Below are 288,358 nucleotides of genomic sequence, written 5' to 3' on the forward strand. Positions count from 1 at the left end.
CACTCAGTCATGTCTGACTCTTTGTGACCCCGGGGACTGTAGCCCACCAAGCTCCTCCGTCCATGGGATCTCCCAGGCAAGAATACTGGAGTGGGTTGCCATTTCCTTCTCCAGGGGATCTTCCCGACCCAGGGATTGAACCCGGGTCTCCCGCATTGCAGGAAGAGTTTTTACCGTCTGAGCCAGCAGGTACCTCTGTGTTTGTGGTTCAAGTTCACACAGGCGTCTGTGGGACGGAAGCAGCACTGTGAAGCAGAGGGCACTCAGCCTTTGGGACAAAACAGAAAACAACAAATCTCAACTGAGTTTGAGTTCCAGCACTGCCGCTGCCAAACAACGGCACCTGGGAAATCTCATGATAACAATGCCTGTCTCATAAGGTTGAGGAAAGATTAAGCGTAAAGTTCCATGGGGTCTCAAACAGGGACACAACTTAATGACCAAACAGCAACAGCCTGGCACTTACTCTTTAGTTCCCTTTGCTCTCATATCCGTTAGGGTTCAATCAGGAGAGAGGATAAGTTTAAATAGAGAATAATTACCTAGTAAGAAGGATGCGATGATGCAAGCTATTAATTTTTTTTTTTTTTTTTGGTGGCATCACACACTATGTGGAATATTCCCGAACCAAGGATCAAACCTGTGTCCCCTTTACTGGACGTGTAGAGTCTTAACCACTGGACAGCCAGGGAAGCCCAGGCTGCAAGCTAGTATATGTAGAATGGATAAACAGCGAGGTCCTACTGTATAGCACAGGGACTATATTCAATAGCCTATGATAAACTATAATGGAAAAGAAGGACTTCCCTGATGGTCCAGTGGCTAAGACTCCCAGTGCAGGGGGACCAGGTTTGATCACTGGTCATGGAACTAGATCCCACAAGCCACAACTAAAGATTTTGCATGACCACAATGAAGATGGAAGACCCCGTATGCTACAACTAATTTAAGACCTAGTGCAGTCAAATAAATAAATAAATTTTTTCTAGGAAAAAAAAAAAAACCAGAATGTGACTTTTATGAAATTCCTTGGTGGTCTAGTGGTTAAGTCCACCAGCCAATGCAGGAGACACAGGTTCAATCCCTGGTCCAAGAAGATTCCACATACAGCGCAAGGCAACTAAGCCTCTGAGCCACACCTACAGAGCCAACACACCCTAGAGCCCATGCTCCAAAACCAGAGAAGACAATGCAAGGGGAAGCCCAAGCACCATGCTAGAGAGTAGCCCCTGCTTGCTGCAACTAGACAAAAGCCTGCATGTAGCAACGAAGACCCAGCACAGCCAAAAATAAATATAAATAAAGATTTAAAAACATGAAAAAGAATATATATATACATATGTATGACTGAATCACTTCACTGTCAGCAGAAATTAACACAGCATTGCAAATCAACTGTACTTTAATAAAATAAATTATAAAACAAACAAAAGTGTTAGCTATAAAGAGGCAAAAAATATCTCTGTAGAATATCATAAGGCTGAGTGAGGAAATATTGACAGAAGGAGCAAACTTAAAAGGGAGGTGTTATGGGTTGAATTATGTCCCCCAAACCCACGTGTTGAAATCCTAAACCCCAGAGTGTGACCTTCTTTGGAATGTAACCTTCTTTGGAATGACTTTATGGTCATTACAGATGTCTTAATAATTAGTTTTTAGGATAAAGCTATACTGGAATAGAGTGGACTCCTAAACCAAAATGACTGTGTCATATATTAAAAGAGGAAATTTGGACACCAACATGAACACGGGAAGTACAGCATAAATGAAAGTAGAGAACTGGGGTGATGCTTCTAGAAGCCCAAGAACCAGCAAACCCCCAGACGCATGGAATAGATTCTCTTTCGGCTTTCAGAAGGAGCCAAGCCCATTGACAGGGTCATTTCGGACTGCCAGCCTCCAGAACTCTGATATGATAAATTCTGTTGTTTAAGCCATCCGGTTTAGTGTACTTTGTTATGGAATCCTTAGGAAATGGATACAGGAAACCTCCTTCCCAAACTGGAATTCAGGCATTTTTGGGGGAGTGTGCGGTTGCAGCTCAATGGGTGATAGAGTCATTCACTGAAATGCTGCAGCGAGTGCCATTGCATCCCCCCTCAAGTGGGGGATGGAGTGACCATTCCTTGTCACTGCTAGCCGTAGGAGCAAGAAGAAAAGACTCAGGCCCGCGGCTAAGTAGCAAAACCGCTTCCTGCTGCGGTGGTCCTTCTGGCGCCCTCTACTGACAAGATTTAGCATCACTCCTGCAACCGAGGAGGAAAGTTTACAATGCACTTCTCAATGGCTGAGTGACCCAGAAGAGGTGAATTTAGAGTTGAAGGACCGTATGTTGATAACTGGAACACACCTCCTTCTTTTAGATGTATTGAGAGAATGTGCAACAGGATTTTGAGAAGGATTTGTTTCTTCTAGTGAAATGGCCAGAGGCTGGCAGCTACACATCAAAATTGTTCTCACAGGTGTCCTTAACACTGTTGGGTATCATCAACTCTTCTGGCTGGCTGGCGAAGCTTGGGTATACCTTCTAAAAATAGTATTTTTATATGTATAACCTAAAATACATAGAATTATATTTTATTTAACTTCTAGGTCATCAAAAAACATCAACTGATTTACCTTTGAAGGTATACTTTACTGCATGCAGCATACATATTCCTGAAAAGTTGGCAATAAATCATAATTTTCTGATTTGGATTATATCCAAATCAATTTGAGTTTATTCTTCCAAGGACCTTATAGTGAATCTTTTATAAATGAATAATTGCTTTCTACTTTTAGTGACTTCTTTATAATCTATCATTTTGAAATTAAACCTTTAGCTATTACTTTAAAAGACACAAAAATAGAAAAGAGACAGCGGAAGGGAGATTCACTGTCTTCCTGACTGTTGAGCTGACATCAGTCTTCTCCTGACCTCGATAGGGACTTAATGCCCTTGGTCTTTTGGTTCAAAGAGCTACACTGCTGGGTAGTATTTAGATTTCCTGGGTCTCTAGCTTAAGATGACAGATTCTCAGGCTCCATAATCATATGAGTCAATTCTTCACAATAAATACTTGGTTTTGTTTCTCTGGAGAAGCCTGACGAATACTGTAGTAACACAAGTGCTGCTTCTTCGTGCATTAAAAACAGAATCAAGGGAATTCCCTGGTTGCCCAGTAGTTAAGACTCTGCACTCCCAATGAAGGGGGCACAGGTTCGATCCCTGGTTGGGGAACTAAGATCCCGCATGCCACATGGCACAGCCAAGAAAGAAAGAAAGAAAACACTAAAAAAAACATAATTACAAAAAAACAAGATAGACCAGTGGGTCTAATAGTTACATAGTTTCTAAGTACCAATGACTGGAAAGGATATTGTGGAAGATCTGTAAGCCTGGTGAAGGGACATGAAAACTCCTGGAATTGTATTGGTGACAACATCACAGGTGGTGTCATTGCATTCATAATTGAAGAAAAGGCTAAATTTCAGGTACAGTTTAGTGGAAAGCCGAGGACATAATTCTTCTCTTCAAGTTTATGGACCCTTGGAGTTCAGAAGATCTGTCCAGAGATAGTTCCAGCATTAACCTGAGGTTGACCTAGACCTTGCTAGAGCAGGCAGGTATGCGTGAGGCTCCCACCACGGAGATTATCACCCTGACACAGGCGTGGGCCCCTCAGCTGCACACACACCTCCTGTGGGGTTGCAAGGGCCTCAGCTGCTCTCCCGCCTCCTCCCACTGTAGCTGCCGCCTCCCGCACGGGGCAGCATGCAAAACACAAATGCATGTGGCCGTACAAGGCGGTTGCACAGTGCCCGCTCACAGAACAATACAATGGCCAACTTCAGAGTCCACGGTGGACGGTCCCAGGGTCCTGCCCACGCCTTGGCCAAATGAGTCAGTCAAGGAGGAAATGCTTGTGCATTTGCAAGTGTGGTACTGGACGGGCCCGTCAACCCACTGACCACTTGGCTGCTGACCATCAAGACCAGGCTGACTGCCCTCATTGTGTTATAATGGCCTATAGACCCGTGCTCTGAAATCCAGAACCAGAAGGTAGGGCAGCGAGGCCTCATAATGTTTAGAGGCTGCACATTTGCCTTCTGCTCAATTCCACTCTCTCTGGGGGTAGTCTCTTGAAAAAGAAAAAAAAAAAAGATGCTGGCATACTTTCCTAGTGCGTTCTGTTCATCCAACAAATACCTCTGAGCCCTGGCGTGTGCCAGACACTGTGCTGGGAAGTCAAGCTGAGAACCCAGCCTCTGCCCTCAGTCTAGCGAGAGAAACAGATAAGCAGACAAGCAGACAAACCACTGCAGGGTCTCGTGGGAACCACACAGGCTCAGAAGCCCACCCTGATGATGGGGAAGCAGGGAGGTGGGTGGGCAGGTTCACCTCATTAAAAAAAAAAAAAACTTCACACAAACACACACACACACACACACACCCCTAACAAGATTTGAAAGTTGCTAAAAGAGTAGCCCTTAAAATTTCTCTCTCAAAAAATTGTTAACTATGTAACATGTTAGATATTAACTAAACTTCATGTGCTGATCATTTCTCAATGTATACATACACCAAGTCATCACGTTGTATGCTTAAAACTAATGTTACTATAACAGTATGCGTCAATTACATCTCAACACAACTGGGAGAAAAAGAATGCAGGTGAAGGAGGTATGGGCTTCCCAGGTGGCGCTAGTGGTAAAGAACTGGCCTGCCAAACCAGGAGACATACTAAGACACACTGGTTCAATCCCTGGGTCGGGAAGATCCCCTGGAGGAGGGCACAGCGACCACTCCACTGTTCTTGCCTGGAGAATCCCATGGACAGAGGAGCCTGGCCGGCTACAGTCCCTGGGGTCCTAAACAGTTGGACACGACTGAAACGACTTAGCACAGCACGCACACACACACACATGCTCTCACCTACACAGAGAGAGAGCGAGAAGAAAAAGAAAAAAAACACTCAAAATGTTTTACTTTAAATTACTAAAATGAAAGCCTCTAAGCTCTATGTTACTTTCCTTCTCAGAGTTTACCTGTTGCATAAATATAAGCCACAGATATCAATGAATCAAAAGGAGAGAATGGGGACTGAATTTCTTGTGATCAGCCATTGAGAAAGCAATTAATTTCTGTCCTCAAAAAAAATTTTAATCGGAAGATAATTGCTTCACATTGCTGTGTTGGTTTCTGCCATACAACAGAATCAGCCATAATATATATATATATATATATCCCCTCCTTCTGAAGCCTCCCTCCCCCCAACCCCCCATCCTACCCCTTTAGGTCATCACAGAGCACCAGGCTGGCTTCCCTGTGTTATATAGTAGCTTCCTACTAGCTATTGAAACATGTATATTATCAAGTGTGAAATAGACCGCCAGTCCAGGTTGGATGCAGGAGACAAGTGCTCAGGGCTGGTGCACTGGGAAGACCCAGAGGGATGGGATGGGGAGGGAGGTGGAAGGGGGGTTCAAGATGGGGAACACATGTAAATCCATGGCTGATTCATGTCAATGTATGGCAAAAACCACTACAATATTGTAAAGTAATTAGCCTCCAACTAATAAAAAATAAAGGAAAAAAAAAGATAGATTACCCCCCCAAAAAATAGGTTCATCAATACTATTTTCCTAGATTCCATATATATACGTTAATATATGATATTTGCTTTTTGCTTAGCACTCAATTTCTACCCCATCTCATGGCCAGTCTATCTTCCCCCAGCTCCACTCACCACCGATGTTAACAAAAAGAACAAGATGTAAAATGTGAGGATAAAAGAGTTTATAAAATTCCGTAGAGGGGCTTCCCTGGTGGTCCAGTGGCTAAGACTCTGTGCGCCCAGTGCAGGGTGACCGAGTTCCAAACCTGGTCAGGGAACTAGATCCCATGCACTCCAACTAAGAGTTGGCATAACTCAACTAAAGACACTGCATGCTGCAAGACCTGGGACAGCCAAATAAATGAATAAATATATTTTAAAAAATCCTGTAGAGCATGGGAAGGCCAGTGGCTCAGGGGTAAAGAATCTGCCTGCAATGCAGGAGACTTTCAGGCATCACAGGTTTGATCCCTGGGTCAGGAAGATCCCCTGGAGAAGGAAATGGCAACCCACTCCAGTATTCCTGTCTGGAGCATCCCATGGACAGAGGAGCCTGGTGGGCTGTCGTCCAAGAGTCCGACAGGCCTGAGCGACTAAACAAACACAAATCTATATTTTAAAATGGATTCTGGGTGCCTTCCCTCAGAGTGAAGTGAGCAAGTCACTGTGGGGGGTGAAGGAGGGGAAATGGTGCCAGGATCGCCGACCTCTGAGCTACTGCTCCCAGCCTGCTGTCCCAGTGGTTCATGAAATGCTGGGAAGCATCGCTGGCACTGGCGGTTCGGCCTCAGGCTCCTGGGAGATCTCTAAGGACGAGAATCAGGGATGAGGCGTGGTGATGCTTCCGGGACGAACGCTAATGGAGGGACTGCCTCTGAGATCTCTGCTGAGCGCTGACCCCTTGTTTTCCGGAGTGGAAAAATGGGTAAGAGAAGCTTGAGCTGATAATGTGGGCATCGCACAGGGGATCACCTTCATGGCACTCACGGAATGAACACATTTCCGGGAGGAGCTGAGGTGAAGTAATGAGTTCTGGCAAGTCCTCCTCTCCTCCCCCTGTCAAAAATAAAAAAGTCAGTGAATTGTTCAATTTGTACATTTGGAGCATGCTCTGAGTTGAACCAGTCTTCCTGCCTCAGGCAGGTATTTGGCCTCACTAGACTGTGTGAACCACGAGTCTGAGGAAAAAGCTTGATTTCTTGCTTTGTGAAAAATCATTCTTTCGTTCACCTTGTGCATAGATTTTCAAAAATGAACATGAGACATCTTCTCTAATTTTGGAGGGAAAAATTTGAGGATTTGTAACATCCTCTATGATCCAACCATCAAATATTCTTCGGTGAGCAGCTCCCTCCCACCTCAAAGCCAGCGGGAGAGGTGAGGATAGGAGTTTCCCAATGGCTGGGGTGGCCAGTCTTAATCCAAACCATCTTGACAGCACAGAGAATTATGGCGGTACACCTCCCGGCAAGGCCCTATCCATACCTTCTGAGCCTGGGACGAAACAGGAAGTGCTCAGGAGCCAAAGTAAATGCGGCTCCTCCCTGGAGAGGTGCCCAGGTCCTGCATGTAGACCACAGCTGAAAGGGGCCTTGGAAAACTTTTGGAAACCTCTCCTAAGAAGATGGAAGAAATTCACACACTTGTCCCTGGTGAGACAACACTGAATCTGCTCTGCAAACCACAGCGGGCCTCGGCGGGGAGCTCCCAGAGGTGAGGGCTTAATCCGGCCTGAGGAGGCCTTGGCAGACACTTGGGCCGTATCAGAAGCAGAGAGTGACTCTGAGGCTCAGAGCCCAAACCGGAGAATGGGGGACTCCCAGGTCAAAGACTTGGGATGCACATCTAGGGCAATGTCTCACCTCTCCACCTTTATCCTCCTCCCCTCCAGCCCCACCATTACCCCTTGCTCCAGAGACATGCCTTTGAAAGAGATTTTAATTTGGCACTTGCAATGAAAGCCAAGAGAAGGGTTTGCAGGTCTAAGTGAGGACGGGCCTCGGCAAAAGTGGAAAGGATTGAGATTAACCTTGGAAGAGGTATGTAGTGCGTTAGTCACTCAATCAGGTCCGACTCTTTGTGACGCCATGGACTGTAGCCCACCAGGCTCCTCCACCCATGGGATTGTCCAGGCAAGAGTAATGGAGTGGATTGCCATTTCCTTCTCCATCGGAAGAGCTATGGCAGCAGACAGTGGGTGCTGTGGCCCCATCTGCTGTGCCATCGTGGCCTCGGTGTGACATCCCAAGCCCCATCTACCACTTATCAACCTGACAGAGAAGTGAGGGGCCGCGGCCCGCTTTCCTGGGTCTGCCCCACCCCACCTGGCCTTCTGAGGGAATACCCCCCGACCCCGTCACAAGTGGGGCTTCTCAGGCCTACTCTCCCAGCGTGGCTGCACACAGACCACAGGGGTCACGATGCCAGGGGAGAGCCCCATGACTGTGAAAGCCCCCGACTCCCGTCATGTGACCCCACTCCATTCTGACTAGAGCCCCCCCTCTCCGGGAAGCTTGAGTTGCCTCAGAGTTTACAGTCTGAGTTCTTAGAAGCTTGACTGATCAGCACTTTTTTTTTAAAGGCTGGCAACTTTATTTTATAATTTTATTTATTTATTTATTGGTGGTTGTGCGGGGTCTTCGTTGCTCGGGCTGTTCTCTTGTGGCGAGCAGAGGCTACTCTCTGCTCATGGTGCCCGGACCTCTCATTGTGGTGGCTTCTCTTGTTGCAAAGCTCAGGCTCTAGGGCCTGTGGGCTCAGAAGTTGCGGTTCCCGGACTCCAGCGCATAGGCTCAGTAGTTGTGGCATGTGGGCTTAGGTGCTCCTGGGCATGCAGAGACTTCCCGTATCAGGGATTGAACCCGTGTCTTCTGTGTCTCATACAATGGCAGGCGGATTCTTTACCACTGAGCCTCCAGGGAAGACCCAAGCAGGACTTTTAGAAGCTGGTACTTGTCTATCTAGGTAGATACCCCCGTCGCCCCTGTGTGGTCACTTGAGTGGCACCTCATGGTGATTCTGGCTTAAGTCACTAATTATGTCACCCATTATGTCACATAATGGGACATGTGTGACCTAAACAGCTGTCTCTCATATCCCTTGTTATGCAAAGCAGTTGCTTGGAGGAATCTGAGTAAATTTGAACAGGGACCCAGGTGCCACCTGGGAAAGAAAGAGATGTCATCCCCTAACCTCTTCCCTTTCAAGGATGCAACGTGATAAAGTGTCTGACAGACTGAGATGGGTCAGACGGGAAAGGACACCCAGGGTCCCCGAGAAGAAGCCCAGTTCCAGGGGAGCCTGAATCTGGATGGTAACCTGGGCACAGTGCCCCCATGGGAAGGTGCATTTGGGGGCTGGTTTTGGCCGATTGTTTGGCTGAAGCCCAAAGTACCCCCCAGTAAGCCACCAAAGCAAAGAGAGCGTCTTGTGTGGCTGGGAAGCCCTCCCCTTTGGAGGCTTTAAGTTTCAGATAGATGGAACTCTGAGCCTGTCTTTTATCCTCCCTCCAAACAAAATATCACCATGGTGTTTGTGTTCTTAGAGAGTGGAAAGCAAGGTCAATGAACCATAGGGACACGGTGACCCTTTAGCAAAAGAACTCGGCAGGACCTGGAGCCTGTCCATAGGCTTCTCTGGTCCATAGGCTGTCCATAGGCTTCTCAGAGAAGTCCATAGACTTCTCCGGCTCTGATCGTAACCTATTGTTTTGAGTGAGACAGGATCCTTGGAGGTCAGTAAACCCTGGGATTCTTGGGCAACTCTTTTCAGGAATGTCTTAGGGAGAGATACAGGATGCCCTATACTTTGGGGAAGTGGGGACTGAAGCAGTTCAATCTGACAGAAAAAGACTATCCCAGGTGGCAACTGGGTCCCTGTTCAAAAGAGAGCAAATTGGTTAGTTATTTTCAGAAATAGAAGAAGCTCAAAGCTGTTAGCAGTATTCTTTAACTTCTATTACTGACCCTTTAGACAAATGACATACTTAAGGAAATTGAAAAGTGTGTATGAGAGACAGCACAGTGTCCTTGGACAGAAGTTCAGACAATTTGTGGCACTTTCGAATATGGTTTTGAATTGATTTATAAGGAATTGATCTATTAGGAAGAGATGACTACCATATGAGCCAACATTTCACTTCTGGTCAAGGACAGGACCAGAGCCTACTGTTTTAAACTTTCACAGTACAGTGGTGTTCAACGTGTCCTCCTGGCCAGGCCACTGTTGAGGACTTCATGTGTTCCCCTTCCCAGGTGGCGCTAGTGGTAAAGAACCTGCTTTCGAATGCAGGAGACTTAAGAGACACAGGTTCGATTCCTGGGTCAGGAAGACCTTCTGGAGAAGGAAATAGAAACCCACTCCAGTACTCCTGCCTGGAAAATTCCACAGACAGAGGAGTCTGGCAGGTTACAGCCCATGGGGTTGCAAAGAGTTGGACACAGCAACTTAGAAGATGCACAGGTGTTCCCCCAGGGTTCCTAAGCTGAAATCCTACCCTCCAATGTGATGGTATTAGGAGGTGGGGCTTTGGGAGGGGATTCGGATTAGATGAGTGATGAGGGTGGTGCCCTCATGAATGGAATCTGTGCCCTTACGGAACATGAGGAAGATTGTCTCTTTCTGTCTGCCATGTGAGGATATAAGGAGAAGTAGGCAGTCTAACCTGGAAGCAGGCTCTCAATGGAATCTGACAGCACTAACACTCTGAACTTGAACTTCCATCCCTCAGAACCGTGAGAAATAAATTTCTGTTGTCAAGAAGCAGGTCTGCAGTTTTGTGTTATGGCAGCCTGGACCGAGACAGCTACAGCCCTCACTTATTCAATCAACATTACCTTAGGTATTGCTGTAAAGGTGTTCTGTAGATGTGATTCAAGCCCATCATCAGTTAACCTTTAGTAAGGGAGACTAAATATGGGTGAGCCTGGTTCAGTCCCCTGAAAGATGGAAGAGCAGAGCTGAGGATGAAGAAATCCTGATGTGGATAACAGCTGCAGTTCACGCCCAAGGGTTCCAGCCTGAAGCTCCTGACACCATGCCCTATGGATACGAGGTTTTCCCAGACAGCCCCCCATGATTGTTGATCTGTGCAATACATTTCTCCCTTTCTTCTTTTTTTGTTTTGCTGAGTTGTGCAGTTTGTGGGATCTTGGTTCCTAGACCCAGAATCAAACCTGTATCCCCTGCAGTGGAAGTGTGGAGTCTTAACCACCAGACTGCCAGGAAAGTCCCTACATTTCTTAAATTCATCTCCGATTGGTTCTGCTTCTTTGGTTGAACTCCGACTCACACAACAGGTGATTCTAATATTGCTCAGGCTGAGAACCAGAATTATTGAGTAGTGGTTAAGCCAAAGGGCAGGCTTTCCCAGGCGGTTCAGTGGTAAAGCTTCTCCCTACAATGCAGGAGCCACAGGAGACCTGGGTTCGATCCCTGGGTTGGGAAAATCACCTGAAGGCAGGCACAGCAATCCCCTCCAGTCTTCTTGCCTGGAGAATCCCATGGACAGAGGAGCCTGGAGAGCTACAGTCCGTTGGGGTCACAAAGAATCAGACAGGGCTGAAGCGACTCAGCACAAACGCACGCAAGAAATAACCCAAGGTCAAATCTCCTCTCTCTACCTATATCTCTGTGACTGCAGCTCCCTCAGCTGAAAAATGGGGATCGCAGTGTCTACCGCAGGAGGGCAGTGTGAAGGCCAAATGCTCTCACGTGTCAAAAGTTCAGTGAGCAGCTGGACTGCATCCTGCCCGCTGCTTTTTATAATGTCAGGCTATTCTGGGCCGTGAGCAACGAAATGCCATTCGAACAAAAATGAGCCTGGTTTACATCTCATTGCTCGACATCTAAAGTTTAGGAGTTTATTTCAGAGTCAAATAAACACCTCTTTCCTCTAACTTGCTCCTATGGTCCGCAAGAGGGCTCCATACCCCTAAACCCACCCGGAGCAGCGAACAGAGGAGGTCAGGTCTCTCTGCTAATTAAAGCAGTAATAAGGCGGAGCCAAGAGCCCCACCGTGTATATTAAAGTGGATTGTGAATTCCACCAGTCTCCATCATCATTCTTCAATGGCATTTCAGTAGGTGGTTTACAGGACCCAAGGTCTCGGGGATAAGTTGGAGGATCGCGGAGGTCCCGCCCTCCTTCCCTCCGGCAGCACGGTCTTTTTCGCGGCTCCGGTGTGGATGCTGAGCGAGCGCGTTCCTCCTGCTCTCACCTCCCGCCCTCCTCACGGTCGGCGTCGGCCTTCAATCTGGCACATCGGTGCCCTCTGGTGGCCAGATGCTGCAGCTACTACTCACTCTGCAAGAGTTTATTTGCTGGAAGCGGCTGAGGATAAAGCGCTTTACTGTGATTTCTTTTTAAGCCGCGGATGCCCACGTGCTCCTGCAAATCCTTTGATGGGTAGAGAGGGTCTGTCTCTTTGTCGATTTACTCTGTCACTGGCTGTGTATGACCTTAGCTACTCTTGTCGCCTCTCTGCGTCTGTTTCCTCACCCATGTATGTGTGTGTTAGTCGCTCACTCGAGTCCGACTTTTTGCGACTCCGTGGTCTGTAGCCTGCCAGGCTCCTCTGTCCATGGAATTTTCCAAGCAAGAATACTGCATTCAGCAGCCATTCTCTTCTCCAGGGGTTGTTCCCGACTCAGGGATCGAACCCAGGTCTCCTGTGTTGCAGGCAGATTCTTTACTCTCTGAGCCACCAAGGAAGACCACCTCTTTACCCTTAACCTGAAATTAAAGTGAATCATCTCCAGCTGTAATATTTAGGCTTCAAGGGCTTCTGGCTCATGCTAAGTCGCTTCAGTCCTGTCTGACTCTGAGACCCCATGGACTGTCACCCTTCAGGCTCCTCCATCCATGGGATTCTCCAGGCAAAATACTGGAGTGGGTTGCCATGTCCTCCTCCAGGAGATCTTCCCAACCCAGGAATTGAACCCGTTTCTCTTATGTCTCCTGCATTGGCAGGTGGGTTCTTTACCACTAGCGCCACATGGGAAACCCATCAGGCTCCGGGACTGTCATCTGTTTAACAAATACTATGTGTCAAGTATAGAAGTTCAGACTCAACAGGCAGCAACCTGAATATTCCTGAACTTTAAACTGTAGGAGGACACAGCTAATAAATAATCAACATAACAAAGAAGTAGAATACATCGTGTGTTAGAAGGTGATCAACGCTTTAGGGGAAAATAAAGCAGGTCGGAGACTCAGAACTGGTGGCCAACATAAAGCTAAGGGATGGTGTCGGTTTAAGTGATGAACTCAGGACTCTGAAAGGTTGCTCTGAACAGAGATCTGTGGGAAGAGGATGGGAGGCAGTTAGTCCTGCAGATTTTCTGGGGTAGAACGTTCCAGATTGAGGAGAACCCCACAATGGTCTGAGGTGAGGACCTCTCTGGCTAACTTAGAGACACAGAGGGTATAATGGGGCAAGGAGGGGTGGGGGTGAACACTGGCCACATCACACTTCAGCGGAAATGAGGAGTTTTAACCACTGGATCACCAGGCAAGTAAGTCCCCACAGCAGAGAAATTAAACTTGACTCTGAAAAAAAAAAAAAAAAAAGGAAAGGCACGGAGGGGTAGGGGCAGAGGAGTGATATAACATGGCCTATGTTTTTACAGGGTCTGCTCAGGCAGACATAATAAAATACAATAGACTGGGTGTCTTGCACAACAGAAATTAATTTTCTCCCAGTTCTGGAGGCTGCAAAGTCCAAGATCAAGTTCTAGCAGGATTGAGCTTCTGTTGAGAAGCTCACCTGGACAGAGAAGATGCCCCACAGTTCCTTCCTCATCTTAAAGACTCTAATCCCGACCTGGGTCTCTGCCCTCATGACCTCATCTAAACCTAATCACTTCCCGAAGGCCCCACCTCCTAATGCTATCCCACTGGGGGACTGGCTTCAATGATTGAATTTGGGGTGGACACAAACATTCATAGCTGAGTCACTCAGGCTGCTGAGAGTGCTGGATGGCAAGGATGGGGGTGGGGAAGCAGGTGGCTCTGGAACAACCCAGGTGAGGGGGTGGTGGCCACCGCAGCAATGGAGGTGGAGAGAAGGGGTCAGCTTCCGGAGAGATGTCAAAAGTAGAGAGAGGAGGATTTCTTGACAACTTGACGTGGACCAGGAGAAAAATAAAAGTCAAGGATGACAAAGGGATTTGATCTAAGTGACCAGAAGTCATCATTAATTGAGATGAGAAATGCGGGGAAAGATCAGACATTCGGTTTGGGAGAAGTGTTGAAGATAAACGAGGATGGTAGTAAATTGCAGTCAGATTAATTTTAACTCCTTTGGCTCCCACACAGGCACCCGGGGGTCCTTTCATATTGGGCTCAAACGTGGTTTGATTATGACCTTTGCGTATTTCGTTGGAGTTTTAGAGGTGATGGCTCACCTTCTTTGTCAGTGTTCTTCTCTGACACGGTAAGAGGAGCACTATGTGAGGAATTAGAATGCTTCCCAATAATGCTGCCCGTGGTCCCCTGATGCATGGATGAGTGGTCCAGACCTACACTTGAGTGAGCATCTATCCTCTTCTGCCTCTTCCGCCCTCATTCACACCCTCACACACACCCCTAGAAGTTTCCTCTGAGTCGATTCTCAGAAATAAAGTCAGTCATTATTACAATGAATTATTATCACATTATTACAGAATAAAGAAAGTCATTATTCTAAGATGCCCCCAAATAAGTTGTGTGGTGAGATGAGAACCGCCCTTCCCTTGTCTCCTTTTGGTAATCAAATTTATGTTCCTTATAACTTCTAAATGAATACAACATAAGCATCCACATATGAAGCCAAGTTATAACAAATACCAAGAATCCAATCAAGGTTTCTTAGGGATCATAAAAAATAATTATTTTCTATGAATTGAGCTATAGAATCTTAGGAGTCAGCTTGAGATAAACAAGATTTGAGGTTTATGATCAAGTCTTTAAAATAATACCTCACTTCAGAGGAACCCCAAACTCTAAGAATACATGAAATATCCCCCTTTACAAAATGGATTGGGCGAGTGGGGAGTAAAACCATGATTTGTAAGTAAGACTAATCATGGTAAAGCTACCTTTATTGAAATCCACCAGTGGATTTAGACTATTCTATCAAAATTCTATACATAACACAGCAATTCCATATGCTAAGTGAAAAGCTGTGGGGAAATGCTACATGGAAAAATGCTTATTCAGTTTTATTTGTAAACACAGCATTTCTGAAAAGGCACGCAAATAGTGGTTGTAATACTGACCTGTAGTGTGAGAAATAGGTGGCTGGAAGAAAAGGAGAGGGTTGCTTTTGGGTTTGCATCAAGTGCACATATTATCTACTCAAAATGTTGAATTACATACTTCCTCCTAATTAAAAACGTGTTTTTATATCAATTGCGATACACTAAGTTGAAAATGATTTTTGTCAAGTTGCTTAATTTCTAGGACATCCCAATCTAGAAGGTTTTCTCTCTCAGTGGAAGACTTGAATTGTTTCCATTTAACTATTGATACCTATGATACTGGGCAAGTCTGTGTGGACTCAAATTCTTCATTGAAAAAAAGGGCTTAGACTAGAGATGACTTCCAAAATCTCTTTCTGGGCTAAGATACTGTGATTATGTGACTTGACTATGCAATATTTGGAAAAGAAAACTGAAATAAGTTGTCAAAAGAGAATTTGAATGTGATAATGAGTTTTGGTGATATGGCAGAAATAATGTGGCAGTATAGTTGTATACAACTACTATTTTTGCAATACATTTCATTCTTTTTTTTTTTTAATACATTTCATTCTTAAACCACACCTCATTAATTCCCTTTCATTTCTACTCACCTTTGAAATACCTAGGGAACAACAAGAGACAGATTCAACTGAAGAAATTTATTTACTTTTTTTTCTAGGTACATAGATGACATAATTATAGACAAGTTTTGATACATAGGAAAACCCTTCTGTCCACCTCTTTTTGCTAAATGAATCATCACAATAATTTTTACAATTTTTAAAACAATACACAGCTTTCTTGGGCTGAAGCAATCGCAAGAACATATCGGTACTGGTATATTACAGCTACTTACAATGTTTAAGAACAGCAATGGAGAAAAATAAGTTATTTAAATATTGATTTCATATACAGAAAGTGCAATGTTGTTAGTTGTTATATAACTTGCTTGACAGTTTCTTGTTTCTCTATCAATTTAAAATCGAGATAATGTGGACTCAGACTTTTTTTTTCTGAAAATAATACAGTACACACATGCAGCATTGACTAGGTGAACTGACTTCTTTCGCTGCAATTATGAAAGCAAACTTTGCTCTGTCAGGAACTGATTTTCAACAGACTACTTATTTCCAATTTCACCCACACCTGGGTAAAGGAAAAGAGAAAAGGGCCTCTGACTAAGGCAAGGCCATGAAAAATCTATCTACTTCTTGGTTATCTGGGAATGTAAGTAGTGGTTGGGGCTGGCTGCATTTCCTTATAGAGAGCTTCAAAGAAAAAAATAACACACAACGGACGTGTAGCTACCTGAGCCAAACTGCCTCTCCAGGTTTCTCTTGTGCTTTCCTAAAACAACAGTGTTCACCCTTCCTCAACATTCTGCACCAAGTGCAATGGATGAAAACCGGATATTGCTGAAGCCGACCACCTGTCTTCCGGCATCCACAGGCGGCCGCAAACCATCTCAGTCAAAAGTCACACACAAGCATTCAGGCTTTTCTAAGGTCAATTTAAAAGTTTAAAGCAAAAGAAGACCAAACAAATACTAAAAGTTTACAAACAAAAGGATTTTAATAAAAGCACAATAAAGTAAAAATCACCTCATATCCCACAGACTAGGAAGCCCTTCCACTGAAAATGATTCATGGTCCCTGAATTTCACTTCTAGGCAAAGGCAATGATTTCCAAAGAAGAATGGAAAAAAAAAATGGTTTGGCATTCTTAAAAACTCATATTCAGAAAGTTCACTTTTCTGGCACCTCTTTTACATAAGTGAAAATCTTACGGTGAAAATGAACTAACATCAGGAAATTAATGTACGATTTTCCCTTCTCCTTTGCTCCTACGTATCACCTGACTATACGTGTGGTCTTTTAGCTCAGCTTCAACTCTGAGCAGGCTCTCTCACAAGTCACGCTGAGGCACCGAAAACGTGGGGTGAGGAGCCCGTCCATTTTAAAGCATCCTCTCCTCCACACGTGAAATCCCTTCCAACGACATAGTTACAGGAGAGCCTGCAGCCTCCTTACCCTTTTCATGGAATGTCACATCCCATAGGAATGTCATAATGGGCTGAGAGTTCAACAGAAATTCGGCTGTTTAGCTTTTTCTTCTAGTGTTCCACAACTTCTTACATGGCATCTTACAGAAGGTGACTATTATTGAAGAAATATATATTATTCTTTAAAATGCATACCAAAAGCATGAAGAAAAAAAAAATCACCTGAGAATGTCCTTGTCCTCAGAAATATGGATCCAGATCTATTTTAAAGCAAGCGGTAAAATGGCTTTGTAATTCATGAAAACATCTTTTCCCCCCTCTCGCCTGAGGGATATCATTTCTTTTAATGAGCAGATAAAATATTACAGCGCTTTTAAATCACGACTCAAAGCATTTCTACCGTAAGTGATCACACCCAATGCTTAAAATAGGGCTCATGATAAGAATGTAAAGGAAAATCATTTTATAAGCAACTGGAAACAATAATTTCTGTCTGCTAGAAAATCAGACAATAGATTAAAAGAGAATGCTGAGATCAGTTGGAAAAGAACTAAAAATATGCAATTATTTAATACATGGCCAATTGTAGTTTGTTTGGCTCCATAATTATATTTATATTATATTTAAGTGAATTACCTAAATAAGATGGAAAACAGTATTTTAACTGTAAAACCAAGAAAAAAATCTTTTAAAATATCTTACAAACTATGTCCCTTTAAAGAACATCTTCCTTAAATACTCAACTTACAATGACTTTTTGCAAAGGTGATCTGTTATCCAATGACCGAATTTTGGAATGGACATGGTCAAGATTCCAAGTCAATACTGTAGCACAATGACAAATATGCTAACACTAAACTGATGAAAATGAAAGATCATAACCTCAAACACACAAACATACTCTCACACATGACATCTTTGTGAATTTCAGCGAGCTTTTTACCAGATTTGTAGTTAGTTTAAAATCTGAAAGTCAACATGAATCCTGGCCTGATAAACACCCCTATAAAATAAGCCACGTCAGAGTGAGACAATTAGAAAAGCCCATTTCTGTTGGAAACATCCCACATACGTTAGATGGCAGTCTAAGCTGAGGATCTGGAACTACGGTTACAAGGTAGTGATCACTAGGTTAGATAACTGCTTAAAAGCTTACATTAAGGCAAATAAATGCTGATTTGCTAGAAAGCAATTATTAAAACGTCTCTTGTTTACCTAAAGGAGAATAGGGCTTTCTTTTTCCAGTGCAGCCAGATTTTCTTACTTTTGAACACATGAGCCTGGTCAATAGTGTACAATCACTCCCGAGGCTGTTACTTTGGCCTGGCTAAAGCCTGTCTGGGCCTCAGGAACCCTGCAGGGTGATGGAAGGGTGAGGAGCATGCTGAGAAACGGGACAGGCAGCCTCTCCCCCTGCCCCCTGCCCTCGCCCAGTGCACCAAGACAGACTGTGGGCAAAGCATTTGTGGCAAGTCAGCATCTTGGTTCTACTGTATCCTGAAAACAAAACTAAGTGCTTGTCTTTTCTTTGGGGAGGTCACAGAGAACCACACCAATTTCCCGGAGCGGGGCTTTTCTGGAGAAGAGAAGGTCATCAGTCCCGTGCCAAGATTCCGAGTTCTGTTGGCAACACACTGGGCCTTTCTCCTGGGTCTGGTCTGCATGGCCAGCCAGGGAGGAATTGCATCAGCATCATGAACACAGTGAACGGGTGGCTCTTGTCCAGGGAGGCCCATCTCGGGCCTGGCTACATGGCCTCGGGGCCTGGTGGCAGTTTGAAGAGTCTGGCTGCAGACACGAGCTTGCTTATGTGTCTCTCCTCTGTGATGCCAGCCTCCTGAAGGCAAGTGTGGGACAGAGAAGGCACTTGGCCCAGGGTGCTAAAGCCCGCCTCAGAGAGGGCACTGGCATACATGGGCAGACCGATGGAAACCAGCCAATCCGACACGGACGACACGCAGCCAGGAGACAGCGGCTTCCTGCAGATTTCTGTGAGTCCACCGCTTGGGATCTAGGTAAACAGAGAAAGCGATTTCAGCAGGACTTGACCGGTGCCACTGGAGAGCTCTGTCTTCTCTGCCTAAGAGGAGGGCTACTGAAATCTTACATTTAATACCACACTATCAGAAAGGGATAATACCATGAGATGTCAAAGCATCGAGAATTCTTTCTTGGCTTCTCAAGGTGAGACAAATCCTCAAGAAAGTGTCTGAGGTCCCAGAAGGTACTTGGAATTAGATCTAACCCCAATTATGTGTGGAAGTCTCCGAACTGTCACCATTTATGTTTCTGGCTATTTTGTCTCATGGTTGGTCACACTCTTCAATCAGTGATCCCTATAGTGACCGAAGAAGCAAACCTATGTGATAGTGTGAAAAAATAAGATACCCAGAAAAGCAATGATACTCATATAAAGTAGATTTTCTTCTGTATTTTGAATCTACATTAACATCCAGAAAATTAAGCATTTATTAAATTAAGCATTAATTAAAATTAATCAATATAATTATAAAGAATTAGAAATACAATAATAAATGTTGGCTAGGGCAGGGAAATGGACATTGATACTTGACTTCTGTGAAGGCCAAGTGAGATTCCTCTCAGAAAGGCAATTTACCACCAAATGTGCAAATCTTTGACATTTTCTGGAGTCTTAATGAAGCAAACTCTCTTGAAGGACTGTATCCTCAGAAATTAGTCAACAAAGTCTATAGAATTTATTAACCAAGACATTCTTCACTCAATTATTTAAAATAAAAGTTGGAAAAAAAACTAAAAGTCTTAACAATATGGAATTGGCTGAACTAAGACACACCTACCAGAACACTTTGAAATATGAACAATATAAAAAATTTTTCAGTAACAAAGAAATAGGTTCACAATCTGATAACTGAAAACATTAAAGTTTCCAAACTGTACATGTACTATTATACACATGCAGAGAAATAACTAAATGGATTTATTTTTCCCCCCACAGTGCTGGGATTATGGATAATTTTCATCTTTTTCTTTCCAAAACTGTGTTTTTAAAACTCTGCAGGCTGAATACGTATTACTTTCTCCCAGGTGTCTCCCTTTGATATCTTATAAGGAACCCTGGGCTACTCAGTGACTGCCAGCATGCCCATCATTAAGCCCTATAACTGAATGGACTTCAGAACTCTGGAAGAGAGGGGCCCTGAACCGCGGGCTGCTCACCGCCATGCGGTGCTGCTTCCGAAGCAGCTTGACCCGAATCTGGTCCATGTTGGTGGCGACATCCCTTTCCGGCTGGTCTAAGTCTTCTGCATACCTCTGTACCAGGGCCTCAGGAATCCCACAGCGGCCGTGCTGCGAGCAAGAAGAGAAATCTCTTAGCAAGGGTTGCGAGGATCTTTTTCTTTCTCCAAGAACAGCAAACATAAGGTAGGATAAGACATTTAGCTACAAGAAAGTAGGACCAACAGTTTAAATTTGAAGTGAATATATTTTCTTTAGTGTCAGGAGAACTATTTTAGAGAGAATATTTTACATCTTTATCTTTTAGGTAGTGATGAGCTCTGGAAATATGTCCTGAAAGATGGTTAAAGTAGAATACAATCACCCTCCATTGTGGGGTCCAAGGTCCTCACCTCACTCTATGTGATCACTTTGCAAAAGGCTACTGAAGGGCAAACTTGTGCTCTATAGATCATCTACTGTTGGTCCCTCAGCTACAAAGAGTTATACTAGGCCAGCATTTACTGTACAGTAGAATTCCCACTACTTTCCACTCAAAGGGATTCATTCACTAAATATTAAGAAGGCAGAGGAGGAGTATTTTATCATAAGGCATTCAAGGTCATAAGGCACTTATAACAAAGACTCTCAGGAATGCATCAGAACAATTCATGCATTTCTAGGACTAACATACAACTACATCTATTTTCATGCGTTTGTCCTCAAAGTTATTTTGATATTGGTAGGTCTACTCTGGGCTTCCCCAGTGGCTCAGAGGTAAGGATCCTCCTGCAATGCTGGAGACTCAGGTTCAATCCCTGGGTGGGGAAGATCCCCTGGAGCTGGAAATGGCAACCCACTCCAGTGTTCCTGCGGATAGATTCCTGCGGAAAATTCCACGGATAGAGGAGCTTGGCCAGCTATAGTCCACAGTGTCTCAAAGAGTTGAAAAGGACTAAGCGACTGAGCGTACACACACACAGTTCTACGTATTTGTGTTTTTTGCAAATGAGAAGTGAGCTTTCATTACAGTTCTCAATGTTTTTGGTACAATGGGGTATTTTATATAGTCTTTTATCCCCAGTTACCCATACAGATATCAGACAGTATAATTATTACATCTGAATGATGCTAAGTAGCTTCAGTCGTGTCCAACTCTTTGCGACCCCATGGGACTGGGGCCCATCAGGCTCTTCTGTCCATGGGATTCTTCAGGTAAGAATAGTGGAGTGGGTTGCCATTTCCTTCTCTAGGAGATCTTCCTGACCCAGGGGTCAAACCTGCATCTCTTTTATCTCCTGAACTGGCAGGCAGGTTCTTTACCCCCAGTGTCACCTGGGAAGTCCCATTTACATCTGAATAGGGCTCCACAGTTTTCAAAGTAGGTTTACATTTATCTTATTAACATTTGCTCCTATTAACACTTCTAAGAGGTACTTAGGAAGGTTATTATTAATTCAATTTTACATCCAACGAAAGGAAATGGGGATTTGTTAAAATTTAAATACAAAGATGTTGAGTAACACATGGAAACCGGAGCTTTGTTTCCGGACGGGTTCTAGTAATGACTGATATAGTTCTCCTGGCAAAGAACAGTTGGCCAAAATTAAATATAAACAAGTGAAGAAGAGAAGGGAAAGAAGAAAGCCCCCGAGGCCGTGTTTGCATTTAATCTGGGCATTGCGCTCCCCGTTCATCTGAACGCCCAGCGCCGGGGTGACAAGGGCCCCCTGCCCCGCCACTGTCTGCTGCCGAGGGCAATGACATGGTTCCTGCCTGGCACCCCCAACTTACGGGGCTGGGGGGCCAGGGCCTCGGCTACCTTATCAGAATAGGGCTCCTCGGTGAGATCAATGCCTTCCGCCCGCAGCTTGTTCTCGGTCAGCATCTCCAGGTCCAGCCCGCGGGCGCAGGAGACCTTCCTGGCCAGCGCGGGCCCGAGCCGCACGCCGTGCTCCTGGAGGCTGGCGCTCTCGGGCAGCTCTGACAGCCAGGGTGGTGGCCGGGTGCTCGGCGGGCTGCCCGGCTCCGGCCCCGGGGGAGGCCTGGCCACCACCGCCGCCGGGGGACAGTCGCTGGGGCCGCCGGGGCTGCCCTTTTTAAGCGGCAGGCCCGGTGCGTCGGGGCTGGGGGCACTGGGGAGACCAGGAGGGACAGGATGCAGCCCGTTGGCGAGGCGCTCCCTGCTCTTCTTGGCGGGAACGGGCGGAGGCTGGACGGGAGGTTTGGCCTGCGTTCTGGCCTCGGGGCCCCTCTGCTCAGCATCCAGGCCTTCTTTGGTGCCCACGGGGTGATGTGTTCCTTCGAAATCGAGTCCTTTCCTGTGACCCTCCAGAGGCGTCCGTGTTAAACTGGGTTTAATGGCAGGCAGGTGGGCGTCAAAGGTTTTGGGCAAACACGGAGGGGGGGATGTACCCCGTGAAAAAGGCCCCATCGGGACATCCAGTTTCTTAGTAGTCGTTTTCTGAGGTTCAGAAAATCTCTTGCTTTGGGTCAGTAGCAATGCATTGTCAACAGCAGAATCTCGTTTGGGGCTTGGAACCTTTGTGACGGAGGGGGCTGTCTTTTGTGGCACTTCAGGTACAGTCTGAGGGGAGGGTTCTGTCACCTCGCCAGGCACATCTTTCTCGGGCTCTCCTTGAAGGTTGTCCAGGGAGTGGGACCGGGGCCAAGTCTCCACAGTCTGGGGGCCCTCCAGGGTCTCACAGCTCCGGCAGATGGAAACGGGGAGACTCCTTCGGTTTTTATTCAAATCAGTCACACACGGGGGATCACAGCTCTTGGAGGCGAGAGGGGTGAGACCACCGCCCAGCCTCCCCTCCCCTCCCTGCTTCAGAGCGTCCACTGACTTCGTCAAAGGCAAGGTTGGGTAGTTGCCCAGCTGGTTCCTGTTGAAAGACTTCAGGCTGGACTCGGTTGATGACTTGGCAGAGAGGCCGGTTTTCCGAGTCTTGCCTACAAGGCAAGGAGAGGTTTTTTACAATCGCATCTTAAAAAGCGAATCAATCAAATTGATGTAAAAGGTGCGCGAATGTTATTGAAATCTCCAACTCCCATATCCCGCTGTGGAATTACACTAAGGACATAATATCACCACCGGTGATGTAGGGCTACTGTGGTTCCATTTTTATTTTTTAGAAAGTATTCTTAAGTCTTATTAAAGGACTCGGGGAAATGAAAGTTAATTGAGTTATGTGGAAAGAAAATATGCTGTGTCAGGCCATAAAATAAATCTAGGCCTAATGTCTGTTCACAGCTGTAGTTAGTGTGGAAGAAGGCATATCCACATCCCACTAAGGAACCACACTGATGGAATTTCTGATTAGAGTACCATTTCCTAAGACCACGGTTGCAAAGGGAACAGGTTCTTTACAGAGGAGAATCTCCAACCTCTGGGATCAAAGGCACCATAATTTGAGGTGGAGCTGATGTAATAATAACAGAAATAAAGTGTGCAATAAATGTCATGTGCTTGAATCACCCCCAAACCATCCCCCCCTCCATCCTCGTCCATGGAAAAATTGTCTTCCATGAAGCCGGTCCCTGGTGCCAAAAAAGGTAGGGGACCATTGCTTTAAATGGTATCCCCCCAAGGTTCCCTGGTGACCACTGAACCCTCAAAACTTCTTTCAAGCCCTCACTGCTTTGTGCTTTGTTCAAGTGTGTAAAATAAATGTATCCTGCAAACTGTCAGCCAATCCTGGTAACAACAAGTAAACAAGCTTAGGTGAGTCTACTGCCAGAGAGTCCGTAAGATACCAGTACGGTTCTGATAACCACTGAAGCAACAGACCTCATTAAAGTAAACTGTCAGGCTGATAACTAAACTTATCAACCAGTCAGTCTACTTACTTAACAATTGTTGACTGATGCTAACTGCTGCTTCTGCTTGATGAACAGTGTAACACTGACTGCATCTGATCCCAGACCACTTAAGACTCCCTTTCTGTTTGAGACAAGTAAGCCACCTGGAATTTCCTATGAATACCTCCGGGCTGTTAGGACAGGGAAACAACGAACAAGACTCACGGCCCTCGAATGGTCCCCTCCCTTGATATTACTCTTCCTCGGTCATGCAGCTGAGGCATTTAAGATACCGCTGCTCGTGTGGCCCTGACGAATGGTCTGCCTGGCAAATTGTTTTCCTTATGGACCTAATAGTTCCCAACACTCAAATGTTGGTTTTTATTGCGAAAAGGAAAGGACATAGGGACACACAATTTCAGTTTTATGGCTGCAGGTATTTTAGACGGAATTTATTCACCTCACACCGCAGTCAGCAGAGGCTAACTGGAAAGGAGAACGGTGAAGAGGTCAAAAGGAAAAGATCAGCACGGCGTTCATAAGGGTAAGAGAATCGTCTTTATTCAGAACATCGTGCTTTTGGAATCAGTGATTTTCAAAGCAGGAGGATCCTTTGTAATGACGCTTCACTTATAACCCAGAGCAAAGTTGAAGTGTGGAGGTCACTCAAGGCTGAGGCCCAGGCCCTCTACCGTGGCCAGCATCATTCACCCCACCAAGCACCCCCTCCAGGCCTCTGAGGCTTGCAGGATCCCAAAGATCATAGATAATCAGGGCTTCAAGCAGCATGAGCTCCCGAACCCGAAGTTACAAACTGCCCAAGAGGCACTGCTGCTGTAAACCCAGCGTTTCCTTCTCCACTCAATGAAAACACTTCCCTAGTAAAACCAGAACAAAATCGTGCAGCTTGGTTTCATATGTGAAAAAACAAAGGTTGGGAGAGGTAAAATATCCTTAACTATTTTGTGGATAAAGCAGAAAAGTTGGGGGTGGGGGGGAAATGTCAAAATCTAGCTTGAAAACATCTTACTTTCAAAGTGCTTAGTTGGTTTGAATTGTGGGCTTCCAGCAATTTCCTATCTACACTGAATACTTCTACTCTGCTTTTCAAAGTGAAATTGATGGTTGATACTATTGGTCCAAAGCCTGTTTACTGAATGTCTTTTATGTGCATTAAACTATGGAGGATATAAGTAAACCACTGATTCAAACTGAGTCCATCATTTGTAGTGGGTATGGGACCTACTCCACCAACTGAAAATACACATTCTCCAATAACTTCCAAAAACTAGACCATGAGGATGGCTGGCCTAACATGTGAAGTTTAGGGCAACATAACTCTGAGTCCCTAGTGATGCATGCTGTCTGAGTGGGAAGGAAGTACCATATTAGATGTGGGTAATTATATTCTTTCTGTCTAGCTGGTCTGAAGTTTTGAGATTTTTTTTTTTTTAACAAAAATGTAATCTTTAAGATTTAATCATGCACCCTTCATTCAGAGATCTAGCCTTCATAACAATGAAGCAATATTTGAATAAAGTCAGACTTTTCCCATTATTTTAGTATGAATTTAGATATTTTCCTACTGTAATGATGATACTGCTGGCATGATGTTTATGGAAGGAGTCATTCTGCTACTGCGGCCCCCAATCTGAACATCCAGGGCCAGCCCTGCTTAGGTTTACTGTATATTTAAGAAGAAAAACTGAGGTGATGGATGGTAATGGTCTTAAGAAACCAAACTTTCATGCCCTAGTTTTGTAACAATGTTCTCAGCCGGGCTTCTTGAAATTCTCATACTGAAATGAGAGACTCATGAACGACAATCCTAAGCCCTAGGATATTCCTGCTCCTCAGAACAAATAAGCAAACAAATAAGCAAAGAGATCTTTTATGGTATATGTTGCCTTTTTCCTTGTTCCCCAAATAGGTCCACCTTCTTTCATCCATTGATTTGTGAAGGTACTTATGATAACATATACAAACTAAATCCCTTCTGGCTTGGAAGTTCACCTAAGCCCAGATACCCTTGGCTGATGTATGATGACATTAAGTAGTTAAGAGTTTGGACTTGAAAATGCTTACAGTATTGGAAAATCAGGTCTAAAATATTGTTTACCATTCGGACTTCCCTGGCAGTTAAGTGGTTAAGACTCTGCCTTCCAATGCATGGGGCTCAGGCTCCATTATTAGTCTGGGAACTAAGCTCCCACATGCTGTGTGGTGTGGCAAAAAAAAAAAAGTCTACCATTGACTGTGAGATGATTATAAGCCAGAGAAGAGAAAAAGAGCTTCAGTTAATATTCAATTTCTCTTTAGCATCGTCACTTATAAAATATGCACTACAGGATTTGGGTGATAATTAGCAAATTGTATACACATCTAGCCCACCGCCTCATTCATAATCAGTGCTTACAAAATGCTAGGTATTTTTTATATATTACTACTTTGTTTAAGTCCCAGAACAAGCTATAAAAGAGAAACTCATATTAATGATTTCAGAGGTAAGGGCAAAGGATTGCTGGAGATGTAATTTGACCAAAGTCTTTGGCTATGCACTCCATGTCTCCCCACTCTAAACCCCCTTGACTTTTTTCATGGTCCAGAGGGAGGGCTCACCTCCGCGAGTTGCAAGACAATGGGGTCCCTTTCTCTAACACACAAGTTTAAGCTCTTCCCAGTTAGGTGCTACTGCAGGATGGAAGAGCAACCAATGAAAAGATCTCTCTACTCCTCTCTCAGTATCATCCATTGCCTAGGTTCTTGAGAGATGTTCCTCCAGCCTAAGGATCTGAATCAAGCACCAGTTGCCCTGGAAAAGCTCCTCTCCCTATTTGTAGTTTTCTCAAAAGCAATGGCTCAGGCTGAGGAAGAAATATAGTCATTAGCCAAAGCACAGACACCAAGAAATGGCCCAGAAGGCTTGCGTATGACCATGCAGTTATGATTATCTGTGCTGACAGTACCGTTTTCCAAGTTCTCACTGCTTTCATAGCATCCTGAGTCTCGTGGAGAGCATCCGCTCAAGCCCTGGCTGTCAACAAGCAGCTTCTCCTGGGATCCAGACTGGTCGCTATTACCTAGAAAAGATGAACACGTGGCATGGGATTGTAAGGGGAATGAAAAGCAGTTTTCAAATCCATCGCATCTCAATTTTATCCTCAGTTCTCACCATACATTTTTGAAGACTTAGTTTTGGAAGGAAACAAATTAAATGAGTGAGATCAGGATGTTTTCTTTTCAAATCAAGTATCACGGGACGATAAGGCTGGAGAGAGAGCACAGAGTTGAAATACATCAATACCTTCTAAGTCATTCGGAGGATAACTGGCCTCAGGTCAACCAGGGAAAGGAGAAATTCAGAGCATCATATCGAAAGTGGGGGAAAAGCAACCACAGTCCTTTCTGAGCGCTGATACCACCAAGCAGGAGCAGAGAGTGAATGAATGGCCTTTTCACAAGGAGGAATTGGGCTGTATGCTTTGTAGAGATCTAGAGGATTTTTGTTTCAATTTATTTGTTCCCACCTTTCCAAGTTTTGGAGCTGATATAAAAGTGAGACCTCCCTAGTAGAACAGTGGAGTAAGAATCCGCCTGCCACTTCAGGAGACACGGGTTCGATCCCTGGCCTGGGAGGATCCCACATGTTGTGTAGCAACTAAGCCCCTGCCCTACAACTACTAAAGCCCATGGGCCGAGAACCCGTGCTCTGCAATGAGAAGCCACCACAATGAGCAGCGCACACACCGCAACAGAGAGTGGGCCACGCTCGCTAGAAACTAGAGAAAGCCCACACACAGCAATGACAATTCACCACAGCCAATAAATAAAGTATTTTTTTTTAAAAAAAAGTTCTCGGCTTAGAATTTTACAAGCCGATTGTTAAACACAGCCATTATTAAAAATTAAGCTTTGTAAACTGTATTTTTAACAAATGTACTAAAAGTTAAGGTAATAAATCCTCAAAACTCCTCAAAAAAAAAATTCTCATTTTTTTTTAAAAAAAGGGAGTGTCAAAGGAACCATCAAATTTCTTTAGCATTAGGAGCATGAACCTTAACCCCCTGTGACATGTGCTGGCTCTTATCACAAAGGCAGCAAGGCTGCCATAAAGGGGGCTCAAACCCCCAAGCCCATGAGGAGTGAGTGAGTCGTCGCTCAGTCATGTCTGACTCTTTGCGACCCCATGGACTGTAACCTACCAGGCTGCTCCATCCATGGAATTTTCCAAGCAAGAGTACCGGAGTGGGTTGCCATTTCCTCCTTCAGAGGATCTTCCCCACCCGGCGATCGAACCCAGGTTTCCTGCATCGCAGGCAGACGCTTTTACCATTTGAGCCAGCAGGGAGGTTAGCCCATGAGAGGCCAGGCGCAAATCCTTTTGCGACGAATAGGTTGGAGGGTTTTCCCTCCTTTTTTTTCCTTTGTCTTGGGTTAGCATTTCTATTCCCGCCCACAAAAAGTGTGACAGGAAAAGCTGACAACACCCTCCAACTTGGAAACTGAGCACAGAATACCCTTAAGGTGGGGTGCTGGAAGGCTGGATGTCCTCATCCTAAGGAATCCTTCTAGAGAGAAGCACCAGATGATTTCTGCTGAAAGTCAGCCTATAGAAAATCACGTGGGAAGTCACATGGGCCTTCATCACCCAAGCCATGCAGCTCTGTACATTCTATAAATGGCACAGCTGACTTTATGGAGGTTCAGGGATACAGGGAGGTCATCTTTCAATCATAAGGTGGACTAAATGCTTGGTTCATAGAATAGGAAACAAAGCATTTTCTACATAAAATAAGTAGTTGATGATGAATGGCTTTATTTTTCTCTTCACTTCCCCTCCTCCATCTCTCTCTCTCTTACACACACAAAACCAGAAATCTGATGTCTCTTCTCATCATTAAAAAAAAGTTGTGGGAAGACCGAGGGCTGCCACATACACACCAGCTGTTCCTACTGTCCACTGACCACTTCCTGTTTGTGTTTCTCACAAGGAAAGCATTTTATAATAGGAATCTTGGCAGAGAAGTCCTTGAATTAGAGCACCAAAATAAGAAGTGTTATTTTAAAAGTGATTAATAAAAAATTAACTAGTTGGTAGCACAAGAGCAAACCCTTTCCCCTCCCCCACACTGAAAGTGGAACATTCTAGCATGGTGTCCTCATTGTGTGGAAGAGCCTGCGGATTTGGCCTAGCCTCTGTTCTAGCCTAGCATGTTATTTAGGAAAATGACACTTGTAAAATGAGGGCTTTGAGCTATCAGTTACAACCCAGGAAGAGGAATCAATGCAGTTTGTCCCTGGCGAGATAGGTCAGTGCATTGCAGCGGCCAAAACAGACTCCAAAGTGCTGACCGACAGGAATAAAACAGAAAAGTTGTCCCCATCATTGCAGGAAAATGAGGACTGTGCCTGCAACTTTGGGGATGTCAGCCTACCACACAGCGGCATAATAACCTGAAGTTATTATAGGGAGTGAACGGGTCCTTTGCAGTGCCTGAAAGTGGCAAATCAATTTATAAAATCAGGAGACATATGTCAAGGAGATAGAGTCATCTTCTTCTTTCTCAAGGAGATAGAGCCACTTTCTTCCTGAAGGATCCAATCAGCAGCTACTTGTAAAAATCCCACTATCAAATTTAGCAAAATGTCCTAAAACTAAAAGCCAGTGTTTCCCAGGCAGGATGTCCTTCCTTAGGGAGAATGAAGGGGAGGGGTATCTCTTAGAGGGACTGCAAATCAAGGCCTTTTCCTCTCCCCACACTCACTAACATTAATGCCAAGGCACAAAGGAAGAAAAAAGTGAGCCGTTCCCATGAACATTCTCACAGTCAAGTGAGAATGAAGCTCTGGTCTTGGGGCTAAAACTTCATTTGGACATGACCTGAATTTGGACTAAAGCTTTCCTCCATCTCATCACACACACACACACACACACACACGAAGGAAAAACATGCTAAGACATTCTGATGAAACATCCAAACATCAAAAGGTACTTATGCCCTGAGGACACGTGCCATTTTTCTGGAGCGTAGTTCTCTTGGGAAAAGAATGGGATTGTTGGATAGCAGGCCTTCCAATGGGCTTGCAAATTTATGTCTTTAAAAAGTAAGGATTGAAGTACAACAAAATGTTAACTTTAGTTGGATTTAGGAAGTGGATATGTGGATTTGTTTTATTTTTCTCTGTAGTTTACCATCTATTTGACATAATTCCTAAAGACAATTCTTATGAATATGATTTTCTTAAAAGACAGCTTTCATTTGGCAGATCAAGGAGAATGGGTTTGGGATCAGCGGGAGGAACTGCTCTGGCACAATGAGAGTCTTTTCTGAATGGAGGAACCCTGTGGGAAGGCTGGCATTCCCCATGCTCAGATGCAGTGAGAGAAGCTGGACCCGCCTGACTGCCAGGCAATGATGCAGGTGTGTCTCTTGCTCCTGTGGCAGCTCAGATGAAAGATGAGTGAGACATCTCAGATCTCAGCAGATCTCTGGATCTGTCAACTCTGACAGAAACTGATGTGTTCCTTTAAGCTATCAGTTACTTAGCATACTTCTAAAACACAACGAATTTAGAACTGCTGAATGTATAATCTTCTCATCCTAGGATAATCCTGGATCCAGGCTCTCGGTGCTCACTGGCACCCTTGAGTCTCCTAAAGCCTTTATTTTAGAATCGCTAAAAAGAAGTACCACATTGTATATGAAGGATGTTCTAAACAGTGGCACAGTACAGATTCAAAATGAGATTGATGAAGAAGCAGTGAGGCTTCCTTAGACTGCTGGGTGGGTATCATGACAGGCAAAGATCCCCTTACCTGTAACGTATCCCTGGGGCGGATCTCAGGACATGATCCCAGGAAGGCAAGGAGCCCCAGCCCTTGAGACAGACCCTGCCTTATATACTCAGAATGCAACTTTGCTCCTCCTATTTGAATGCTAGAGGAAACATAACGGGTGGGATTTATCAACCAGCTGCTCTCAGTGGCTGGGGAAGAGCAAATGAACTATTTTATAGAGCAGATGTGGTCCAGGAGACTAGATAATTAAACATTAATTGATATTAATATAGCTGGTCAGCCTCACCAGGCACTGGGCCAGGCTCTGACACAACTTGGTCACAGGACAACCCCCACCCATGGTGTCTCCTGGGAAACTCCAATCCTAAAGAGACCTGGCTACAAATTGATATTAACTACGGAACACAATCCCCTCCAAATCTATCCCTGAAGGCAGCGTGTTTATCTCAGGTTCAGACACCTATTTGACGGTGTGTCATCAGTTAATTTAGAGGGACAACCTATTAATCAGAAGTGAATTTATCTGCACTGAGACACTTACTTCTGCGTCTCTTGAGCCTGGTACATTCAGTAATGCACAATTTTTTTCCCACCATTAACCATGGGTTTGGTGTGTCTTTTAGCAATGGAAATGCTATTAGCTACCGATATCCCTGAAGCAGAGCATACGAAAGAAAATACATTTGAATTCAATCACTGGAAAGGATGCTTCCCCCTTCATGATGAATAATCTCAGGAATATTTTTGATGTCAGACTGAAGAATAAAGAGCAAGATAAGACTGAGTTAATGGAGCAAAGGATACAGTGTATTCAAATAGACTACATAAAAGCTGTGAGCTCACTGAATTCTGTTCATGGGCTGTAAAAATGAGCTATCATTTTGGCTGAGAAATCACAATATGGAATTCTCTGCTCTACATATTCACTCGAGATGATTCCCTGCTTCTTTAATGCAAGCTGATGAATTTCATTTATTCATTAACTAACTCATTCAATCAGAAAACAACTCCTCATGTGCTTTGAGAAGTAATTAACCCTTGGCAGGACAGGATACCCCAAGTTTGGCAGTCACATTTGCACCTGGGTATCTTAACGACCTCCTAAAGGCTGTATATCTCACCAACCCCCAAGGTGTCGTGAACTATGTGTCTTAAGAAAAAAAAAAAAAAGGAAAAAAAAAGGAAAAAAAGAAAGAAAAATACAATTCAATTCTCAGTGAAAAAGTACTGGGTAGTCAGGTTTTCTTTTGCTCCTGCATTGGCATTGGGAATCTACGTCTTTGTGCTGTTTGACATAATACAAAATTGACCTTGGCTTTGGAAAGAGTAGGGTTTCCCTGGTGGCTCAGATGGAAAGGAATCAGCCTGCAATGCAGCAGACCTTGGGTTCGATCCCTGGGTAAGGAAGATTCCCTGGAGAAGAAAATGGCAACCCACCCCTGTATTCTTGCCTGGAACATTCCACAGACAGAGGAGCCCGGTGGGCTACAGTCTATGGGGTCACAAAGAGTTGCACACGACTCAGTGACCAACACTTTCACATTTTGGAAAGAGCAAGATCAAATGAGGGACTCCGGGGACCTAAGCACATGTTAACAGCTTATGGGATGCCTCCTGGTGGCCTGAGAATGGGATGGATCTCACTGAACACGTCTGTGCTGTGAGGGACTTACTGTCATATTCCTGTAACAGCTCCACTGCCGTCAAGAGAACAGCTCTGTGCTCTGGGTCCCTGATATTTAACTCGTCCAAGTCCTCCTCCTCCAGGAGCTTAAAGGTGTCCAGATCTTCATAGCCATTGAACAGGAAAGTAGGCATGTGCTCCTGGGAGGGACACAAGACAGGAGAGTCAGCAGCTCAGCCACGTGGCCCACGACCAATAACCAGTCTCAAACCCCTAAACGCTTTTTCCATAGTCACTTTTATGCTAATTCAAAAATTAATAAGTATCTTTCTAACAGTCTGTACCCCCTAGTTCTACAGCTCAGTGGGCAAGCGGGGCACTTCACTAACCATGGGTTAAGAAGGTGGACACTCAAAGCTGAGATGGACTCCACTGGCCTGCATTTTAATTGTGCCCTTGCTGTGAGCTGATGCCTCCAATGCCACCCAGCGTGGGTGGAGGAGACACCTCTTTCATCTGGAGACACTGAAATCCAGCTCAGAGAGACCTGTGACTTTCCCAGGAGCAAGATAGCTTTGCAAGGAGGAAATAGGTCACACCATGTAGGCCCGCCCTACTAGATGCTGGGGGTAATGGTGGGGGGTGGGGCTGGGCAGGGACAATCCTCAAGACCTCTGTGAGGCCAATCAGGATGCTAGGAGCTTGTGCTTACTGCCTTTCCTGGTAGTGGCTTGAAGCTCACAGCTCTTTGAAAGTTGCTCTTTGGACTAGGAGGTAATTTCAACCTGGAGTTTACGCTATCACCCTCAAGGGAGGCCAAGGATAGTGTTATGGTGCTGGTAAGACTACTTCTATATGTTAATGGTACTCATCATGGACATGGGTTGTCCTTCTTGGATGACACAGATCACCCCACGCTTCCCTGAAGGTGCCCTTGCTTGCTTAGTTTAGGAGAAGGTAACGTGGGGTTGGGGGCCAGACAGGACGGAACTGACTTTGAGGTTGATCCGATCCAGCAGGTCCTCCACCGACTTGGGCTGGGGGGGTCTCCCTTTCCTCCTCCTCCTGGTGGCACGCTTGGGCTTCTCCTCTTCCTCGTTGAGCACATCCACGTAGATGAATTTGAACGTGCCCACCTTATTGTTCAGCAGGCCCATCCAGGTGCCCATGGGGGGTTTGCTGATTATATCAATGATGTCTCCTTTCTGTGGCCCAGGGAAGAAGGATCTTTCCATTAGGTACATTTCCAAGCATGAACCATCAATCCATCAGAAGTGTCAACCATGCGATGTGAAGACACTATGAAAACTAGAATCAGGGCTCCACAAGTCACCTGATGTGACTGGGAGTCTGGCAGAGACCACAGAGAGAACTCCTGATTCTGCAGGATCCCACAGAGGCCCAAGATCCCATCCCCTCCACCATCCTGCCCCAGAGGATGGTGGCTCAAGGTATCCACCAGGGCTCATGGCTGAGTGGACATCTGGCTCTCTGAATGCCGTGCCCTCACCCAGAGAGCTCCTACTTCTTGGAGAAAAAATTCCCACCAATCAGAGGTCAGTGGTAACCCCTGGTCTATACTCGCTTCATACATTTTGTGAAATCCCATCTGCTCCGTAAGGATGTCACTGATCACATAAGAGAAGTCAGTCATGTCCTTTCAGTTAGCCAAAGCACTGACACTGGAAGGGAAGGGCAGTGGAAATTCTAGAGGGAGGTGGGGTCAGAGGACAGGGCCAGCGTGGTGATAAGACAGAATTAACACAAGACCCGCCTCTATCCCCAAAGGCTGGCTGGTTCTCTGGTTTTTCACTGCAGAAGAGGCCAATTTATCAAAGGAGCAGATGCGCTGACCAGTCTGCACCACAAGAACCCAGCATTCAACACAAAGGAGACGAGAACAGCTCCTAAAGCCACAAGGCACCCGGGCTGACCGCTCTGAGGTCAAGTAAACACACACCTTGAGCTTGAGCGAGTCCGTGTCATAGGGGCTGGGCGTGAAGTCGGTGTGCACTCTGGCACGCCCACAGAACGGGCCCCGGTACGGGAGCTCCTCGTCATCACCATCTTCCGACTTGACACTCTCCCTATTGCTGGTCGAGGAATCGGTGGTGCTCACGGTCTGACCACCTGCAGGGAAAACACGCAGAACGTGGGTCAACGCAGATTTCCCGCACAGCCAAGCTGGCGACTTTGACAGCATCTTAGACTTGGAAGGTAGGGGCCAGAGGAAGGCAGTCATGAGCCACAGCCCCGTCAGGACTTGAGCAGAGGCCAGGAGACGGTCTGCATTTTCTGAGTGTTCTCCCTAACCGAGCCCCCAATTGGAGAGGGGACTCCAGCAAGTTATCTTTATGACCAGGGAAGCCAGGTGACATGCAAACTCTCTGACAGAGGACACCAACCTTAACGCTCATAGCCTCCCATTTGTCAGGCATGCTGTCTTTACCCCATTTTACAGATGAGGAAGCTCAAAGAGGTCAAGTAACTTGCTCAAAGCCAAATGCTTTTTAAGTCGTGGGTTTAAATTTGGTCTCTTCCCCCATAGCGCTCAGCCAACACCACCACTGGGTTAGGAGTGGCTGAACAGTGTTTGTTTCAGAGACATTTGTCATTCTCCTCTCATCTTTTTTTTTTTTCCCCTGGTTCTTAGTTGACTAAAATTAAGATTACTAATAAAGTTTTAATCAACATTTTGTATTCATGAAAGTTAAGAAGACATTAGCTTTCTTTGTAAAACCAGAAGAGAATTATCAGGACTTCCCAATATACCAAATGCATCAGGGAAAAAGAATGTCATGTTATTGGGCTGAATTCTGCACTAAAATATTTTTTTGATTAAAGATTACCGATTGGAGAGAAGTATTTGTCTTCTCTTTTACTAAACCCCCACTAACATGATAATAAAGGGATTGGATTCACCATGACAAAGAACATGGCAAAAGGCAATGAACTGATGAGAAATGTCTACCAAAATCTCTAAGACAGAAGTGGTCAGAAGATCGCTGGTTGCTACTGCAGGTGGAGGACGAGCCCAGAGGTCAGGAAAGCAACGTGTGCCCTGCAGAACCCTGGTCATCTCCCTTTATTCTGCTCGTCATTGCCATCAGTGTTTCCCCCTTGGTTTCCTCCCTTCAGTCTCCATATCTTCCGCTAACATGCTTTCTCTCTCTCCCCTCCAACCAAAATCATTACCCTCCTGTTTATGCTACTGCTAGACATCGGCTACTAAACAAATAGGACTCTAGGGCCAGGTATTTTTCAGGTCTGTCTCTGTAACAGCACCCTAAGGCTAAGAACTTGGCCTTATTTATCTTTAAATTGCCTGAACCTGGCACTCAGCAAAAGTCTGACTTGGACTCCCAGGAAATCATCTTTGACTGCAAACTGGACGTACTCATTGAGCTCTGACCGCTCAGAGAACTCCGCAGACTCTCCACAGAACCCCCGGCTTTGAGCGTGGGCTTGTCCATGTGCTCGCTGTCAGGTTGAGAGGATGGAGGGGAGCCTGGCATCCCATCAAGGCCTGAATCCTGAAATGAGTTGTGACAAAATTACATTTTGTCAGAGGGGATGGGTATCTTTTTGTAATGCACAGCTGTTTAGCAACAAAATCAATCGAAGTCATCTTTATACTCATGTCTGATGCTTTACCCAAAATACACCTTCTTTTTCATCGATATCCTGCTTCATCTTCAAGTTGGAGCTCACGTAACTATTAATTAAGCACTCAAAAAGTATTTTTCATGCTCAAATAGATGTTCTTGAAAAAAAAATCTACCTTGGAGACAAAACATTTCGTTAAAGGCTTAGAGACTCTGCATACTCCGTAGTTCAGTAATAAAGTGTTATATAGCTCAGTCATGTCCAGCTCTTTGCAACCCCATGGACTGCAGCCCACCAGGCTTCTCTGTCCACGGAATTCTTCAGGCAAGAATACCGGAGTGGGTGGCCATTCCCTTCTCTAGGGGATCTTCTTGACCCAGGGATCGAACCTGGATATCCCACATCACAGGCATTTTTTTTTTTTACCAACCAAGCCACAAAGCTGGACCTCAAATGTAGATCAAATGCAATCCACTAGTGATGTAGTATCCAGAAGTACTATCAGAAAATATTTTATCTATTTTTCTATTTGAAGGGAAATTTCTACACTAAAAAAAAGTGTATTCCTTGTTTTTGTTTTTAAAAAAAGAGACCAGATTTTTGTATTTCTATTTACACAAATTATTGAAATTAGCTAATAAAATACCCACTTAGGACCCAGATACACAGTTGACCCTTGAACAACACAGAACTTAGGGGTGCTGACCCGACCTGCGGTCAGCTCTCTTTATCTGTATTTCCACATTTGTGGATTCAAACAACCACAGGTTGTGTAGTACTATAGTGTTTAGTACTGAAAAAAATCCACCCGTGAGCTGACCTGTGCAGTTCAAAGGTCAGCCATACCTCAAACATACCATTTTTCTGTCTATAATACAGTTTCCATAAGTCACCCTACGGGTTTAGTTTCATTGACTTCTATTAGTTTGTTGTAGTAAAAAGCTGTCAAGCCTCTTTCAGATCCGGATGCTGACAGCAGTGACTGAGCAGAACTTCTCACTTTTGGGGTGGCTCGGTATCCATTAATTTGGCAGGCCCTCATCTGCACATGTAACTGTAACATGCTCATTTGATTTGAAGTGCTATATAGATAGACCCTATCACATTTTTAACAGTCTGCAGTCAGAATGGTTTACTTGCCCAAACAGAACACTCTCTGTCATACTACACAGCCATGTGAGCACAAAACCATCTAAACGAAACCTGTTATTTGCATAGTGCTGAATCATCAGAAGGACTCTGAGAGATTCTGCGGGGCCCTGCAAACTTTTAAGGACAATCAAAAGCGCAGCTTCTGATCCAAAACACACTTCTGCTTTCCATTTAAGAAAAGTGAGCAAACAACCTCAGCAACAACAATAGAGAGGTGCATTATTAGGAAGTTACTGAAGCTGCAAAGGATGAATTCCTGAGGAGGTTGGTTTTCGTTCTTCTTTTCTGAATCATAAAATAAACCACCTACCCAATTAAAATCTTCTAAAAATTCTTCTGGAAAAAAACCTCACTTTTTGAAAAACAGCACTATAAAATATACATCTCTGATAGTGTATGTTCACAAGGCTTTTAAAAATTATTAATTTATTCATCACATTTATTGAATACCACAGGTACTATTTCAGATGCTGGGCATATAGCAGGAACAGAGCAGACAAAAATCCTTACCAGAAGAGTTGATATATTTAACTAAAAAGATGTTTTTTTAAGCCTTACAATGTTAATTTCCTTTCTCCAAAAAGCACTATAATGAGTCCTTTTTTTTTACTTATGTGAAATGACTGTTCTAAATAAACAGGAAAATAAAAATACAGGCATCTATATAGCAGTAAAATTACAGAGAAATGCTCAAAATTACATGAAAGCTATATGCTAATGATCCACAAAGCAAAAAAAAACAACAAAAAACACAACACTAAAACCCAGGAATATGTTTACAAGAGCTTTGAGTAGATATTTCAATCTGGGGGGAAAAAATCAACTAAATAATAAGTGCTTTAAATTCATGCTTTCATTGGCATGTAGTCAGTCTCATAGAAGCAATGTGCAGTCTGCCTCATTGCTGGGTAGAAACATAGACTTTACATCACTCCCACATCCACAAGGACAAAAAATGAAAAGAATAAGGAGAACATTCAGGGAGTCTGGAGGCAGCCAGACATCCCCTGTAGGTATAACAAGCCACAGTTTCTCAACCTGGGCACTCGAGGTATTTTGCACGGTTAATTCTTTGTCGCAGGGGCCTGTCCTGTGCATTGCAAGATGCATCCTCCACACCATTCCACCCTAACCCATTGCAAAACTGTCCCCAGCCGATGCTCTGGGGTTGGTGGGGGGAGAAAAATCACCACCCCCATGAGAACCACTGTAATAAACAGAAGAAGATGTGCAGGCTTTGTTTGAAGAACGGTGCAGGAGGCTGGGCTAGCTGGTGCTGAGTGATTCAGACACGCGTTTTAGCTCACCACGTCCACTAGAGGGCAGCAGCTGAGCAAAAATGTCTGTTTCATTTCATAGCTAAAACGGCAATACCTACGTATTTCAAGTTAGACAACCAGCTCACACAGGGGGACTTCAACAGACTACAAAAAGAACACTATAAAGGTGTCAGAGGAGAGTGTTTTGAAAATTTAATGGTCAGAATTATCTCAGGCCCAGCTTTCCAAGTGTCTTTATTCCTTCCACCCATAAAAAGAAGGTCATGTTCCTAGTGATGAAATTATAGATCTGGGGGAGCAGGTGGTGTCAATTCTGCGATATCTTTAATGTTTGCAGATAAAACTATTTAGTGAACACACACACTCCTGCAGAAACACAATTATTATGTAAGTCCTGCAGCCAGGAAACACTTTCTCAGTTTATTTCTCAGACTTGCTATGTGCTCCAAAGAACAACTTAAAGTACATTTATTTGAAAAGTCAGCTTCATAAGAAAATTGGAGTGTCTCTTTAAGGTTTGATTCTGGTGATGTCCATTTTAAAGAAAGGGATATTTTAGAAAATAAAATCCTTCCTTTGTTTTCTAAATTTTAGTGCTTATTTTTACTACAGAATAATCATTTCTTTACATGTCTGTCTCTTTCGCTCATCCATACATAGAACACAGGACTTGATTTGTACTCCCAGCACCAAGCCTGGTGCTCGGATGACCCTAAGCGCTTAATAAATATTTGCTGAATCCACTGTTTGTCTACACAAATTAGGCATGGTCCTGGACCCTGGTTAATGCCAATGAATGTATTTAGCACCACTGAAAATCTCAAGACAGACCATCCCCAGCTTTTCTTGCTTTGCAAAAGAAGCAGGAGGGTATCTGCTTGACTGTCACATACCTGCTCAGAGACAGAGCTGCTGTATTTTTTAGACATTCTCTTCCTCATTGTCTCTTTCACGGATTTCACCTTTTTTCCAAGAGAGATTCGGGAGGCAGTGGGTGATTTGATTACTTCTTTATACACAAAATCGCCTTCTTTACCCTGCAAAACAAAATTTATTAAGTATCTTTAATCACAGACAATGAAGCCCCCAAAAACAGGTTTTATTATTCAAACCATGAATGTCCTACCTCTCAGCAAACTGTTGACATGCCCCAGGATCTCCACATTTTTCTTATGTTAACTCAGCACTGTATTATTTTTCTTTATGATTAAAAATTAAAGCTACTGACTAACTGGCTTATGTTTATTTGTTTAAAGTGGAATATGAGTTAGTTTTATTTAAACTTAGTATGATATATTCTCCTTCTGCTGCATTTTTTCCCACCACTTTAAATACCCAAGGGGACTGTGTTTCATCAATAAAGAATGATTTAGATGAACCAGTGTTTGCTGAATCCCAGCATGGGGAAGAAAAAAAGGATACTACTACTGAGTCACCCAAGAAAGTGGTAAGAACAAAATGGCAAATCTCAATCATTACAAGTCCATCACCTGATCAGACTTATATCACTGAAGCATTTTGTGTGGTCACCTCCTAACCATGCATAAACGTATTCTTCCCTGAACAAGTTCGATTGCAGTCACTTCTCATTCTATTTTACACTGGGGGTGGTGGGGGGGTGGGGAGACTTTCCCTTGGAGAAAGAAAAAAGAAATTATACTTTTATTTTTTAAAAGATTGACTAGATAAAATTATTGGCTTATGAATCAATAAAATTTGATATCCAAATAAAATAATTGTATTCTCCCAGGAAATTCTCAGACACTACAAAAATATCATAGATGGGTGCTTTAGCTGACACATGATCATAACGAATACAAAGCACAGAATCCTGATTTCACAGCTTCACGATAAAATGCACAAGGGGAAAACAAAACCATATGGAAAACTCACCGACATCCTTGGGAATCTCAGAAGGGAAAGTTGAAGGAAAACCTGTACACCACAGTGGGGGCCTGACCCCAGACTGTGATTCAGAGACTAGTCTGAAACGGCAGTAACCCTGGCTCAGAGGAGTCTGGTTTGCTTTGGCCCCAAGGGGACTGGGGTCACTTCAGGACACTCCAGATCAGGAAGTCCTAAGCTTAGCGGAGAGCTACGCACATGGCCCATGATAAGGCTGGTTTTTAGAAACGCTGGCTCAGACCCTTGGAACCCAAATCACAGGGCTCTCTCCTGTGGCACTACCCACGTGTAACAGTCACATACACGTGCAACTATTGTGAACAGAAAGCATGCGAGCACCAATGGCTAAGACTGCAGAAACCAAACTCCTCTGGACTTGTGACTTGAAGAAACCTGGGAACCGAGACATTAAAGAAATGACGCTACTGCAAAGAGAGAGATGGTCATCTTTCATTCCGTATGAAACCAAAAAGAGTCTTTAAGATGGTGAAACAAGGCTTCTCTCCAAACCTGATTTAGGATCCCCGGAGGATGGTTACCTAGCATCGATTCTCAAAAATACTAAGTGTGAAACTGTGTCCACCACATCACTTGAATCGAAACCTTTTCCCTCCCTTCTGATGTATACTCACCATTGGGTCCGAATTATTACTGCCAATGTGCAGAGAACGATTTGTCAAGTCAAATCCTCCAAAACTGCAGGTTCTCTGTGGAAAGGAGAAGGCAGGGCAGAAATAATCCAGTTATGTGTAAGTCAGCCAACAGTGCACCGACCCAACACACGTCCCGTTTGCAGAATGTCACTGGATCACAAACGTGTTACAGGATGAGAGTAAGAGATGAGAAATGATGAAAAAAAAACACATGGTTCATGTTATAAGGAGACGTCATCACTCATTTTGCCCTTCCACGGGCCACTGGAACTATGCCTGTACCACAGGTTCAGAGTCCCCTTCACATGCAAAAACCAACTGGTTTAAAATATATATATACATATACAATGCAAAAATACTATACATATGTTAAGTGCTCTAAGATGCCCTGTCTCTTAGTCACAGAATTTCCCTTCTTCTCCCCTTAATATTGGTACAGGAATAATAACGAGGGAATACGCGTTAGAAAACCCATGTGCTCAAAGCAGTCTTGGAAACCCAGATCTGAAGTCCACTGAAAGCAGGCCTTTCTAACAGACTCTTGTTTTGTTTAGCTTTAAATCACTCACATGGAGGAAAAGGTTATGTTTATAAGTAAAGTCCAATCAGGCCCAGAGGACTACTTATTCATTTCTTTCCTGACCTAGCCAAAAATGCTGGTAACTCTCCCATCTAACTGCCCAACTTAATCACTTATGACTCTTTCCTCAGAGTCTCTGAAGTAAAGACATCACATTTGCCCAGAAAGAAAAAGACTGATTCCGTGACTGTCTTTGACCACACTTCTTTAATTTCAACAGGAAAACCACTGATGTTATAAAGAATGAAATCTTTACTGTCCTTCTGGTTGGTTTCAAACTTTATGGAACTGCTTATGTTTCAGTGCTTTTATATTTCTAGAATTTTGCGTTCTCTGTTGCTTTTCTAGCAAAAGTGTCCCCATTCCCACCCCCACCCACTTCAATCCCCAAGTCTTTAACAAAAGGAGAAACTCAAAGCATACTAATTTTTGTTACAACCTATTATCTTCTAAAGCAATTGGTAATAAAATCTGAATGACAGATTTGGGTGCCAATATTTTTTATTACTTGTTTCTCAGAGAACTCTAATTAACAGCTATTAAATGGAAGAAATGAACAGAAAAGCACAACGCATACTATAAACATTGCTTACTGAAAATAAATGCACCTCAGGTATATTCTGCAGCTTCCCTGATAGCTCATTTGGTAAAGAATCCGCTTGCAATGAATGTAGGAGACCCCGGTTCAACTCCTGGGTCGGGAAGATTTGCTGGAGAAGGGATAGGCTACCCACTCCAGTATTTTGGCCTGGAGAATTCCATGGACTGTATAGTCCATGGGGTTGCAAAGAGTCAGACACGACTGAGCAACTTTCACTTTCAGGTATATATTAACTGAACTGAGAAAGTGGCAACATCCAGGAAGGAAAATGCCTAGGTTTTTAGAATCACAAAGATACGGATCCAAATACTGGTTCTACCACTTAACTTGCTGAGGGAACACAGGTAAAGTACTTAAACTGTCTGAGCTCTGGTTTTTCCATTGGTAAAATACTGTCTATAGCCTATATTTGAGACGTTTAGCACACTGTCTGGCACAAAGCAGATGCTCCCTAGTGTCTCAGCAGTAAAGAATCTGCCTGCAATGCAGAAGACAGGGGTTTGATCCCTGGTTTGGGAAGAGATTCTCCAGCATCCCCTGGAGAAGGAAATGGCAACTCCTTCCAGTATTCTTGTCTAGAGAATCCCATGGACAGAAAAGCCTGGTGGGCTACAGTACATGGGCTCTCACAGAGTTGGACACGACTGAATGACTAAACCACCGGCCACCAACACCACAGTGAGAACATGGTAGCTTGTCCTGGCAACTGTTGTACTAAGTCGAGGTTTAGTCAACATTCTAAATATGCGAGTGAAGAACTAGAGCTCAGTTCTGGGCCTCATATTCTGCGATCTTCAACTGTAAAACCACAGCAATCCTAAGAATGGACCCAAAAGTGAGCGACAGCTGGTATGACAGAAACAAAGGCCAGGAGAAGAAAGTGCTACAGGAGGCATTTCAGGATAACCAACATCCAGGGTATCACATAACTGTTCTCCTTCATCAAAGCTGTGCTGCTATTTTAAATGGTCTACCATGGACACGACTTCCAATAGACGTTACTTTCATTTTATATGAATATCAACGGACAATGTGATTTCCCTTACAGTCAACTTACTTGGACCTGTATCTGTTCTATAAAAAGAGGCAGTATCTCTGTAAACAAAATCACCACCAAATCCCCTCATGTGTGAGCAATGTCATGACCATCTCTCAAGGCTGATTTTTACCTTTAACTTTCCCTTTCCAGTGTATAGTGCCAAATACATTTTCTCATTTCTGCAAAGGCAGTCGTTTTATTCCAGTCGCTTTCCTGTGACTCAGCGCTCCACAGACACAGTATGGAGTCCAGATGCCTCATCATTTTATGTCTCTTGTGTTCCCCTGCTTTGAATTCCAATGCTGACTACACCACTGAGCCCAGCATGTTATTTCTGATGCACATGAAATAACTGACAAAGAATTTATGTGGAAACTATAACTGCAATAAATTAGAAGCTTATATGTCTTCATATGCCTGCTGCATGCATATTTTCCTAAAATAAGAAGTTTAGAGGAAAGAGTGGACTGGTTTTCTTAACTGCCAACTAAAACTTCTCCCAGTGATAGGCTAAGATATTTTGGAACTGATTCCTCTGTATGAAGGATGAACCAAATATAACAACACTGCTTGAACTCATCTATAACTTTTTCTATTATATCAAGTAGTTCTTGAAGCATCACTCTTTCAACAGAGAAAATAGAAGAGTAAAACAAAGTAAACCAATCTTTGACTTCAGTGGTCTACATAAATAAAGCTTACATGAAGTTTTTCAAGTTCAAACATCTCCTGTACAGAAATTACAAGAAAATTTTAGATAGATGCTTGTGGATGAGGAGAGCCAGTCAATGGAATGGTCATGCAGTTGAAAACATGTTTTGGGGGGAGGTTGGATTTTTTTTTTAAGTGGACAAAATTTCAAAATGTCATGCATGTCTGTTCCCCCAAACAAAATTGGATGACCAAATAAAAAGCAAGACAAATGACCGTTTCCAGTGAGTACAAAGCATTGTCATTTCCCTGAGGTTTCATCAAGCAAATATGGCATATTTTGAAAGACAAAAAGATCAAGGTTGAAGAGTAAAGGAAAGTATACTTTTGAATAAAATGAAAGAGAGATATGACAAGAAGAATGGAAAAGACTTAAGAGAACCAAGTAAAGAAATAATCTTAACCTCTTAAAAGCAAAAATGAAAACCCTTCTTCTGTTGTTAAAATATTTAACAACAGGGGTTAAAGCCTGTGCTTCTACCGCAGGGGGTGTGGGTTCGATCCCGGGTTGGGGAACTAAGACTCCATATGCCACACAGCGTGGCCAAAAACAACAGAAAAACAAAAACACTAATACTTCCCTATGTTCTCTGAATAATTAAATTTTGTTTTCTTGATTGTACAACTACAAGAAACGGTATGTTCAAATTTCTAATTTAGCACTGAACACATATTTCAGAGAGTATTAAAGCTGTCCAGTACTGCCTCAAGCTCACAGTATTTCAAAAAATACTCCCCCTCCCCAAGAAAAATACCCAGTATCAGGTTGATGCTGGGGACAGAGGTTATAGAGTGCCAATTTTACAAGTGGCGGAGTCAGTACATGAAAACAAGCTTGTCCAACTGTCCATATTCAATGTCAATGAAGAATTAATCACTGGCCCACCAATGGCCCAAATCTTAGAAATACAACTTCTAGAGAGAAGGTTCTGATAAAGTTGTATCATCAACAAACAATATAAATAATATAAGGGATATATGAGCAACTCAAGTCACTCAATTGGAAAACTCCTCCATATTATCTGATTTAAACTCACAGGGGTGAGCCATCAATTCACAGAGAAGTAGATCTGATCTGTCAAGGTACAGAGGCAAATAAACTAGGCAGAACACCCCTGAAGGTTAAAAAAAAAAAACAAAAAAAAACCCCAAACAAATTATACCAAAACTGGGCAGCCACAAGTATTTTCCAAAAGATCTGTCAGTCAGAACTGAAGGGGTGATAACAAGAAATAGTAACAAAGAACTATTACTTTACAACAAAAACAAAATCAACCGCAACTGCTGCCAAGACAAAGAACCAGAACAAAAGCTGTTACTGATAAAATTAAAAGTGTTGCAAGATTTATAAGAAGGTGAAAAAAATGGAAAGTAAGACCGAGCAAGAAAGTCAACACGTGCGGATATTTGGAAGACCTAAGGGCTGGTATGGATGTAAGCATTCTATAAGGATGGCACTCACCACAAAAGCAGAACTTCATTGAATGAATTTAGATTACAGCAACCACCCTGGGAAGTACATCTTACAAATATCAAGAACCCTGGGCGAAGCCACCATGGGAGGCGGCAACAGTCTTCTCCTTCAGACCTTTGAAAGGGGACAAGTCAGCAGCCCCAAGTGGATTAAGCAGGGTGCTAGGGGCCACAAGCCCACAGTTCAGCCTCATCCTGTGCCATATTATACAGGCTCTTGTGCAAACTAAAAGTTGACCGGGAATTTCCATGGGGAAATACTTATATTCTCCAGTTCAATAGAAGTCTTGCCCTAAAAATAAATTTCACCAGGTCTCTAACAATCCAGTAATGAAATTGAAGACTGTTTTCTTTTTTGAAAGTCAGTACTTTATTATTCCTTGCTAGGTACAGAAGAATCTATGGGGCAGAGGAAGACATTTCCAAATGCTGACCCTTTTGTTTAAAAAGATAAGCACATCGAATATACTTAAGTAAAACAAAAGAGCTCTAATTTTTCTTTCCTTTTAGATTGGAGAACTTTGCCTTTGTCCCCCAGACATAAATGTATTTCACAATGTTTTTTAAATTGGTGAGAATGGTGAGGCCAATCTATTGTGAGCTAGTTCTTACTGTTCTAATTAACTGGAGAAGAGACACCTCCTTGGAGGGCAAAACGTCCTTCTGTTTTGCATCAGCTTCTTGCGGTCAAGTGGCAGGATGGCTGGGACCCAAGGCAGCCACTTCCAGAAGGCCGAGCCCACCCTGTACTCTGAGCCCTTCTCTGAATCAGTTTCAATGTTTAGTTTTAAGATTCCCTGGTAGCTCAGCCGGCAAAGAATCGCCTGCAATGCGGGAGACCCGGGTTCGATCCCTGGGTTGGGAAGATTCCCCTGGAGAAGTGAACGGCCACCCACTCCGGTATTCCGGCCTGGAGGATCCCACGGACTGTATCGTCAGCCCATGGGGTCGCGAAGAGTCGGACACGACTGAGCAACTTGCATTAAAAATCCAACAGCTTCAGCGGGCAAGAGGGCAGATGAGAAAGAAGGGAGGAGGCATTCCTTTAAGAGAAGTATGGTTAGGAATGGAGGTGATGGAGCGAGGGACCAGAAGAAGAGGGGGAAGGAGCCAGGCTCCCGGCAAGAGAGGCCATAATGCTTGACCGAACGTCACAGAAATGACAAGGCCGTCCCCGTGACCGTCTGGGTGACTCACGGACTTCTGGTGGATTCTCAAGAGAACCCTCTTAGTACAGCGGTCCACCGTGGCGGCCCACTTCCTCTTGGCCTCCTCCTCCTCCTCCAGCAAGCACCGCCTCAGGTCCTGCTTCTCGGCCTTGCTCAGGGTCCTGTCCGAGGCAGGACGCACGAGCTGGGTCAGGTTCAGGTGGCTGTACAGGCTGCGCTCCACCACGTAGGTGACATTGAACTCGCTGACCGCGGGGCGCCCGCGCGCCCTCCGCCCGGGGCCGCCGCAGCCCCCGCCCGCTCTGGGCTTCTGCCGGAGCAGCTGCAGGTCGCAGGTGGCGCTGTGGACGCCCTTCCTGGAGGGGCGCTGGCAGAGGAACGCTCTGGAGCACGAGTGGTTAGCGTCCGTCTTCTTCAAGCGGATCTGCTTCCGGACACTCTGCACCTCCTCCAGGGACGCCAGGAGGTGGTGTCGCCGCCGGTGGCTGTCATAGAGGCAGAGACCATCGGTACTTACCCCGTGGCTCAGGGACCCGAGCCCCTTCTTCATCTCCCCCTCGGTGAGGGAGCGGGACACCTTCTGGGCCTTGTCGTCTTCCGGGTACGAGAAGAATGTCCCCATCTTCTTGGCGGGCTTGATCAGGCCCCGGCTCTCTCCTTTGCTGAAGGTTTTAACCAGTTTGCGGCCGGCGCCCCAGGTGTCCAGGCTACTGGATGATGGAGACGTCGTGAGAGAGTCTGAGTCATCTTCTGGGGGTTTCTCAGAAGAAGCGTCAAAGAAAAAGGGCTTCTTGTGCACATCGGAGTACAGGGCGGACCTTTCATCTGGGACTGGGGAATTCTCAAACACCTGTTCCTCCCCGCCTGGAGGGAAACACACACACACATGGTCAGGGGCTCCGTCAACACACCCTTGCATTCTTTCACAGACTTGTCTTTAGATCCCCCAGCCCCCGCAAAAAAGCTGCTAGTCCAGCCAGCCAGCACAGCCAGAACAACCCCCTTCCACAACCACTTACCTCCCATAAACCTGGTTCCCGCTTACATAAATGCAGATAAAAGAAAAGAAACTGAGCAAATAAATGGTTTCATGCAAGCTTCATGTTAAAAGGTTTCAGATGTGTTTTCTCCTCCTCCTCCTCCTCCTTTCAGTGTCTTTGTAGACCAAACACCTTTACAGACCTATTAAAAATGCCACTTGGAAACTCTAAGCCCATCCATAACACAATATTTCTTAGCATTTAACGATCATTATCCTCCCCAGTTCGTCAGGGCAGTCCTCGGAAGCTAAGAATAGGAATCGTTCTCCCTTCTGAAAGGTGCTCTTGTTGATCTGGCTTGCTTTTTACAGTCAGAGTGTGATGGATGCCATGTGGCTGACAGTGATTTTTTTATTGGTACACGTGCCATTTAAGTAATTAAATCACCAAGGGAGAAGTCAGGGTGAAGAAGCACCATAAAGGGTCGTAGCCTGCAAAGGCAACTGACAAATGGTCCCCGCTTGACAGGCTGAATACTAAAAGCTGGGGAACGGGATGATCCAAGCCAGGCATTCCCATCGATGCAGGCCCTGCTACAAAGCGGCAAGGGCGTTTAAGGGTCTGGACACGCAGGCAGTCTCATGGAGTGTTCCATTTCATCTCAAGGATTCCAGCTCTTGAAGCCTTCATTGGAGCCAGGTATCCAGCCAAGCCTTTCAGAGCCCAGTGGAAAGGTTTGGACTTGCTGGCAGGAAAACTGAGTTCTTTTCTGCATGTGTTATGTGAACAGATGTGAGAAAAGAAATAGGTCAAACTCTGGGTGTAGTGATCCTAACTGGCTCTTGTCCCTTTAATTATCGATATAAGGAAACTTTTGAGCACTGCGGCTTCCTGCCAGCTGAACTGTGAAGAGGAAAAAATACCAAGTTCCTTGGAACAGAAGGATGGCACTAAATATACCAGCTGGGACGAGGGTGCCAGTGTGTGGCTAAATGTCAGTGATAAAGGAAAAGGACAGCTCTCTCCAGAGGGGAGGAAAGATGAGCGACTGGTAACAGGCCTTTAAAGTTCCAAAAGTTTCTTAAATTAACTGACGGGAATTACAGTTACAAATATAAAGAGGAAAAAAGCACTGCTGCTATTAAATACAGCCCAAGACTGACTTTGAGGTTAAGGGGACAGTGGTGGGGAGAGACTCAAAACTATGTCTGGTTCAAAGTTCTCCATAATCTACAGCATAAATATATTCACTTGAGAATTATTCTTGGATCTTTCAAGGAAGTTTAAGACCCAGGGCCCTGGTTCTGATGGACACTGGCCAGATAAAAATGCTTCCTGCTCCCTCCTCAGGACACTTGACTAATATGTTGCTGGAAGTAAAATATGGCAACCTCTTCCAGATACAATCTACCCTCCACTTCCAGGGGTAAAGTGACGGGGTCGAAAGACACAGCCTAGGGACAGGGGCAGCCCGACAGCAGACTTCTCCCTAAAAATAGTCTAATAACGGATCATGGCTTCCACATTTAGCCCATGTGTCCATGGAGGTGTGCAAAGGTCCTTAAGGTCTTAAGGGGATTTGGGGAAGTTAAGGACCTATCACTCAGAACAGTTCTGGAAATTTTCTAGATTCTGTATTTGGGGTTGTCATCAAAGATTCCAATACTTCCGTGTCACATATGAGTTTGGAAGCAGCTGGTTCACACATGCCCATGACATAAGTAGCTCCACTTCCTGGTTCTGGCACGTCAGCATCTGGTAAAGAGTTTGCAGGGAAACAGGGCAAACAGTTCCAAAGAGGACACCTTAGCCTGTGCTACGGGCAGTCCCCATGTGCTATGGATTCTTCCATCCTTGCCAGACCCAAGGCCTGAAATCCCAGTCCGTACTGGAATCCTTGGGGTTTAGGCTATTACTTCTCCCATTCACCTCAGACTTGAAAGTACAACTATCATACTGGAAAAACAACAATCAAGATGTGCTCAACCTCATCATCATCTGGGGTATGAGTTGCTTCTTGCTCAGCTGAGATGAGAGTAGGTCATTTTGACAGCAGGAAGGAGATAGGCTATGAGATGACTTAAAGCCCAAAACACAGATTCTAGCTCTGGCCATGCCACCCACTGTCTCCACCACCATGGACAACTACTTCATCTCTCTTGTTTCCTCACCTGTCATAATGCCTACCTATATTTATTTTATTTTAATGGCCATGCCATGAAGCTTGCAGGATCTTAGTTCCCCGACCAGGGATTCAACCTGGACCATAGCAGTGGAAAGTGCCAAGTCCTAATCCCTGGACCACCAGGGAATTCCCAAGGCCTACCTATTTTAGTAATATCTATCTATTATAAGGATACTGGAGGATAAAATTAAATGAAAAAAGATAGGTAAAGGTACTTTGTATGCTGAACAACACTGTACAAAAGCTAGTGATTCATTAGCAGGTTACAGGTGAACTAGAGTAATGAAGGAAGGGAAAAGACACAGAAATGACTGGATAAAGGGCACTGCCCTGGCCTGCAACGTCACATTGTCTGGGGTCACCGACGCACCAGATAAGGACTCGCTACTCTAGTTACAAAAGTCTGAGTGACGAATTGTAACTCTCCTGGCTTTTCCAAGACTCCAAAGCTGGGGAGTGAGAGATGGGGAGGGAGCAGAGAGCACACCCAGGATCTAGAGGAGTCAGGCTGCTCAGACTTAATTCCAGGGCTCTGTCCAGCTGGCTCGGCGACCATGAGTACATTACTTCCCCTCTTTGTGTCCATCTGAGTTTCCTCATTTCACAAATGAGGGCAGCATCAGTGTCTGCCTCTGGTGACTATTCTGAAGACGACATATTACAAGGAGCTGTAAGATGACATACTACAATAAAATCTGAAGTGTTTAGCAAAGTGGCTGGCACACAGAAGGCTCTCAGGAAATGCTCGTTATTATTCAGACAACTTAGCATTGACACAGGCATGCGGAAATCAAAAGGATCCACTCTTTGAAGGTCCAGGGGTGGAAGGAGGGAGTGTGGGGACTATGAATCTCTCCAGCTTCGCAAAGAAGGTGCCCGGGTGGCCTCTGTGTACCAGCATGAGCTCTCTTGCTAATGAGGAAGAGTTCTACCATGCAGAGCATGGAGGAGTTTCCAATCTAGCACAGTGGTGTTGGAGGCAGACTGCAGTGGATGCCCTGAGCTGTACATACACCTGGGGCCTCTCCTGGTGACAGCGGCAAGCCTGGTCAATAGCACCCCGGACGCTAGACCCCAGAACTGCCACTTGGGATTAAACTCACCAAATCCATCTTGCATCTACGACATCTAATTCATGCCCAGATGAATCAAAGTTCAGTGCTGAAAGTCCATAGAGTTATTACCTTTTACCCTATAGTGACTTCTTTTGGTACACTTTCCCTTTTTCTCAATTATGGCTCTCAGAGATAGCTGAATTGATTGATTCTGACATAAACACACAAATGAGAATATTTCTGTGCTTTTATGAGCCCCAAGACACATGACTATCACATACAAAGGGGCTCCTGGGTGGTAGGCACAGGACCATGTACTTCACCCATTTATCTCATTTACGGACAAGACCCACCAATCTATGCATGATAGATGAGATTTAATTTCGGCAACTATGCATGAGGTTTGTTTTAAAACGAGATGCTCCCAAGGTTGAATATTGGCAATTCCATATGTTTCTACTTAATATTACCAAACGACACTGTGTGTGACTTCAGTAGACCCGCCATGGGAGAGGAAGTCAGACTGTGTGTTCTGTTCTGTGGAACCATGACAGACAGGCAGGTATTAAAACAGCCAAATGTAAACAGCACCGCACCTGGAATTACCATGCAAAAGACACCCAGATGCAACCCTGGAATTAAATAGAACTCTAAGAAACTGGCTATAAGGCAGACAGTGTCTCCTTCCCTGCTTCTCTGGTCTCTTCCCCCTTTCCTTTCAATCTTCACTTCCCCATAGTAACCCCCTGGTCTTCCATATTCCTCCAGAGGATTAAAACCAATAAATAATTACATCAAACAAAAAATTTCAAAACGCCAAAAACAGCAACAGGAAACCCTCATCTGTGTAGATAAAGGGGAATCCCGTTCCCTCCAAGGTGTGATTTGATTTAGGTACAACAAAAGAGCCTCTACAACGGCATTTTTTTAAATCTACATGTTAAAAATTTGAACTTCCCCACAATGTCAGTGTGACATTTTAACAAGTCTCGTGCTTTTAAAAAGAATAAAAAAATTTTTTCTAGCATTTCTTTCAATCACTCATGGTTTCCCAAACAGGAAATCTTACTCTTTTGTAACTTTTGGGGAGACTTTTACAAGATGCTGCACATGAACTTTACTAACAGTAAGAAAGACAGACACGGTTGAAATTTAAACTGTCACAATTACACTTCAAAGGTTAACTATTCAATACAATACATCCAAGTTCATGTCCCTTTTGACATTATGGCTTCATCTGATTGAGTGGCTTGGCCAGGAACCTGGCTCTTAAAGCATTTAGAATGGGAGGTCCTTAAAGCCTCTTTGGAACTGAGACTTGGGATCGTTAACAGGAAGAAGAAATCATCCCTCAGATGTGAAAGGACATTAAGTGCCTTGTTTGTTAGATGCTTGTTTGAGGTGGAGATATATTAAATTTGGACTAAACTCACTGGGTGAGACCCATAGTCCTTTGGGTCTCACTAACTGAGGCTCACACTCAGAAGATGTTCTAAAATAAAAGTTTATATAAAATGGTATAAGGTCCAAATGAAAGTGGAAGCACATCTTGAGAAGATTTCATTGCCATACACTAGCCACTGCCCATCTTTGCAATATTTAAATAATTAAGCCTCCGGAATGCTGGAGGCCAGGATCCTACATTCCAGAAGGGACTCAGTGCTGCCTTGCTCACATGCAATCCCCAGTTCCCCTCTGCCAGCCTCAGCCAGAACCCATTTTTCCACTTTCATATTTTCTGCTGAGACGGACCCCAGATGACTTGCTTTGGAATAAGTAGGGCAGAGTTTGCTTTATTACCTTCTGTGCTGGGCTTTTTCATTTCTTCCACCCTGATGAGTTTCTTTCTCACTCTGCGAGTGGAGTTTACCAGCTTGTGTAACCTCTTAAACTTCACCGACTCCTCGGTCTCATCCTCCGACTGTTCTCTTGACTGGCAAAGAAACAAAAGAAAAGATAATCAGATAATTGCTGGGCGGAGCTCTGCCTCACTGCCAGTCTGAACTCTGGCACCTCCGCAGCTCAACCTGGGGCACCAACAAAGCCGCCCAACAGGTTCATAGAGAGACACGTACCATCATCTTAAGGTCTAATTTGGTGGAGAATTAGGTCCTAGGCACCCCCACACACACCGATGGCCTGGCCCGGCCTGGGGTGCATTTGTCTCAATGAATTCCCGGTCCTTTCTGGGAGAGCTCCGGCAGGATGCTCCTCTAGGCAGGCCCTGTAATTCCAGTTAACACTGCTGTGCTTTGGGCCAGCCTCTCCTCTGCCTGGCCCATCAGGGCTTGCTGTTTAACGTGGTCATCGACTACTTCTCCAAACCCAGAATCTGCTGAATTGTTCCAGTCCTCTCCAAAAATCAAAAACAGCAGGGCAGGAAAACGGAAGAGATGCAAAAAGCCATCCTCGGTCCCATTTGTGGGGACTGTCTGCCATCCCTCCTTCCGCCTCTCCCAGCTCCTTCCAAGAGTTCCCAAGGAGAGCCTGGGGAAACAGCCTGCATTCCTCCACGAGGGACAAGGGAAAAAGCTGACCTTTTCAGCCATACAGTCCAGTCCATATTCCCCAGCATCCCATTTCAGTTCTGCAGTGATTCAAGAATGCTCAGCCCAGCTGTTTTCCCTCAAGTATCAAACATTACAGAGAGGGGAAGAAAAAAAGTCTCGGCAGCAATGACCCAAGCGAAAAACAATCCTTTCCTTGTGAACAAAATGAGGCTTTCGTTTCCAAGTCAGCTCCAACATTCAACAGGCAGCTTCCTCTGTTTTATCTGCTCGAAATGTGAAAAAGCAAAAGGAGGCTCTGAGTCAATGGACGTGTGGCCCGGGCCGGGCGCGCCGGCATCCTCGGGGGCGCAGAGCCGGGCGGAAGTGCGCAGCCTCGCCACAGCCCCGGCCGCTCCAGCTCACCCCGCGCATGCTGCCAACAACTTTCCCTCGGTTTCCTCCAACCTAGCTCGCTGACAGAGCGGGGAGAGACATGCCTCCAACCAAAACCAAACCACGTCTCCGAACCCGAGTCTAATATGGAGACCTCCCCTCCTCCAAGAAATGCTCTCACGAATCCCAATTTTATAGAAGCTAAATTGGGAAGCAAGAGTGAGCAGAGAACAGTTCAGGAGGAAATGAGGTAGCGATTCTTGTAATTACTTAGGCAGAAAAATAGTGTCTGCTGTGAGTCCACAAATATTTCTGTAAGCACTCTGGCCCTCCGTCAGGGATATACGACCCATTTCCTGGCCTCTGTCCTGGCCCTGGGGTTCCCAGCATTGAAGCCATTGTACTTTCTCCCTGCAAGACTATAAGCAAACCATTCACTTGTTAAAGAATAATTATTATAACCCATGAAATGGCCAGTCATCAGGACAGGGGTATTTCTCAGACTTTTTTTTTTCTTTTTTTTCCTTCCATTTCTCAGACTTTCCTTCTGTGAAGTATATCAGTATCTACATCCAATTTCTCTAAAAAAAAAAAAACAAAAGGTTCTAGGTAAAACGTTGCATACACATTTCAGAATTAAAGTTAACTGCTGGTAATGAAGAGTAGAAATTAGACCGCCAGATAATCAGGGAAGGAGGATTCCTTGCATGCTGGCCATCATGTTTAATGCATTTGGTCTAAAACTTAAAAAGTAACACATTAAAATAAAATAATAAGTACAGCTTCTACTACATAATTGTCTGATTGGAACTTTACTTTTTCTTGCATGACTTGCTGGTGTGTGAGGGGACAGTCAGAGTGGTCAACCAGAGGAATGAGAAGTTGGTTAACCCCTCCTTCTGGGTAATCAGCACCTGAACAAAACCACAGTGCGTGGAATTATAAACACTAAAAAACATTCTGCCTCCTTGATGTCTCTCAAAAACCAAGTACTTCTAATAGAAGAAGAGTTAACATTCGACTACAGAAAGTTTCTGTACCTACAAATCTAGACTGTCTATAACCCTCACATTAAAAATTCTGAAGTCACGTGGAAATGAAATAAGCATGTGTGTGTGTGCATACTAAGTTGCGTCAGTCGTGTCCAACTCTTTGTGACCCTATGGACTGTAGTCCGCCAGGCTCCTCTGTCCAAGGGATATGGACTGTAGCCTGCCAGGCTCCTCTGTCCAAGGGATTCTCCAGGCAAGAATACTGGAATAGATTGCCATGCCCTCCTCCAGGGGATCTTCCCAACCCAGGGATGGAACCAACATCTCTTACATGTCCTGCATTGGCAGGCAGGTTCTTTACCACCAGCACCACCTGGGAAGCCCCGAAATAAGCACAGGTTGTTCATAAGCAAGATTCAGGAAGTTACATCATAGAATGAATATCACTCATACTCATACTCAATGGGGTTGCTGGTGGTGGTGTGTAGGGGTGGGAAGGGGAGCAAAAAGAGAAAGGGGATCTGGAAAGGGATAATACAAAAATCCTGAGTCATAAAGATACAAATCACTTGCAGGAAACACACTATTGGAAGGAACTTTTCAGGAAGAAATCAAAATAGTTAAACCAGGACAACAGATTTAAAGGCAATGACACCTCCCCATCCCCACTAGTCCTACTTTCCTCTTCTCAAATTCACTGGGGTGAAAAAGAACATATTCCATTACTTTCACATGTTCCATCTATTTTTTGAGAAAGAACTCTTCAGAATTTTGAATTATTATTTTTATTTTTCTTGAAAAAAAATTAAAAGTTTGGAGGCATTTGCCACTGACAAATCACAAATCATGGCAACAAATAACTTTCTTTGCAGTAGCATGTTTGGGGATACTCGACAAGATAGATGATGCAGCACTATTTATATGAAGAGAAACGTAGGATAAAATCAGTCATTCAAGAAATATATGTATATCTTATTATTATCATTTTAAAAATAGAAAATCTCCTCTTAGTGAGCCCAGAAGTAACTGGCAGTGAACAGTATATCCCAAGGATGCTTTTTATTGAGAGAGGTGTTGACTTCTCACTTCCTCCTGAGTCCAGAGGAAGAAGAGTTGTGAAATATTTGCCTTAAAAAAATCCTCTCCAGCTGTTTCAACATAAAGACTCTGTAAACGGCATGCATTTTTCTTTTAAACTAGGCAGTAAAGCTTAAATTCCTCATTTCATGTTTCTCCTTTTAAATACACATGTGCCACTTCCCAAGTGTTGGAAAAAAGAGACTTGTCTTTTTATTCAGAAAATACACCCCCAGAAATGTACGTGTGAGATGGGGGTGTGAAAATCTCCTTTAAGTTTTTTAAAATTAAGAAATAGATTATGTGTATATAAAGGAAATCCTCATACTTAGAGGAACTTTGTAGAAGATGAAAGAAATCAGCATTGAATATAAAATGAATGACTGATTTCAAGAAAGAGAGTCAGAGCTATTATAAAACCAGGTTTTAAATAAACTAGAGAGAAAAAAATATCAGTATATGTTTATACACATTCAAACACAAGATGGTATCGCCTACCCTCCCTGTCTTGGCCCAGGTCAAAGTACTAAAATAAACTTTAATTTGACCAGATTTTAAATTAGAAGGTGGAAACTCAATCATCTGTATACAATCCTTCACCTCTGAACCTTTAGTAGAAAAGGCAATAGATTTATCCCACCAAAGGATGTGGGAAAGTGGATTTACAATATTGTAAATAGAAACATTTGATTTCCAGTCTCCCTCTTGCAGATTTTTCCACCAGAAAGCCCATATGGCTCAACTTTTAATTACTTTGGCTAATGCTATATGTAGTAATTCTGTGGTGAATGCTTAAGTGTTTCATTTCTGGTTTCCATGGCAACATTACATCAGATTGCAGACAGCTGGCTCCACAGTTTTAAACCATAACAAATTGACCAAGCCAAGGCACAAAACTATAGCTGCTTTAAAGAGAGAGTACACCATTCTCCCGCCAGGGTGCTGAATGAGGAGACTATGGGGCCCGTTTGGCTTGCAGCGGAGGGTGGAGCCTCCCTCTTTCTCAGCTTCTTTTGGAATATGTGCGTCCTTGACACATCTGCAATGTTCTAATGGGAAAGACATGGAGCCAGCGCGGAGAACTTTTTATAACACAGCTACATTAAGGATAATCACAAAAAAAGGGAACACAATTAACAGCATCTGTAGATACAAAAATGCATGCTGGAGCAAACTGAAAGCATGGCCTTACTGATCAAACTGAAGCCTGTCACTGCCGGTCGTAACAGATGCTTCACTTGCCCCTGACCTTGTAACAAACAGTTCTTGCGCTAGAACAAATGCTTTCCAAAAGCTGCGTGGCAGAGTCCTGCAGGCAAAGCAGTAACGTCTTGCAATAAAGACTAATCTGAACTTGCAAGGAGCAACTAGAACCCTTTGGGGGACCGCTGGAGACCTTGCTGAGCACAGGATTACAACTGCGCCTTCTGCAGAAACACACGCACTCAGCTTGCTTCCCCAGCTCCAAACATGTCCCGACTAAGTCAACGTATCTCCCCCGAAGCCACGCAGGGAACGCTACATTCATGCACTTCTGGAAAGTATTTTGAAATTGGCAAGGTATTCGCCTGTGAAAGTCACACGATGTCAATGGTACTAAGCCTTCATGTTAGGAGAAGGAAACCGATCTTCTTTAGGAGAAAAGCCGTGTGCAACACTGCCCAAAGCCAAGTAAGTCTTTTGCGTGAAAAACCTCCGCGAGTGGCAACTAAGCTCCCAACCCATGCACACCCAACCCCTCCTATCCCGCTTTATTCTCAATAATAATCACTCCTCTCCCACCAAAAGCTATGCCTTAGTCGAATGAGCAAGCTAGGAAAGAATGCGCTGGGTTACAAAGTATGGAAGTAAGTAAGGGACTGGAAGGAAGAATCAAGAGGAACTTCAACAGGAAAGGGGGAAGCATCATAGTCAGGAATGATGAAAAAAGCTTTTACTTGAAGTGACAGAAGCACAGTCCCCCCCACTCCCCGGCATGAAATGAGTCCAGAGAACTTACCGGCTTCGGCATTGAGCAGGCCTCGGGGGTGATGCTGAGCGTGTCCGGGACCCCCACCCCCTCCCGACTCGGAGCGCGTCTTCACTCCCGCTCGACCCCTCCGTAATCGCAAAGTGATGGTGAGGCTCTCCCGGACCATGCTCCCTGGGAGTTACATGATCGGGCAGGCTCCGCCGGGACAGCTTACGATCCGAAGAAGAAAGTGAAGACACTGGTTTCAATTAGCCGCTTGCTGCCTGCTGACTGATCTCCCAGTTCCTCGCTCACTGCATAACTTGTAAGAAAGGCATAAGTCATCAGCTCTAAGCAAATCTCCTATTCACCACAAGGAAAAAAGGGAGTGTTGTACGTGGCAAACAATCCCTGTTTTCACTGACGAAGGCTCCCTGACCTCCCGCTGGCCTCCAGTTCCTTAATTACTGTCTATGGAATTCCAGAGAAAGAAAAAAAAAAAAAGAACGCGAGAATCTGAGCAAGTCCGGGACAAGGACTCACCCTCACAAGTGACTGAACCGAAAAAAGATCTCTTTTGCAGATAAGTCTTCTCAACACCCCCTGAAGGGAGTCGTCAGGATTGAAAATAGACACCTTCCCAGGGCTATTTTTGAAACTCCCGAATTAAAACTTATGATTGTGGCTTTCTCCTAAAGTTGTCACTTTCTGTGTCTCTCCCTGCTTTTTATTCTTTCCATTTTAGCCACCAGAGTAAATGTAGGACGTTTCTCCTTCATTGATGCTTCTAAAACTGTCTAAACAAACTGTTTGAATGATCAGTGGTTTCGGAGTAGCTGAGTTCTCTTGGATTCTAAAATTTGAGCATGGGGACTCTGTCACAAGATGGTCATTTAATTTTCTCAGGGCTGTCTAGGGAGCGACATCACATGCTGCTACTTAAACAGAACATCATTTCAAAAGGCAGGACTGAAAACCCCTATGAAGAATCCAAGACATGGGTTGCAGGCCATGTCTGTATTTTCAGGGCTAAATTTACTCAGTTGGGGAAGTCATGTATTCCCACTGCAGTCTGAACTGCTCACTCCTAGGTGCCTCTCCCACCGTGAGGATCTTTCTTCACACTATGCAAGCCCCCCCCCCCCACTCTTTTTGGGTCATCGCATGGCAGAGATCCCAGGGGGGTACCGCTGACCACCAGAGCTCCTTTTCCTGGGCACCTTTCCTGTTCTTCCTTGGGTGCCTGGGGCATCTCTCACTCTGCATGAGGGCTTCCCAGGTGGCACTAGTGGTAAAGAGATATAAGAGACTCGGGTTCGATCCCTGGGTGAGGAAGATCCCCTGGAGGAGGGTATGGCAACCCACTCCAGTATTCTTGCCTGGAGAATGCCATGGACAGAGGAGCCTGGTGGGCTACAGTCCATGGAGTCACAGAGTCAGACATGACTGAAGCGACTTAGCACACACGTGTGTACCCTTCATGAAACTCCCTTCCCCCAATTTTTCTGCCCCCCAAAGCATCTCCTCCCATCATTTATGGAACTTTCTTCCCTAGGCTGCCTCTTCCCCATTTCACAAAGCCGTTTCCCTGACACCCTCTCTGGTTTCACATATGCCCCCTTCCCACTGCCATCTGAGAAGCCCCACATGTACCACAGATGGTGACAGGTGCTTTCCCAATGTCAGATTTCAAACACCTGGATTTATCAAATGCTCACAATTCCCAGGCTCTGGGCTAAGGATCTGCACGCATGACCTGGTCTCCCAGATGGTAAATGGCAGAGGATGATTGGAATGCTTCATGGCTTTGCTCTTGCACAACCCTAACTCTACCCGGGCTTTCTTCACCCAGGACTGACAAACGCACTGCATGCATCATCGTGCTGAGAATTCCTTAAGGCTGTCAGTAGACATCTCACTTGAATTTCTTTGTTACTTCATGAAAACTAAGAAAATGTGTATGCCCCAAAGATGGTGGGGAAATACTCCTCGATGCTGGAGCAAGAACAGCCTGAGATTAATTTCCAAATTCTCCAGCAAATCCCTCTATTTCTATGGAGCTTGGTGTTCCTCCACGTACATTTGGTCTAATAACATTTGTCTTAAAGTGTTGTTTTTACAAATAGTGTACATAACTGCATACAAATGACCACTGGATCTCGGTAATCAGTGCTTATTACATCTGCATTCTCTCTATTGCTGGTCGGAATTCAAGCACCTATTTTAATTCTTAAAAACTGCTGTTTTAGGTGCCCGTGTAGATAGCAAAGACAAGGAAAACACATGAAAGCAAGTGATGATGACCGCCGTTTGAGGCTGAGCCTGAACAGGTTTTGAGATGCACAGATTCTGAGCGGCACTCAGAGCCAGAACACAGGAGTCCCACAGACACAGGTTGAAGTCCCCTTTAAGCCACTTTGAACTCTCATTTATAAAATAGGCAGTGGCAAGCCCCCTAGGGTTCTTGAGAAGATGAAGGGAGACTTTGACTGGGAGGGGAGCCTGTTAGGTTGCAAAGCCTCTGCAGTGTAAGGCCGCGGGAGCCAGGCGTTGATGAGCCAGGTTCTGGGAAGCAGGTGAAAGACCGGCTCTATCTCCCATTTGTACTGCCAGCTGCCTCCTACTCCTTACTCAGCCTTTTTAACGGTGACAGGAGGAGTCAGATATTTATGGAGACACTTCATGTGGAAAGCCACGTATGCAGGGTGCTCATGGCGGGCCTTTGGCAAATAATCCATGCACAGTTTGAAGTAGATGACACTCTCCAGCCCCGTAGCTCCCAGCCTTAGCTCTGTATTAGAGGAAATCTCAGGATATTTGAAAAATTAGGCCACCATTGGGAAGTTTCTTGGTGGAGGCAAGATGGAAACAGGGCAGACCCACTTCACGAAAGAGGCGCATCGCTGGTCTTGTTCACTGGGTAGTGGACTTGAACTTACCCAGCACACAAGAGGTGTGCAGATTTGCAGAGGACAGATTTGAGCATCCAACTCCCACTCTAAGGGAATACTGTTTAGGTCCCCAGAGCAAAGTTCAAAGGCCATATTGTGAATGTAGGACTGCATGGTCAGAGCTCTCATCTCCAGCTTCTGTGTATCTGTGCTCAGCTATGTGGACACTATGTGGGAACAGCTACTCACAGCACCTGGTTCTCATCCTCTGACTTCCTCACAGCACCTCAGACACCCCATCTCTCATATGCCTGCATACCTCTGCACTTGTGGGTTCCTTTCTGGGATAATCTCTGCCTGCCCCATCTACTTCCCTAGCTCCTACTCATCCTTCAAGATTCAGTTCATGCGTCACCTCCTCTGGAAAGCCTTCCTGGCTTCTTCCTCATCTTCCTTACGCCGGGTGGTTGCCCAGCAGCCCACCAGAGTACCTTGGGACTGACCTCAGTATGTTATCGCACTACTATTAGCCCTTCACTAAACTTCAAGAAGACAAAGAGCATTGTCATTTCCATGTCTCTGTCTGTATTTCAGTAACATTTATTGTTTATCTCTAACACATGATCTATTTTTCATTAGAAATTTTGGAAAATATAGATACAGGAGAAAAGAAAATGCTTATATTTTCCTAATCAGAAACATCAGTGACATTTTGGCTTATTTTTTCATGTGTGTGCACATGTGCACACACACACACAATACACCTCTGTTACTTTTTTTAAAAATAAACAAACAAAAAGAATGACCTTGTGATCTTTAGCTGCTCCAGCCCCCACAGTCACAGTCACTATCAAGGTCCCCAAAGCCTCCCTCACATGAACACAGGTGCAAACAGAAACAAAATGCCCACTTATAATTGTGCCCCTCTTTGAGGGGCATTGTTGCTTTCAAGGTTTCCTCTGGAGAAACCCTGGGGTTCTCAATGTACACTGCTCAAACTGTTTTATAACCTATTTTTAAAAATTAATGTTTTGAACATCTGCCGACATCAACAAATATTTAGCAAATAAAATATAACAATGCATTAATGATTCAATGGTATTCAGTCATGGACATCTACTATAATTTACTTAAATAATGCCCTCAATCATGGAATATTTGCATGTTTCTCATTTTTCAGCATTATAAAAAATACTCTGATGAACACTGTGTCATAAAATTTCTAATGTGCCTAGTACATCCTTTTTTTTTAGAATAAGTGATTAGATTGTTGAATTGATGGGTAAAGAATGGACATATCACTAAGTCTTTTGATATACTAATTTGCTCATAAGGAACATTTTATTATTTGAAATTCTCACAAGTAGTATAAAAAGAATATCTATTTCTGCACGCAACTGCCAACATTGAACATTATGATATTCTTTTCCATTTATAATAAATAGATATTTCCTGATTGAAATCAATGGATGGATGTACTGATTCAAAGCATCAGGCAGGGAAAAGAATCAAAAGTACATGAGTAAGCTGGCTTGACCTGGACTTACAAAGGTTATAATCTAAAAGTCTGGGGGTAGGAAGGTCCCAAGAGAAATTCAGACATATGATTACTATAAGTCAACTGTGATAAATGGGCAAGAGGAACCAAGAGATACAGGGGTTCAGAAATGGGTGAACTCATCTCTGGTTGGGGAAACTGAGACAAGCTTCAGTGAGGGGACAGGCACTTGCCCTGGCTTTGGGGGCACTTCCGAGTTCCTGTTGAGCCTGAAAGTCCGCCGTTTACATGGCTCCCACTGACCTCACATGCCTGCCTCTCTGGACAGTCAAAGAAGAGCTCAGCTGATGCTGTTCCCTTTATAAACAGCATGTGACACCGATCAACAACAGCTTCACGGCTCTCCTCTTCTCCAAGCTTGATTTCATAATCCCTCCAACATGCCTGATCTCCCTCCACTGGTCCAAGGAGTGATGCATTTGGGGTCACTCCCTACCTTAGGGGCAGTATATTGGCTCTGGCTGGGACTTTCATATCAGCACCACCAATCATCATCGTCCGGCCATGGCGGGGGCCTTCCGGTCACAGCCATCCAGTTAATGTGCTATTCCTTATGTTTATAGAAAAATTCATTTCACTCTTTGAAGAAGTTAGAATTACTTTCAAAAGTGTTTATGAGTTGTCAGAGTAACTATATAAAATATGAAACACATTGTGGGCTTGTTTTTTTTCCCCCCTTATTTCACAAAGGAGTCAGGGGAGGACTCATCTGTTCAGCAAGAAATATTTTGCTCATTAGCTGGTGACATCATTGTCCTCTGAAATGAAGAGATTTTTGTCAGCATATGGAAAAAAAGATGAAATTCCATTCTTCTCCCAGAGGTGCAGTGTAACACTGAAATAATCTCTCCGGCAGTTTCAAAATTAACTAGTTGTCGCCAGATTTGAAGGCGGAGGAGAAGGAGGCAGAGGAGAAGATAATTACATGATACTTGTACTTGTAAAAAGTATGTGAGAATTTGAGGTGATGTTACCATCCCCTAGAGGCAAAGGCTTGTCAGCACTTAATTCAATGAAAGAAACTATTGAAAAATGAACTATAAAGCCAAAGGAACAACAAAGGGATACTACGATCCCCAATAAACTCTCTTGCTTAAAACTCACAAACTCTAAATTACTTTTAATTACCCCCAAATAATGTTGCTACTTTCACTGTAAGGAAAGAAGAAAATATAAGACCTCAGGAATCTTACAGCCAAGTCTAGGGAGATTTCAGTAACAAGTAAACTCACCCATCATGATTCTGCAAGTTTCCATGGAGCAGAGAAAATGCCTTTCCTTCTCGTGAAAGCAGTTAGAGGAAGAGAGATGTTAAGTGAAGGAACAGGAACCAACTTCCCCTTCATTCTGTAAATCTTTGGAAGACCTGACTGCTTGAGACTATGTCACCCTGCCCACAGGTCAGAGACCCCTGCTGGTCGTACAAAATAGGCAAGTTGAGATGAAAAAGTTATGGGAAAGTAGGCAACAGTTCTATGGGTCTCTCTGTAAAGAGTGGGGGAGTGTGACCCAAAACACATCCATGGTGTCAGGCACACTAAAGACTAAAGCCAAACACCAAACCCACTCACTCCCAAGTGCCTTCCATTCTCACACAGCCCATGCCATGGAAAAAGGATGATTCAGAGCAAGACTGCCAACTAGGGCAATTACATAGGCGTTTGAGGCTGTAGTTTCTGGAGCTGATGGAAGTTTTCATCCCAGAAGCAGGAAGACTCCCAAGGGATTGGGTGGTGTTTGCAAAGTCACATTGCTTTTATGGCATCTTAGATGGACTGATTCATGGATCAGGCACGATGCCTTCTTGGAGAGGGCTGCTAAACAACCTTGACTAGGCACATGACGGTGTAAAAATACAGAGAACTGATGGAGCCTGCATGGCAACGGAGGGAAGGTGAGGACACCAAGTTCTTTCCTCTGACCCAAACTTAGGCCACCAATCAGCATGGGCATCTGTTGAAGATGGAGGCAGGTGGGCCAACAGTGCCTCCGAGTCATGATCTATGACCTTAACATACTTCTCCTTATGTTTGTTGAATAAACAATAAGCAAATTTACTTCCAACAAGAAGAAATCTTGGCTGAATCCTTAGGAAATGAATCAGTTAGAGCTAAAAAGGTTGTTTGTGGTCATCTAACTGGCAAAACAATCAGGTCATGATGACTGCTGAAAGTTAAATCACAGAATATCCTTCCCACAACAAGTAACAACATGAGCAACAGTGCCCTAAAAAACACAATTATAAAAACTGGCAAAAATACTTCACCAAGAGCATCCAAAGATATATAACCTAATATATTAAGCTTCAGAACTCCATGATCAAGCTAAGAAACAAATTTCTGAAGATACAGGAAAGGAAGTAAAGTGTGTGGCCTTCTCTATCTTTTGCACTAGGAGCAGCAGAAACTGCTTCAGGAGAGGAATGAGTGAAAAGATGGAAAGTCAAGTGTAAAGCTTGTCTTGACTGGAATGAAGCCTCTAGAAATTCAGCAGGAATGGGAGGAATGAATTAAAAGCAGGCTGGCTCTGGCAGACCCATTCCCCCAACCTTAACCAAGCAACGTGAACAGTGATGCAGCACATTTAGCAAACTCTTAGTAGAGAGAAGTCTGAGCTCAGGTATCCCAGTGAAGATCACATGCCACCTCAGTTTGGTTTACCCCCTCCACGGGCTCTTACATTAGGCTATAGCAACAATAGGGGCTTCCCAGATGCCACTAGTGGTAAAGAACCCGCCTGCCAACGAGAAGATACAGGAGATGAGCGTTTGATCCCTGGGTCAGGAAGACTCCCTGGAGAAGGAAATGGCAATCCACTCCAATATTCTTGCCTGGAGAATCCCACGGTGGGCTACAGTCCATAGTGTTGCAAAGAGTCAGACATGACTGAGCAACTTAGCACGCACACACATGGCAACAACAAACATGAATGGATCACAAAATAAATAAAGGAAAACACTGCATCGTCTGACAGTATGGCAAATGGGTCAAAAGGTGATCCTCATTATATCAGAACAAATAGAAAACGTGACCTGAACTACCCAAGCATGATCAAAATGAAAAGAAATGCATGAAACTACTCAAACTGTAACAAGGAGGGAAAAGAGAGAGACAGAAAAGGCATGGACAAACAGTGATTTTATCTTTGATCCCCATCTCTCTATCAGAAGAAAACCAAACTCAAAGAACAGGAAGAAATCCTCAACAGTTGCTTCTCTTTATAAATAGTTTAACAAGAATATGAATTCAATTGAATGAGGCCTCAAAGACAAGATGAAAAACATGATATGAATTTTAAAACTGCAATCATACAGGAAAGCAACCTAAATATCCACTGACAGAGGAACAGATAAAGATGTGGCATATATGTATGTGCGTATGTATGTGTACACACACACACACACACACACACACACTATGGAATACTACACAGTCATAAAAAAGAATGAAATAATGCCATCTGCAGCAACACAGATGGATGCAGAGATTATCATACTGAGTGAAGTAAATCGGAAAAAAAGACAAATATCATATGATATCACTTTTATGTAGAATCTAAAAAAAAATACAAACGAACTTATTTATAAAACAGAAATAGACTCATAAACATAGAAAACAAACCTATTGTTACCAAAGGGGAAAGAGGTGAGGAAATAAATTAAGAATTGGAGATTGACATATACACACTTCTATGGATAAAGCAGATAAACCATAAGGACCTACTGTGTAGCACCAGTAACTATATTCAAGATCTTATAATAACCTATAATGGAAAAGAATCTGAAGAAGAATACGTGCGCATGTGTGTGTGAAACTCAATCACTTTGTTGTACACCTAAAACTTACAGTGTTGTAAATTAACTATACTTCAATTTAAAAAAATTGCAGTCATAGGAAATGAGGACCAAACAACCTATCAGAGAACCAATTTGTAAATATTAATAAGAATGAGCAAAGAATAGAATCCATACCATGGAAGTAAAAATATTGATAGTGAGAAAAATCTATATTATTTTAAAGGTGTCTCAGTGGTAAAGAGACAATGCTAATGCAGGAGATGAGGGTTTGATCCCGGGGTTGGGAAGACCCCCTGGAGAAGGAAATAGCAACCATTTCCAGTATTCTTGCCTGGGAAATCCCATGGAAAGACAAGCTTGGCAGGCTACAACCTGCAAGGTTGCAAAAGAGTTGGACAGACTTAGCAACTAAATAATCAAATCAAATGATTTAAATCCATTTTCTGACATGACCCAAGTGTGAAGATTTACCCACCTATTCACCTAAGCCCAGGGCTTCCCTGGTAGCTCAGCTGGTAAAGAAATGGCCTGCAATGCAGGAGACCCCAGTTCGATCCCTGGGTTGGGAAGATCGGCTGGAGAAGCGAACGGCTAACCACTCCAGTATTCTGGCCTAGAGAATTCCATGAACAGAGGAGCTTGGCAGGCTACAGTCCACGGGGTCGCAAAGAGTCGGACACAACTGAGCGACTCACTCACTTACCTAAGCCCACTGACCTTGCTGCTCCCTCCACCGGACACAGTTCTCTTCCTTCTCCTGGTGATCTACTGCTCGATGTCAGTCATCTTTTCCGGGCTTTCCACAGTCCCCTCACTGAGGCTTAATGGACTTTCTGTGTGCACATCACACACTCAGTAGAAATATTCCAATTAAGCCCTCAATCATGCTGTCCACTTCTCTGTCTCCTCTTCTCAGATATAAACCCCTGTGGATAGGGACTGGCCTATCGTAGGTATTCAATAATGTTTGCACAATGAATGAGTGAAAGAATGTTCAAGATGGCATTCTTTCATCTACATTCTTTCATCTATTCTTTCATCTGGGTCAAAAGCACAGGGCAAGAAGTGTCCTTGTAGGAACTAATTATGCAATGCTATTAGAATTATACTAGCAATACTACAATCAACAAGGTATGACAGAAAGTGTCGTACAAAGAGAAACAGGGACAGAGACGAGAATAAAGGGATGTTTCTATAGAAATCATCTTGTGATTGGGATTTGAATTAGAATTTGGTTGTGCTAAAGTACTGCTTTCCAAATGAATCCCCCTGGTGACTGAGTATATTCTAAGAGCTTTGATATAATGGGTAACTGTCGTGACTTACAGTTCAAATGAACTCTGAACAAGTGATGGGCAACCTATGACTTCAGTAAGTTGGCTTACACTGGAAGTGACCCTCAGTCTGAATCTGACTCATGAACCATGATAGCATTTGGGTCTCTCACCAACCCATCCATTATCATAAGATTTGGCATCAGAGCAGAAGATTTAATGAGGAATTAACGTGGAATGAAACAATATCATTAAACAAGTAATGAAAATCCTCTTACCCCAGTCTCCTTGAGGTTCATCCCAAAAGCAAAATAAGAAATTGGCATTGCAAATCTAAACCATATTATATCATAAGTGTCTATATTTAGATATAATTGGATAGCAGGAAAATGTTGTAGGTCTTGTCTTGTATTTATGCACTAGGTTAGACAGATGAAACTGCCATTTTTACAGGTCAAAAGCTAATATTTCCATTCACATGGCTCGACTTAATAAAAGAAGTAACAAGGAATTCCACTGGCAGTCCAGTGGTTACAATTCTGTGCTCTCACTGCCAAGGGCCCAGGTTCATTCCCTGATCAGGGAACTAAGATCTCACAAGCTGCATGGTGCGGCCAACATTTAAGTTAAAAAAAAAGTAAATAAGATGAAGCTGAGGGTGAGAGGAAAATCTTAAAAAAGAAAAGAAGAAACAGACCAGAGTGTGCCTCCAAACTCAAATTTTTAAAATGCTAACAATAGGTTACATAATCCTCAGATTATGTTGTGTCTGGATATTTTGTCATTGCTTGTTTTTGTTCATGTGGTCTCTGATGTGCTGAGGAGGGTCTGCAGGCAGCACCCGCAGCTCCCTGTGACCCTACAAACCAGTGAAGATAGAGGTTCCTGGTCAGTCTGCCAGGTTGTCGTTATTTAGCCGCTCAGTCCTGCGTGAACTCTTCTGTGACCCCAAGGACTGCAGCTCACCCGGCTCCTCTATCCGTGGGATTTCCCAGGCAAGAATACTCACGTGGGTCGCCATGTCCTTCTCCAATGGATCTTCCCAACCCAGGATCAAACCCACATCTCATGCATCAGTAGCCGGATTCTTTATCACTGAGCCACCAGGGAAGCCCTAGTTTGCCAGATGCAGAGAGCCAAGGTCCCAGTGACTTCTGGGCCCGCAGTAAGAGCAGCCCCCAACGTGACAGGCTGATGAGCACACAACCACATGTTCAATCAGCCTTCCTCACTATCACGATATAGTCGCAGATAATTTCAAAACAATTAAGTACTCATTTCTCCCAGACAGTGATCCTAAAGTCACGTGTGTTCCCGAAATCATACCAGACCCACTCCTCAGCCCACATACACTTATGCCTTCTGAAACAGAAAAGAAACTGATTGTATGTTGGGTAAAGGCAGAGCCAAGTAAACACACATTATTTACATTACGCTTGTTCTGAAAACTCTAGCCATCTGCCATCATATGCAAAAGCATAAGCACTGCCACCATGTTAATGGCACGTACAAAAATAAACTTTTATGGGAACTCAAGCATTTCAAGAATGCCAGCAAATGGAAAGGCAGAAGATCGTCACAGAAAGGAACAGAGACTGGCGTTCACTGGGGGTTTAATGAATACTTGAGACACCCGTACACTTTGGCTCGGGTTTGGAGGCACAGAGAGGTGAGAACACTTGCCCTCCGACGCAGAGCTAATGGGTGGCAGAGCTGGGATCTGAACCCAAAGTCTGACTCACGTCTGTGAGCTTAACCAGCCCCCTCGCCTGCCCACGCTGGGCTAATGCCTGGCCTTCCCCAGGCCAGAGCCTCCTTCCTGCCTAAGTCTGTTTAAAGATGATGATCTTAAGGGCTCACAGCAAACACATACCTCAAACTTTGGCCCTTCTCCCAGGGAGAAGGCTGGGGACAGAGGCTGGTGTGGAATAAATGACAAGAAGTCGTCTAAGCTTGGTCAGCTTACGTCCAATGAGACCAAAGCTCACGTTTCTCACAGACTGTGTTACATTTCAACAGACTGATTTTGTCTCCGGTCTCACCATAAACTACAGGTCTAAAGAATCATTACTTCTGCTCTTTTAAAGAGATTTTTAATATGTCTCTATTGGACTATCATTTCAGTTGCAAAATCACGTCTGTTAAAATTGAGGAATATTTCTTCTTCCCACCCAGCCAAATAAAAAGGAAATTTATAGAAGGTATCCAAAAAAGTCTGAATAGTTATCTCAAGACTTCAAGTATGCATTAAAAGACGAGAATCAACAAAAGCTATTTAGAAAGATTTAGAAAAGTGTTAATTTGGGGGGGGGGGGGCACAGTGTAACGCAGCATGCCATAAACATGCTGTCCCAAGTCTACTGGGTCCAAAAGCCCTCTGGCAAATTAAGGCTAGATCAAACTTTTCCTCTTTCTCCTGGTCAAATCAGAAGTCAAACAAGTCGAGTAAAACTCTTCTTCTGTTCAAGAAATAAAGATCCAAAGTGGATATCCAACTGTCCTATATTTAAGCCTAGTGAGTGTAAGCGTTAAAGTTACAACAAGCAGAACCATTTTCTAGCCACAAATCAAAACTTAACTGCCAGTTAGAATCCTTTTAAGCTAAAATCCATAGATTAAGTTATGAAAAACCAAATCCTCTAGGAAAAAAGACTAAAAGAAAAAATATTAACACCATTAAAAGCAAACAATGACAACTAAACATTTAGAAATGTAAGTTATTTTTACACTTGGAATCTATTATCACAAGGTAGGTAGGTTTAGTCACTATATGGTGTCTGACTCTTGTGACTCCATTGACTGTAGCCTGCCAGGCTCCTCTGTCCATGGGATTTCCCAGGCAAAAATACTGGAGCAGGTTGCCATTTCCCTCTCCAAGGGACCTTTACAACCCAGGGATTGAACCAGGGTCTTCTGCATTGCAGACAGATTCTTTACTGACTGAACCACCATAACTTAAGAGTAAAATGACAGTAGAAAGAAGGTCAAATGTTTTCATAAAGATACACTTACTGGACCTATAATGTCAACTCTAAAACTAAGATCTGTTTGAATCTTCACAGTTTATGCATTCAATAAACAGTTACTCAAAGGTAGCAAAAATATGAAAGTTGTATTCTTTAAAAACACTGGTACTATCTATAGGTGGAAGACAATCCTGTAAACTCATCATGTACTGTCATTAAAAAAAATGTCTTCTCTGGGAATCAGATTTCCCCAAACAACAAATCTATTAACACTAGTTTCTATTTTCTTTTGATATCTTTGTTAATATAAAAACAAAACTAAAACTTCTGATAAATTTTAACTTGTGGATTTTGTCTAGAAGTTCACCCTAGTAAAAGAAACATATTCAAAATAAGAATCATTTTCATTTTATCACTTATACTTAAGAATTTTATTATCTAGCCCTCTTTTAAAAAAATCTGGTCCCACCCAGAGTCTTACTCTAAAAAGAGCACCTTGGATTTATAGAAGCCTCCTGGACAAGCAGAAGCATCATTCTGCCCATGGAGAGACACCCCAAGAGCATGACCTCTGTTCTCTGACTGAATTCTGTATTAAGTGGCCCTTTTCTTTGGCCATAATAGAAATTAAGGTATTTGCCCCTAAGAACCACTAAGAAAGTTAAATTTGTGGAATGCTCTCCTGGCTTTCAGCACATTATCTTTTAGAAAGTTCTAGACTAGACTAAAGCAGCTACCTCTTCATGCATAACAACAGATCTGAATGTTCTGGATGGAAGACAATGGCTGTCATTGAGGCAGGTGAAATGACTCTGAAAAACCTCAGTAAAAGACATCTAGGGGTGAGAGCCAAGTTTATGGTTTATAATTTTAGAAAGCCCCCAAAAGATTTAACAATTTTGTATTGGGCCAACACTATAGGGATATTTTAGTTGTGACCTTGAAAGTCCTTAATCAAGGAAACACTTAAAATAGTGTTTTGTAAAAAGAGGAAGAAATGACCACTTGATGTTGTGTCTCCGTTACCCGAAATCTGGACACAGTTCAGCCACATGGCTCCCCAGGTTACTGGCAAAGCTATATTCAGAAATGGAATGAAAGGCTATGCAGAGACGCACATATGGATGTAAGGTATTATTATAACACCACAGTGATAACATAGCTCTCCTTGCACAAATATTTCCCAATTCTAAATTCCCCCAAATGTAAAAAGTTATCAATTATGAAACGATGACTTGCTTTACAAAATAACTCACTTCACAAAACATTTCACCAGAGTTGCTTCATCCTCATAAGGAACTCCAGATCCAAAAACATAATTCCAACTTTTTCCGGGACACAGTTTGTATGAAGTGAAACAACTAAACAGGACCAAAATAGATGCTTGCAATGGACTCTAAGAGCTCTGGTGCTTTATTTTCCTTACTGGTGCTTTAATATTTCTGTATACATTGCATTTTTAAAAATAAGCTGAATAGCATCATAATCAAATAATTGACAATTTGAAATTTTTTCTAAAGAGATTTCACTGCAAGAATTTTAGGCGCATATCACCAACTCTTACCTACCAATTTTGTAAAAACAAACACTATGATTTACTAAAATGTATGCCTTGAATAAAAAACTTGAAATCCCAGAAAGACAGAGAGCACAAATTCCTTTAAACATTTTCTTAATCAGAAGGCAAACTGAACCTCAATGCAGAAAGCCGAAAGCTTAAAATGAGAACTCTTACAACCTTCCTCCTTGCAGGAGGCGAAGGAAAACACGTTACTAAAATAAAATGAAAAATTTTAAAACACACATTCAGATGTTTAACAAGGGATCCCGTTAAGTTCTCAACCAGAAACTCTTTTTAAAAACTCTGACACTCACAACAGAAGTTTGTTATTAATGAGTAACAGCAGAGAACAGATTCCCCTCTGGCAAAAAGAAAGCTATTTTTCACTTCCCCTGGTAACTATCTTTAGTACTTTATACTCTTGGAAACCAAGAATGTGCATATGGATTTATTGTGAAGCAACATGCAATTATCGACTGCCAGCACTGGGGGTGGGGGAGCCTATGAATCAACGCAAATGAAATCTTAAAGCACGACAGGCATCAATATAGGCATTGAGGTCTGGTGACAAAGATCTTATGATCTCTGGAACTTTCATGGCCTGGGCATTCCCGACTAGGACCAGTGAGCTATTTACATCTCAGTGTAAGCCCTGGCCCTTGCACAAAAGATAATCAAAGCCCTGAACCCTAAGCGGCTGGAGTAGTACACAGTGGGAATTATCTGAAATTAATTATTGACTATCAGGCAAATGGAAGCAGTCTTTTGGATGGAGTTTCTTGCTCAGTCTCCAGGAAAACACAGGACAGGCTAAAGTCAGGGTAAGAGGGGCGAGAGTCACACACGTCGGGATTACCATCAAGTACAAGCAAACTTCGGTGCCAGTGGTGGTCGGGTACAATAATGAACGGTGTAACTGAACATGGGTGTGGGTTCGCACAGAGACAGCTAGCAAAGTACATGGGGTAAACAGCCTTTCTTCAGAAAACTCTCTCCAATGCTGAACAGACTGTCTTCATTCGCCAACATCTTTCAGTAACAAAGGCCAGTCATTCTATTTTTTTGTTTGTTTGTTTTTGGCTATGCCAGGGGGCAAGGGGGAATCTTAGTTCCCCGACCAGGGATGGAACGTGTGACTCTTGCATTGGGAGCCTTAAGTCTTAATCACTGGACCGCCAGCAAAGTCCCAGTACTGTAAGTCATTCTAGAGCTTTCTGGGAAACTGTGCTGGAAGTGGAGGGAGCATATGGTATCGTTGGCCCTCCGTCCAACTGGGAAAGGCTGAGCATACTTTTGAGCCATCTATGAAGAAACAGTTTGCCAAGGAAGTGATAACTAAGTGTGTGCATGAATCTCCGTGAGCAGGAGTGAGGGGGTTTTAACTTCTGCATCCCAGGGTAAACACTACGGGGGCAGAGTCTCCCCCTTCACTTTGTAATCCGAACACCTAGCACAAAGCCTGGCACATAGCAAGTGCTCTATAGATGAGCTGAAATGAACAAAGAAATGCGCTAGAGTCCAACTTTTAAGAAGTACCCATTTCATTCTGACAGCTGATATCAAGGTGATGTTTGTGATTTACCCTCTGAAAGGGGCTCAACAAACCAATACTTAATAGAATGTTTTCTCAGCAACTTGTTTTATAGTAACTTTTTCCTAAATGAGACAAGTCTCTCTCCTTGCCATCTAAGTATGTGAGGTTCTACTACTGGCCTGTTTCTCTGAATGGATAGTCTTATAACCTCTCCCTTGACGCAGATGCTATTAATCAGGACAGTATCCAGTGAGATGGACACTAAAGGACCCACTATGGATGACTGGGGCTTTCTGTTCTCCCTCCTCTGAGTTGGGTCTGAATCACAATGAGTCCCGAGTTACTGTATTTATTCTTCATGATTCTTTGGATTCATGATTTACACTCAAATTATGTTAGTCTTTAGAACTAGGGGATAAGAGACCCAAAAAGACACATTGAAAACCACAGATATGGTTCCTTTGATGACCTCATAGTCCTAGGACATGCTGCTGGCTAGCATGTGACACATTTATTATTATAAATGGTAAAGTCTCAGAACCCTGCACACAACACCATACCATGCAGTGTTTTCAAATGAATAATCCTGTGGGCCTTTTGTTTGTCTGTTTGTTTGTTTTAGCTGCAATGGAATCTGGTGCTTGATTTAGGAAACCAGTGACAAAAAGACAGTGGGAGGGTTATATTTACTATAGATATGCCATCATTTGTTACTTAAATGCAAAGAAAGTATAAGACTGAGTCTGTAGTTGGCAGACATAAAACATGCTCTTAAAAGCAGCCAAGAAGAATGACCACTCAAATACAAGCTTGTGCACTGAATATTTCTCAAACAAGCTATAGGAGCTGAACACTGTGCTAGGCATGCCTTTCTTGCTCAAAAAGCTCACAATTTCCATGGAGGTTGATATACAATTAATTCAGATACTCCAGGACACCTGTTAGGTTTTGTGTTGCAAGCTAATTTAACAAAGTGCAGAACAGAAAGCTATGAGAATATACTTGAGGATGCTAAAGTTTCAGAGGAGGTGGCAGTGGACCTCATCTTGAAGATTTTTACCTGGAAAATATGGAGGAAGACCTTTTAGGAAATGCACAAATTAAAGCAGAGAGTGTGAAAATACAAGTTATGATCAGTAATGCACGCAGGCTCCAGTGTGGATGGAGTGGAGGCTGTTAGGGCAAAGGATGAAAGATGGGAGTAGAGAAATTGATTAAAGCCAGATCACTTAGGGTCTTGAGTCTGCCAAAAAGTTTGAAATTTATCTTATAAAACTGGAAAACCATCAGCCTTTTGTGCATGCATGTAAGCTTAGTCACTCAATTGTGTCCAACTTTTTGTGACTCTGTGGACTGTAGCCTGCCAGGCTCCTCTGTCCATGGAATTTTTCAGGCAAAGATACTGGAATGGGTTGCCACTTCCTCCTCCAGGGGTTCTTCCTGACCCAGGGATCAAATCCGTGCCTCCTGCGTTGGTAGGCAGATTCTTTACCACTGCGCCACCTGGGAAGCTCCTCAGCCTTTTGTGAAACAGGGATGTAAGAAAAGGAGTATATTTTGGAAAGATGACTGGCTGTATGGAGCATTAACAAGAGGAAACAAAGAGACTGAAAACATGGAGGCAGAGTTGCTTCCAGAATTTAAGGAAGAAACGACCTAATAAACAAAATCATTGTGTAATAGATGAAAAAAGCGAACTCCCTTCATTTTCATGTCATAAAGTTTGATGATCACACCATGAAATGTCTGCTTGAAACTCTGGAACTCTAATTCCTATGATCTTGGTGGAACTCTTGGGAAGCACTATTTTGGTCACTTTAAAATGAATAATAAAAGGCATCAAAACTGGAAAAGGAGAAATGAAATTGCCTGTGTTCATGGGTAATATGGTCTTACATGCAGAAAACACTAAAGATTACACACATGCGCACACACACACTCTACTGGAGATAATAATGAAATTCCACAAAGTCGCAGAGTACAAAATTAATGTATGAAAGTCAGTTCCATCTTTATATACTGATAATGAACATTTTGAAAAGGAAATTAATGTTATCATGTGTAAAAATAACAATAAGAATAAAATACTTAAAAATAAGAGAACAGCATTGAAACATGTATATTATCTAGGGTGAAACAGATCACCAGCCCAGGTTGGGTGCATGAGACAAGTGCTCGGGCCTGGTGCACTGGGAAGACCCAGAGGGATCGGGTGGAGAGGGAGGTGGGAGAGGGGACCGGGATGGGGAATACATGTAAATCCATGGCTAATTCATTTCAATGTATGACAAAAACTACTGTAATGATGTAAAGTAATTAGCCTCCAACTAATAAAAATAAATGGGAAAAAAAAAATTAAAAAAAATAAACTTAACCAAGGAGGCAAGACTTTAATACTGAAAACTACAAAACAATGCTGAAAGACCAATAAGATGTAAATAAATGGAAGGATAGCCTGTTTCATAGATTGGAAGACTTCATATTGTTAAGATGACAGTACTACCCAAATTGATTTACAGATCCAACGCAATCCCTATCAAAATCTCATGGTTCTTTGTACAGAAATAGAAAATCCAGCCTGAAACTCATATGGAATCTCAAGGGATTTTAATAGCTAACACAGTCTGAAGAAAAGCCAACTTGGAAGGCTCACATATCCCAATTTCAAACCTTTCTACAAAGCTACATTAATCAAAAAGGACAGACATATGAACCAATGAATAAAATAAGAGAGCCCAGAAATAAACCCTTACATATATGTGCAATTAATTTTCAAAAAGGGTACTAAAACCATTCAATGAAAAAAGGACAGTCTTTTCAACAAATGGTTCTGGGAAAACCGGGAATCTACCCACAAAAAAACGAAGTTGGATGCATATGTTCTATCATATACATAGAATAACTTAAAATAGGTCATCGACCTAAAGTTAAGAGCTAAAACTGTAAACTCTTTAAAGAAAATACAGGGGAAAATCCTCACCACAATTATTTGGCAATGATTTCCTGGATATGATACCAAAAGCAAATGCAAATTAGATTTCAAAATTTAAAACTTTAATATCTCAAAGGACATTATCAAGAGAATAAAAAGGTGGGACTTCCCGGGTGGTCTGCGTGAGTTCTATCCCTGGTCAGGGAACTAAGATCCCACATGCCACGAGGCATGGCAAACAAAAAAGAGTGAAAAGGCAACTCATAGAATGGGAGGGAATATTTACAAGTCATGTACCATATAAGGGATTAATATTCAGAATATATAAAGAACTCTTACAACTCAACAACCAACAGAACAAAGACACAACTAAAGAATGGGCATCCCGGACGAGCCCCCCTCCCCCCCAAAAAAAGAATGGGCAAATAACTTGATAAACACTTCTATAAAGAATATATTAAAATGGTCAAGCACATAAAAAAGGATGCCTAAACATTAGCGAAATCAAATCTCAGACACTAGAGAAATCAAATCTAAATCACAATGAAATATCATTTTATAACCATTCAGAATGGCTAGTATAAAAAAAGGGGGGGAATCAAAAGTATTGGTGAGGAAGCAGAGAAATTGAACTCCCATGCAGCTGTCAAGAATGTGAAATGGTGGAATATTACTCAGCCATTAAAAAGAATTCATTTGAATCAGTTCTAATGAGATGGATGAAACTGGAGCCCATTATACAGAGTGAAGTAAGCCAGAAAGATAAATACCAATACAATATACTAATGCATATATATGGAATTTAGAAAGATGGTAATGATAACCCTATATGCAAAACAGAAAAAGAGACACAGATGTGCAGAACAGACTTTTGGACTCTGTGGGAGAAGGCGAGGGTGGGATGTTCTCAGAGAACAGCATCGAAACATCGTATATTATCAAGGGTGAAACAGATCGCCAGTCCAGGTTGGATGCATGAGACAAGTGCTCAGGGCTGGTGCACTGGGAAGACCCAGAGGGATGGGATAGAGAGAGAGGTGGGAGGGGGGTTCAGGATGGGAACACATGTAAATCCATGGCTGATTCATGTCAATGTATGGCAAAAACCACTACAATACTGTAATTAGCCTCCAACTAATAAAAATAAATGAAAAAAAAATGTGAAATGGTGTAGCTGCTGTGGAAAACTGAACAGCATCAGCTCAAAAAGTTAAACAGAGAAATTAAACAAAAGTGGTATCCATGTGCGGTGGAACATTGCTCGTCCACGGAAAGGAATGACGTTCTAGTACAGTTGTAATAGGGATGAGTCTGGAAAACAAGGGGCTGAGTGAAATAAACCAGACACAGAAGGACGACGATTGTATGAGTTCACTTCTATAGGCCCTTTATAAGTACCTGCTGCTGCTGCCGCCAAGTCACTTCAGTCGTGTCTGACTCTGTACGACCCCATAGACGGCAGCCCACCAGGCTCCCCCATCCCTGGGATTCTCCAGGCAAGAACACTGGAGTGGGTTGCCATTTCCTTCTCCATTTTAAGTAGCTAGACTAGTCATATTCATAGAGACGGGAAGTAAAATGTGGTTGCCAGGAGTTTGGAGAAGGTGGGGCGAGAATGGAGAGCTATTGTTTAATGGTTATGGAATATCTGTGTTGGATAATGAAAAAGTTCAGGAAGTGGGTTGAGGAGATGGTTGTACAGCAAAGTGTATGCACCTAGTGCTCCTAAATTGAACACTTAAAATGCTTATAATGGTAAACTATAAGTTGTACTTGACCATAATAAAGCAAACCAACCAACCAGAATGAACAGCACCATTCCAACTGCTGACTATCAGGTAAAGAAAAGAACAACAGCTCAGAAGAGACGCCTCTTTTCAGACCCAGGTGGGACGTGGTAATTGCAAAAAGAAGCCGAAAGACTGAAATGGTGAAGGCTGTCCCTTTTAAGTAGAACTGGTTAAGATGCTCAAAGAGACAGTAAACTTACATTGCAGTTTGATGAACCATCAAACGTTGGGTAAGAACCGTCTGGCCAGTCAGCAGGGTCCAAGGCAGCGGACTGCCGGTGCTGGGCCTCGTACTCCTTGAGCTGCAACAAGAGAAAATGGAAGACTGAAACGGAAATAATGGCCCAGACTGTCTACCTAGCAGCAGAAAGAATACTTCGGGCACCATCTTCACAGCGCTGTTGGTGATCAAGTGCCAGCCAAAGCCAAAGGTCCCCAAACAGAAAGAAGATACAAGCCCTGTCTTGAAGGTTTTCATCTAAACCAAACCAAGAGACACAACGGACTCCTCGTATTCTGTATTCCAAAAGAACCTTGATTTTCCTTCTCCAACACCCTCCAACATCAAGACTCATCTTTCTCAGTTTAATTGGAAGTCTGATAACAGAAATTGTCTGTAGTCTGGCCTCTGGATTACCTCTTTACAGAACACACAAGGTGTAGACTTGGGATATTTTAGTAAAACAGAGGTGGAAGCCAGAAAGTGATTTTTAAAAATTGCTTGCTTGTCCTGACTGCCTCAAGTTCAGTTCAATGTTATCATCTAACAAATGTTATAGGATTTATTTGGGATCCTCTGGATGAGAGAATAATATATTTTGAATATGTTCAGAGACATTTAAAGTTAGACAAACGAGGTATTTTAGAAAATTAACCAATGTAACCTAGCAGAAATAGATGAATGAGCTTTCTGAATGGCAATGTGAGAAGTTCCAGGTGTTTTCCTAAAAACAGGTAGAAATTTAGCTATCTGTATAATACAATTAAGTTGTCGGCTGCATTAAAATTCTGTTACAAAGCAGTTTTTAGATACAAATTCAAGACATTGATCAAATCATGGTCCATGAATCAAGACACCAAAAAACAGAAACAATCTGACCTAACAGCTCAGAAGGTACCAGGGCTGCCCTTTACCACTGGAGCTATGTGGATGTAGCAAAGCCATTCTACTAGAAAAAAAGCAACCTTGCAAAGCATTATTTCTACTTTGGAATTTTTCTCTGTGTGACAGGAAATGGACTGGGGAAGGCAGACAGTATTAACAAGTAAGGGTTCCCAAATAGCTTCAGTTCCTTCACATGGAAAACGTGATGACAATAAACTATCTCACAGGACTACTATTAGAAAAGGTAAGACACACAGCAAGTTTAACACACTGCACCCTTTGCAATAGACTTATTACGGTAGTATTGTCGGGTTTCCCTGGTGGCTCCGATGGGAAAGAATCCATCTGCCAATGCTGGAGACGTGGGTTCGATCCCTGGGTTGGGAAGATCTGGAGAATGGAATGGCTAGCCATTCCAGTATTCTTGCCTGGAGAATTCTGTGGACAGAGGAACTTGGCAGACTATAGTCCATGGGGCCTCAAAGAGTCAGACACAACTAAGTGACTAATATACACACATTATTATCACCCTGGTGGTTTCAAGTAAAAGAGAGCTCAAAGTTCACAACAATTCTAGACATTTGAACTTCTGTTATTCAGGCACTTAATATTATTTTAATCTTTCTAGTATATTAGGGGGATTGATATGCTCTAATCTCTATAATACACTTAGTGACATACTAGCATGCTCTTCCTTTCCAGAAGTGCATTATTCTTTCTGTATGATCAAAACAGCTGCCCTCTGAAAAGGGGGGTTATCATTTGCTTTTCAGGGTTCCTGCCCTACTTTACTTAACATTAGCCCCAAGTTCCCTGAGGCACTAAATAAACAGTTCATCTTCAGGAAAACAAAATGAAGTACTCCCCAGTTAATCATAAAGAGACAACATTTTTCTTTTGCTATCTGTCTACTTCTATCATTTATCTTGAAGCATAAGAGTACATGTGCTTCTTCTTCCTTAAAAAAAAAAAAAAAAGATTCATTTGTTGGTTGCATGGCTTATGGGATCTTAGTTCCCCAACCAGGGATTGAACCCAGGCCCTTGGCAGTGAGTATGCAGAGTCCTAACCACTGGACCACCAGGACCAGGAAATTTCCCACATGCTTCTGATAAACACTCGGATTTGTGCTCCATCTTAAATTTACCTTGATTTTTAACTTCCCAACTTAAAACACACACACACACACACACACACACACACACACACACGACCTTTAACATTTTACAACGAAAAAAGCCTGGTTATTGTTTACATAATCACATTTTTATAATCCACTCTGCTCCCAAAGACAATTGATGATGTTCATTTGAGAAATGTATATATTTTAAAGCAAAGTTACGGAGCTTTACTTTAATTCTGGGAGTTTTTAAATAACGGCATTTTAAAGTGTGTGTGTGTCTGTCTGCCCATCTGTCTATCTCAGGAGGAACTACTACCTTCACATCGCATTTTCCCAAGTCTCATAGTTTTCTCATACTTGAAGTCTATGATGCGATTCTTAGAGGGATGGCCATCTTTAATAGGTTAATGCTTATCCTGTTGTAAAGACTTTCATGGTGAGCGATTCTAAAATGTTCCCGTTTCTAAGAGTGCTTATTATGAAGAACATTTATATTTAATCCAAGTTTCCTCCAGCTGCAATCTCCATTCATTCCCTTTTATTCTCTCCTCAGTAGAGATGAAAACAGAACTGTTCAGTACATCCTAAAGATGGACTGTTTAATAATCCTTCATATACTTGAAGACAGTGAATAAGTTCTTTCTGCTTCTTTTCTGAGATAAATCCTTTCCAATTTCAGCCCACGAGACCTATTTTTTAAAAAACCCTCAATCACTTTGTTCCTCTCCTACGGCCTCTCTTCATGAGCCTTTAGCTGCCCATATTCCTACGACTGATGTGGAAGAGCTGCTACAAGGAAATGATTCAATAATATATATGGGTTCTCAGCTCATAATCGCATGCTCTGGTATACCAGATGCCCAGACTCCCTTTAAAAAAAAAAAAAAAAAAAAACCTGTCCTCCAATTTCCCACTTACCATAGATATAGACTCGGGCATGTACCCTTCTCAGGAGAACTACCCATGGTCAACAGTTTGAAGGAACTATTCAGTTAACAAAAATTTAAAAATCGTTAAGCTAAGCTGCTGTCTTTTTTAATTACACACTGTTTACAGAGAGTTATTTTGTAAACTTCATTCTGTTTAAATGCTTTTGCAACTTACAGTGGTGTTTCGTGTATTAATTCCTTGCAGCCTTTTTCATTTTTGTCTTTGTATTGATAACTAGGTTTTTGGGACTGTGAATCATGGCCGTGCTCTTCACAGAGGGTAAATACTCAGCAATCAAATTCATATAAACAAAGCACCGTGGGCCAAACTGTATTCATTTGAACATGGGCAAAATTCTCCCCGGTCTGGTTCTAGTGGTAAAGAACCCGCCTCCCAGTGCAGAAGAGTAAGAGACACAGGTTCAACCCCGGGGTGGGAACGATCCCCTGGAGGAGGGCATGAAAACCCACTCCAGTAATCTTACCTGGAAAATTCTATGGACAGAGGAGCCTGGCAGACTACTGTCCATGGGGTCACAAAGAGTCGGACACGACTGAGTGACTAACCCTTTCGTTTTAAAAGTTGCCCCGATACAGGAACACGGGTGATACACCATGCTCCAGATGAGAGACAAGCTTCTCTCCTGGTGCTGGGCTCTCCTGTTACAACTGAAGTCTAGACATTCTACCTAGGGGTCTGTTTTTGGTCCTAACTTTCCAATTAATTACTTAAATTCATTAACATTACAAAAATACACTGTACAACAACAACAAAATACATTGAGCAATAAACTGGGACACAAGTTATGAGATCCCTCCTAACACATCAAAGAAAAATTACACCTTCTTAGTAAGTCAAGACCAACCCTAGAAATTTCTCACAGGGACCACATCACCATCTCGCACACACAGTCTCAGAACTGAATTTCTCGAACTGTAAAAGGAGAGCAGTAGGCTGTGCAACATTATCTAAAGAGTGGTAAAATGATCACAGTACATTAATCATACTAGGTACTTAACTGCGTCTAAATAGCAGCATGCAGACTTATGATAAAAATAATCTGAATCTTTGAAATATATATCAAAGTACACTAGTGTTTAAGGAACTCTCAACTGTGCTCCATGTGCCCCAAGGGCTGTGCAATTCAGTGTCCTGAATACCACAGATATTTACTAGCTACTGTATGTAAACTTTTAAGGGGCATAACTTTAGAAAATTCAGAAAATTCAAATACAAAAGATGAATTGGAGGAGCTAATTAGTAACATTATTTTCCAAGTTCCTCCTTAGCTACGCTGTGAAAACACATAAAAATTTCAAAATGCAAATATTTTAACCTCTTGCAGAATGTCTTGTGAAACAGAATTAGACAAGTCTCTGAAACAGATTATAATAATTCTTTAGTAACAGAAAAGCATTAAATACCTATTGGTCTTTTAGTCTCTGACTGACAGTGGAAGAGACACTTGTCTGATATCAGGAAAGACCGTTCTTATCATGGTCATTATAGGTGGTCTAACTCTTGATGTTTCTTTTATACAGTGATCAAATAAACTTAGATCCTTGAGCTGATCATAAGCTAAAGGAGGCAGATCCTTTTTCTCATTTTGTCTCTGCTAAAAGGAAGCCCATCCAGATGCTAGTAACCAAGAATGTACCTTGCTTTGCCAAGAGCCGGCCAATAAGGTTCCCTGCTATTTCATCATCTGTCAAAGGACACCCACCTTTGTGTGCAAAATCTAATAAAGTTTGGAGAAAGTTATCAATTTTTTCCTTTAATTTGTTTCTGGATTGCCTTATAGAAAATATTCTTGATGTCTTGATGGGCTCTGTTCTAAAATTAGGCAAAGGCCGCCAGCCTGGCAATAGTCAGGTTCCGGGGCTACAACCTCCATCCACGTCCACACAGCTGTGCCACCTTTTCATGGAGCTGACTCCTGGTTTCTTTTCCATGCAAACAATGGCTAGCTGATAAAGGTATCAGCTTAGAAAGAGCATCGAATTTTTTTCCTCCCCAACTTTCAAAGTATTCTTTTGTTTCCTTTTTAATTATAGAAACATGTCGCCTCAAGTTGACAGTGTTAATTTTTGACTGTGTTAACTAAGTTGATGCTTTTAACATTTCCTTCTGCTCCAAGAAAACTGAGTTCAATGCGTCCTATGAAACTCTCTCGCCAAACACAGATGCTGTCAGGATGCATGCAGACAGCTTCTGCATTCCAGAGCTTCCATTTTACGATTATACAAGCAATGTAACAGCATCACTCCCCAGACAGGAAGTACACATCTTGCCCACCATGGTAAAATTAATATCGGTCTGTGTTTCTCACATGCATTTTCTAGGAATTCAACTGGACTTTTTCCAAGTGCTATGACATGCTCAGGGAATGGCAGTGTAGAGGAGATGTATGGTGGACGTATCGGCCCAGCTAGGTTGGGTGGCTAAAGGCGGGGTGGGGCAGTGGGAGACCAGACTGAGGGTGAAGGGCAGGCAAAGGGGATCAGCAGCGTGGACAGGACATTGTCACTTGTCACCTGCTCCATCGCTGCCCCAGCACAGCTTCAGCCCACCAGGATGCTGGTGGCTGAGATCACCTCTGCTCCTCTTCAATAGAGCAAGAGAAGCCGGCAGGTGGGCATCTGGTGGTGACCTTAGACCTCAGGTCTCCTACAACAGGTCCCACCTCCCACTGCCCTTAAGCATTTTTTTCCCCCCAGCATTGTCTCAGCAACACATGAAAGGTTTTTTTAGATTACTGACGTGTACAGTTGGGTAGTCTATAAACTAAGTTGGGTTTTCCTGAGGGCTCAGCAGTAAAAAATCTGCCTGCCAATGCAGGCAACCCAGGTTCGACCCCTGGGTCAGGAAGGTTTTCTGGAGAGGGAAATGGCAACTCACTCCAGTATTCTTGCCTGGAGAATCCCATGAACAGAGGAGACTGGCAGGCTACAGTCCATGGGGTCGCAAGAGTCGGACGTGACTTAAGTGACGAAAGCACCACTCAGTATGTCACTGTTTCAAGGTTCCATTCCTTCAAGATTCTGTTTAATGGTAAAGTCATACCTCATTCAATGATTCCGTACTGACCTGACATTCTAACTCTGCCGAGTGTATGACTTGTCTACCGTGTGACCCAAGCATTCAAAGTCAAAGTCAAGAATTAATCAGTCAGTTAGCTGGGCAACAAAGTGGGAAACCTCTTAGCAATTGCTATCTTGCTATCACAAATGCTACTCCAGTGTCCTAAAGGTTTCTTTTCTTTTTTATTTTTTTCATTTATTTTTATTAGTTGGAGGCTAATTACTTTACAATATTGTAGTGGGTCTTGTCATACATTGACATGAATCAGCCATGGATTTACATGTATTCCCCATCCTGATCCCCCCTCCCACCTCCCTCTCCACCCCATCCCTCTGGGTCTTCCCAGTGCACCAGGCCCGAGCACTTGTTTCATGCATCCAACCTGGGCTGGTGATCTGTTTCACTATAGATAATATACATGTTTCGACTAAAGGTTTCTTTTAATGCCTAATTTAACTCAGAGCAAAAATAAATAAATAAATAACACAATAAACTGTAATTAATATCTACTTAGAAATGAAAGCAAGCAAAAGTTTAAGGTTTAGAGATAAAGCTTGACTTTTTATTCAAAGTTTAATCTGTTGAAGGCTTCTTTTAGAACTGTGTTTAATGGTTGCATTTAACTTTCCCTTGGTGTTTATTAAGTAATCTATCATTATCAGTCTATCCATTCACCCTTTGATGCCCCTGTCCTAGTCTCTTTGAGCTGCTATAACCAATCACCATAGACCGGGTGGCTTATAAACAACAGAAATTTCTCATAGTTCTGGAGACTGGGAAGTCCAAGATCAAGGAGATGGCAGATTTAGTGTCTGATGATGCCTGACTTCCTGGTTCACAGACAGCGTGTGTCCTCACACAGGGGAAGGGGGCAGAGGAGCTCCCTGCGGCCTCTTTTATAAGCTCACTAATCCCATTCATAAGGGCTTCACTCTGAAGAGCTAATCATCTTCCAAAGGCCTCATCTCCAAACTAGGATTTAATATATAAATTGGGGGTGGGTGGGGGGAGGACAAAAACATTTAGTCTATAGCCATTCCTCAACATTTTTCAATGTAAGGCGGTCAGGTGCTCACAAATGTAAACCAAACATCCACACTCTTACCCGAGCAAGCGCTTCTTCGATGGTGATCATCTTTTCCTTGACCATCATCATCAACTGAATCCGTTCCTCATCACTCATTGTTATCTCGCTTGCAACGTAACCCACATCTTCTCCTAGAGATCAAAGAAGAAAAACAATAAGAATGAGAAAGATAATAGAAAGATAAAACAGGATGCCAGTCTTGACTGTTTGTCATCTAAAGGATGTGATTCAGGACCCTGTTCTTGATGGAGCCACAGGAGCAGGAATGGGCTGCATTTGGGGAAGCCAGTGAGCCCATCTCATTGGAAAACAAGCTCCAAGAACCTATGGATGTTACCATGGAAACAAATCCTTCAAAATGATCAGAGTTTTTGTGATGGAGGGTCTAGTGGAGGAGTTTTGGAAGAAGACTAATAGGGAGTTTGGAGTGACCGGTCAGGCAGAGACCTAATTTAAAGGTCCAGTTAGAGGAGACGAGCACTCCAGGGCTCCTTCAGCCAAGGGTTCTCCGTGTCTTTCCATTTTAAACATTAACAAGAAGAAAATGTTTCTGTGGAAGATGGGAAGAGAATCCTCTTTTGAGACAGAGACCTTGAAGGTCACAGTGTCTGCCGCAGAACAAAGCTCACAGCCTGATAAAAGCCTGTGAAGTGTGTTAGTCACTCATTTGTGTCCAGCTCCTTGCATCCCTGAGGATGGTAGCCTGCCAAGCTCCTCTTTCCATGAAATTCTCCAGGCAAGAATACAGGAGTGGGTAAAGCCTAGATTTTTATAAAACAGTTTGACTGGTGTTCCTTGGGGGACATGCACAAGTAAATATAACCACAGGCATGAAATATTTTCAGTTCATTAGAAGGAAGGCATTATCCATGTGGATATCTGAAAGTGCCACTGTCATAAATACGTTTCCACCCTATGAGGGGAACTCAACTTCCAGTATGGAACTGAAGACAGCCAGAACTGCAGAGGGAAAGAGAACTCCTCGATTAGCATCCTTGGGCAGAGTTTTCCTGAAAATCGAACGTAGCCATCTGCTCTCCATACGAGAGTCACGTTGGCGTAGGTGCCTCTGATCAGCACGTGGGGAAGTTATGTCAGGCGCAGACGCGCTCTCATGTAGCTGGAGTTCTTACTCCTCACCTTTCTCCTCCACCACGTCTTTCCCACACACATCACCACCGGACTAAACGAGTCTGGCTGCAGACTTGTGTGAATGCAGCGTGGTCAGGACCTACCGTGGATATTTATGTTCCCCTGGGTTTCCTTATCTCATTTCCATTTTGTAATCAATCAGTCCAGAAACACCGATCAAGTTCCCTTCGCCACTCAGTCCCTTGTGCGATAAGAGTGATGGTGTGTGCTGGGTGAGGGGAGAGAGCGCCTCGGCGGTGATTCATTTCACTATCTGCAATGCCTCCAGTGGTGGAGGGAGTTGCTTGGGCTTAAAAAGAAATCCACGTGAGCTGATAAGCTGTTGGCTTCCTCACTCCATCTCTCTCCTTTTCTTTCTTTCTAAATAAGACTTTGTTAGAATATGGGGTTTACTTTGAATCTCAAGTGATGCTGGGTGTGTCCCCAAAAGGAGAAACTGGGAATGTTTAAGAATAACTCCCTTACAGCAAGACAACTTAAATAGGCCCACTGATGACCGCCAAGCAACACAGGTGTGCCCCTGGCATACAGGCTGCCCGTGTTTCTCGTTTCCGTGTGTATGAATAACTGTGTATTCTGCACAGGGCAGGACACAGATTTCATGAAAGAAAAGAAATCACGCCAGCGGTGAGCAACTAAAAATGTTCATCTAATGATAACCTTATCCAGCCAGACTGGAATCTAGAAGTAGCTTTGTTTCCCCTCCCTGTCTGAATGCTGGAGAAACATAAATTATATAACTGGGCCTCAAAGGGATGACATATTTACTTACTATATAAACAACAACAAAAGACATGGCCAAGAGAAGGGCAGGACTCCCTTCACAAAGCAGTCCGGGCAAATTCCCATGATGTCAGCCCATTAGACAGTTTCCAGGGGCAACAGCCCCATAACCGTCCCTGCCACAGAAAAGCATCGGAGCTCCGAAGACTGCAAAGGCCCCAAGTGGCAGGGCCGGGGGGAGGGTCCAAAACTAACAAACTCGAAGACTTTCTAGACTCTTTTAGGACCGATCTTGGCCAGGAGAGATCTCCCTGAGGTTGATGTGATTGAGAAAAGGAAAGATTTGGTCTCTGCTGTCAGATCTATGAAAAGAAAGGACTGCGAACTCTTTCCGTTTTGTTTTCTTTGATTTAAAAAAAAAAAAGAAAGAAAACCCACTGGGATGAAGTCTTAAAGTAATGATAGGAATGTCAGAAAAGCTGAACAGTTTATGGGCACACGCAATGACTTATTCTAACTTACAGCATCCGTTTAGATTAGCAGCCCCAAACGTCTTAACATTTTAGAGCTGAAAGGACCTACTGTCCGCCAGCTGTATTCCAGTACCTTTTGAAGTCTGTCTCATTATTCCTTTCTGATTCTTTCGGAAGTTCTGCCAGAAATACTTATTTTTCTTCTTCCAATCTCCCTTTCCTTTAAAAAAAGAAAAAAAAAAAGGCACAAGCAATAAATTCATTAATAACCAAAGTAACCTCTTCCTTACAATTCAAAGCTTGTCAGAATACTTTGATTTCACAAAAAAAAGACAGTTTTTCTCTTTCAGTTTTGTGAAAAGACTTAGAAATGCCTATAAAGTTGTTTAAAAGAAATGCAAATTTCCTCAGAGCAAGAAATGGTACAGTGGAGTTAAGATGAGAAATAAAGAGACATCAAAAAAAAAAGCAGGCAAAACATGCATACTTATATTCACTTTGATGTCTGTTTAACTACTGTGTCTAATTCTGCCTTGTCTTGTGGTATAGTTTTCCCCCTTTGGTCTCAGCCACAATGATTTCAACTGAACCACAAATAGGATGCTTTAAAAAGTTAACTTTGTTTTGTTGTTATTTCTGTTGTTGATCTACCCTTGATTTATTTCTGTTATCCCAGCTTTACAAAGAGAACAGAATGGTTGGTATGTGCTATGCACATTATGAGTAGGGCTGGTTTCACGGGTCTGTGGGGCTGACCCATCCTTTTCCTCTTCGGTGTGGAATTGGTGTGGGTCTCGCTATGGCATAGGTGGGGTGTGAGTCCCACCTCTCTGATGCTCAGGATACCTGGTGACCTCCCTACAGCTCACCCCGGGCACCGTGGTAAGAAAAGCAAACTGCCACTCTGCTGTGACATCTCCCAACTCGACACCCCTCCCCCTCCCACACACACACACCTCCTCCTTTCCCAGATGGTTCTGGGTGACTTTGATGTGAAACACAAATTCACTGTCATGGCTAGACAGTTTTCCTATCTGGTCGGCCTGTGATCCTCAGGAACATGTAATACCTTTTATAAAGCTAGAGGAGAGGGGTCAAGTGAGGAAAAGGAAAGAACAGGGTGGCCCTTTATTCTTTAAAAATCAAATGAAGCGGCGGCAGCCCTATCTGTTCTCAGGGATGGGGCACACCCGAAGCTGCGGCTTCGTCAGCCGTTTGGGGTCCAGTTGCTCCACGGCCACTGGAAAAGGGCCCCATGGGTGATGCGCTGTTGGCTTCCACGGTCTAGACTGGTGGTGCCAGGCAGGGCAGCATGAAACAGACCCATGGAAGCCCCACGCCTAGGTCTCCCGTGCTAAGGGCATCATTTGTCAAAGCAGGATGCCCTCACCACGTTCTGACAACCCCCAGGACTCCCGGAGGGAAACCGGAGCCCGCTGGCCTGAGGCTGCCTGTGTCCTCTCAGCATCTGGAAGGCGCCTGCTGCCTTTGGGCTAAACACGACACTAAGTGTCAGCCATGAAAGGTGGCAGCAGAAGTGGGATTATAATACCTCTCTCTCGGGCAATCTGGGAATAGGATTTCTTTCTTGTAAACTATGCTTCCCTGGCGGCTCAGCTGGTAAAGAATTCGCCTGCAGTACGGGGCACTTGGGTTCTATCCCTGGGTTGGGAAGATCCCCTGGAGAAGGAGCAGCTACCCACTCCAGTATTCTGGCCTGGAGAATTCCATGGACTGTATAGTCCATGGGGTCGTAAAGAGTCGGACACAGCTGAGCAACTTTTACTTTCACTTTCTTGTAAGCTATACTCTCCCCTCCTCCCATTTTCATATTTCTGAAATGGAGGCACAGCTTTAAAAAAAAAAATGGCAAGACCTAACAATCTCCAGCACTAACCATATCCACTTTGTATCTAATGGCATATCTCACTTAACACTCACTAATGATGAACATGTGATGTATTCTTGTTTCCATTTAGTGGATGAGAAAACTGAGGCTTAGAGAGACAAGAGACTTGCCCGGGGTCATACCTAGGCAGCTGGTAGAGTCATGATTCAAATTCAAATCAAGGCCTGACTTCAGCACTTACGCTCCTAATTATGACTACCTTGCCAGACTTTCTTAAACCGAAACAGAATAAAATGTGACAAAATCAGAAAAGTCGATTTTATAACCAAGGAAATAAACTACAGAATACCTGAACTGTGCATAATCTTTCATTCAAAGGTTCCAAATTGAAGGGATTTACCCTAAAGACTGAAGTAGGAAATGGCAACCCACTCCAGTATTCTTGCCTGGGAAATCCCATGGACCGAGGAGCCTGGTGGGCTACAGACCTTGGGGTCGCAAAGAGTCAGACATGACTGAACAATTGAGCACGCACCCTAAAGACGTGATCATGGGTAGGCTCAAGGATTTTCAGTGGTAGCAGCTCTTCTCTGTGATAGAGAAAAATTTGCAAACAACTTACATGCCCAGCAAAGAGGGCTGTCTGAATTATGGCACATCCAACATGACAGATTACTATGCAGACTTTAGAATTTTCCTGTAAAAAGTACTCAATCATGTAGGGACATGCTCAGGATATATTCAGTTGTAGAATATGATCCAAATTATGCTTTTTAAAACCCACATAAAAACAGAAAGGAAAGGGAAAGCTGTACATCAAAATCTTAACAATGCTTATTTCTGGATGGAAGAGTTCTTTGTAGGTTTTGTATGTTCACATATTTATACGTTCTATAAAGCATTAAAAGGAAATAATTCATTAGCAATGGTTAAAGCAAGAAAAGGGGTACTGACCTACGGAGCTGTCTTCCGAGTTTGACTTATGCAGAGGATTCCTACAAGAGAAAAACAAGTGTGATTATCAAGGAGCCTTCCCTTCATGTGAGACCTGAAGACCCTCCAGACTAGTAGGACCCAGCATCAATCAGCCTAGCAGAGCCAGGCAAATTTCTACAGAATATTAACCAACAGTCTTTCCCAGCCATCTGCCACCTTTCTAGAAACATGCTAATGTGCCATTTGTCAACACTAATTAAAGATTCACTCCAGGGTATGACCTATATTAAATGAAGGGAATGGACTTGCCTGGCTGATCATTGAAGTGTCTTCCATTTCTGTGAATCATTATCTACATGCTAAGTTATTTCCATTAAGAGGTCCTTCCGGGACTTCCTTTGTGGTCCAGTGGTTACGAATCTACCTTGCAAGGCAGGGGACGAGGGTTCAGTCCCTGGTCAGGGAACTAAGACCCCACATGCGACGGAGCAGCTAAGCCCACACCCGTGCGCCACGACTACGGAGCCACAAAAAAGATCCCCGCAGGCCACAACTAAGACCTCATGAGTCAAATAAATAAATACAGACATACTTTAAAAAAAAAAATCTTTATTATAAATGGGAAGGAGAAGACCAATGAGAATACAGACCCAGCAGATGGGTCATAGTGAGAAGACAGTCCCAGCAGATAAGTCAGGTGGTCATCTGGAGGAGAAATCAGGAGGGTGCAGAGGTCCAAGGACAGCAAGCCACAGGAGACTGGAAGCCCCAGGTAGGGAGCGGCCAGGATGGAGCTCCTCTGGTCACTTGCTCCCATCTGACAAGTGTGGTACACGTATCACTAGATCTTCCAAAGTGCAAAGTGAAGCCAGAAATATACTCTTCTTTTTTTTTAAAAAACAAGAGTTCCACCTTTTTAAGTGATGGCAAATAACTCAATGTTTTAAAAAATGTGTCCAAGTTCACTAATACATGTCTGGACATCTGATTTGGCCCATCCCCTCCCCTCCCCAGGCTGCCAGTGTGTGAACCTGAAATGTGAACTCCGCCCCAGACCAGGTGATTAAGCCTTTCTCCAGAAAATACATGAACAGATGCCAACTTAAAGAAAGAAGGCAGGAGAACCAAAGAAAGCTCAAATTGTTTTTCTAGCTGAGGTGGAGCAGCATCTTCCACCACGTGGGTCCTGAGCGAGAGGTAAGCACAGTGTCCCTGAGTTTGCTGAGCAGGAAAGCCAGGAAGAAGGAACCTGCATCAGGACATAAGCAGGGCAGCTCAGAGGAGTCACGCCTGAATCTCCACTGCACGCAGATCCACCCAGGGTGGAGGGCGGAGGCGGCAACCGGTGAAACACTCTTTAGTGTGAGAAGGGCAGAGTTCCGCTGACACAATCAGGAAGAGAAGTGTTGGGTTGGCCCAGAAGTTCACTCAAGTTATTCCATAACATCTTACAGGAGAACCTGAGTGAACTTTCTGCTCAATACAGTGGCCAAAAAAGAACCTATGGGACCTAAGATGACCAGACAGGGTCCAGGGTCTTCCTCTGATGCAGAGCCACCTGTGATAAGTCATCTCTCTTTGGAATAACTGCATCGATGCTGGCTGACCACTGACCGACATTTGAGAATGGAAGCACCTTCAGACCCCAAGTCTGCGAGAAAAATGTCTCTGACTAGCACAAAAGCTGGACTGACTCCTAATGTCCGTGAGGGGACAGAGTTAAGAACAAAGAACAGAAAACGGGGAAAGGACCCGACCACTGAAGAGCTAGACGTGTAGCCTAGTTTCTCGCCCAGACTACCACGCTGCCAACACAAAAAGACGTAAGGAAAATCTACCTTGTCAACACATTTTGCCAGGTTTAGCTTCCAAAATAGACTCTCTTCCTTTCGATCCACACAATAAATGGAAATACCTAAGCAAATATTTACTTGAAAGGCTTCCATGAAACAACCATCTCAATGTTTCATTCATTCGGTAAAATGACTCGGTGTTGATGCTATTGTGAGCAAGGGACATGGACAATCATGAAGAAATGGGGCTCACAGTGGACGGAGGGTGACAACCGTGAACAAAATACATGCGAAGGAGAAGCAACGGCTGAAGGACGAGGGGGAAGGAGCGGAGAGGGCATGTGGTGGGGAAGTAAGAGGGGCAGGAAGGAGGAGGAAGTGGAGAATCTGCGGTCACACATGCGAGGAAAGTGCTCAGGGTCACGGAAGTAGAAGCAAGGCAACCGCCAGCAGACAGCGGAGTGAAGCACTGGCTAGGTAAGTGGGGATTAAGGCAGGAAATCCTTCAAAATTAATATTGATGCTGAAGGTTTGAATTCTTAAACTTTGGGGTTTTTTTAAAAACAAAATTTTATTCTGTTGCATTTGTGGCTCAGTCTACCTTACTGACAACCGTCCATGACCAACCAGCACCATCACCAGGCTTTCTGTAGATGACCTCTGACGGCAAAAGGAGTGGCACATTGAGTTTCAGACTCACTCTCGGGACTAGGAAAATCTTGACCTAACGGCTTAGTACCAAATATTTCAACTATCCCTAGCTCTTGATAAACCAGTTAAGTATGTAATAAACTAAAAATACGTATGTCTTTCCCTTTTTCTGAAAGAAATGTTTCCGTGGGAAAATGGTCTAAAGAAATAGTAGTTTTTTCCAGTCCTTTGCTGATTTAGAATAATACGCTTTATTGAGTTGTAAGGAATTTTGCCCATTGTTTAACCCAATCCCAGTTTTGCAGGAAACCATAGTCTCCAGAGGCACAGGCTCCCTGACTGGTTAGAGGCCAGCAAGGAGCTGTACTGAGGCACTGTTAGCCTGGTTGTCTTTCCAAAACATATTCAAGTCTCCCTACCTGGATATAGTGCATATAAAGTTGTCTCAAAAATTCAAAGGTTGATTTCTAATTTTTCAACCCATTTTTCCAAAGTTCACATTACAGAGAAGTTACGTTCTCACTATTACATAGTTATCACAAAATAAGTCAATATTTTCCTCTCTAAAATGCTGACTTATAACTTCCTAATTTTTACCTACTTTCTTCAAATTACCATGCATTTCAAATATTTATCCTTGGATTTGCATTTTTGATCTATTTGTTACACAAGTGCTTCTCCTAAGCATCACTTGCATTTCCCTCAGAATGCCAGCAGGTGGCATTGTAGTTTCTGTATTCAACTTGCTTACTGGGGCCAGCGGGGATTTTGTTTTCAAAATTTCACCAGTTCACAATCTAGATACTGGCCAAAGATAGCAAGCCAGTGTTTCATAAGCATGAGGCTTCCCAACTCATCAATTTGCAAAGGGGCAAAATACCATCATGTGAAGTTTAATTTGGATGCAGAGAATCATCCCTGCAAACAGAAGCTGGCAGAGAAGCAGAGATGTAAAAAAATGCCATCTCCTTTCTCCTCGAAACCGATTGGAAAATTCATCCAGCAGAAACAAAAATCAATGAGGCCACCAAATTCGGATGGCAGCAGGTGGAAAGGGTCATTTACTGATCTCCTGGTAGGAGAAATTAATGCTCAGAAGTCAGTTCCAAAAAGACCTCCTTGTAAGACATCCTTCTAGCCGGACACTGCAGATCTGAACATGGCAGCCCGCTTCCATCCATCACACTCACTGCCAACAGAGTAAAAAAGATGGGGACTTCCACAAAGATTTTGATGCCTGGGAAGCAATCCGGCTGTACTGTGAGAATTAAAGCATATAATAATCATCAAATTTTGCCTTTAAAGTCTCTGAACTCAGTATCTTTTCATCAATAACTGCTATTAGACCCCCAAACTGCTTAAGCGTAAATATTTTTCCTCAAGAGCCCTAACTACTCTAGTTCTCCCTGAAGCCCAAATTCACTGAAGAAAATTCATAAAGAATGCATGAATTCAAATTTTAAAAAAATCAACTTAAGGAACAGCATGTCTAGAACTGAGCCAATTCTTTTCATCCTACACGCCAATCATTGGCAAATTCTTTGTTAAGTTGCTTTCTTCCTTTTTTTTCACTCATTCATTTATTCAGTGTTTCTTTCATTCAATAAATAAATCGTTCTGCGTCCAGCATTCTCTGCGGTACTGAGATCATAGCAGTAAACAAATAATGGGTAAGATCCCTTTTCTCTTGGGGCGAGGATGGAGGAATGATCAAGAAGTGGGGAGTATTCTAGAAAGGACGGACAGAGCAGACCTCCCTGAACAGGTGGCAGATGAGCACACACCTAGATGATAAGCTGGCATGACACTGGCTCCCTCCAATGGGGAAGATTGAGCGGGGAAAGGGGAGGGGAGGAAGTGAGAAGTCTCCTTTGGCCGCGTTCAGTCTTAGATGCTTCTTGAACACCACTGCAAAGGTATTAGGGAGACATTTGGATATGTGAGTCTCAGTTCAGGGGACTCACTGAGGACGAGAGCTAAGCATTTAGAAGTCACCTGCGTATTTAAAGCCAGGAGACCAACCAACCACCGTCTCAGAGACGCTGAGACAGAACTCAAGAGCGATCCAATTTTTAGGGGTCAGGAAAAGAAGGGGAAGTGGGCAGTGGGACTTCAGGGGAGGGGTCAGTGAGGAAAGGGAAAGCCAGGAAACCACACTTTCACCTTTTCTGGCTAGAAGAATAATACTAAAATCGATTTAACACAGCTTATACTGCTGCCTCAAATGCCATACAGGGTAAATTTGACGTTGCTCTATTTTTTCCATTGAATCTATCACCTCACCGCAGAGGAGACCAGAAAGAGGAAACTAACAAAGGTCAAAATGAAATTCTTTATATTTGTTTACAGAATTCCACCTTGCCTAAGGATACACAGCTGGTCAGAGACAGAACTGGGTTTTAAAGCTTCATCCACTTCACTGAACATATTGCCTCTTATTTACATAAAGGAAACTCACATCACCTGATACACTGGCTTGCTTCTTGGGTAAAGTCCTGGAAGACCCTCAGAAGGATTTATGAGGAGAGAGCATGCTTTCAACCCCAAATGTGAACATGGCTCATGGGTTTATTAGAACAAAGTATTTCAGAAACACTTGCTCAGTTGTGTTACTACCTTTTGTCTGCTTCTGGAAGAAAATAAGGTCACAACATTGAGCTCAAACCCAGTTTTCTTCTGTCCATTTATATATAAATAGCCCAAGGTACCTCCAGGCAGAGACAGCTCTATCTCACTGTTACATACTTGGGCTGGCACACCAGAAAGGTAAAACAAACACCCATGCATAAAGGAATTCCTAAAATAGATTGCAGGTCTGTGTTTTGATGCACTGCCCAGAAACTTCATTATAACCAAACAAAAAGGAAAGAAAAACTGTTCTATCATCATTTCTAAGAAAGGACCATGTGTTATATGTTATTGGAAAACCTATACTTAAGAGACTTTAAAGGTTCCTTTATCTTGAGTCTCCGGAAATACACTTTCCCATTAGTTTATTTCCTGCTGGATTTTGAATCAAGGCTTTTGCTGTGTCTGGGTCCTTGCCTGCTTCATCCCTTAGCCTGCCAAGACAGTCCCCAAGCCAGGAGCAATTTTCCTCAAGATGTAGAAAAAGAACTGAGGCATCTGTGCTATTGAGTTATATGTGCATAGGGGAAGGTGAAGAAGGTAAACGGGGTAAGGGCCTGTTTAGCAGTTAATATTTACTTTTGCTTTATTCTCTTTTTTTTTTTTTTTGGCCATGTGATGCAGCTTGCAAGATGTTTAGTTTCCCTGGAATTTGAACCTGGACCACGGCAGTGAAAGCATCGAGCAAGTCCTAACCACTGGACTGCCAGGGAATTCCCTTCTTTTGCTTTATATTTACTTAATCTAAACGTAACAAACTTGGCACTTCTCTAGTGGCCAGGTGACTAAGACTCTGCACTCCCAAGGAGGAGGGCCCAGGTTCAATCCTTAGTCAGGGAACAGGCACAGCTAAACAAATAAATGTAACAAATTACTCATATTCATATTTTGTATATTTAGTGACAAATCACTGTGCATAAACTAGGTAATTCTTTAGTTTGATATTTCAGGTATCTTGGATACCTGAAATATCATATAGGAGCATTTTTCATATAGGAGCATTTCTCCTCTATTTAACAGAAATAAAATGAAACAAAATTCAGCTCATACTATCCACTGTCGGCCATGAAAATTTAAGGGTCACCCCTTTTCCTAGCTGTGGGGTAAGGACTAGGATGAGGCATCAGACACAGAGGGTCCCCAGTGCTGGGCGCTCAGTCTTGAGGTCGGGCACAAATGCACGGAGCAAGGACCTCCTTAAATTCTGTACCCTCTGTAATCTCTTGGTTTTCCCTCAGTGAGGCCCTCCCCAGCCAATCACTGCTGTATTTCAAGCACACGATGGAAATTAGCTTGCAAACCCACAGGATGGGATGGAAGGTAACTCTGCAGACAAGCGGCTGGCATCCTGTTAGAACTCCCTGAAGATTCAGGATCAGTGACAACGCCGGTGACATGTTGTCATCCTGGTGAACACTCTCCATATGGGCTTCTCTTTCATGCCACAGTCTATTCCTGGCCTGTACTTTCGGGCCTTTTTCCTGAAAGGTCACATTCCTAAGTGATCAAGGCAGGCGTATGAAGAACCAAGTCCAAGGCCGTGGCCGACACTGCACGGGCTCGGAGCTCACAGGCTCAGAAGTCAGGGACGCCCGTGACAGCGCTGCCACAAACCTAGGCTGGGTGTTCCTTCCTCGTGTGAAGTAAGCAGTGTGATGCAAAACTGTACCTACTTTAGTGCGTTGTTAGGGGGATTACAGGAGAGAATGCAGGTAAAGGGCTTAGAGTGGTGCTTGCCCGTAGGTGAGTTCTCAGGACATGTGACCACTGACAACCACTCCCTGGAGTCGCCCCAATCAGATGGATTCACTTGGTCTTCGCAGACTAATACCCCATCCTCATCCCACTGAGCCCGCCACTGCTCAGCCCCTACTCCAGACTCCAGCGTTTCTGAATCACTAAGGTTCCTCTTTTTTTATTTTTCTTCCAGTGGTACTGTTGTTCACTGGCTCAGTGATGTCCACCTCTTTGCAACATCATGAACTGCAGCACACCAGGCCTCCCTGTCCTCCACTATCTTACATTAACTTCTCTTTCTTACATAATAACTTCCCTCAAATAATCTGAATGAATGCAGTGACTCCTTATCCCCATTCAACCTCATTTTATACAAGCAATTCATGTCTTTCCTAGAATTAAAAGAAAAAACCATCTAACACAACACTGCAAATCAACTATACTCCAATAAAGTTTTTTTTCATAATATATCTTTATTTGGCTGTGCCGCATCTTAATTGCAGCATGTGGGATCTTTGATGGTCATTGGGGCATGTGGGATCAACTGGGCCCCCTGCTTTGGGAGCACAGTCTTAGCCTCGGTAGCACCAGGGAAGTCCCTCCAATAAAGTTTTTAAATTTTTTTTTCATACTTTCCCCCTGAAAATTTAAAAAACCCACAACAAGTGAACAAGATGCCAACACAATTTATCCTTTTTTCCAGCATAATGTAATTAACATTTGCTTACATCCTACTATATTCCTTAAGCAATAAGAACTGTACAAATTTAGCTCACTGTGTTCAGCAGAGTGTGCAGTAAAACATTTCTATTTTGATTTTGAGTAGATTTCAGTACAGATGCATACCATATCACGGGAAATACTTTGGACCCATCAATCACGTAATATTAACTCCTTAAAAGAAATGGCAGGGTTTCCAGGTTTATTAAGTGTGGATATTGTCTCAAAACAAGAATATCACCCAATCTTTAACTCCAATTTGAAGAGGGTCTCTTACCACACAAATCAAATTCTCACACTTGGAAAGTGCTAGAAGAATATTTTGAAAAGTTTGAAATTTTCAGCTATAGGTTTGGACCCTTTCAACTTTTCCTTCTTTATGTTATCTTTGGTTTTTAAACTGCCACCAAAATCACTTTAGGTGAACTTCTCCTTCCACACAAGACATCTCAAGAGGAGCATCTTACTCAGAAAACTTCTGAGAGAAAGACAAAGCCAATCCAGGTGTGCCACTTGACATCTAATGACAATCATTTCTATTATCCCTCAATCCACTGCTAATTTTATTAGGTATGGGGAAGTTCTAGGTATTTAAACATGGTCTTTCCTGCTGCAAAGCAAGTCATTTTTTAAAAAACATTAACTGCCCTCACATAGGACAGGGGAATAGCAAACCAATCCAGTACTCTTGCCTGGAAAATCCCATAGATGGAGGAGCCTGGTAGGCTGCAGTCCATGGGGTCACTAAGAGTCGGACACGACTGAGCGACTTTTCACTTTCGTGCATTGGAGAAGAAAATGGTAACCCACTCCAGTGTTCTTGCCTGGAGAATCCCAGGGATGGGGGAGCCTGGTGGGCTGCCATCTATGGGGTCGCACAGAGTCGGACACGACTGAAGTGATTTACCAGCCACAGCAGACCTCACATAGTTAAAATGAACATAATGGTTTCTCTTCTACTTCTCAACTGCACTTTACAAAAGCAATTCATGTGTTTTTTTTTAATGAAAAAAAATACACTAATGATCGAACAAGATGTTAACATGGAGATGAATTGGGCAGCTCACTGGTCTCTAGTTGTGAATTACATTATCCCTAATGTCTCCCCTGAGACCACAACCCAGGAAGCCACCCAGCACAAAGGCTCACAAGGCAGGTTCTGGAGTCCAACCGCCTTGGACAGCTCTACCATTCACTAACTAGCAACCCTGGACCAGCCATGTAGTCCCACTAAATCCAAGTTTCAAAGTATGCAAAACAGACACACTAATATTACTGAACATACGGGTTTTCTAGAGGTTTCAGTGAACTGTGACTTGCCCAGTATTGAGAACATGCTTGCACGTGATAAGCAGCATTACCAAGAAGCCGGTGATTATGGACTGTGCCCTGTTAAATGACTTGGCTACCCACACTCCCTTGTAGCATGTGGAGGCCGGATGTCGGCACTGCCCTAGAAGACATAACTGGAATTCTACATCCTGGTGTTTCTGGGAAAGCTAGTGTTTTCACAGTGAAAAGAAATGACTCAGTTTTCACGTGTCTTTTGCCCTTTGCCCTCCCCTTGTTCCTAAAACATGGGCAGAATGCCCAAGCAGTTGTCATTTTACTATAGGAAGAAAGTCACATACTAAGGATAGAGGAGTAGAGAAAATAATTCCTCAGAATACCTACCTCCAGACTACTTGCCATATGAAGAAAAAAAAAAAAAAAATATATATATATATATATATATATACACACACACACCCCTGTTGGCCTCAACAGTGCAGACTTGGTTCTTAACAAGTAAAAATGACAAACTTCTAAAAAGCATTGATGTGGGTTTACCAAGCACATTCATACATTTCATTGGATTTCAGTCTCATACAGATCCTGAAAAGAACTAGTCCCACTATATAGATGGAGAGACTGAGGCCTGGCACACTCTTGGAAGTGACTCGTCCAGTTGTATTAATAAGTCACAGAGCTGGGGCTTAACCTCAGCTCTTCTGACATTAAATCTAATGTCCTTCCCACTAAAAACCAGATGCACAATACTGCGAGCCTGAAGCGAAAACGGTGTGCACGTTCTCTCATTACTGGCACTGAAGGTGCAATTTAAGTTAATGGCTTGGCCACAAGAGTCTGCAGTTCCAGGTCAAGCTCTGACTTTTGGTGTTTCCTCAATAGGCATACACATTAAGGTATTCAAAAGGAAAAGAGGGGCTTCCCTCGTGGTCCAGTGGGTAAGACTCTGCACTCCTAATGGACAGGGCCCAGGTTTGATTCCTGGTCAGGGAACCAAGATCTCATATACCACACCTAAGCCTGGCACGGCAGCAAAGAACCAACGTAGCCAAAATAAATAACACATAATTTTAAAAATAAATAAAAAGATAAGTTTTTAAAAAGATCTCAACCAAAAAAAACAAACAAAAAAAAGATCTTGACCTTTGTCTTCACTCTCATTTTGGTATAATCAGTAAAAACGAATGCCTTCCTTTTATGGTCTCAATGTAACATAGTTTATATTTTATTTAAGTCTTTATACCTTCAGAATTATTAAATTATTGTCAAAACCACAATAAAACAGGATTGTAGCACATTATTTTCACCACAAAAGCTAGTTTTTTAAAATAAAAATAAGGAAAAGAACTCTACATAGCTTTGTTTACATTTTTAATGGCTGCTATTTATTCTGTAAATTGGACACAATTATTCCTTCCTTCTGGTTATTTCCCCCTTTAAAATTTGCTGCATATGTGTAATAAGTATATGGGCCAAGAAAGGCTTTTCTGCAAGGAAATGTGGTCAAGATGCGAGGCCGGCTGGATCAACAGGCATGCATCTGCCTGAGCCGGCGGAAGGCCATTTGGTTATCACCATGCATGACGCAGGCCCTGACACAGGAGCAGGTGTGGAATCGGACTGCCACTCTGCCTGGTACTGGCTGCACACGGGGCAGTTCATCCCAGCAGAGGCTGGCACGGTACAGAAAACCGGCCTTTGATGTTCTTATCAAATTGGCCTGGACCAGCGGGGAAAGCCAGGCTGCAAAGAGCTGGCCCCGACCAGCCAGGGCCTCAGGATGGGGAGAGGGAGCATGGGAGGAAAGGAGGTGGCAAAGAGGCTCCTTTGAATGATCTGTTTCCATGGCGATGGCTCCGGAAGCGGGTCAGAACTTTCTCAGTGGAAACAAACAGCGGCTCCCATTCACCATCACTCAAACCACGCTGGCCACACTGGCCGCTGGGACGTCAGGACCTGGGGAGGGACGTGCGGACCGGGGCTGCCAGCCTTTCTTCTGTCGGCTGCTCCGAGGCGTGTCGGTGAAGCCACCTCTGAAGGCCAAAGCTGGAGGAGCTGCGGGCATGCAGGGCCCTTTCTGGCCTCCTGATCATGTGCTGGAGGCACAGGGACCAGCCACCCTCCAGACAGGGCTGTGGGCCCTGCCCGCCTGCCCTGCTTCTCCTGGCTGGCATCACAGAGGACCGGGTCATCTCCACAGTGGCTGCCACCATAGCCTTTTTGATGTTGTTGTGTTCACTTTTAATTCCTTCAGATGTGTGTGTGTGTGTGTGTGAGTCACTCAGTCATGCCCAACTCTGTAATCCCCTGGATTGTAGCCTACCAGGCTCCTCTGTCCATGGGATTCTCCAGGCAAGAACACTGGAGGCGGTTGCCATTCCCTTCTCCAAGAGATCTTCCCCACCCAGGGATCAAACCCAGGTCTCCCGCATTGCAGGCAGATTCTTTACCGTCTGAGCCACCAGGGAAGCAAAGCTGATGAGAAACTTTGGCTTGTTATAAATACTATGAAAATGGGAGCTCAAGCTCTCCTGTCTTTCCAGATCTCACTTGTGTTAATTGAGGCATAACTGACATATAACCTTATATTGGTTTCAGACACACAACACAGTGATCTGTTATCTCTATATATGGGTCAGGAAGATCCATTCCCTTGGAAAAGGGAATGGCCACCCACTCCAGTATTCTTGCCTGGAGAATTCCATGGACAGAGGAGCCTGGCGGGCTACAGCCCATGGGGTCACAAAGAGTCGGTATACGTTGTGAAGTCATCACCACAATCAGTCTAGTTAACATCTGTCACCATTCAGATCTCAGGTTTAAATCTCCACATCTCTTCGTCACATCCTTGCACCTTCTGCGTGCGTAGCCAGCAGGCCGCTGCTGACGTTTTCCCTGTCCTTTGTCATTCCGCGGGCTGGTCTGACTCCACCCCCGGATTGCTTCACATCCTTCCTCCTTTTGATTCACGCTTTATCTGAAGTGACACACAGGCCCCTGCCAGTGATGCGCCAGCTGCAGGCAGCGCTGCCAGAGACCTCACGACCACAGCCGACCCCCGCCAGCATCCTCTGAGCAGACCCCGAATCCGCCGGTGCCTGAGACGCGGAGCAGAAGCACGGAGCTTCCACCCGACTGACAAGAAGCCAGTTTGGGCAGAGATTCATAAAGCTGGCTGCCTGGGAACCCCTGGGAAACTTGTGACAGGCTCCACAGTTCCACATTTGGGGAATCCAATTTACTGGAGCTGGGCGAGGCCTGACGGCCTGTCTTCAGCAAACTCCCCAGCTAGCTCTGATGAGGGGATGTGCTTGGATCCCCCAGGCCATAAACCAGGAGAGAGTGGACTCTCCTTTCATCCTCCAAAATGCAGAAAGCCATAATCCCAGTGAGATTTTCAGGAAAGAATACAGAATACACCAAGATAAAACAAGCGGCCAATAGACTTCAAGGGTTAACCTTCTGTGAGGCTTTGTTTGGAGAAAGCTTTTAGACAAGGTTGAGGGCAGGGGCCAGCCTGGACTTGGGGAGCTGCGGTCAACTCGAAGTCGGTCAGCTGAGCTCAGCTGGATCACGTTTCCCCAAAATCCCTTCACCGCACGGTTCTGGGTCAGTGCGAGGCCTCACGTGAGATGCAGAAGCAGAAGCAGAAGCGGTTTTCTCTTTGGGCTGCAGGGTCAGTGCAGGGCAGCAGGCCCTGAGCTGGGGCTGATGCATGTGGCAGAGTGTCCCCCGGGTCACTGGATAGCAGATGGCCTGCAGGGCTCACATTCCTGCCCAGGGTCTCCAGTCCTGGCCTGTGGCTTGTCTCCATCCCGGGGAAGGATGCCAGCAGCCCCTCCTGCAGGTTCCTGATGCTGGAGAATGGCTGGGCAGTGGTGAGGATGACTGGGTCTCAGCCCTTCCTTGTAGGTGGCCATCTATCTGTCCTCTGTCCCCAGTCGCGCTGAATTCAGGCCACATCACTGGACACAGAGGGACAGCCTCACCAGGCTGTGGAACCAGCCCCCACAGACACAGTCAGTCCAAAATGCTAGAACAACGTGATCACAATGTCTGCTTCTCTCACAGACCCCCGACTGATGGCGGAAGCTATGAGGGTCTCAGCCCCACCCACCCATCCCTGCAGGGGTGGACCGTCCCTCCTCCAGGCCCACAGGGTGCATACACATCACTGCGTCGTGTCTCCTTCAGGCTGTCAGAAAACAGCGACCTTCTCTGGCCTGTTCATCTTCCCAGGGCCGAGCACATGTGTCCAGACAGCAGAAACGTGAAAACTGTTTATTCAATTAAACGTTATTTGCCGCCTAGCCCATCGCTGGTCTTCCCCACATGCGTCCGTCGTTACGAGGTCCTCATGATGGAGTCTATGATAAAAGGCCTAATGCTGGCGGATCAACAGGTCTGGATTGGAGTTCCACCTCTGCCTCACTCAAAGTTCATAATTATGATCATACTGTGTCATCTAGTCTTTCTTGGTTTCCTTACCTGCCAGCTACCAGTTACATGACAGTTTTGTTAGGAGGTTTTATACACGAGTTGTAGGCTTGCTGCCTTCCCTACTCCCGCCAGGATGCGTGTTCAGTCACTTCAGTCATGTCCAGCTCTTTGCGACCCTATAGACTGTGGCCTGCCAGACTCCTCTGTCCATGGGATTCTCTAGGCAAGGATACTGGAGTGGGTTGCCATGCCCTCCTCCAGGGGATCTTCCCGACGCAGGGATCGAACCCACTTCTCTTATGCCTCCTGCATTGGCAGGCGGGTTCTTTAGCCACTTGCCAGGACAGGAATGCTATTTAGTTACTGGCAGCCCCCTCCTCCCCCACCATCCTCCCTGGCCTGGTGTCCTGGTCACCTGTCTTGCAGGACAGACAATAACCAGCGGCCACCTCCGCATAGTGCATACCTCCTGGCAGTCGCTGGATGCAGCCCAGGCACGTGGCCTGAAGCTGGGCAGGGTCAGCCGGAGGGTTGCTCACCAGGCGGAGCTCAGGGCCATAGAGCTTTCGGAGGGGAACAGCTGAGGAGGAGAATTCTGACACAGCTGCTTTTGCTCCAAGCCTGTGTCCTGGAATGCTGAGCCCCTCAAATATGCTGTGCGACGGAGCGCACACGTGCGCGGCACAGACCCACCCGCACAAACACATATTTCAGCATGTGAGCACACGGGCTCTGAGAGCGGTGGCTGTCTCCCAGCCCTGCCCCTGCCCCCCAACCTCTGGGGCGCTGAAAGGACAGGAGAGCCAAGGCAGGAGGGGCACAGGCTAAGTGGCTGTGGCCACCACGAGCTGTGTGTCCAACGCCGTTTAATGAGACGGACGGTGGAAGCCACGGCCGCACTGCATGCAGAGCGCTGCCCTACTTAATGCAGGGGTGTGTGTGTTTGTGTGTGTGTGTGTGTGTGTGTGTGTGTGTGTGTGGCTGGGGTAGGGAGAAGTGTGGAGACACAGCCTGTACCCGGGTGTGTGTGTGTGTGTGTGTGTGTGTGTGTGTGTGTGTGTGTGTGTGGCTGGGGTAGGGGGAAGTGGGGAGACACAGCCTGCCACAGCCGCAGTGCATGCAGAGCGCTGCCCTACCTAATGCAGGGAGGGGTGTGTGTGTGTGTGTGTGTGTGTGTGTGGCTGGGGTAGGGAGAAGTGCGGAGACACAGCCTGTACCCGTGTGTGTGTGTGTGTGTGTGTGTGTGTGTGTGTGTGTGTGTGTGGCTGGGGTAGGGAGAAGTGGGGAGACACAGCCTGTACCTGGGTGTGTGTGTGTGTGTGTGTGTGTGTGTGTGTGTGTGTGGCTGGGGTAGGGAGAAGTGGGGAGACACAGCCTGTACCCGGGTGTGTGTGTGTGTGTGTGTGTGTGTGTGTGTGTGTGGCTGGGGTAGGGGGAAGTGGGGAGACACAGCCTGTACCCGGGCAGGCATGGCATGCATTATTTCACACAACCACTCTCGGAAAGAGCTTTTATTCTGCACATTTTATCCCTCTGGAACCTGAGGCTTGGAGAATTTAACTCCCACAACTAGCAGAGCTTAAATTCATACCCTGTGCAATACCAAAGCTGACATTAGCAACAGAAACATGGAGAGTCCACTCAACGTTGGTGGGTACAGAGCAGGCTTTGCATCTGGTCAGAAAGTGAGAAATGGCCCAGACTAGAAATGGAACCTGGAGACCCTGACTCAAACTCACTGCCATGTCCCTGGGAGCTGAAGCTGGAGGGCTGCTGACCGTCACAGCCAGAATGGGGGCCCAGGCCCTGGACAGTGACCTTGCTCTTAGGCCCACAGCCTTGGCAGACAGCTGCATGCTTGCGAGCTAAGTCGCTTCAGTCGTGTCCGACTCTGCAACCCCATGGACTGTAGCCCGCCAGGCTCCTCTGTCCATGGGATTCTCCAGGCAAGAATACTGGAGTGGGTTGCCATGCCCTCCTCCAGGGGATCTTCCCAACCCAGGGATTGAACCAGTGTCTCCCATGGCTCCTGCATTGCAGGTGGATTCTTTACCCCTGAGCCACCAGGAAAGCCCTGGCAGACGGCTGCTAGTCAACTAACTAAAGCAGAAGAATATGGACTACATCTGCCTATGCCTGGCGCTTGGAGCAACCTATTTATTGGGCTAACCAAAAAGTTTGTTCGGGTTACATCTCACGGAAAAACCAAAAGGAACTTTTTGGCCAACCCAGTATTTTCTGAAACCTAAGCTTGCTGTCTGCTATCTTCCCTGCCTGGTGCATTCCAAGGACCAGACACTGGGAGCCCGAGGCGCCCCGGGTGCTGTGCTGACAAGGCCACAACTGCCTGCCGCCCTTTCCTGGGGGGACCGTGGGGACACGGTGAGACGCACCCCCCTGAACTGGGCAGAACCGACTCATGAGCTATCCTGAAGGATGACGGACCTCCACAGGTTTCCTTACCCCTCACACATGCACATTCACCACGGGAAAAAGCTGGTGTTCCCCTCCCCACCCCACAGCCCTGCGACAAACAGGATGCGGAAACAGGATGCATTAGTCTCAGCTCCAGGGATCACCGCTTGACCTGGATTTCTTAACAAACTCCCCGGCCTCATCAGCAATTCTCACTGCCTCTGTCTGGTCTGAAGGAGGATTTAGCAATCACCCTGCAGGAGGGTTTGCAGCACTGCCATTTACCCAGCAGAAGCAGAGCCCTGGCTCACCACGCAAGGGACCACAGCCCCTGTCCTCAGGGGAATTCCAAAAACAGATGATGCCTGAGCCCCTTCCTCAAGCCCAGTCCCTGGGAACCAGCTAATTGAGGAAGAGGGAGGAGGTTCCACTTAGAAAAGAAACTTTCTGATTTCTTACACATTTCAAGGAGGTTGGACACAAAGTTGTCGAGAATTGGATTCACAATATTTTTCCTATAAGCTGTAGCAAACACATTTTCTTTCCAATGTGTACTTTCCTTTTGTTTATCTGAAATATCCCAAATAGGCAATTCTATACAGACATAAAGTAGATTAGAGGACTGGGGGTCATCAGAAGACAGAGCAGTGACTATTAAAGGACAGGGGGTTTCTTTCTGAGAAGCTGAAATGTTCTATATTGACAAGGTGATGGTGACACATACCTGTGGATACAGTGAACACCTGTGGACTGTAAACTTTAAAAAGGTGACCAGCACGGTCTGTGCACTGCATTCCAACTAAGCTGATTAAAAAAAGAAAGCAGATGGCCCCACAAAAACCTGTAATACAAATGTTCAAAGTGGCATCATTCATAATAACTGAAAAGTCAAAACAACCCTAAATGTCCATCAGTTGATGAATGGATAAGCAGAATGTGGCACATATATACAACAAAAAGGAATGAATGTAGGAAAGCTTTGAAAACATTTTGCTCAGTGAAATAAGCCAGTCACTTAAACTGTGTATGACCCCATTTCCATGAAATGTCAGTAACAGGCAAATCTATAGAGACATAAAGCTGGTTAGTGCCTGTTCAGGGGAGAGGAAGATGGGAGAATTCAGTGGAGACAGCTGAGAGACACAGGATTTCTTTGTGAATTGACAAAAATACTCCAAAATTGATTGTGGTAATGGCTGCAAAACTCTATACACCCTAAAACCCACTGAACTTTACACTTTTTAACAGGTGAGTTATGTGGTATGGTGAACTATATCTCAAACCTGTTACTAAGAATAAAATAAACGCACTTTACCAACACAATTGCAGGTTTAAAAAGTTTTGAGGATTTAAAAAATTACTATAATATTTTGTTTGTTTCTCCGTATCATGCCTTTTTTGAGATGCTATGTGATCTGTTTACTTCTATTTAACAGAGGAGGGAAAATCTGAGATGATTTGAACAAGACTGCAGAATGGAATTGAGTGCGGAGGGAAGGGGTAACTTACAAAGAGATCTGGGGACATGTGGAAACTACTGTTCTCTCTGCCACAGGTTTTTTTTAAATGCTTTTAACAGGTGTCTTCTTATGGCTAATATTCACAAACAAAAAGCACTTACTTCATATTACACTGCTAACATTTTAGGGAGATGCTGGAATATGCTAGCTAACAGATGAGAGTAAAGTAGGACTTCTATAATCAAAGTCCTGGAAATAATCCACTTTTAGTTTTATTTCAAAGTACTGGGGGTAAATGAATTTGATGCACTTATTTAATGAGCACTTGTTCTATGTAAACCACTCAAGGAGTCCATGATCATGCTAGGCTGGGTGGGAGCAGAAAAGTCCACAAATGGTTAGGGGTTTCCCTGATGGCCCAGCAGTAAAGACTCCACCTGCAGTGCAAGAGAGGCAAGAGAAGCAGGTTCAGTCCCTGGGTCAGGAAGATCCCCTGGAGGAGGACATGGCAACCACTCCAGTATTCTCGCCTGGGACCGAGGAGCCTGGTGGGCTACAGTTCACAGGGTTCAAAGAATCGGACATGACTGAGCAACTGAGCATGAACAAGGGGCTAGAGCAAGGGGCGAGGGCATGAACTTGGGTCAGACAGAACAGACACTGATAACAAACAAGATTGTTGGGCACTTATTAGATTCTTAATAGCTTCCTAAAGCTTCCCTGGTAGCTCAGCTAGTGAAGAATCCGCCTGCAAAGCAGGAGACCACAGTTCCATTCCTGGGTCAGGAAGATCTCCTGAAGAAGAGACAGGCTACCCACTCCAGTATTCTAGGGCTTCCCTTGTGGCTCAGCTGGTAAAGAATCCGCCTGCGATGCGGGAGACCTGGGTTTGATCCCTGGGTTGGGAAGATCCCCTGGAGAAGAGAAAGGCTACCCACTCCAGTATTCTGGCCTGGAGAATTCCATGGACTGTACAGTCCACGGGGTCACAAATAGTCAGACATGACTGACTTTCACTTTCACTTTCTGTAGCATACTGAAGGAAGTACTTTACTGATTATCCTCACTTTATAGTCATGAAATCTGTAGATAAAAAGATTAATTAACTAGCCAAGAGTTGCAGAGCTAGAAGAAAGAGCCTGGATTTCAACCCAGAGAATTTGGTAACCCCAAGGCTATAATGGCACTTCAACTGGATTGGGATTTTTGTTTCTTGCTCTGGGACCTTAGACAAAGTAATTCCCCTCAAAAGTAGCACATACCTCAGTGAGTTCATGAAACATTAAATGATCAAAGTACAATAAAAGTGACTAGCAGTAGTATCCAATACACAGAAATAACCCAAGGTTATTACAATGCTATAGTGTTAACAACAATGATGATGGTGATGTTACATGAGACAGTATATAAAGACATCAAATGTTCCTGGATTCCAAGTGGTAGAAAGAATACAGCCAGCAGGGGACTGAGAAAGCATTCAAGGAGAAGCGATCCTTAAAACAGGACTTAAAAGAAGGAAATGCTTTCCGGTCAGGAACACCAGACAACTCAGGAGGTGTTGGAAACAAGCTCCAAGGCCTGGAGCTGGGCCATGTGGTTGGAAGACGGGAAGATGAAGCAATAAAGATGGGCTGGGTCTCTACTGGGGGGTGATGATCACCAAGGTGAAAACCTGAAGAGATCCTAATTTATAAGTGTCCCTGTGGGATCTCAGCATCCTCTTGGTGTGCTGGGACCTAATTGTATTTCGGGGAGTAATTTCCTGAATTACTCTTTTCCAGTTCACCAGAAGAGTGTTAAGGGTCTCCCTTGGAGTGGTGAAGATGAAAAAGAGGGAGATGGGTCAAGTTACAGAAGTATCAAGCAACAAGATTTGGCAGAAGTCTTAGAATCATGAATGAAATGCAGAAATAATAATGTAAAGCTCTGTAAAGTGCAGAAAGTAGTCCCTGGGGAAAAGGGGGAAACAGGCAGTCACAGAGAGAAGGAAGAAGGATAGAGGAGTGCTAAGTTCTACCATAAGAATGTGCAGCTTGGGGTGACTGGAATGGCAGTGAGCAGACAACCGGTAAGAGCTTGAAACAGGCACGTCACCAGCGTGGGGGAAGGGTCAGAGGGAGAGGCACAGAGACCACATGGGGACCCAGAGACAGCAGTTCAAAGCCATGGGTGGGTATAAATACCTTGGGAGAGCTTGCAGGCTGGATAAAAGCTCCAGCAGGATAGCCAGAGTAAGGGGTGGGAGGAACACAGGGAGCTGCCAAAGAGTGGACATAAAGTGAGGGGGAGAAACTGGAAACCACAATGTCACGGACACACACACACACTAAGGCAGGAGAGAGCAATGTGACCAAGAGAAAATGTGAGCCAAATGCAACAAGCATCTAAGGGCGGGGGTGGGGGTGGGGGGTGGGGGGGGGTGGCACGTGGTGGGGGGAATTGGATTGGGAAGAGCATCTCAGCAGGGAAGGAAGAGAGGAATTCAGCTTTGGGGGAAAAGTTCAGCACTAGGCGGGGGAGAGAAATGGAATTATGGGAGGATGGCGAGATTCTCACAGGGTGGAAAGGAAGCATTTTTACGAGTGTGTGCTCATTCTCCCACTCACTCATTTATCCAAAGTCTTTTATGTAAAAGATCCTGGGCTCGGTGTGGGAGGTGACTACACACACACACACACACACACACACAGAGGCAAGCCCGTAACTGCTGCCCACTGCTCCCACAGCAGGAGTGCTCAGGGGTGACGGAGCCCAGTAGCAGGATGCTCATCTCCACTCTGAAGATTAGGGAGGACTTCCGGAAGAGGCAGGGCCAGAACTGAGTTGTTAAGGGTGAATGAAGCTTGCACAGTTGAGGGGGGCTGGGGAGGATGGTGAGGGTGAGAGACAGGACACCCCATCAGGAGGAGCAGGATGAGGCTCAGCGTCCATGGGAGAATGCGGCCCATCTGGGAGACTTTAGGAACTCCACCGGCCTAAAGAGCAGATCAAGGGAAGAGATGGCCAGGCAGGTAGAGGGCAGGTTAGGAGGAGAGCAGAGGGAGAGGCAGGCAAGACCAGGAAAGCAGGCAATCAGGTGAGTAGGCAGGAGGTGAGACAGAGCAAGGGGGACCAGGGTGTCTTCCCTGGAATCAAGACGCAAAAGGAGGGAAAGACAAGAGATTTTTGAGCGGGTGGGGGCTGTGGGAAAGAAAGTTGACACCTTCAAGAGTTATCAGCTTGCCAGATGAAATAGATGAAACCATTTGAAGAGTGAAGCAAAGTTCAAATGGAACAAATGCTTGCATAGAACATTTATAAACTCTATTCTATGCATTTTATCTGACCACAGAACACTGCCCCCACTGTATCTATCTTCCTCTTCCATCACACTGCTATATATTTTTGGACTTTTTCACCATAAAATAGTTGAAGTGTAGTCACAGGTAATGAAAGAAAGGGAAACTAAATCAGCGAATTTTCAACTCTAGTGAAAGACTTAGGAGAAAAGAACTTATAAATATCGGCGAAGGTGAAGTGTTGAGATTTATTTTGGCCCCTGCTGTCTCTATAGATAAATTTAAGAGACCCAGTATATATAAGAATAAAACTTGCTCCTACTTCCAAGGGAACATCTGAAGTGGAAGTTCTAACTGCTGTTATTCACAGAATGCTAATGAATGCATTTACTTCTCACCTCTCCATTTGCATAAGCAATACAACAACAAGTACTTTAGAACTAGACCATCAAGGTTAGGAGCATGAATGCTTAAGTGGGATTCAATCTGGGCTCTGTCACCTGTTAGTTGTGTAAACATGGGCAACTTATCAACCCCTCTGTGCCTCAGTTTCTGCATTTGTCAATGGGAAAAACAATACTGAGAACATTGGACTATGCTCACAGCTGATGCTCAGAGAACAGCTGCTGTGGGAAGAAATAAGTGGGGCAAAGTGGAGGGTGCTGGACAGGGTTTCTAGAAAAGCTCTGTAAATGATGTGCCTTTGGCTTTTTTACCTTTGTGAGATGTCCGGGGAGTTTTTAATTTCCTTGGTTCTGTCCCGCCATAGTAAAAATTTGAAGCAACGGACAGACCAGGGCTACAGCTCGGTGTTATAGCTCAGTTTAATTTGGCAAGCAAAGGAAAATACATCCATCCTCAAGGCAAGAGGGCGGGCCGACCCAAAAGACACCAACAGAAGCCCATGGATCAATTTTGGCTCCTCTTTTTATATGTTTTCTCTTCTCCCCTTGAGCCTGCCCTAAGTAAATTGGGCTAGCTAGGAGGGCTGTGTGCTTCACCTGAGGTTCTCATTCCGGGTCCTCAGACCTTCCTTTGTTCTATTTTCGCAGGCTTTTCCCTTTCTTTGTCTTTGAGCCTCTGCTATTTTGGACTCCATTTTTCTATTCTAAGTACGGAACACCTTTTAACTTCTCCCCTTTGCCCTGCCTCTCCTTCCCTCCTGGAAAATGCAGCAGCACTTTAAAATGGAGGAAGGAAGGAAGGAGGGAGGGAGGGAAAAGGCAGGGGGCGGGGGTGGGGGGGTGGGGTTGGGGGTGGGGTGGAGGGAAGAAGGACCGTCTGAGTTCATGAAGGCTTGCTTGAGCTGCAGTGCCAGTCCTGGACCTGCCCATGAACATGAGTGTATCTAGTGAAACTTCCCTTAGTTAACAATACTACTTGTCAGGTTTTTCTGTTATCTCTAACTAAACTCTGTTGACTGAAAGAAACATGCACAACCTAAAAGTTGCAAGTTAAGTTCAATTTGAAGATCTCACTGAAGACTATATAGCTCAGGGGACAGCTGCTCAGAGAGCTCTGAGGCCTGATCCTAGGAGACCAGGGAGGAACCAGGATAAAGAGGGATTTTTCTTTCTCCACAGAGGGGGAAAAGATCAAAAGACTGAACATCAAAAGATTACTACTAATCACCAAAAAAAACCCACCCATATATATTAATTGTTTTCACGACTTTCAACAAACTGTGGAAAATTCTTAAAGAGATGGGAATACCAGACCTCCTGAGAAATCTGTATGCAGGTCAGGACAGTTAGAACTGGACACGGAATAACAGACTGGTTCCAAATAGGAAAAGGAGTATGTCAAGGCAGTATATTGTCACTCTGCTTGTTTAACTTATATGCAGAGTATATCATGAGAAATTCAGGGATGGATGAAGCACAAGCTGGAATCAAGATTGTGGGAAAAATATAAATAACCTCAGATATGCAGATGACACCCACCCTTATGGCAGAAAGTGAAGAGGAACTAAAGAACTTCTTGATGAAAGTAAAAGAGGAGAGTGAAAAAGTTTGCTTAAAACCCAATATTCGGAAAACTAAGATCATGGCATCTGGTCCCATCACTTCATGGCAAATAGATGGGGAAACAACGGAAACAACAGACTTTATTTTTTGGGGCTCCAAAATCACTGTAGATGATGACTGCAGTCATGAAATTAAAAAACGCTTTCTCCTTGGAAGAAAAGCTATGACCAACCTAAACAGCATATTAAAAAGCAGAGACATGACTTTGCCAACAAAGGTCCGTCTAGTCAAAGATATGGTTTTTCCAGTAGTCATGTATGGATATGAGAGCTGGACTATAAAGAAAGCTGAACGCTGAAGAACTGATGCTTTTGAACTGTGGTACTGGAGAAGACTCTTGAGAGTCCCTTGGACTGCAAGGAGACCAAACCAGTCAATCCTAAAGGAAACAGTTCTGAATATTCATTGGAAGGACTGATGTTAAGGCTGAAACTCCAACACTTCGGCCACCTGATGCGAAGAACTGACTCAATGGAAAAGATGCTGAGGCTGGGAAAGATTGAAGGCAAAAGGGGACGACAGAGGATGAGATGGTTGGATGGCATCCCCAACGTGATGGACATGAGTTTGAGTAAGCTCCGGGAGTTGGTGATGGACAGGGAGGCCTGGCGTGCTGCAGTCCATGGGGTCACAGAGTCAGACAGGACTGGGCGACTGAACTAAATGAACTGCTGTATGGGAAGATGCAGAAATCTGTGCTATTTGAAATTATTCCTTAGGTATGCATCTTAACAGGGCCAAGATCCAAAGCACAGAGTGCCTCCAGTTTTTCCTCCATACCAAAGTCCCCGGGGTGGGGGCTGGGGGCTCTGCAGTGACTGATGGCTCCACCTTTACAGAACGGTTGTGGAGGGAAACATTTCTTGCCCGCACCCATTCCATACAGATACAGTTATAAAAGATATTTTCCAACAAAAATTCTTTCTCTCCAGTTATTCTTGAGAATAACCGGTGAGTAACAAGAGACTTTAATAAGCATTCACCTTTTCAACCAGTCAACACAAATCAAAGATTGGTGTAATAAATAGGCCATGTAAATAGATATAAATAGGAGAGCTCCAATGGCCTTCTCTAGAATATTCTCAGTGAAAGCATACGGAGGGCCTAAGACTGTAAGAAAAAAAAGGATGAATGGGGACTTTGTCAGACTGCGGGAGGGCGGGTGGGTGGGTAGCAGCTAGCAGGTCCATATTCCATCCCCCCACCTCTCTACCCCATCCATGCATCCATCCATCCTTTCACCAGGCAGGTCCTGCATATCTCAGACGGTAAAGACTCCGCCTGCAATGCAGGAGACCCAGGTTCAGTCCCTGGGTCGGGAAGATACCCTGAAGAAATGAATGGCTACCCACTGCAGTATTCTTGCCTGGAGAATTCCATGTCCAGAGGAGCATGGTGGGCTACAGTCCATGGAATCACAAAGTCGGACATGACCAAGAGACTAACACTACATATCTAAAGACCAGAGTCCAAGGAGCTTGACCTGTCAGGGTGCTCAGGTGCTGTCCTGCCAAGTATATCAGAATTCTCACTGTTGGTCTCCCCAGATAACCCACCTCCTGGGTCTTTTTACAGTACTGTAACTTGAAGACTTTAAATGCTGTTAAATGCAAAATACCACTGAGAGAAGTGATGATTTGCATTATAATGAATGCCTGATCCCTTCCTTAGAACACGTTTTCACTGGGGGAGAAGGAAGGACAGGAGTGCTGAGGCTCCTGAGACAACTGTGTGTGGAGGAGACAGTGGCTCTGGAAGGCAGAAGCCCCCAGCGCCAACACCTCAGCTCCCACATTTCCTGGTGTCACCTATGCCTCTGCTCCTAAGGTGGTGCTGCTGTTGATCTTGTGTTTACTGAGTTCTCTTGCCTTTTGAATAAAAAAGTAGAAGAAACTTTCTGCCAATTAAACAACACTGCTGACTCAGAAGGGTATTATGGTTGGCAGATACTTTGTAGTCACTAACCAGACAACCAACTGGTTTGCCAGGTCATCTTCCAGGGCCTGCAAAGTTACCAGCAAGCGTCTTCATTTGCAGAATAGCAGGATTTTGCATTCCAAAATATTTACAAGCACACGGGAGTGTACAGAAGAGAGAGCCGAAGCATACAAATCGGTCAGTCAAAGTACAAGGGAGCTCATGGGATGAGCTCACATGGGAGCTCATCACAAAATTCTTGAAACTTTTCTGTAAATTAAAATTCTTTTCAAAAGTTTTTTTTTTTTTAATTAAAAAAGTATTATCGTTTTCAAAAACCACTGAAAGGGAAATGGAGGAAAAGATGTACGGAAACCTTCAAATTATTTAGAAACAACTAAATTTAAGGAAACCATTTACTAGAACATGGGCTTCCCAGGTGGTTCAGTGGTAAAGAACCTGCCTGCCAACGCAGGAGACGCAGGTCCGATCCCTGGGTCGGGAAGATCCTCTGGAGGAGGAAATGGTAACCCACTCCAGTTTTCTTGCCTGGGAAATCCCACTGGACAGAGGACCCTTGAGGGTCACAGTCCATAGGGTTGCAAAAGAGTCAGACACAACTGAGCAACTAAACAACAACAATTTACTAGAACAGAAGCAAAATGCCAGATGGGGCGGCTGGGGGTTGTCAACACCTGTGTGTGTGTGTGTGTGAGAGAGAGAGAGAGAGAGAGAGACAGAGACAGACAGAGACAGAGAAATTTGTTAACCTCAGAAGGCTGTTAGTCTATCTCTGGACCACAAGAGTCATGCCATATTTTACTAAGTGAAGCACATAAACACGGAAAGAATGACTACCCACAATTGAGGGGAAGCAGAAACACCAGCCTAACTAAGATGAGTATAAGTTTGGTGAGTCACTTCCTCTTAGGAGGAAAGGCAAAGATTTCTTGTCCCCCGATAGGTTCAGAGACTGAAAGATCACCTGAGTTCTCAGCCTGAGTCACGTCACAGAGGTAGCAAACCAGGTCGGAGGAGCCCACAGCCTCTCACGCAGAGCTTCTGCCCATCTTCAGTTCAACATCACCACACCTCCGATTTCAAAATCGAGGTCAACTCAAATCTCTCGGCTACTTCAGCCTCCACACTGCTAAGTCCCCCGGAGAAGACATGCGACTCAGACAAAGGAAATTCACACTTATCTCTCCACCTTGAGGGGGCAATGGCCTGGGATTTCTTCTGCTCATCACCCCCAGCACCCCCCAGGCCTGAAACCCAATCTGCTCAGTGAGGCTGAAGCTTTGGCAGGGCGGCCTCCGCTTCTGGAAGCCGCGTCCGTGCCAGCCGCACACACACGTGGACGGATTAGGCAGGGCTGTGGTGCAAGGCGCACACACACTCGCCCAACGTGTGCCCTTCATTCCAGAAATACTTTTGACGCCTAAACCACCTCTATGCCTCCCTTGGCCTCAAACAGTCTAAGTGGCTCTATGCCAGAGGAAGTCTCTGTTTAAAGATGGGGACTTTTCAAAATTTCTTTACCTCAGGAGATCATAAATAGAACCTTTTAGCATAACTATGATGGAATAAAGTAGAAAAGGGAAAGAAAAAAAAATTTTGCTTTTTTTTCTTTTCCCTTAAGTGACCTAAAAGAAATACTGGAAATATAAACTATAACATAGAATTATCTTCCATGAGAGTCAAGATTATAGGGTCCAAGTTAGGACGAGTAAGCCAAAAGGACTACCTTGAACGGGAAAGGTTAGTGAGCATTTACCATCTTCTGTGACAAGTGTTTATTCTTATTTTAAGGTGGCTCCGTGGTAAAGAATCTGCCTGCAATGCAGGAGACCCCGGTTCGATCCCTGGGTCAGGAAGATCCCCTGGAGCAGGGCATGGCCACCCACTCCAGTATTCTTGCTTAGAGAATTTCATGAACTAGGAGCCTGGCAGGCTATAGTCCATGGGGTCGCAAAGAGTCAGACACAACTGACCAACTAAAACACACACACACACACACACACACACACACACCACACACTCCAAAGCAAGGTGCAGAGGGTTACTGTAATCATTGTTTTACTCTGGAATGTATTATATTTTTGTACTTTGCTTCTTTATGACTTCCATCCTGTATCAAAAACCAGTGTAAAAGAAGGAAACCATTTTGGTTGACTTAGCTGTCTCTTCCTTTTCTCCACGCTCACTTTCAAATATTTCAGGTTCACTTACAACAAGGAGTGTGAAATCAATAACACTTTGCAGAAGCCTTGGGCATCACCAATTGAATTACAGAACACACTCATCCACCTACATACATGTACACACACACACACACACACACACACGTGCGCGCGCGCAAGGAAAATAAACTTCAAGTTCCACAGTACATACACAGTATGCAAACAATCACCTACCCCATTTCCATCAGAAAGGACCTAAAAGACACCTTAGAAATTCTGCTCCAGGACAGAAGGAGGAAAACTTACTTTCTTTCCACTTCTGGTGTTGACACCGCACTACAGAAGCCAAGCGACTCCTAGGAGAGAAGATTCGTAGGGTCAGTGCAGGCAGAACAGCAGGCTTCATCTCATTTTTACATAATACCACTTTTAAAAACAGACAGAAGCAAAAATAGATGATTAAAGTCACTGTGCTTACTTCGATCTGGGACCGCAGCTGAAGTGACGTGGGGCTGGCTTCGGGTTTCTCCTAAAACAGAACAGATGCTAGTTTAATGAGACTTCCAAACGTGGCACACACCAGAAAAGACAAATAATGTGTAAGAAGAGATGGGGGAGAGTTGGGAAATGCTAGGTTACAGTGGGAGGAGATAAACAGATTTTCTGAAAAAAAAAAACTGTTCTTTTAAATGAGAGCCCTAGCCTTTTAAAAGTGAACTGTTTTCCAAATTACATCGCTTGACACTGCTGACAATTTTATTGCAGAAGAGAAAAGCACAATCTAACTGAAGAGTATGGAGAGTTAATGGTAAAATGATTTCCCAGATGAGACTAGGCCGTCACAAAGACACAGAATTTACTACGATCCATTTGTGTCATGAAGTCATAAAGAAGAGGCAGGGGATTCAAAGGATTTTAGAGATAAAATTACCGAGGATAATACTCTCATTTTACAGTTTTAAAAAAACTGTACCCCTCCGAAAGAAAAAAAAAAAAGATACACCAGTTACCTGTGATTAAAAAATATACTGAAATAAACAGGATAATGACATTATTAGAAGTGTTATGGCATACTATCGAAAAATGAGTTATATGAGCAAACAGAGCACCACACTGATATTTTTTCATAACTAGAGAAAAGCTTTAAATCTAAATACGTGCTAAAGCAAAGGTTCACACCAAAGTGTGGTTCAAGACCAGGATGGTCCAAGATCAGTCCCCGGCTGATCAGTAAGTCATAAACAGGAAAATGGGCAGCTTTAGAGGAAGGAGTAATATCACCAACATTATACAAGCTTGAGATATCAAATTATGAAAGTTTTCCGATAATCCTATTGTGTTCTTAAAGATCACTACCAAAAAAAAAAAAAAAGATCATTACCTTCTTCAGGACTACATGGGTACTATATGAAGACTGTTTTCTTAGTTAACATTAATCAGTTAACATTCGGGAAATGGACAAAGATCATCTCAAACTACAAATTCTCACTTGCATCTAATTGCTTTTTTTTTTTTCAGTTTGCCTATTTCATCTTTAACACAATTACAAATCTAGACCAATATTTTAAAATGCAGCAATGAAATGTAACTGAACAAAAGTATAAATGTAAACAAGGTAACAGGAATCTGGTACAAATATAGAAGATAAAATGAGTGTTGGAGTGGTTACATCTGAGAATGGGGCGATGTGGATAAGCAGACCACAGGAGAAAACTGTTTTAATGGACTGGCAACCCACTCGACTCCAGTTCCAGGATCTCATTTGCTATGAGAAAATATCAGAGTGGTGTGAAGTCCCACTGAACTTCTCTCTGGTTAACATTCTCCTGGTTTGTATTACCACTTTTGTTTATAATGATCAAATATATATTCTACTGTAAAGCAATGTATGGAAATGTTTGAGTTACATTTTAAGTCTGATTGATATGATGTCAGACTCAAGTGCAATCAACAAAAGGGACATGTATTTTGGAGGTTCTTGGTGCTTAGAAACCAATCTGATGCCCTGATATCGAACCTTTTAGCATCAGTGCATAGAGAAATTTACAAACTTCAACTGTAGGAAGTAAGCAAAGGTATAGTTTGCAATTTTTTCATCCTAAGTCTTCCCATTCAGGAGTTGGTATGGAAGCCTCAGACTTATGACACAACTCTATTAGTTCCTCTGAAATTTTCTCTGAAATTGTCCTTCTAGCACCCAAATCCATACCCATCAACACAAAGTAATGGATTCAACTCTTCCTGCCTCTGTTCTTAACTGTCTTGATACTCCAAGTCTCTACTTACAAGATAATGCAGACCCTGATAAGAAATCACCTGCTTTTATTGTACATTTTTATCTGCACTTTTCTAATAAATTTTATTTATTGGTGCATCATTTGCTACTCCACATAATAAACACAATATTTATGGTTTATTATGCAAAACGTACCCATTCCTGCATATAAAGCTGATGCTTGTTAACAATCATATTAAATGTTTGATGATCTGGAACTAATAATCTAAAACAATTCATTTTCACGTATTAGTTTGTCAATTATAACAGACATTTGACTGTGCTGTAGCTACTTAGGAAATTGGTTGGGGGTGTAAGTTTGATGTATAATGTATTACAATTCACCCCATTAAAATAATGGACCCAGTTAGTTTCCATGCAGAACATCTGTTTCATCAGGAACAGAATATGTTGAACAGGAGATCTCGCACTGTGATTGTTTCTAGCGCTTTTCCACCCACAGAGCATGACACAAATAATGTGATTCAGAGCAAACATTATAAATTTCATCTCTCAAGGAGAGACAACCATCATTATAATGAGGGATTTCTTAGACTAAATGTACCCTAAAGTAAAAAATACTACACAAGTAAGGAGAAGTTTGTAAAATTACCCACTAAGTTAAGGACCTATATGATGCTTGGTGAGAAAACAGAATGGGCTATTTGGCAAAATTCTACTATTATGATATTGATAGATGTCACATGATATTAACGACAAACATGCAAAAGACTACCATTCTGTCATGCACTCGTGAATATGATGCAAGCCTTGTGGGCCCACCATTGAGCCTAAGAAATAGAACATCACAATAAAGAGTTAAAGCTAGCAGGTACTGATGTACATTTGGATAAAACACCTGTGCGGAGCATGAGACAGGCTTGGAAATGTGTCATACACACTTGAGGGAAAAAGTGCCAGAGAGTTTTTTATTCTGTTTAGCACTAAAAAAGAAATAGATTTCTTCCACTGCACAATGTGGAATGAAAAGGTGTGAAAGAGCCAGGCAGAAAGAGCACCATGACTGGTGCTGTATGCACACATGTAAACATACACATATGCAGCAATAAGGGGTACTGCTGACATAATAAAGAAGGATGGATTCAGGTCAAAGTGGGCAGAGAATATGCAGATACATGGATGGACCTAGAGATTATCATTCTAAGTGAAGTAAGTCAGGTAGAGAAAGTCAAATACCTTATAATATCACTTGTATGTGAAATCTATAAAAATGATACAAATAGACCTGTTTACAAAACAGAAACAGACTCAGAAAGCAAATTTAAGGCTATGTAAAAGGGAGGGAAGGAGGAATAAATTAGGAGCTTGGGACTAACAGATACACACCATTATATATAAAATACATAAAGAAAGGTCCTACTGTACAGTACAGGGAACTATATTCAATATCCTGGGAGAAACCATAATGGAGAAGATTCTATATTCTTTTCAAATACATAAACACACACGCACATATATAACTGGATCACTCTGTGGTACACTAGAAACTAACATGACATTGTGAATCAATTATACTCCAACTTTAAAAAATTAAAAGAACTATTAAAAAAAAAAAAGAATGGACATTGAAAGGCTCCTTGACATCCTCCTTCCCTGTCCCATTCTCAGGTTAGGCTGCCCTCTTGTCCACTCCTAATTCAGCCAGAGTAATGAGGGAAATAAGCTACGGTTTTTCCAGCAGTCATGTGTGGATGAGAGAGTTGGACCATAAAGAAAGCCAAGCGCCGAAGCATTGATGCTTTTGAGCCGCAGTGTTGGAGAAGACTCTTGAGAGTCCCTTGCACGTCAAGGAGATCAAACCAGTCAATCCTAAAGGAAATCAGTCCTGAATATTCACTGAAAGAACTGATGCTGAAGCTGAAGCTTCAATCCTTCGGCCATCTGATGCAAAGAACTGAATCATTGGAAAAGACCCTAATGCTGGGAAAGATAGAAGGCAGGAGAAGGGGATGACAGAGGATGAGATGGTTGGATGGGATTGCTGACTCGATGGACATGAGTTTGAGCAAGCTTCAGGAGTTGGTGATGAACAGGGAAGCCTAGCATGCTGCAGTCCATGGGGTCACAAAGAGTCAGGTATGACTGAGCGACTGAACTAAACTGAATGAGGGGAATGACACCACCCTAATGGCACAAAGAGAAGAGGAACTAACGAGCCTCTTGATGAAGGTGAGAGAGGAGAGTGAAAAAGCTGATTTAAAACTCAACATTCAAAAAATGAAGATAGCGGCATCTGGTCCCATCACGTCATGGCAAATAGACTGGGGCAAAATGAAAACAGTGACAGACTCAGTAGTGAAAGTGTGGAATTCTAACCACTAAACTGCCAGGGCATTCATTAGAAGGATTCTTAAACACCAATGATTGATTATTTCTGCAGTGGCTTCTATATTTCTGAATTGGTGAAAACACCAATGATTATTCCTGCAAAGGCCTCTGTATTAAGTGTGAAAGCACATAATACTTTTATATTTTTAAGCATAATAACTATTCTAAAAAATTAAATCTGATAATAATAACTTTAGTTTTATCTCAACAATTAAAAACTTCTTAAGAGATATCAAAACTTAATTTCTTAAATTAGGCCATGCCCTGTTTAAAACACTTTCTTGAAGTTTAAAAACTTTTAATAACTAATGTCATAAAGCTATGCAAGCAGCTTATGTTTAACAATAAAGGTCCATGATGATTTTAGAAATAATCTCATATTCATAGTTTGACTGAAAGAAACCAAAGCATAGTGCTATATAGTTTTTTTTTAAGAAAGGAACTAGATGACAAAAAAATTACTGGGGCAAAAAACCTCATATTCATTTCTTGTTATATTGGACAATTTCTGGAAACCATTCCCTGAATGTTTATTATGTCTAACATGTATGTGCATGCATGCTAAGTCGCTTTAGTCATGTCTGACTCTGCAACACTATAGACCATAGCCTGCCAGGCTCCTCTGTCCGTGGGACTCTCCAGGCAAGAATACTGGAGTGGGTTGCCATGCTCTCCTCCAGGGGATCTTCCCGACTCAGGGATCAAACCTGCATCCCTTTGTCTCCAGCATTGGCAGGTGGGTTCTTTACCACTAGCACCACCTGGGAAGCCCATGTCAAACACAAAAGCAAAAAAAGAAAAATGTTTCAAGATGAAATAAGTGGTTTCCTAAAACCAAAACATGAGAGCATGTATGTGTTTCCACCTGCTTGGGCATGTGCACACACACTCACACACACACAACATACATACTCACACCAACACACCCTGCGGTCACACCAGTGAACCAACCAGTGAAGTTGCTCAGTTGTGTCCGACTCTTTCTGACCCCATGAACTACAGCCTACCAGGCTACTGGAGTGGGTTGCCATTTCCTCCTCCAGGGGATCTTCCCAACCCAGGGATTGAACCCAGGTCTCCCGCATTACACGTAGTCGCTTTACCGTCTGAGCCATCCAGGGAAGCAGTCACATCAGTTGAGGTCAAATAAGAAACTTAAAGTTCTGACCTTCCATGGCTGGGTTTTCACTCTGAAGCGCTACACTCGCTGTGCAATGTGACGTCAAAATCCACTCAAGGCAGAATAGGGCCTGGAAAGCAAGTACCCGGCCCTCACTCCCACACCAACCTAGCTTTCACGTTTTTGTGGAAATCCGCACCTCTCCCTTCCTTGATGCCGGCAGTGCTAGAAGCCAAAGGAACTTCACAGCTGAGAAAGCAAGAGGGATAAACCCATCTGCTTGTTCCAAAAGCAGGGAGGAAGAACATCAGGAGCCCACCAGCCCCGATTAGCGCCAAGTTCTCCTCCTCCACCTCGGGAACGGCAGGAACAAAGCTCTGAATTGCCGGGCAAAGGTGCTGCTGGTGGTCGATGGGGGCTTTCCTGGTGGTCCAGTGGCTAAGACTCCACACGTTCAATGCAGGAGGCCTGGGTTCAATTCCTGGTCAGGGAACTAGATCCCACATGCCTTAACTAAAGATCCTACATGTCACAACTAAGCCCTAGCACAGCCAAATAAATAATTTAATTAATTTTTTTAAAAAAGACACATGTGGCATCCATCACTTAACAGGAAGCCCGAAGTAATGGCATGTCCCTGCTGGCCAGGTATCCTCCCCTTGTCTGACTCCTCCATTCCAGCCCATCAATGCGGCATGTGTTGATTCTACCAGGTTTCACACCTCCCTGTTTTCGTGGGAGTTTTCTCACTGCCATAACATTAGGAGACGCTGCTTCTCCCTTCTCCCAGCCAACGCATCTGCTCTCATACACGCCAGCTTCTTTGCTGTCCCCCCCACAGACCTGGACCACAATGCATGGCAGAGTGGGAGATGCTGACTTTGAGCTGGTAGAATTATGTTCCAATCTGGCTCCCACTTTAGATCTCAGTTTTATTTTATTTGGTTTTTCCAATGGCAACAAAAGGTAAACAGACCATTTGATTGTCTTCAAGTTTCTTTCTGACTCTGAAACCCCAGGATGGAGCAGTGTCATGCCCACTCAAACACTACTGTCCAATAAACCTTGAAATCCTAATGTTTTGTCTTTGGTATTTAAAGTGCTTCATGCATCATGAGTGAGGAGATCAAACCAGTCTCCTTGGTCAATACTAGAGGAAATCAATGCTGAATAGTCACTGGAAGGACTGATGCTGAAGCTGAAGCTCCAATCCTTTGGCCAACTGATGCAGAGAGCTGACTCATTGGAAAAAAACCCTGATGCTGGGAAAGATTGAGGGCAGGAGAAGGAGCGGGTAACAGAGGATGAGATGGTTAGATGGCATCACCAACTCAATGGACTTGAGTTTGAGAAAGCTCCAGGAGATACTGAAGGACAGGGAAGCCTGGCATGCTGCAGTCTGTGGGATCGCAGAGTCAGACACGACTGAACAACATCACGAGGATTAGAATCACCTGGAAGGTGGTTAGAAAAGGCAGTCTTGGGCCCCACTTCCCATCTCCTGCATCAAAACCTGCATTTTACCAAGATCCCCAGCTGATCTGTATGCCCACATCAATTTCAGAAGCACAGGGCTTTGTACTCTGTGTCACGTCTATGTTCCAAAATCTTTCCCCAAATGTGGAAACACAGTGCAGACAGGATAAAGGTCACATTTCTGAAGGAGAGGCCCATTGAACCAACTGGTCAGATCATAAACCCTTTTCTTAGAGACTGGGTGCTGGGTCCACTGTCCCTGAGCAGATGCTTTCCTAGTGTTTCACTTTCGCTCATGACTACCTAGAATGTCCTGCTGTTTCCTGTCCACCCAAACCCTACTCATCCTTCAGCTCCAGCTACAAACCCATCTTTCCTTAAACCTTCCCTGCCCAGCTCTGTCTTAAACACTATGCCTGAGGGTCCTTATATGGAGGTACTCTTTGGCTTGGGGCTTCCCAGGTGGCGCTAGTGGTAAGAAAAAACCTGCCTGCCAATGCAGGAAGCAAAGAGACGAAGGTTCAATCCCTGGGACAGGAAGATCTTCTGAAGGAGGGCATGGCAACCCATTCCAGTATTCTTGCCTGGAGAATCCCAGGGACAGAAGAGCCTGGTGAGCTACAGTCCATGGGGTCACAAAGAGTCGGACATGACTGAAGTGACTTAGCAGATACACACTCTTCTGCTCACTTTATTTTATTCCCTCAAAGAAAATGAAGTCACTCAGTCAAGTCCGACTCTTTGCGACCCCCCTGGAACCCACCAGGTTCCTCCGTCCATGGAATTTTCCAGGCAAGAGTACTGGAATGGATTGCCATTTCCTTCTTCAGGGGATCTTCCTGATGCAGGGATCGAACCCGGGTCTCCTACATTGCAGGCAGACGCTTTACTATCTGAGCCGCCAGGGAAGCTCAGGGTCTAGTTATTCCCTCAACTAGACCATAAATGCCTCTTATCAGAGACTCACTGTACCCACAGGCAGACAGACACACAGAGTGTGTCTGCGTAAACACACTCCAACAAAAACTCTTCAGCGCTGATTATGCACCCGGTCCCACATGAAGTGATAAAGAGACAGCAATGAACAGGATGGGTCACTCTCCTTGTGGGTGTTTCTCTCCAAAGTCTTGCACAGGCTTTCTGCTCATGAGAAGTGCTCGAGGGCTATCTATTGGTTTGATTTGCTTAAACTTGTTTCCTTTGCCAGTGATTCTGACTCTTCCACTGATTTCTGTTTCAGGTCTCACTGACTGGAACATGTATTTTCATGCTTTAAGACTTCTTTCGGGTTGCAAGGAGTTACATCAGTAAGTAAAAGCAATTCAGCAAATACTCTCAAAATGATCTACAGCTTAGATCTGTGAGAACTTAAAAAGAACAGGTGGTATTTAATCACTCTTAAGGTAAAATCTGCAGTGGGCTGTGTGTTCTCTGTCTGGCCCCATGCCTTGTCATGTCTTGTTTCACCTAAATCGTTCACAGGTGAAACAGGAAGCGTTCGTCATTTTCAGGCTCCTATAAATAAACTCACAGCCTAGCATATAAAATTTTTTCTAGTGAGTGAAAGTGAATGGAAAACTACTCCTATCCCACCACATCAAAGGAGAAAGGTCCCAAGGAAAAAAGACTTTTTCCCCCCACAGTTGAATGCTATTCCACTGACTGCAACTTTAAAGCCTAACCATAATTAACAGATCAGTAAATGTCTAGAAGCAGTGATAAGAAAGAAAAGTGGCAATTTCTACCCAGCCATCACTGCCCTGTGCTGAGTCTCCTTGCTGTCTTAGCCCATGTTCTCCAAGCATTTGCTACATATTTATTAGATCTCTCCATGTTGCAAAAATGACTTAGAATGGCTTATGAAATTTAAGTGCAATGTTACAGGATAAAGTTAAAAGACTAATGTTAATGATACAAAGAGGGAGAAAAATCAAGATTCTATAGTAAAAACCGGTCCATGAATTACTGTTGGTTCACAAAATACAGGTTATGGAGACCACACATTTGAAGGCGCCAAGCTTTCTAATGTTTAATGCAAAAAAGACATGATCAGTTAAAGATTGACATTACCCATCTTGCCTGGAGAATTCCATGGACAGAGGAGCCTAGTGGGCTACAGTCCATAGGGTCACAAAGAGTCACACAGCTGAAGCAACTAAGGACATAGCACAAGGTAAGTCAAAAGATACAGGGCTATTCCTGTGAGTGAGAATTTCTCCTCTGAATTCCGGCAGCGAGTACACTAGATCTCCCTGACCAACTTCACAAGCCAGGTCCATACAGAACTATCCTCCAGCAAAGCTGGAGGCAGGTCTGAGATCCCCTAGAGTAAACCGAGGGGCCTCCCAAGGGGACATCCATGAAATGCACATGCCCCCAACCCCTACCGACTGGCAGTACCCAGGACCCAGCATAGGGGCAGAACTCAGTTTGGGGAGAAAGCAGATACATTCTGCCATCATGATGCATGGCTGTGGTAAAACACAGGGGTGTTAGTAAACATTAGATGAACTGGTTAAAATCAAGGATAATTTGAATCTAAGAGTGTCAAGCTTGGTGCTCTCAAGACTCATTTCAAACGAGGTAGTTTAACTTCTAAACTATCTTAGGAGAAGATGCACTGGATCTTTCAGGCTACAACTTGAACGGCGTTGAGTACAGAGCAGGCACCAAGCATCTTGCAGAGAGACAGGGATAAAACCTAGACCGTGGGAATGACAATAGATCATTTCAATGACATGTGTCATGGCAGAAGCATGCACATGTTCATCCTGTGAATAAAACTAACACAGTGTCTCGTGTCATGTAAGTGTAAAAGTTAAAAGGCACAGTGTCATAAAGATATTTTAATCATCCTTTTTAAAAAGTTGTATAATGCAGTTTAGCTTATGGATGAGTGAGTGAGTAAGTGAGTGAAGTCGCTCAGTCGTGTCCGACTCTCTGCGACCCCGTGGACTGTAGCCCACCAGGCTCCTCCGTCCATGGGATTCTCCAGGTAAGAATACTGGAGTGGGTTGCCATTTCCTTCTCCAGGGGATCTTTCCAACCCAGGGGTCGAACCCAGGTCTTTAATGTCTGAGCCCCCAGGGAAGCCCACCAACATACAAACGGCCGCTGCACTTCCCATTGGTGGACACCATGATGTCCAGCCACTCTGGATGGTCCATCCAACCTCAGTGTTGTAAGAACAATGTGCAGAGACTCCAGATTCACAAAGAGGTTTTCTGGGTAATCTCATTGCTGATTGGGATTGATTAACATGAGAGAAAAGTGATGGAAAGCAACTAAATGGGGCTGCTTGTTTTTAACTTCTCTCCAGGACTTCCCTGGTGGTCCAGTGGTTAAGAATCTGCCTGCAGCGCAGGGGACACAGGTTCGATCCCTGGTCTGGGAGGATTTCACATGCTGTGGGACCCATGAGCCACAACTCCTGAGCCCTCCCTCTAGAGGCCGCAGTCTGAAACTACTGAGTCTGCACTCTAGAGTTTGTGTTCTGCAACAAGAGAAGCCCCCACAAGGAAGAGAAGCCCCCACTCACAACTAGGAGCCCATGTGCAGCCATAAATAAACAAATAAAACTTCTCTCCGCTGTCTCTTCATTCACTCTTCCACCTAACCATTCTTTAATTTAAAAAATATTTATTGATCATACACTGTATGCTAAGCACTGTTCTAGTCAAGAAGGATAAACACTGGAAAAGACAGCTGCTGCCCTCACGGAGCTGACATTCCAGTGATTTCAGAAGTCACTCGTGGGAATTATTTGCACTTAATGACTAAATCACAGACCCAGGGGTCTCCCTGGAAGTCCAGTGGTTAAGAATTCACCGGCCTGGGGAGGCAGGTGGGAGTGGGGTTCAAGAGGAAGGGGACACAGGTATACCTAGTGCTGATTTGTGTTGATGTTTGGCAGAAACCAACACAATACTGTAAAGCAATTATCCTTCAATTAAACATAGATAAATTTTTAAGAAGACAATAAGCAAATATGTATACATCCAAATAGGTAAATAAACAAAAATAAATGTGATTACAAAAAAACAACAACAACAACAATCTGCCTGCCAATGCAAGGAATCCCAGTTTCATCCCTGGTCCAGGAAGATCCATGCCCTGGGGGTGGTGAGGGGCGGCTTGCAACTGAACCCATATACCACAACTACTGAGCCTGTGCTCTAGACTCTAGATCTGATGCACTGCAATGAGAGAGCCGTCCCCACGCACCACAATTAGAGAAGGTCTGAGCACAGCCGTGAAGACCCAGCAGAGCCAAAAACAGACTAAAAAGTTTAAAAAAAAAAATCACAGGCCCCCTTCCTTTGTTCTAGCAGGTACTACCAGAGAAGGCAATGGCACCCCACCCCAGTCCTCTTGCCTGGAAAATCCCATGGACGGAGGAGCCTGGTGGGCTGCAGTCCATGGGGTCACTAAGAGTCGGACACGACTGAGCGACTTCACTTTCACTTTTCACGAGTTGGAGAAGGAAATGGCAACCCACTCCAGTATTCCTGCCTGGAGAATCCCAGGGACGGCGGAGCCTGGTGGGCTGCCGTCTATGGGGTCGCACAGAGACGGACGCGACTGAAGTGACTTAGCAGCAGCAGCAGCAGGCCCTATACGGGCAGGTGCTCTCTGGACAGCTGTGCTCAGCGCTGGTTGCCACGTCTTCCAGAGGATAATGAAAACCAAGAGAACCTTCACTAGAAGTGTGTCTGGAAATGGAATCATACAAATGAGATCGATTGGAGGAACTGGGGCTATTTACCCAGAGAAGAAAAGAAAAATACAACCATGGCAAAGGTTTCCAGGGAGAGAAGGCAAGCAGCCGCTTGTGCACGTTCCCACGTGGCACAGTGATAACAGGCCCCTCTACAGAGGGGGCGGGGGTACGGGGCACACCGAGGCTCCCCAGGTGGCTTGATGGTAAAGAATCCGTCCACCAATGCAAGCGAAAGGAGACACGAGTTCTATCCCTGGGTCGGGAAGATCCCCTGGAGTAGAAAATGGCAACCCACTCCAGTATTCCTGCCTGCAGAATCTGATGACAGAGGAGCCTGATGGGTCACAGTCCATGGGGTCACACACAGTCCATGGGGTCACAAAGAGTGGGGCATGACGGCACAGCACACGGGGGCAGGGTGGGAAGAGAAGGGGCCGAGTGAAAAAAAGCATTTATTATGTGTTTCAACCGTAGTTATTGATAATACCAGAGTGTTAGTGGAAACAGTAAATATTGAATTGGGACAAAATTTCCCAATAAAATCTTTTTAAATTTTAAAAAACAGAACTGTGGGTTTATTTACTTAAAAATAACTTTAAAAAATTAGGATACTTGCTTGAAAGGACTATAGGCGAGACTGGACCAAACCTTTTAAGAGTGAGCTCCTGCTGCTCTTGTTGGTCATTTCTTTACAAGGAGTTCACCCGCACAGCTAAGTGAAATCATTTTGGCCAAGTTTATAACCACTGAAAAATACTTAACGGCAATTTATATTGCAAGAATCTAACAGCACTTTGAGTAACATCACAATAAAATTTCCTATGAAAATGTAACAGGTTTCAAATCTACTTGAAACTTCTCATGGTAGGTGTGACAAAACGACCAAGTTCTAGTGTGCAGACTTGTGCATCCAACATCCATCCTGAAGCGAGCTCAGCCACACGGAGCCAAAAGGTTCCCGTGTCTCCACCGTGTCTGACCACTGTACCATGAAATGCCCCTTGAGCCACACTCATCCAACAGTTCCAAGGCCCCGTGATCATCACTCTCGGCAGAAGAGTGCTGGACAGCTGGCTGATAAAGGGGAAGGGCTTTATCACGTGCGCGCCATCATGGAGCTTGCTGCCCAGAGGACTGGCAAGAGGTCCCGTCTTGGGATCACACCCATTGAGCCCTAGAGCAGCGCTTCCGCTTTGGGCACTTTGCAACTGCCCAGAGGACTTGTTCAATGCCATGCCTGGGACCCTCCCCAGAATCCCAGATTCTGTCCATCTGGGGTGAACCTGCTGATCTGCATTAAGACCAAGTTCCCAGGTGAAGACCACACTGCTGGCTGGGCAGCCACGCTTTTTATTATTTATTTATTCATTTATTTTTGGCTGTGCTGGGTCTTCATTGCTGCGCACAGGCTTTATCGAGTTTCAGCAAGTGGGGGCTACTCTTCACTGCAGTGGGGGGCACAGGCTGCAGGCGTGTGGGCTTCAGAGATTGCAGCACGCGGGATCGGTAGTTGCTACTCGGGCTCTCGAATGCGTGGGGCTCAGCAGTTACACTGGGCAGGCTCTAGGGCATGGGCTCAGCTGCCCCACAGTGTGTGGGGTATTCCAGGACCAGGGATCGAACCCCTGTTCCCTGCATTGGCAGGCAGATTCTTGACCACTGGGTCACCAGGGAAGTCCTGGGGAGCCACACTTTGAGAACTGCCATCCCAAACAAGGCTGCTCAAGAGTTGCTTCAAATCCTGGATTCAGTGGCATGCAGGTTAAAGAGATGTGTGCATCCTGAGTCGCATCTAAACTCCAGCCTGGTCTTCCGTTCTCTAGGAGGAGATGATCAAGACTAATGATTTTAAAATAAAAAGGATGAGCTTAACATCATTTAAAGGTGGAGCGGGCAGGTAAAGCCAGGTGTCCAACAACAGAATAAGTTATGTACAACATGTGGAATCTGTATAACTGGAGGATTTGAGATCATGACCATGGTACTGTCTGCTGCCTGGGATGCAGGCTATTTCAAAAACTGATCCAGACCTCTGTCAACTATAGTGATTCTATTACTTATGTTGGAGTGTAACAGTTGGAAATTAAATAAGACTTTGAGGGATAATTTACTTTTTCCATTATATTTTTACAGCAAAATGAATTAGAAGTCCTAACCCAGTGACTCAAACATTTTAGAATGAATAATCTTCAGAAGTTGGTGACTGCCTGTAACTGAACAAACATTCATGTATTCATTTATTCAACCAATATTTCCTAAGTGTCACCTTTGTATTAACTGACATGCTGGGAACTGGAAGTATAAAGAAGAGTCACTGAACTTGAGGAACTCATGACCAAGTAAGATGAACATAACTGAGAATATAAAAAACCCAAAGCCTCCACATTATCATATAAAGAACATCTGATCTGACTAGTATGCAGAGTGAGTGTGTGAATATGGATTTTATAAAAGTACGTAACTTCACCAAACTGGAGATACCAAATTTAAATGAATCCTCTAAGAGACTGGCTCACATTTTGTCTTGATTTAGAGCATTATTATTGTTGTCTTTGTAGCTGTAAAAATCAGACACCATCAAGACATGTAAGCATTGTTCTTCCTCAGTCTTTGAATTACATTTTCAAACCATCTTTAAAAGTTTTTTAACCATCTTAAAAAGCCTCAGAATCAATGACAGGCAATGACAATCCAGTATTCTAAAGTCGTCAGTCACAAACTTTTACTTCTGAAAGAACTGAACTTTTGAATTCATAGTGACGATGCGACTGTGTGCGTGCTCAGTTGAATCCGAGTCTTTGTGACCCCATGGACTGTAGCCCACCAGGCCCCTCTGTCTATGGGATTTTCCAGGCAAGAATACTGGAGTGGGTTGCCATTTCCTTCTCCAGGGGATCTTCTCGACCCAGGGACAGAATTCGAGCCCCCTGTGTCTCCTGCATGGCAGGTGGATTCTTTATCACTGAGCCACATGGGAAGCCCAATAGTAATGCTATAAAACATTCAAAAACACACACATAAATGTCACAGTATTTGATTAAGAAAACAAAGAATAAAATAAAAATTGGAAACTCAGAAGTTGAAACAACCGCCAAATTTTAGCCCAGGGCAAACTTTTTACTGCTGTGTTATAAGTGCTTGAAAAATCAGGTTTATAATGGAAACACAGACAGACCAAGCTCCGATGTAATATACATAAATGATATGTTTCTCTTCTTGTAAAGTGATTTCCCTCCTCGCTAAACATTAATCTTTCAATGACTTACTCCATAAATTATTGAACTTAGTTCAAAAGCAAATGAAATCTAAAATACCCATTTACTGAATGGCTAAAGTGCCATGTTGAAATTACTGTGATTTATCTGTTTCTTTAATGGTTACTGTAGCACACGTACTTCATTGCTCAAAATGATTACCTGGTAGCACAGTTTACCCTAGTTTAAGCATAAATCTATCCCCCTATTCAGAACAGCAGCTGTTTGTCAAGATCTCGTTCGTTGTTCACTCAGCCACAGCCATGAGGCTCGACTTTTTCTTTTTATATCCTGAAAGTGTATCTATATGTACACTGAGGTACATAGAGATGGCATGCATATTTTGGGGAAAGCAATTAAATTCACATGCACTATGATTACTACAGTGGGGGAGGGGTAAGGCAGAGCACCATTTACCCAGTACTGAGCTCACTCCCTCTGCTCACAAGCTACGTGACTCTACCAGCGCAGGCTCTGAATGCAGACCTGTCTATAGAACCATTATGTTTCTCATACATTACTGCTTGCAGGTTCTACAGTCACAGCAAATGAGCTGTTGTTCCTGTGGTTACAGAGAGAGATTCTGGTTTAGACTCCAACTTCTCATCTGCACCAAGAGGAAGGTCTTCTTATTTCAAGTCTGAGGATTTGGGTGGTAGAAATGTTGAGGAAAATGTCTATTCTTCATCTAGAGAAAATCTGGCTGCATATATGACAATGGGCTAAATGGTTTAATATATAAAGAGTGCTGCTAAATAAATAAGAAAAACACTAATTTAGATAGAAAAATGGGCAAACAACTTTAAGAGATGAGCCACAAAACAAGATATTTTTAACAATGTGCTCTTAGAAATAAAGAATTGAAAACACTATGAGAATACTTCTCACCAGTCAAACTGGTAAAGTTTTCTTTTCCTGATAATATTATATTCTGAGAAGTACAAAATTTAAGAGGCATAGATATTGCTGCTAATGGAAGTACAAACTATACAGTATTTCCAGATGGCAATTTAACAGTGTTTGTGGAGTCTTTAAAATGTTCCTACTTTTCAGCCGGCTAATAAACTCATATCTAATAATCTACCTGCTGCTGCTGCTAAGTTACTTCAGTCGTGTCCGACTCTGTGCGACCACATAGACAGCAGCCCACCAGGCTCCTCTGTCCCTAGGATACTCCAGGCAAGAACACTGGAGTGGGTTGCCATTTCCTTCTCCGATGCACGAAAATGAAACGTGAAAGTGAAGGCACTCAGTCACGTCCGACTCCTCAAGACCCCATGGACTGTAGCCCACTAGGCTCCTCTGTCCATGGGATCCTCCAGGCAAGAATACTGGAGTGGGTTGCCATTGCCTTCTCCAATAATCTACCTAAGGATAATAAATTATGAAAGTGAAGATGTGCATTTAAAGATATTAATGGTTACTTATTTTTATAGTAACAGAAGATGTACATTTAAGAATATTCATTCATGGCTACTCATTTTTATAATAACAAAAAAACACTTAAATAGCTTGAATTGAGGGGTACATAAATAAACTATGGTACATTCGCAAGATAAAATGGTATATAACCATTAAAAATCACAACTCTAGAGAGTATTTAACAAAGGGAAAGTTTTCTTTATAGAAGATTAAGAAATACAAGCAAGCACGCTGTATCCACAGCTTGATTCCAAAGTGTATTTGGGTAAAGGGGTGAACATATATAGAATGTAAACTCCACTGGGCAGAAAATTCTGTATGTTTTGTTCACTGATGTACCCCAGAACCCAGCAGTGTCTGGCACTTCGGAGGTATTCACAGCAGTCTGGGAGGAAATAACCTAATATGTGGTTAAATGTGAGATGGGGATAGGGATCAGAGGTTTAAGCATAACTAAGTTTGTTTTTTTAAGGCATTTCTGAATTTTCTTATTTTTCTATATGGTGTATGTACTACTTTTACAACCCCAAAGCAAGACAAAATGTTTCTATTTGAAGTGTATTTTTTCTAATGCTATTTCTTCTGTAGAGCTAGAGTCAGATTTGGTTCAAAATTTATACCCACGGGCAGCACACTCTCAAGATTCTATACCATAACTGGGACTTAGAAAACCCAAGGCATAGAAGATGTATGTTAATTTTGTTGAACCTCACACGATAACTGATTTCTTTTCTACAAACAGATACTTAGAGGACCCATGTCATTTAAGGATACATTATTCATGTCATGTGACAGCCTGGTTGGGAGGGCAGTTTGGAGAAGAAATGATACATGTATACACATGGCTGGGTCTCTTTGGCATGCACTTGAAACTATTACAACACTGTTAATCAGCTATAATCCAATGTAAAATAAAAGCCTTAAATTTTAAAAAAAGATACATTATTCAGCATACAAACACACACTTCACTGTACCTTATTTTTTTAAACTGCATTATAATACTGAAGATTTTGAAACATAAATAACTTGGAATTTTCTTCACAGAAAATTTGCTTTCCTTCCCCTTTCTCTTCAATTGCTTTGTCAAATTCTCCTTTCCCATAGCATGGGAAGATAAAATTGGAAGCATTTCCTTGTTGTCTCTTAACTAGCCTCAGTCACCTAAATATCACCAGGGTGTTAATTAGAAAATGGTTATTTCATATAAGATTATGCATATTATATGCATAGAGAAATTGCATGTATACAAACAGTAAGCCAATTTGCCCCGGCAGGTAGCATTTTTTTCCTTAGGAAAGCAAACCAACAGAAGCCTCAGAAGAATATAAACAGGAAACACACTCGGACCTGATCTCCAAGGGCAGAAAACAGATGGACAGCCGTTCCCCAGCATCTGCAGCAGGACTGATAAAAGCAGAGCGTGCCAACACAATGACCAGCATGCCTGGGACACTGGATAGGGGAGCAGACTGTGTCCCTGAATATAACATGCTCCCCCAAAGGCTGAAATGAACCTAGAGATACAATTGTGATTTGGAGAAACAAGAGGAAAAAACAGTCTTGCATGGTACAGCCAGGTCTATCAAGAAAAAAAAAAGCATAATCCATGCAATGATAAGGTATCACTTCTTAATCACCCAAATTTTTCCTTCCTATCAAGCTAATGTACACAAATGCAAAGGACTAACACTTGAATTTTTCATTCATTTCATAAAATTCAGGGCTTCCCTGGTGTCTCAGATGGTAAAGACTCTGCCTGCAATGCAGGAGACCAGGGTTCAATCCCTAGGTTGGGAAGATCCCCTGGAGATGGGAATGGCTACCCACTCCAGTATTCTTGCCTGGAGAATCCCATGGACGGAGGAACCTGGTGGGCTACAGTCCATGGGGTTGCAAGAGTCGGACACAACTGACCGACTAACTCTTTTGGTTTTTTCACTTTCATAAAATTCAACAGGGAGGGAACCTGGGTAGAGCGCTCACCTTTACCACAAAACCTTAAGCTAGGAGAAATGAAGGGCCCCCTATGTATACATTGTAAAGGTTGAGCATATACAGTTTGAACGTTGCTATGAAGAGGCTCTTCAAAATATTCCAAATTTTAATCACCAGACACAGACCTGACAAATTCAAGAAAATGTCAATTAAACTAAAGAGAAAATGATCTTTGGAAATAGAGAATTCAGTTCTTTGTCATAAAACATTCACAGAGCAATAAGTAACCTCTTCAACTCTTCCAAAAATGTTTTAATGTTGGGATGAGCAATGAAGCACAGGAGAATGACTGGACAGGCAAGAGATGGAAAAGTGGTTATAATTACTAGGCAAGATTCAACAATGGGGAAAAGACTGGGTACAGCAAAACTGTCGAGGGCCTTTACAGTCATGATTTGGAGTCTGGAAGTTAATGAATATTTTTGACAGGTCTTAAGGAAAATTAAAGATGTTACCCTTTCCCTGGGATGTCTGCAACCCCCAAGACTGTCAGATGCTCACATCACACCACTTAATGACATGATGCTGCAACTGTCTAGATTTGTCTATGAGGATTTCATGGAAGGTTTCTGGGCAGAGGCTGCTCACCATTAACATCCCCAAATCTAGTAAAGCACCTGTAGAGACTGGACGAATACATGAACGAAAGGTAGTGGAGGAGACAGAAAGTGGAGAGATCACAGCACAGAAAGCCTAAAGCCTTGTACATGTAGGAAACTAATGAACATTTATCAGCTGAATTAAAATTTCTATTACGTTTTTCATCTCTGGTATTGACATTGTATAATTTGATCCACAAAAAATGAGACAGACAGTATGTTGAGACAGACAGTATGTTGAGAAATAAAGACAAGACAATGACAGAAATATGTTCAAGGAAGGATTGAGACTTTGTTAAGATCTCTCTATATGTGGTTTTTCCAGTAGTCATGTATGGATGTGAGAGTCAGACCATAAAGAAAGTTGAGCACCAAAGAATTGATGCTGTTGAACTGTGGTGTTGGAGAAGAGTCCAACACCCTTGAGACCCTTGCATCCAACACCCTTGAGAGTCCCTTGGACTGCAAGGAGATCAAACCAGTCAATCCTAAAGGAAATCAGTCCTGAATACTTATTGGAAGGACTGATGCTGAAGCTGAAGCTCCAATACTTTGGCCACCTGATGCGAAGAACTGACTCATTGCAAAAGATCCTGATGCTGGAAAAGATTGAAGGCAGGAGGAAAAGGGGACGACAGAGGACGAGATGGCTGGATGGCATCACTAACTCAATGGACACGAGTTTGAGTAAGCCCTGGAGTTGGTAATGGACAGGGAAGCCTGGCATGCTGCAGTCCATGGGGTTGCAAAGATTGGACACGACTGAGTGACTGAACTGAACCTGATACCTGTCCACTACATGTGTCAAGGATGTTGTTAGGGACCACATAAGACTGCCATCTGTCCTTGCTCACCCTGAGTAGGCAACCAAGGGAAAAGTCAAAGTAGTTTAGGGATACATGAAAGCAAAAAGCTATTTTCTTGAAAACTTTCTCTTAAATATTCAAATGGTACCCATTTTAAAAACTGAACTGATTGCTTCAGTTAGCCACCCCCAAGGTATTATCAAGTAACCAAAGAAAGAGCAGCAACAAACTCCTTGGGGCACTTGGTGAACATAACCTCGTAAACACCAAGTAACTACCGAGTGCTCATCAAGGCTCCCTCTCACACTGCATCCCACTTCTCCACCTGCTAGCAGTCATCGGGTCTCTGCCTATAAATTGCAGGCATATCCCAGGGCCAGTTCTGTCTTGAGGAGCAGGTATTTCTGCAGTACTTTCTGATTCATCATTATCAATATAATTATCATCACCAGCATTGTCACCATCATCACCATCATCTTCTTCCTCTTCACTTCACTGCCATCATCACCGACGTCCATCAAGCACACATTGGGTGCCACATAGCATTCTAGGCACTTTACATGTATTACTTCATTTAATCTTCTCAAGCACCTTATGCGGTAGCAAATTTTAGTACTTCCATCTTAGAAACTAGGAGAGTGAGGCTCAGAGAGATTACAGACCACATGCTAGAAGTCTAGTTGATTCCAGGGTGCACCGTCTCAATTGCCATGCTTACATCTACTGACTCGCTGGGTCAGGACTTCAGTGCTGACAATCAGGCTACCTTTAGCTTCCTGAGTCCCTCTCCTCCCCGGCTCTTTAGCCCGTATCCAAGTGTTTTGCTTGGTTGTCTTCTTCCTTCTAAGGTTTTGTTCTGATAACCTGCACAGTAACCTTGGTCTTCTCCCAGGACAGGGGTTCTGTCCCATCCTGTGTCAGCCTGGTGACGGAGTCCCTTCCACCTGCTCAGACTTAACAACAGACAGATATCCATTAGTAGGGGTTCTCAATTTCCTGCCCCTGCCTAACTCCTCTGTCTTGAGAACCCCCATCACCTACTGCTGGTCCAGATTTGAACTTCCTCCTGGAGACCTGAGCCTTCCAGTAGATTCTGGTATTGAGGCCACTCAGTGGGTGGGTCTATACCCAAGTTCTGGTCTCTGCAGGACACTTCTGCTCCTGCCATCAATCAGTAGCCTTGCTGGAAAAACTCTGAAGGTGCTAAGGATGGTAATGAATTTCGCATTAAAATTACCCACGTGCCAGAGAAGCTCTTGGATTCTCTATTTCAACTGCAATCCAACAAAGACTCATTCTCTCTGGAGGCAGCACAACAGAGACACTGTTCTAAGCCGGTGCTGGACACGGCAGCTCCTTTCTCCTGCAAGACACAGAGGAGCCTGCCACCTGTCAGAGAGTGTTTAGTTTAATTAGGTAACACTTGTGAAGGCTTTTGCGACGTGTAGCACACGTGTCATCCCGGGAGCTCACACATGGCATTCCACGTTGCAAAATTCAAGAGCTATTTTTAAAGACTCTCTACCAGCTGAGCAGAATCTACGGTATGTCCTTCACAGACTGCTGTAAATCCACTACTCTTTCATTGGGATACCTCAAAAAAAACACACAACTGGCGGAGATTATTGAACAGGATACAAAGGCCACTTAAAAAAAGAAAAAAAAAAAAAGTATTTACAAGCAATGTTTAGTTTTCAGAGAAACCTCAAAGAGCTTTCTTTGTTTCATCCCAGTAGTTTGAAAACAAACAATTCCGAGGGAGGGGGCGGTTTGCAGAGAGGACCTATTGCACCATGCCTCCAGATGTCATTTCCAGGTAGGAGAGTGAATCAGGGCTCTGGGGGCCAGCTGAGGGCACCGCAGAGCCTTCTGGCATGCCCTGGAACCTATAAGCACCAAGGCCAGGGTCTCTGAGGCCCTGGCTAGACCTGCTTGGTCAGTTAAAGCCAAGTGCCTCACGACAGCTGTAGGTTTAAGTGTAGGATCTACCTCTCCAGACTGTGATTACAGAAAGCTTTGCTGGCTTCAGGAAAACTAAATGGCTTATTTTTAATGAATGAGGGCAGGCCCCTCATCCCCTCTTTAAGAATGCTTCCTTCTGTCAAAGGGATCCTGTGATTGAGTGGGTAGGTTTAATGGACTACCTCTGGCTAAGAGGTATGTGGGTAGTTCCCCCAAATCATTTTAGTCCTCCAATGACTGCCAATAAGGTTTGCCTCCTCTCCCCTGGGCTTTCCCTTCTGTGATTAACTGACCATCGTGAGGGCTCCATGGAGACCCGAGTCCTGCACTTTACAGGGGCAGGGGCTGCCACGTTCTCAAACCCATTCACAGGACTTCCTGGGGAGTCTAGTGGTTAGGACTCCATGGCCTTCACTGCTGGGGACCCGAGTTTGAACCCTGGTCAGGGAACTAAGATCCCGTAAGCCTCTCAATACATCCAAAAAAAAAAGAAAATTCATGCTTATCTTTCTGGGATCCATGCTCTGACACAACAATGCTGACCATACCAAATGAAAGTCAAACCTGAACAATGATTCATCTTTAATTTTTTTTAAGACAGTTACCCTGTGATATATCTCCTATGAAATTAATACTTTTCTTCAAATACTGCTTTATCAATCTTTTTCCCCCCTACATGTGTGATATAACAAAGGCACCTTTGAGAGAAAAGCCTGGGTCAAAGCTATCAAATGTCAGAAAAGTGATATTTTTTCCTGGCGCCTCCCATCTAATAGGTGGAAGAAGTACAACATATGAAAATTAGTACCCAGGCCCTTTATAGTAAACAGAATTTCCTAGGCATACGCACAATTTTCATTGACTGATATCAACATGTAATTTCTTCAGCTGACAACAGGCACCACTAGGACTAAGCAATTTTCTCCCCCAAATTAAAAATATTCAACACCAATTTCTAAATTCACTGGCCAATGGAAGCCCCACTCATGTGTCATTACAAAAATATGAGCGACATCCCTGGTGGTCCAGTGGTTAAGACTCTGCACTTCAAACACGGGCGGGGGGGTGGGTGCTCGAGCCACGGCGGGGAAACAAGATTTCACACGCCATAAGGCATGGCTAAAAATTTTTTTTAATGTGAAAACACTCTGCTGTCTTGAATGTCAATGATTTTGGCTCACACTGAGCACAGCCAGGCAGTACGCCTGGCGCTTTACAAATATTGAGAAATGTGCTCACTCTCCCTGAATCCTAAGGACTGTAATAAGCACCACAAGGGCAGACACTTCACCCACTTTCTTCATTGCAGCAGCCCCAGTGCCTGGCACATAATATGTGCTGAATATATATGTGTTGAATAAATTAAAAGAAAAATTTCTCATCGTTCTCATTGTAGCCTTCAAAGGTAGAGATTATGTTTATCCCCTTTTTACCTCAGAAACTGAGGTTCTAAGAGATTAAGTAGCTTGCTCCCATTCACAAGGCAAGCTCCCTTCCACCTACCTCCTACACTCACGCTGAACCATTCTGCTCTATATCGCCTGTCTCCTCACGTCAATTACTGACTAAAACCATTTACATCCAACAAAATGTCCGTATGAATACACAGATGACCCTTGAACATCTATCTCAGGGCCTGGTCTGCATTTAATTTATAGTCCATATGTGAGGTTCCTCCACATCCATGGATTCAACCAACCAAGAACAATGCGGTACTGCAGTATTTACCAGAGACAAATCTGCATATAAATGGACCCTTGCAGTTCAAACTCCTGCTGTTCAAGGTTATCTGGGTTCATGCAAAAAAAAAAAAACCTCTAGAAATTCTACCCATGATAGGCTTTCTGACTGTGCCTTATGACCCAATACTTATCATGTTTGGGCATCCAAACCTAATTATTTGGGTGCTTCCTCTATTTCTTTATATAATTACCTTTCTTTTTAGCAAGTATTATATAGATAAAAGTGGAAACACAAATCTTTTCAGATTACTTTCACCCTGCTGTAATTATGAATGATATGACCTTGGCAAAGGAGGATCAGAAAGTCACCCACACTTTAAATATTCTTCATTCTCCAAAGAGTGAAGGTCACACTTCTTCATAAAAAGGAGGGGCAAATCCCCATATATTTATTCTTCCTTTCTATTTTCTATTCTTCATCATCATTCTTTTCTTCCCTTCTTTTTGACCCACAAACATGCTCAACTCTCCCCATAGACAGAAAAATGAAAGACAGGGGAGGGGAGGAGACGGGAGAGGAGAGGAAGAAAGGGAGGAAGGGGGAGTGAGAGGGAGGGAAGGAAGGAAGGGGTTGGTTGGTGAACTCTACTCATTGCACTCATTCTTCAGAGCCGAAGATCAAACTTCTTATGTGAATTTTCTATGCCTATCCCCTCCATTTACCCCTCATAGACCCATTCATTTTAGGCCATACATCAGGTTAGGTGCCAAGATGATGATAACTAAGATTCAGAGCGACTCTCTCTCACTCTAGCAGCTTCTATAAATCATCACCTACTGTAAAGTCTCTAAAGTCCCTGGCTTTACAGCTCCAAGAGAGCATCTGAACAGAGTCTCAACTTCCACACAGTATAAAATGAGTTCTGATCTTCCCACACCCCACTTCCATCTCTCTCTCACCTGCAAGAAGCCGCATCAGCCTCGAGGCACCTCCACTTATCCCTGCCTCTGCCATGGACTCAGTGAAGTTCAAGTTCTTCCAGCTGACAAAGCATCCTGCCTCATTTCCGGTTCCACAGCTGGTGTCTCTACTCAGGCTTCTGTTCCCTTTCACATGGTCTAGAGCCACAGGCTTCTCACTGCTCCTGCTCCTCCCAAATAACTGGAAAAACTATTGATAAACCAGACTCCTCAAGAACACAAGACCCATGTCATTCTCCTAATCAAAAAATTTTCACATGTTGAACATTCCTACACTGTCTGGGGGGAGGTAAACTGGTACAGCCCCTATGGGGAACAGCATGGAAGGTTCTCAAAAAAACCAAAAATTGAGTTGCTATACGATCCAGTAGTCCTACTCCTGGGCATATATGCAGACAAACTGATAATTCAATAAGATATACGCAGCACCCTATGCTCATACTAATATCATTTACAATAGGAGGAAAAGGAAGCAACCTAAGTGTCCATTGACATGGTACACACACACACACACACACACACACACACACACACACACACACACACAATGGAATATTACACTACCATAAAAAAGAATGAAATGCCATTTGCAGCTACATGAATGGACCGATCATCATACTAAATGAAGTCAGAAAGAGAAAGATAAATACCATATGATATCACTTATATGTAGAATCTTTATCTACAAAAGAGAAGCAGACACAAACAGAAAAGGCTTGAGGTTGCCCAGGGGTAGGGAGCATGGAGGAGGTGGGGATTAGGGGTTTAGGACTGGAAGATACAAACTATCTATGGATTAAATAACAGAGTCCAACTGTGTAGCACAGGGAACTATCTTCAATATGCTGTAGTAAACCACAATGTAAAAGAAAAAATTTTTCACACATTCCCTGTTAACAACAGAACAATGTCAATTATTAAAGGATCTTTGAGGCATCTATGATAGGGGTACAACCTACTCTGCGAATTACTTAATCTCACTAATTTAATTGGAATTGAACTCCACTAAGCTCCCATGAACATCCAAACATGATTCAAACTAAGTTAATACTAAAGTAGCTCAAACTACTAAGATTATAGTTAAGTTTCATGCATTTGGTAAGAAATCAACATGCACACCGGATTTATACAGTTTTTAAAATGGTAAACATCCCCCTATAGTCTCATCATTAAAACCTCAGTATTACTCAGAATCGAGTTGCTTTCTGTAAGAAATGCCTCCTTCTTTTTTTCCAACAATAATTATTTTGCCTGTGATTCTTTTCATATATACTTCATGATCTAGTGTTTCAATTTTGGGGAACCTGCTGTAAACTCAGGGGTTAATGGTACAAATCATAAGCTTAGAGATCAGACAATAAATACTTCTTTATACCATTTGACATCATTTTTTAACCAATTTTTTTCTCCTTCCATTCATGGATGCTTTAAGGTAACCGTAGCCTTTAAAGAATCCTTGTCTCCGAGTGATAGCAGCTAAGTAAATAACTGCTACTATTGCCAGGAAAGAATGAGATACAAATTGAAATTTATTTGAAACATAAACACTTGGTGCTTCTTAACATTTCTTAAAAGAACTTTGATTTTCTCAATGCTTTAAACAAAAGCTACCTAAAATGATCCCTCATATTTATAAAACTGTAAGCCTCTTTAACATCTTGAAATATGATCTCTCAGACATATACATGCTTTTTTAACACCTCAACTGCAAGTCATAGCGAGTCATAAGTATCAACATTCAGTCTAGCTTCGGGCCATGAAGGTTATCTAACAACACAAAATTTACCAAAATGGAGACTAAGGATTTGAAAACTTAATGGAAAATCCATCAAGAGTGTAGCCTGCATAAAAGTTTAGGCAAATATTCCTATTATGGACTGAAAATAAAGTTCTAAACAACCAGGGATTTCATGCTTCATATTAATTTCATCAACTTTACATAGAAAATTACTAAAAACCCAAATGACACTTCCTTTTCTTATATATAGTTTTATATACAGCCTCTTATATAAAGACTAGAGATCTCTTCAAGAAAATTAGATACCAAGGGAACATTTCATGCAAAGATGGGCACAATAAAGGACAGAAATGGTATGGACCTAACAGAAGCAGAAGATATTAAGAAGAGGTGGCAAGAATACACAGAAGAACTGTACAAAAAAGATCTTCATGACCCAGATAACCACAATGCTGTGATCACTCACCTAGAGCCAGACATCCTGGAATGCAAAGTCAAGTGGGCCTTAGGAAGCATCAGTACGAACAAAGCTAGTGGATGTGATGGAATTCCAGGTGAGCTATTTCAAATCCTAAAAGATGATGCTGTGAAAGTGCTGCACTCAATACGCCAGCAAATTTGGAAAGCATAGCAGTGGCCACAGGACTGGAAAAGGTCCGTTTTCATTCCAATCCCAAAGAAAGGCAATGACAAAGAATGTTCAAACTGCCGCACAATTGCACTCATCTCACATGCTAGGAAAGTAACACTCAAAATTCTCCAAGCCAGGCTTCAACAGTACATGAACTGTGAACTTCCAGATGTTCAAGCTGTACTTAGAAAAGGCAGAGGAATTAGAGATCAAATTGCCAACATCCACTGGATCACTGAAAAAGAAAGAGAGTTCCAGAAAAACATCTACTTCTGCTTTATTGACTATGCCAAAGAGTTTGACTGTGTGGATCAAAACAAAGTGTGAAAAATTCTTAAAAAGATGGGAATACCAGACCACCTGACTTGCTTCCTGAGAAATCTGTATGTATGTCAAGAAGCAACAGTTAGAACAGGACATGGAACAACAGATTAGTTGCAAATTGAGAAAGGAGTAGGTCAAGGCTGTATATTGTCACCCTGCTAATTTAACTTATATGCAGAGTACATCATGAGAAACGCTGGGCTGGATGAAACACAAGCTGGAATCAAGATTCCTGGGAGAAATATCAATAACCTCAGATATACAGATGACACCACCCTTATGGCAGAAAGCAAAGAAGAACTAAACAGCCTCTTGATGGAAGTGAAAGAGGAGAGTGAAAAAGTTGGCTTAAAGCTCAACATTCAGAAAATGAAGATCATGGCATCTGGTCCCATCACTTCACGGCAAATAGATGTGGAAACAATGGAAACAGTGACAGACTTTATTTTCTTGGGCTTCAGAATCACCGCAGATGGTGACTGCAGCCATGAAATTAAAAGACGCTTGCTACTTGGAAGAAAAGCTATGACCAACCTAGAGAGCATATTAAAAAGCAGAGATATTACTTTGCCAACAAAGGTCCATCTAGTCAAACTATGGTTTTTCCAGTAGTTGTGTATGGATGTGAGACTTGGACCATAAAGAAAACTAAATGCTGAAGAATTGATGTTTTTGAACTGTGGTGTTGGAGAAGACTCTTGAGAGTCCCTTGGACTAGAAGAAGATCCAACCTAGAAGAAGATCCTAAAGGAAATCAGTCCCAAATATTCATTGGAAGGACTGATGTTGAAGCTGAAACTCCAATACTTTGGCCACCTGATGGGAAGAACTGACCCCAGAAAAGACTCTGATGTTGGGAAATATTGAACGCAGAAGGGAGAAGGGGATAACAGAGGATGAAATGGTTGGATGACCTCACCGACTCAATGGACATGAGTTTGAGGAAGCTTGTGGAGTTGGTGATGGACTGGGAAGCCTGGTGTGCTGCAATCCATGGAGTCGCAAAGAGTCGGACACAACTGAGCAACTGAACTGAAGTGATACATAGCCTCGTACATGGTAAAAATTCAGTGCACATTGATTGAATGTAATTGCATAACACTGAATTATATAATGCTGAATTACATAAAACTGGATCCTCTCATAATTCATGGGTGTTTATCTAATGGAAAAAAATACTTTTTATTGCATTTTTCCCGGACTCCAGGACACCTAAATACTTACTGATGGATTGAATCATAGGATTATATATTTAATTGTATAAATTCATGATATTGTTTAAATAAAAATACATATCTGAGAAGCAATTTTTATGTCTCTGTCACAGCTATATGGGCAAAGCTTTATCTTCTACCACTGGGTAGCTCATGATACTACAGAGTATTATATTAGTTTATCATGAGGTCCTCCTTACAGCAAGCCCATCTTAGAACACGTATTACCTCCAACGCAATGTGACTTTTTATTACCTCATGAGAGTTCCATTTACTATGGAATGTGAATTTTGTGCAGCTTCTAATTTAGACTGTCTTAGAGAGAAAATGTAATGGTGGTATTGTGGTTCCTTGGTTTATAGGAAGGTATGGCTCTTGTCTCAAGAGAACCAGTTGAGAACTTTAAAAATTGTCTGAGATAAAAAACAAAACTAATCTACAGCACAAGTAATCTCATTTGTGGTTTGAACATGCAAACATTAAGAATATAACCATGGGCACTGCTTTCCATAGCACTGACTTTTTCTTTTAACAAAACATACCCATCTCAATGTTTAAGCACTTCCTGAGGGAAACTAAATGAGTACTCATTGGGAATACTGTACAAGACACTCTCTAAATTCATTGCTACTCTACCAGTGGTGGGTTTACAACCTCCAATTGACACATACCAGGATATTTTCCACAAATATCTTCTTGATAAGAGAAGAGAAAGTATTCCTGTTAAGCTAAGCGTATGTTCTGTTACGGGCTGTGGTGAAAGTGACTCTTCAAGGGACCAGACTTGGTCATTTGATACATGCTTCATGACTGCCTCCGGCAGTTCCACTTTACTAAATGCACAGGGAACCACTTTCTTCTGCTGCCTGACTTTAAATTGTAGTTTTTAAAGACGATCTTGAAGTCACTTAGGTATGAAATTTCTTACATAGCCCCAAGGTGATGTTGGCATAAAAATTTCTCCCTTCTCTTATCCTTATTCTTTTCTAATTCTTTTATCATAACATTGATGGCAATTTTCATAGCATTTTTGAACATCTTAAAGGAAACAAAACCGTATTTGAGAATTCATTTAAACAAAAATTAAAACAGTCGTTTAAATTCAGTATTGCTATTCACACAGTGCTATCTTCTTACAACTGTTAATAATTGGATATGTAGTTAATAATCGCTGACCTCTGCAAGATACAAGTCACCATGAGCCACCAGGTACTGTGGCAAATGTTCCAAAGAATTATACTTGTGTTCGGTCGCTCAGTCGTGTCGGATTCATTGAGACCCCACGGATTGTAGTCCAACAGACTCCTCTGTCCATGAGACTTTTCAGGCACAAATACAGGAGTGGGTAGCCATTTCCTTCTCCGGGGGGATCTTCCCAACCAAGGGATTGAACCTATGTCTCTTTCACTGCAGGCAGATTCTTTACCATCTGAGCTATGAGGGAAGCTTACCTTATATATAATAAATAACTCAAAAAGGGTCAAAGACCTAAATACAAGAGTTCAAACCAAAAAAACCTCTTAGAAGAAAACAAGAGAGAAGAAGCCTCACGACAATGTCTTTGGCAATAATTTCCTGGCTATGACACAAAAGACATAGGCAACAACAACAAAAAATTAGATAAACTGAACTTCATCAGAATTTTATAACTTCTGTACAACAAAAAACACTATTAACAGAGGCAAGCTGGGGGAAGGGAGAAAATACATGCAAATCATAGAGTATTTACATTCGATAAGGGATTAATAGCCAGGATATATAGAGAACTCCTACAATGCAACAACAAAAGCAACTGAATTTGAAAATGGAAAAACAACAATTTTAATAGACATTTCTCTTAAGAAATATACACAGATGGCCAAAAAGCATATGAAAAGATGCTCCATGTTACTAATCATTAGGGAGACGCAAATCAAAACCACAAGAAGGTATCGTTTTACATCCATAAACATGAGAATTGGCTACTATTTTTAAAAAACGAAAAGTAAGGAAAGAAAAGAACAAGCATTGGCAAGGATGTGGAGAAACTGAAATCTGCACTACTGATGGGAATGTAAAATGGTACAACTGCTACGGAAAACAGTATAGGGGGTTTTCAAAACATTAAAAATAGAATTACCTTATGTTCCAGGCATTCTGCTTCTTGGTGTACACCCACAAAGAACTGAAAGCAGAGACTCAGAGAGAGATCTGCACACCCATGTTCATAGCAGCATTATTCTCAGAAGCCAAATGGTGGAAGCAATCCAACTGTCTCTTGATGGATGAGTAGTGGACAAATAAAATGTGGTAAATAGATACAGTGAAATATTACTCAGTCCCTAAAAAATGAAGGAAATTCTGACATATGCTGCTACATGGGAAAACCTTAAGGACATGATACTAAGTGAAATCAGTTGGTCCCAAAAGAACAAGTACTGTACAATTCCACTTATGAGAGTGAAAGTGTGGTTACTCAGTCCTATTTGACTCTTTGAGACCTCATGGATTGTAGCCCACCAGGCTCCTCTGTCCGTGGAATTTTCCAGGCCAGAATATTGGAGTGGATTGCCATTTCCTTCTCCAAGGGATCTTCCTGACCCAGGGATCGAATTCCACTTATATGAGAGGCCAAATCCATAAAGACAGAAAAAGGAGCATAGTTGTCCGGAGTTGGGGGGAGCAGGGGGAGGGAAGTTATTGATCAGTAGGCATCAGGTTTCAGTTTTGCAGGTTGAAAAGAGTTCTGACAACGTAGGGTGATGATGAGAGCACAATATACTAAACGCCCCCGAAATGTACACTTAAAAATGGTTAAGAGAGGGAGGTGGGAGGGGGGGATCAGGATGGGGAATACATGTAAATCCATGGCTGAGTCATGTCAATGTACGACAAAACCCACTACAATATTGTAAAGTAATTAGCCTCCAACTAATAAAAATAAATGAAAAAAAAAAAAAGGTTAACATGGCAAATTTATTTTATGTGTATTTTACTACAATCTTTAAAAGAAGTAATTTTTTAATCTAAAAGAAAATAATCTTTTAAACTAAAAAAAAAGTGCTAAACCCAACGAAAACAAGTTCAGCCCTCCTCATTTACCCTCATGTAATGAACACCACCTTCCTAAACCTGAGAAGGGCCTGACCCCTGGCCCCAGATTTTCCCTGTTCCTTTTGAAAGGCCAATACCGTCAGGGCCATACCCTTCCTGGATTCCTGCATCCAAGCTCTTAGCACTCAAGCTCCTCTGCTAAGTTGTCTTAGAAGACACACTACTGTAAGGCACAGGGAACTTTATTCAGTGCTCTGTGGTGGCCTTAATGGGAAGGAAATCTAAAAAAGGCGGGGGAATACATGTATACATAGAGAGGATTCACTTTGCTGCAAAGCAGTCACTAACACAATATTGTAAAGCAACTATCTTCCTAATAAAAAAATTTTTTTAAAGCATCTTATCCATTAGAATCCTATTAAAAACTAGGTTTATATAAGCAAATTTTAAAGCATGAATGAGATTCTTTTTACTATCAAGTATACTTTCTTTGGGAGCCTTTTCACCTCTAATTAGAAGTTTGAACCTCTTATCATATTTTACATTTTTATCAGTCAGTGGATTCATTTTGTAATAAAGGCACTTTTTCCCCCCCAGAATTATACTTACTAAAACTTTCTCACTTTAAAAAATTTCTTATTTATGCTTATTTCAAACACTGAGTGAATAATTAGAAAGCCTCACTTCTTGCAGATAAAAGTGCAAAGATCTCCAAAATGCCCAGGTACCGTCATTCATTTATTCATTATTTTCATTGTTATTTATTACATCTACCATGTGCTGGGAGAGGCTTCCCCAGGCGGTACTAGTGGTAAATAACCTGCCTACCAATGCAGGAGACATAAGAGACGCAGGTTCGATCCCTGGGTCGGGAAGATCCCCTGGAGGAGGGCCCCGCAACCCATTCCAGTATTCTTGCCTGGAGAATCCCACGGACAGAGGAGCCTGGCAGGTTACAGTCCATGGGGTCGCAAAGAGTCGGACATGACTGAAGCATCTTAGCATGCATGCGTGTTGGGAATTGTTCTAGCCTGCAGAAATGCCAGCATGAAGATGTATTTATTATACACTCATTATAGAACGGTTAAAGAACACAAAGGACTGTGGATTCTGCAGCAGACTGTGGTGAAGTCTGCACAACCCTGGGAACACTGAAACCGGGAACTGTACACTTTAGGGCTTCCCTGGTGCTCAGACGGTAAAGAATCTGCCTGTGATACAGGACACCTGGGTTCAGTCCCTGGGTCGGGAAGACCCCCTGGAAAAAGGAATGGCTACCCACTCCAGTGTTCTTGCCTGGAGAATCCCATGGACAGAGAGAAGCGCCTGAGGTTCCAGGCCATGGGATCACAAAGAGTTAGACATGACTCAACAACTAATACTTTGACTTTTCATGGGAGTGTTCTGAAGGAAGACAGTATGTACTACGTGCTTGCACATGGTAGATATTCAATATATGTGTTCCAAAGAACATGATCAGTTGTGGTATTCAATGAAAAGAAGATACTGACTTGAAAATATATACATGTGTGTGTATACACACACACACACATATATATATAAAACCTTATTTGTTACTTCAGTCAGTATTATCATCCTAATATAAGCCCTGTTTAACAGGCCTCTCAAGCCCTGTTAAAATCATCCAAACATTAGTTGTTTCCTTGTGTTGATCTAGGCTATGGCACAGACTAAGCTGAACAATTGTACACATTCCTGTCCAATTACTCAGAAACCAGCCTTATGCCCGATTTTAGGCTGCTGAGTCCTGACTCCAGTCTAAGGCACCTGCTCCTCCAGATCAGTTCAGCTAAGCTTTTCAACCCACAAGCATCACCACCTTTACCTTTTCTATTGTGCTTAACATATCTCCAGGTGAAACTAGTTGGAAACTAGAATTTGCTGTAAGCAGACCTATATGTATCATCCACTCATGAATATGACTAATAGAATCTTGTCCTTGGCTGCCTTGTTCTATTGCGACATGAACTTCCTGAAATGAGGCTTATAATTTCTGTTACTAAAAACTTCCCCATGAAACCACCTAAGTTACTGAAACACACCAGAAAACCAGTAAATGTTGTTTTTACTTTGCTGTTTTCACCAGTTCCCTGTATTAACATTCAGGAAGACTAATACATGTCATCATTTAGCCATCTCCAAAACAGTTATCACATAATATGGTAGAATTAAAATATTACAGAACCTTCTAACAATGTTAAACTAAATTTTCAAGAAAAGACTATAGGTAAAACAGCAAAAGCTTTGTTTTACTTCTCATGTTATTTTACCTTCTCAAATGGAATTCTTCAATGGTCTATTACCCCCTGTGCTCTATAACAATCAGGGAATATAATTTAACAGATTCTTTTTAATTTATAAGGTCTTTGGCCCCTGTTCTAAATGTCCAGGTTGTCGAGCCTTTTGAATTCTCCTAATTACTTTTGAAGTTTTCTGTGTCTCCATTTGTGAACATTTCTTACCACTATCAGATAACTGTCTCGAGCAATAAGTCAGCCCTCTTTTAACTTTCTGCTTCTTCTCTGCTGCAGGTAAAACAACATGCATGTTTTTATGGGTGTATCTGCGTGTACGTAAAGACAGAAAGAAGAGATGAAGAATGAATAGAAAACTGGAATTCCAGGAAGCAGCTTAAAACCTTTTAGGAACTGTTACAGTTGGTAAGTATTTGGAGACTTAAACTTTTACTTTAAGGAATTTTGAGAGTTTAAAAAAAAAATTGTAATGAGTGTATTATTTTAATTTGTACAATGGAAATAACTATATTATACTATTCTTTATAATATCACACATTTTAACTATATTACCCAAACATAAACTAATCTGTAAATCAAGATTTACTCCTTGGGGAGCGGTGGAGGAGGAGAAGGGGAAGAGGCAGTGGGGGAGGGGTGGAGGGCTGGTTTGGGTAGAATCTCCGGAGAGTAACAATGCAAGGTTAGTAGGTGGTCTGGGGAGATTCAGAGATTTTTGCACTGACTTCTCAGTTTCAAGGGTATACTCCATGGCTCAGAGGCCGTAAAGCATCTGCCTGCAATGCAGGAGATGCAGAAGACCTGGGTTCGATCCCTGGGTAGGGAAGATCCCCCGGAGGAGGAAATGGCAACCCACTCCAGTGTTCTTGCCTGAAAAATCCCATGGACAGAGGAGCCTGGCAGGCTACAGTTGATAGGGTCACAAAGAGTAGGACATGATTGAGAAATGAAGCAGAAGTCCAGTTTCAAATCCTACCTTTGATACCTACCAGCTATTAGATTTTTAAAAAGTCCTATTTATTTAGCATTCTTATGAATAATGTTTATTATATTCATTGAGTTTTAGCATGCACCCAGAAACTGTCAAGTGCTCTACAAACATCACCTTATTTAACCTAGTGTATTATGTAACCGTTACAACAACCTGTAATATCTTGCTTTACAACAAGCTATTGTCATCCCCCCCAGGCAATGCCCTGACTGAAGTTCCAGGTAGGTCCCAGACAGAGAATGACCAAACAGGTGGGTGATGGAGTTTACCTACTGGGTTATTTGGCTGAGCATTATTTTCTGCCTCTGCCCAAATGAAAGTATAACATTATTAATACCTGTCTCAAAGAGGTATTAAAAACACATAAGGTGATAGGTGTGGATGCCTCATGAACTTCAACGTACTTTTAAAATGTCATTATTGCAATAATTATCAGCATCGTTATTATGGCCTCTTCACATTTCACTCTTCCTTTCTAGTTATTGCAACTACTTTAGGCAGTGAAGCAGATAAAGTACCTGAGTTTTACACACATTAGGTTATAGCGATGATCAACGATGCCAAATAGCTTCATTGATAATTATCATAAAATCATCGGCATTTAAAAGATTCATAAGAAACAGTAACTAGTGACTTTCACTTAAGCTGAAAATCTCCCTTAGAAAGAAAGGTTTTTAATGTTCATGAGTCAAGTGACTGACTCCAATGAAGAATTCAGATAAATTATCAAAAGAGATTCCAAAAGATGAAAGAGATCAAAGGAGTATCTTGGAGAAGTGAAACCCATAGGCTCAGGAGAAAGGATATCCACACACAAACAAAAATGCCCTTTGAAATCACAGCTGGAAATCTGTCTTCCTCTTGGCATCTTTGTTAAGAAGGCATGTCCCTGCCATCACACACATTAAAAAATAACATACACTCCCACAAACATATCCAGATGTTCACGAATATTCATGATGTGCTTCCAATCTGCTTTGGACTTACCCTTGATTTATTTTTGATTAAGTTCCATCAGCTTCTGCTGGGGCCCATGAGATGGATGGCATAGCTGTACCACAAATTTCAAACATCTTCATACTCTAAATAATTGCAGAAAGTCTCAAAGTATCCCTTAGAAATAAATGCTTTAGGCACCAGCCTCAGAATAATCAGAGACAGAGAAACTGGTTCACTCCTGAACTCTTCACAGCACTGCTATACTTGATCAATGAAGCCTCCATTTCTAAAACAAAGGCTGACACGTGGAGGTGGCGGGGGAGCCTGCAAATAGCTAGACTCTGATGTCCTTTCTCGAGAAATATGGCAAGAGATGAACAGAAAGTCAACACCATGCTCTGAGGGTTCTGTGATGTATTTTTCAGTCACCAGGTTAGTTTGTGTCCTTCTAAACACCAATTGGTAAAAAAACCCAGAAGAACTGAACCAACTGCGTAGAACAAATTATCCCAACATTTTACCATCTTGCTTTCTTCTATTTAAAATAAAATACACAAAACTTCCAAACTGGGGACGGGGCGGGGTGGGGGAGGCAGCTCCAAATCAAAAATTACTGCTGAAACCAGTATTATGATCTTCTCAAAGAAGGTGGCCAGAGAAAGGGCCAGTCAGTATACTTGATGCTCTGGGGCCCAGTTCCTTCTGTCCTTGGTCATTTTGCTTGGTGCACAGGATCTGTGGTGAGAGATCCCTCTAAAATATGGACCAAGTCTAGGGAATTCCCTGGTGGTCCAGTGGTTAGAAATTGGCACTTTCACTGCCAGGACCTGGGTTCGATCCCAGGTCGGGGAACAAAAATCCTGCATCAGCCAATAACAAATTTAAAAACTAAATATAAATAATAGTATAAATATAAAACATAAACAATTTTATAAATATTTTATTTATTTTATTTAAAAAATAAAATATAAAGTAAAATAAGGACCTAGTCTATAGCCACACTACCCTGAACGTACCCCATCTCATCTGATAAGATGGGGATCTACAAGGTCAGAAGGCCAATGTCAGGTGTATGGGCCAACACCAGCGAAGACTCGCAACCCTGCACCTGCTGACTTTCTGTCTGGGCCCTGCAGGCGTCTACCTAATCCCACTCCAGACCCCCAATCCTCGCCATTCCAACCAACCCAGGCCGTAAAGGACAGGTGGACCCCTTGGCCTGGGCCACTCAGTCTTTGCCAAGGATCTCAAACTTAGACCTTCGACAATATTGTCAAATAACATTGTGGATGTGGATGCAGAAACCCACTGAAAATAAGGAAACATTAATCACACTCCTTTACGTTTTCTCTCACAGGGAGACCATACTGCCTCTAGTGTGCTACAAATTAGCATGTTTAAATAGCCTATAATTAGCTTGTGATTAGCACAAATAAATTACACTGTAATCTTCCACGTGAGAAGTGTTTAATTGTTACATGTAAACTCTGAGATCATACTATAGTCCTGGTTTTAATATTCCAGGGCTTCAAAAAGGCACCTGGCGTGGGCCTCACTTAACTCTGAAAGATCCCAATTCTAAGAACAAAGGCACCCCTTTCCCCTCCAAGCCCAGATTCTGGCCTCGGTAATTCCTGGTTTTTTCTCCCCAATTACTGTCAACTTGATTAACATTTAGGAATTCTCTCTGTTGTATGTAAATGAAAACAACTACAAAGCTCAGACTTTCTTCCTGGCAAGCAAATGTATTTTGAACAGAATGCTATTTTGGTGTTTAATCCCCCCAGGCACACTGCTTTTACAAATGCAAACAAACAAATCAGTCATTTCTGAATGCTCAGGAGCAAAACTAGAAAAGGAAGCTGATGTTGTTGATTCATATTTGAAAAGTCTGATGGGGGCTATTCTTTATACACACACAACTATTCTATCACTGATTGTATCTAATCTGTCAGTTTCCAGAATGTACAGCTGTCTACAAAGGTCTCCAAGCTGAAGAGGATGGAAGGACACCTAAATTGATTGTTAAGTAGAATAAAAACCTTCTCAATTATGAGAGGTACAGGATGCCAAGATCAAATCTGGCAGCCAAGAGGCCTGTTTATGTCTATGTTAACGTGGTGCAATGTACAAAAAATGCTGACTAAATTGGGACTGGACATTTGACTACAAATGGGACTTTGTCTGAGAGGGGCCCGAGCAGAGAACTGTATTACCATCTGGCTTAAGACATAAAGGCTCAGTGTATTTTGATATCAAGTGTGTGAATCCCACAGCAGAATGTGGTTCAAACTCACTATCTAATGCCCACTGTTTCTGACTGCAATCTGCAAATCAACAGTAGCCCAAAGCTAGCAAATAATGTCCTTTAAGACAAAGTGAAACAAAACAAAAGCAAATGCCCTTAGCGCAACAGTTGGGCTTTAGCATTCAGCACTTGAATATTTAAACTCAGGACAATTTGCAACACAGATCATGTACTTATCCTATGGGTGAGAATAAGAATTCAGGAATCTGGTAGTCTCCTGGGGCAGCCAGTGTTCCCTAAGCGCCTAGGTGGGGGCAACCCTTATCTTTTCTTGAATATTCAGGGAGCTTAAAGTAACAGGAAACCTGTTTTCCAGAGGCTTTGCTGTCTCTAGCAAATAACAAAAGAAGAGCAGTCAGTAAGACAAAACAAAAACCCCCATGGAGACTGGACAAGTCTGCCTGGCTTGGGGAGGCCACAAGGTCACCTTGGCCCAGCCGATCAACTATTGTGAAAGGGCGATTATTTTTGTTTTGTCTTGGGAATGGTGATGAATCAAAGCAATATTCTTTTTATATTGTTAGTAATACAAGACCTGTGAAAGGACAGCATGTATCTTTTTTCTGTACATGTGTTTATATTGTAGGTTCTAGCCACAGTAAACTTCTCTCCATGGCCCATAAAAGCCACATTTTCGCTCTCATTTTTGGCTTTTTCTCTGTGACCTCGGCCTTAAATTACTCTGCACTGTCTACACCTCCCTCCAACCAGATTAATCTTTCATGTTTCTTTACAGTTGGGCTTAGGCATCACCTCCTCCAGGAAGCCTTCTTTGATTTTCCTAAACTGGGTCAGGGTCTCTCCTGTGTACTCCTGTACTTAACAGTCTGCTTAAGGAATTCCTGGTGGTCCAATGAAGAAGACTTGGCGCCTTCACAGCCATGGGCCAGGGTTCAGTCCCTAAATGGGAAACCAAGATCTCGCAAACCAAAACAGTACAACAACAACAAAAAATGTCTGTTTACTTGTCTAAAACCCCCACTAAATTTTAACACCTTTATGGATGGGGAATACATCTTTCTATCTCTGGAATGACAAAGTCTCAAGACACATGCCTGATGCTCATTTAATAGTCTTAAATAATGACATATACAAATAAATTCAACAAATACTCACTGAGTACCTATTATGTGCCATGCACTGTATACAAAAAGGACCAAAACAGACTGACAAATATCCCTGTCCTCAAACCAGGATTTACTGAGAAGGGACATCAGGGAACTATGCAGGGTGATGGCTGTGTTCTATGCCATGCTAGGATGTGGGTGATGTGACTATCCTCTTGGCAAAATTGGATAGCTCAGATGCCTGCATTTCGATGTGTAAATTGGACTTCACAAACAAGAAACTTTCAAAAAATAATAATTAAGCAGGCGTAAGAGTAAAGATGAGGGAGAAGTCAGGATGCTGGTAACTGCTGAAGGGCACAGGAAGTTTGTTATACAGTGCTGTTTATATATGCTTGAAATATCCCAAAATAAAAGCTAAAAGAAATCTCTGCACTCATATGAATAAATATTAATGAAGTACAAATCACAGACACTCCAGCATCACTACAGGAGTTTCTGAACCAGGAATAAAAGGGAAGGAAAAGAAATAGGCAGTTACAGGTCTCTTATGATGATGATTTGGGGGTCATGTGAAAGTGAAAGTCGCTCAGTCGTGTCCAACTCTTTGTGACCCCATGGACTGTCCGTGGAATTCTCCAGGCTAGAATACTGGAGTGGGTAGTCTTTCCCTTCTCCAGGGGATCTTCCCAACCCAGGGATTGAACCCAGGACTCCCGCATTGCAGGCAGATTCTTTACCAGCTGAGCCACAAGAGAAACCCAAGAACACTGCAGAAGGAAATGGCAACCCACTCCAGTACTCTTGCCTGGAAAACCCCATGGACGGAGGAGCCTGGTGAGCAAAAGTCCATGGGGTTGCAAAGAGTTGGACACGACTGAGCGACTTCACTTTCACTATGATGATGAACCAGGTATTTTATAGCAATTTCCCCATTTAATCCTGGTAACGACTTTACAAGATATTTTTATCCCATTTTATAGAAGGGGAAACTGAAACTTAGATAGGTTACACAACTCGCCAGCTAAGTACAATGGCCAGAATTTAAACCCCGAGTCCCCCATCTTGCCATCATGTTTCTCACCCTCCTTTGCCACTGTGACAACCACAGAGGCTAGGACTCCCACTTGGGCTTGAAGTGGGAATGACAGAATCTGAAGAAGTCCCAAGAATCATCTCTAGTCATGACAGGTACCACTTTTACTGCCTCTTAGTCCAGAATTATACCTTGAAAGATTAAATTATGAAAATTGCAAGGAACAATAATCATGCCCCAGAATTATCCCTACACCATCAGCAATGATTCTGATAGCCCATTCTGATATCCTCTGAGATAATGTGCAATATTTGTATTTATATTCCGGATCCTTAAAGACCTGAGTGCATCTTGCCTGGGCTCCTTGGTCCTGGTGCCCACACAGATGTGTTAACAATCTGCATGGAGATCCAGCATCATGAACAGGGTCCCACTTTACAGTGGTGACTTTTCCATCAGGTCTGTGCTGCACCAACCACCACACAAACTTGTTTCTGCCAACATCCAAGCAGATTCAACTTCAAAGATGCCAAGGAAGCTGACGTGGCCAGTAATAAGAGGCTACCTTGAGAGTGTCTCTCTCCTGGCCACTGTCACTTTGACAGATGTCAGACTTAGCATCACTCGAGATGAGCCCATTATGGACTTGGGAAGCTGCTGTCGTTTCCAAATGCAGCTTCTCGCAGCCAAAAACACACATGGTGCTCAGGGATGTGCCAAATGTATGGAGATACGGGCAACTTCCTGCTGTTCAAGAGCGCTAATGTCCTGATCCCCAGCAGAGGCAAAGGCTGCGGTCCAAATAAACAGTCTCTTTAGGGCCCATTTGGTGCTAAATAAAAACTCTCACGATAGTTATACATTTGAATCACAATCCCTGCTTATGCTGTTGAATTTTCACCCATCTGTCCTCTCTCTGTTACCTCCATCTAAACTAACTGCCCCCCCCAAAATACTTTATCAAGTAAGTGCTTTATTTCAGTCAGGGCCCAGGTGATTAGGTCCTGGAGAAGTAGTTTGATATCCAGTCCAGAAAGTTAATTACTAACATAATTATCAAAACCTTTTATTTTTCAGGGTTAAGTCAAGCATCTCTATGTGTAGGGTGACTTTTGGGCTCATTCGTTCTCCAGTTGGTATGTAATTAGCTCTTAAGGACACTGCATTTTTTGGACTTTTTAAAGCCAAAGAAATATCTAAATATGTTCCATCTATAGACCATTTCCTCAATCCCCCAAATTCACCCAGAGGATTTGAAATGAAACAAACCCAAAAGACCTATTTAAACCATCACCAAACTCTCCATCCTCAAGGCTGTCTCTAAAGAGGACTTTTTCTACAGAGGACACCACAAGCTTGATGTTACTTTTTTCCCCTAGAAAATGCTTTAGAATCCTAATGTGTTACTATTTCCTCTTAGTGCTGTTGGTGGATTATTTCTTCTCCAAGTCATCTCACTTCTGCTTTTGACAGGGCTGCTTACTAGCCCAGAAAAGGATTTACACTGCAGGTCCTCAGACCCAAAGCTGCCCGAACAGCAGAGCAGGAAAGAAGTTGGCCTACTTGTCTGAAGGCAAAATTCAAAGTCTAGAAGTACAGGTAAAATCTGATGCAATAAAGAGTAGCATTATGGACTGAAAGTTACAGCTTTTCAAGAAAATCGCTCTCCATCAGGACTCAATCTGTAATGAGCTAATCACTGCTGCTGCTGCTCATAAATTGCTTCAGTCGTGTCCGAGTCTGTACAACCCCATAGACGGCAGCCCACCAGGCTCCCCCGTCCCTGGGATTCTCCAGGCAAGAACACTGGAGTGGGTTGCCATTTCCTTCTCCAGCGCATGAAAGTGAAAAGTGAAAGTGAAGTCGCTCAGTCGTGTCCGACTCTTCGAGACCCCATGGACTGCAGCCCACCAGGCTCCTCCGTCCATGGGATTTTCCAGGCAAGAGTACTGGAGTGGGGTGCCGTTGCCTTCTCCGGCTAATTACTGCAAGAGGGAGCTTTCCCCAAGTCACCAGAGTTGCAAGTATGGCCTCAATGATGACCATAAAACACCTCTAGGGATTTCCCTGGTGGTCCAGCGGTTAAGACTCCTCGCTACCAATGCAAGGGGTTTGGCTTCGATTCCTGGTCAAGGAACTAATATTTGGCATGCCATGCAGAGAAGCCAAAAGATTTTTTTTTTTTTTAATTTTTTTAAAAAATGCTTTTTAAGTCTCCAGCTTATGGATTCCTGAATAATGAGAACCATGTGGCATCTAACTTGGTCTTCAGCACTTGTCTGGAATCTCATAGAAAGAGAACCTGAATATGATGACTTGGATCTCACTTTTCTCACTAACTACAGTTGAAAGGATGAAGAGTTTCCAGCCTGGCTGGAATTGGCTCCCATCAATGTTACCCACCATCACATTCCTGCAACTCTGATGAGAACTAATTTAGCTCCTGTGGTATTTTCTCCCACGCTGTCTTCTGAACTCTGGAACGGAGCACACCAAATGAGGCCCATCTGTCTAAATGGGAAGAAGTTATTTATCCCACCTCCAGGAAGGCTTCCTTTCCTACCAAGAAGCTGCTCTCCAAGCTTCCCAAACACTGTGGGATAATTATGGGAACCCCAACTCTTAACCGACTAGAATTTGGGGGAGAGCAGTTGAGTGTCGGATCAAGTATCACCTGCCAGTTCACAGCCATCATTTCCTTGCTTGGTGAAGTGTCCTAGGAAGCCACAGAGTATCCCACCAGACTATTATTCAATGTCAAAATTGCAACACTCAAGAACTCAGTGGGATAATTAAGTTATTGTTTGGCTGCAATCTTGCCAAAAGGAAAAGCCTCAACCTTGTCCCAGCAGGTTAGCCTAATGCACTTTAAAAGTCTTCTCCCACATAAGAATACTTTCTTAGACGAAAGGAAACACCTCTCTCCCACTGACACACGTCAGGGGACAAAGCTGTAAGAAAGACGCCCTTAATAACAATGACGCCCGGTGCTTGCTTGGGCCATAGTGCCAGGCTCCCGGGGTGATGGCTTTCTGCCCCAACTGATGCTTCTCAGTCTCAGCTGACTCTGTTATACCAACTCCCACCCATGTGGAATACTAAAGCAGAGAGGAAAAAGGATCAGTAATTATGTGACAGTTATGCTATAAGAAATCTTTAGGTGGATTGAGCTAAGGAAAAAAATGAAAGTGCGTAAGAGCACCAGCACCTTATCTACAAAGGAAGTGAATCATGTGCTTATGGAATATAACAGCTGCAGCGCCTAAACTACTTGTTGGATCCCTTTTCCAATAGGTCTTCTGTAACATCCTTATCCAATAGTTTTTTTTTTTAGTTCTACCAGTTTATTGCTACCAACCCATCTCCCTCCACCCTCGTGAACATGTGCTCAGTCATGTAACCCCATGGACTGCAGCCCACCAGGCTCCTCTGTCCATGGACTTTCCCAGGCAAGAATACTGGAGTGGGTTGCCATTTCCTTCTCCATCCAATAGGTTTTTATAATATGTTTTTTATAAAAGGAGTCATTAATAAAATAATTATAGAAAATCACAAAATAAGCATTCAATAGAATCAGTGTGCCTTTTTTTGTTTTTTTTAAAGGCAAGAGGTGTTATTACTCAAAGAGCTTCCAAGGCGGCTCAGTGGTAAAGAATCCATGGATTTGATCTCTGGGTCAGGAAGATCCTCTGGAGAAGGAAATGGCAATCCATTCCAGCATTCCTGCCTGGGAAATCCATGGACAGAGGAGCCTGGAGGGCTACAGTCCACGGAGTCATAAAGAGTCAGACAGAACATAGCGACTAAACAACAACAGCATGGACATACTGGCATATAAATAGATTTTATGGCATGCATGCGTGCTAAGGCACTTCAGTTGTGTCTGACTCTTTGCAACCCTGTGGACCGCAGCCCTCCAGGCTCCATTGTCTATGGGTTTCTCCAGGCAAGAATACTAGAGTGAGTCGCCATGCCCTTCTCCAGGGAATCTTCCCGACCCAGGACTCAAACCTGCATCTCTTATGTCTCCTGCATTGGCAGGCAGGTTCTTTACCACTACCGCCACCTGGGAAGCCCAGAGATTATATGGACCTAACCCACTCTAGTACTCTTGCCTGGAAAATCCCATGGACGGAGGAGCCTGGTAGGCTGCAGTCCATGGGGTCGCTAAGTGTCAGACACGACTAAATGACTTCACTTTCACTTTTCACTTTCATGCATTGGAGAAGGAAATGGCAACCCACTCCAGTGTTCTTGCCTGGAGAATCCCAGAGATGGGGGAGTCTGGTGGGTTGCCGTCTATGGGGTCGTGCAGAGTGGGACACGACTGAAGCGACTTAGCAGCAGCAGCAGCAAGCTATTTATTTACTATTTATCACATGCAACTTCAAATTCTCCACTAACCATACACATAAAGGTCTTCACAAAACAGACAAATGAATTTCAATGCACCTGAGAGAAGAAATATAGCATGAAAAATGGTGATGCAAAGAAGTCTTAATAATACAGAATTATAATAAAATATTAAGTATAAAAGCAAGAATTACATAGCTGATGTAAAAATGCCCCCAACAGAGACTTGCTGAAACACCCATGTGGGTTACTACTAGGTGAGAAATTAGGATGGTTTCTTGCTTCTTTAAACTTTATCATGTTGAAAACAAAAAGAAAACAAAGGAAGAAAGGAAAGAACTAGCCTAGACCTCCTTTTGGCTTAGAGTCAGTAAAAATGTAGTGTATATCAGTCTATCGTAAAAATGTCCTTTCCATGCGATATTTTCATAAGCACAAAAATTTGATCACTGTTGCCCCTACTGATACTTATTGTCTGATATCCACAGAGCTGGGTTAATCCTTTGGGGATCTGAATTCTTTTATCTCAAAGTATTGCAGCAAAATGACCCACTCGCAAGCGTTAGAGGGGGAGGGAGGGGACGCTGGGCCAGGAGCAGCCTGGCTGGGCAAGTGCATGTTCGCGGGAGCCCGCTCACCACGTCCAGGTCCTGGGAGACGCGCCGTTTCCGCAGTTCCTCCATCCTCTCACACACGTCGGAGAAGCAGGTGTTGTAGTAATCTGCATACTGCTGAGCCAGGTCATCGATGTTCCCCAGGGAGCCGTCCTGAGGGAACCAGGAAGAAAGCAGAGGCAATCAGTCCACCTGCAGACGCCCTGAGTCCTCCAGTCTCCCTCTATGCAGCCTTTATACCCGTAACCACTGGCAGTTTCTAAGTGGTGGACATGTGCCACGCTGCTTGACACGCAACATCTCCTAATCCTCCGGACAGCCCTCGGACATTTTTCTCCCTGTACAGATGAACAAACAGCAGCTCAAAGAAGCTGAGCCGCAGCCCAAGGGTTCAAGGGCTACCACGCAAAGAAGCCATGTCCCCAACTCAGGACTGTCCGATGCCAAGGCCATGGTTTTAACCCACACCCCTGCCTGCCTCACAGGGCCAAGAAATCCCCAGAAATAAACACTGTCAGTGCAAAGGCTCCCTAACGCCCAATTGGCAGGCTTACCTGGTGGCTCAGATGGTAAAGTCTGCCTGCACTGCAGCAGACCCAGGTTCAATCCCTGGGTCGGGAAGATGCCCTGGAGAAGGAAATGGCAACCCACTCCAGTGTTATTCCCTGGGAAATCCCATAGACAGAGGAGCCCCATGGGCTACAGTCCATGGGGTCAGAGAGTCGGACATGACCGAGCAACCAAGCACATGAATCAGAACCTCCAGGGAAGCTTATAAGAATCCAGATGCCAGGACACCCCTCCCAGGAGGAATTCTGGAGGGAAACTGAGAATTCAGGAGCCTATAAGGAATGCTGCATCTGGGGACACACCTCAACCACACATCCCATGAGATACTCAGAAACGTGGGAAGTCTTGTTCGCTACGTCACTCCAGCACAGATGGAAGAGGACATGTACAAACTCACCTAAATAAATTCACAGACATATAAGGAAATACGTCTGTCTCTCCATTGAGGGAAAGGCCCCGGAATTCTGGGGTCTGAACCCTCAAGTCCACACCCGTCTCTGCTGCCACTTCCAATTCATCAGCTCAGGTACGCTTCCTAATCTCCGGCTATCTCCCCATGAGGAGTAACGAAGCAACCTGACACACTGAGATCCTGGTCCCCTCAGAGCTCTGACACATAAGTCAAGGGCTTGATTTACTTCACTAATAGTATCCACTACAAGATAACGCTTCAGACTATAGTCTCCCTTTAGGGGAAGTGATTCCTAAATAGACACACACAGAGTGAAGCTGTGTACATTTGTAGGTTATGCCATTTCTTCTATTCATTCATTCATTCATTAAGAGAAGTATCTCCCCACCCACTTTCCACCTCCCAGCGGGTTCTTTCTCTGGAATGAATAAATGACCCTACCAGGGGAAACACAACTCTTAGACAACCGAAAAGACGCACACACATTTTGCCTGGGACAGACCACAGGCCAGCCCGTTGCACAGCTCCGTCAGCTATCATGCAGCATCTGTCTAAGACTGCAGAGTCACTTACTTAGTCGCAGGCAGGGTTTGGGAATTAAAAGTTCTTCAAAAGCCTTTCTGCTAAAGACCGCAAGGCTCCAGTCAGGATGCCCAGGTCACAGCAAGCAACCGCATCTATTCCACTTCTGCTTCTGCCAATGTCACAGAACTGACCGAGTGGGAAAGTAGAAATTGAAAGAAATGATTTTTTCTTTTTTTTTTTTTTTTTTAGAGAAGATGCTTCCTTTCTTACCAATAAAATGTTCTATATTTGAGGTAAGGGCCTCGAAGTCCGCAGTACAGCGTAGGGGTGGGAAGCTCTCTGCAAAAACAGTTAAGATGTTTGCACGTGTCTGGACAGGTCATTCCCTCACGTTTGAGACGACAGGCTGGATGGACACAGGGTGGCGGCCCGAGTCTACCGCCCCCCTTCAAAGCATTCATCATCAGATTTCCAACAGGGAAATAACACGAGATCAAAATGGAAGTCCACAGCCAGCCAACGAGGAAACGCACAGAGGAGGCCAGCCTTGAAGTCCTCGCTTTACTGCTTTCAGTAGAGGTGAGGCTCCTGACAAAGGGCATCATAAATCAGACTATGATCCTGAGGTTCGTCCTGACTCGTCTGAACGCAACAGTACACGCCCCATGGGCCACAACATGAAAACCTCCCGCCTCCTGACTGGGTTTTCTCGTCTCCTTCCCCGCTTGGCCTCATCGGCCTTGATCCAGTCACCAAAGCGACCTTGCAAAACAGATCAGAGCGGGTCACTCTCCCCTGACAACGATGCGTGCCACCCTCATCCCCCATTCTACAAACAAACCCCACCCTCACCAGGCCTGGCTTTCAGGCCTCTTTATCTCTGCTGCCCAACCCCAGCCTGGAGGAGAAAGGGGCTGAGGTCTGCCCACCCGAGGGCCAGAGGAGCCAGAAAGCACAGCAGCCCCTCTGGCACAGCTGCCCCTCTCCCACCACCAGGAGAAAGTACCGGAAGACATTTTTAGGAAAGAGTGCAGGCAGAAGAGCTGCTCCCACGGGGGCATCTCCTCCGGACAGCCAGGACTATGACTGCAAAGTGCCCAGTGAGGTAAGGGAGCAGTCCACCCAAGCCCACCACTGCCTCGGCCAGACAGAAGCATCTGGACAGTTCCTAGGACGAAGGGAACCTCTGGGCCACCTCTAACATCAGAGTGTCTGACTTCTATCGACCCAGGATGTTTGCTTACACCTCAAAGACACAAAGCCCTCACGTCCCAGTTCTCTTCAAGAGCCGCAAGCGTTCTTAGGCCGCTCACCCAGCACATACTGGGAAAGATCCTGCAGCCTCCTTCCGAGTGAGTGTTGGACCTTCAACTGTGTTACCTGAGAACCCATCCTTCTGAGTTCCTGCCCTGATCCTGCCACTCCCCAAAGCCACCAGCACTCCTGGCCAACCCTGGGCTCTTTAGAATTGTCTTGGTCTCTAGTGAGTTTCTGGGGCTTCCCAGGTGGTGCTAGTGGTAAAGAACCCGCTTGCCGATGCAGGAGACATAAGAGACTTGGGTTTGATCCCTGGGTTGGGAAGATCCCCTGGAGAAAGAAATGGCAATCCACTCCAATATTCTTGCCTGGTACATCCCATAGACAGAGGAGCCTGGTGGGCTGCAGTCCAAAGGGTCACAAAGAGTCAGACTGAAGTGACTTAACACACACACACACAAACACACACACACACTAGAGTATGATGGCATCCTCATTGAGAAACTTCTGCCTTCATCCCTCCAAGGAAATGAAACATACCTGCCACCTTCGACCACATACAAAGTCTGCATCTTCTAATACCTGAGTGAACTTGTGAGGGGTTGGTTATAGCCACACACTTGCCCGATGGCTGGCTGTTCTTAATGGAAATTCATCTCTCTCTCTCTCTCAATCTCTCCCTCTCTCCCCTTCTCATTCAGGGGCAGTGAGAGTTGTACTCCTATCTCGATTGCTGGCTTCTCAAAAGTAAGCAGCTTTCAAGTTTATAAACTGTATGACTTATCCCAATCAACCACTTTTTTTGGACTCATCAAGGTGACCTGAAAGAAAAAAATAACTGTAAAAACACTTATTTATAGAACTTTGTTCAAACTGCTTTCTTTCCTTTCTCTCTCCTCTCTCATATATCCTAGAACATCTTCAAAGCCAGCTGTTCACTTCAAAAGTTTCCAAGCTGCTAGTCAAACTTTCCTTCCTATTAGTCAAAACAGTTTTCTTCCCTCTCCCTCATTTCCAATCACTCGGAACTCCCCCAAACTTTGGGGGCCTGGGAAATATCTGTTGCTTATGAGGAAGAAAGCAGCTGTTCAACTCGACTCAGGCCAAACACAGCAACATTTCACACCCTGCGATGTCCACCCCTCACTTGCTGCTCAGCAGATAATAAATTAGAACAGGGTGGCACAACTGCCTCTCTGATTTCCCAAATCGCTTTCCAGATGTGCAGCGAGCCCCCATAATTATCACTTGCATCAGTCTTGAGCATTTGAGTGCCAAAAGAGGCAAAAGAAAAACTTCTTAAAGTGTGTATGCGTAATATTTACTTATTTATTTGGCTAAGTCGGAACTTAGTTGCAGCACTGGGTATCCTCACTGTGTCATGCGGGATCTTTCATTGCAGGACACGGACTCGCTGGCTGTGGTGCACAGACTTAGTAGCCCAAGGCCTATGATGCCCACCAGAAACTGAACCTGGGTCCCCTGCATGGCAAGGCAGATTCTTAACCACTGGACCACCAGAGAAATCCCGCACATGTGTTTTTTAAGTACGTCTTGTCTGTCATCTCCAGAATGGAACTTTTGCATCCCAATCACATGGAACCAAGGAACGACATGATGAATTTCTCTTTACCCACTCCAAAGGCAGGCTTTTTCAAGACTATCTGAAGAAGCTTTGCATCCTTCCTATTCAACTTGTTCATTTTTTGTTTGTTTTAATCCCTGTTGCTTATCTATTTTATTTTTTTGTCATGCCACAAGGCATGTCAGATCTTAGCTCCCTGACCACGGGTTGAACCTGCACCCCCTGCATTGCAAGAGTGAAGTCTTAACTGAACTGCAAGGGAATCCCCAAGTCAACTTGTTCTTACTTGAGATAGTACAAATTTGTTCAGTAAAGATATTTATTTCGATTCAAATATTTGCAACATTAGTCTGTAGGAAATTTAAATAATGCAGCTGCTGTTTCAATAGCATCACACCTAGTATATCTTTTTTGGGGGGATGTGAAGTTCATGTCTGATTCAGCACCCCGCAACGCTGATGCCAAGAGGTACTGATGTCACAAAATAAACTTCTAAATAAACAGTATGACTTTAAACTATAAATTTTGATATTTATTATAATAAATACAATTATTAAAATACTGAAACAGATTTGCTTATTTTTCTTTTAAGGTGCTAGAAGTTTTTGCTGTCGAGTGTATTACTTGTCTAATATGTTTCATTTCTTATATTTCCCCTTTGGTTCAAATGCATTAGGCTGAAGCAGGCTTCTCTGGTAGCTCAGTGGTAAAGAATCTGCCCGCCAGCCAATGCAGGAGGCATAAGACTCCCAGGTTCAATCCCTGGATTGGGAAGATCTCCAGAAAGAGGAGGGCATAGCAACATACTCCAGTATTCTTGCCTGGAGAATCCTATGGATAGAGGAGCCTGGTGGGCTATAGTCCATAGGGTCACAAAGAGTCAGACACGACTGAAGTGACTTAACAGGCTGAAGCAATACTAGTTCAAATTTAGGAACAGAGAAAAATCTTGTTTCCTCAAAATAAACTTTTTAAAGTAAGTTGTGAAATTTTGTGTCACATTATGTTTTTACAAGATTTTCCCATCTCTGTCTACAAAAGAAAAGAAAAGAAAATGATACATGCAAATTCAAGTTCTCTTCCCAGTTCTTAGTACAAAACCAGGTCACAGGATTTCCCAGGGGATACAGCTTCAATCCCTGGTAGGAAAACTAAGATTCCACATGCCGTGTTGTGCAGGCAAAAAGATTAAAAAAAAAGCAAGCATAACATTTTTCCATACGATCATCCATTTCACTTCATATGAACTTAATTTAAATCTGGGTCCCACTGCCAGTGTCAGCTCAGTGGAAGACAAACTTGTGTCATTTTCCCATGAAGCCATGGCACACATTTATACCAAACCCATGTTTTTTATACAAGCAACATAAAAATGCAGAGATAAGGGGCATTGGACTGAACCATTCAGATCGGGTGAACTTCTGTTACAATTAAGAAGGAAAGAAATAGAGCATTGTCCTCTCAACAATTCATTCCATAGTATTTCTGAATTTTTATCCTGATGTACTTCTGTCTCTGGAAAATGTGAAACTAAAAGAACTACGAAAACAGAGGCACTTGTATCATTACTTTTGTTGTTCTTGCTCTCCTTTCCCTAGATGTCATTTATGCTTTAGACTATCTTGACAAAGCTTAAGGGGAGAAAAAGCAAAAGCAAAAAACTTCTCTGAAAACATCAGGAAGCCCAATGTACTCTGGATCGCTGTATGCAGATTACATGCAAATTAATGCAAATGAACTTGTGGTCCTGCTATTTTATCTATCTATAAAGACAGAAAGAACCCCAAGGGAAAACTCAACATGTTGCTCTGAATCCCCAGAGTTGAGGGGGAAGAAAGGGAATAGACTCCTGGCTCATTTATTTAATGCCTCTCTATCTTTTCTGTCCATAACAGTAAGTACATATATGATATATGTTGTGAAATATAAATTACATGTTATATTTACTCTGTTCACTATTGTTTGGGGGAGGGATGGGGATATATCCATATATATAAATATATCAGACCCTACAGGATAAATCTACTAAAAGAAGTCACAACAATAAAACCTTGATTTCTTGAATGACTTCAACAATGCATTCACATACTTAATTAGTTTGTGTAAAGATTTGGAGGGGATAAACACTTCCAGCAACCTTTCAGGTGAAATTGCTATACCATAAACAAGACTTTAATTTCAGTTTCCTTGTTCAGCCTCATTGAATCTGTGAGATGTCACTGTTTACACCAGCTGAGTCCTCCCATCCTGCCATATCATCCTAGAGAAATTCACAGTATCAGTCACGTCTGACTCTTTGTGACCCACGGACTCTAACCTGCCAGGCTCCTCTGTCCATGGAATTTCCCAGGCAAGAATACTGGAGTGGGTTGCCATTCCCTTCTCCAGGGGCTCTTCCTGAACCAGGGATGGAATGCAGGTCTCCCACATTGCAGGCAGATTCTTTACCACATGAGCCACCGGGGAAGCCCATGAATCTATAATAACTGAGCTCCAAGGTATCCCTCCCAGCATTTCTGCAGATGGTTTGAGATGAAATATAGTTTGTATCAGGGAAGTTTGTGACACATAACAACCAAAAACATACACTAGAGGGACAAATTAAGTCATGCTGGTGGTGAGGAGGGCCCTGGGGTCACAGCCACATGGCAGGTGGCTGGAGGAGGACTGACTTCACATCTTCCACTCTCTTCCCTTCAAAACACCCACAACTTGCCAGAGACTATGTCTAATTCTTGTCTTGGCAAATATGATCCTGGTGCTCAGGGCCCCCACTAATTATGCATCAGTGGCCTCCAGTTAACATAAATCCCTTCCTGAAGAATGAACAGTCTCACAAGCTGGCGGTATTGGCCACTTCCCTCTTACCAGCACTCTCTCAGCAGCGGCCTCTTTAAAGGCAGTGGTGTTCACAGGGCTGGGGAACAAATACCTGAAAAAAAATTGGTGTATGGAATCTCCTTCTTGTTGTTCAGTCGCTAAGTCATATTCAGCTCTTTGCAACCCCATGGATTGCAGCATGCCAGGCTTCCCTGTCCTCCACTATCTTCTGGAGTTTACTCAAGTTCATGTCCATTGAGTAGGTGATGCTATCTAACCATCTCTTCCTCAAAGAACCTCCTTGACATAACGGAATTATTTATGAAAACTACTTACAACTCTAAGCACTTAATATAAATGATATCTATTAATACTTGCAGGTACTCAACATTAAAAATGCACCCTAAAATAGGCATTTTAAATTAGATAACTACAAGTGTAAACAAAAAGTTCTAAGTTCTCTCCTGTTCTCCAATGAATAAGCAACTGTAGTGGTATTCACCCTGTAGATGGTGATCCATTAGGACTCAAGGTCGGAACCAAGAAGCACAACTGCTAGGAGATTGGAAGTTGATAAAACAGTCTGCCTATACAGGTTGCTGCTTGTGCCAAGTATTGAGCCTAAAGTCACCATAGGTTGGCCAGGGTGGCAGTTATGCAGGAAGCTGGATGTGAAAGACCAAGGACAAAACACAAGTGCGTCGGAACCAGGAAGACAATTGGAAGCCATATCTGCTTCTCATCAACTCTACTCTTGATGCCATGGGTGACCTACATGAGCAGCTGGAGCTCTCTGGGTGACTCAGGACCTCCAGAAGTTGAGGGAGACCTGGCAGGACCTGGACGTGCTGGGGGTCTGGGCACCAACTCATGCCAACAAGGTCAAGCAGTGACACCACGAGGCAGCCACCAGTGCCCACGACCCTCCACCAACCTTCAGAGTCTAAAAACTATGGCTGCTGCTGATCCACTTCTAGCTCCGGGCTGACACAGTCCTTAATAACCACAGAATCCTCAGATACATATTTGAGGCCAGCATTTGTTTAAGTGACACGGCATAGCACAGAAGAGCACAGAAGAGAACAGAAAACCTTGGCAACATCCCATGAAGAAAGAGGACCGTTTCCTGCAATGTTTGTTTCCATTATGTTTCTGTTTGTACTTATACAACTGCACCTGATCACCATGTATTAATAAAACATATCTTCTAGTGATTCTGCGGCCAAAAGTCGGAAAGTCACTGGTGGAGTCTGTCTTCCAGGCTGCACCCTGGGGGTCCACTTTGGAGTCTGTTCTTGAGTCCCATGGGTCTCTTCGGGACCTTCACCCTCCTCCTCAACTCACCCCTAAATCCACATGCTCCCCAAAGGCCCTCCCTGCATTTTTTTTCTTCTTCTTGCAGTCCCTCTCTGTTCCTTTGGGGGGAATGGCATCAGTGATTGAATAAGTTTAAAGCCACAACAGAAGCATTTTTTTTCTTCTCCTCTTCCTCCTGCAGGCTCAACACAGCCCGCTTGACTCTAGGATAGGAAAAGCTTGAGATATTTTAGCAAAAATGTTATTACCAAAATCTTATGCATGAACCAGTAATTTCTAATTATCTCCTGGAAAGGGATTTGAACAGCCTGGCCTAAATATGAACAAACTCAGTTTATAAGCCTTAGAGAGGAGTAGCCACAACAAAATGGAATGGAAAGGCCTTCTCCTGGGGAGTGTGTGTGTGCTGGCATCTTTGACATCATGATGATTGCCAGGTGTGACAAAGAAAGTGAGCTAAGCTATAAAACTATGGTCTTCAATCATCAACACCTAGTGGGGTATTTCATTAATTCATACAATATTTATTGAAACCTATGAAATTCCAAGTGCTGTGCTGGGTGCTAAGTATACAGCATAAAATCAGGAAACATGAATGCTTGTTATTACTGGACAGAGAAGCAAAGTATGATCTTTCTTTTAATGCAGTCATATAGTTAAGTCATGGAAACTTGTTGAAGGGATTTACTAAATTGTGTGCTTGCTATATAAGGTCTTTTTGGAAATTAAAAGCTTTGGAAGATCCCATTTGCTGGGCTATCAGTGGCTTTAAAAAAACATTTCACAGGAACCCTTGGAACTTGAAAAATGCAGGGAAAAGACTGGAACGTTGACACTTTGCTCAACTTGACATTTCGCTCACACTTAAAATGGACATGTGGATTTAGCTGATGACAATTTTAGATTCAGCTCATCTCTCCTTTCCAAACCTGCCTGAGCTTAACTGAAAATCATAGATTTGGAAAGAACAGCAGAGTGAGCTAGCTGGGTGGAAATGAAGTCAGAATCTCAGAACAGATTCACAGACTTTGATGAGCATGATTCACACTTTACTCTTCCTCCAGCCACCTCTGCCATGTAACCATGGGAATACGATCATTTGCAGGCACTAGATGCATCACGATCCTACTGGGGGCAAAACTGATCTATGACATTCCTAAAAATCTGGAAAATACATTTATCTCAGAACACTCCTGAAATTTATTTTTATGATGTTAATTAAACTTTGGATTGGGTTGGCCAAAAAGTTTGTTTCAGATTTTTCCATACCACCTTACAGAAAAACCCAAACAAACTTTATGACCAACCCAACACAACATTTGAGTTTGTTTATAAAAATTATATTCCACCCTGGCTTGAGCAGAGTTGGCAGGTGTGGTATACCTGAAGTCAGGCAAGTACCTCACTCCATCTGATTTTCAAGGACTGCTCCTGAGGACAGGGTGACCATCCAGTGAGATTCGAGGTCCTGGTGACCTGATCAAACTGAAACATCATGCTTATCATCATTCCTGTTATAGTGCTGATCACGTTTTTTTTTTTTATTTTTTGGGGTTTTTTTTTTGGTGATGTTGCCAAAACTCTATATTTTTAAGAAGTGGCAGGTAATACCTAAACAGTGCTATCAATAAAAATTCAAGTGGCTTACAAACCTGAGGACACCAAACACATGGCCCAGTACTAAAAAATTTTGCAGCCCTTAATTTATATTTTGATAATTCTCAAAACTCCTCCGTCTCCTGCTGCTGCTGCTGCTGCTGAGTCGCTCAGCTGTGTGCGACTATTTGTGATCCCATGCACTGTGGCCTGCCAGGCTCCTGTGTTCATGGGATTCTCCAAGCAAGAATACTGGAGTGGGTCACCCATTTCCCTCTCCAAGGAATGTTCCCAACCCAGGGATCGAAGGGTTTCCTGCACTGTAAGCAGATTCTTTACCCTCTGTACCACCAAGGAAGCCCTCCACCTCCTTAGCAAAAGCCTCTGTCTGATCTTCCTTGATATTCAATTCAAACTCCCCACACCCACCAAGCTTTCATTCTGGATTCCAGCAGTCCAGAGATCAGCATCAAGCTGTTTCATCCACGCCAAGATTCTCAGGGTCATTCATTCATCCCCAAAGTTAAGAGGTCACTAGGTTTTACAACGTGTCATAAATAAGTGCTAATATAATATTTCTTCTCCACTATCTCTCAGTGTCTCAAATATCTCAAAATGTTTCTCCATCCTAATCTTATCAGTTCTTCAAGCCCTCAACCAAGGTTCTTAGCTATCTAGCCACTCTCCAATGCCATCTCATTTACAACCCGCTCTATACCCCCTACCCACCGTAACTTCTTTTTTTTGCATCCCCCTTTTAGATTCTATCTTTTTTTCATTTATTTTTATTAGTTGGAGGCTAATTACTTTACAATATTGTAGTGGTTTTTGCCATACATTGACATGAATCAGCCATGGATTTACATGTGTTCCCCATCCTGAACTCCCTTCCAATCTCCCTCCCCATCCCATCCCTCTGGGTCTTCCCAGTGCACCAGCCCAGAGCACTTGTCTCATGCATCCAACCTGAGCTGGTGATCTGTTTCACACTTGATAATATACATGTTTTGATGCTGTTCTCTCAGATCATCCCACCCTGGCCTTCTCCCATAGAGTCCAAAAGTCTGTGTCTCTTTTTCTGTCTTGCATATAGGATTATTGTTACCATCTTTCTAAATTCCATATATATGTGTTAGTATACTGTATTGGTGTTTATCTTTCTGGCTTACTTCACTCTGTAACTTTCAAAATATAAATCGTGAAACCTATAAATGTCTCGCAGTGAAGATCTGACAAAGTCAGTCTGTTGCTGACAAAGCAAAAGCCTTTTTATCTGTACTCTATCTGCCTTTCTAGACCCCCACCCATGGCTCCACCTCCCCATCCATAGACCAGTTTTGGCCACATCAAACTACAAGCAGCTACCTCATCCCCACTATTATCCCACAGTATTTCTTCTGCCTAGAACACCCTTCTTTTACTTCACTGACCCTCTAGGCAGCAGCCCATCCTTCACAACAGCCTTGACCTTCCCACTGCATCAGCAGAAATCATACCCTCCCCACACAAATGGATTGATCCGAGGTCTGCGACTTGCTTCAAAGTCATGGGGGAAGGAGAGAGGAGAGGGAGCAGGTGTAGACGAAACAAGATTGGCCATGACTGATAACTGCAGTGCTGCCGTATGGGTATTTTTAAAAATATTCTCTCCAGTTTGATAGTTGAAATTTTCTATTTGAGACATTTTTTTAAAAAGGGACTCTTACTCATTTACATGGTGAGTGTCCCCAGGGAAACTTTAAAGTCCTTGAAAGCTGAATCTGAGTCTTATTTTTGCAACCTAGGCCCTTAATAACCATGACAACACCTGACACTTAGCAATTACATGAGAAATACCTATCAAATATATGAATGAATGAAAGAGGAAGTGAAAATGAAAGTTGCTCAGTCATGTGTGACTCTTTGAGACCCCATGGACTATACAGTCCATGGAATTCTCCAGGCCAGAATACTGGAGTGGGTAGCCTTTCCCTTCTCCAGGGGGATTTTCCCAACCCAGGGATCGAACCCAGGTCTCCTGCATTGCAAGCAGATTCTTTACCAGCTGAGACACAAAGGAAGCTCAATAATACAGGAGTGGGTAGCCTATCCCTTCTCCAGGGGATCTTCCTGACCCAGGAATTGAACCAGGGTCTCCCGCCTTGCAGGGGAATTCTTTACCAACTGAGCTTTCATAGGGAAGCCCCCTATGAAAAAGGAAAGGAAGGAATAAACGGAAGTCAGTAAAATGATCTCTCCCTTTCCTGAGGGTGGCAGGTAACATACAGTCGATAACTGTGATGACATTCTGTCCACTACACTGGCATTTTTCACATAGAATGGTGAGCTTTCACAGGCTCAGCCTCCCTGTCCTCACCAACCTGACAACAGCAATTTGGTTTAGTGAGTAAAACATTCAAACATAACATATATCACTAGAAACAATGATAAATGAACTGGGTGAGGAGGTGGATCACCTACATATGAAAGCGCTCCATTTCATGAGTACATTCAAAAGTCCCATTGGTTCGTTAAGTCCAACAAAGTTAGCCTTAGGTACCCAACTAACACAATCAGCTACATAGTACTATTTTGTAATAGGGTTAGAATACTTTCACACAAATAATACATTTAAAAGACACACACGCAAAAAAGAAAACATTTTTAATCATACAGTACCTTGAAAAGTACAGTAGCACTAACTATATCGCCAATGAGCGATATATAAGCCATTCTGGGCTTGAAATAAAGATACTGTAATACTGCACTCTACACAGTACTGTATAGTAAAGTACACAAAAGCAAAACCAGTCACAGAGGATGCACGCACGTGACAATGTACACCCGATACGCGAACTGACTGCCGTGACTGCACACGCGAACGCACGTTCACATCTTTGGAAGTTCACCACTTGGAGGCTCATATGTAGGGACTTGTTGCAATTCCTCTGATCAGGAGACAGCCTAACCTGTCCCCAGAGGAAACGCTACAGGGGGTGACTGAGAGGTCAGTGCAGAGATGAGGCAGGACAGGGGCCAAGAGACAGAAGGGAACCCGGTTTTCAAGGTTCTTCAGGTACAGGAATGAGTGATTCCTAATAATCTCCACTCATTGCTGATAATTTTCAATACATCAAGGGTCATAGATCTGGGTGGAAACCAATGGAAACTTCTCACACCTAAATGACGGACGATAAAGTTTCTTGGTGCAGTACCCTTCGGGTCTAAAGATTAAAGTCTCACATTCTTCTCATATCTTGACAGAAAAAGCAATTATGTATTTGGAAACAATGACAGTGCCTTATACAAAAAGGCAGTACACACACCCGGAACTTGTCTGGCCAAAATCCTCCGCAGTCAGCTCCTAGTCAAAGAAGCTGGGAGGAAAACACACATGGAATGCAACTGGCCCGGTGTTGGAGGAGAGCAAATAGCAGAGCAATGCTGTGGCTGCCGAAACAGGCACGTACCTTTACAGCACTGAGTTATCGTGAGCTGAAGATATCATTGTTTGCTCCTATTTACCGGAGACTATGTTAGGGCCCTTTGCTCAGTTAACACCCACTGGGTGGTTTGTTTCCGAAGTCAGGGAGGAATCAGTTCACCCCCTACCCTGGAAAAACTCCCAGTGGTCCCCAAAACAACCCTTCACTACACACCCAGCCCCCTCCAAGCACACTTCATGACTTGGTTTCTGCTATTTGCTCTTCTGACCAGTTCTGTATCTCCAGGACACTCACAATGGCCATCAGGGCACTCAGGACTTCACTGAGGCCACCTTGGGAATGTGGGGTAAACGGAGAAAAATCTGGCTCCATCCTATACCACACTGTGATCTGTCATGTACAGGTAAATTCGGATTTAAAGAACGTCAGCCTCACAAAATTATCCCCCTTGTTCCAGGCACATGCATGAGTATCCATGTATCTATGTATCTGTCCATCTACAAATGTAACCACATAAAATATGAATTGATATGACAGCCCTACTTCTATTTCAATTTGGGGGGAAGACAAGTTCTTTCCCAAATACATCATTTCCTCTCAAAATGAGCTCAATTTTCATCATAAGAGACTTTCATGTTCATCAAGAATATAATGTGAAAATGCTCTGAAAAAGCATCGTAGGCACCCGGATCTGTTCTTACTCTTAGATCAAGAACATCTTGAAGTTCAGAGTGAAGATGATTTGCCTTGTACCGCATTCCATACATGGGTACAGTGTAAACTCGACAGGCTTCTTATGAACTAAGAGAATAACAAAAATCTAAGATGAACTGACATCATTCTACACCAAGCCAATCATCACAAGAATGAAAACATTCAATCTGCTCACAAGCTGAGAGTTTACTAATGTCACCACTGGCTTTTTCATGACACCCACAGTTTAAATTTCTAACATATACTTTTTTGAAAGAACAACTCACTTTGTCAAAGAATTAACATTTTCCCTCATATCTGTCAGAATGGCCATCATCAAAAAAAACACAAGTGACAAGTCCTGGCAAGAATGTGGAGAAAAAGAAAGCTTCATACACTGTTGGTAGGAATGTAAACTGGTGTACCCACAGTAAATACATACACACACACACACACACACACACACACACATATATATCTGGTTTCCTCAAAAAATTAAAAGTAGAACCACCATATGATCCAGCAACTCCACTACTGGGTTTATCTATGAAAGAAACAAAAACACAAGTTTGAAAACATACACGCACCCCAATGTTTACGGCAGCACTATTTACAGATGCCAAGACATGGAGGCAATCTAAGTGTCCATCAACAGATGGAGGCATGAAAAAATTGTGGCATATTATAGGTAACAATAGAATACTACTCAGCCATTAAAAAAGGATGAAATAATGCCATTTGCAACCGTCGTACGAAGTAAAGTAAGTCAGAAAGAGAAAGACAGATATCCATATGATATCACTTATGTATGGAATCTAAAAACACAACAAACTAGTGAATATAATAACATAAGGAAGCTGTCTACGGCCATCCCACTCTGAACGTGCCCAATCTCATCTGATCTCGGAAGCTAAGCAGGGTTGGGCCTGGTTAGTACTTGGATGGGAAAAAAAGAAGCAAACTCAGATATACAGAACAAACTTGTGGGTACCAGTGGGGAAAGGGGAAGGAGGAGGGGCAATGTAGAGGTAGGGGATAAGAGGTATAAATTATTAGGTATAAAATAAGCTACAATGGTATATTGTACAATATGGGGAATATAGCCAAATTTTATAACTGTAAATGGAGTATAAATTTTTAAAATTGTGAATCATTTTTTGTACCTATAACTTACATAATACTGTACATCAACTATACTTCAATTAAAAAAAAAAACTAACATTTTATTCTACTCCTCAGTGAAATCTAAAGTTCTCTAGATCAGCCTTTGCTCTCACGGGGCCCCCTCGTTTTTATCCATGATCTTGGATTTACAAAGCCAATACTCCCACTAAAGGAAATGAACGTTAAAACATGTCTACCACCTCCCCACACTTTTCTATGCTTCTCAACTGCTGTCTTAAAAAGGAGGCAATTTCACTTTCTTCTCTGTGATGTGGACAGGACACCTTTTGAAGTGTTTGCCACAGTGTGTGGGGTGGGGGGAAGCCCATAAGGAAAATCACATGTGCTCTCAGACTTCTTAAAGAGCTGCCCGGCTTTAAGATGCTGCTTCATCAGGATGGGCTGCACTTTTCATTCACGAAGCACAGCAATTTAACAGTTGCATTTTATTTTTCTGGGAAATCAATTACTGGGTGGCCTCCTTTCACCCCTGCGCACCCTCAAAAACACAGCAGTTGGAGAGATGCCATCAGAACCCAGGCGGATCCTGACCCTCTGCTCCAAGGCCCTGCTCAGACTCCCCTCTTGCTCAGAGTAGAGGCCTCCGTCCTCCCCCAGAGAGACCCTCCCCATCTGTGCCTCTGACCAGCGCCTCTCTCCTGCCTCTCCCAGGCTCACTGTCCCCCGGGATTATATAACAAACCTCATGACTCCTCCGTACTCCAAATCCACCAGCTCCAGCCAGGACATGGAACTTGCTCCTCCCTCTGCCTGCTGTGTTCTTCCCACGGTTGTCTGCTAAGTCGCTTCAGTCGTCTCTCTGTGTGACCCCTTGGACTGTAGCCCACCACACTCCCCTGTCCTTGGGATTCTCCAGGCAAGAATACTGGAGTGGGTTGTCATTTCCTTCTCCAGGGGATCTTCATGACCCAGGGATCGAACTCACCCTCTCCTGCGTTGGCGGTGGGTTCTTTACCACTAGCGCCCCCTGGGAAGCCCCCTTCCCAAGATTACCTACCTTCATCTCCTGCAGAGATGACCCCAACCCCCTCTTCTCAAGGGATGTCCTAGCTGCCATGGCAGCCTCCCTCTCCTGTACATACAACCTCTAATCCCATTCTCTGCCTTATCTTTCTCCTTACCACTTTTCAGCATCTAAATTAGTTTCCATGACATATCTTTTCCAGTCTGGCCTTTCTCCTGACTAAAGTGTAAGGTCCATAAGGGCAGAGATTTTTCCCTGAGTTTCGTTCATTGTTCAGTATTGAAGACAGTGCTTAGAAGACTCTCCATATAAATTTGCTGAATGAATGAATGAATGAAATAAAATGACAATCCACTAGCACTGTAGTAAGCACTACACTCAAGCCCTGGGAAAGACGGATGTAAACAATTCATATAATGCTCTATGTTTTAACTTTTTTTTCTTTTCCCTCAACAGATCTACTCCTCAGTCCTCTGACTTAAAAGTAACTGGCAAGTTTTAGCTTCTTAAACACCCATGACTTCATCACAACTTAAAAGGCCAATATTAGGTATACTGGTGCCCTTTGTAGGTGTATCATCCTGTTCTCTTTGTACGGTTTCAAAAGAAACAAATGGAATATACAGTTCAAGGTGCTAATTACATTAGCTTATTAAAAACAAACTCCCGAGACGTGCCAGTTCTAACATTTAGCACTTTTATGTTTACATAGTTTATTAGTTTCATACACGTGAGAAAGTCAGACATAGTGAACGAAAGATTGCAAAACAGCCAGTACCAAAGGAAAATTCTTTCACTCACACAGACAGGCCTTTGAAAGAACTGGCTCTAGTGTGCAAATTTGAAAATGAAAGGACATGGCAGTAAACAGGTTTTTACATGCCAGTGTTTCTGAATTCGTGGTAGGCTGATGTTCTGCTTCTTTATGTACTGGGTTGGCCAAAAAGTTCGTTCGGGTTTTACCTGCATGAACTTTTTGGCCAACCTCATAATATGCGATTTAAACAATCTCATACAATCAGAAAAGAAGTATTTGCAGTATTCCACACTGTGAAAACAAGTGAGGACTTCATCAGGTAAGAACTTCAAATGGAGCATAAACACTGGATCACTGCGTTGTACACTTGAAACTAATACTGTACATCAGGGTTCCCGTTGTGTCTCAGCTGATAAAGAATCCTGCAATGGGGAGACCTGGGTTCAATCCCTGGGCTGGAAAGATCCCCTGGAGAAGGGAAAGGCTACCCACACTAGTATTCTGGCCTGGAGAATTCCATGGACTAACAGTCCATGGGGGTTACGAAGTATAAATCAATTATAAAAAAAAAAGAAAAAATTTCAAAAAAATTAAGAGAAAAATAAAATGTTAAAACCTACCAAAAAGAATAAAAGAGTGAGGACCGTTTCAAGACACTCTGTATATCCAGGCCATAAACGACCTAGTTCAATAATGCCAAATCATTTTCTTATATTAGGTTCACAGAGAAAGTTCTGTGAACAACTGCTGCTGCTTCTGTCTAGTCACTAAGTTGTGTCCACCTCTTTGCAACCACATGGACTGTAGCCTGCCTTGCTCCTCTGTCCACGAGATTTCCCGGGAAAGAATACTGGTGTCAGTAGCTATTTCCTCCTCCAAAGCATCTTCCCTACTCAGGGATCGAACCTGCGTCCACTTCACTGGCAGATGATTCTTCACCAAGGAGCCACCTAGGGAGCTGTGAACAGCTGTTAGTGGAGAAAATTACCTCTGTGAATGAATATCCCAGAATAAGACCTTCTGACTTGCAATGGCAAATCAGGCCATAAATGTAGGAAATAAATATTTCAAAATAGCCATTAAAGTTCACTGTTTCCCAACTGCTAGTACTTCCCCACCCTCCTGGAAACACAGTGAGTAAAAGGCTTCCCATCCCTAATACTCTCTATACTTTGAGGCACCACAAACCACAGGGCATCCTGGCTGACTCTGTGCCCACACCAAGGTCAGGTCTTGTCCCCAACTCCCTACAGACAAGTGTGGCCACACAGGCTTGACATGACTCAAGTGAAAATGCAGAAAAGTCCATTTGATTTTCTACAGAAATAATTCAGAAAACATCTAGAAAGGTATTAGTCAATTCAATTAGTTGATTTCAACCTCATATTATTTTTTTTTCCCCCTAAACATTAACCTAGTGACTTTAGCCTCCTCTCCCATCCACTCTTTTGTGGCAACCAAACCGCTAGAAGTTATGAAATATGGAAGAAGCAAGAGGATTAGTCATTCCTGAAAAATACAGTTCCATGAGGCTGGTCCTCTGACAGCAGCATTCAGCGAGATCACCAAGGAAAAGATACCAAGCCAGAGCCACTTGGCAGCATACTTCACCAGTTTATCACCATAAAATTTTATTTATTACACATAAGGGTTTCTGTTCTTATTTGAGAATACCTTATTAGGTTGGAAGATATTTTGGAAAAAGCAAGAGACCTAAATAACTCCAAACCAGAGAGACAATTTAATAGGGGAAAACCAAGACAGCACCATTCAAAGACAAGGAAAGGAAAAGTCTGAGATGGAAACATCTCAGCTCACCACACTCAAATAAGAACTTGAGGATGAGTGCCTAGGACTAACATTTCAAAACTTTACACAGACTACTTCTGTATGAATTTCTTCCTGAGTCCAGATCTTGCCAACTACCTCTAGATCTCTGATGATAGCTAAAACACCCACCTGTTGGATTTTATCCATGTTCCACAATTTCTTTTTCAATAAAGGATGTGCAGGTAAACTTAAAAGACCACAGAATACTCTGTCTAGAAGGAGACATTTGAGAGCTCACTTGATCTTTCCTTACATCCTTTCCTCACCTCCACCTTCCATTTACAAAAAGAAAACTGATATTTGTTACTTAACAAATATTATTATATATGTTTGTGAAGGTTTTTCTCGGTTTGCTTTTGTTTGCAGTTTCCTTTCCCTTTCTTGTCAAGGGAATAACCAATACAGTGCAAAGATTAAGACCCTAGGTTCTGATCTCAAAAAAGCAAATTATTACAATCTTTGTGCCCCAGAGATGGAGGTACCTGCCTACAGGACAATATCACCAAATAAAGAATGCATCTGTGCGGTGCATTCAGAGCTCAGTGACTGCCCTTAGCAGTAACAACTGCCACTGGTGCTCACAATGTTACGGAATACCATGACCCACCATGACCCACCCTAAATTATCTAGCTTCAAAACTTTCACTGCATCATGGGGACATTATCTTTGCCCAGGTAGCAACAATTTCAGTGTGTGAAGCAGATGTGATCACGAATAAAATGCAATGTGTAGGAAGACAAAAGACCCATGATAAGCGCAGCTTCCAAAAATGGCCTTTTCCTCTTCCATGGCAGGGCATACATCTAAAGGCAGGTCCTTCCCAGGCTCTGTCCTCTCTTAATGTTTATGCATTCACTCCACCTACCAAGTCTTTATTCCTAGTTCTCTCACATCTGTACATTTAAGTACTCTCCCCAACACACATTAGTTCTGCCAGGCCAATGCATGTAAGGCAATGCATCTGTAATCCTTCGCAGGACCTGCCATAGGGTAGCACAGGTAGGCATTTAATAGAAGCTCAACAAAGGAATGAATTCTTCTCTTCCAGAACACAAGCTTTAGACATGTAGCTTCAGACATCACAGGGATGGCTTTAAAGCAATTGGCTTTTGTCCCATTTGTTCAAATTTGTAGAATAAACTGATAATAGAATGGGAGGGGAGTATGTGTGTGTATGTGTGTGTTGTGGTGGCTGAAAGATGAAAGCTAGGGTAGAACTTAACATTTATTGAGCATGTAAATACCTATAAATATATAGGTATTTATAAATATATATACATATAAATCTATCTATATACATATAGGCATATACATAGATAGGATATATATATCTATATTGTATGTCAGTATTCTTGCATGTTATTTAACTTAAAACATACAAGACAATGTAGGTTTTACTGACTCGACCATACTGATGAGAACAGATACTCAGGGAGGTGACAAATGTGTCCATTTGTCACACAGCTCATGAAGCACAGACCCAGGCTTCAAACCCACACCTGTTTACCCCAAAACCTGACTTCATCATTCTAGTAGTGTGGACTTACAGCAGTTGGGCATGTAACAAATCTTAGCTAACCTTACTGCTTATCTAAATAATAAAGTCATCTGTTAAGGCCTTCCACTGAGGGCCCCCTTCCATTATATTTTTAAATAAAAGTGACAGCTAGTTAATTTGACTCCCAAGCTGCACAGGTGTACAGCTGAATCATCCTTCCAGCCACAACTGAGGAAGCCCACGCCTGGGAGCTTGGCCGGGCCAAATTAAGTGGTGCATCATTCAAGCCATCCTTTCTCCCCGAGGCCGGGATCACAGCTCAACCCCGGAGGGACCGCTCGTGGCCCTGTGGGGAAAGCTGAGGCTTGGAGATCCCGACCGTGGCTCTGGCGGCTTCTGAAGGTGTCCCCTCCCAAGCTCTTTGCCCCAGTTCTTCGTGCTGGAGCATGAAATAGCAAACCGGAGCTGGGTGCCCGGGGGACAGAAACCCCGTGTCTTCCCACCAACTCCCCTCTCCCAAGTCTGAGCGGGAGAACTGGAAAGGGTGGGTCCAGACACAGATCGGGGCCTGATCTCAGCGCAGAGCCTGGAGGGCAGAGGGGGCTGCGGTCATCACATCCTGGTCAGCCCCGGCCCGCCCTCTGCCAGGACAGCTTCCTGAGGAAATCCTGCTGGCTACAGAGAAACGGGTGGCCCGGGCCAAGGATGGAAACAGGAGCGGTGTGTTCTGTTCTGTGTCCCTCACACTCAAGCAGGGCCTCGGCTCCACGGCTTTCTGGGCAGCAGCACCATTGAAAAGCCAAAGCTGAGCAATAGCTTGGACGACGAGGACTTACAGGTCACAAATGGGCATGGCTTCGCTCATCTGTTTTAAGACGGACGTGATCTCTCCTAAGCTTTTAGCTTAAGAAAGAATTCGCTGGTGGTTGTTTAGTCGCGACCAACTCTTTGTGTGACCCCATGGACTGCAGCCTGCCAGGCTCCTCTGTCCACGGGATTCTCCAGGAAAGAGAACTGGAGTGGGCTGTCATTTCCTTCTCCAGGGGAACCTTCCCGACCCAGGGACTGAACCCGCGTTTCTTCTGTCTCCTGTATTGGCAGATGGGTTCTTTACCAACTTGCACCACTTGGGAAGCCTCGGCAGCACAGCTGAGCAACGGAGCACGCAGGCGCGCACACCGATGCTGCCAGACCGAATGGCAAGCGAGTACCTGCCCGTCACAGACACCGCCACATCTCCACCACAGCAACGGCTCACGGCTCTTGCCAGCAAAGAGACTCACGCACGCCCCGGGGTGCGCTATTAGTAAGAACCAATACGGGCTGTGAAGCCAGGAGTCTCGGGTTTCTGTCCCTACGTTACACAGCCACACAGTGATACAGCTCTGCGGGACCCCTGACCTGACCCTTCAGTTCAGTCCAGTCCCGCGGTTGTGTCCGACTCTTTGCGACCCCATGAATCGCAGCACGCCAGACCTGACCCTTACGTAATACCTAACCTCACTCAAAATGCGGTGATAATGCCAGCACCTGCATCTCATCTCATCTCAGCAGAAGTGTGACGAGATGAAAAGAAATAACCCCCGATGGCATTTAGCATAGTGCCTGTCACACAGTAAGTGCTCGATAACAATCTTAGCTAGTATTCAGTTCAGTTCAGTTCAGTTGCTCAGTCATGTCAGACTCTTTGCGACCCCATGGGCTGCAGCGCGCCAGGCTTCCCTGTCTATCACCAACTCCCAGAGCCTAGGTAGTATTACAAGCATCAAAATTCAAAAATTAATTGTCTAAACAAAGTCCAAGGATGCCACTATCTGTAAAGTCTTTTATTTTTAGGAACAGTAACAGAGGTATGAGATTTTTTTTTTTTTGAGGCATTTAATTAAGTCTGCCAATTATTTCCCCACTAAGCCTTTTATGCATGAAGTTTCATATAAATATTATTTGGAATCAGACTTTTGAGTACCAGAGACTACATTTGTGTTATTGTTTATACCCAACTACAGATAGCAGCCTGGGAAAAAAGCTCTGCCCCTTGCCATCAACAATCATTTGGATGATGGGATCTGCCTCTTCCAGGCATGAATTCTCCCACCACCACAGGGTCTGATGTGGAGGTCTGGTTTCTCAAGAAGCTGAGAACATTCCTGTCTGCCTATGTGGGTCAGCTGAGCACTGGGGACTCCAGCCAAATGACATCTTACAATAGTGACCTTGCAGCTTTTCGTCACTGTGCTTCCTGAGAGAAGCAATGAGGTCAGTGTGAAAATAAGTTTAATTTTAGAAGTCAACACAAGGTCATGCACACGGGAAGCGGGAGAGAGAACATTGAAGGCCTTCTCTAACTGATCAAATGAGAAATCTGGAATTCGGAAATTTCAAGAAAACTGAGAAGACCAACTGGGGCCCTAAGTTTAAAAAAAGTTTTGGAGTTCCATGGTGGCCCCATGGCCAAGACTCTTCGCTCTCAATGCAGGAGGTCAGCTTATGAAAACTGCCAGAAACACTCTACTTTTGGATGGGAAGGTGGGTGATAGTGGGTGGGGTGGGGGATGGAGGGTTGGGGCGAGACCTGTATTGAAATTGTATTGACTTCATGTTTCACTTTTACCATTTTGCAGGGTTTGTTGCTATCAAAACTCTTGGAAACAATACTCACCCTATCACTGTGTCAGCAAACCTGTCAATCACAGATAGAGCCACCAGCCAGAAGGGACTCTCACCTCAACCCTGCACCAAGAGAAACCTTCCTTTTGGCCTTGAGTCACTTCCTGCCCCAACTATAGCAATTTCTGGTTTTATATTCTTCTTACACAGTGAATCACAAACCCTAAGTGTGCCCAGGACAGCCAACTTTTGCATTTTTAACATCCACATCACATTAATGAGGTTTCTTAAACCCTTTTCTACCCATTGCTGAGCTTGATTCCAAATTACTGATTCTTCTGTCAGTTTTTGAAGGGACTGCACTTTGTTTCACGCTCTTACTCCATTGACTTCCCTCAGCCCTGGGGTGAGTCTGTTTTCAGAAGAAGTGGCAGCTGGGGTCCATCTCTGAAAATTTTTGGAGCCCTCTTCCTTTGGGACTGTGAATCATCTTCCTTCTCAGTCACAACTTTAAAATTTTCCTTTTCCTCTGCAAATCAGAAGTTTCTTAATAGGATGTCTACTGGACTGTGTAATAGTCTCCAAAGGGAAGTGATGAAGGTTTTGGCTTGAATCATTGAACTAGCATTGGAAATGTAATCTATGGTCATGTACTATGGGGAGCAGTCCATTACTAACAGGATGGGCTACAGATGATGTAGGAAATCTAATTTTTCTAGCTATCCATTTTTATTGTACTTGACAAAGAACAGTTCTCTGAAAGCATTTACTTTGAACAAATGGTGGGAATTAAAACTAATTTATCCCAGGGTCTAAACCTTTTAGGATGAAAATCCCATAAGATTTTAACTAAAATGTCCAGCAAAAACTTCACAGAGATTAAAATAAAACACACTATATATTATTTCCATTTTTTCCATACTTTCATTCCTGACCTTCAGCAATTCTATAAGGAATGGTTTCTGACTCCTCAAAGCTAAGATACTACAGCAGTCGACGCTGGCTCAGAGACCAGGAGAGCAGAGTGGTGTCAGGAGAAGCTTCAAGCAGAGGTAACATTTTCATCCAGAAACCTCTATCAGTTAAGTTCAGTTTGGATGCTCAGTCGTGTCCGACTCTTTGCGACCCCATGGACTGCAGCACTCCAGGCCTCCCTGTCCATCACCAACTCCCGGATGTTACACAAACTCATGTCCATTGAGCCGGGGATGCCATCCAGCCATCTCATCCCCTGTCTTCCCCTTCTCCTCCCGCCAGAAGCCTCTATCACTCCTCTCCTAACACAGCCCTAAGGGACACCATGATTCACCTCCCTCTGAAGGACATGTCCCTTTGAAGGGCAGAGGGCAGAAAACACAATGGGTGCCCAAAGGGTGAAACACGAGCTGATATTTACAGATATCGCCACCAACATTCCTGGGGCCACGCAGACCCAATCCCCCCAAAACCCTCTGCCAGATTCTCTGACCCTTCTCTCCACCCCGAGTTCATTTGCCCCCACTAGAATGACAGTCTGTTTTGTCTCTGCATCGTCTCCCAACTTCTCTTCAGGGTAGTGGTTGAGATCGGGGCAGGGGCAGGGGCAAGAAAGTGTTGTCCTCTTTGGAGGAGTCATTCAATTCTACCACTGCAGAGCAAAGAGGGAAGGCATTATATATAGTCTCTTTCTGACTAGATATCCAGAGAGAGGGAGAGTAATAATAATGGTGAGAAGAGGGAAGAGTTGAAGGCACTGGCCTGAGGGTTTATTTAGTGGGAAGTTAGGACACAAGGCAATTTCCCATCCATTTCATTCCTCGGCTCATCAGATGGGAAATGCTGGACCTTCACCAAGCAAACACGTCCTTCTACTTTTGCCCTCTTTTCACTCCCTAGCACTTGGGAGAGGGACAGAGGAACCTGTCTTCCTCATCCCTGGTGGAATCCACCCAAACCCAACCAGCGTTTGTTGCACAGGAGTCTGCGCTGCCCCGATCGTTTTCTTACTGAAGCTCACTGCTTCTCTACCTTATCAACTTTCCTTCTCCTCCCGGTCAAGGTGTTGGTCCGTGCAAAGTATTAAAACTACAAACAGTTTTGCTTTCTTTATACCTGCCTCCTTTGCCCAGCAGCTGCTCCCCTACATACCCAGCACACCCACCTGGATCAGCTTCTTAGGGCTGCTGCATTCCAAAGTACCCCAAACTGGGTGACTTAGAAACATACTGCCTCAAAGTTCTAGAAGCTGGAAGTCTCAAATCAAGGTTTCACATGTTCCCTCTGAAACCTGCAGGGGAATCCTTCTTTGCCTCTTCGTAGCTTGTAGTGTTTTGTTAGCAATCTTTGGCATTCCGTGGCTTAGTAGACGTATCACTGTCACCCTCCATTTTCATAAAGTTCTCTGTCTACATGGGTCTTCACAGCATCTTCCCTCCGTGGGTGCCTTTGACTGGGTCCAAATTTCCCCACTTTGGATTGTAGCCCACTCTAACAACCTCATCTTAAGCTGATTAAACCTGCAAAGAGCCCATTTCAAATAAGGCTGCATTCTTAGATTACGACTGAGGGTCCAGACTTTAACACATCTTCTTTGGGGGGATACAATTCAACCCACACCACCACCTCAAAGGGCTATAGGGACAATGGAATGAGATAATGCATGAAAAGAGCTTAGTAGGAAGTTGGGCAGATAGTATATGATCCATCAGCCAATCTACATCAGCTGCCAACAACATTATTGCTAGTAATACTAGTATCTTTTTGCTCTATAGTAGCTTTGCTAAAATGGCATTAAAAACAAGTCTTTACAGCAGTCAAGTTTGAAAGGATGTTCCAACTACCTCACAAAAATATAACCTCCAAACTCCTTGAGGGAAAAAAAATCACAATGGTTGACTGGGTAGCAAACTGTAGAATGTTCTTTGTTCTATCCAGTGAGTTCTGAAGCTTCAAGGAAGCGAGGAATGTAGAGCTGTGTAGGAATCAATAAAGGAAGTCCTCCAAAGAATCTGCTGACAACTGAATTTCTAAGCTCCTCTGGTTTGCAGAAAGAAAAAAAAAAATTGATTCTATCTGCATGCTGTCTCTACATTGCCACAGAGAACAGAGGCTTACATTTTGAAAATAAAAGTTCACTAAAGGAAGTAGCTACACAAAGCATTAGAAAACCAGAAGCCAAAAACCAGTTAATTGACTGCTAATGGTCTAAGAAGTAGTGCCTTAAAAATACAAGAAAAAAAAGGTGATCACCTTTAGTTTTAAAAGATATGTCAGAGTGTTGGCTATAACCCCAGTTGTACAGTGGTGACTATTAATCACCTCCAAGGCACTGTTGCAGCACCAGCATGCTTTTCTCTGCACGAAGGAAGCTTGTTTTGATTTAGATCTTCAGGGGACACCAGAGGGTAGCATACCACTGCCCCCAGCCCTCATTCATCTTGCTAAGTCATTTTTCTACCAAAACAACATTTGGAGCCTCATCAGCGCCTGCTGCCAACTACATTGCATAATTCAGTACTTACTTATCTTGACCTAACTAGCAAATTCAGGATTTAAACCAATCTTGCTTTGGCTTGTTCACTTGGTCTCTGGCTGATCCTCTGGGGAACCATCTATAACCAGCACCCTCCAGCAACTCTCACCCAGGATTTTCTTCTTTATATGTGAGGACTTGAATCAGAATGCCCTGAAACTTGTCTGCAAGTAAGTCAACAGGTATACAAACGAAGAGTGTGTGTGTCTCTTTAAAAATCTTCATTTAAAAATATATATATACAGATAAATCTAGTATCATAAAACCAAACTGTTGTGCAGCTTGAAAAACTTTTTGGCTGACAACAGGAGAGTCTGTGAAAGTGGATCTTCCTGTTTTCCACAGCAGAAGAACAAACTGGAAGTCATGAGAACTCAAGTTTGGCTTTTTTAGAATTTGTGGCAAGCTGGTAACAATGAGCCACCAGATGTTTGTGCTTCTCTCTGCCTCCTCAGAAGAGATGAGCCTGCAGTCTTGAGTGTCTGCCACACTGACCCACAATATAGCATTCATGACCTCAGGGACCAGGCAACCTGGATGGAAAATGGGAAAACCCTGACTGGGCATCACTTTCCGGCTGTTCCTCCAAACGCAGATCAAAGAATAGCAGAGCCCACAGCCAGCTCGGTCAGGTCGACTTCAGGGAAGCATTTGAAAATATTTGCAAAGATATAACTTCAGTGTTTCACCTTTATTTCACAGATCAAATAGATGACCCTAGAGCCCTACAATGTGCAATCAGAAATTGCTGAATTATGGGTATTGAAGTTGGGGCAGTGAAATGTCAGTGTGTTTGAAAAGGAAACCAGGAACCCTGGATTACTCACCAGACTAGCGAATTGTGGTTGCCAACAAACTGGGTTTCTGTTAGTGATAAGGGCATTAAACCAGTCGATGCATGTAAGGACACAGTACGAAACGTAGGAGTTACATGCCTATGTAAGTATTATCATCTAATCTCTATGAGCAGTACTTATAGGCTAAGGGATGTGACTTGCTGAAAAATCTCCTGATGTTTAAGGAATATATTCATTCTACTTGACTCCCCTCAGGTTTCTATGGAAGCTCTTCCGCCATGGAAGAGATCCTGTTTTCTAAAGACATGAGCTCTGGGGTGTGCGGCCCTTCAGTGGCCTGGCAAGCCGAGGAGTTCTTTGATATAGAATGAGGGGGGTCACCAGCGGACATTCTGGTGTGCTGAAATAGTACATAATTCTCTGCTAGTGCTAAAGTGACATCACATAGATTTCACTGTATCTTTCATGTATCTTTTGACACCTATTTACTTTAATGCTCATTGCATAGCCTCCATTTCATAACATCTTAATCAGGGCAAATCACTACCATGCACCAGTGTTATGAGAGGCTTTCATTAAGTCATCACCTGGACACCACATGTTACGTAAGTAGAAGCAAAATGCTGCAGAAGCAGTAACGACCTTGCCCCAGCAGACTATGTCCTAAGGCTACATTTTTGTGGAAAGTTCTCAGTAAAACTGTATTTCATGAGAAGATCTGCTTTAAAAATGATGTCTTATCTTTCCAACATAAAATTGTTCATCTTTATAGACTTTCTCAAAGTTCACATTTTCTATAAATGCAGAATGAAGTCACTCCCTAATTAAAATGTACATAAATGGCATATTATCTAATAATGATTAATAATAATAATAATCTTCCTTGAAGCACAAAGACTCTCATTTTCTATCAAGTTCACACTGATAATGTGTTTGCAGGTTGCTTTGGGCTCTGGTGGGGACACTACCATATGATGCTTTTATAAATTCTTGATTGGAGATGGAAGAGTCTTAACTAAGATGTAAAAACACAGAATGAATGCTTAGCAACCTGGGCAAAAACAGTGGTTAATTCAATAAAACCTTGGGGAAATATTTTACAAAAACATTTCAAGATACTAAAAGTAGATTTAGTAGAGTTACATGGGTCCAGCACTCAAATAAAATAAAATAAAATCATTAGTTAAGTGGGTATTTTTAATATTTTACACATTTCTAAGAAGTCAACTATCAAAAAGATCTCATGTTATTGTGCTACTTAGTCACAGGAGAACTGAAAAATAGCAATCTGGACAACCATTTAAGCAGAAAACATGTTTTCATTACAAATACCTTCCTGCCTCCAGAAAACCCTTTTTATTCATGAGTTCCACACATTCTCTCTCTTAAGTACAGGTAACATTTCTAACATCAGTTTCCTAAAGTGAAACATGAAGGTTAATACTTTGAAACAGTTAATGCATTTGTTTTTAAACTGTGTATTCCAAAAAGGGCATTTGACAAACATTAAAAACATTAAATCATCAAAAAAAGAAGTTAAAACAAATTAAATCAATAGTTGATATTAACTATCCTAATCCCAAATTGAACACATGGTATCAGACCATCCCTCCACTTAAAGATGAGCGTGAAGAGAAATTAATTCACACTCTAAATAAAGATTTAACTATTACCAGCTAATAATAAGGAACATTTATGATCTGTTTGCCATATGCCATACACAGTTCTAGGGATTGAATTAATTTGACCAGACCCAATGACGCAAGTGGCTATCATCCTCATTTTACTGATGAGGAAACCAAGGCACAGAACAGTTAAGGAGCTTGCTTAGGTCACGGAATGCTGAAGCCAAGATCTAAAGCCACTCTGAACTGCTTCCTTTGCTCTTAACTCCCCTACAAAAGAAACTTTCAATTTTCTAAGAGATGTTTAAACAATTTTTTCTTGTTTCTAAATGTGCTCATCCTGTTCCTCTTCTCTTGATAAAACAAACAAAAAAAAATCTAATTATTATCGTATTATGACTTCATCATTTAGTAGTTTCAGACTGACAGCAAAATTAAAGGAAACATAGATTCCCAATATGTCTCCTGCCCCCGAACATGCATAGCTTCCCTCATTATCAGGATCCCCTACAATTATGTTGTGATTGAAAAGAAATAGATACTTGGTCTTCTTCCCAGTCCTGGTACAGGGCTCCTAACTCTTGAATTTGGAATGATAGGAGCATCTTGTGTCATTCTTTAGGAGTCCCTTCAGAGGCATCTGAATTTTTGTTAATAAGGTGACTTAGGCTGGGGCTCCTAGATAGTCTGGGAATGGAGCTGGTCACCAAGAAGATCAAGTGATTAGAAATTAGGAACTTTCAGTCTTACCTCATTCTCAGTATCCTGGAAGGGAAGCGGGGCTAGAGATTGAGTGCAGTTACCAAAGGCCAATACTGCCTACATAATGAAGCCTCCATAAAAACCTCAAAGGCCAGAGTTCAGAGAGCTTCTGGACTCGTGACTATGTGGGGATTCAAGGACAGAGGCGCCCTAAAGAGCATGGAAGTGAAACCGGAGAGAAGGGGGCAGGGCACAATCTTTGAAAGAATGACACAGCCCGAGGACACAACATCAACTGATTAGAATCAAATGGGTCCAAGATGGCAGACAAGTCAATTTGGACTAGACCTTCATCCTCAGCACATGCTCACTGTAACGCGTCGGCAAGCTAAGTGACATGCCCAGAGGCGCCAGGGCAGTTCCAAGGCCAATCAGCAAAGACCAAAAAGTGGGCCGTGGCTCAATTTCTGGAAATCTCTGCCCTTTAACCAAAAAGGTTGGAATAATCCTTCCACTCATTTACCCAGCCACAATTCGGGGCCCACTGACCCTCAGCAATGGCCCACACTCTGTGGACTGAGTTTCTCTCTGAATAAATCCACTTTGTACCAATCACTTTGTTTCTCACTGAATTCCTTCTGTGCTAAGACACAAAGACCAGGTGAGTAGTTCTAATTAAAAGATTACTGGGTCAAGTCCCAAGCAGGGTTTTGACTGGGTTCGAGTCCCAGCCGCGTGGGTTAGAGTCCCATGCTGGGTTTTGGCTGGGTTCAAGTCCTGGCCTTGTGGGTTCGAGTCCTGGTACATGGGTTCAAGTCCCAGTCTGAGGTCAACGGTTTCAGAAGCTCTCCCCTCTCCCCACATACTTGCCCTAAGCAAGGTTCTTCCAACTGACTGTTCCTAAATTATATCTCTTTATAATCCCATAATCCAGTAAGTAAAAACTGGTTGATTAGCAAGTAAATTGGGTTTCCCAAGTTCTGTGCGCTGCTCTAGCAAATTAATGGAACCCAGTAGCCAGCCGATCGAAAGCACACATAACAATCTGGGCTTGCGATTGGCAACTGTAATGGGGGCAGTCTTTGGGACTGAGCTAGCAGAGAGCAGGACCTAACACTAGTAGATAATGTCAGATTTGAATTAAATGTGTAGGAAACTCAGTGTCCACTGACAATCTGAGAATTGCTTGGGGTGTTGAAATAAATCCGTCGTACACATTATTAGAGTGGTAAGTACATTTGTTACAACCTACATTGTCACATCATAATCACCCCAAATGCAAAGCAAGCAACATGATTCACTCTTGCTGTTGTACATCTATAAATCATTATAAAAATTCTCCATGCTCCACCTATTCATCCGTCCCTTCCCCCAACCCTGGCAACCACTGGTCACTGACTGATCTTATCAATGTCTCCACAGTCTTGCCTTTTTCAAAATGTCATATAGTAAGAATCAAAAGTCTTTTCAGATTGGCTTCTTTCACTTAGTCATACACATTTAGGGTTCTTCCTCGTCTGTTGACGGCTTGATAGCTCATTTCTTTTTATCCCTAGGTAATTTCCACCAAGCTTTATTTGTCCATTCACCTACTGAAGGACATTTTGGTTGGTTCCAGGTTTGGGCAATTATGATTAAAGTTGCTATAAACAGATATATGCAAAAAAAAAAAATAGATGTATGCAGTTTTTTGCCTGGAGGACCTAAGTTTTCACTTTCTTTGGGCAAATACCAAGGAGTGCAATTGCTGGACTGGATGGTAAGAAAAAGGATGTAAGAAACCGCCAAATGGTCTTCCAAAGAGGCTGTACCATTTTTCATTCTCACCAGCAACGGACAAGAGTTCCAGTTGTTCCTCCTCTGCTTTAGCATTATATGTGGTCAGTGTTCCAGATTCTGGCCATTGTTAAAGGTGTGCAGGGGTATCTCACTGCTGTTATGTTTAAAAAAAAAATCTTTTAACCCTGCACATTTCCAAACAAGGACACTTGTAAAATTGTTAATGGTTTATCTTATGTCTGTGCTCAGTCTGTCCAACTCTTTGTGACAATGTGGACTATAGCCTACAAGGCTCCTCTGTTCGTGGAATTTTTCAGGCAAAAATACTGGAGTGGGCTGCCATTCCCTACTCCAGGGTATCTTTCTGACACAGGAATTGAAAATGTGTCTCTTGCATCACCCCACAGTGCCACCTGGGAAGCCCTCATACAACAACTACAAGACTTGATTTTAGCCAAAAGGCCCAAGAAGCAGTTATCTTATAAAGAGGCCTTCAAAATCCTATGAAAATGAATGTAAGCCTATAGCAAAGATAGTAAGTACATTCCTTTCTTCTTAATAACAAATAATATTGAAACACTCAATTTTTAAGAGTGCCCAAAAAAGCATAAAAACATTTTTTACCTCGAATGTGAAAAAAATGTGTTGATTGATAAGAAGTCTTAGGCAAAAGTCACCAAGTCCACAAAATTAGGATAAATTTTGAAAGTAAACAAGATGAAGGATACATTCTAAAAAAAATGTTTTTCTTCTGCCCTTCAATAATACTTTTGGTTAAGATTACAATTACATGCATTATTTTTCTTTCACTTTTAATTCCACTTTTAATTCTTTATACCAGGACAGAAAATGAAGCCATAACAGGCACAGAGTGATGGGTGGACACACTGGACCTTCCTCATTCACTGCTTGTTGTAAAACCAAACAAGCAGTGGATGAAGCAACAAAATCAGCCATGAATCAAATCTGCATCATAGACACCACGGAGACCTGTCAAGTACCTCTATGGACACACAGAACAAAACTCTACAGAGCAATCATGATAAACTCAAATGTATCCATGTTTTCACCAATCAGCTTAGACAGTTGAAAGACAAGAAGAGGTCCCTTCAAAACAGAAAGAATACGGATTCCAGAGAGGAAAAACTATCTCATTATCAAGCTCTTGTGTTCTATGTCTCTAAGATACTCCAGTGCCTGAGTCTCCAGCCTCCATGCTGGATTGTCTCTATTACAGAACATGACAAGCAAGAAAAAATACAAGCTAAGTTATCTCTAGGAAGCATCTCAACTCATAAAGAATTAATGCTCTCCAGTGAAACATCTTATGAAACAAAAGGTGGGACACTAGACAGCTGGCTAGGAGCAAAGCTAACGACCAGCAGACCCACACATTTCAGGTGTCATTATCGAATTAAATCAATTAGTAAATTAGTATATGTTTATTTGAGAAACAACAATTCCAAGTCATCATAAAAATACATTTTATCTCAAAAGTAGCCTGAAGGTTTACTGCTTATAGTCTTACATCGGTATTAAAAGGTACAGTTCATTCTTAGAGCTCTAGCCTCTACACATCGAAATTCATTATTTTGAAATCAATTTTATTCCTACCCTAAGAAAAGAATGTGTGTAAACCATGGGTAAGTTCATCATATAATATAGCGGGATTATGATGGTTAAGTCTGAAACATAAAGTATTCTTTGCCCCAAGTGTTTCAGTGGTAAAGAATCCACTTGCCAATCAATGCAAGAGAGTCAGGTTCAAGCTCTGGGTAGGGAAGATCTCCTAGAGAAGGAAATGACAACCTACTTCTTACCTGAAACATCCCACAGACAGAGCAGCCTGGTGGGCTACAAGTTCATGGGGCAACAAAGTGTCAGACAGGACTGAGCATATACACATGGCATGTCGAACTGAGTACCTCCCTCTATTTCCCTGTTCTCTAGAATTAGCTTTCAAAAGATGGAATTAAAGATCAGTTGGTTATATCACTGTGTGTGTAGTTATAAACAATAAATCTCCTCTTTAAGGAAACAAATCATTCACTCCAGGACAAAGACAGGTAAGCAGACATGTGTACACATAGATGTGTCAAGATAGGTAATTTTTCTTTAGAAAGAAAAAGTCACAGCAGTACAACATCTCTAAAAATCTCCTGTATTAACCCAGCCTACTCTTGAGCTGAAAAGAATTTATTAAATTACCAGAAGCAATCCTTGACTACTTACAGAGGAAAATACTGAGACGAATAGAAGCCAGATGATAGATAAACGAGTACATTTCACAAATGTTGAACCTCTCAACTTCTCTTGCCTAGACCGCTAGTCTTCTTCCAAATTCATCACTAACTCATTACCCACAAAAGTCACATTTCTAGAAAGTGATCATGTCACACACACGTCAGTTTAAAATTCTGCAGTGGCTTCTCATTGGAGCCTGCAGAATGATGCCAGCTACCTCGGCTTTCACTACCCAGTACCTACCTCAGTGTGCTGGGCTCTCCCATCTCTTTTCCCCTCAGCTCTGTCCAGAAGGCCCTTCCTCCCTTCTTTCCTTCCTAGCCCTCACTGGGGAACACCTCTCAAGAGAAACCTACTCACTGCCAGGACCCAAGGTGGAAGGCATCTCTGGGACTGACCTGCTTGCACCACACCCCCAGCCCCCCAACTCTCTACTCCTAGCCTCCTTGGAGCACTCTACACACTGCACCACATGACTAGGTATTTAAGGAAGGCGCAGTGGATGCTGTTTGTCCTTCTGGAAGCCAGGGGTATGTGCAGTTAATACTTAGCTAAAAAACTTAAGCAAAAAGATTGACAGTCCATTTGCTGTTGTTCAGTCACTAAGTCATGTCTGACTCTTTGCAACCCCGTGGACTGCAGCACGCCAGGCTTCCCTGTCCATCACCAACTCCCAGGAACTTGCTCAAACTCATGTCCATCAAGTCGGTGATGCCATCCAACCATCTCATCCTCTCTCGTCCCCTTCTCCTCCTGCCTTCAATCTTTCCCAGAATCGGGATCTTTTCTAAAGTGTTGGCTTTTTGCATCAGGTGGCCAAAGGATTGGAGCTTCAGCTTCAGCATCAGTCCTTCTAATGAATATTCAGGACTGATTTCCTTTAGGATTGACAGGTTTGATCTCCTTGCAGTCAAGGGACTCTCAAGAGTCTTCTACAAGACTTCTCAAGAGTCTTTCTACCACAATTCAAAAGCATCAATTCTTTGGCGTTCAGCCTTTGTTACGGTACAACTCTCACATCCGTACATGACTAGTGGAAAAACCGTACCTTTGACTATATGGACCTTTGTTGCCAAAGTGATGTCTCCGCTTTTTAAGAGGCTGCCTAGTTTTGTCACCAGTTTTCTTCCAATAGTCAATAGGTGTCCCAATAGAGATGTGAAAGAAGGAACTATAAAATTGCAACTGTGAGTTAACTTCCAGGAAATAACAGAGGATTCAAATCCTAGCTCCCCTGTTCACTACCTGTGTGATTCAGGATGCGCACGTTTAACTGTCCACTGTAAAATGGGGACAACACTGCTCAATGGTCGCAGTGAGAAGACCAAGGAAGGTAAGTATTGAAGGGCCCTGCCCAGCACTGGGATTCAGTCCCTGTGAACACCGCCTCCTCTCCCCACAGGGTGACATCCTCTCATCAGAAGCTGGAGTCAAGGATGGTGAAAAGGATGCAGAATAAACCAGGTGGAAGAGGGAAAATGTTCCAAGGTAGAGAGTGGCAAATGAAAGCAAGATGCTGGAAGACTAGGAATATGCACTGTCACTTTCGTGCAGGGGCCTCTTTTTTAAAAAACGATCATTTTATTTATTTATTTGGCGGTGCCGGGTCTTAGTTGCCACATCCAAACTCTCAGTTGTGACATGTGGGATCTAGTTTCCTGAACAGGGATCCAGGGATGGAACTTGGGTCCCCTGCATTGGGAGCTCAGAGTCTTAGCCACTGGACCACTAGGGAAGTCTCCAGGGGTCTTTTTTGATAGCAAATCAAGGACCCCAGCCAGAATTATAAGGCTTAACTCTGTCTTTGGACAATTGAAAATTGAGAGGTCTGAGCTCTGGCCCCTACTCTGCGGCCCCAAGCCCTCCCATTCCTATCTAAATGAAGAAACGGAGGGCTCACGTCCAGGGTCTCTTTAGTCAGTGCCTCCTGATACATCACCCTGCAATTTCTCTACTTATGTAAAAGCCATAGGCTTTCCGCTGCCTAACAGGAATATAAAATCAAGATGAAGTCAGAATACTTGACACAAGGGCTGACGCTCAGATTCCAAGACCTAAAATTAAGTCATTAGCTAAAGGGCTTACCGTAAGACGCCACCCAACAATATGTAAATTACACACTGGTCGGTACACAGGAGTTTGCATTTTAAAAGCCCCCTAGGGATCTCACAGGCCTCTTCCCTCCCCCACACTTAAATACAGAGTGAAGGAGAGTCTTTTAAAGGAAGAAGACTTTAGTAAACAGCAAGATACAATAAACCTAGCAGATAACCTAAAGAGTTTATTTATTATGTTTATTAACTTAAATAAACCTACTACACTTATCTGTAGCCTGCATAGGAACTAGAAGAGGGGAAGGTCATCTGTGTAGTTTGTCTACACAATGGATATTTTCTAAGCATTGCTAGGAAATGGGTGTAAACTGTAGGAACACAGCAGGGAAATGTAAGGTTTGGGGGAGGTGCATCTTGCAGGATCTAGCAAACAATAGTCACTTACTAACTCCCTTCCTCTCCCTTTCCATCGAACGAGAAGTTTTAAATGCCTGCTTCTTCCAATTTTGGAGGAAAACGAGGAACCATCACAATTTACCAAGTGGATACTTGGGGCTGAAAATATGATTCACCTCTTCTAACAACCTCAACAATTCCTACTCTTAAAAAAAAACAAAACTAGGCTCCCCCACCCCAAAATAGAAAATGGAATGTTTTGTCTGTAACCAGGGCAACAGAGGATGAGATGGTTAGATGGCATCGTCTGTCAGCTCAATGGTCTTGAGTTTCAGCAAACTCCGGGAGGTAGTGAAAGACAGGGAAACCTGGTGTGCTGCAGTCCATGGGGTCTCAAAGAGTTGGACATTACTGAGCAACTGAATAACAAGGGAGTAAAAATAAAAATAAAACTCCCAGAGGAGTCTAACTTGTTCTGTACATCTCAACTGAAGTCTAAGAATGTCATCCTGAAAGGTGTCAGGTTTTGAAAACCCAAGCAGACCATATGTTGCCGAGTTAGAGAACAGAATAGAGTATTTCACTAGAAGACCACGGTTTAATTGCTCAGGGTTTACAGACATTTCCCAATTTGCCAATACGCTTTCAGTGGAAGTGCCAGGATTTGAGTTTGCATGGCGGAACTATCCAAGTGGTAGCTTCAGCATAAAGAGAATTTATTCTTCATTAAGGCACCCCATTATAAGCCAGAGAATGAGTGTACAGAACTGTATTTTGAAGTGGTTCCTGCATTTAAGAGTACATGTTTTTTTCCTTTTTCACTCAACAAAATCATGTTCTCAGCAGCCAGTCAGGGAGTCCCAAACCCTGGAGGTAGAAAATTGAGTAAAATACGGACCATGCCCTCTAGGTCTTCACAATCCATAGTAACTAGGGGTTCTCTATTTATATATTCACTTGTTAACATTTTATTCCTGCCAGTACACTCATTTTCAGGCCATAAATTATGCTGTTACTTCTCTAAATAAGTTTTGTTAACAACTATCTAAAAGCAAGTAGTTGGTGCCGAACTGTGCAAGACTGAATTAATTTGAATGCAAAATGGGCCCTAATGAACTCAGATACCCTGTATTTACTGAGATCAATGCCTCTGAGGTAACACCCTCCCCTGGGTCAGAACCAACAAAATCTACCAGGGGTCAGGGTTCAGGGCTGGGAGGTCCAGGTTGGGGGGCCGGGGGAGGGGAACAGGAGACAGATGGTGAGTGTTCCTTGTTATACTGCCCCTTCGGGAAAGAGGAGCTGTGCTCATTTAATTAAAAACCCTAAGAGGATTTGAAGTTCACATTTTTACACTAAGAAGAATCTAAAAAATAAAAGTAGCAACTGTGCCTGAAATCTGCTAAGTATGATGCTTGGATGTATAAATCCCCTTCTACCTCAACTCCCCTCCAAAGTTCTATAATAAAAAAGTGAAAGTCGCTCAGTTCTGTCTGACTCTTTGAGATTCTCCAGGCCAGATTACTCCAGTGGGTAGCCTTTCCTTTCTCCAGGGGATCTTCTCAACCCAGGAATCAAACACAGGGATGCAGGAGTCTCCTGCATTGCAGGCGGATTCTTTACCAATTGAGCTGTTGGGTAAAAGAATCTTCCAAAATTGTTGTTGTTGTTTAGTCGCTAAGTCGTGTCCAACTCTGTAGCGACCCCAAGGACTGTAGCCTGCCAGGTCCCTCTGTCCATGGTATTTCCCAGGCAATAATATTCGAGTGGGTTTCCATTTCCTTTTCCAGGGGATCTTCTGGACCCAGGGAAAGAACTTGAGTCTCCTGTGTCTCCTGCATTGGCAGGCAGATTCTTTACCAGAGGTCCACAAACTTCCAAATTGCCTTTGCCTACAATACCAGATGTAATCACATTTCTACTAAGTTGATCTGGGACAGTTAACTATGGAGCATCATGGCAACATGCTCCTGACTGATGGAGGTCAGAAACCTGGGGTGCAGTCTGACATTGCCTCTAGCAAAGTATTCAGTGCCCAAGTCACTTCACCCATCTAGGTTGAGAAATTATTGTAAAATCCCATATTTTAAATACAAAATGAAGAAAATAGTGTCTTTTATCTCTGTAAGAACAAAGTCTGATGTCAGTTTTGTGTCATGATATATTTTCGCAAAGATAGTTTCTTATAAATACTTGGATGACAGCATCCTCAACACAGAATAAAGATCCTTTTCCCCTAGTGATCTCTCACAGGCCCATACAGAGGAGAGGTAAGCTATGTCCTGTGTCTGCCTTTTCCCTAAGGAAAAATCTTGATGCCCAAGATTTAAAGGAAAAGAAGATCTTATAAAAGATGGGAAAGCAGGAGTGAACACTACCTGTTGAGGACAATCATTACCATCTTTCAGCCTCACACCGAACTAAATATTAGCTCTGTAAGAAGCACATATTTTCTTTTCTCCTGCATCAGCCTTTTGAATAACAGGTTTGTGCTTTTGGAGCCCCACCCCATCTTCTAACTCAGCCAAAGAACACTCTGCTACGACTGACCCAACAGTGCTGGAATCTGCCAGGGAAGGGAGAGCCCCTCTTCAGAAAGTGCTCCATGCAACCCCCACCCCTAAACGACCCTGAGCCCACACTTCAATATAAGTGAGCCCCTCCAACACTTCCCTCCCCAGCCTACACCCTACCCAAGAGATGCAAACCAATTTTCTCAGTGACTGAAAATTTAGAGTGAGACCTAAGCAAGAAATAACAAGATAAGCTTCTGCTGGATGAACTTAAAAAAAACGGTCTAGCACCACAACTTTTATATATGTCCATTGAGTTTTCCGGAATTTCACTGAAGCCCCGTATTCATCAGTAATGTTCAGAAAATGCAAACAGCATAATTTGAAGTGCTTTTCAATATATATTTTAAAAATATTGGAGCGCCCTTGTGAGATGGCCCACACTCTATAGAGTGTGTATTTCCCTGAACAAATCTGCTTTCAAAAAATAAGCAAAATAAAATATCAGAGAGTGAGAGGAGCAGGTAGAAATCTTTGACCAATCTTCCCTGGCTCTCTGCATAGGAATAATCATTAATACCAAAGGACACCTGAAGATGGAATAACTGGGACTTTAGGATCACTGGAAAGATGAGCCACAAGATTATTTGCAAGAAAAAAACAAATAGACAGCTATTACTTACTGTTGTTCAGTTGTTCAATCATATCCAACTCTTTGCGACCCCATGGACTGCAGCATGCCAGGCTTCCATGTCCTTCACTATTTCCCTGAGTTTGCTTACTCATATCCATTGAGTCCCTGATTCCGTCTAACCATCTCATCCTCTGCCACCCCCTTTTATTAACACATGTATGCTGAGCACTAGCTATAGATCAATTTAGCTAAATCTCAGAAAATTCAAGAAGCAGATCTTTTTTGCTTTACTTTTCAGGTGAGAAATAGAATACCACTTCAGCTGGGTACCTTGGCCAAGATCATGCAGTCAGTCAATGGGAGGACTGGGATCTGAATCCAGGCTCACTCACTCCAAAGCCCAAGAGCTGAATTACTGTGGTAAAAGTGGTTTCATCATTCCCAAAGAAGAGCTTCTTTTTACAAACTACACCTCCTTCTATTTAAAAAAAAAAAACTCCAAGTAAATACAGAACCTCTTCCAATTGGCTTCCACAACAGCCAAATCCAAATCTTTACATTGAAGTTGACTTTTTATATGTGGAGTAAGGTGTCTGACTTACTACCCATCTGATTCCAGTCTACCTGCCTCTCTACAGCTCCATCAAAATAAATCTAACTCCTCAAGGCACTGAACCCTGAACAAGTTAAAGCTTCATCTTCCATGATGCCTAAAAACTATTTTTCAGAAATTATGCCAAATCCAGGGGCGGGTTTAGTTACTGGACATTTCAAAATACATGACAATACAGATTTAGTAAAATAAGCCCTATTGTTTTTAGCCCCAAACACATAACAAATATCCTGTAATTCTACAAATTGAAAACTGCAGAGTATGTAAACTTCTTGTGGTTCCGAGCAAGGAGGTAATTGTTTTCCTCTCCTGCTCAGACAACAAATGGTGCAGAGATAAACATCAGTAAAATCAGCCTCTTCCCAAATCCACAGCAGCCAAACACGGTTTATTTACATCCAGTCTTTGAAAGACTCTTCCTCTGTCTTTTTCCACACCAACTTCTCAGCAGGTGTCCCAGATTACACTGTGCAACACCACACCCGATTGTTTAAAACATCTATCTTTGATGCGATCTGTGGCTGGTTATTTTTTAATTAGGTTTTTGAAATCCTAAACCGTGTGGATTTAACCCCTTAAGAACTAGAGCCGGAGAAGGACGACCCCCAAGGGGTGGGCTGGCCGAGTCGGCGAGCGCGCAGGAACGCGAGGTCCCCCAGAGGCGGCCCTGCACCGGGGGGACCCACGACCCGCCCTCCTCGCTCCTCCAGGTAACTCACCAGAATGCCCATCACGTCGGTCCAGAGCCGGGAGAACGCCTCGGACATGCCGGCGCCCACCTCGGGCTCCGACGCCGGCTCGGGCTCCGGCTCCAGCGCCGCGCCGGCGGCTCCCGCGTCCTCCTCCATGGCCGGGTCCCCGGGGCGCCCTGGCCCCGCAGCCGCGCGCGCCCGGCGCCGGGAGCCGGTCTCCGCCCGCCGCGTCACCACCGAGCCGCGCCCCCGCGCCGCATCCCCCGCGGCCCCGGCCTCCGACCCGGCGGGGCCCCCCGGGGCAGGCGCCCGCTCCTCGGCTCTAGGTGGCGGCGGGCCGCGCGACTGACAAGTCCGGAAACTTTCCCAGCCCGGGCTCTGCTCGGCGGCGGGGCAGCAGGAGGCAAAGTTCGCACCACTGAGTTTCACGGCGGGGAACTCTGGCGGCCCCAGCAGCGATGCACGGCGCTGCAAAGGCGTCTCCTCCTGCGGCCGGGACCGACTAACTGGGCACGCGACTCCGTGCTTCCAGCACGTCTGGGCAGGGCCCCGCCGGGTGACCGAGCTGCCTCGGGAACTTGGAGGGAACTCCCCGGCCCCCTCTCTTCAAAATGAGCTCTTCCAGCTCCACATGACTCTCTCCCCTCGACTCTAAAGAAAGCGTTTAGCAACAAAAGGTGCTCTGATGTCAGGCTCTTTGCATGGAAACGAGCCACAGACAGGAGAACAAATCGCCTGTTGAAAGAGCGACCGCCTGCAGCCTCCCGCCTGCACAAGTTTCCGATCACGCCAGTCACCGCCGCAGTCTTGGTCCCAGAAACTCGAGAAAGTTAATCTTTAAGCGAGTCCTACCCCAAAGAGTTCCCAAGCAGTGAGTGTCACAGCGCACACCTCACCCCTCCCGAAGTCTAGCGACCTCAAGAATTACAACCCTCTGCCTCTGGCAGCCGAGACTTGGAAAAGCAAGTGTGAAAGCTTGGGCACCAGCCATTTTTTGACTCGTGTTTATTATGAGTGGGGACATTCTGGTTCCCGGGTGCCGGCAATGCCCTGCATTGCTAGGGGTGTCAGCAATTTAGGGGAAATGCTCCTTGGGTTTTAATGTTTTCTTTAATGTAAGGACCGGCGTGGGGTGGGCGAGCGGGGGGAGGCGGATTTTCAAAAGGAAGTGCTATGGTTGTAACCAGTAAGCCAGCACACTTGGGGCCCCGTGTGTGTTTTTCTAAGGGCAAAATCCATGACGGATTTATTTTATGAGGGAAATAGCCCTATAGAGGTGTTTCTCCTTTTGTGATTGTTTCTTTAAAAACCACTCAACTTTCCCTGGGACAGGAGGATCCACACTGGATCGGGTGATTGATCACTTTGTGAAGCAATTCAGCAACCACGAGGAACCGCCTCTCTGTTAAAGGGCTGAGCGCTTCAAAAACCCAAGTGAGATGCCCCACGGAGAGAGTGCTCCCTGGGGCACCTCCCTGGTATTTTTGTTTTTGTTTTCCTTCTGGTTCCACATAAAAGGAGAGGCAAAAGAGCAAGTCCTTGAAATCCCTTCCCTAAAGCATCTGTTCCCTAAACCAAAATCCAATAAATGAAGAGCCCTTAGAGGAAAGTTCAAAATTGGAAGGGAAAAAAAAACTTTTCCAAAGGTGATTAAATTTATAAGCATAATCCCTGATGACAATATTTTTGAAAGGAAAGAAAAGGAATGAGAAAGCTCTCCCTTGATAGTCAGAAGGCATTGTGCTGAAGTGGAATGCTGGGCGAAGAGTCAGTATGACCAGGCCTAGTGCTTTCCTGGGCTGATGCTGGTGCCAGATGCGTGTTCTAAGATTCTGGGAATCCAAATAAATTCATTAAAGCAGTGCCGGGCTTTTTAAAATTATCATCATCATCATAATCACCTCTATAAAGACATGAAAATAAGTAAATGATGAAAAAAGGTAAAATAACCATTGAGTTGATCTTACATATATTTAAGAATTTCAGTGTATTAGCCATGTGGTACCTTATTTAATGGGCTTCCCTGATGGCTTCCTGGTAAAGAATTCACCTGCCAATGCAGGAGACAGGGGTTCAATCCCTGGGTCAGGAAGATCCCCTGGAGTAGCAAATAGCTACCCACTCCAGTATTCTTGCCTGGGAAATTCCATAAACAAAGGAGCCTGGTCCTCCATGTGGTCGCAAAGAGTCAGACATGACTTAGCAACTAAACAACAACATCTTGTTCAATTCAAGAAAATACAAAGGACCGTGCTGCTTCTAGTGGGGCTTCATAAACACATTATGCAAGGGACTGAGCATGAAGCCAAACAAGAAGGATGGTGGGAGCATGAGTCTCCAGTGCCAAGCATGAGTCTTTCTTCCTGACTCATCAGAGGACCTGAGGGCAAAGCAATGAACTTTTCTGCATTTCTATCTCCCCATCCTAGATGAAGCAAGGCCACACTAATTGCCACCTACCTCCTCAGAGGTGATATTACCTTTCAGGGTCATCTAAAGACAGGTACTATTTAGCAACAACACAAACACATCTCAATATAATTAAATCTTAGCCATCATTTTAGCAATCAGAGAATCAGGCTACCCTAGATATTTGAGGTCCTTTTCCTGGTGCTGCCTAATAAATGGATAAGGAAATAAATAATACATTTGAGGAGGAAATGTTGGTACCTGTAATTTTGCTCTCTGTACATAAATATGAAATTCTGAGCAGTCATTTTTCTTCTTATAGAACACAATTTTTTTGACATTTGAAAAATGAAGCCGAACCTTTTCACGGATCAGCTTCATGAAGCTTCTTCTCAAAATGATTCTGATTACTTCTCCCAAATTGAGCCTTTTCTCCACAGTCAATTCTTCCAGAAAAATTCCTTCAAAGGTTTTTTAACAAAATATAAAGAATAATCAGCAACATCATGATCATGATCATACTATTTCAGAGTCCCCTAGGGTACCATTCGCAAAGAGCTTTTTATAATAGACTTATATCCCTATAAGGGTGGAAAAGGGCCTTTAAGATGATCTGGATCAAATCCCTCATATTGAAGATGAAGAAATGGGCTCTGGAGAACTTGAATGATCACTCCAAATGAACAGAGGGACATGGAGCAGACTCAAAGTCAGATGACTTCAGTACTTTAAAAAATTCTTTCACTTACACTGTAATGTATTTGATTCCCACCTCTGTAAGGTGGGCAAGCGTAGATTCACCATTAAAGATGTGATATGGAACCTATCCACTGACTCAATGGACATGAGTTTGAGCAGGCTCTGGGAGTTGCTGGTACACAGGGAAGCCTGATGTGCTGCAGTCCATGGTGTCACAAAGAGTTGGACACAACTGAGTGACTGAACTGAACACATAGGAATCCTTTCGTCTTTCCATCAAGGCTCTCCCTCATCCAACTCACTGGAATCGTCACGACATCGGTAAGTGAATTCCAAGGACAGAAAGAGACCTAGAAGAGGATTTTCTAGACATCTAGTAGAGACCCAAAAGTTGACTGAAATCAGTTCTTTGGGTTCTGATAATAGTTCATTTATTGCAATGAACTATTAGAATGCATTCAGTGAAAGTAAATACTGGAAATACACCTATCTCAATAAGTGTTATTTCTTGGAAAATTAGTCGTCGTTTAGTCACTAAGTCATGCATGACTCTTTTGCAACCCTATGGACTGCAGCTTGCCAGGTATCTCTGTCCATGGGATTTTCCAGGCAAGAACATTTCCATTTCCTTCTCCAGGCGAACTTCCCATCCCAGGGATCAAATCCGAGTCTCCTGCATTGTCAGGCGGATTCTTTACCACTGAGCCACGTGGGAAGCCCAAATCTTAGTCATACAGCTGCACAATACATGGAGCACAGAAGTCCATACACACATACACATATAAATGCACATACTGGATTGCTTTGTGAAAAAGTGGTTCTGACTATGTGGCAGGGTTACAAATTTAAAAGCCAGTAGTCTAGAAGTTACAAGGTGTTGCCTGCAGCCTATTTAGGACATCTTTTTTTTTTTTTTTTTTTTTCAATGATTTTGATTTTGATTCTCAACTAGCAAGTTTTTAAAAATGCATTATTTTTATTTTTTGGCTGCGCTGGGTCTCCACTGCTACACACAGGCTTTCTCTATTTGCAGCAATTGGGAGCCATTCTGCTTCTCATTGCAGTGGCTTCTCTTGTTGCAGAGCACCGGCTCTAGGTACATCAGCTTCCATAGTTTCAACATATGGCCTTAGCTGCCCCGCAGAGTGTGGGATCTTTGCAGACCAGAGATCAAACCCTTGTTCCCTGCAATGACAGGCAGATTCTTAGCCACTGGACCACCAGACAAGCCCTAGGACATGATGCCTGGCAGTGAAGGTAGAGTTTGGCAGCAGCACAAATATAATGGACTCAGGACAGAGCTGAGTTTGAATTTCACTCAGGTTTCTATAAGATATTGGGTAAGTTATTTATCTCATTAACTGGGAGAATCCATCTATTTAATACGGTAGCTATGAAGTTGTGTGTGAAAGTGCAGGTAGTAACTCTATGAATTAGAACTTTTTCTCCTTTTGCCCCTCCTCCTACCCACTCATACCATGAGATTTATATCTATAAAATGTCCTTGTCCATACCTATCTGTTGGATCACATTATAAAAATGCTAAGTTTTCTAGTACATGCAAAAAGAATTCCTAACCTTGGAGTATGGCTGCTGAATAAAAAGTCTGGGAGGTTACCTCTGGCAGAGTGGAGTGATAAGGACTATTCAATTTTGAAAGTAAAAGTAGTCATAACAGCAATATCAATGTTATGTATTGAAAATCAACTTTATGTCAAGCATTGTGATTGACATTTTAAAAATAGTTTATTTAAATTTTAGATAGAGTTTATGACTTCTCACTACAATCTGTTCATCCCACCCTGCTCACATCCCATTGCAGTCCTGTTACAGCCATCCACTGGTTCAAGCTACCAACCTCAGAGACATGCCTGATTCCTTCCCACCTCACCATCACACCCATCTAACCATGAACAAGCCCTGTGGACCCTACTTCCTAAATATATGCCAAGTTCATCCACTTCTGTCTGTCTCCACTACCACCTTATTTCATACTAGCTCCATCTTTTAGAACACTTTATTTGGATCAGTGCTTCTCAAAGTGTGAACTCAAGAAGAAAAGCATTAGCATAACCTAATTTGTTGGAATTTGTTGGAAATGCAAATTTCCAGGCCCCGGCCCCCAAGTCTACAGACACAGTGATCAGTAGTTTAACAAGCCCCCCAGGTGACTGTGATATCTGCGCAAATTTGAGAGCTTCTAGGAATTATGGGACTGTCAGAATAAGGAAAGGAACACATTGCCAAGGGAATGCCAAGGAGAGGTAAAGTTTTAAAATATAATCTATTGAAAAACTAAAACAGTGGATGGCTTTTAAAATTAGTTGGTAAAAGAAACCATCATGAGATATGTGAATGGAGTTCCCCAAATCAGATACTCAGAGGCATTTGATTTTTAAGGACAGACAATAAAATGTTAAATGTATTTATTGGAATAAACTATTAGCCATAAGAATAGCACATGTGTTAGGAACACAGCTTCATTCTAACCTTGTTATTTTTTACTTTATTATTATTAAAGTTTTTTATTTTTTAAAAATTTTCAGCCATGCTACAAGGCATGCAGGATCTTAGTTCCCTGACTGTGGATTGAACCCATGGCCTCTGCAATGAAAGCATGGAGTCTTAACCACTGGACTGCCAGGGAAGTCCCCAAATACTTGTTACTTTTTAAATGTAACACATTTTCATTGAACCCATGGCCTCTGCAATGAAAGCATGGAGTCTTAACCACTGGACTGCCAGGGAAGTCCCCAAATACTTGTTACTTTTTAAATGTAACACATTTTCTACAGGAAAAAAAAAAAGTGAAATTAAGCAGATGTTAAATCCAAAAGATTATAAATAATCTAATTTATCTTTTTTACCATACTGCCTTCTGAAATTGATCTATGAAAATAGATAAGCTCATTTACCATTTGCCTACAGTCAGCAACGCTCTCTGGCACTCCAATGCTAGGCATTCCACAATGCCTCAGGGGGGACTAACTTCAAGGAAAGACTGAAATGCCAAAACATTTTTCTGCTTGACAGTCACAAACACATTTTTTCCACAACTACCTTAAAAGTGAGCCAAATACCTGCTATTACCTGTTTAAAAGTCTTCATCTTGGAGTGTTTGATAAGAGAGATGGAGAAAAGAACTAAGAGCAAACTAAAAAGAAAAATTAAAACCAAGTGAAGACAGCCCAAACAGGCTATGGAGAGAAGGTAAATAAACAAAATGATGATTCAGAGCTATAAATACTTTTCTCTGAAATCTCTTCTCCCACTCTGATAAGCAAGGTTACCAGCTTAGCCAGCTAGGTTTTCCTCTGGGTTAATGCTCTGTAAACACCAAGGTTTTGCCTGGGAATTATTCCTCCAGACAGACAATGTGACCGATATTTCATTTTGCATAGTTAGGTCAGACAAGATGATTTGTAAACCCATTTGTAATTCTAAAACATGAGGATTCTGAAATATTCAGTAATCATATTATAAAGAAGAAGCAAAAGACTCTGAGTGGGCTGGTTCTGGTGTGTGTGTTAGTGGCTCAGTTGTATCTGACTCTTTGTGAGCCTGCAGACTGTAGGCCGCCAGGCTCCTCTGTCCTTGGAATTCTCCAGGGAAGAATACTGGAATGGGTAGCCATTCCCTTCTCCAGGGGATCTTCCTGACCCAGGGATCAAACCTAGGTCTCCTGCAATGCAGGCAGATTCTTTACCATCTGAGCTACCAGGGAAACCCTGCCAACACTGAACTCACAATGTTTAAGGCAAAGAATCCAAAGACTTCAGCTCACCATGAAACAACTTCTGAATTAACACGGGAGCAGGATGTCCTGTAGAGAGCTGTGAGATTCTCTGAGAGCTACCTGACACTGAAAAGCAGAAAAAAAGGATGCATGGAGAGCGAATGGTCTGCAGAATCATACTCCCTGCTATTTATCTTTTAACTTAGGAGAGTGTAAGAAAAAAAAAAAGGAATGTGTTAATAAGGGACCACAGACTATGTTAAGTATTTCCAAATTATGCCAGGAAAGTCTTAAAAAGCACAGCTGGGAAGTATCATCCACCAAACAAATTGCTTCATCAGTCTTGTGTATTTTATCAACTTTACCCAATGAGAATGCCTACTTGGCTGTCTCTATTGCTTAAACGTGGTCATGAAAAATATTTTTTTATTCCCTGTTACTTTCAAAGGCTCCAATTAAGACTATGGCCCTGCTTCTTTGAAGTGCAATGTTATATACATAGAACAAAAGATTCTCACTCACAAAATCAATCCCAGAAACCACAGAAAACTATTATAAATCTTATCCAGAATTGAAGCATTATCCAGAATACTCTGGTTGAACAACAATAAATATTAATTTATAATTAATGACATTTGCGTATGACTATTAACAAAGGGGGGGGGGGCTGTTGAGCCGAGTACAGCATTCTGGAAAAAGTATGTGCTGACTCATTAAAACAAAGGAAAGTGTGATTATCCTTTTTTACTACTCCTTTTTTTTTAAAAGAGTCACATACTTACTATATAAATTACTTGAGGAAGAATCATGAGTCTTAGATGCATTGCCCAGCCTGATGGTAACCATATACAGATTGGCTTTCTTCTGTTCTATGTCTTTCATGGAGGAGCCAGCATTTTGGATTACAAGGAGCTTTATACTTCTAAAATGTTATATGTTGGCTGTTTTAAAGGGAAACTTGTATTCTGGTTTCTAAAGAAATAAAGAAAGGAAAGAAGGAAGGGACAAAGAGAAAGAGAAAAAAATGTCTTAACTTTCCCTTTAGCTGTAAAATTCTATCATTTTAGAATCTCAGAAGCACAGCTTCCTTCTCACACAGTCTAACTCCCTTCCTTTCCATGCATAGCAAGTTTTTCAGTCTCTCCTCAGTCATTCAAAGCCATTTTCCTCTTCTGGGTACTTTCTTTCAAAATGCATTTCCGGTGACACACAGAGGCACACGCGCATGCGCGCACACGCGTACACAAAGGCCCAGTTATCTCCGTGTTTTTTTTTTTTTTTTTCTGAGCTGCCTTATACAATTGAAGATAAAAATAAATGAACTTGGTGAAGAAGTCATCAAAAGAGGTGGCGCCATGAGAATGTCTCAATGAGCTTCTCACATATAGAGATAGAAGGTTGAGTGACAGGACACTGGTGTCACGGCTACTGCTTTAAATAGTGCTTTGGTCAAGTTTAGTGAAACGATTCCCTGTCTTGGGAAGCACGTTACATGCTCTGTTCCTGTGGTGAGGGCTGGCTGGAATGAGGATTGAAATCTAAGAGAAATATTAATATGGGTAAGCAGGCACTAGATTTTAGCGCCATTTCCCCCTCAAGGAACACAAATATTTTTAAAGGAACACATAAATGGATTGCCTAGGCATAAATTTTTCCTATGCCTTACGAATGAAACAACTAGGTTATAGCTTCTCTTTATCTAATGAATGCTCTCAAAAATCAGATGATGTTGATTCCAATTGCAAAGAGACACAACAAAGGCCCCTTGTTCTAGAAATGAGGTCATTTGGACAGTCTATCCATTAAGAAAAAGCCTATTTTGCTTTCAGAGGTCACCTATTGGGGCAGGAAATCCATCTTTCAGCCAGTGAACTAACATCTGGCCTAAGTCTTCTGGGCTGAAATGTCAATTTCCTGGTCTAAATGGAACACACATGAAAGGAAAAGAGATGAAAAATACAATTTTTTTCTTTTCTTTTTTTTTTCTAAGCCATGCTGTGAGGCTTGCAGGATCTTAGTTCCCTGACCAAGGACTGAACCCAGGGCCGTGGCAGTTAAAGTGCCAAGTCCTAACCAGTGGACTACCAGGGACTTCCCAAAATTTTCCCCCCCAAAAAGTTACTCTTTAGTGATTAAGACAAAAAAATAAAAACAGTAAAATACCTGTGTGAAAATTTTATTTCTTTCTGTAATAGCTACTGAAAGGTAAAATTAAGAGGCTAGGGATTTGTGATTGCAAAGGGACAAATCAGTCATTCAATCCTGCTTTCATAAATAAATCTACTTTAGAAAGACTAATTACGATTCATGATGGCTCATCCCCAGCTGGCCCAGATTCACTTTAGTACTATGAGAAGTGGAAGTAGGGGGAAAGTTTACTAACTAAATTAACAGAATAAAAATTTTAAAAGAGAAAGTGGGACTTTCCTGGTGGCCCAGTGGTTAGGAGTGTGCTTTCAATGCAGGAGGCATAGGTTCGATCCTTGGTGGGGGAGCTATGATCCCACATGCTGCTTGGCCAAACAAACAAAACAAAAATCAGTATAAAAAAAGGAGAGAAACAAAGAATGCTTAATCAACATATAAAAACCAGTCTTTTAAAGCTGATTAAAAGTACCATAAGGGCTTCCCTGGTGGTTCAGTGGTAAAGAATCCACCTGCAATGCAGGAGACATGGGTTCAGTCCCTGGGTTGGGAAGATCCCCTGGAGGAGGGCATGGCAACCTACTCCAGTATTCTTTCCTGGAGAATCCCATGGACTGAGAAGCCTGGTGGGCTACAGTCTATGGGGTCTCAAAGAGTCAGACATGACTGAAGCGACTGAACATGCTGGCACTCAAAAGTGCCATAGTACATTTCATGTGTAATTCTTCTAAATAAGTCACCCAAATGTATGATACTTTTGGTATTCTTTGATAATATTCCACAATTTTGACTAATCTTTCTTCTATGTGTTCAAATTGGAGTGATTTTGGTCCTTCATTCATTTATTCATCAGGCAATAAATATTGATTGAGTTCTCATTACATATGACATCATATTAGGTATTGAAAAAAGATAACCCTGATTCTCAGGAGCATCTAATCAGGAGTGTAAAATCTTTATTTTGTTGAAATTAATTTGTTAAATTTTCCCATTTAATTTATAATTAATGGCAATACGGGGTCTAGAAGAGGGTGCAAATTGAGAAAACACAACTTTTCAAGTGATACTACTACTTTAAGTAAGAGGCTAACAGGACTAACAATGGGGACACTTATCTCATGTTCCTGCCTGATCCCACACTGCTTTCCAGCTTGATTTTCTGTTGTGATCCAACATAGAGTTATTCTGGAAGGCTCTTATCTACTTTGTCCCACATTCTGAATTTCCTATTTTATGTTTCTCGGTTTTGTTCAGTCTGTTCATTTTTCCTGAAATACTCCTGCTTTCTTCCTGGAGCTTTGTTGAGATATAATTGACTTATTGTGTATAACGTGTTCATTTGTTACACTTATATATTGCAAAATGGTTACCACCATGCTGTCAGCTAATGCCTTTATGACCAGTCATATCAGATAATTACCATCTTTTTTGTGGTGAGAACTATAAGATCTACTCTCTTAGTAACTTTCAAATATATAATACAGTAGTATATTCCAGGTTTCTCTGGTGTATGTAACACAGTACTATAAAACATTAATCACCATGCTGTGTATTGGATTCCCAGAACTTAATAACTGGAAGTTTGTACCCAATGGTCAATATCTTCCCAGTTCTTCCACTCCTAGCCCCTGGGAACCACCATTCTACTCTCTGCTTTTATGAGTTCACCTCTCTTTGATTCCACATGTAAGTGGTATCATGACTTCCCTGGTGGCTCAGTGGTAAAGAATCGCCTGCCATGCAGTAGTCACAGGAGATACAGGTTTGATCCCTGGCTGGGAAAGATCCCCTGGAGGGAGGGCATGGTAAGCCACTCCAGTATTCTTGCCTGGAGAATCCCATGGATAAAGGAGACTGGTGAGTTACAGTCCATGGAGTCACAAAGAGTCGGATATGACTGAAGCGACTTAGCACAAACATGCACATAAGTGGTATCATACGGTATTCATTTTTCTCTGTCTGACTTCTTTCAATTAGTATAAGACTCTCAAAGCTCATCCATATTGTCACAAATGGTAGGATTTCCTTCCTTCCCATGGCTGAATAATATTGGATATATATATAAAACACATCTTTATCCATTCATCTACTGATGATTTGGTTGTTTCCATATCTTGCTTATTGTGAATAATACTTCAAGGAACACAGGAGTGCAGCTATTTCTTTGAGATTCCTTTTCATTCCCTTTGAATATATACCCAGAAGCAGAATTGCTGGATCATATGGTAGTCCTATTTTTAACTTTTTGAGGAAACTTCACACTGTTTTCCATAGTGAGTGCATGATTTATATTCTCATCTACAGTTCACAAATGTCCCTTCTTCTCAGGTGTCCTTATTTTCTGAAAGGGTATAGGTCGTTATGATGAGTAGCAAAGGATGAAATCCATTGGTGTAAATGAGATTGTAAAACCGGAACAGAACTTGGGGAACATCAGCATTCAAGAGAGCAACATGTCTTCCCTGGAGAATCCCAGGGACGGGGGAGCCTGGTGGGCTGCCGTCTATGGGGTCGCACAGAGTCAGACACGACTGAAGCGACTTAGCAGCAATACATTCCTTGTGGCTCAGCTGGAAAAGAATCCTCCTGCAGTGCAGGAGACCTGGGTTCAGTTCCTGGGTTGGGAAGATCCCCTGGAGAAGGGGAAGGCTACCCACTTCAGTGTTCTGGCCTGGAGAATTCCACGCACTGTATAGTCCATGGGGTTGCAAAGAGTCGGACACGACTAAGCGACTTTCACTTTCATACATTCAGTCAACCCTCATTGAGTCTCCTGTGCTTATTCACTCAGTTGTGTTTGACTCTGACCCTTTGGACTGTCAACCCTCTGTCAATGGGGTTTTTCAGGCAGGGATGCTGGAGTGGGTTGCCATTTCCTCCTCCAGGGGATCTTTCTGACACAGGGATCGAACCAATAAAAAATAAATAAATAAATAAATAAATAAAAATTTTAAAAAAATTTTTAGAAAAAGAGAGCAACATGGGGACCTCCCTGGTAGTCGGTGACTAAGACTGGATGCTACCAATGCAGGGGACCCAGGTTCAGTCTCTGGTCAGGGAACTAGATCCCATGTGCCGCAACTAAGAGCTGGTGCAGCCAAATAAGTAAATTAATAAAATTTTTAAAAAGAGAGAAAGAACAAGATGGGGTCATGACATAGTGTCTGAATGAGAGTAGTCCCAAGGGTAGAGAATCATGATGGCATGATGTCAAGGGAGCTGAGGATTATAGGAAGGAGGGTAGGATCAATGTCTAACATTAGCAATGTCTAACATGGAGAAGTCAACAGGAAACATATCAACTGAGCACTCCTTCTGGGGGTCACTGGTAACTCTACTTAACCGGTGCAATTTCATCATAGTGGAAGGAGCAAAAGCAAGATTGCAGAGGAGTGAGGAAATGATGGGAGAAAAATGGGTGGAGAAAGATGATAGGAGGGATCACAAGGCTTGAAGAAATGTTTTTAAGCATGTGAAAGATTTGAGCCAATTTTTAAAGCAAGCAGGAAAGGAATAGTAAAGGAGAAGAGATTGGAAATTTAAGAGAAGGTGAAGTGAAGTGAAGTGAAAGTCGCTCAGTCGTGTCTGACTCTTTTCAACCCGATGGACTGTACAGTCCATGGAATTCTCCAGGCCAGAATACTGGAGTGGGTAGCCTTTCCTTTTTCCAGGGGATCTTCCCAACCCAGGGATCGGACCCAGGTCTCCCACGTTGTAGGCAGATTCTTTACCAGCTGAGCCACAAGGGAAGCCCTTAAGAGAAGATAGTACTAGAATAAGATCCCAGAGGAGATGATGATGATGATAATAACTTACATTTTTGGGAAATTATTGTTGGCAGGTTTCTTTCATACAGCACTGAACAGACTACCCCTTTCCTGTTAACACATGTTTCTACTCGGTAATACAATATCGTTGATCAGATGTAAGCATTCTAAGAAAGGATCGCATTCCAGTCACATTTTACCAATGCTAGCCCCAGATTATCTTCAATGAATTTTAGGATTTTCACAAATCCTCATTCATGCATTTCAGATATTTCAGTTCAATAAGTGTTTACTGACTGTCTATCCTGTGCTAAGGGCTTCGCAGGTGGCTCAGTGGTAAAGAATCTGCCTGCCAAGCAAGAGATGCAGGTTAGATCTTGGGGTCAGGAAGATCCCCTGGAGAAGGAAATGGCAACCCACTCCAGTATTCTTGCCTGGAAAATCCCCTGGACAGAGGAGTCTGGCGGGCTACAGTCCACAGGGTCAGAAAGAGTCAAACATGACAGTGACTAAACAACAAATTCTGTACTAAGGGTTGGGAAGTATGAAAAGTCACAGATTCAGATCTTGATGAACTTAGTCTACTTAAGGAAACAGACACATAAATATTCTCAATGCAGTCAGACAGAAGAATCCATAGGCCATTCATGAACTGAGACAGTGGAGGGACATGGCAGCCCAGAGGCATAATGGGAGCCTTCCTATAAGCGGTTTCATCTGAGTTAAAATAGTCTTGAAGGAAAGGTTGAAATTAACCAGTCAGATGGAGGCTAAGCTGGTTTCAGAGAACAACAGGAACAAAAAGCACAAAGGCATACAATGACATTATGTGTCAGAGAAACTTGAAGCTATCTGTTTTAAAAAGTGCTAGTGAGGGAATGACTAGATCCAAAGCTCAGAGAACAAGGTGGTCAGTCACAATGCGCCTTGTCTGCTGTCGACTAAGATTAGTCTTAAGGCTCTGGGAGAGGGTATCCTTTGTATTTTACTGCTTCCTGATTTCCTTTCGGGGATGGTAATCTTCATTTTGGGCTTCACTGGTGGGTAAGTGTAAAGAATCCACCTGCCAGTGCAAGAGATGCAGGTTCCATCACTGGGTTGGGAAGATCCCTTGGAGGAGGCAACCTACTCTAATATAGTTTCCTGGAAAATTCCATGGACAGAGGAGCCTGGCAGACTACAATCCTTGGGGTGGCAAGAGTCACACAAAACTTAACGATGAAATAACAACAGCAACAACCTTCATTTTACTTGCCAAGTGCCCCATGTACCACTGAGAGTCTCTGGGCTTAATTGGCAATGCCACTACCTGCAGTAACAGAGTGCATATATGAAAAGCCATGGGCATGTCCGGGAGCGAGTAAAATTTGGAACATTTCACTCATGTGCAGGTTGTACATGCCCAAAGTCCATAATGATCCTTTCTTTTTCTTTCCAATATTATTATGTGGGCCACCCCCTTACATTTCCTAGCAGCAGTACCAATCAGCTTCACACAGAGGGTCTCATCCTAAACCTCCCCACCAATTCTGTAATTTAAAGTAATTCACTATCTCCCTAGTTCTCGAGTTCTTAACTCTCTAATGAAGGGGGTAAAAAAAGATACTTGAGGTCTTTTCCATTTCTAACGTTTTGTATGACTATGAGTGAATGGTTTGATATAGGGATTGTCTTAGGGAATAAGGAAGTAAAGAGAGGCTAAAAGTCTGGGGAGGAGGAAAATGGCTTTCCTGCTTAGTGGAAGGAATTTATATAATAGGTGGGGCAAGCTGTCTGGAAGACACCCCTTGTAAGAAATGGTTGATGCATGCATTCTTGATGAGAGCAGAGTGCACCTCAATTCTGCATCTAGAAATCAAGCAGTATCTTCCTGAAGGTGGCAGTGGAATGTGATTGATATAAACAAAATTATAAATGTAAACGGCTACAAGATTCAGAAATTTGGCAGGATGCATCAAAATCCAAAAAAACATTTAATCTTCTGATCCAGTATTTAGATTCCTGGGAATTTATCCTGGAAAATTGTCAGAAAGGAATGAGAAGCTCTGTGCTCAGCTTATTACTGCATTTTTAAAATAACATTTAAAATTTAGAAAGAAGCTTCACATTTCACAAGAGAAAAATGGTCATACAAATAATGATGTTGAAGGAGTAATATTTGCTGATTAAAATATCAGCATTAAAAAATGTCAGTATAAAGAACATGTAAACAGCATGAAAAAATACCCTCTGTATGAAAAATTTAACTCTGGGAAATAAGGAGTGCAGATGTACAAACATGAGATGAGACTCTACCAATACGTCAGTGTTTGCATTCTAGTAGAAGCTCAGTAAATATCTTTTGAGCAAATAAATAAACCAAGTGAAATGAAAACTGGCAATGTGTTAGGATGTCAGGATATTGAATTAAATTATCACTGACAATTTTTCTATGTTTGTTATTGTTTTTTAATGATGATCACAGTTAAAGTTAATGGAGGTTAATCATTTATTAAGTGTTTATTGTGTATAGATTCAGTCCTATAGAGAACACATTCTGTAATGCTATCTCTTCATCACCTTCCAGAACATGCCTGCTACATTTTCACTTCCAGACTCAAGCCTTCATGGAACCAAGTTCAATGCCAGCCAGACTTGAATGAATGAATGAATGAATGAATGAATGCATACCTCAGTGATGAATGAATGCATATCTCAATGAATGAGTGGAGACATTGAAGCACCAGGTACTGGTACTTTAAACCACACAGTCTCTGGTGTGCTGTATGGTTAGGAATTCTCAACACTCACTCAAAAGTCCCAGACTTCAAGGTTCTCCATGTAAATAACTGCAAGAACTGGAAAGATTGAGTTCCTGAAGCTGAGAAACAAAGAGTTCTTTTCAAAAACCTTGTCTCCTTCAATTACTTCTGATCATTCTTGAATGCCTCACTGTTGGACAGTGAAACATGCTGCAAAACTTTACATGTTGTTGCTTTTCCAAAGAGCAACAGGAGTGCACTATGGCAAATTTTTAAGGAATGGAACCTGAAGTGACCCAGCATCCACAAAAAAAAAAAAAAAAAAAAAAGCAAGCAGGAGCTGCTGGGAGTCACATTTTAAAAGGTTTTCTTGATATTTCCTTAAATCTCCTTAATAATAACAAATATTCAGGAACCATCTCTTTTGATCCATCCATAGTGTTTAACTTTCCTGGTTTTGCAGGTTTGATTGTAAACATGGTGTCGCAGATTAACAAGAGCTCTTTATTGGACTGAATTTTATCACTGGCTCGTGCGTGCCCAGGTTCCACGGAACCCACTGGAATGGTTCATCTGATTCCAAAAGACATATTTAACCTTTGGTCAGCAACACAAGCAATTTCACCCTTGATTTTTCTTGGATACAAAGTCTACCTTCTTTACTATTCATCTTGAGTTTTTCCACAGAGAAACACTGTTTTTGAAGTTGCTCTGTGCCCTTGCTATTTCTCCTGATTCCTTCCCTTCCAGCAGATTCAGAGTGAAGCACAGGTGCCATGTCTGATCACCGTTACACTCCTCAAGGCACAGATGACAGTATTTTTAAGCATAGCAATCTCAGGGGTTCTACTTCAGTAGCTTGTACAACATAAAAAGCCTCATTTTGATCATTCACACATACATAGACTCAGGATACACCCCTCTTCCCATCATTCTAGAAACCCTGACTGTGCCAGAGCTTGGCCATCTCAGTAAAGCAATAATAAATATTCCTTGCATCATCTCAACATATAGTGGCTGGTTTCTCCTGGAAATACCTGTGACTCATGAGGGAAAACCAGCAAAACATTTCATAAAACCATGGTGTTAAATGCCACTCACTTTCCTGGTCTATAAAATAAAATGTCCAACTTTCAGTGCCTATGAGGAGAAAAACAGACAGTTCAGATACACATGGTCCAGCATTTTTCTGAGAGCTTTCTTCTCATCATAGATGCATCCTGGGCAAGCCAATTAATCTGGGCACCATGCCCCGAAGTGGGTTGTGTGCTGTTCCATGTCACTAACAGCATGACATATCTATGCCCTGCACCCACTTAATTTGTCCCTGGCTGGAATACATGGACTTTTATTTGTGCTATTATCATCATATCCTGTCTAGACTGAAAACAGCTACAGAGCGGCTCCCTTCATAGTCACTGAATTAAAAATAAAGAGACCAGTCTGCCCCCTCCCATCACCTCTGCTGGGGATGCTGGTTGCTTTCCACTCGGTCTCTCTCATCAAAAAGGGGAGAAACAGAGGGAAGACCGTAGAAGCTGCTTCCAACTGGTAAAATGTAAAATAAGAGGAAAACTTGACATTAAATAGTAAACAAAGGGATCTGACTCTAGTAGTAGTGTATTTTAAGAAAGCCCTTGGAAAAATAATGAAAGTTTTAAGTCAAGCTAGGCAGCAGTAATGTTCAGACTCTGTTTTGACTCTAGTTTGAAAACATTGCTATGCCGGGAAGTCAGGGAACAGGATGACTATTTTCCAAGCTATGAGTGGGGAAGAGTCTGTGGGACCACAGAACATGGATTCTCGAGGCAGAGATATTTAGGGGTGTGGCTGGCTATTCTTATTCTGAGATTTTTGAGAGGCTAAGAAAGCTCCTACAACCAAGGTAAGAAAATCTTTCAAACTTAAAATATCTTGAATTTATATAACACTGATTAATCACTGGGGTAACTTGCATCAGAAAAAAAAATCAACCAAATCTGTCCATTTAAGGATTCATCAAAGGATCTAAGATGGTGGCTGAGCACAAAGACTTTGAGTACTCAAGCTCAACCTTTAAGAACTATTCTCTAAGCCTCACCTTCTTCAATTATAAAATCAAGTTAATGAAAGAGTCTGTGATATAGTGGTGATGAGCAGAACAAATGAGATACATTGCAAAGAATGTGATGCTATGGGTGGCACATAGTAAATGACCAATAAAATATATTAGCTACTTTTATTATTATTATGTGGAAAAGCAGTCCATACAATATCTGCTTGGCTTAAAGGAAGCACTGAATAAATGAGAATAGTGGTTATTAAAACTATATTTCAACTCTGTTCAATACTAATGATAAATAGTAGCCCACAGAATCCCTTGAATATTTGCAGATCATTAGTTGCTTTTAGAAAACCATCTATATGCTTTTCCATTAGTAGACTTGGGGCTCAGGAGAGATTAAGTTATTCTAATTCTATCTTCACTTCCCTCCTCTTGAGCTAAGGACACAATAGGCTTCCCTGGAGGCTCAGTGGTAAAAAATATGCCTGCCAGTGCAGGAGACATGGGTTTGATTCCTAGGTCAGGAAGATCCCCTGGAAAAGGAAATGGCTACCCACTCCAGTCCAAGTACTACATTTCGGACTCTTTTGTTGACTATGATGGCTACTCCATTTCTTCTAAGGGATTCCTTCCCACAGTAGTAGACATAATGGTCATCTAAGTTAAATTCATCCATTCCAGTCCATTTTAGTTCGCTGATTCCTAGAATGTTGACGTTCACTCTTGCCATCTCCTGTTTGACCACTTCCAATTTGCCTTGATTCATGGACCTAACTTCCCAGGTTCTTATGCAATATTGCTCTTTACAGCATTGGACCTTGCTTCTATCACCACTCACATCCACAACTGGGTATTGTTTTTGCTTTGGCTCCATCCCTTCATTCTTTCTGAAGTTATTTCTCCACTGATCTCCAGTAGCATATTGGGCACCTACTGACCTGGGGGAGTTCATCTTTCAGTGTCCTATCTTTTTGCCTTTTCATACTATTCATGGGGTTCTCAAGGCAAGAATACTGAAGTGGTTTGCCATTCTCTTCTCCAGAGGACCACATTCTGTCAGACCTCTCCACCATGACTCCACCATGACCATCCAATGCAGTACTTGGATGCAATCTCAAAAATGACAGAATGATCTCTGTTCATTTCCAAGGCAAACCATTCAATATCACAGTAATCCAAGCCTATGCCCCAATCAGTAACACTGAAGAAGCTGAAGTTGAACGGTTCTATGAAGACCTACAAGACCTTCTAGAACTAACACCCAAAAAAAGATGTCCTTTTCATTATAGGGGAATGGAATGCAAAAGTAGGAAGTCAAGGAACACCTGGAGTAACAGACAAATTTGGCCTTGGAGTACAGAATGAAACAGGGCAAAGGCTAATAGAGTTTTGCCAAGAGAACGCACTGGTCACGGCAAACACCCTCTTCCAACAACACAAGAATAGTCTCTACACATGGACATCACCAGAAGGTCAACACCAAAATCAGATTGATTATATTCTTTGCTGCCAAAGATGGAGAAGCTCTATACAGTCAGCAAAAACAAGACTGGGAGCTGACTGTGGCTCAGATCATAAATTCCTTATTGCCAAATTCAGACTTAAATTGAAGAAAGTAGGGAAAACCACTAGACCATTCAGATATGACCTAAATCAAATCCCTTATGACTATACAGTGGAAGTGAGAAATAGATTTAAGGGGCTAGATCTGATAGACAGAGAGCCTGATGAACTATGGATGGAGGTTCGTGACATTGTACAGGAAGCAGGAATCAAGACCATCCCCATGGAAAAGAAAAGCAAAAAGGCAAAATGGCTGCCTGAAGAGGCCTTACAAATAGCTGTGAAAAGAAGAGAAGCTAAAAGCAATGGAGAAAAGGAAAGATACACCCATTTGAATGCAGAGTTCCAAAGAATAGCAAGGAGAGATAAGAAAGCCATCCTCAGAGATCAATGCAAAGAAATAGAGGAAAAGAACAGAATGGGAAAACTAGAGATCTCTTCAAGAAAATTAGAGAAACCAAGAGAACATTTCATGCAAAAATGGGGTCGATAAAGGACAAAAATGGTATGGACCTAACAGAAGCAGAAGATATTAAGAAGAGATGGCAAGAATACACAGAAGAACTGTACAAAAAAGATCTTCATGACCCAGATAATCACGATGGTGTGATCACTCACCCAGAGCCAGACATCCTGGAATGTGAAGTCAAGTGGGCCTTAGAAAGCATCACCATGAACAAAGCTAGTGGAGGTGATGGAATTTCAGTTGAGCTATTTCAAATCCTGAAAGATGATGCTGTGAAAGTGCTGCACTCAATATGCCAGCAAATTTGGAAAACTCAGCAGTGGCCACAGGACTGGAAAAGGTCAGTTTTCATTCCAATCCCAAAGAAAGGCAATCCCAAAGAATGCTCAAACTACCGCACAATTGTACTCATCTCACACGCGAGTAACGTAATGCTCAAAATTCTCCAAGCCAGGCTTCAGCAATACATGAACTGTGAACTTCCAGATGTTCAAGCTAGTTTTAGAAAAGGCAGAGGAACCAGAGATCAAATTGCCAACATCCACTGGATCATCAATAAAGCAAGAGAGTTCCAGAAAAACATCTATTTCTGCTTTATTGACTATGCCAAAGCCTTTGACTGTGTGGATCACAATAAACTGGAAAATTCTGAAAGAGATGGGAATAACAGGCCACCTGACCTGCCTCTTGAGAAACCTGTATGCAGGTCAGGAAGCAACAGTTAGAACTGGACATGGAACAACAGACTGGTTCCAAAAAGGAAAGGAGTACGTCAAGGCTATATATTGTCACCCTGCTTATTTAACTTTTTATGCAGAATACGTCATGAAAAATGCTGGTCTGGAAGAAGTACAAGCTGGAATCAAGATTGCCGGGAAAAATATCAATAACCTCAGATATGCAGACGACACCACCCTTATGGCAGAAAGCAAAGAAGAACTAAAAAACCTCTTGATGAAAGTGAAGGAGGAGAGTGAAAAAGATGGCTTAAAACTCAACATTCAGAAAACTAAGATCATGGCATCTGGTCCCATCACTTCATGGGAAATAGATGGTGAAACAGTGGAAACAGTGTCAGACTATTTTTTTGGGCTCCAAAATCACTGCAGATGGTAATTTCAGCCATGAAATTAAAAGATGCTTACTCCTTGGAAGGAAAGCTATGACCATATTAAAAAGCAGAGACATTACTACCAACAAAGTCCGTCTAGTCGAGGCTATGGTTTTTCCAGTAGTCATGTATGGATGTGAGAGTTGGACTATAAAGAAAGCTGAGCACTGAAGATGCTTTTGAACTGTGGTGTTGGAGAAGACTCTTGCGAGTCCCTTGGACTACAAGGAGATCCAACCAGTCCATCCTAAAGGAGATCACTCCTGGGTGTTCATTGGAAGAACTGATATTGAAGCTGAAATTCCAATACTTTTGAAACCTCATGCAAAGAATTGACTCTTTGGAAAAGACCCTGATGCTGGGAAGGGTTGGGGGCAGGAGGAGAAGGGGATGACAGAGGATGAGATGGTTAGATGGCATCATCAACTCGATGGACATGGGTTTGGGTAGACTCTGGGAGTTGGTGATGGACAGGGAGGCCTGGCGTGCTGCGGTTCATGGGGTTGCAAAGAGTTAGACATGACCGAGCAACTGAACTGAACTGAACTCACTTCAGTATTCTTGCCACGGAAATCCTATTGACATAGGAGGCTGGCAGGCTACAGACCATGGGGGTCACAAAAGAGTCAGACATGATTTAGTGACTAAACAAAGAAAACAACAAAATGATGTTGGGTGGAGAAGAGAGAAGTAAAATAGATGGCCTCGATTTCCAAAAGTGGTTCAAGGGTCTAAAAGGAAAACGTATGCCATTGATTAGAGGGAAATGACCACAAATGTCTGAGAAATAACCCCTAGATTTGGGCACAAAATAATACACTCAGCCGGCTCTGTAAATTCCTCATTACCATATAAATTGTTTTCCAGGCTGATCTAATGGGATATGATTAATAATTGGAATTTGTTTTCTTCTAAGAAGATGAATGATTGAAGGGAACCCATACAATTTAAAAGACCGTTCCTAAACTGATCCAGTAAGTGCTTTCTAGTTTGTTTTGTATAAACAAAAGTATTCTAATGAGTGGGCGAGGTCCTCATGGATGCTGAATGAAGTATATGTGGCCGTAGTCCTGACATCATATGTGTTCACTACAGGCAGTGGGGCTGCCTCCGCTCACCATATGGCTTATGAAATGAGAATTGTAAAAATTATGGCTGCTCAGGGACAGGATTTCCAAATCCGTGTTATTTATCCTTCTGATTAGAATACCTTGTAAGCGCCAAGGACCGCTTGAGCTATTTCCCAGCCCTATTCACTTCCTCTTTGGACCACTTCTGAGAAGCACCCGCTCATTTCTGGTATAAATTTAATACAACCTGAATTGCTTATGAAAAGTTGGATAGGAAAACACAGAGCTCGTGCTAAAGGTAATTTTCAGACAAACAAGCTTTCCTTGTTCAAGTTGCCCAAAATTCAGAGCTATGCAAGGGGGAGGGAAGGACTGGCAAGTTAAGGGAAATAAAATCAGCAAAATAAGGCCTTTGATGATGAGTTAACACAATGTGTTCTAGCCAGTTGACACAATTACAGCTCCGGGTTCTTGGCCAGAAGGAGCAGGTAGCAATTTCTAATTCCACTGCCCACCCTATGCCGGGCATGTAGCCGCACGCACACAGTCACCGAGGCCCTTGTCAATTAAAAGCAACATTAAAATGATATCCCATCTGCTCCACAAATGTCGCTGAGCTGGTGCCACCTGTTGCGTGGCTGTGGGGATAGTGGAAGGATAAAGAGTCTCAACACAGGTTTGCATATTTATATACACAAAGAGCCACTTCATTCAGTGTTCTCCCTTGACTTCCACCCTCTACTCCTCTTCTTTGCCAGAAATCTTTCAAATAGTTTTGCAGTGGAATTTTACACCCAGAAGAGTGTTAGTTGTATTTAAATACCAAGCCTGGAGAATCACAGGACATTGGGAAACACGTACCATACCTCAAATAGGAGGGAAAAAATGAACAGGCTAAGTTATCCTTGAACCATCCTCCACATGCCTTCACAAACAAGCATGAAGATAAGGTGCAGCCAAGAGGTTTTAAATTGGGAGTTAAAGATGGATTTTCTCTGTCAGAGGGAATCTAAGACACTAGGATGAGGATAGAGGTGACTGAGCTCTTTCCCAAAGATCTGGACAGTAGAAGGGTATATTAGAATCACAGGGTCATGTCAGCTTACATGAGCTTCTATCCAGCTTCTAGCTCATGGAATTTCCCTGTAATATCTAAGTCCAGGTTTGGGGTTTGGCTAAAATGGTGTCTCCTTTATTTGCCACTAATTTCCATGACATTTTTTTTTTTGGTGGGGAGTGGGGAGAAGGAGTTCTGGTTATCATTTAAAGCGTGTCTCTTGGGACTTCCTTGCTGGTTTGGTGTCTAAGATATCATGCTTCCTCTGCAGGAGCCGTGAGTTTGATCCCTGATGGGGGAACTAAGATCCAGCGTGCTGCACTAGAGCCAAAAAGCAGAAAACAAAACAAAACAACAACAACAAAAAATAAAGCGTGTCACTCCTCAGCCACTCTGCACCTCACTGGATCTCCGTCTACTGACACTTAAGCTGTCCTTCAAGGCATCATCAAATTCAACCTCCTTCAGGAAGATTTTTTTTTTTTTTGCAGGACCACCATTTCCCTAGCAAGAGCCTCCTTCCTCTCCTCCATGATTCCAGAGAAATATCCTGCAAATCCCACTCTCACAGCACCTAACACACTGCATTTCATTTTACTTTACTACTTTTTAAAGATTGTCTTTTTTAAAAGATTGAAGTACAGTTGATGTATATAATATTGTGTTAGTTTCAGGTGTACAACACAGAGATCTTAAAAATACATTATGAAATGATCAGCACAGCAATTTCAGTAAACAACACCCAGCATTTTAGTTATTAATTTGCTTCATTGTCTCTTCACTGTGAGTTCCCTGAGGGCAGGGGCTCCATTATTTTATTTTATTTTATTTTTCATTTGTTATTCTTAGTGCCTAGCACAGTGCCTGAGAAGAAAAGCTTCTCCGTGCAGAGTAAAACAAAATGAAATAGAATTAACCCTGTGGAACACTCCCTATATGACAGACACTGTTCTCAGTGTGCTAATGATACAATTTATCTCCTGAAAGTGTGGATTCTTTACTGCCTGAGCTACCAGGGAAACCCAAGAATACTGGACTGGGTAGCCCATCCCTTCTCCAGGGGAATTTCCTGACCCAGGGATCCAATCAGGGTCTCCTGTGTTGTAGGCCAATTCTTCACCAGCTGAGCTACCAGAGAAACCCTTAATATCCTGAGCTTTTCAGAATTGACTTAGATAAGTCATGTCCAAAGCCTGGTACAGGATAAATGGTGAATAAACTAGAAAATTTTATCTCATGAGTCAGTTAATTCTTAGAATATATTTTCTATGTAGTGCTACTGCTATTCTCATTTTAAAGATGAAGAAATAGATATTTATAAGGGATAAGAAACTTGCCCCAAATCACTTACCCAGCTTAAGTGCCACAGTGGACTTCTATTTTATTTTAATATCACCTTTATAGTTTTTAACAAGTGAGTACTGCCTTTAATATTACTTCTTTTTCTTCCAAGTCAGGCTTATGGAGGTATAATTTGTATATGGTAAATTTCGTACCTTTCACTTTACTGCACAGTGCTGTGTTACAGTCCTGTAACCACCATCACAATCAAAATAGGGAACAGTCACATCACCCCCAAGAGGCTTCCCATATGGTGCAGCAGTAACAGAATCCCTCTGACAATGCAGGAGATGCAAGAGACATGGGTTCGATCCCTGGGTTGGAAGATCCCCTGGAGGAGGGCACGGCAAACTGTCCCAGTGTTCTTGCCTGGAGAATCCCATGGACAGTGGGATCTAGCAGACTACAGTCCATGGAGTTGCTAAGAGTCAGGCAGGACTCAGCACAGCACAGCAGCGACACATCACTCCCAAAGAATTCCCTCATGCCCTGTAGTCATCAGCTCCTTCTCACACTCCTGGGGTCTGGGAAACACTGATCTAATCTTTGTCCTTTACAGTTTGGCCTTTTTCAGATTGTCACATAAGTGGAATCATATAGCCTGTAGCCTGTTGAGGCTAGCTTCTTTCATTTAGCATTTGAATTTTGTAAAGCATTTGTGATTCATCATGTTACTGTGAGTATCAGCAGGTTATTCCTTTTTATTGCCAAGTGGTGTTCTATTGTATGGATATACCACAGTTCACTTGTTAACCAGTTGAAGCATGCTCGGTTATTTCCCAGTTTCTGTTGATTATGAACAAAACCACTTACACATTTATGGACAGGGGTTGTGTGAACATAGATTTTCATTTCACTTAGGTGAATACCCAGGGGTGGGCTTGCTGTGCCATAGGGGTAAGTGTGTTTTTAATTGTATAAGAAATTACCAAAATGATTTTCAGTAGTGGCTGTACCATCTTGCAATCTGATAAGTAATGTGTGAGAGTTTTCTTTGCTCCACAGACTTGCCAGCACTAGTATCGCTAATTATTTTTTCTTGGTTTATTTTTCAAAGTCATTCTACTAGGTGTCTAGAGGTATCTCATTGTGATTTTCATTTGCAGTTCTCTAATGACTAGTTATGTTGAATACCTTTTCATGTGCTCTGTTCAATATCTTGCTCATTTAAAACAATGAGCTGTCATTCTACTACTGAATTTTAAGACATCTGAATATATATTCTGGATGTTGTTGTTGTTTAGTTTCTCAACCCCATGGACTGCAGCATGCCAGGCCTCCCTGTCCCTCACCATCTCCCAGAGTTTGCCCAAGTTTTATGTCCATTGAATTGGTGATGCCATCCAACCATCTCATCCTCTGTCACCTTGTTCTTCTGCCTTCAGTCTTTCCCTGCATCAGGGTCTTTTCCAGTGAGTCGGCTCTTTGCATCAGCTGGCCAAAGTACTGGAGCTTCAGCATCAGATAAAAGTCCTTTATCCAAAATGTGCTTTGCAAATATTTCAGTCTGTGGTTGCTTTTTTATGTGATGTTTTTCAAAAAGAATTTTTACATTTGATTAATTCCAACTTATTCATTTTTTCTTTTATGAGTCTTACTTTGTTCTAAGAAAAGTCACAAAAAAATTTCTCCAATATTTTCATCCAGAAAATTTTCTAGGTTTAGATTTTTACATTTTGATCTATGATCTATTTTAAGCTAAACTTTACATAACATATGATATATGTCTGTGTATTTTTATTTTTATGTTTTTGTCATTTATGGATTTCCAAGTGGTACAGTACCACTTATTAGAAAGAGCAGAAATCTGAGTTCTAGTTTCTCTGATTCCAGAGGTCAAGCTTTTACCATGTAAATTCTTGTTCTATGTTTATGTGTGTGTGTGTCTGTATACACAACACACACACACACACACTTTTTCCCTTTTTTGGGGGTAGATTGTAGGATCTTAGTTCCCTGATTAAGGATCAAACTGACCTTGGCAGTGAAAGTACAGAGTCCTAGCGCTTCACTGGACAACCAGGGCATTTTCTCTTTATGTATATTTCTAATCTTCTGCTGGATCATACACTCTTTGACAGAATTGTCTACATCCCCCCATCCTCATAGCAGAAGGCCTTGAACATAGGGTGCTTACACGTTCAGTTGCTCAGTCATGTCTGACTCTTTGTGACTTGCCAGGCTCCTCTCTCCATGGGATTTCCCAGACAAGAATCCCGGAGTGGGCTGCAATTCCTTCTCCAGGGGATCTTCCTGATCCAGGGATCGAATCCGAGCCTCCTGCATTGCAGGTGGATTCCCTACCACTGAGCCATCATGGAAGCACTCCTTGAACACAGCATGTTCTCACTAATTACCCCTGGACTGATTCTTTATTTATTAATTTTTATTATTATAAATTTATTTTGGCCATGCCCCAAGGCATGTACGATCTTAGCTCTCCCACCAGGCGTTGAACCCAATTTCTGCGTTGGAAATACAGGGTGTTAACCACTAGACTGTCAGGGAAGTCCTGGACTGACTCTTTAAATGGAGGGTGGACTAACAGTCATTCAAAACTGTCCAGTCCTTGTTCTCCTTTGCCCAGGAAGAAACAGCATCCTCATACATGATGCTTATGTGTTCAGAGCTCTGACCCACCCAGCAGGTGTGTTGACCTCCATACCCTAAGCCTTTTAATACAAGGATGGAGGGACTAGTCTTTTCTTCCTGCTAACATGGATTCCAGTCTACCAATGGTGTGAGGATAATTGCATTTCTTCTGACATCACTCCAGCCTGATATACAAGCTCTGGCTGTCCTGAGGAATGATCCTTTGCCAGTCTGTTCTGGCCAACAGGCAGGGCAAGTTCAGGAGCAATTTGGGGCCAGAACTAGTGGGCGGATGTGGGTGGAGGCGGGAAATGTGCAACACCAGTAGAACTGAGATTAACTGAGGTCTGGCGTCGAATCCTAGAGTAAATAAGCTAGTGTGGGCAGGCCCTCTGCATGACCTTCAGCTCCATGGATTTATAAGCAAAGGCCTTTCTGTAACTCACAGAGGGCAAAGCCAGTAAACCATTGCCTGGTCTTTGCCATTCATGAGGCAAGAGAGTCTTGCACAGTCCACCTGAGATTGTGCATTTTTACGCCATTTTCCTTTATAATTCTTATTCAATATTCCACTTCTCTCTTTCCACATACAACATAACGACAGACACCAAATCATGTCTTATGGAACCACACAGAGGAAGAGACTCTCACAGGCTCAAAAGGAACAACTGCATTTTCTATTTATTTAAGAAATTTTTTTTTAGCTGCATCTTACAGTTGTAGGATCTTAGGTCTACAACCAGGGGGTGGAACCCATGCTCCCTGCAGTGGAAGCACAGAATCTTCACCACTGGACCATCAGGGAAGTCCCATTTTCTAGATATGAGAAACTAGGGAGCAAGAAAGCAGAAACTATCTTTAAAATCTCTCAAGCTTTTGGAAAACACTTATATAACATAAGTGCTTTTTGCCTAGGGCCCATTACAGAGTAAGTTCTCAGACATGCCATATTGTTAGTCATTATCATGCAATTTCGCTTTCTTACTAATTTTAGAAACTGTGTAAAATGCCATTACTATATTTTGTATAAGGTGTAATGCACGTATACACACACACATGCATACGTGCATATGTGCACACATACACACACAGATGAGACGCTGGAGACAGAGAGAGAAATAGAGAGAGATTTGGAGATTAGGAAATGAGAGGAAAAGATAGAACAGTGCGGATGACTGCTGCTCGGCTTGTTACCCCACGTTGAATTTCCAAGCCCTCAGGAATTCTCTGCCATGATTTCTACCCTCATATTATCACAGAGATTCTGGGATCACAGCTCCTCTTCAGTACTCTGCACATTTGAGCATTCAAAGTCAGCTGGGTTATTTCAGGGAAAATTAAATAAAATATATTTGTTGAATAAACATTAACGGAAAAGTCATCAAACCCTGAGCCAAGTGACCAATTAAACCAAATTCTATCAGCCAAGTGATTTGCTTTCCATCAAGACAAAATAAAGTCAAGTTAAGTTGACTCAGAGGCTGAGCAAAAATTTTAATAATCTAATTAAAAAAGCAGCTGCCCATTAACAAGAGGGAGATGACAGGACATTCTGGTAGAGCTAGATTCTTAGGACAAATCATACAGCCTCTTCTGAAGCCTGAGGATAGGCAGCAGGGGGTGGAGGAGAGTAAGGACAATGGGCTGCATGAACATATGAGGCAGCCATGGAAGCTGGTTCATAAATATCTCTTCCAGGAGGGCATCATTTTGTAGTGGATTTGACAGCTTGGTGTACTGTAAGATCTTTAAGGACAGGGCTCCCAGCTTCCTCTCTAGCTGCCTTTGAGGGCTGTGCTGAGAACGTGGCAAGTGGCCAGTTGGCCAGGGCACCCAAGGATGACTAAGAGGCACTGTCACCACATATGCTTAAAAGCAACAAGGTCAAGTCATCTCACCCGTATCTACCGAGCACATTGCACAAAGTGATTCACAGAGGTACTGACCAAGTCCTGTGGCCTGGATGAAGTTTTTCCAATCCTTGGACACAGCTGGTTTCTGCAACTCAGTGGGCTAATTGCTTGTGATGCCTCTGAACAAACTCAGACCAGCCCCACATGGCCTTCTTTTTAGGGCAGTGAAACAAAAGTAACAAGGCAGGGATATGGTAATGCTCATTCAAAGGCTGCTTTCAATGGTGATGTCCATTATTTAGACACTGAAGAGAACCCAGCCTGAAGCATATTCCTTTTCCACCCTTGGTACATTTGACCAGTGGTTCTTAAACTTTAACCTGCATTAGCACCTTCTGGAGGAGTCCCAGAGTGTCAGATTCAGTAGGTCTGGGTTGGGCCTGAGAACCTGCATTTCTGACAAGTTCCCAGGTGGTCCTGATGTTGCAGGTTCAGAAACTACAATCTGAGAGCACGGCATCTACATTTGCTTGGATAACATTTCCTACTTGTTTTCAACTTGACACATGTTGGAACCTTCAGAATTCAGTAACTACTGAATCATTACATAGTAAAAGAAAAAGTAACAGTGAAGTCAGTCACGTTTCACTTTTATAGAGGTCAGGCTTTCAGTAACCTCAAGGGTTTGGAACATAGTTGCAAACTTAGTAGCAAGGTAAACAGGTCTTTAAACTGTTAAACTAGGTCTGTGAGAAAGTTATGGTACTCTGCAGAGGTGGGCAGTGTAGAGAACCTTTTAGGTTTGAGTGCAAAGTAAGCTTAATACATGTTTCAAGATGATGACAAAAGAATAGGAAGGCGCAAGCATTAGGGTATATTATTTGTCAGGGCAAAATGTCCTATTTGACTTGGTATTAGCCCCTGTCGTCACCACTGTATTACAAGCAAAACACAAGGGAATGGCTACGCACTCCAGTATTCTTGCCTTGAGAATCCCCTGGACAGAGGAGTCTGGCAGGCTACAGTCCAAGGGGTCACAAGAGTCGGACAGGACTTAGCGACTAAACCACACCACCAGGACTCCTGCCTGGAGAATTCCATGGACAGAGGAGGCTGGTGGGCTACAGTCCACGGGGTCGCAAAGAGTCGGACATGACTGAGCTACTAAAACTTTGACTTTCACTTAGCCCCTGTGGTCACCACTATATTACAAGCAAAATATTAACTAATTTTCCTAAAATATTAATGCTCTTCTTATAGCAACTCCCTCCCACTGCTGCCTCAGCATCAAGCAAAGAAAACACAACATGACCTGGAAAGCAACTACACTCTAATAAAAATAAATTTAAAAAAAAAGAAAAAGAAAATATAAAATGGCCAATACGGATTCCCCCTAGACATGAGAGTGCAGAAAGACTTATAGCTCAGCTTGGGATACAGGATGGTCAATGATTGTCAACTGGAAGTGGTTCTGATGGGGCTGCTGGGTGATAAGTTCCACAGCCTCACCCTCAGGGGGAATGGAGGGATGGAGAAGAAAAACCTGCCCCTGGTTCAGCCCTGAGGGCACCTGCCTGTGTTCCCAGGTACAGAGAGGAGGCTGTGAAAACCGAAGGTCTATTACTCTGTAAACCCAAAGAAGGGTTGTAAACACTAGTGTAGAGAGACAGCCCTCCCTTGTCAACAAGATCAAAGACCCCATGGAGAGACCTATCAGGGCTGAACTAACAGCTGCTTTTGAAAAGGCTGCAAAGTATGAAGCAGATCACAACATGAGCAACAGTGAAGTGGCAGCAGTGATGTTCCTTGACCATCAAGGAGTGACTTCCTAGAACCCAACTAGAGGCTGCAACCTTGGCACTTAGAGGCCAGTGATCCTGGTTGGTCTCCTCTAGACCCATCTCTGCCTTCCTTGTCATTTTTCCCCTGTGGAGTTGACATCTATCAACCACCGCTTGAGTCCTGGTTTTCTGGCTTCCTTTGGGTTGAGACTGACAGTGAAAAGTGAAAGTCTTAGTTCCTCAGTCATGTCCGACTTTTTGTGACCCCATAGACTGCAACTCACCAGGCACCTCTATCCATGGAATTCTCCAGCCAAGAATACTAGAGTGGGTAGTCTTTCCCTTCTCCAACAGATCTTCCCAACCCGGGGATCAAACCCAGGTCCCCCACACTGCGGGCAGATTCTTTACCATCTGAGCCAGCAGGGAAACACAGTTTGAGTCTGATAGGTATAGAGTAAAGGGACCAAGCAGGTGATTAAATAGTTAACACCATTAGGGGATTATAAGTAGAAAAAATATAGGAGACGCTGTAAGTTAATGATTAGTCAAGAAAGCAGGTTTGCTTAACCACAAAACTAAGCAGATTCATTTAGCAACAAAACTATGCAGCAGAAGCACAAGAGAGGCCCCCAAATAATAAAACAATGGTGGTATGGTTGCACCTCCTGCCGTGAGCTCACCAAGTTAATGATCCCTAGGACATGCTCTCTCCACATATAAAAACAATAATTTATAGACCTACCTTGACTATGTAGGGACAAGAAAACTCCCCTGCTCAACCTGGAGGAGGAGTGGATGCTGGAAACATGATGTCTACTCAAGAAAGACAAAGTTTTCCTTCTGCCCACTTTTCTTCTGATTATAAAACTATATAGCCCAGTAAGTTCTCGCTTGCCCACCTATAAACCTCACAAGAGTCCTATTCTAACAAATCATGTCTTATGCATAATTTTGCCTTTCGCTGAATTCTTGTCTGCACTGGGACCTAAAGGCCTATGGTATCAGAGCTCTTCAGAGTCCCCCAAATGACATGCAGGCTGCTTCAAGTCTATGGTAGAGGATAGGACAGCGAAAGGAGAGACAAGGAGGGGAGGGGATGCCTATCAGAGTCCACTAGTGGCTGACTGCTGCCAAGGTTTCAGCAGTTGCTACCTTCCTCTAAACCTGGGACTCAGCAGAAGTGGGCCCATTTCCACTGCTATGGTTCTTGATTTAACAACTACTTTCCCTTCAGTTTTCCAGGTGGCACAGGCTAGCATCTGGTGCTTTCACATCCCTTGCTCTTTCATCTTACCCACACCTCTGTGAAACAGCACTTCCTTCAGCTCTTGCCAAACCTTTTGAGTTAGCCTGCTGTTTACTGCCTGGACCCCCTGAGATAGAGATGAAGGTCAAAGCTTCCCCGGGTTGAGTGTGAGCTTTGGTGAGCTCCTGACTGTAAACTCAAGAACAAATGGAATCATCAGCTTTACTGCAGGGAATCCTGCAGTAGAAGGTAATGAAGGTAAAAGGACTTAAGGAAATTAGCCTCAGCTCAGGACTGTCAGTGGGAAAACGACTCTAAAACAATTGCCAAAATCATATAAGCAGGGGTTAAACCGTTGAATACCTCCTGAATAACTGACTAGTATAGACCATAGGAGTTATTTTAAGAAAGTTTTCTAGCAGTTGTGAATTTTAAAACTGTGTCTTGAAAGGACAATCATTTATTTCTTGGCCACACTGTGTAGCTTCCGGGGTTTTAATTCCCTGACCAGGGATCAAACTTGACCCACAGCAGTGAAAACGTGGAGTTCTAACCCCTGGACCAGCAGAGAATTTCCAATAATAAAATTATTGAAAAGACTTGAAAGATAACATGAGTACTGGTGGGCTTCCCAGGCGGCTCAGTGGTAAAGCATCCATCTGCCAGTGCAGAAGATGCGGGTTCGATCTCTAGGTCGGGAAGATCCCCAGAGGAGGAAATGGCAACCTGCTCCAGTATTCTTGCCTGGAAAACCCCTTGGACAGAGGAGCTTGATGTGTCCATGGGGTCACAGAGAGTCAGATGCGGTTTAGCTACAGAGCACACATGCATGAACATGAATACTGGTGGATTTAGGAAGGAATAAGGTGGGATGCTATGTTCTATTTTTTAAAACAGTTTTTTTGATGTTTCGAGAGAACAGCTTCAAAACATGTATATTATCTAGGGTGAAACAGATCACCAGCCCAGGTTGGATGCATGAGACAAGTGCTCAGGGCTGGTGCACTGGGAAGGCCCAGAAGGACGGGATGGGGAGGGAGGCAGGAGGGGGGATCAGGATGGGGAGCACATGTAAACCCATGGCTGATTCATGTCAATGTATGGCAAAAACCACTGCAATATTGTAAAGTAATTAGCCTCCAACTAATAAAAATAAATGAAAAAAAAAAACAGTTATTTTGAGATACAATTCACCTATTTAAAGTGTATAATTCATTGCATTTGAGCACATTTCCAGGGTTGTAAATAACTACAATAACTAAATACCTACAATAACTACAGCCTAATTTTAGAACATTTTCATGCCCTTGAAAAGGAACTTTGTACACATTAGTAGGCAATTCTCATTCACCCCCACCCACTGCCTTACCTCAAGCCCTAAGCACCACTAATCCACTTTATGTCTCTATCAATATGCCAATTGAGAATATTTTATATAAATGGAATCATGCAATACATGGTGTTTTGTGACTGACTTCTTTCACTTAGCAAAATGTTTTCAAGAATCATCCCTTGATACATGTCAGAGTGTATATCAGTACTTTCATTCTTATTTCTAAATAATATTTTATTGTATGGATATATGCATATTATGTATTCAGTCATCAGTGAATGTACATTTGTGTTGTTTCCATTTTTAAAAAAAAACAATGCTGCTCTGGACATTCATGTACAAGGTTTTGTGTGTACACATGTTTTCATTTCTCCTGGGTATATCCCTAAGAGTGATATTGCTGAGTGATATGGCAATTCTGTTTATCTTTGAGGAACTGCCAAACTGTTTTTCTAAAGCAGCTGTTACCAGTAAACTCTTACCAGTAAGGAACAAGAGTAACAACTTTTCTACATCTGCATCAACTCTTGTTATAATGTCTCTTTTTGTTTATAACCATTCCACTGAGTGTGGCATTATTTCCTTAATGACAAATGCTGTTGAGCATCTATTTGTGTGCTTATTGGTCATTTAGATATCTTCTTTGGAGAATGATTCATTCAAATTCTTTGCCATTTAAAAACAGCTTTCTTTTTATTACTAAATGGCACTAATTCATATTCTGGTTACAAGTCCCTTATCAGATACATAGTTTGCAAATAGTTTCTCTTATTCTGGGGTTGTCTCTTCACTTCACTGATGTTATTTCTTGGACCACAAAAGATTTTATTTTTAAAATTCATTTATTTTTTAATTGAAATATAATTTCTTTATAGAATTTTGCTGTTTTCTGTCAAACATCAACATGAATCAGCTTTGGTGTACATATAAAATCTTTTATTTTTGATGTAGTCTAATTTATACTTTCTTTTGTCACTTTGGCATCATACTCAATATCTAAGAAACTATTGCTTAATCTAAGGTCAAAAAGACTTATACCTATGTTTTCTCCTAAGAGTTTAATAGTTTGCTCTTATATTTAGAATTATGAACTGTTTGAGTTGATTTCTGTGCAGAGTGTGAGGAAGGAGTCCAACTTTATTATTTTACATACGGATATTCAGTTGTTTCAGCACCATATGTTGAAATTACTATTCTTTATCCCATTGAATTGTCTTGACATCCTCATTTAAAAAATCAATTTGCCATATATGTTAGGGCTTATTTCTGGACTTTCAATTCTATTTCATTGATCTATATGTCTTCATTTATACCAGCACCACTGTCTTGATTAGTATAGCTTTGAAGTAAGTTTGAGATTGGGCATTGTGAGTCTTTCAAATTTGTTCTTTTTCTTTTCAGAATGTTTGGGCTATTCTGGGTCCCCTTATAAGGGCTGAGTTGAAAATGTAGATCAATTTGGGTAGTGCTGCCATCTTATAACTGAGCGACTTCACTTTCACTTTTCACTTTCACTCATTGGAGAAAGATATGGAAACCCACTCCAGTGTTCTTGCCTGGAGAATGCCAGGGACGGGGGAGCCTGGTGGGCTGCCATCTATGGGGTCGCACAGAGTCGGACACGACTGAAGCGATTTAGCAGCAGCAGCAGCCATCTTATAAATATTAAGAGTTCTGATCAATGAACATGGGGTGTTTTTCCATTTAATTATATCTTGAATTTCTTTCAACAATGTTTTGTGGTGTTTAGTGTGTAAATCTTTCCTCTTATTGTTAAATTTATACCCAAGTACATACAAGCACGCTGAGTCACTCTCATGTGTGATTCTTTAGGACCCCATGGACTGTAGCCCACCAGGTTCCTCTGTCCATGGGATTTCCCAAGCAAGAATACTGGAGCTGGTTGCCATTTTCCTCCTCCATGGGATCTTCCTGACCCAGGGATCGAACTTGCATTCCCTGCATCTTGGGCATTGGCAGGTAGATTCTTTATCACTGAGCCACCTGGAAACCCTGATATCTAAGTATTTTAGTCTATTTGATGCTATGATATTAATGACATTTTCTTAATTTCATTTTCAAAAACTTATTGTTAGTGTACAGAATTATATTGATCTTATACTCTGCAATCTTGCTAAACTCATTTATTATTTAATAGTTTTTTTGTAGATTTCATAGGATTTTCTATGTACAAAATCATGTGATCTGCAAATAGAGATTTACTATTTACTTTTTTATTTATGATGTGGAAAGCTTTTTTTCATTTTCTTGCATAATTTACCCTGAATGGAACCTTCAGTAAAATGTTAAATATAAGTGGATGCTGCTGCTGATACTAAGGCACTTCAGTCGTGTTCAACTCTGTGCGACCCCACACATGGCAGCCCACCAGGCTCCTCCATCCCTGGGATTCTCCAGGCAAAAGTACTGGAGTGGGTGGACATCCTTATTTTGTTCCTAAGGAGAACAATTCTATTAATATGATACATTATATTAATTGAGTTTGGATCATAAGCCAATCCTGCATTCCTGAGATAAATCCCATTTGGTCATGGTATAGAAACTTTCTAATACACTGCCCAATTCAGTTTGCTAGTATTTTGCTCAGGATTTTTGTGTCTATGTTCATGTAAGAAGTTAATATAAGGGATATTGATCTGTAGGTTTCTTTTCTTGTAATGTCTTTCCTGGTTTTTCTATCAGGGTAATACTCGCCCTATTGAATGAATTTAGATTGAATTTGAAAGTGTTCTTCTATTTTTTGAAAAAAGTCTGTGAAGGATTCATGTTAATTACTTTTGGATGATTTGTAGAACTCACTGGTGAAGCCATCTGGGTTTGGGTTTCTTTGCTTGAAGTTTTAATATTACTCTTTTAATATCTTTACCAGTTATAAGCCTATTCAGACTTTCTATTTATTCTTGAGTCAGTTTTGGTAACTTGTATATTCCTAGGAATCTGTGTTCCATTTAAGTTATCTGATTGTTTGATGCACAGTTGTTCATAGTATTCCTTTATAATCCTATTTATTTTCACTCCCTATGTCAGTGGTGTTATCTCTTCTCTCATTTCTAATTTTAATTATTTGAGTCTTTTCTCTGTGAATAGGCTGGCTAAAAGTTTATCAGTTCTGTTGATTTTATCAAAGAACCAACTTTTAGTTTCATTGATTTTCTATAGTATTTTTTCAAAGTCTATTTCACTGATTTCTGCTCTAGTCTTTAAATTTCATCCTTCTGATTTCTCTTTTTCTTCTTCTTCTCCCCCTCACCCCTTCTCCTACTTCCTCTCCCTTCTTCTTCACCTTCTTTGCCTTCTTCCTCTTCTTCTTACTGCTTCTTTTCATTACATAAATTAATCCATTTATTATGGTTAGCAATGTTTCAAATGGTAGAGCTCCTACTGGTTTTTAAATTTCTGCAATCTTATGATGATGAATTTTACAGTGATGGAAGAAGTGGCATGTCGGTCCAGGCACGATCACCTACTGTTTTCATGTAGAAATTAGAATGCCAAATCCTCACAGTTCATCTCTTTATCTTGGTTTTGTCACAGAAGTGAGAAAATAAAAACATGACATCCAACAGCAACATTATCTCAGAATGCACGCTGATTTCAATGTTTTTCTCCAATTTCCTGAGGGAGGAAACCATGATGGATCCTGTATTTACTGACAATTTTATCCTTCTTGGTGCATTGAGACCTGTTGTTGCAAACCAGGTCTGAGACTAGAGAACTTTAGTTCTTTTTTTAACATAGGCATTTTACAGTTATACATTGCCCTCTAAGCACTGCTTTAGCTGCATCCCAAAATTTTGGTACACTGTATTCTTTAATTTCATCTCAAAACATTTTCTAATATTCCTTACAATTTCTTCTTTGATGCACTGATATTTGGAAGTGCATTATTTAATTTTCCTATATTTATGAATTTACTAAATTTTCTTCACTAATTTATTCCCACCATGGCCAGAAAACATATTTTGTATGATTTCAATCCTTTTCTATTGAGTCTTATTTTATGGATCAGCATATGGCTCATTGTAGAGAATGTTTCACTTGTGCTGAGATAAATGTGGCTGTTAGATGTCATGTTTTCATTTTTTAATCAGGTTTCAAGTACAGAGGTGCCTGGAATCAAACACATCTTTACCTTGGGTGCTTAGTCAGTCATGTCTGACTCTTTGTGACCCCAGGGACTGTAGTCTGCCATTCTCCTCTGTCCATGGACCATGGTCAAATTGGGAGAAGAAGAATAATTTTAATCATGTTATTAGATACATAGATAAGTATATATATATATAGAATACATAGGTATAGACTATTTTTGTAGCATGGGGACATATCATACGACTTTGAGAATAAGGCTGTATGAAGTACTAATACAATGGATCTAAGATTCCCCACTCTGACTTTATGATACCTGTGTGCATGTGTGCATGGGTGATAAGTGGCTTCAGTCATATGTGACTCTTTGCAACCCTATGGACTATAGCCAACCAGGCTCCTCTGTCCATGGCAAGAATGATTCTCCAGGCAAGAACACTGGAGTGGGTTGCTATGTCCTCCTCCAGGGGATCTTCCTGACCCAAGGATCTAACCCACATCTCTTACATCTCCTACATTGGCCGGCAAGTTCTTCACCACTAGCACCACTCGCATATTTCAAGGAAAATCTTAGAAAATTAGAAGACTGGATTCTATGATTCCAGAGGTCCCTTCTAGTGTTAAAATGGTAGGTAAATTATTGATACTTAACTTCTCTAACTCTGACTCTGATCATCATTATTAACCAAGAACATAAGAAACTATCTGAAGGTTCTTGTGAAAATTAAATGATGACATTTTAAAATGAGAAAGAACATGGAAATGACTTACCACAGTGTTTGGTACATAATAAACATATTAGTTGGTTTTTAGATATGGAGGTTATTTAGATACAGAATGTTAGATTTTAGATGTAGAATTGATATTGCCACCAATAAAGAAGGGTTTATCATTAATTTTTCTTCCCTCAAGTAGAAGATACAGGGACTCTTTGGCAGTGCTTTAAGGTTTTTGAAACTCCGGCCTGATCTTATTTCCTTGCTCTAAATGAAGAGAACAGAATATTTTACTTCTGGCAGGGGCAAAGAGGTTTTATTTTAAACCAGATCCCTGAAATGTATTCTAGTTACCTAAATATGTTAGACCAGTTGGTGAGGATGTTATAAAGGAAATAAGCATCTGATGGACACAGGAAGGTCAGACTAGATAACCTCTTACATCCTTCCAACCTTGAGTCTGCTGAGCTAGACAATAGAGGTTATGAAATCATCTTGTGACTCTTATCACACTAATGAAAAGGACACATTAGTCAATTTATTTCTTGGAACTATATTAAGGTTTTTAGTCTTACATATTCAGTTTTCTAAATCATTTCTGACAGTATGTTATGGTAATGTGGTCATAGGAAAGAGTTAACTCATTTCTACCCCAAAGCAATTTACTACCTCTCAAGTGTAGAATAAGAATTACAATGTGTTGCTTAACCTATATACATGCATCAGTGGAAATAAGCCCTAGGAAGTTAAAAGTTTCATTTCCTTCTCAGCATCCTGACTACATTCCCTGATTCTAGAAACCCTCATTCAAATGTGAGGAAGGACTGGATAGGCACCCTGTAAATTTACTCTGATTTAAGAGTTGAGAATTTGTAACTAAAGATAATATCCTGAAGTAATGTTTTGCTTCTTGTGCCCCCTCCAATTTAGTTTGACCTTTCACTCCAAGGCTTCTTAAATGTACATACTTCTCAGGAAAAAAACCCTGGGAACTTCTTAAAGGACTCAAATGATATCAGGATGCATAAATCTTATAGCACTAATAAATGCTGAAAAGTAAGTATCTAAAATCTAAATTATGAAAAAGAAATCTTTACAACGTCATATTGCCCCATAAAATATTATTAAGTTTCCTGGGATTGGTTATAGTTTAAAATTCACATAGTCTCATAAAACCATTTTCTAAAACAAGAGTCCCCAACCCTGGGGCCATGGACTGGAACATGACCACACAGCAGAAGGTGAGCAGCGAGCAAGCAAGTAAAGTTTCATTGCTTAGGATAGAGGGAGTGTATAATGGTTATTTATTGTATTCTTTGAATGAATTCTCTCCTTTAACACATAAACTATTATCTATAGTTGCAAAGTATTTTAAATGCTTGCAGAATGCCCTGCATGCTTTATTTATGAGCTACTTAACAATATTTCAACTCAAAAGAAACTATGATTATCTGTTGGCTCTCTGATAGGAAGTTTATAGACTTATTGAAAGTGTTGTTGCTGCCTAGTCGCTAAGTCATGTCTGACTCTTGCAATCCCATGGACTGTAGCCTGCCAGGCTCCTCTGTTCATGGGATTTTCCAGGCAAGAACACTGGAGTAGGTTGCCATTTCCTACTCCAGGGGATCTTCCCCATCCAGGGATCAAACTTTGGTCTCCTGCATTGCAGGCAAATTCTTTACTGCAGAGCCACCAGGGAAGCCCCTATTGAAAGTGGGAAATTGCCAAATCAGGAGTTATGGTAAAGTGTTTTTCAAGTCAACAATTCAGTGTATTTTCTTTTTATGAGTGCTATTTCCCTTAAAGGCTTCCCAGACGGCTCAGCGGTGAAGAATCTGCCTGCCAGTACAGGAGACGCAGGTTTGATCCCTGGGTTGGGAAGATCTGCAGAACGAAATGGCAACCGACTGCAATACTCTTGCTTGGGAAATTGCATGGACAGAGGAACCTGGCAGGATGCAATCCGTGGGGTCGTGAAGAGTCAGGCATCACTTAGAGACTGAGCATGCAGGCATTTCCCTCAAAATTTGCTTACATTATAGGCATACACTAATTTTTACTGAAGGTAGTGCTGATGTTATTACATTGATGTTTCAATAGGGTTACCAGATAAAACACGAAGAACTGCATAATAATTGGTACAAAAATACCAAATATTGCATAGTGTACATATATGTGAAATCTGTGTATCAGTAGTTCAAATTTAACTGGATATCCTGTGTTTTTTTTTTTTTTCTCCTAAATTCAACAACCCTAGCTTCAAAGTGAATATTACTCTCATCTTAAAGTGTTGTCACAATCGAATAAAACTTGTTTAATAAATAAACCCTTAAGTGACTGTCTTCAAACACGGGGTGTTTAATCTAAGCTCTCTTATCATCATCTCTCCTCGGGAAAACAAACAAACTCAGGAAGAAGATGGCTTTCCTAGTGACGCAGTGGTGTGATTCTCCACGGGTTGTCTCCTTTGTAGTTCTTTGGAGTCAGCAGTGGCTCCTGGGGCAGTGTTGCACCCGGGCCCAGAGTCCTACCCTCTGTGAATGAATGAATCCTATTTCACATTACAGGCTCTTATCAGTATTGTTTTCCAGAAGTTTCTTCCTTCTTCTGGAAGAGCAGCCCAGGCCACAAGGAAATGGTAGATTTCAGCAACAAAGAAATTCTCTTCCCCAAGACCTTTCTTCCCTGAGGTTGACCTCACACAGGTTAACCCTCCGCAACTGCACACCTTTGACTCTTGACCTTTGACTTCCCAAGTATAAAAATGTGTGCCTTCAAAGTTTTGTGAAAATCTCCAAATCCTCTAAACCAGAGGCAAAGTCAGAGCCAGCACGTAGTGCCTCCTCTTCTCGGCACACGTCTTTCTCTTGCCCTTCCCTCCTTCCTACAAACTGCCACCTTCCTACAAACGGCCAGCAAATAAGCACTGCACGCTGAGTATGCAGAATTCTGGGTGCTAGGGCTCTGGGAGATGATAAGTTTCTACAGTGCTGCTACATTTGGAGCTTGACAGAGCAGCGTCCTTCTCTGGTTTTGGTGTGCTGTGCAGCTTGTGGGATCTTAGCTCCTTGACCAGGGAGCGAACCCGGGCCCTCAACAGTGACAGTGTGGAGCCGCGACCTCTGGATTGCCAGGGAATTCCTGACAGGCCGCAATCTAAGCTAATCGTCCTTGAGTCTGCAATTCAAGCTTCCCAAGGTTCAGTCTTCTCGTCTATGAAATGGGGCTATGAATACCAGATAGACCCTAGGGTTACATGAAATATTGGGCCACAGAGCATAGTAAATGCTAAGCAAATGTCACTATTATTCATATAAAATGTATTTAAGAATATGCAAATAGGGTTGTCCCTGGTGGTCCAGTGGTTAGGATGGCATGCTTCCACTGCAGGGGTGTGGCTTCCATTTGTAATCAGGGAACTAAGACCCCATATGCTACATGGCATGACTAAAAAATAAAAAAAAAAATTAAGAATATGCAAATATCCTTAGAAATTTGGTTTTTAACAAGCAGTACTCTCTAGTGCAACAAAAATTTTTAATAGGTTTTAATGGCAACTAGAAGTGGCTTAATGAAGTCTATGCAGGTAAGTGGAACGAGAATAACATGTGATGCTCAGTCACGTCTGACTCTCTGTGACCCCATGGAGTGTAGCGCCCCGCCCCACCCCAGGCTCCTCTGTCCTTGGGATTCTCCAGGCAAGAATACTGGAGTGGGTTGCCATTTCCAACCCCAGGGGATCTTTCTGACCCAGGGATCATTGAGTCCGAGTCTCCCGTGCCCTCTGCGTTGGCAGGTGGATTCTTTACCACTGTACCACCTGGGAAGCCCATGAGAATAACACTGAATTTCCAATTTCATTGTTTGGAAGAACGCTAAGCAGTTGGCTTCCCGACACTTACAGGGAGATGACCACGTATTGTACATCCTTCTCCCCATCGCACTCGTGTGGAGGATGGAACGCAGCCTTCTGAAGGTCAGAAAGAGGCAATCTCACCGACGGGCCGGGAGGGGCAGTAAAGTGGTTGGCCCCGACCGGCAGGTGAAGCAGCCCTGTCATCACGCAGCGCTCACCCGGGCGGGGTCCGAGGAAGAAAGGCATGCTGGGGACAACTCCATAGCCTCCCTCGGGCACCTACACTTCTTCAGACGACGGGAGAGTGCCCTTCCGCCCGCCTCCACCGCGGTGCTGACCATCGCTTAATCCGAGTGAACCACAGGCCGCTGAGGAAATGTCTCTCTGTCTTGTGGTGTGGCTGCCCTGTACATCGGTCCTCGAAAAGGTAAAACATTCCTTTTTGGAATACTGGCTCTTGCCGTTTTTCTCCATTTCTCTCTCTCTCCTCAAGGGAGAAGAAGCTGAGTTAAGAAGAGAAATGAGAATTTGGATCCTGCTCACCCAAAGAATAATGGATCTATTCTGCTCAAAAAATGCCTTGATTGTTGATGTGTTTACTTCAGCTCCTTCTCTGAAATTTGGGGACAAAGCAAAATTGGGAGTAAGGAGAGATTGTGTGTGTGTGTGTGTGTGTGTGTGTGTGTGCAAAGAGCCCCTTTCTCTAAGGGTTCAAGATAGCCCCCTGTAATGAGCCTGCCCACCCCACTAAGGAATCAAAACTCATTATTTTCCCCAAAGCTACATTTAAGCCACCTTTAAAGTGGGACCCCCAAGACTCATTTAGTTCGTATCCTGAACCTTTGTTTGCTTATCTGGAAAGTGAAGACATTGGATTAGACACAACCTCAGACCCTTCCAGATCCAAAATGTTCTCCTGTGTTGCTGAAACAGCGACAGTATATCTGGACTTATCCACAAGCAAAACAGAGTCCCAGGCTAGTGGTAAAGAAACTGCCTGACAATGAGGGAGACATAGATACGCGGGTTCAATATCTGGGTCAGGAAGACCGCCTGGAGGAGGACTGGGCTACAGTCCATAGGGTTGCAAAGAGTTGACACAATGGAAGCGACTTAGCACAGCAAAAAGAATACTCAACACTCTGTGTATGTAAATGTCCTCTTAACCCGAAGGACTTACTAGGCATTCGTGACATTTTCCTTTGCCTATTTCAAAAGAGGGAACCAGATTCTATGCATTTTAGTAAAGTAGCTGTGGTAGTGGGTTTTAACTGTCATTCACTAGAAAAGGTAAATGTCAATATGCAGCACAGAGAGCTGAGGCTAGAAAAGCCTATTGTGCTGTTGAACCACTTTATTTACTTGTTTTTTGGTGTTGAACCACTTTAGAAAGAAATTTGGTGCTTTTCCAGCTGCTTTTCCACCCTATAAGATCGTAGGGCAGTGGAAATTTTCAAGCCTTTTTTTTGCTCCATGCTCTTTCTCCATGATGAATGAAGGCTTGGGATTTGATCAGACAAGCTGAGGTTCACAGCTCTGCACTGCTATTTATGAAGTATTATTTAAAACGTGGGACATTAGCAGTTTCATGCTGCGTGCAGACCTTTCTGTGAAACAGTAAGTGTAATAGCAGCCACCACATATCAAGTACTTAGTTATGTTCTAGACTGGGTTCTAGGCAAACGTCTTACCAAAAGTTCAGTTCAGTTCAGTGGCTCAGTCATGTCTGACTCTTTGCAACCCCATGGACTGCAGCACACTAGGCCTCCCTGTCCATCACCTACTCCCAGAGTTTACTCAAACTCATGTCCATTGAGTCGGTGATGCCAGCCAACCATCTCATCCTCTGTCATCCCCTTCTCCTCCCGCCTTCAGTCTTTCCCAGCATCAGGGTCTTTTCAAATAAGTCAGTTCTTCACATCAGATGGAGTTGGGTAATTTGTCCAAGGTCTTATCTAATAACAGAAGGACCCAAGATTTGTACAATTCTGACCCTGCAGTCCATGGCTCAACCATTCCTGGCTTCTGCCACTGGTCTACATTTGGTTGCCAGCCCTAACTGTTTCCCGGCTATGTAGCCTCATTTGCATTTTTGTCTGCCTTCTCTCATGGCAGCAACACATCTGCAAAGGAATTCATGGCCATGGAACTGGATTTCTCTCTGCAAAATCTAAGCGGGCCTCTCCAGAAACATGGGAGTACCCAGTGCCCCGTTTGAAGGGGCCAGCCAGTTGTGGCAGACGTACACACATCATGCTGTCCAGAGAGTCCCCTTGGTCTTCTGAGAACCATGACAAGGACCCAGTTGCCATTCACAAGATTTCCTGAGAAACATTCAGCCCCAAACTAGGCCAATGATTCCTCAGGTTTTTCTTTCCTACTGATGAATCTTAATGCTCTTTGCATGTATGAGAAGAGCAAATACTTCCTAAATTCTGACAAAGGAATAGGACTTTCCCTTCTCTTCTTCCCAGGAAAACGGGTGTGGTTGAGTCAAGGGTAAGGGCCATCTGAAAGCCCAGTTGTAAAGCATAGTGTTTTCTGACCCATGGGACTTCTCTAGATGATGTCTCCCACAAGATTCTAATTCACTTTGCCTCTTGGGCAAGCTCAGGGTGCATGCAGCTTGTAGAAAATTTGGAGCCTGGGACTTCCCTGGTGGTCCAGTGGCTAAGCCTCTGAGCTCCCAATGCAGGGAGCCTGGGTTCGATCCCTGGTCAGAGAACTAGATCCCACATGTTGCAACTAAGATAAAAGATTCTGTGTGCTGCAACCAAGACCCAGGGCACCAAATAAGTAAATTAATTAATTAAAAAAAAACACAAAATTTGTAGACTAGCACCAGTGGCACTGCCCTTCCCTGGTGCTCAGTGGTAAAGAATCTGTCTGGCAATGCAGGAGACATGGGTTTGATCCCTGTTTGGGAAGATCCCCTGGCGAAGGAAATGGCAACCCATTCCAGTATTCTTGTCTGGGAAATCCCATGGAGAGAGGATCCATGGGGTCACAAAGTGTTGGTCATGACTTAGTGAATAAACAACAAACACCAGCATCAGTGGCATAAATGAGGTTTCTCAAACTCCTCTCCCCCTCCAGGACTTAGTGGCTTGGGGTCTCCAGCATCACCACCTGGGAGGGAGCAGCTGCGGTGAAGGGCAGGGGTGCCAGGCAGGGAGAAAGGGCCCACTCACAGCGCTACCCAGGGTCCAGACTGAGCAAGCGGAAGACCAAGACTTCCCTGAAGTCTTTGCAAGACAATCTCTACACTTCTGTTCTGAAAGGAAAAGAAGCAAACAGTTCAAAGGCACGTCCTCCAACATGGCATTTGTCTGAAGAGAATTGCAACCCTCATCGGGGATGTTTCTTAGGCCGCTGATTCCTTGCTGTGGGCAAGGAAGCACGCCTGAGGAGACAAAACGATTTCTCTGCTTCCCGCTAGTCCGGGAGCAATCTGGTTCTGAGCACATCTGAAGGGTCATTGCCAGCACTACTGACCACCTATAGGGTTTGAATCATCTCATGTTTGTGAGATGCTCTGTGGCCACTCTGCATGGACCTACATCCAGGTTCAGGGAGCCCTTCCAGAATGTTATAGATTGTGGTAGATGTGATCCCCCAATCAGGGACCACATCAGTGGACCGTTTACAGCCTGGCACAGAGCCTACGATTGATGAAATTCACGTATCATTTGCCTTTGTTGTTGTGTCCTGATGTTAACCTCCGGGAGAGAGAAGCGAGCTGCCTAAACTCAGTTCTGGGCTTGAGAGTCACATCCTTAGTGACTGAGCTCCCGTGAGACTCAACGTTTGAGCAGAATGTCCTTCACAGCTCTCTTCCAGGTGTGGAGACTTCCACAAGCTATGCTTGAGTCATGCAGCCCACAGCCCAGTGTTCTCAGACGTGATGGAAGGCTGAGTGCTGCTAATATCTGTAATGATATCCATACACCAAAGAAAATCCAGTTTCTGTGGAAAGCTCTATTAGCCCATATCCCAGCATGATGCAGGGTTGGGGTCTGGGGAAGATAGATTGCACCTTCTGCCCACGGTGGGTGAAAGGCAAGCTCAGGACTCAGAAAAGAGCGGTTTAAAACCTTTCAAAAAATGAATTGGATAACCATTCAAATTGGATGGCTTAGTTATATAGCTCCCAGGGGCAAGAAATAAGACTTTCTTCCAGCTGTATTCTATGAAAAGATCATCACAGAAGACAGTTCTGTCTACCTTTTAATCTCAAGTAATACTTAAAGACACTTCATTAAGTACACTTTACAAAGATACTTCCTGTTCCCTATTCAGTGTTTTTCTTCTTTTTGCCTGATCTTGTTAGCAGTGTTAAAGATACTAGGAGCTCTTTTTCAGGAAGAATTTAACTAAATTTTTTTAAATCTTAGTATCTATTTTTCTTGGTTCTAAACTTCTCTCCTTTGGCCACATCTGGATTTTTCAGTCCTTTTCCTTATACTGAATCTTCAAATGTTTCCAGGAGACCAGCAACAACAAGGATAACAATCACAATAAGTATCATATGCCCCAAGCTGTGGCTTTCTTAATCTTAGCCCTTATTTTTGGCTTTCATTTGATTTCAAAGAGCATTTCAGTACTTAATAGGTCAATCACATCTTGCCTCTCTGCCTCCCCCCACCCCCCCATCTCTCTCAGTTTTCTCTTAGCTTTGCTTAGATTTCGTGCAGAAAGCTCAATCAACCTCATCAGATGAGTGCGTGGTTCTCATAATTTGGAGGCACTGAGGATGGACAAATAAAAACTAAAGAGCTCTTGATGAAAGTGAAAGAGGAGAGTGAAAAAGTTGGCTTAAAACTAAACATTCAGAAAACTAAGATCATGGCATCTGGTCCCATCACTGCATGGCAAATAAATGGGGAAACAATGAAAACAGTGAGAGACATTATTTTTTGGACCCAAAAATCACAGTGGATGGTGACTGCAGCCATGAAATTAAAAGACACTTGCTCCTTGAAAGAAAAACTATGACCAACCTAGACAGCATATTAAAAAGCAGAGACATTACTTTGCTGACAAAGGTCCATCTAGTCAAGGCTATGGTTTTTCCAGTAGTCATGTATGGATGTGAGAGTTGGACTATAAAGAAAGTTGAGTGCCAAAGAATTGATGCTTTTGAACTGTGGTGTTGGAGAAGACTCTTGAGAGTTCCTTGGACTGCAAGGAGATCCAACCAGTCTATCCTAAAGGAAATCAGTCTTGAATATTCATTGGAAGGACTGATGCTGAAGCTGAAACTCCAATATTTTGGCCACCTGATGTGAAGAACTGACTCATTTGAAAAGACTGTGATGCTGGGAAAGATTGAAGGTGGGGGGAGAAGGGCATGACAGAGGATGAGATGGTGGGATGGCATCGCCGACTTGATGGACATGAGTTTGAGTAAACTCTGGGAGTTGGTGATGGACAGGGAAGCCTGGCGTGCTGCAGTCCATGGGGTCGCAAAGAGTTGGACATGACTGAATGACTGAACAGACTGACTGACTGAGGATGGACAGATGGGAGGACGTAACCTTCATTATTCATATTAGATTTGATCACATGAATTTGCCAATGCCAGACCATTTTTTGGCCTATAAAAATAACTTCATGTGGTTTAAACTAATACAGGAGTTTTGGGCTCATATTTACACAGTGAATCACAACTTTCCTATAAAGTCTACTCAGGCAGAGAATAAGATTGTCCTCATCACTGAAGGCTACCTTCATGCTGAACTCATGTTTTTCTAAAGATAATAATAGCTAGCATTTGCTTGACAGTCCTGCATCTTCTCATGTAATCCTTGCATCAATTCCATGAGGTAGGACTTCATGACTCTCACTTTACAGATCTGAACACTGAGGCTCCTGCTTTGCACTTTCCTCCTACCACACAGTTTCATTTTTGCATTAACCTCTCACTCTTTTTTTTTTTTGGCTGAGCCTCGTGACTTGTGGGATCTTAGTTCCCTGACCAGAGACTGAATCCTGGCCACTGCAGTGAAAGTGTCTGAGTCCTAAACACTGGATTGCCAGGGAATTCTCCAATTCTCATGTTTTAAAAAGGTCTTCCTAATATTCCCTTTCAAGTGATTTTGCCTAAAGCAAATGTGGACAAGTTATCTACCACCTGATCTTCACTGGGCCGTAATCACCCAAGATTCGATGGTGATGCCTCCCCAGTGATAAGGGAACTAGGAACAGTACCATTTATTTCCCAGTCTGGGGTCCCTCATTTACTCAAGTAGAAATGTTTTTGCATTAGATTTTGTTTTAAAGTTGTTGGCAGATGACTGATTTGTACATGTTAACAAACAAGCTGGGAACCCAGAACATGAAAGTATCATGTTTATAGATGTCATCAAATAAAATGTAAGAAATTAATTAATGTGACACATACTTAATGAAGTACATAATCATTATGATGTCTCATGGTGATTAGGCACAAACGGGATGTATTCCACGTAAATAACTGTAATTGGTTGACTGTACATAGATTTTTAGAGTTTGTTTTTTCTGATCACATTCAGTTTTGTAAGGTCTATAAAGGGTATCTGTGTGGGACTGTGTACCCAGATTCCATGTGTCATCATCTCTGTCACCGTCATCATGCATACACTGACCAGCACAGGTGTGGGTCTTGCACCCTTTCCTTGAACAGTTAGAATTTCCTTCTCCCCTCTTCCCCAAACCTCAGCTCAGGATCATTGCTTCTTGGGTTGCAGGAATGCCCCTAACACCTCCCCTCCTGCCGTGCTTCTCCTAGACTCACACCCTGAAGGGTTCCTTTGGCAGCTGCTAGAGCTGTACTTTTCTGTCTCCCTGGATGTCCTGGATGCTGAGGGCTTGACGTGACTACTCTCTGAGCTCCAGTGTTGTGGGTGAGAGTGATGCTGGGGTTAATGTGAAAGAGGATGAGGCAGATGCAGGAAGGGGAAGGAAGGGCTTAAGCCTGGGCTGCTGACCAAGCTTGGGGTTCAGTGTTGCAAGCGACCCTATTCATATCAGTTGAAACCAAGGGGGGATTCATTGGATCCCGTAAGTGAAATATCAGGGCTGAATTCTAGTACTCAGGAATATTTTGGGGATCTGTGTGTCTCTTTCCCTAAACATTGCTTTTCTCTGTGCTGATTTAATCCCAGGCAGCCATATCTGCACGGTACGAAGACAGCCACCAGCAGCTCCAGGCTTAAATCAACCATCTCAGAAACTGCAGGATAAAACACCTCTTCTTTCAGTAGTTCCAACAAAACTCCTGAGTTCAACTACAATTTCCATGGCCCTTGTTTACTTGCTAAGTCATGTCCTATTCTTCATGACCCCATGGACTGTAGCCCTCCAGACTCCAATGTCCATGAAATTTTCCAGGCAAGAATGCCAGAGTGGGTTGCCATTTCCTTGTTCATCTTCCTTAACCAGGGATTGAACTTGCTTCTCCTGCATTGCAGGGGGATTTTAGTGACTGTTATTAGAGAGTTAGGATTCCAAAGGAAACAATGTTTTGTTGTTATTGTTTAGTTGCTAAGTCATGTCTGACTCTTTGTGACCCCATGGACTGTAGCCCACCAGGCTCCTCTGTCCATGGAATTTTCCAGGCAGATGCCCTTTGCCTCTCTCTTCCAAGCAGAGAGGCCAAGGGCATATGATGCTCTTCTGAATGGCTAGGGCTCCATCACAGGACAACCTTTAGAGCCAGAGGTGGATTCAGTCCCATTAGACCAGGTAGGCAGATAGTGGGCAATAGTAGGCTGCAAAGGAAAATTGGATACTGTTATCAGAAAAGGCATTATGGAAGTGGGCAGATTATAGAAATGACAGATGTCTGCTCTAGCTGGTGAAACAGGGGGCAGAGGGAGCACAAGTGAAATGGCCTTTGAGCCCTCATATCTCAGAGAGTTGTCTCAGAGAAGAGGAAGTATTAGGATTAAGGTAAATATAAGAAATGGGAGTAGATATAATCTCAACGACCTATTGCACCTATTAAGTGGGTCTTTCAAGACTTTAAACTGAGCAAAAGTTTTACTTTTCTGTCCTTTAAAGGATCTCCCTCTACTGCATGCTGATATCTGCAGTTTCTTTAATCACAGACAATCCTTTATTCTACAAACAGAAAAAATATTTTTAAGTGAAAACGCACTGGGGAAGGCAATGTAGAGAGATGAACGAGTTACAGTCAAAGTAGAAATGAAAGTATCACATCATGAAGAACAGGGAAAGAAATGCCATTAAAACAGGAAGGAAGAGATTTTCCTGGTGATCCAGAGGTTAAGACTCCATGCTTCCTATGCAGGGGGCGTGGGTTCAATCCCTGGTTGGGGAACTAAGATCCCGCATGCTGCAAGGCACTGTCCCCCCCAAAAAATAGGCCTAATAAAATACATGTATTTTAAAAAAGAGGAAAGAAAGAATAAATATAGCTTTTTAAAGACAGAGGACACTCTGTGGTGGCCTAAATAGAAAGAAAATCCAAGGAAGAGGGGATATATGTATGCATGTGGCTAATTCACTTTGTTGTACAGCAGGAACTAACACAACATTGAGAAGCAATTATACTCCAATTAAAACAAAAAAAAAAAAGACAGAGGACAGTCAAAACTCACTTCTCACATCTGTCAATGTCAGCTCTGTTGATTGAACACAAATAGCGGCCACAAGACTGATCTTAGTGGAAACTCAGTAATACTATGTTTTAACTGCTAATCACTTTGTTTTTAAAGCTTCTTACTTTATCGAATGAGAACGAAACTTTCCAAACTTAGTATTTTCTCTTAGTTGAGAAGTCTCTGTAGCCTGGACAATCTTGGCCCAGTTAGGTCATAATTTAAACTAGTGAGAAGAATGCAAGATAAAACATGCCACGGGAGAAATGTGTTGGCTCTCAGCCATACCCATAGTCTTGGCATGTCTTAATAAAATTAAACTTCCCCCCACCGCTTCTCTGATATAGTCTGAATTTTGCTAAACAAGACTTAAACAAACTTGAACTTAATTCCAGAAAGGTAGAGAGAATAGTTTAAGCTTTGGAATCCCTTAAAGGCCCTTAAATTTCAGGTTTATTCAATATCTAAAAGACATGAAAGGAATTTCCTGGTGGTCCAGTGGTTAGAATCTCAGGCTTTCACTCCTGGGGCCTGAGTTCAATCCCTGGTCCAGGAACTAAGATTCCAAAAGCTGTGGCCAAAAAACAAACAACAGCAGTCTAAAAAAATTTAAAAGATCCAATTAAAATTTTAAATAGAAATTGAAATAATTTTTAAAAAAATAACACATTATGTTCCCCCCAATGTGACACCATCTAATTGGACTTTCAGTGAATGAAAGAGTGTTTAGGAGGCTGATCCTCCTAGTGACTTGACTTTCAGACCTAACCACGTGGGTCAGATATTCTGAAGATGTCCCAGTGGAGGTTAGTAATGTGAGGACCAAAGGTGTGACATCACAGTCCAAGTGTTTTTTATGATATTCATTCTTCCACATGAGAAACATTTCAAAGAACTTGCATGGGCCAAACAATATTCTAAAAACACAAATAAAGAGAATCAACACTACAGAAAAGCTGTCCTAATTATCCTGGGCATTTATCAAAAACAGTAATATTTGGTCAAGTAGAATGATAGGAAAATGTCAGATATGGTAGTGGTAGAATAATGTAAAGAAAAAGTCTGGAAGATAAGATGCCTTTTCATCTCTTTGGTAAAACACACTGAAATCTATAGTCATAATTTTAAGTTTAATTCCCAGTTCTCAACTGGGAGAGAGAAGGGAAATTCTTACCATATATCTGAGCATCAAAGATGAAAACTAAAGATGCACCAAGACTTGGGTGAGCTTCCCTTACTGGCAATATTTCATATAGGTTGTCACATGTTATTGCCAAAAGAATTATATGCACTGTCTCAACTCCACTTGGGAGAGGAATACTGGATGTTAGTACCTGGTTTCTTCTGGACTCCATCCACCCTGTAAGCCTTTTTCCTTCGCTAATTTTATTCTATATACTTTTGCTACCATAAATTATAACTGTGAATGTAAAAAAAAATCATGAAAAGCTAAGGATGTTGGTTGCAACCATAGATAAAACTGAACATTGCATTGAAATTTAGACTTTCCTCATAGAATTCATGACTCTCATTTATACTCTAAGTCGCTATATAACAAGTATACATAGGCAGGATAGAAATTAAATCACCCTCTGGGTATACATTAAAGGAAGTAGCATCTCCAACCCTATTTCCCCATAATACTCATTATGCTTGTTTCTGTGTTCCTATGTTCAGATGGTCTTTGAATCCAATAGCCTATCAGTCACAATTATCTATGTCTCTGAGGCTAATCTCCTACAAAAAAAAATCTTTGCCTGAAAGTCTTCTGTTTAAGTTTATTCTGGACAATAGCAAAGGCTACCACGGGCTGCTCTGAAGACCTCCATGGCACCCTCACCCAGACAAATGCACCAGACAGGCCTGGAGACTCCTGGGGGGAGGCCTCCCTCTAACCACTTCACTACCTTTTACCCTCAAGTCAACAGGAAAGGAAAACAGCAACAAAAGTGAAGTTAAGGGCTCTACGTTTGAGACTGTGAGGCATTTGAAATCAGGTAGGATTGAGTAGGATCACACCTTTACACATGGATGGATGGATGGCTGGGTTTGCACAAGGTTAGTCACTATTCCCTCTCCCAGGGTCAACAAATGGTAACCTCCCTCCTCCTTCCTTGCCTGCTATTAACTCAAAGTATAAAATACTTCTCAAATTATGGACTATGTCAGGTGATCTGGGGTGAGAATTAATCCAAATAATCCATTGAACCTAGCTAGCTTTGTATCTGTTTGTTTTGCACAGTAAAATAGAAAAATGGAAAGACTGCACACCATGAGAGATTTGGCTGTCTCCGGTCAGCTGTCTCTGCTACACTAAAGGCTGGAGGATGAAATCTCTGAGAAATCTCTCTGGTCTTTGTTAGCGAGCCAGGCTTTGATGTAAATGACTTGGGCAACCTGAATGTTCGCATTTAGAAACACAGACTCTGGGGCCAGCTGCTGAGAACCAGGTGACAAATCATAATTTGATTGCTACCAGGACATTTTTGCTGATGGTTCAAACTGGTGTGTGTGTGTGTGTGTGTGTGTGTGTGTATGTGTGTGTAGGTCTGTGTCGGCTGTAGGTTTGGTGTGCAATTTGCCGAGAGGCTGAATTTGCTGAGAGGTAGGAAATTAAAGGGCTTCCCAGGTGGCGCAGTGGTAAAGAACCTGCTGGCCAATGCAGGAGACACGGGTTTGATCCCTGGGTGGGGAAGATCCCCTGGAGAAGGAAACGGCAACCCACTCCAGTATTCTTGCCTGGGATATCCAATGGACAGGGGAGCCTGGCAGGCTATAGGCCCATGGAGTCACAAAAGAGGACACGACTGAGCGAGTAAACAACAATAACAACAAGGGCATAACAGAACCAAGCTATCATTCTTGAGGTCAGGGAAACGCGCATGAGGCACACACATCCATGGTGGGTGAGAAACGAAGCCGTGGAAGGATTTTTCTGAGAGGTTATTCCCGTTTCATGTAGACATGAACACGCAGTTCAATCCCTTCCCTCGGTTTTTGTGCTTTGAATTATATTGAGTTTTGAATTTAAATGCACCTGCGTGCTGTTTCCTTTTACGTCCCTAGCCTAGGAGACCAGCTGCGTTTCTGGGACTGGCTCAGGCTTGCGCATGACTCCCGTGATCCTCTGCTGCACAGAAGCTCATCTCACGGGCACATCCCAGGGCGGCCCCGCCACTGACTCCACTTTCTCTTAAGTGATTGAAAAGCACACTTGACACACACGCCCTCTTCAGAGATCAAGTTATAATTAAATCCAGGAAAACTCTCTGACAGCTGGAGCCCGCAGGTTACGAGCTTGGTGTTTGCATTTGCAGAAGCCCACAGCTATCGCTGATGTCTTGCTGCCACATGCCTGACATGGGTGACCACGCAGTGTTTGTTCTGTCTACAGTCTGCTTTGCTTGGTGAAAATAAAAGCCCACTCGTAGAGTAAACTTGCTTTGAATACAGATGTAAGCATTTTCTCACAAACATGAAGCTCCCTGGGTTCCAGACAGGACAAAAGGTGAGTTTGACATTGTGCCAACAAACAAGAAACCATAACTAACTAGTTGAGAATAGGTAAACACAAATGGCTTGGGAGGGGGGCGGTGTCTGGTGGGAGGCCAGTGTGGAGCCCAGATTTAACAGCTTCATCAAAGGGAATGTGTTAAATGCTCATTAACTGAATTTACAAATGATCCCCAACTGGGAGGTGTTGCAAACAACAGAGGAATAAACACACATACACACCCTCACTCCTTTATTACATGCATACATGCATACAAAGCAGGAAATGCCTGGAAAATAAATCCCAGATAAAATAGCTTTAAACACAGACCTTCAAAGAAAACATTAGCATAGATTTCATACAGAATTAAGGGGAGAGCTCACAAATGGTAGGCTGCTGTCTCCGGTGAAGGGTATTGGGCCACTGCAGGGGATAGAGGGCAGGGGGCATGACTACCAGGAAATAATCCTGGAAAAGATCTGAAACACATCCAGAAGGAAAGCAGGGGCCACTGGGCACCAACAGAGGCAGGGTAGGATGCTAGATGACAATAGGCCACCAGATTCCAAATATTTTTTCCTAAAGTCTCTAATTTTCTAGGGCTTCAGGAGTCACTGACCCAGACCACACTCTTGGGTCTTGGGGGCAGAGGAAGGACCACACTGGATCACACTAGCTGCCCTCCCTCTCATCACCCCAGGGAGGCTTAAGAAGCCCTTAGGAACAGACTTCTTACAGTATTGTTTTGGGAGTTGCACAGGCATTTGGGGGAAAAACAGTGCATTCTGGGTCTTCAGCCCCACCTGGACAGCATCAGAAACTCAGAGCAAAACAGCACCTCCACTCCTGTCCCACCCCTGAAATCTGACTTTGTGGGCCACCCCCTGCTGGCTCCTGGGGCATCACACCCCCTGGGCAGCCCTGCTGTCTCTGCTGAGATATGTTCGTGTGACTGGGGGCAAGTCCTCGGATCTCTCTCTCTGGGTCTCAGTTTTATAACAAGATCAGAATTTCTTACTGGCAAATCTGTGAATTGGCTTCAGGGAGATCTCAACTCCCTTCTTGTTTGTAAACCTTTAATGTGAATGTGCATTCTTTTTCAGAGAAAGAACATACTCTTTAGGAAAGCATCATATTTTAGGGAATTTCCCAGAGGTCCAGTGCTTAAGATGTAATGATTTTACTGTCAAGGAAGGGTGTGGGTTCGATCCCTGGTTGGGGAACTAAGATCCCACAAGCCACGCAGTGCAACAACAAAATAATCATATTTTTAAAGATGCTCCTGATGTAAGAAAGTTAACAACCATTAACTATCACTAGATCATTGTTAAATTTAGCTAGAACTAAACATCAATCCTTATCCCAGAGTCTCTTCCATCTCTGATCCATATAAACAACCAGACTTTCAGGTGATGAAGAATCTGAGGCACCTGATTATCATAGGTCTCAAACCTATAATCCAGACATCCGACCGCCTTGATTAGGTGTATATGGACTGAAAACCATTGGAGTCTTTGGGCCTAATTGGTGAAAACAAAGGATAAGTTCAGGGTCGAAGGTGTGGACTGATGCTTAGACCATTCCTTTGTTTGAAAAGTAAAGAAAGAGGGAAAACCTTCGACCAGAATTACCATATGAAATGGTACTCAAATGTCTTGGGATTCAAGGAAAATACTGGAAAAGAGAGAAGTGTGTTGCCTCTCCTGGCTTTCTGAAAAACAAGGATCATGTCAATACCATCTCCTCAGCTAAACCTTGTAAAGGGTCCTCTGACTACCATCCTGGGAAATGGCTTTTCTTAGATCCCCCAACACCCAGAGGCCACAATGGAAAGTCACACATACACAGTAGGATGCTAGGCGCTTATCCTGTTGAACCACGTCACAGCTGTGGCAAGCGGATAGTATATTAGCTTCATCCTCATTTCCAGGTAAAAAAAAGAGGGGTTTCTGGAAACATGGGGCAACTTTTCTAAGGCTACAGATTGGCAACTGTTGGAGGTTGGATTCAAGTGCAGGCGGCCCCACTTTAGACCTTACCTACTGGTTTAACAAGTGTGTCTGGGTCCGATGACAGCACTGGGGGAGAGGTGAGAAGGGTTGGATCGGGAGAGAAGGAGGTGGTACCACGTAGTTCGGTGTGCGTGTATGTCTTCCTCCATGGGCATTCCGTAAGTACAACAGGGACTGGGTACAAAGCTGCTTGGATTTATAATATTCCAGCATAATACGGGTCAAGGCCAAACAAATCAGTCTCTCTCTTCAGTTCCATCTCTCAATCTCCTGCTCCCTCTTTCTCCTTGTGCCTAGCCTTCTCTCTTGTTCTCTCTTATTCTTTAACCAATGTACCTTATTCCTTTTTAAAAAATTATGTGTTATTTATTTTACGCTGTGTGCGAGCTTCCTCTAGTTGCGGCGAGTGGGGGCCACTCTTCGCTGTGGCGCACAGGCTTCTCATTGTGAAGCTTCATTGTGAAGCGTGGGCTCTGGGCGCATGGACTTCGGCAGCTGTGGCCCGTGGACGCAGTAGTTGCGGCTCCTGGGCTCTAGGGCACAGGCTCAGCCATTGGGGTACACGGGCTTAGCTGCTCTGTGGAGTGGGGAACCTTCCTGGAACGGGGATCGAACCTGTGTCCCTCGCACTGGCAGCTGGACTCCTGCCCACTGTGCCACCAGGGAAGCCCAGCATCCTACACTATTGAAGTTCTGATTCTTAAAACATCTGAGAAAGACTTCCCTGGTGGTCCAGAGGCAACGACTCCAAGCTCCCAACTCAAGGGACCCCAAGTTTGATCCCTGGTCAGGAAACTAGATCCCATATGCCATATATACAACCAAAGATCCCACGAGTCACAACTAAGATCTGGTGCAGTCAAATAACTAACTAAATAAAAATAAATATAAAAAAGATCTGTGAGGACACACATTCAGAATAACCTCCAGCTATCTTTGGAGGTAAGAGAAAGGATGTGGTAGGCGAGAGGTACGGAGTGGCTTTAGACATATAAATAAAATGCCTTGTTAAGCCAGACCATCGGCATGCACTTAATGGCTTATACATTTCCAGCTGAAAAATATGAATATTATTAAATATTAAACAAACTTTTTCACAGTCTGCCTAAAAAAAGATTTACTTGGCCTTAAAAATGTGCATACCACTTGACTGAGCAGCTCCATTTCTGGGAATCTATTCTGAGGAAATAATCTGAAATGAGGACAAAGATTTATATGCCAAAGGTTCATCACAACATTATTTCTAATTTAAAAATCTTGAAATAATTTAAGAAGTCTAACAAAGAAGAATGATTGGGCAAATTATGCTGCCTCTGTGAGCTGGGATATTAAAATACTTCTAAAAAAATGCTTACAAAGTGTTTTTAAGGGTATAAGGAAATGTATTTGATGAACTTTTAAGTGGAGAAACAGAAAATGAAATTATGCGTGAAATAATATTTCAACGTTCTGGAAGAAGCTGAAAAACAAAAGACTGAAAGAACGGCAAATAGTGGGCACCTCTGGGTTGTGCGACTGCGGCCCTGTGGACTTGTTCTAATTTTACACAGCTGAGTATGTATTAGTTTTGGGTGGGGGGCACACTGTGGATCTTTTGGGATCTCAGTTCCCTGACAGGGACTGAATCCAGGCAACAGAAGTGAAAGGCCGGAATCCCAACCACTAGGCCACCAAGGAACTCCCAATATGTATTACTTTTACAAAATGGAGAAAAAGTTGTCTTCCTCTAGGTTTGATCCCTGGGTTCAGAAGATCCCCTGAAGAAGGGAATGGTTATCCACTCCAGTATTCTGGCCTGGAGAATTCCATGGACAGAGGAGCCTGGCGAGCTATAGTCTGTGGGGTCTCAAAGAGTCGGACACAACTGAGTGACTAACACTTTCACTGTTTTTTTAGGTTCTTGACATCAAAAATCTTCTGCATGTATGTGTATGGCTGAGTTCCCTTGCTAGTCACCTGCAACTATCACAACATTGTCAAGCAGCTATGCTTGGTCACCTCAGTTGTGTCTGATTCTTTGCGACCCCATGGACTGTAGCCCGCCAGGCTCCTCTGTTCATGGGATTTCCCAGGCAAGAATATTGGAGTGGGTTGCCATTTCCTTCTCCAGTTAATCAGCTATACCCAGGACAGAAGAAAACGCTTTAAGAAAAGTCTTCTGGTAGGTTCCTATATTGGCAATTGGGATGACTTTTGTCTCTTGGCCTACATAATATGCTGCTGCTGCTAAGGCAAGTCACGGGGTTATGGGAGGGCATTCTGGAGCTCCTGGTCCCCAAACAATTCGGGGTCTCCTGTTTTGTGTCTCCTACTCCAAGACTAGGTGGAGATGAGGAAAGCCCAGTAGGAGATCCAGGTAGATACACACCAATGTAGAGAAGAACTGTGGTCAGGTGAGGTGATGGTGTGAGGTTTCTCTGGTGTATACATCCACATCCACACACACACACACTCTCACACGTGCCTCCCCACAGTGCCCCTGCCCACATTCCGCCCGGCCCGAGCGCCATGGGAGGGCGGTATGTGGCAGGAGTCCAGGGGCCCCTGGGGCAGCTGTCTCAGGGCCCAGGTGGCCGCAAGGCAGGAGTCGCAGCTGTGTGTGTGTCGGGGAGGCTGGTGGTGGGGGTGCTCTGCCCTCCCCTTCCTTCCTCATGCCCCCTCCTCCTTCTTCAGTCCCGTCAGTCACCGGGGGAGGAAAGGGTTTGGCGAGTTTAACCAGCTGCTGACAGCTCAGAGGAAGAAGTCAACCTGGGCTGAGCTGCAAGCACATGATAAGCCTTGAGGAGTGGGGTCCCCAGAGAGGGCTGGGGAGCAGTTGGTTTGGATCACTTCCGGTTTCCTTCTTGGGATCCGTGAGTGTCTTTTCTTGCTTCCTGGATGGTAAGTAGTTAGAGTAGGGAAAAGGAGTCCAGAATGGTGGCGGCCTTTTTCCTATTCCAACTACCTAACGCTGGATATACCTCTAGGTGAGTACTCCGAGAAATGAGCTATGCTTAGAAGCAGAGGCTGCACTGAGGAGAGGTCTAGGCTTGCTATGGATTCAGGAGAGGGCAAGCAAACAAGAGGCCCCAAGTCTCCTCACCACAGCCTTGATCAAATGTTAAAATACGTACGCTGATGCGCCAAAAGGTTCATTCGGGTTTTTGCATATGATGTTGCAAAAGAACCTGAACGAACTTTTTGGCCAACTCAAAGTGTATTTGTATACTTTAAATACATATTTACATATATTTAAACTATATACAGTTTGATATATATTTACATATTTTAAAACATATTTAAAGATATTTGATATATGTATGCATCTATGAAGGAAATTGGAGAAGGAAATGGCAACCCACTCCTGTATTCATGCCTGGAAAATCCCATGGACAGAGGAGCCTGGTGGGCTACAGTCCATGGGGTTGCAAAGAGTCGGACATGACTGAGCCACTTCACTTCACTTTACGTGCGTGATATGTATGTATATGTATATAGGTACATGATTTTTAATTTCATAATATTAGGCAGAGATTAATAAGCAAAACTTATCAAGTCAAGGCCTTACTCCTCTTCCCCCTGAACCATACAGTTCCCTTCTTCACCCTTCCTTCCCTAACACAACCACTGTTAGCTCTTTTAGTTATTTTATTTACTTGTTTCTGGCATCGTTGTCGTTGTTGCTAAGTTATGTGCTTATCCTTCTAATTCTTAGGTTTTCCCCCCACTACAGGCATACAGATATTATCTATCGATATCTTAATATGAAGATGATGATTTAACATTCCAATCTGCTTCCTTCCCTTACCCGCCTCATTTTCCCTTTTTTAAAACCCTCCTATTGTAATGACTGTGTTAGCTCGGGTTCTCTGAGAAGCAGAAAACAAGGAAGCACTAAAAATGAACAAGATAGGACTTCCGTGGTGGTCCAGTGGTTAAGAACCCGCCTGCCAGTGCAAGGGACATGGGTTCAAAGCCTGGTCCGGAAAGATTCCACATGCCACAGGGCAACTAAGCCCATGCACCACAGGAAGAGAAGCCGCTGCAGTGAGAAGCCTGGCTCTGCAATTAGAGCGGTCCCCACTCACCGCAACTAGAGAAAGCCTGCTCACGGCAATCAAGACTCAGCACGGCCAAAGATAAACAAATGAATAAATAAACAAAATTAAATTAAAAAAATATTAAATGAACAAGATAAAGGTGGTGGTTCCAGGGCCAGTCTGACAACATGAAGGAGAGGGGCAAGGAAGGAAGATTGGGTAGGAAGAGCCTTAGACTGCAGGGTCGTTCTAAGAAATTCAAGCCCAGGCTGATGCTGAGACCCAGGATAATTAAGCCTGCTTGGTGCAGAAGTCTTGCCCTGTGCAGCCATGGCCAGCTCTGTTCCCCCTGCTGTGCTCAGTCGCTGGCTGGGAACCCAGGAGATCAAGCCTTTCCTGAAGACAACGGCGTGTCCCCAAGAGGGGATACATTCCCCAATGCAAGCTATCCTTCGAAGGGAAGTCTGAGTGGTCCACCTCCATGGCCACCACATTTACATTCTAACTTATGATTTTGTTAATGTTCAGTGCTTCCATTATCATGACTGAATGAATATTGTTCATAGCTGTGTCATATTGTGTACTATACTTGTATTCTCTTTTTTATTTTTCCTCTCTTGGAGCTTTTTTCTTTTTTCTTTTTTTAAATTTTTTATTAGTTGGAGGCTAATTACTTTACAATATTGTAGTGGCTTTTGTCATACATTGACATGAATCAGCCATGGATACTTTTCTATGTATTTGCCCATTATTCTGCTCCAAATATTCTAACAGAGTATAAACACCCTGCATTGCGACAGAACCCACTGGTATATTCATCAGTGCTGTTTCTCTGTTTTGTTTATCTGTTCCATCTGGAGTCCTATTCTGGGTTGATTGCGCTTTGCTTGTTCTCTCATTTGGTGGAGCAAGTCTTCCAGGAGCTTGTTGAAAGGGCTGAAAGTGATGTCAACATCTGACCCCCTTATATGCGCTCAGTCCACCCCATATTTGATCATTTCTAAGTCAGCAATCATTGCACCTCGGAATCTGGAAATTACTGTTCTTGGCTTCTCGGGTTACTGTTGAGCAGTCAATGACATTCACATTCCTGATGACTTATTTGACCTTATTTTTCCTTTCTGGCAGCCTTCAGGGTCTTTTACTTACCCCTAGTGTTCTGAAATGTCACAATAATGTGCTTTATTCTCTATGTGGGGTACTGGGTGGGTCTCTCTAATCAGGAAACTCCTGTCTTTCTCTTTCGGGAAATTTTTGTTTATTATTTCGCTGATTTCTTCCATTTTGTTTTTTCAGCTCTCTCTTTCTAGAACTTATTATTTGGATATTTGATCTACTGGACTGATCATCTAATTTCCTGAGACTCTGTCCTACTTTTCTATCTAGTTTTGGCAGATTTCCTAAACTTTATCTTCTAAGCCTCTTATAAGTTGTTTTTGTTTTCAGAAAGTTATTTATTTTTTTTTTACTGTATGTGTTTTTCTTTCTCTTGCCTCACTGAGCATCCTCAGAGTGTGTACGTGTATATGTGTATGTGTTAAGTCGCTTCGGTCGTGTCCAATTCTTTGCCACATTATGGACTCTAGCCTGCAAGGCTCCTCTGTCCATGGGATTCTCCAGGCAAGAATACAGGAGTGGGTTGCCATGCCCTCCTCCAGGGGATCTTCCCAACCCAGGGATCAAACCTGCATCTCTTATGTCTCCTGCATTGGCAGGTGGGTTCTTTACCGCTAGAACCACTTGGGAAGCCCATATGTGTGTGTGTTTATATATGTGTATATATAAACACCACACAAGAGAACAAATTCATACTTTTATTTATTTACTTTTTAGTAAGCTTAAATCTTTGAAGGGTGTGTTTGCTCAGTCACTCAATCACTCAGTCAGGTCCGACTCTGAGACCCCGTGGACTGTAGTCTGCCAGGCTCCCATGGCAAGAGATTCTGTTTCCAATGGCCTTAGCTGGAAGGTTTGGAATTTGGCATGAACCATGCCACTATTTCCATGAACATGAGCTATCTTTTCCCAGACTACTCTGCTTTTTTTTTAACTATGCAATTTATTTTTTAAAATTGAACTAGAGAACTCTGATTTTGCTAGGTTCTCCGACCAGGAGTTAGTGTGTTCTTTGCTTTGTATACATAAGCACTTCTCTCACCTACATAGAATTCAATTTCATCTCGAGAATATACACCTTTAATTTTCAGAAGAGCTGTGTGCTTCCTCTGGCTCCAGAGACTCCACTGATAGTTAGCAAAAATGGCCTTGGACCACAGCCTTCCAGACATCCTGTTGTTTTAGAAGTCCTGTTCCCAGCAGGCTTCTGCAGGCTTCAAGATGGCAGAAGGAGCCTCAGTGTGTGCTTTGGATGCAATTCTGTCCCTCACACTCTCTGCTACCTCTGAGCTCCTTTTCCCCACCTGTTTCATGTCTACAACTTTCTCCTGTTAACTGATGATTCTTTGTTTATAACTAAGACTGAGCCACCAGAACTCAGATTGGAAGCCCAGCTTTGGGGGCCTCCTTTCCCAGAACCTTCTTAGATTCCAATACGCTGGTTCCTGTGGGTGTTCTCCAGACCCCAACCCCCACATAAATTATTTTCAGTTTCCTCTGTTGTATTCTACAGAAGCTGCTACTGTTTCCCTCAATCTATGTTCAACCTTCTCAACTTTGGTTGGCACTTCTCATTTCTGTAATCCACCTTCCCCATCATTGTCGCTCCTATGCTTTTATTTTCCCCCTTATTTTCATTTTACTGGGGTTGTGGACAGAGGAGGGACAAATAGCATATGTCCAATACAATGTACTATGTATAACAAGACATCAAGCTTCTTATATGTCTTATTATTATACTTAACATGCTCCATGCCAACCTTTCATTTAAAAAATGGTTGCAAAGGTATATCTTTGTAGGATGTGCTCAGAGGAAACAACTGATTCTCAGCTTTTCATATCCTAAGATGTCCTTCTTCTTTGACACTCTTTTCATCTAGCTCTTCATTAAACTAATGAAAGGTTACCATTTACTGAGGACCTCGGTATGTCTCATTTCACCTTCACAGAACTGCTGCAAGGTAGGCATTATTATACCCACTTTACAGACAAGGACTGTGGCTTAGAAAGTTTCTCCAGGAAACTCAGCTGACAAGACGTGGAGCATGGATTCAACTGGGTGCTGATCTGCCTTCCAAGCTGACTGCTCTTTCCAGGGCAGACTGCTGCCCACCCCAGGGGGTGTTGAGTGCTAGATGACAGCAGTGACAGGGGACTTACATGCCACGAGCTCTGTGGAAGAATGTAATTTTCATGCAGGAGCCCTCATCTGCCTTGTTGACCTCTATTTCCCAAGCACAAGAACAGTACTTGATGCACTGAAAACACATGAAAAATAATCTTTAAAAGAGCGAATGAATGAATGGATAAATGTGGTATCCTTTAATTCTCAGAGCAACCCAGTCATGTCTCTTACATTACCCTTCTGTAAAAGGTTAAAAAATAAGTTTCAGAAATTTGGGACTTCTCTTTTTTGGGGATCTGCTCTTTCTAGGAAGTAGTGTTTTTATGTAATCTGAGGAATAACCTGTGTTAAGGTGTCAGCTAAGACAGAACAGGATAGCTGAGTTGGCTTGACTACTCAGAATTATTGAGTTCAGAATTATTCAGCATTGGAGAGTGTGCAAACAAAATGAACCTTCCTAAACTGTCGGTGGGAATGTAAGTTGGTGCAGCCACTATGGCAAATAGAATGGAGGGTTCCTCAAAAAACTAAAAATAGAGTTGTCATATGATCCAGCAATCCCACTCCTAGGCATATATCTGAGACCAAAACTATAATTCAAAAAAGACACATGCACCCTTATGTTCATAGCAGCACTATTCACAATAGCCAAGACATGAAAATAAGCTAAATGTCCATCAACAGGTGAATGTAAAGAAGGTGTGATACATGTATACAATGGAATACTAGTCAGCCATAAAAAAGAATGAAACAATGCCATTTGCCTTAATATGAGATTATCATATTAAGTGAAAAAAGTCATAAAAACAAAGACAAATAACATATGTCACTTACACATGGAATCTGAAATAGGACATAATGCACTTTATCTGGGCTTCTGAGATGGCACTAGTGAGGAACTAGTCTGCCAATGCAAGAGACTTAAGAGATACAGGTTCAGTTTCATGGGTCAGGAAGATTCCCTGGAGGAGGGCAAGGCAACCTACTCCAGTATCCTTTCCTGAAGAATCTCAAGGACAGAGAAGCCATGGGCTACGATCCGTAGGGCTGCACGGAGTTGAACATGACTGAAGCAACTTATCAGGCATGCACAAATTTTATCTATGGAAGAAACAGACTCACAGACATAGAGAGCAGACTTGTTGCCAAGGGAAGGGAAACAACCGCTCTTCATTTTTTCTTATCCCAAGATGTCCTTTTTCTACACTCTTTTGATCTAGTTCTTCATCGAGGTAATAAAAGGTGGGGGCGTTGGGGAGGGAGGAATCGAGAACTTTGGTGTAGCAGATGCTAATATATATCTAATGGATAAGCAACAAAGTCCTACTGAATAGCACAGGGAACTATATTCAGTATCCTCTGATAAAACATGATGGAAAAGACTATGAAAAAGAATATAAATACATATGCATAACTGAATCACTTTGCTGTACAGCATAAATTAAAAAATAAATAGCAGCATAAATCAACTATGCTTAAATAAAAGAAATTAAAAAAAAATTCTTCAGTATTCATTTAGCAAAATACTATTAACTGTTCATTGTGTGCTATTGGACTAGGAGACTGAAATTCATTAAATTTCATCCTACTTTCACAAAAATCCTGCCAGGTAGTTGATTGGTCTAAAACCAGTTTCTGAAATATCTACTTGCTCACTGAAGAATTTGCATAAAATTCAACCCCTGTTTGAAAATCTGGACTTCATTTTAGTGTCCTGTATTTTCTTGGCATTTTGGAGTTGTTTGATGATCAAAAAAAAAAAAAAAAAAGTTCCTTGAAGGGCACATCTAACTTAATTTTGCATTTCTATTATGTATTGCTTGAGCTTGCAGGATTTTTAAAAAACGATGGGATTGTTTTGGGCACTTGAAAGTGCCTTTTTCTATCTGACCTAGTTCTGAATAGTTAAGCTCTTTTTAGTCAGTTTATGTAAAGCCTTTTATTCAGAGTTTAAATTAAATTAAGTTTTAATTTAATTTAATGTTTACTTCCAGGACACCTGAACGGATGTAGAAATGCTCCAAAGGGGACTGATGTTACATAAGATATTCTCCAACCAGACTGTGATGAGGAAAAAATGAAGACAAAAGCCAAAGCAATTCACTTACTACCCCCTCCTTTTTTTCCTCCTTCCTCTCCCCCGACTACCATTCAAGGAAGAGACAAATTTCCTCCTGGCTCCCTATTTTTGTGATTCTAGGTATCAAATGCTATTTTCTCTCGTTCTCGTGAGTCAAAGGAAAGAACGCAGGGGGGTAATTAAGTGGATATATTTGGGGCAGGCAAAACTTCTGGCAACTTCTCCAATAAGCTGACCTATCTATTCATTCAAAAACTATTCCCTAAAACATCAGTGGGGCATGTGAATGGCTTAAAATAGAAATGACTAAAATAGCCAGAGAAATAGATAACTTTACAGCACTTGCATAGTTACTTTATTAATTGTAGAAATGCTTATAATAATTCAAACAGGTAGCAAAAGGGAGAATTACGTTCTTTCTGCTTGCTTAACACATCCTTGGATCAGAATTTGTGAAATTTGTTAAAAGTGTTAATTAGTTGACTATGTCCCTATCTTTGATAGGAGAAAATGGAAACAAATTGCTCATAGCAATTTGCGTGACGGAATTATTTTAGAATGTGGACCCGTCAAACTCAACCTAGGAATGCTCACAAACTGTGTATTTTATTACTTTTTTTTAAAGGTCAAAAAATAGATGATTCTTGGGACTTCCCTGGTGGTTCAGTGGCTAAGACTCCATGTTCCCAATGCAGCCAGTTCTGTGTTCAACCCCTGGTCAAGGAACTAGATCCCACATGCTGCAACCAAGAGTTTACATGCTACAACTAAAGACCATACGTGTAGCAGCTAAAAGACCCAATATGCTGCAATGAAGATCAAAGATCCCGCATGCCTCAACTAAGACCTGGTGCAGTCAAATAAATATACAAATATCTTAGAAAATGATGATTCTTTAAAAAAAAAAAAAGACAGCATATCTGTATCTATTTTCATATTTGGAAAACTATTGGGGTGTCAACCTAACTTCAGAAAAATTTCTTTCAAATTCCTTGGATATTATCTGGAACAAAGATGATGTCCTTCTGACACGGCATTGCTATCAGGGTAGCTAAGGTCATCTGACTGTCATTGCTTGTTGGTCCCAGAGGTTCTGATTAGTGTCCCAGAGGCTGACTTACTGGAAATTCTCAGCCCAAACAGCTGGCTAGTTGGGGCAAAATGAACTAAATGTTCCTCCATGTTATAAAATTCTATCATTCGAACTCTTCAGGCATTAGAATTATATTTTGAAAAGTCTATCCATAGGGATGGTGACCAAAGTGGTTTTTAACAGTGCTGTTGACCAGGGTGGCTGAACTGGCCATCTGCTTGTGTTGGGAGCCACGTCAGCTGCAGGTACACTCATGTGTGAATTGTGTAGACTCGGGGACCAGGCTGCCTAGGTTCGAGCACTGGCTCCCACACATGCCAGTTATGTGACTAGTTGTGTATTGACTTTCCTTATCAGTAAAACAAGGATTTTATGTATCTACCTCATGGGGTTTTTGTGAGGATGAAATGAGCTAATATGTCTTAAGAGTTAAGAATAGTGTCTAGCACCTGGTAAGTGGTATATTAAGCGTAAGTTAAGAATGTATTACTATCATTATTATTTATGTGATGTATTTGAAATTACACAAGGTGCTTTTTGGTTCCAGATGCATAGGAGTGCATTTCTGGGTATGTTCAACCAGCAATTGCTCCTTTTATAACCCTGGAAATGCAATTTCCCAACAATGCAAGTTTTCATCCTTTCACTTTGCAGCCAGCTCCATTAAACAGCTTTCTCCTCATCCCCTCTTTTTTAAATTTTGCATGTATAGTACACCCTCTTCCTCCATCAGAGATTACTTAACTCTGCTTTGGAAAATGTTTTTCTGATACTCACAACCCCCGTGAACCCTCTTCTTTTTTCTCACATTTTCAAATTTGCTTTATCTTATTTTTAATTACCCAAGTGACAAGGGAAGTGGTGGATAAAAGGTTGAATCATGTTGTTGACAAGCTACACCAAAATGAAGGGGGGAGTTGCAAAATGAGAGAGTCCAAGGCTTGACAGGAGGGGCCTAGATTCCTTCTGCATTCAAAGTTCTGTGTCTGCCATTTCAGATTCAGATCCATATTTTATTACCATTTTATCTTCTACCTCATATGGGTTAACCACTAGACTAGAGCTTTTAGATCATCATTTAATGCTCACAGCAACTCCTTGAAGGTAGGTATTATCTCCCATCTTACAGATGAAGAAAAACAAAAATAGAGAGGTAAATAATATACCAAGACCACATAACTGGGAAGTAGAGTGCTAGAGTTAGAACCCATGCATTCTTTTTTTTTTTTTTTTCTTCCATTTATTTTTATTTGTTGGAGGCTAATTACTTTACAACATTGCAGTGGTTTTTGTCATACATTGACATGAATTAGCCATGGATTTACATGTATTCCCCATCCCGGTCCCCCCTCCCACCTCCCTCTCCACCCCATCCCTCTGGGTCTTCCCAGGGCACCAGGCCCGAGCACTTGTCTCATGCATCCAACCTGGGCTGGTGATCTGTTTCACCCTAGATATACATGTTTCGATGCTGTTCTCTTGAAACATCCCGCCCTCGCCTTCTCCCACAGAGTCCACAAGTCTGTTCTATACATCTGAGTCTCTTTTTCTTTTTTTGCATATAAGGTTATCGTTATCATCTTTCTAAATTCCATATATATGTGTTAGTATACTGTAATGGTCTTTATCTTTCTGGCTTACTTCGCTCTGTATAATGGAACCCATGCATTCTTATTCCAAACTCCATTCTCCTCCCACTATTCACAATCCCTTCTTTACATAACCAAAGAAATAAAATAACAATGGTCAAATTTCATTAATATCATGGCCTTGAAACAAAAAATCCTGTTCAAAACATAGAAGTTTCCATATAGCTCTTCATTGCCCTCTAAATAAACCAACCATTTATACAGACTCACTCTTCCATCCATCCTTTCATCCACCTATCTTTCTAATCATATCTCTATTCTCTATCCATCCAATCACATATCCATTCATTCATCCATCTATCCTTTTGATAACTATTTAGTATATTCCAGGGTTGTAATAAGTCCTAAAGGAGTCCCTATCTTTAAGGAATTCTCAATCTAGGGAAAGGAACAATATTTAAATAAAATTTGCAATATAATGTGGTGAAGATTAATACATAGTGGTTCTTACAAAGTGTTAGAAAAATGCAGGAAAGGTGGGGAGGAGTGTTTCTAACTCTTCCTAGGGGAAACTTTTAAAACTAGGATCTCTAGTATTTTAGGAGGTCAGAGAAGGAACCATTTGAAATTGGGCAAAGTTTTCTCAGGAGGGTTTGTGCCCAAGGAGGAAAGAAATAGGAGTCTGAGGCAATATAGAGGGGTTTAAACTCTGTTAATGTTTGAGTTGATCAAGAGTTTGCCAGAAACCAAACATGGAGGAGGATATACCAGACCCCCCCAAAAAAACCTTGTTGGTGGAAAAGTACTTGAAAATTGTTTGCTAGTATTCCGGCTAAGAGTATCATTCAAGAGAGGAGACAAAGCACCAAGGATAGGTGGTTAGGGTTTAGATAAAGAAAGGACTGGTGTGCAAGGCCAAGAATTTAATTTTCAAGGATATTAAAAATGCTCTCAAAAGCATTATTATAGTCCATTGTAAAATTATATCATTAAAAATTACAGTTCACTGTAAAATCTATTCTTCAGTGCCCTTAAAATAAATAATAGATGTTCTTTCTGTCCATTTCCAGAAACTTGTAACAGATTCTCTATATTTGGGGGTAAATTTGCATTCAAAAGTTGAGCTGGGATCCTAACCTTGTTTCTGGGGAATAATGCGTTCTGAATTCTAAACAACAGTTTACAAAACTCTTTGTGACTTGGCATGGTGGAACAGCCTTAGAGACCTGCCTGATGCTCAAATATGGGGCAAGGAAAGAAGATGTGGCCCCAAATGAAGACCTGCTTATTCTGTTACTCAAAATGTGGCAAGAGAGACTTCTGGAAGTGAATTTTACTTGAGGTAATGGTGATTAAATTTTTGATACAGGTTTTAACCTGGATGTCTTTGCAACCCTACTTTTTATTTTATTCCCAACCCTCTGGGATTGAAGTTAAATAGGTTAGTTAAATTAAGATATATAAATCTATCTCTATATAAATATCACTATGTCTAGCATCATCTGCCAAAGAGGAGGCTGATCTGAACTGGAACTGTTTCTATAGATTTCAAGGCTCATTTGCCAGTCTCCTTAGCTGGGACAGAGCGATGTTTCTAAGCCTGAGAATTCCTCTTTCTGTCTGAGTTGATCAATACATCTTTTTGCATCCTCCAGCACAAAAACCCAAATGTGCTTCCTTTTCTAAAAGGGAGCCTCTGTCTTGCTGGGATTAAGAGGGCATAGTCCCATGACACAGTTTGCATTCAATTTTTGGCATCCAAAATACCTTCCCTCTTTCAAGAACTGCGGGCAGCCAGTCAAGAGTGGACAGTATTTTGGCATTTGGACTGAATATCTTACCTGCCAACTGGGCTGCTCTTAATACATTGTTTCTGAAACTGGGGGAAGAACATGTAACAGGAACAGGCTTTGTGCTGTCAGAACGTTTTTGATGAGCACATCTGCACTGAGTTGAAGAGGAAGCCGACCAGCTGTGTTTGTTCACTTTCTCTTGCACCAGTTTCCTCGGACTCCTGAACCCTCTCGGAGGGCAATTGTTACCTCTCAAGACTCATATTTCATTTCTTTACTTTATTAATACCATAACCATGGAATCACGCATTTTATACACAGTTGCCCTGACTGACATTCTAGCACTTTTCTCTCAATTACTCATCACCTTCTAGGCTTTAGTTCTGGTGTCAGTCTTCTTAAGGAGGGGAGTGGAAATTAACCCAAACAGGGGTTCACGGGCTCCATATGTTCAAACTGATGCTTCTTCCAGGATTCCCTTCCACAATTCTATTTTCATTCAACAAGTATCAACTGGATAGCACCTGGACTAGGTACTGTCCTCAGCTTCTCAGAGAAAATAGTGAGTGGAATAGTCTTCTGGAAATAACCCGAGAGACCTCCTCCACTCCCCAAAGCCCCGTCCAGACCTGGAAAAGGGGCCAGAAGGAACTCGGGAGCCAGGCAGGGGGTGGGGAGGGCCTGGTGAGGGGAGCAGAGCGTATCTCAGAATCCATGCCTCAAGCCATGGGGCCCTCAGACCCTTGTTCACAACCCCTATACCCTTCTTTTTCCTTTAATCAGTTTTAATGAGCAAATCTGATCTCCTTTTCAATTTAGAAGAAAAAGAACCACACATTCTATAATAGGCTGTTTCCAGAGAAAAGGAAGGGAAAAAGTTGTTCAGCCAGCTGAGAAGAAGACTTCAGTAGGATATTAAATGCTAAAAAGTTAATCAGACGGTCCTGGTCCCCTGAGGCTTGGAATATGAAGTTCAGAATTCTATCCTTCATTCCTGGCATGTGAGGAAATATTTTCAGATAATTTCATAGATAAGCCGAGGGTGGAAAAGCTCTGGCTCTTCAACAGTAAAAACTTTTCTTGGCTTACAGAATCGTTTTAGAGTCTTGGGGGCAGAATTTTACATAAATATCTACATAGTTTTTGAATATATTTTATGTAAATAATAAGTCACAAAAACACAAAACCTAGCAGAGGAATTTCTAGACAGCAGAGGCTTCCCAGTCTCTCAGAATTCTGATCAATTCATCAAAGGCATTGAAAATCCCACCACCAAGTTATTTCATACCTGTTCGCTACCACGGTCCCCTCCCGAGTATTCCTGCCCAAAGGTCAGAAGGATACTTCCTTACAGAAAAACAGTCTTAAATTTCAAAAACAGACAGCCTACATACCCTGCCATCTTGATCCTCCATGAAGGGAGCTGCCGAGTTGCTATCAGGCCATACGTTCGAATGTTCTCCAACTTCCTTTCTGACTCAGATCGAATGAATTCGCAGCGCTGATGTAAGGCTCTTAATAGGAATCTGTTTTCAATTCGGGGCAGATGTGGGACACTCTTGTAGCTCTAGGGATTATCAACTTTAAAACAAATCGCCTTCAGGATGATAAGTCAAGAGGCAGTAACTGCTTCCTGAGGCCTCTTTGGGGTTCCTTCCAAATGCTTAACATATAACACAAGAACTATGGCTCAAAAGACGGTTTTGCTCCTGAGGTTCCCAGGCTTTAGAATGAAGCTTGCAAATACTTCTCAGAAACAAAGCTTGTAAATACATCTCAGAGCAATGAAACAGAAATTCAGATATTTTAATAACATGCAGAAGTGATCAAAATGTCCCTGTCCCCCCCTCCCCCCGCCCCTGGCTGCCCCCTCCCCCCATCTATCTTAGCACTGTGTTTGTCTCATGGATTAGAGTTTTTCCACAAATTGAAATTGAATTGTTCTGGTTCAGAGTTTTCTTGGCTCAAGGAAAGGAAGGGGAGGACTATTCCAAGACTTCCACAGAGAAACATCCAGAAATCAATTTAACACGATAAGTTTAATGTTCTACAATTAGCATTCCCACAGCACGAACTGCCTACAACTCAAAGCACGCTTGGTTCTGAGACACTATAGGGTTGGCTCATCCACCAGGATTTTAGACTCACACACACAAAAAAAGATAGCTGTTGCTTAATATAGTTTAACCCAAGTTAATAACCCTGAAAAGAGGTTAAAAGAAACTACTAACTTACAAAACAACTGAGGGCAAAATTTTAAGACTATTAGATGAAAATTTTCAACGTTTTACATACAACTGTAAAATATTAAAAGTCAGTGTGTGTTTCCCCATAGAAGCAGACACAAATAAGTTTAGGTAAAAATTTGATCCCTGGATCGGGAAGATTTCCCTTAAGTAGAAGACGGCAACCCACTCCAGTATTCTTGCTTGGAGAATCCCAGGGACAGAGGAGCTTGGCAGTCTATAGTCCATGGGGTCACAGAAAGTCAAACACAACAGAGTAGACAGACAAACAGACAGAAACATTAGTGAAGAGTTAGGAAATAGTCACAGTAAATAACATATTTAGAAAACACAGTCTAGTCTTTAACATTAATGAGTGTGGCATAACAAAAAGTCACCTACCAATGAACACTAAGGACTACTGTTTTCTTATCTTCATAGGCAAAGCCAGATTAAATTTTCCACTAGCTTACACATGTGCTAAATAACCATTAAGCAGCATTATATGGGGGCGTTAAGAATTCTGGATGGAACATAAAGAGACCTATCCCCAGATCTCTCTAACTAGAGTGGCTTTGGGCAAGCCACTGCCCAGGCCACAGTTCCATCAGCCGAATTAGGCAGGTGGCTTCTAGAATCCAAACTTTACATGTCAGTTATAAGGTTAATGCATTAATGATGCATTAATCAAGCCTTGGTAGAAAAGAGAAGGTAAAGGCCACTTCCTTTTGTTTTTAAGAGTAATCATTAATGGCCACTAGCTGGACATCTCAGACAAAATTTTTTCCACCCTGAAACATATAAGTATGGCCATAAGGGAAGTTTCAGCTGAAAAGCTGGATCTGAAGAGTAAAGAAAGCTATTAAGACAACTTATCCAAATCAGATACACACACACACACACACACACACACACACACACATATATATTGGCTTGATGGGTATGGGAAAATGGTACCTAAGGCATTCCTCAGAATTCTCATCCTGCTCGTGGGCATTAATAATGTACCTACTTAGCAAATTTATTAGGATTCATTGATTGTTTTTAATTGAATGAAATAAGGAAAGTCAGATTAGTCACTGTTAGTGACGTTAGAAAGTCACTGTTAGTAAACAGTGAGTCATTCTGAAAAGATGGGGATAAGATGGGGAATACCTGGTATGGAAGATAGAAAGTGTGAAGTGGTAAGGAAAAAAAGCAGGAATTACGAGTCTAGTTCTAGGGCTGCTACTGCTTAGCCTTGCTGCTCCCTTAGAGGTGTCCATCTCCTCATCTATACAAGGAGGGCATTGGTCTTTCCACCCTCTTAGCTGCCCAATAATCAAAAGAGAAATTTTACTCAGTAGGCTATAGCTTTTAAGAGTTTGACTCTCAGAAGCACTGAAACCAAGACTATAAATTCAGTTCAGTGTACACCTAAAAACAACTATAGATCAGGCAGAGATCCACAGTTAATCTGTGATACAATCTTTTCCCCAACTGTGGGACATCCCCACTTACCTGCAGAAAAGAGCTCAGATATACTGGTAAAGTCTTATTGTTGTTGCTATTGCTTAGTTGCTAAGTCTGTCTGACTCCTTGCAACCCCATGTTGTTAAACTACTCAATCTATGGAACTACTTTGTTACAGCAGATTAAGCAGATTAACAACTGGTGTCATCTGAACAATGACTGTGCATTATCTCGTGTGCTTGTTGTTGTTTTCCAGTCACTAAGTCATGTCCGACTCTTTGAGACCCCATGGACTGCAGCGTGCCAGGTTCCTCTGTTCTCCACCATCTCCCGGAGATTGCTCACATTCATGTCCATCAATTTGGTGATGCTATCTAGCCATCTCATCCTCTGTCCATCCTTCTCCTTTTGCCTTCAATCTTCCCCAGCATCAGGGTCTTTTCTTTGCATCAGGTAGTCAAAGTGTTTAGTATTAGTCCTTCCAATGAATATTCAGGCACTGTCCATGGGGTTCTCCAGGCAGGAGTACTGGAAGGGGTCACTATTTCCTCCTCCAGTGGATCACGTTTTGTTAGAACTCTTCACTATGACCACACATCTTGGGTGGCCCCGCATGGCATGACTCACATAACTTGAGTTATGCAAGCCCCTTCACCACAACTAGGCTGTGATCCATGACTGTGTGCTAAGACTGGGTTGACAGTGGAGAAAGGCCAACAGCAGCAATAGTTTTGAAAATTAAAAAATAAAATTAAAATCATTATTTTATTATTAAAATAAAATAATAATTTAATTATTATTATTAAAATAGTTTTTTAAATGCCCTCTCCATTCCAACACAGGACATAATGCAACGAATTCAACAAAGCACACAAAATACAAAAAATAAAAAATAAAACCCTAGAGAAGTCCAGTGATGGGGAGGATACCCAAGACTGTGTTCTTATTCCAGGTACCACATGCTGACTCAGTTAAAGAGTTGGGGGTCACCTCTGTATAACCCTACCAGCTCTTCTATAGGGCATGCCAATCCAAGTATTTACAACACATCCTCTTATTAATCCTAAGAACTTTCCACCAAATCAGAAAAAATGAAGCTGTACTGTGTCATTGTTTCATATCACAAAAAGTTAGGCTACATTGATTCTATTAAGGCACTTTATCAAAAATAAATGCAAATGCGAAGAAATGAGCATAGTGAATGCACATTAAAACAAGGATTATTATTATATAGAACAAGTTGATATTGTTTCCAAAGATTAGATTCAGACCAGATTGTGCACCATTATTCTCAAATGCCTCATCTGGTGAAGTTTGGAAGTGAGTAAGTTTTATAAAACTATTATGAAGGAAATGCAAATATTTTGAACATATATGTTAATTAAAGTCAATTTCCATTATATTTTGTCTTAACAAGCTCAGAATTAAACATAGTCTCTAAAAAGTGATAGCATTTATGGCTCAAACAAAGCTGAGACAAAGGCAGGACTCAAACAGTGCAGGAAACAGGAAGAAGGAAAGCTTTTAGAGCTAACTACCTTAGTCAGGCAAGTGGATGTGGCCCCAGAGGAAATGAGATTCTCCAAGATTTAAGTTTTCAAAGGCAATGGCCTAATGCTCAGTGGGAACTGAAAGATCAGTGGTTCTGGCAGAGTCTGATGCTTTCAACCAGTGAGGAGGAATGGAATTATCTATTGCAATGCACAATTAGAATTGAGCTGTGTTTTGCAACTTGGATATCGGCAGTTGATTTTTCTTCCCCTTCAGGTTTGCCATAGTAACTTGCCTCCATGTTATTTACATTAAAGCTGATCTGTCTCACTTTCCCATGAGAGCTAAAAGTAATAATTTAGGTTTTATAGAGCTGTACAATATATATCTTTTGGAGGGGAAAATTTTAGTTATTTCATTCCCATTGTGCACACCACAACTTGAGTTTATTATTTTATTCCACACTATTCAAACATTTAGTCTTCTGTTCATAAAATTCATAACGTTTCCCATGGTTTAGAGATGAACCAAGTGTGAAGATTTTAGATGATATCCCTTCTAACTCTCAGACTATGATTCAACACAGTATTTCTCATAATTGTCTGTTGAGAAAAGGCAGCTGGAGGTGCTTATTGAAAATGCAGGCTCCCAGTGTCTTCATTGCAGGGTTGATTCTGTAGTTATGGTGGGTCTCATGGGCTCTTGTTCACCAGGCAAGCATGAGAAATATTTTATTCCCTGACATAGGTGGACTGTGGAATCACTTGGGGAGAAAAAAAATAGTACTCAGTCTGGGTCCACTCCTAGAGATTCTGATTTTTATTGGTCTGGGTTGTTGCCTGAGTATCTGGATTTTTAGAAGCTTCTGGTTGCTTCTAATTGTGCAGACAGGGTTGAGAATCACTGAGTTTGAAGAAACAACTCAGTTAAGTGAAACAGGTGTGAAAGCAACGTATACCATTCCTATTAAGAAATTCAACGTACTTTTATTTATTTATTTTATTTCGACTGCGCTGGGTCTCTGTTGTGGCATGCAAGCCAGGTTGCCTTGCGGCATGTGGGATCTTACTTCCCTGACCAGGTGTCGAACTTGCGTCCCCTGCATTGGAAGGCAGATTCTTAAAACCCTCAATGTGCTTTTACATACATGTGTGTCATTTGAATCCTTGACAATCTGCTGAGATGGGAAGAGTAAACCTCTTTCTTTTACAGACAAGCAAACTGAAACTTAGCGAGGCGAAGAGGCTTGATCGAGGTATGACTAGAAGCAAAATTGTGGAATTGGTGAGATCTGCCTTACCTATTCTACTACTTGCCTATGCTTCTTTGCTTCTTAATAGCTCACCAGCTGTCCTAGACTCCCTTTAAAATTAAAACAAAACCAGACTTTTGGTTGCCTGGAGCTTCCCTTACATCAGAATTATTATTAATAAGACTCTGAATAACAGCCACATCAGCAGCTAACATTGGGTCCTTTCTACACATTGTTAAGTGCTCTGCCTACATTATCTAATTGTCTCAAAGACTTCATAAGGTGGGTTATTATTCCCATTTTACAGATGAGGAAACTGAAGCTTAGAGACTAAGTGACTTGCCAAAGGTCACGTTCCTATGTAGCAGCCTTCTTATTTCATCTAAAGCTCTTCCTATTTTCCTTGCAGCCCACCAGATTTTGGCAAATGGCAGAGAGGAAAAGAATATGATAAAGTAATTCAGAGTAAGCCATTATGGACAATTACAGATTTCCTGAATCATGTTCCCACTTCTAATGTGGAGATGAGATTTTTTCAGAAACTTCTAGAGGCCACCATTCAAAAACATGAGTATTCAGTTTAATAGAAGAATCATGGGTCACAAATTCCTAAATTACCTGCTTTGTCTGCTGCCTGGGTTAACACTGCCTTCCCAGAGACAGTCCATAATACACTGACAGCATCTGAAGGCTTGAGTCTGAGTTCCAAGTACTTTTTATTAGCTGTGGGGTCTTGAGCCAGTCACATCCAGGATGTGGCTTAATGCTCTGAGAGAACCAGATCCAGTTGGAAAATAAATCAATATTCTTATCTTTCTTTTTCTAAAGTTTCCAAAGTACTGAACTTATTTTCTTGCCCTGGATATGTCTGCTGTTGTCACTGTTGCTCATGTAAACCATTATTACTGCTACTATATAAATAAAATATATGATACTAGATGCTATACAATAAAATGAAATATATATTACACTTAGAAATAAAGTGCTTTTTACGGTGCTTGGTAGAGAAAGCAAATATCCTAGACATCATCACTGTTGTCAGCATCATTAAATTTATTACCTCTCCATTATAGTTAATCACTAATAGTACAGAAAAACTTATAGAAATAGTAACAGGTGGCAATGATTGTATATTTATTCCTTTATATATACAGAACATATTTTTCTTATTTAAGTGCCCAGAACCCAAAGTAAACCAAGTCAAGAATCAGGTTGCCTAAAAGTTCAGAGGCAAGCACCTTCTGTTTAGCTACAAAAACTCTTTACAGAAATTAGGTACTATTTCCTGATGCTATGGAAAGAGAAAAAGCTGTAAAAGAACAGAAACTCTTTATCCCTCTAATTCTGAAGATTGTCATCTAGTGTGGGGATCCTAGCTAACTTCCTGCAAAGTTATAGTTACATAAAGATTGAGGAGAAATTATTCTTTTAAGTATACTATAAAGAGAACAAGGCTACTAGCTCAATTTTCAGAAGCTTATCCAAAATCACTGCAGATGGTGACTGAAGCCATGAAATTAAATGATGCTTGCTCCTTGGAAGGAAAGCTATGATAAACCTAAACAGTGTATTACAAAGCAGAGACATTACTTTGCCAATAAAGGTCCAGATAGTCAAAGCTATGGTTTTTCCAGTAGTCATGTATGCATGTGAGAGATGGGCCATAGAGAAGGCTGAGTGCCAAAGAATTGACGCTTTCACATTGTGGTGCTGGAGAAGACTCTTGAGTTTCCCATGGACTGCAAGGAGATCAGTCAATCCTAAAGGAAATCAACACTGAATATACATTGGAAGGACTGATGTTGAAGATGAAGCTTCAATACTTTGGCCACCTTATGCAAACAGCCGACTCATTGGCAAAGATCCAGATGCTTGGAAAGATTGAAGGTAGGAGAAGAGGGTGACAGAGGAGAGATGGTTGGATGGCATCACTGACTTGATGGATATGAGTTTGAGCAAGCTCCTAGAGATAGTGAAGAACAAGGAAGCCTTGCATGCTGCAATCTATTCGATCGCAAAGAAGCAGATGCTACTTAGCAACTGAACATCATCTAATATGTAAATCTCAATTTATTCAACAAATATTAACCGAGCAGTTACTATGTGCTGCACATTGGGAATACAACGATGACCAAAGTCCCAACTCACCATGCATCCTTTTTAGGTGGCACACAGACAGAGGACAAGTACACAAACAGACTAGCAAAACAATAACTGTGCTAAATTTCTAAAAAGAAACCATCTTTGAGCTGAGATGGAGACTATAGGGAGAGCTACCTGCTTCAGGTCGAGCAGTCAGGAAGAGAAGACATTCACACTGGAAGAATATGAAGTCAGCCATTATGTGTGGGAAGAAAAACATTGCAGGCAAAGAAGTTTGTGAATGCGAAGTCTCTGAGGTGGGGAAAAATGCTTAGTGCAGTTGAGAAATTGGAAAAAGTCAAGTATAATTGGAGTGGGGAGAGCAAGGGAGAGGGGGTGTGACACGAGATCATCAGGTGATCAGGGGCTGGACCACACTGCCCTCTGGACCATGGTAAGGAGTATGGATTTATTTTAAGTCCAGAGGAAAACACGGAAGAATTTTAAGCAGAGAAGCAACATGATCTGATTCATGTCTCCATGTAATTCTTATCATGTGTGGAGAAAAGACACTGAAGACAATGATGACCTTTATCTTCCCAGCCAATACTTGTTAAAAAAGCAGAAATTATCAAGTAATCTCCCCCTAATTTTAAAGCAATCTTCCTTCACGTTTCTGGAGGAACAGTAGTTCATCTACATTCTAAACAGGATACTAACACAAACAGCAGGCTCCAACCTGCCTAGCTGGGGACAGGAATGCATTTTACAACTCTTGGTCAAAATTAAAGATAATAGAGTTATCTTTCAAATTGCAGTCAGTGATGTGCATGTCAGTAGGTCTCTCTTCATCAGAGAGAAGCACTGAGTTGAAAGTGAGCAAGATCTGGCCATATTCAGTCAGTTCAGTCGCTCAGTCGTGTCTGACTATTTTGACCCCATGGATTGCAGCAAGCCAGGCTTCCCTGTCCATCACCAACTCTCGGAGCTTGCTCAAACTCATGTCCATTGAGTAGCTGATACCATCTAACCATCTCATCCTCTGTCGTCCCCTTCTCCTCCCTCCTTCAACCTTTCCCAGCATCTTTTCCAATGAGTCTTTTCCAATGAGTCAACTCTTCGCATCAGGTGGCCAAAGTATTGGAGCTTCAGCTTCAGCATCAGTCCTTCCAATGAATATCCAGGACTGATTTCTTTTAGGATTGACTGGTTTGATTTCCTTGCAGTCCAAGGGATTCTCAAGAGTCTTCTCCAACACCACAGTTCAAAAGCATCAATTCTTTGGTGCTCAACTTTCTTTAAAGTCCAACTCTCACATCCATACATGACTACTGGAAAAGCCATAGCTTTGACTAGATGGACCCTTGTCGGCAAAGTAGTGTCTCTACTTTTTAATATGCTGTCTAGATTAGTCATAGCTTTTCTTTCAAGGAGCAAGCGTCTTTTAATTTCATGGCTACAATCACCATCTGCAGTGATTTTGGAGCCCAAGCATGTCACTGTTTGCAGCCCAAGTCTGTCACTGTTTCCTTTGTTTCCCCATCTATTTACCATGAAGTAATGGGACTGGATACCGTGATCTTTGCTTTTTGAATGTTGAGTTTTAAGCCAGCTTTTTCACTCTCCTCTTTCACTTTCATCAAGAGGTTCTTTAAGAGCCATATGGGACCCCATTAAGTCCCAGCTGGAGGACGAGGAATCCTGTGCTTCCTCATTTTGGACAGGCAACAGTAAACAAAATGAACAGGTGCCTACCTAGGATCACTTCCATCATAAAAAGAACTCTCAGCATTCCTGATAAATATAAAAGTTAAGCCACTCAAACTCTACCTGGGCCAACTCAAAAATACATCCTCCATCATCATGTAAACTTCTCTTTCCATTGTCCAGACAGGGGCAGGAAAACAATAAAAGTCAAACTCTCTTTACCCTAAACTCTCTTTTCAGGTTTCAGTTCAATGCAGAACATATTTCTATGGATGAGTTATGAACTCCAAAAATAGAGGCTTGTCATGGAAATGTAGACAGACGCCTCACTGCAGCCGCGCTCCTGGGCACTGCCATAGTCATCAGTTTTAATGAGAGCTGTTAATATCACCTCCATCAGAATGGTTGCCCTGGGCTGACTTTCTGGGCTGTGCACAGGTGTTCTTGGCCAAAACTGTAATGTAGGTTATTACATTATCAATGAGGCACAGATGTGTTTCTGTCTGAACTCAAGGTGGTGTTCCTGCCAAATGCATAACTCTTTCAGTGGGCTGGGGTCTGTTTGTATCAAAATGCCGTTCTAGCTCAGTGAACCTGAGAAGCGCCTTCTGCTTCTCCAGGACAGGAGTTTAGAAAACACACTTAAGAATGCAAGAAGGCTGGGTTCTCAAACGGCAGGTACAGGATTTCTTAAGAACACGAAACTCAGCCTGACACCTTCTGCTTTTTCAGTGAGAGCTTCAGCCACTTCCCGTTTACTCACTGACTCAGGAGCTTCTCGGGCTCCCACCGTGTGCAGGTATCCAGAAGAAGTCAGCGATGACTCTGCCAAGGACTTCTGCCCCCAGTGTTAGTGAAAGTGTTAGTTGCTCAGCTCTGTCCAACTCTTTGCAACCCCAGGGACTGTAGCCTGCCAGGCTCCTCTGCCCATGGAATTCTTCAGGCAAGAATACTGGAGTGGGTAGCCATTTCCTTCTCCCGGGGATCTTTCTGACCCAGGGATAGAACCTGGAACTCCCACACTGCAGGTAGATTCTTTACCATCTGAACCACAATATACTGCAAATATTTCTGCCATTGCTGAATTTTTTCCTTCCAACGTCTTTGGAATTGTGGTCTCCGCTGCTGCTCCCTGAGGCTCCAGTCCTAGCATTACGGTGTTTTTCTACAGAGTTGAAGGTTTAACTTAACTGCACGTCCCCAGTGGCGTCTCCTTTATCCTAAGCTTGAAACCTCCATTCATTGAGCTTTTTGTTATTCAACTTGGTCCCTGGGATCTAGCTGACTTGAAGCCAGATTTTTCTTAAAGCTGGCAGCTCCTGCAGTTAGCCTAGCATCCTACCCTGGCTCTGCCAAACACAGTGTGGATGTCTGGGTGCTGAGAACTGTCTTTGAAAGGTACCCAGGGGCCACCGCCGGCGGTGCATCACACCTGCCTCTGTTCTCAGTGTGTAGTCACCTGTCAGGAATGGAATGGTGGCACAGGGAGAAAAAAGGTTTCGTCCCCACGCAGGAAGGAGTGGGTTTGGGATCAATCCTGACCTTGAAAGTGACATTGCCTTCCTTGCTGTCCAAAAAAATTGTTCTCTTACACAGAAGCTGGTGAGAAAGATTAGTACACTGGCCACCATACAGTCTCCTTGCTGTCATTTCAGTTTTTTAAGCATAGAGATGGATACAAGGAAGAACACTGGGAAGTGTGTGTGTATGTGTGTGTGTGTGTGTGTGTGTGTGTGTGTGTGTGTGTGTCTGAGAAAGAAAGAAAGAGTTTGGAAAAGCACGCAGTGTGTTATTTTCCTGGGCATCTGAGAGCACTCAGTTGAGGAAAACCGAGACGAGCATGGTCAGGACCTCGCATTATCCAATCCTCTGTCCTTCAGCTTGTTGCATTCCTCTTGACTGATAAGCAAAAATGACAGAGGCTCCTGGAGATAAATGGGCGCTCTTCTTCCCCATTTCCTTTCCACCCCACCCCCTGTCTCACTTCAGATCTCCGCGCCCGCCACCTCCACTTAGGCCCAGTCCTCATCTGACTGATGCCAAACGGTAGTGGAAGCGTGACGGGATGCCTGGTGGCATGAACCCTGCCGCCTGGCCTCTCAGCCCCCAGGGACGTGGCTGCTGCTGGGGAGTGCAGGACTGTCATTCCCGCCATCCAGCTCAGAGCCCCAAAGATTCGGGCCAGCTGCGGTGCCCTCGTGGTGCGGTGGCTGTTCTACATGGCTGGCCTCGTTAGGAAGTGAATCTCTTGACAGGCAATTTGCTGCCGCCACCTGTATCTAGAAATCTTGTGCTAAGCCTGTGAAATGCAGGCAACCCCCTCTCTTCTCCCAGGCTTCGTTTTCACGACATGTTCTGCCTCTACTTAATGAGCACTGCCCTGTTGGCATTTCCATTTGGCACTTGAGATGTTCTGATCGCCTCTGCTTTCTCCTAGGCAGATTAGGCACATGTTTTAGATATGGGAGGAAGGCAAGGACATAAGGGACCCAACAGGTGACAGTGCAAAGTAATGGCAAACGGACACACTTCTGACTCAGGAAGACTTGGGTGGTCCTGCAAGTCCCTCCAAGAGAATCTGAATCTGGATGAAATACACAGGTGGAAGGGCTGATTGTCTGTATAGGGATTTATCGTCAATGTTCTTCTCAAAGGTCAGGTGGAAGTCTTCCTGATGATTACCTCAATGGTAGAAAATTCGGATAACACATTAATATTTACAAAGCACTTTTTAGGACCTCTACCAACTACTGGACATGGAACAACAGATTGGTTCCAAATAGGAAAAGGAGTATGTCAAGCCTGTATATTGTCACCCTGCTTATTTAAATTATATGCAGAATTCATCATGAGAAATGCTGGGCTGGAAGAAGCACAAGTGGAATCAAGATTGCTGGGAGAAATATCAATAACCTCAGATATGTAGATGACACCACCCTTATGGCAAAAAGTGAAGAGGAACTAAAAAGCCTGTTGATGAAGGTGAAAGAGAGTGAAAAAGTTGGCTTAAAGCTTAACATTCAGAAAACTAAGATCATGGCATTTGGTCCCATCACCTCATGGGAAGTAGATGAGGAGACAGTGGAAACAGTGTCAGACTTTATGTTTTTTGGCTCCAAAATTACTGCAGATGGTGACTGCAGCCATGAAATTAAAAGACGCTTACTCCTCGGAAGGAAAGTTATGACCAACCTAGATAGCATATTAAAAAGCAGAGACATTACTTTGCCAACAAAGGTCTGTCTGGTCGACTATGGTTTTTCCAGTGGTCATGTATGGATGTGAGAGTTGGACTGTGAAGAAAGCTGAGTGCCGAAAAATTGATGCTTTTAAACTGTGGTGTTGGAGAAGACTCTTGAGAGTCCCTTGGACTCTCAAGGAGATTCAACCAGTCCATCCTAAAGGAGATCAGTCCTGGGTGTTCATTGGAAGGACTGATGCTGAAGCTGAAACTCCAGTACTTTGGTCATCTGATGCGAAGAGTTGACTCATTGGAAGATACCCTAATGCTGGGAGGGATTGGGGACAGAAGGAGAAGGGGACGACAGAGGATGAGATGGCTGGATGGCATCACTGGCTCGATGCGCATGAGTTTGAGTAAACTCCGGGAGTTGGTAATGGAGAGGGAGGCCTGGCGTGCTGCGATTCATGGGGTCGCAAAGAATCGACTGAGCGACTGAACAGAACTGAACTGAACTAACCAACTACTAGGCAAATTCAAAAACAAGGTACATAAGAAGCTGATTAATGTTATTATATATATATATATATATATATATATATATATATATATATATATATAAAATGTGTAAGCTGTACCCTAAGATTTTTTTTGGGTGGGGGAAGCAGGCAATTATAAGATAATTCATGTAAGTTATGTGTGTGCTAAGTCGCTTCAGTCATGTCTGACTCTTTGCAACCCTATGGACTGTAGCCTGCCAGGCTCCTCTGTCCATAGGATTTTCCAGGCAAGAATACTGGACTGGGTTGCCGTGCCAACTTCAAGGGGATCTTCCTGATCTAGGATTGAGCTCATGTCTCTTATGTCTCCTGCATTGGCACGCAGATTCTTTACTACTAGCGCCACCTGGGAAGCCCTAATGTAAAGTAACGGACATTTAAAAATAATTTAGGTTCAAAATAGAACTCTTTTCTAAATAATATTTCATAATTGAAAAGTTAAAGCTCTTCAAATTTCATGAAAATTGAAAAGAACATTATGAAAGTGGTATCCTCTGATTGTTAGTCTTTAAATATTTTCAAAAGACATATATTTCAAATAGATGCACATATTGTATTTAATTTTGGACTTAAAAAGTCAGTTCCTAAGTATTCTGTTCAGAAATTAAAAACGAGGGAAATAAAAATTTAAAAACCAAGCTCTAGAGGACATTGAAAAGGTATTAGAATGATGAAAATTGTCTTAGTCTTTAAAAGATCTTATCATTTCAACTGGAGTCTTCCCCCTGCTGATAAGGTTTGGGTCACTAGGAGTCTTTCCTGGCAGTCCAGTGGTTAAGACTCTGAGCTTCCAATGCAGGGGGCATGAGTCCAATCCCTGATTTAGGAACTAAGATCCTGCATGTGGCATGGTATGGCCAAAAAATTAAAAAAATAAAAAGGTTTGGCTCACTCTTGGTGTAAGAGACACCATCAGTAAAATGCAAAGTCTGCTCCATGATGGGGAATCAGTTCTCAGTCATATTTTTGCCAGCCATTTTTTTTTCTCCATCAACCTTATGATTCATTAATGCAGTTAATAAAAATGCTTTAAGTCAGCTGTGTTCTGCATGTACAATGATGTGTAAGAATAGTTTTATCCCTTCTTACGGAGTAAAGAGTGACAGGCAGTCAGATAATCAACAGCAACGGAACCAGGGTCAGAATGGGAGGAGGAATGTTATTCACGGGGTCTTCAACAGGAGCAGCTCACCCACCCATGGGTGTTGGTGAGAACGGTAGGGGAATGGAGACACTGGCCCTTACTCTGAAAGAAGAATCCAGGAGAGATCTGAATTTTCTCTCTGCTCACGCAGTTCATTTGAAATTTGAGGACAGGTTACACAATTGGCATTGGCAACCCCATCCATTCCTAGAATTCTGACTTAACCCTAGACGCAAGGAACACCCTGAGTGCGGTGGATTAACTTTGGTTGTGTTTAATTTTCCTAATCATACCCATTGGTCTTGAATGATTTCAGCTCCCTCAGAACTCAAGTTGTCCCACTTTGAGTATAAACATCACCCTCCATCCTTGCAGACAACAATCTTTGAGTGCCCTCCAGTTATAACACACAGACAGCCAAGGTAACAGCAGCAAATAGAAATAGAAAAAAATACCAAGCTGTTTGCACTGGGACATGGTTACCATGAAATGAACAAACATTTAATTTTGTTTATTGAGGTCAACGTGAAAGCTGTTGAATCTCTTATAACAACTTTGTGACATTTGATGCATGCCTTTTTGAAACACCTCAAGCTGAGCCTGTTGTTCTGAAATGTCAGAATGTTCCATTCTGGTAAGCAGTCAACTTGTATTGAGTTTTCCCTTTGTGCAGAATGCCGTGAAGTGTGGCTGAGATGTATAAGGGGAGTGAAAGAGGATACAATGAAAACTGGAAGCTGTGAGTCAGTAGACAGTGAAAAAAATCTGATAACGCTTTCTGGTTTTGCTTGATTTCAGACTGAATTCAGGAACAAAGGGGAGAAGACCACCTATACTTTCCATGCTCCATGCCTGTGTTACTTTCATAATCCCCTTCTCAATGCAAGGGGAGGAATTTTTGCCTCCTGAGTGAGGGTAATCTCAGAAATGGCAGCCTGAATTGTGATGAAGCTGTGCATCATCTTGGACCAAGGCAGGGACCTTTAAGGTCAGGAAGCCTTCAGACAGGATTTAGAAGGCAGGTCAACAATCTCAGGCCTCACCTCTTGCTTCTTCTTCTATTTACATTTGATGTGGGTATGTTGACAAAATAAAATATT

The 288,358-nt window shown here is 42.8% G+C and overlaps 1 protein-coding gene and 1 pseudogene across 5 annotated transcripts; both read right to left on the bottom strand.

Annotated features, from left to right (window-relative positions):
* Positions 1–15,463: 15,463 nt before the first annotated feature.
* Positions 15,464–203,512, bottom strand: SASH1 (SAM and SH3 domain containing 1). Of its 5 annotated transcripts, none has more exons than XM_020878136.2 (20): positions 202,633–203,512; positions 162,028–162,156; positions 117,316–117,366; positions 117,144–117,193; positions 90,317–90,357; positions 87,647–87,733; positions 85,184–85,296; positions 78,040–78,141; positions 52,436–52,568; positions 46,444–47,279; positions 40,822–40,896; positions 39,178–39,321; positions 35,644–35,779; positions 34,207–34,376; positions 33,242–33,451; positions 32,296–32,446; positions 26,790–26,903; positions 21,842–22,974; positions 20,020–20,151; positions 15,464–18,832 (listed from the first exon to the last, which is right to left on the bottom strand). In XM_020878136.2, the coding sequence occupies exons 1-20, from the start codon at positions 202,759–202,761 to the stop codon at positions 18,569–18,571; spliced, it is 4,200 nt and encodes a 1,399-aa protein (XP_020733795.2). In that variant the 5' UTR covers positions 202,762–203,512; the 3' UTR covers positions 15,464–18,568. The 5 variants fall into 5 exon arrangements, with proteins under 5 accessions (XP_020733795.2, XP_020733797.2, XP_020733798.2 ...); XM_020878138.2 differs by having other exon boundaries at positions 46,933–47,279; positions 202,633–203,508; XM_020878139.2 differs by lacking the exons at positions 78,040–78,141; positions 85,184–85,296; positions 87,647–87,733; ... (3 more) ...; positions 162,028–162,156; positions 202,633–203,512 and adding an exon at positions 57,586–57,996.
* On the bottom strand, positions 82,422–83,540 carry LOC110127781 (lanosterol 14-alpha demethylase pseudogene; annotated as a pseudogene).
* Positions 203,513–288,358: the final 84,846 nt, after the last annotated feature.

The sequence above is a fragment of the Odocoileus virginianus genome, chromosome 34, assembly GCF_023699985.2.
Source record: "Odocoileus virginianus isolate 20LAN1187 ecotype Illinois chromosome 34, Ovbor_1.2, whole genome shotgun sequence".
Lineage (NCBI taxonomy): Eukaryota > Metazoa > Chordata > Mammalia > Artiodactyla > Cervidae > Odocoileus > Odocoileus virginianus.

Coding starts and splice junctions, on each gene's coding strand:
- SASH1 (XM_020878136.2), bottom strand. CDS start 202,761: ATGGAGGAGGACGCGGGAGCCGCCGGCGCGGCGCTGGAGCCGGAGCCC. Junction 40,897..46,443: donor TGAGAATCCACCAGAAGTCC/GTGAGTCACCCA, acceptor TCCTTTCCACAG/AGAACCTGCAGTTTTGGAGG. Junction 22,975..26,789: donor CAGTGAGAACTTGGAAAACG/GTACTGTCAGCA, acceptor CTTGCCTTGTAG/GCAAGACTCGGAAAACCGGC.